This window comes from Schistocerca gregaria, chromosome 3 (assembly GCF_023897955.1).
Source record: "Schistocerca gregaria isolate iqSchGreg1 chromosome 3, iqSchGreg1.2, whole genome shotgun sequence".
Taxonomy (NCBI): Eukaryota; Metazoa; Arthropoda; class Insecta; order Orthoptera; family Acrididae; genus Schistocerca; species Schistocerca gregaria.
In genome coordinates, this window is record NC_064922.1 from 659299969 (window position 1) to 659588326 (window position 288358).

A 288358-nucleotide genomic window follows, 5' to 3' on the forward strand; every position below is an offset into this window, starting at 1 on the left:
GAACTGGAAAATATGATGAACTGCGGTCGTTCCACCATCGTGCTACATGCAATGGGGAAGGTTCAAAAATCGGGTTTATTGGTACCGCACGCTCTAAGCCAAATTCACAAAAATCAGCGGTAGGCCATAAGTGCATCTCTGCTTGCTTGTCACCAGTTGGCTAGTGAACAAAACAGATCATTTTTATCCTGTATCGTTACTAAAGACGATAAGTTGTGTTTTTAAGCTAATTTAAGGTTAATAAAAGAATTGTTAAGCCCAAACAATGCAGCAACTCCTTGTACAAAGATCTGCTAGGATATTCAAAACACCTGGTGAAACAGTGACCGTGTGGTGTACTACGAATAGCTTCCCCGAGTTGTAACAATCACTGCTGGGGTTTATTGTCAACAACCGAGATGTCTTGCAGGCGCAATCCAAGAACAAGAACCTGGAAGACTGCGTTAAGTGATGCTACTCCAAGATAATGTTCTCCCGCATTCATGTAGACTAACGTTAAACATTATAAGGAGTAGACTTGGAAGTTATTCCGCATCCACCTTATTCAACTCACCTTGTGCCCTCAGATTTTTGCCTCTTCCGATCTCTATGGAACAACTATCAAGGAACTTCCTTTCCGCGTGAAAAGGCGCTCCGAAGTGTTCTTCGCCTCAAAACCAAGTGGTTTCTACAGTGGCGGAATCGAAAAGCATTGACAGACTGTTGTAAATAATGAAGGAGAATATATTATTGATGACTAAAGTCTCTATTGTGGTATCTGTTAAACTTATGGAAAAGCGCTACGAACCTATGCACCACCCCAGAACAATACACTGAAGGGTATGTGAAATTCTCAGGCTGTTGCAGAAATGTGTCATCAAATAGAAAATCGGCTGGCAGAGAGTTTCCATTGATCACACTAATGCACTGAAGATGTCAGATTTTACATAAAATTCACATTTTTCGACATTGTGAATAATATTCTACGAAGAAATTCGTCAATGATATAAACGAAGTTGGTCACCAATAAGTCATTTAGGAATATCTTAAACTGAGGCTTATTAACAACAAAACTTCATATGGCTGCTGGAAATTTATTGAAAATGTGTGTTTCTTGATAATGGATGGCTTTGCAAACCGAAATAAATGACTTCAAAGGCTTATGAAGGTTATTTTTATTAGTAGTATATTTTCCATGAGCTGAGTTGTTGGTATGAAAAATAGATATATATTTTGTGTGTTGTGGTGTTGTGCTCTTCAGTTCAGAGACTGGTTTGATGTACCTCTCCATGCTACTCTATCCTGGGCAATCTTCTTCATCTCTGAGTAACTACTGCAGCCTACATCCTTCTGAATCTGCTTAATGTGTACATCTCTTGATCTCTCTCTCTACGATTTTTATCCTCCACGCTTCCCTCCAATACTAAATTGGTGATCCCTTGATGTCTCAGAACGCGACCTACTAACCGATCTCTTCTTCTAGTCAAGTTGTGCCACAAATTCCTATTGTCCCCAATTCCATTCAGTACGTCCTCAATAGTTACGTGATCTACCAATCTACCTAATCTTCAGCATTCTTCTGTCTCATCACATTTCAAAGTTTCTATTCTCTTCTTGTCTAAACTATTTATCGGCCATGTTTCACTTCCATTCTTGGCTACACCCCATACAAATATTTTCAGAAAAAGACTTCCTGACCTGGATATCCATACTAGATGTGAACAGATTTCTCTTCTTCAGAAACGCTTTCCTTTCCATAGCCAGTCTACGTTTTATATCCACTCTACTTCGACCACCATCCGTTATTTTGCTCCCCAAATAGCAAAACTCACCTACTAATTTAAGTGTCTCATTTCCTAATTTCCTCAGCATCACCTTATTTAATTCGACTACATTCCATTATCCTTGCTTTGCTTTTGTTGCTGTTCATCTTATATACTCCTTTCAAGACACTGTCCATTCCGTTCAGTGCTCTTCAAGGTCATTTGCTGGCCCTGACAGACTTAGAATGTCATCGGCAAACCTCAAAGTTTTTATTTCTTCTCTATGGATTTCAATTCCTACTCCAACTTTTTGTTTTCCTTCCTTTACTGCTAGCTCAATACACATATTGAATGGCATCAGGAGTAGGCTACAACCATGTCTCATTCCCTTCTCAACCACTGATTTCTATTCACGCCCTTCGACTCTTTATAACTGCCATCTGGTTTCTGTACAAGTTGTGAGTAGCCTTTCGCTCCCTGTTTTTTACCCCGGCCACCTTCAGAACTCGAAGGAGAGTATTCCAGTCAACATTTTCAAAAGCTTTCTCTAAATCTACAAATGCTAGAAATGTAGGTTTGCATTTCCGTTATCTTTCTTCTAAGATAAATCGTAGGGTCAGTATTGCCCCACGTGTTCCAATATTTCTACGGAATCCGAACTGATCTTCCCCCAGGGAGGCTTCTACCAGTTTTTCCATTCGTCTGTAAATAATTGTAGTTAGTATTTTGCAGTCGTGACTTATTAAACTGATAGTTCGATAATTTTCACACCTTTCAACACCTGCTTTCCTTGGGACTAGAATTATTATATTCTTATGGGAGTATGAGGGTATTTCGTCTATCTCATACATATTGCTCACCAGATGGTAGTTTTTTTTGTCATGCCTGGCTCTCCTAAGGATATCAGTAGTTCTAACGGAGTGGTGTCTACACCCGGGGCCTTGTCTTGACTTTGTTTTTTCGGTGCTCTGTCAAATTCCTTACGCAGTATCATATCCCCCATTTCACTTCATCTACGTCCTCTTCCATTTCCATAATAATGTACTCAAGTACAAAGCCCTAGTGTAGACCCTCCATACACTCCATCCACCTACCTGCTTTCCCTTCTTTGCTTAGAACTGGTTTTCCATCTGAGCTCCTGATATTCATAAAAGTGGTTCTCTTTTCTCCAAAGGTTGTGAAAACACACTTGACCTCCCAGCAACAAATAATCCTGAGTTAACAACGAGCATCAAAAGCGACTCAGGGATTAGTGAACACAGGGTTGTCGCAGCGAGATTGAATATTGCAATCCCCAAATCTTCGAAAAATAAGCGAAAAATATACCTATTCAACAAAGCAGATAACAATTCAATTGGCGCCTTCCTGAGAGACAATCTCCACTCATTAGAAATTAATAATATAAGTGCAGACCAGATGTGGTTGAAATTCAAAGAAACAGTATCGGCAGCAATAGAGAGATTTATACCAAATAAATTAAGAAACGACGGAGCTGATCCTCCATGGTACACAAAACGGGTTAGAACACTGTTACAGAAACAACGAAACAAACATGCCAAATTTAAACTGACGCAAACTCCCCAAGATGGCGATATTTTACAGAAGCTCGAAATTTAGCGCGGGCTTCAATGTGAGATGCTTATAACAGATTCCACAACGAAACTTTGACTCGAAACGTGGCAGAAAATCCAAAGAGATTCTGGTTGTATGTGAAGTATGTTAGTGGCAAGAAACAATCAGTGCCTTCTCTGAGCGATAGCAATGGAGATACTATATACAGTGCTGCCAAAGTAGAGATACTGAACACAGCCTTCCGAAATTCCTTCACAGCAGAAGATGAAGTAAATATTCCAGAATTCGAATCGAGGACAGCTGCCAACATGAGTAACGTAGAAGTAAGTATCCTCGGAGTAGTGAAGCAACTGAAATCACTTAATAAAAGCAAGTCTTCTGGTCCAGTCTGTATACCAATTAGGTTCCTTTCAAAGGCTGCATTAGCTCCATACTTAACAATCATATACAACCGTTCGCTCGATGAAAGATCCGTACCCAAAGACTGGAAAGTTGCACAGGTCACACCAATATTCAAGAAAGGTAGTAGGAGTAATCCACTAAATTACAGGCCCATATCGTTAACGTCCATATGCAGCAGAATTTTGGAACGTATACTGTGTTCGAACACACAGTCAAATGGGTTTATGTCCGCCCCCTGTAGCTGAGTGGGCAGCGCGACAGACTGTCAATCCAAAGGGGCCGGGTTCGATTCCCGGCTGGGTCGGAGATTTTCTCCGCTCAGGGACTGGTTGTTGTGTTGTCATAATCATCATCATTTCATCCCCATCGACACGCAAGTCGCCGAAGTGGCGTCAAATCGAAAGACTTGCACCAGGCGAACGGTCTACCCGACGGGAGGCCCTCGTCACACGACATTTCAACATGGGTTTAGAAAATATCGTTCCTGTGAAACACAACTAGATCTTTATTCACATGAAGTGTTGAGTGCTATTGACAAGGGATTTCAGGTCGATTCCGTATTTCTGGATTTCCGGAAGGCTTTTGACACTGTACCACACAAGCGGCTCGTAATGAAATTGCGTGCTTATGGAATATCGTCTCAGTTATGTGACTGGATTTGTGATTTCCTGTCAGAGAGGTCACAGTTCATAGTAATTGACGGAAAGTCATCGAGTAAAACAGAAGTGATTTCTGGCGTTCCCCAAGGAAGTGTTACAGGCCTTTTGCTGTCCCTTATCTCTACAAACGATTTGGGAATCAATCTGAGCAGCCGTCTTCGGTTGTTTGCAGATGACACTGTCGTTTATCGACTAATAAAGTCATCAGAAGATCAAAACAAATTGCAAACCGATTTAGAAAAGATATATGAATGGTACAAAAATTGGCAGTTGACCCTAATTAACGAAAAGTGTGAGGTCATCCACATGAGTGCTAAAAGGAATTCGTTAAACTTCGGTTACATGATAAATCAGTCTGATCTAAAAGCCGTAAATTCAACTAAATATCTAGGTAATACAATTAGTACAACTTAAATTGGAAGGAACACATAGAAAATGTTGTGGGGAAGGCTAACCAATGACTGCGCTTTATTGGCAGGAAACTTAGAAAATGTAACAGACCTACTAAGAAGACTGCCTACACTACACTTGTCCATCCTCTTTTAGAATACTGCTGCGCGGTGTGGGATCCTTACCAGATAGGACCGACGGAGTACATCGAAAAAGTTCAAAGGAAGGCAGCACTTTTTGTATTATCGCGAAATATGGGAGAGAGTGTAACTGAAACGATACAGGATTTGGGCTGGACATCATTAAAAGAAAGGCGTTTTTCGTTGCAACGGAATCTTCTTATTAAATTCCAATCACCAACTTTCTCCTCCGAAGGCGAAAATATTTTTTTGCCACCGCCCTACATAGGGAGGAACGATCACCACGATAAAATAAGGGAAATCAAAGCTATTACGGAAAGACATAGGTGTTCATTCTTTCCGCGCGCTATACGAGGTTGGAATAATAGAGAATTGTGAAGGTGGTTTGATGAACCCTCTGCCACGCGTTTAAGTGTGATTTGCAGAGTATCCATGTAGATGTAGATGTAGATGTCTCTTAATTTTCCTGTAGGCAGTATCTGTCTTACCCCTGGTGATATATGCTTCTACATCTTTTCAGTTTCCCTGTAGCCATTCCTACTTAGCGATTTTGCGCTTTCTGTAGATCTCATGTTTGGGACGTTTGTATTCTTTTGCCCCAGCTTCATTTATTGCATTTCTTTCATCAGTAAAATTGAATAGCTCTTCTGTTACCCAAGGATTTCTACTAGCCTTCATCTTTTTACCTACTTGATTATCTGCTCCCTCACTATTTCATCTCTCAAAGCTACCCATTCTTCTTCTACTGTATATCTTTCCCCGTTCTTGTCACTCGTTCCCTAATGCTCTTTCTGAAACTTTCTACAATCTCTGGTTCTTTCAGTTTATCCAGGTCTCATCTTCTTAAATTCCTATCTTTTTGCAGTTTCTTCAGTTTTTGACTACAGTTCATAACCAATAAATTGTAGCCAGAGTCCACATCTTTCCCAGGAAATGTCTTAAAATTTAGAAAATGATTACCAATTGTCTGTCTTACCATTGCATAATCTATCTGAAACCTTCCAGTGTGACTGATGTCCATAGCTGTTAAGTCCCATAGTGCTCAGAGCCATTTGAACCTTCCAGTTTCTGGAGGCCTCTTCCATGTAGAGAACCTTCTTTCACATATTCTTAAACCAACTGTTACCTATGGTTAAGTTACGTTCTGTGCAGAATTCTACCAAGCGGGTTCCTCTTTCATTCCTTGACCCCCCAGTCCATATTCACGTACTACTTTTCCATCTCTTGCTTTTCGTCCTATTGATTTATGGTTCTCCATGACTATTAAATTTTAGTCTCCCTTAATTATCTGAATAACTTCTTTTATCTCATTATACATTTCTTCAATGTCTTCATCATCTACGGAGCTAGTTGGGGTATAATCTTGTACTACTGTGGTGGGTGTGGGCTTCGCGTCTATCTTGGCTGCAATAATGTTTTCGCTATGCTGTTCGTAGTAGCTTACACACTTTGCTATCTTTTTATTCATTACTAAACCTACTCCTCCATTGACCCTATTTAATTTTTTATTTATAGCCCCGTATTCATCTGATGATCAGTCCTGTTCCTCCTGCCACCGAACTTCACTAATTCCCATTATATCTAACTTTCACCAATTCATTACCCTTTTTAAATTTTCTAACCTAGCAGCCCGATTAAGAGATCTGAGATTCCACGCTCCGATCCTTACAATGCCAATTTTGTTTCTCCTGATAACGACATCCTCCAGAGTAGTCCTCGCCCGGATATCCGAATGGGCGACTATTTTACCTCCGGGATATTTTGCCCTAGGGGACGGGATCGTCATTTAACCATACAGTAGAGATGCATGCCTTGTGAAAAATTATGGCTGTAGTTTCTGCTTGCTTTCAGCTGTTCGCAGTACCAACACAGCATGACCGTTTTGGTTGATTTTACGAGGCCAGATCAGCCAACCATCCAAACTGTTGCCCCTGCAACAACTGAAAAGCTGCTGCCTTTCTTCAGGAACCACACGTTTGTCTGGCCTCTCAACAGATACCCCTCCGTTGTGATTGCACCTACGGTACGGCTATCAGTAACGCTGGGGCACGCAAATCTCCCTACCAGTGGCATGGTCCATGGTTCATGGGGGGAGAGATATATTATTTACTAGTATGACAATTTTGTTAATGGATGAATATGTTGTGAAGCTGTAGTTAGTAACCCCAGTTCCTTGAACAGGCCTGTGCAGACCGTTGTTGAGTTCTCACCACAAATAAGTGATGTTACATGCTTTGGGACTAGGAAAACCTTGAATCGATTAGCTTGCTTATAAATGATCTAGTGTTACATGAAATGAAAGCAAGCGAAGTATGTAAACTTTCTTTTTATGTCACCTATGTTATATAAAACCCACATTGCAAATAAAGATCTGCTAAGGCTCTTGAACTGCCCTAGCAGTTAAATTTATCGCAAGCTATAAACGCCCAAAAAATAATACTGCGAACTGCTGTATGAGCTTTGCCGTTTTATTTATGACATATAATGGGAGGAAAACTCTTACATACAAGTTCTAAGTGGCGTATAATGTGTCACTTCAAAGCCTGGCGACAAAGAATTGGCTAGGGACCATCATTAATGTGAGGCCTCTAAGCAGCAGCATATACGGAGGGGGCTCAACAAGTAATGCAACACTTTTCTTCTCGGCCAATTCAAGTTTTTTGACATCGTAGAATATTCCCGCTTCAGCCACTGTAGTTTTATGAAGTCCTGATAGGTAGCAGCGTTATACGCAGTCTTCAAAATAGCGTCAGTAACGGAGGTACGCTCCAAGCAGAAAGCTTTCACTGATTTTATTTTTGCAGAAAACCAAAGCATCTCAGATATTCATAGGCTCTTGTAGAATGTCTACGGAGACCTAGCAGTGAACAAAAGCTCGGTGAGTTGTTGGGCGACGCGTCTGTCATCATTGCAACAAGGTCGCGCAGATCTGCCCTGCTGCCGCAAGCCGGTCGGCCTGCCTCCTTAGAACGTGCGGACACCCTCATTCCATGTCATCGACGGATCACAATCAAAAATCTCGCTGCTCATCTGGACTGCTCCGCTGGCAGCGCTGACACACTCGTCAACTAGTTGGCGTCCTAAGAGGTGTGTGCCCGCTGAGTTCTTCACAGCCTTTTGACAATTTTTATCAAACATAGTCATAGGGGACGAAGCATGAGTACATCACTTCGAACCGAAACAAAACGGCAATCCAAGGAGTGGCGTCATATCATCTCTCAAGCGAAGAAAAAGTTCAAAGCTGCACCTTGGGCCAGTAATGTCATGGCGACGGTGTTCTGAAGCCCAGAAAGAGTTATTCTGTTTGATGTTCTCCCTCATGGTGCAACGATCAACTCTGCATTTCTTATTGAACAGATTTACCCATTAGTTCCCACATGAATGACGACCGACAGTTTAGAAAAAGACGCATTACTGTTGACAGCACTTACTTCCAGTCTATGAGGTTTGATCAGAATCATTTTTCGGTATTTCTTGCCGCCAAAATATTCTAATTTATGTAAAAAGATATTGTGATTCACAGTCAAGAACCTTTGACAGACGACAGGTCATAGCATTAATTTGTAGTTTATTGCCTAAGGAATAAAGTAGATTCTTGCTCTATCTGTAGATAGCCTTCTCAATATTGGAAACCTTTAGAAATCCAGACTGTGGCTCTGTTAACACATTTTTTGTATTCAGGTAGGTAGCAAGCCATTAGTGCATTACATTAAAAATTTTTAGAGAATGCTGTCAAAATTGAAATTATACAGAGGCTTGATACTGCAAAAATTGCATTGGCAGGCACCAGAGGAAGGACGCATAATGTCTCGGTAGATATAATAACACCTACTTAGTGAATAATGAGAAACATTTTCAGGGTGTAGTTTTTGAATATTTTTCAGCACCACTTCCTCTCCCTCACGATGATAATATTATTAAGCGAGAAAAACGTGTAACAGTGTTCTAATTTTCCATGTTCTATCCAAATATAGATACCTGAATACATCTACTGTAGTAAAAAGTATCATCTACACGACTTGACTTGAGGAGATCAGCACAGGGTAGCAGTAGACGGGAGCAGACAGTTAGCTGCCTCCACCTGCTTAACGTTTCTGGAAGAGCTGTCGTTGGGCTCAGAGAGAGCGTATGGAAGGCGACGAGAGAGGCTGGCGTGTCTCAAGGTTATCAGGTTGATAACTCGTCGAAATAAGCAACCACTCGACACAGCGCTGCCTCGAGGGGGGAATCGGAAACAGTCAGAATGAGATAGAGAAGGAAAGAAAGAGAGAGAGAGAGAGGAAGAGGGGGGGGGGGCAGGGGGCATCCCTAAGCTATGATAATTTACACCGGACGTTATGAGAGCGCTGTAACTAGCATTCAGAATGTAAGCCTCTCAAGTCATTGGCAGATAGCGTACTATCTCTCGGGCACGAGAACTAATCTAGCCTTGCGAAACGCATTATTACGGACCCGATTGCCTGCCAAGCGTACTAGTTCTAACTAGGTGTTCCAGTTACTCACCTTCTTCGTCCGACAATTGCAAACAATTTTCTCATGCTGTGACTCTCTTCTACATTTTTCCGATCGGCCGTATTTGTATTTTGTCTTTTTCTTCCATTTCAAAGATAGGTGTTGGGCCGTTCCTAAAACAACGGAATTTAACAAAATATTACCTTCAGCTCTTCGTTGGCCAGCATGTATCATATCTTTCAGTTTTATTAAAATGTATGATTGTCATGGCAGCAGGTCAGGGGACATTGTTTTGATGCAGTCAAACCATTTTTTGTAGTGTCTGATTTCTTCTTTCATTGTTATTTTTACGTATAGTTGTTGTCTTACATCTACACTTCGCACTCTGTCTTTTAGCATCAGTCCAAGAAGTCACCCCAGAAACCCCATCTCAACTGCTTCAGTTCTTTGTTCCTCTCTTTTTATTAGAATCCAGTTTTCACTTCCATACGTAAGAGCAGGTTAGCCGCCACATTGCTTAGTCTCAGTGTTAAGTCTTTCCTCGTAGTTCTGCCAGATACCTCCTTCCATAAACATTTATAATGTTATATTTCTGTATATTTAAATCACATCTGAATTAGTTTTTGACTTATGACATGCCTTCCGTTACTCTTGGAAACGGACTTCAACTGACGTAATAAGGTGTATCTTTGTGTTTACGACATTCCTTGGAGTCACATTTTCTGTACTCCGTGTTGCAAGTACGATGAACCTTAGACAGACTACTGCTCGATTCCCGGTCACGAAACTCTATGCACAGTTTATCTTGTGGTTCGCCGCTACTAAACTTGCTGTGTCATTCTGATTGTTGTAATCCGTGCCTGCGTCTGATTGCGTCGATATTCTGATTTACCGTTTAAACATTGGGGCTTACTGTGTATTATTTCTTAATCTTAGTGTTTAGCCTGTTTCAGAAATCACCCTGTACCATTAAACAGACTGATGCACCAATGTACGGCCGGTCGGAATGGCCGAGCGGTTCTAGGCTCTACAGTCTGGAACCGCGCGACCGCTACGGTCACAGGTTCGAATCCTTCCTCGGGCATGGATGTGTGTGATGTCCTTAGGTTAGTTAGGTTTAATTAGTTCTAAATTCTAGGGGACTAACGACCTCAGAAGTTAAGTCCCATAGTGCTCAGAGCCATTTTTGAACCAATGTACCGTCATTCCGCCACCTCGCTCGGTTCTGAGTGGATTTGATTACTGCTAGGAGGCAGTGACAAGTCGTTTAACCTGTTTGGTACTAACTTGAAGTTACTTTTTCTAATATTGTTGTAAGTGCATTTCCTTGGGTTTATTAGGAATGTTTGTTTAAGGAGTTTAAGCTGTAGTGTGTTCGTTGTCGTATTGGGAGGCGCGATTTATTGGATCGTAATTTCTTATTATTTGTTTTATCTCTGAGTCTGGTTGTGGGTTTGACATTCGTCTTCGGGCCGTTGTGTATCTTTCTTATTTAGTAGACTCTAACGTTCCGTTTATGCTCCAGGTACACCCAGTAACAGTTGCCTGTTTTAAAGTTAGTACTGTTTGAGGGAGTATGTGTGATACAAAGTCGCCTGGGACTTGTATACCTTCCACTATTGATCGGTCCGACAACTGGTGGTCGAACAACACAACTGGCCGTAGTCCATGCTATCTGTTGTGGAAGACGTACCTGGTTGGCGCCTGCAGGTCAGATACATTGATAAGATAAGTGTTGTCTACTGTTCGAGGTTCACAAACTTAAATGAATTTCTGTATATGTAACTATTGTCTGTCCTTTTCAGGCATTAGCTAAGTTGTGTTGAGATGAAAGACTTGCTTCTTTAAAGTTACTTATTCTATTTCTTCAGTTACGAATGCATTTGCCAAGTGTGTCATTGATTGTCTGTCTCTTCAGTCTAGTCCTCAAGATGCTTAACATTAAAGTATTTTATTGTAATCGCGTTACTATAATCACACGAAATTTGCATTAATGTAACTTGGTTTCTGCCGTTTGATCTGTAACGATTGATGCCTGTCATTCTACTGTTAATCGTGGTGCAATAATCCAATGAAAATTTCATTAGCATAAATTGGCTTCTGCCGTCTGATGTGTGACTAGTAATCACTATAGCAACAAGCTGTTCAGGGAGCTGTTATTTAATCCTAGTTTGTTGCTTTTACTGGGTGTATCTGTATCAGAATTATCGTCTCAAGGGTAAACTTGTGCCTATTTGGATATCTGGTAATCACTCGTTTGGCAAAATTTTTTATTGTAATTCTCCAAATTTTCGCAAACGAGTCGTCTGAGGAGCCATGTTTACTGGAACGTTCTTTGTTGTGCTATGGTATATTTTGATCGTGTCAGTTTTGGATATTATAATATATCTTCAGTACATTAAAGTCAATGTGCGTCTTATATTCTAGTCCTTCCGCCCACCATTTTATAGTTATGTATAAGGTGTCCCTGTAGAAATAGTCAATATTCATGAAAATGACAGGAACGTCATTTGGAGCAAATGGGTAATCAAAAAGTCAGTATAAATTTGAAAACTTAATAAACCACGGAATAATGTGCATAAAGAGGTAAAAATTGACACACATGCTAGGAATGACATGGGGTTTTATTAGAACAAAAAAAAAAAAAATATTTATAGACGCGTGAAAGATCTCTTGCGCGCGGCGTTTGGCGATGATCGCGTGCTCAGCCGCCACTTTCGTCATGCTTGGCCTCCCAGGTCCCCAGATCTCAGTCCGTACGATTATTGGCTTTAGGGTTACCTGAAGTCGCAAGTGTATCGTGATCGACCGACAACTCTAGGGATGCTGAAAGACAACATCCGACGCCAATGCCTCACCACAACTGCTACAGAGAAAAACAAATACAACGATGAACAACTTCGACGAAATAAAAGTCATAAATTGCAGTAAACCACAACGGAAACTACAACTAATTGGACAAAATTAAACAACTGAAGCGTGACGTAAGTATATAATAGCGGCAGTAGCGCTGTACGATACTGCAGTACTAAACCAACAGCGGTACTATCCGCCTCCGTTATTCGTAGGTAGAGGACATTTGATTGCCATTTAGAGACCGTCGTTTAATCTTAAGAGATACAACTAAGGCTGATGTTAATCCAGTACACTTAAAACAAATTACTGAGTAGGATAAAACCAACTACGGTGTATTCTCACATTTGGGAAGAAGTGTACATTTTTCACATTTAGGCTGCAAATACAACTAAATAACTTCCTTAACCTAACTTCATCTATTGGTATCCAGGGCGATATAGTTTTGATGTATTCATGTAGTAATGCTTAACAAAATGTTAAAAAACATGTAAAACATTTCGAGAAAGTATTGTCTAACTGCAATGCAACTACTGAATAAAGAATCAGGATCCTATCGACCCCTGTCATTAAAAAAAAAAAAACCATGGCATACAGTTCCGCAACTGCACATTCCTCGTTGACATTTCTTCTAACGCAAGCCTCTCTCGACAATTTGTAACTAAAAAATTGTCTCTGTGGCCAAATTATTCGAAATAATACAACTTTTGATGTTTTTGCTAGTTTGGACTTTTAATACATAACTTTGTGTTGTAGGCAGAACTAAATTCTCCAGAAACCAATTCACGGAAGTATATAAAAATGTCAGAAAAATAATAATAACTGAAAAATTTGTGAACAGAATGAGATGAAATACAGTCGGTTTAGAATGTATGACACGTCATAAATGAAACATGAAAACGCAATTCAAAGAAAAAGTCATTGTTTGAACTATGGACATGTTAGAAACGTTAAACGCGTAAATCAAAAGTGGAAGTGTTTATTTCATATATCCCAAGTGTCAGAATTAAGAATTGTGCCGACAGTGAAAAACGATAGCGCACTTAAGCCGAAGTGCCACTGTTAACGATTGTATTATGACCACAGGTCTCAATAGATACGACGGCCTTCCACTGGCCTGCAATTCCATGTTCCTATTGGCTTGCCTATATGCAAATGCACATGCCTGTGGCCAAATGGTTCGTCGCCTGCAGCTTATAATTCTTTTACGAACTTTTCTGCACATAGTACTCGTTCATATCTCTATGTCACAGTTGCTGCATCAACATCTGACCGTTGTTTATATGGGGTTATCAACTCCGACTCTTGTTACTGTTGTGGTCTTCAGTCCGAAGACTAGCTTGATGCAGCTCTCCATGCCACTCTATCATGTTCAAGCCTCTTCATCTCTGAGTAACTACTGCAATCTACATCCTTCTGATTCTTGTAAGTAATAGATTTCAGCTATCAGTCGTTCTTTTTAAATTTTATTGGCAGATCTAGATTTCAGCTAGAAACTAACCATTCTCAAAGCACTATCATTTTTTATCAATGCGTGTAATGCCTGTTAGTCGGGCTTCATCCACACTTCATTGAATACTGATTCTGTTTGCTGTATTCATCTCTTGTCTCTCCCCTCCACCCCTCCTCTTAGCGTCCCTTCAGTACTAAATTGGTGATCCTTTTATGTCTCACAATGTTTCCTATCAACCGATTCCTTCTTCTCTTCATGTTCTGAAACAAATTTATTTTCTCTCCAATTCTGTTCAGCACCTCCTCATTAGTTACGTGACCTACCAACCTAATCTTCAACATTCTTTTCTGTAACACCACATTACAAAAGATTCTATTTTCTCTTTGTCTAAATTGTTTATCTTCCGCGTTTCGCTTCCATACACGGCTACACAAATACTTTGTGCAAAGGCTTACTGACCCTCAAATCTATGCTCGATGTTAACAAGTTTCTCTTCTTCAGAAAAGCTTTTCATGCCGTTGCCAGTCTACATCACATACTCTAGCTACTTCGACCATCATAAGATATTTTGCTGCCAAATAGTAGACCCCCATCTACTATACTAAGTGTCTCATTTCCTTATCTAATTTCCGACAGTTGAAGAGGGTCGTAATGCCTAATACGCAGACATCTATTCACGCTATCACACATGAATTCCAAACTGCGTCAGGATCCATTGCAAGTACTGTGATAGGTAGACGGGAGATGAGAAAACTTGTAGTTCATGATCGAGCGTCTGCATATAAGCCACACATCACGCCGGTAAATGCCAGACGACGCCTCGTTTGGTGTAAGGAGCGTAAACATTGCACGATTGAACAGTGGAAAAAATAGTGTGGCGTGACAAATCACGGTACACACTGTGGCGATCGGATGGCAGGGTGTGGCTATGGCGAATGCTCGGTGAACGTCATCTGCCAGCTTGTGTAGTGCCAACAGCAAAATTTCGAGGCGGTGGTGTCATGGTGTGGTTGCGTCTTTCATGGAGGGGGCTTGCACCCCTCGTTGTTTCGCGTGGCACTATCACAGCACAGGCCTACATTGATGTTTTAATCACTTTCTTGCTTCCCAATGTTGAAGAGCATCTTTCAACACGATCTAGCACCTGTTCATAATTTACGGCCTGTGGTGGAGTGGTTACATGACAATAACATCCCTGTAATGGACTGGCCTGCACAGAGTCCTGACCTGAATCCTGTAGAACACCTTTGGGATGTTTTGGAACGCCGGCTTCGTGTCAGGCCTCACCGACTAACATCGATATCTCTCTTCAGTGCAGTATTCCGTGAAGAATGGCCTGCCATTTCCCAAGAAACCTTCCAGCACCTGACTGAACGTATCCTTGCGAGAGTGGAAGCTATTATGAAGGCTAAGGCCGGGCCAAGACCATATTGAATTCCAGCATTACCGATGGAGGGCGCCACGAGCTTGTAAGTCATTTTCAGTCAAGTGTCCGAATACTTTTGTTCACATAATGTATTCTTGAGTACTGAACGAATGTTTAGGATCCGTACCTGGTCGGATTGAAGAAAGACATCGAAGCAATTCAAAGGCGGGCTGCTAGATCTGTTAACGGAAAGTTCGAACAACATGTAAGTGTTACGGAGAGACATCGGGAACTCAAGTGGGAATTCCTGGAGTGAAGGCCACGTTCTTTTAGAGAAACGCTATTAAGAAAAGTAGAGAACCGGCATTTGAAGCTGACTGCCGCCAACACATTGAGCGTAAGGACCACGATGGTAAGATACGAGAAATTAGGGCTGATATGGAGGCATACAGACAGTCGTTTCTCCCTCGTTCTATTTCTGAGTGGAACAGGAAAGGAAATAACATGTAGTGGTAGAGGGTACCCTCTGCCAAGCACCGTACGGTGGCTTGCGGAGTATCTATGTACATGTAGATGGAGATGTTTTGGAGTGGTGCCGTGACCTGGAAGCATGGACTGTTACGGAATGGCGTCGCGTTGTATCCAGCGATGAAATAAGTTTCTGCACAAAAAAAAAAAAAATGGTGCAAATGGCTCTGAGCACTATGGGACTCAATATCTGTGGTCATAAGTCCCCTAGAACTTAGAACTACTTAAACCTAACTAACCTAAGGACATCACACACATCCATGCCCGAGGCAGGATTCGAACCTGCGACCGTAGCGGTCATGCGGTTCCAGACTGAAGCGCCTTTAACCGCACGGCCACACCGGCCGGCTAAGTTTCTGCACAGCCCGTGATGATCAACGTTGGCGAGTGTGGACGTAGCCTGGGCAGAGGTCCCATTCTTGCAAGGTTTTCGTCATGTGGAACAGTGTTATTCCTGGACTCATGATGTGGGGATGTGGGAATGACTTCAGGTCACGACTGTCAGTATATCACGGACATCCTGCGACATCATGTTTTATCATGCATGAGACAGTATTGCAGTGCCATTTTTTATCTGTACAGTACTCTTCCACCATGACGCATGTCTCTGTGAACTGTCTGCCTGATGTTGAGACATCTCTGTAGGCGCTGTTACAACTTGTGAAACGACTGTATGAACATCTCTGTCTCATAGTCCACCCATTACACACATCCTTTGTTCTTTGCATCCTGCTTCTGTAACAGTAAAATTGACTTACGCACATAACATGTGTTTAAATGAAATGTCTTCCCCACAATATTACAAGAATACTAAACCACTGGACCGATTCCAACCAAACTTGGTAAACACATCCCTTACTGTCACGCAACAATAACTGTGGAGCTGAGCCCTACCTACCTTGCGTAGTTCAAGAAATATGGCGTCATAAATAATGAGAAGCATAAAAAACTACCGCATCATGAGTGATGTTTAAATTTATTACTTCTGTGCTACTAACTCTATTCGCAATAAATTTGGCAGACAGTCTCCACATACAGTGCTAAATTCGCCCACACTATTATATCATAGTACTACCCATAGTTCAGGAATACAAGGTCACAAACACTGACATACATGTAAAAATACAGCATCATTCATTATGCTTTAACACATTTATCGAGTACTATTAACACACGCTTACAGTAGCGGCAACTTAAAGAAATCCCTGACACCTGGCAGCGCTTTTGACAGCTTTCAACAGCGAAGCGCAAACGGCTGTAGTCCAAAACAAAAGCCGTCTGTAGAGCTGTCTGGAGGCATTACTATAGAGAGGTATTGTAGATAAGCGAAGACGCAGCGTCCAGCATACAGAATTGTTTCACAATTTCAATTATGTTTTCACGAATACATGAAAATGAAATATTTTCGATATTATAGTACAAAAACATTCTTTTTTGTTTTAGTTTGTAATAGAACAGTGGCAAAATGAATATCCTGGCAATCCCCGGTTTGAGAGGTAGTTGTTATTATAATTATTGGCAGTGGTAAGAGACAAAGCATTGGCAGCCAGAATTCTTCCAATTTCTGCCAGATGGAAGTAAGGAGACGAACAGTTATGTGATTTACAAATAATGGCCATAAATATAGTGCGCATATCTCAATTTGCTAGATTTTAAATAGGGGCGCAGCGTATGGATGAAGCAAGTTCTGCTAAGGAGAGGAGTGGTGCAGAGAAACTTGTTTTGTAGCAAGTGTTTATCCTCAATGTGGTTAGTTAGCTTTCTCTTCTGAGAAGGAGTTGGTAGCAGTCGCGATGCAATGAAAATTGCTTTCTCATTCTATATTAAAAAAAAAAATAGAAAGAAGCTGTACCAGTTGTCACATTGACTCGATAGTTCGTAGCTTAAAGAAACAGCTTCAAACACTAAATGTCGGTCGGCCGGAGTGACCGAGCGGTTCTAGGCGCTACAGTCTGGAACCACGTGAGCGCTGCGGTCGCAGGTCCGAATCCTGCCTCGGGCATGGATGTGTGTGATGTCCTTAGGTTAGTTAGGTTTAAGTAGTTCTAAGTTCTAGGGGACTGATGACCTCAGAAGTTAAGTCCCATAGTGCGCAGAGCCATTTGAGCCACTAAATGTCGGCCGCGCAGGGTATCCGCCTGGGTCTGGGCGACTTGTCCACAAATTTCCAATTTTACTAAATGTCGTGTATTATTCATCACTTAAAAATTAAATTGATCAAAGAAAATTCTTTCTCAGTCTAAAATTTAGTTAGGTGCTGATGACGGTGGGAGGAGACGCGGGAGTAATAACTAATGGTCTCAGAAAGGATGGGAGCCACTGGTTTAGGAAATAAAATGGTGGAACGTCTTAGGCGAGTCGGACGGTATCGAGATAACTGTCGAGCTCAGCTGAGGTGTAATCTGTGTCCCCTATGTTGCCTCGGTCACAGCGCCGCGGTCGGCGTTTGTCAGCTGTCGGCTTCCCGATAACGGAGAGTGAAACCCGACGCATGCGCACCACGACCCTGTTGGCAGTAGCACAGCAGTTGGGGGAGGAACACTGTGCATCGTGGAGCGTCGCGTCGTCGAGCGGAAGCGGTCGGACGGATCATACCGGCGAGTTACGTGTACACAGGTATGTCGCCACTGTTTTTGTCTGAATGACCACCGCCAACTCTCGCGAGGGCGCCTCAGAAGCGCTTTATAGTGTACTGTGACAAACTCCACAGCTACCCAACCACACATTGACAACTTTTTCACTGAAATTCTAAGTAATCGTGAGTTTGACGCGTCCTATGCTTTGAAGTACAATTTTGTGTTGTATCTCTCCAGTGCGTATTATTCGCGACAGAGGAATATGACAGGGGAAACCAGAATTCACGAATATAAATTGTCCTGCTCTCTGTTGGGTTTCCCGCTTTGACGAGGAGGTATATCTAGCAGTGAACTTTCGTCCGTCTAGTGTGCCAACTAATTATGTGATTACATGGCATATTTTGTGTTTATTGTCACACATTCTGATGATCGCGTGGCCAGCCTCGTGTCTATAACCGTCTCAGCGTGTAGTATTTGTTGTTTATGTGGAAGTGTGCGAAAATTTTCGACGTGTTTGCGAATCGTGTAACTGAAGCGGGACGTGGATACCAGCCCAGCACTCACGTATTCGGTTGTGGGAAAACGCCTTAAAGCCACATCCAGTCTGGCCAGCACACCGACCACCGTCGTTCATCCGCCGGTCGGATCCGATCCGGGCCCGGGGCCGGCGCGCCTCCCTGAATCTTGGAAGCGGCGTGCTAACGTGCGCTGCTATCTGGTCTGGACGTCCCTTCCTCGTGTTATCTTCACGAAATACGCTCTAGAGAGTATACTAGAGTTTGCGAGGTCGTATTCAAGGCTGAAAATCAACTCTCACATTGAAGCTTGTTAATTGTAATGTAAGAAAAAGCAAAAAAAATTTAACTGGGTACGATATCGCTTTCCATTGCGTTCACTAGTAAAGGTATAATAATTGTACCTCGTCAAAGTTATACCAGATTTTTTGAGCCTGCCAAAAAATTGTCTCGGCTTTGCGTACTAAGTTATCTTTCCTTTCTATTTTATATCCTTTTATAATCTTTTCTGGTGACCAAAATAAGCTGGAAAAAGCTATAGTAAATACTTCACGATGAAAGATATACCATTAGTTTCTAACACAAGGAATTACTTAGGATCGGACCCAGTTCACCCACCTATTCTAAGAGCGAATACTGAGGTACAAAACAAGACCAATTAAATTCAAACGGTCGATCATCGCTGAGCAACGCTAAAATATTTATCATCCTGGGGAAAGCTCCAACACAACCCGTCACTACAGCGTACTGTTTTATTGCTTTAGACGAACCCAGCCGGTTTCTCACGAATTCTTATAGCTCGAGCGCTTATCAAATACGATAACTCGGCTTCTTCTGTGTGGCCGAGATGCCCACGTTATCGTTACAGGTGTGGAGATGGACTTGGCAAAACTTGATGAAGTGCTTTCACCTCATAAGTTGCACTAAAGTGATGTCTCAAGCGCAGCGACGAGTCTTCGGGCTGAATTTACGTCACCTTCCGATACCGAGGCCTCACAAGAATTTTAAGAACTACCGATTGCAGACCAGACGCCGCTAGATGAGAAGGTCCCCTGAGAGAATTTGGACTGCGATTTCAGGTGGGGGTCCGGGTACTATTAGCCTGATACTGCCGTGCTCGGGCCACTGTTTGTTTTCCGGTAGAATATTGTTCACTCTGTACCATTAACAATATTTAAAAGTTAAAGACAGAGTGTGATGCCACACCTGCAGATTTCATTGTAGACAAGACACAAGTCGATAGATGTCTCATCAGATATTCCATTCTCACCGTAACTGATATATCACGATACACCAGTGACATTCGCTGAAAACAACCACACAGTTGTGCGAAAGGACAACGATAACATGAAAAATATCTATGGTGAAATCGACGATGAAGTAAAATAGCCTTCTTCGGAGTTCTCAGCGCTCGATGTTACCCGGAGATTACAACGTGTGTTGTTTCGGGCTACCCGTCTTACATTACTACGAGGTGGCAAAAGTCGTCTTCCGTTGAGGACAGAGATGCCTTTCTCGCTAATGATGCATTTCCATCAGACCTAGCAACCTGCTACTGTGGTCGAGACACGGATCTCGTATTCAGGAAACAACATCATAAGCACTGCAATGGCCTATACCGTATGTAGTTCTAAGTAATTAATTCGAAACAGAATCCTATGGAGTGTTGAAATATAGGGTGTTTTAAAAAAGAATATACGTATTTCGAACGCATATACCTATTAAACTACACTACTGCCCATTAAAATTGCCACACCACGAAGATGACGTGCTACAGACGCGAAAATTAACAGACTGGAAGAAGATAATGTGATATGCCAATGATTAACTTTTCAGAGCATTCACACAAGGTTGGCGCCGGTGGCGACACCTACAACGTGCTGACATGACGAAAGTTTCCAACCTATTTCTCATACACAAACAGCAGTTGACCGCCGTTGTCTGGTAAAACGTTGTTGTGATGCCTCGTGTAAGGAGGAGAAATGCGTACCATCACGTTTACGACTTTGATAAAGGTCGGATTGTAGCCTATCGCGATTGCGGTTTATCGTATCGCGACATTGCTGCTCGCGTTGGTCGAGATCCAATGACTGTTAGCAGAATAAGGAATCGGTGGGTACAGGAGGGTAATACGGAACGCCGTGCTGGATCGCAACGGTCTCGTATCACTAGCAGCCGAGATGACAGGCATCTTATCCACATTGCTGTTACGGATCGTACAGCCACGTCTCGATCCCTTAGTCAACAGATAAGGACATTTGTAAGACAACAACCATCTGCACGAACAGTTCGATGTGATTTGCAGCAGCATGGACTATCAGCTCGGAGACCGTGGCTGCGGTTAGCCTTGACGCTGCATCACAGACAGGAGCGCCTGCGATGGTGTACTCACCGACGAACCTGTGTGCACGAATGGCAAAACTTCATTTTTTCGGATGAATCCAGGTTCTGTTTACAGCATCATGATGGTCGCATCCGTGTTTGCCGACATCGCGGTGAACGCACATTGGAAGCGTGTATTCGTCATCGCCGTACTGGAGTATTACCCGGCGTGATGGTATAGGGTGACATTGGTTACACGTCTCGGTCACCTCTTGTTCGCATTGACGGCACTTTGAACAGTGGACGTTCAAATTCAGATGTGTTACGACCCGTGATTCTAAACTTCATTCGATCCTGCGAAACCTTACATTTCAGCAGGATAATACACTACCGCATGTTGCAGGTCCTGTACGGGCCTTTCTGGATACAGAAAATGTTCGACTGCTGCACTGGTCAGCACATTCTCCAGATCTCTCACCAATTGAAAGCGTCTGGTCAATGGTGGCCGAGCAACTGGCTCTTCACAATACGCCAGTCACTACTCTTGATGAACTGTGGTATCGTGTTGAATCTGCATGGGCAGCTGTACCTGTACAGGCCATCCAAGCTCTGTTTGACTCAACGCTCAGGCGTATCAAGGCCGTTATTACTGCCAGAGGTGGTTGTTCTGGGTACTGATTTCTCAGGATCTATGCACCCAAATTACGTGAAACTGTAATCAGTTCTAGTATAATATATTTGTCCAATGAATACCCGTTTATTGGCCAGTAGTGTATGAAACTTGAGACACACACATACGAACTCGCAAGTTGAGGTTACAGGTGTTCAGTATGTCCTCCACCAGCGACTCGAACAATATCAATCGATACTCAAATTCCTCCCATACTCGGGTAAGCATGTTAGTCGTCACTGATGCTATGAGAGTACGGATCGGATTTTTCAAATCGTTCAAGTGGCTCTGAGCACTATGCGACTTAACATCTGAGGTCATTAGCCCCCTAGAACTTAGAACTACTTAAACCTAACTAACCTAAGGACAACACACACATCGATGCTCGAGGCAGGATTCGAACCTGCAACCGTAACAGTCGCACGGTTCCACACTGAAGTGCCTAGAACTGCTCATCCACTGCGGACGGCTCGGATTTTTCAACTCTTCTAGGTTCTATGGTAGTTTTGATGCATAAACGTTGTCCTTAATGAACCCACAAAGCAAGAAGTCACAGGACTTCATATCCGGTGACAGTGAAGACCAGATGAGGAGAGCTAAGACGCTCGCTGTTTGCCAACCAATCCAACGGCTCGGTTAAGTTTCATTCAGTTGTTCACACACTCGGCGACTCCAGCGACTCGTTCAGCCTCTGAAACAACCAATTTCGTAACATAGCAAGATCCTGATGACCATTAACCGTGTTTCTATCACAGAAGAAAGGGGACATAAACAGATGAGTGGAATATCGCCCTCAACTCATTGACTTTTGAGGATCTCGTACATATTCAGTGTGTCCATGTACATTCTGTAGGCCCCAAATTCCAACATTGTGTTTGTTTACTTTCCCACTAAGGTGGAAAGTCGCTTCATCACTGAACACGTTGCCTTGTGCGAAAGTGTTCTCATTGTCAGCAACATTCTGAAGCTCGTCAGAAAATGCCAAACGTTTGTGTTTGTCGTCAAGACGTAGAGCCTGTAACAGCTGTATCTTGTACGGCTTTATAACCAACCGACGCCTCGAAACACGTCAGTTGTTGTACGCAATTGTAACTCTCGACTGGTAAGATGAGTTGATTTTGTAGGAATGCGTTGGAAAGAGGTTTGAATTTTTGCGATATTTTCGTCAGAAACAAGAGGACGGCCAGCACTCTTTCCTTTAAATACACATCCCGTGTCTACAAACTGTCGATACCATCTGCAAACTTTCCATCCATTCGGAGAATCAGTTTGTTACCTCAGCCTGAAGATATTTGTTCTCTATTCACGGATTTACATTTCGAAATCTCGATAATACAAAATTATTTCCAATACGGAGCAGTCATTTTGCAACATATGACGGTAATCAAGCAAACCGCCCTCTAGCGGTAGTCAATATAAACTAGACAACATATTCGTTACTCTAATAAGCGAGCCGCAGTGCAGCTATCGGCCGTTTTGACAACATAATACTTTTTAATACATATATTCCTTTTGAAACACCTTGTGCTTTACCAGAATGGCAAAGGGCTTCAGTGACGCCGAAAAGTATGTTCCTACCATTTGTATGAGGGGTATGGAGTATGTCATGGTGGTGGTTTGCTATACAGCACGAGGATCAGAAGTAGTGACCTAAGACATGTTTCACTTGACTCTGACATACAAGGACTATCTTGCATTTTCATCAGAATTTTGATCACAGACATTATCTAAGTTCTGAAAGGAATCAATCACGGTTCCCTATCTAAAATCAGGAAAGTATCGCACCAATTGATTATCACAGTATTGCACTCATTAGTTACCTGAGAAGGAAATTATCAGTGACCAAGAACCCAAAACGCTTCTGTGTCGCCCGCAGTGTGGTTTCGGTAGGTTTACCCTATCGTCCATAACCTGACTCCCCAGAAACCAGAAAGCCGGGTTGCGCATGCAGTCAGTTTTCCCAATGAAAAGATCTCGCGATACAATTCTGAAGAAAATTTTGCTTTTATATTTGGCAGTCCGCTCTTCGACCAGCGTTCTCACATAAACGCTGTTCTCATTGTAGTTCTTTGTTATCATTTTTGCAATAGCTATTAATTACATATTTATTACATATTAGTTATTATGTATTTATTCATTTGCTGTTTCTTTTAATCTGTACCTAGTTTCTAAAACAAATCCTATGTTGCACGTAAAACTGTATCCACAAAAAATTTTAAATGTAAAAGTATATTCCAGCATTATGCTATTTTACGAAGAAAAATAAAAAAGGGGAGGAGATACGGTGAATTTAGAGAGAGGTAAAAAGAGAAGAAGAAGAGTAATTGCTTGAAATTAACAATATAACTCCATGGTTCTTTACAGGGTCGATTTTGCGACATCTTGCTCATTATCTAATCTTGCTACCACAGCTCGACAGCTGCAGCTGACGTCAGGTAGAATTGCGAGTGGATGCCACAGGTTGAAACTGTGCGTTAATGTTTCAATTTTCATAATGCCCATCATATTTTTAATAAATAAAAAATAAGACAGGGATAGAACACTCTTAGTTTTAAAAAAATCGGTAAACTAAGCTGGTCTCATCTTCATGATAAACTCACTCAGGATTCATTCTGTCGACAGTGATGGCATTAAATTGGCCCCAAGGGGCTTTACACCATGCACTACAGCAGCCTTCATGCAGAGACCGAGAAGTCAGACCGCCGCCCTGTAGATTGTAAATGTCGTTCGACATGCGTATTATTTTCGATCGATCCTGGAGTCCCAGAGTTAGGTCTGGTACCTTGACCATCAGAAGATCGTATGTTGCTAAATTGCAAAAGACTACATGGAGTTTTTTGGGGTCCGAGTAAAGGATCTAGAGGTTTTAACTCAGTGTTAGAGTAAACATCCAAGTTGATAACTAACGAAGCGCACTCTATTTTTAAATCTAGATGTTTCTGCAATTTTAAATGAGCATTTTCACTTTGTAATTATTTACCCTGGTGGGTCCGAGAAAAGTAATGCAGTAAACTGTTCAATAGTTTTCCCTGATACCGATTTTTGGATTAGCTTTCCAGTCGCATTTACAGTCTTGACTGCAGATCTCTTGCGATCCTAGATGCGTTTATGCTAGTGTGGTCATTGGAAGAACTTTCTCTGAATTCCTATGCACCTTTGAGGCAGTTCGGCAAACGCATATTCTCCACAATTGCAACTTTTGGATACAAGACACTCTAAACGCATTACAACGCCAGAAAAGGACGTGTTGTTCTGTTGAGCCTTGAGGTGCAATTAGAGGCCAGATAAATGAGGAAAAGACACTGAATCAAGGAACTATCGCAAACGAATACATTGTACTGTTATGCACCGCTATCATGAGTCAGTTAGAGAAAATGTGTTTCTACGTAAAAAAAAATAAAAAATAAAAGTAGAAAGGCGACTCTGTTTTAGGCAAACATAGAAAGTGATTGGAACGGTTTTTAGTGTACGTTCGGAGTGTATGCCCTGTCTTTTATTTTCGGTAGTAACAAACCATTCACACATTTTAGTCATTTCTTGCCTTTTAACGTTAGCTGTATATCGATTTGTGTTGTTATTGTTGTTCCTACCTTTCTTTAACGTATTTCCTTACGTTTTAACATTACATGTTTGTAGCTTAACTTAAAATCTTATCTGCAAAATTTTGGAGCAGACACTGATTGAATGGATCCTTTGTCGTCCGGGCAATAATACATTAAGACATTTACAAATGAATATTAAAATTATGCGTGTATGCAGTATTCTTTTGAGATATAGTCTAGTAATTATCCCAGTGATTTTATGAATTATGGCGTATCCAGTTTCTTCAAAATGTGTCACGAGCGGATCTCTTTTTGCCCTGTCGATAACAGTTCATTTGCTCACCGTAGAAGCCTGAACTCATTTGTGTTGACGGCGAGGATATCAGCTCTTCCGCCTCGATGCGCGCTTGGGCCGAGTGTCTTGAACACCCGACACGTAATAGGCCGCAGATATCAGTCTTCTGGCAGTGAGCCAGTTTCAATGGGCGTGGCTATGAGGAACGGACACGTAGCTTGTCGCAACAGCGGCTGTTATTGCAGCTCTGACACACAGCGCGCTCGTCTCATCCGTCACGCCAGCGCTCAGTTCCGTGTAACATCCTGTCTGCGTGGATGTTATTACAGGCGGAACGCTAGTTTCAGCATCAGCGGGAACCACTGGTGCCTTCTTTGAGATAAGTGCACGGCATTCCATCGGAATGACTAAGAGATAAATCACAGTAAACACGCACGAGTTTGGCCGAACTGGAATCCTCGACACAGTCGCACGTGACAGTACGCTTTTGATTTAGTGTGCCCTACGCACTTGATAGCGATTCCTATTCGTAATGAGCTGGTACAGATCGTTGGTAGTCTCCACAACTTACGTTTCATGACGTTCCTCCAAAATCATTTCAGCGAAATGTTGGGTCAGCTATTTTCCCCACCACGTCGTGGCGGTTTATAAGCTGGAACCTTTGTCTCTTTATGCCTTTCTTTACCAACGAGTAAATATTGACTGTCGTAAACGCAACAATCTTTGAACCTGAGTGCAAAAAGACTGTGAGTACAAACAGTTCTTTGATAGTGTATTCCGTCGATCGTGACGGCCTGCCGTAGGCGATACTGTCACAACATACGGATTACCAAAAGAAGTCTTTCCTCTTCTGCACTTCATCATCATTTTGTAAGTAGGCTGTTTAAGTTTTTTTATTGGTAATGCCGCCGCCACGTAGCGCTCTGTATGAAAATCACTGGCTGTGCCGTGTGCAGTCTGTGGCTGGTTGGCATTGTTGTAATACTCGCCATTGTAGTGTTGGGCAGCGGCAGCTGGATGCTAACAGCGCGTAGCGTTGCGCAGTTGGAGGTGAGCCGCCAGCAGTGGTGGACGTGGGGAGAGAGAGATGGCGGAGTTTTGTTATTTGTAAGACTGGATGTCATGAACTATCATATATATTTTGACTATTAAGGTAAATACACTGTTTGTTCTCTATTAAAATCTTTCATTTGCTAACTATACCTATCAGTAGTTAGTGCCTTCCGTAGTTAGAATCTTTTATTTAGCTGGCAGTAGTATTGTTACTTTGTGCCAGGAAGGGCTCTCAACAACAGGCATCTCGGAGTGAAACAAAGCGATGTTGTCCGGACACGGAGGAGATACAGAGTGACAGGAACTGTCGACGACATGCCTCGCTCAGGCAGCCCAAGGGCTACTACTGCAGTGGGTGACCGCTACCTACGAATTATGGCTCCGACGAACCCTGACAGCAACGCCACCATGTTCAATGATGCTTTTCGTGTAACAACAGGACGTCCTGTTACGATTGAATTTGTGCACAATAGGCTGCGTGATGCGCAACTTCACTCCCGATGTCCATGGCGAGGTCCATCTTTGCTACAACGACACCATGGAACTCGGTATAGATGGACCCAACAACATGCCGAATGGTCCGCTCAGGATTAGCATCACGCTCTCTTCACCGATGAGTGTCGCATATGCCTTCAACCAGACAATCGTTGGAGACGAATACTTCTAGATAAGCTCAAATACTGTGGTATTAATGGGACAGCACTCACATGGTTTAAATCATACCTAACTGGAAGAGTGCAGAAAGTTGAAATAAGCAGATCACATAATATTCAAAAACAGGTGATTTCTCAAACTGAGGAACAATCAAGAAGGGGGTGCCACAAGGTTTGGTCTTGGGTCCTCTGCTGTTCTTAATATATATTAATGACTTGCCATTCTATATTCACGAAGATGCAAAGCTGGTACTTTTTGACGATGATACAAGTATAGCTATCACACCCAACAGACAAGAATTAACTGATGCAATTGTTAACAATGTTTTTCAGAAAATCATTAACTGGTTCTCTGCAAATGGGCTCTCATTAAACTTTGAAAAAACACAGTATACACAGTTCCACACAGTAAATGGAATGACACCATTAATAAATATAGACTTCGATCATAAATCGGTAGCTAACGTAGAATATTCAAAATTTCTAGGTGTTTGCATTGATGAGGGGTTGAACTGGAAAAACGCACTGAAGATCTGCGAAATGTTTGAGTTCGGCTACTTATGCTATTTGGGTTATTGCAAATTTTGGTGATATACATCTCAGTAAATTAGCTTACCACGCCTATTTTCATTCTCTGCTTTCGTATGACATCATATTCTGGGGTAACTCATCACAAAAGTCTTTGGTCACTTACCTAATAGCATCGAAAGTCTGACAGATAGCCATATAGCATTTAAAAGTAAATTAAAAGACTTTCTGAATGGCAACTCCTTCTACTCATTAGATGAATTTTTGGGAATAGTAAGTGGGCAATTTCCCCACCCCCAACCAAAAAAAGGAAAAAAATTAAGTGTCATGTAATATTCTTTGTAATGTAATATCTTGTACACCTTTTATTAACCTGACACATTCCACATCATTACGAAGTGTCGTATTCATGATCTATGGAACAAGTACTAATCTAATCTAATCTAATCTAATCGACGTGTTTCGAGGCAACCTGGTCAGGTTGAACGCCTTAGACACACTGTCCAGCGAGTGCAGCAAGGTGGAAGTTCCCTGCTGTTTTGGGGTGGCATTATCTGGGGCCAACGTACGCCGCTGGTGGTCATGGAAGACGCCATAATGGCTGTACGATACGTGAATGCCATCCTCCGACCAATAGTCTAACCATATCGGCAGCATATTGGCGAGGCATTCGTCTTCCGGGACGGCAATTCGCGCCTCCATCGTGCACGTCTTATGAATGACTTCACTCACGATAACGACATCGCTCGACTAGAGTGGCCAGTATGTTCTCCACACATGAACCCTATCGGACATGCCTGGGATAGATTGAAAAGGGCTGATTACGGTCGACATGACATATCAGTCACTCTGAGGGAGCTACGCCGAATCGCTGTTGAGGAGTGGGACAATCTGGGCCAACAATGCCTTGATGAAGTTGTAAGTAGTATTCCACGACGAACGCAGGCACGTATCAATGCAAGAGGACGTGCTACTGGGGTTAGAGGTACCGGCGTGTACAGGAATCTGGACCACCACCTCTGAAGGTCTCGCTGTATGGTGGTACAACATGCAATGTGTGGTTTACATGAGCAACAGAAAGGGCGTAAATGATGTTTATGTTGCCACTAGTCCAATTTTCTATACAGGTTCGGGATCTCTCGGAACCGAAGTGATGCAAAACTTTTTTTTGATATTTGTAGTTACGTTATGATACTCATATAATAGCTGGTCAAACAGTGGCGTACAGCCAATATACAGCGTGAGGCATAATACTGAGAGACTTTAAAAAGCTCGAGAATCAAGCTGCTTCGGAGAGAGGTCGAGGGCATAGCGTCAGCTACGTTTGGCGCGAAATAGCATTTAGTCATAATGGAGCGCTGGACCCCACACCATAGTGCGTACGCTGTCAAAGCATTTTATCAAAACGGTAGTTCGTACCAGCTCACACGTAGTGCATTCCACAATCAATTCAGCATTAATCGGAATAGGTTGGTGCCATCTGCCTGAGCGATTAAAAAGTGGGTTGAGAACTTTGAGGACACGGCGACAACGACAAAGAAGAAAACTGGGAGTCCAAAAACTGTGCGCACACACCTGAAAACATCGAACGTGTTAAGACTTGCCACTGATAGAAGCCGTCGTCGCTCAGCTCGCCGGCACAGCGCTACACTTGGGAATTAAAACAGGACGGTAAGAAGAATTTTGCACCAAGATTTGGACTTTCACCCGTACAAAATTCAAATGGGAAACAGATTGTGTGAACCGATACCGGTTCTGCGTAGAATTTTTGGACATGATTAATCAAGACAACGACATTGTAAACCGTTTGTGGATAACTGATGATGCTCACTTCCATCTCTCCGGTTATGTCAACAAGCAGAAATTTCGACTTTGGAGTGACTTAATTCCTAAAGAAATGCATCAGCCGCCACTGCAATCCGCAACAGTCAGCGTGTAGTGTGCCATGTCTTCATTAGGGATCGTTGTTGTTGTTGTGGTCTTCAGTCCTGAGACTGGTTTGATGCAGCTCTCCATGCCATTAGGGATCATAGGGCCTATTTTTTTTTTTTTTTTTTTTTTTTTTTTGAAGATGGTCGTGGCAATGCTGTAACAGTGACTTTGCAGAGATACGCAGTTATACTGGAAAACGTTTTTATTCCACAACTTGCACACAACGAAGTGAACGATGAGACGTTTTTTCAAGCAGTACGGAGCAGCTCCTCACATTGCACGAGTAAGCATGAATATTGTCAATCTTCTATTTCCGAATCGTGTGATCTCCCAAAATGGGGATATTGCATGGTTCTCTCGTTTACTGGACCTCACAACGCGTGACTTTTTCTTGTGGGGTTATCTGAAAAGCAAAGTTTACCAAGATAACCCACTTCAAACAATTGAAACCCTGGAAGAGCGGATCCGACAGAAAGATGTTCAGATTACACCAGCAGTACTGCGCAGTGTGATAAGTCACTTCAGGGTCCGGCTGCAGGAATGTGTGGACACCATCTTACCGAAGTTATCTTCAAAAATTAACCGATGTTTTACTATTGAGAAAACTGCTTTCTCGTGTATTTTAAGATAATGAAATAAAAAAATTTAACGGACTATTTTTACTTAACAGCCTTTTAAAAATCGCTCTTTATTATGCCTGACTCTGTACATGCACTACTGTTCATTAAAATTGTTACGCCAAGAAAAAATGCAAATGATAAACGGGTATTCATTGGACAAATGTATTATACTAGAACTGACATGTGATTACACTTTCACAAAATTTGACTGCATAGATACTGAGAAATTAGTACCCAGAACAACCACCTCTGGCCGTAATAACGGCCTTGATACGCCTGGGCATTGAGTCAAACAGAGCTTGGAGGCTCTACAGAGCTGCCCATGCAGCTTCAACACGTTACCACAGTTCATCAAGAACAGTGACTGGTGTATTGTGGCGAGCCAATTCCTCGCCCACCATCGACCAGACGTTTTCAGTTGGTGAGAGATATGGAGAATGTGCTGGCCAGGGCAGCAGTCGAACATTTTCTGTATCCAGAAAGGGACGTACAGGACCTGTAACATTCGGTCGTGCATTATCCTGCTGAAATGTAGGGTTTCGGAGGGATCGAATGAAGCGTAGAGCCACGGGTCGTAACACATCTGAAATGTAAAGTCTACTGTTCAAAGTGCCGTCAGTGCGAACAAGAGGTGACCGAGACGTGTAACCAATGGCACCCCATACCATCACGCCGGGTGATACGCCAGTATGGCGATGACGAATACACGCTTCCAATGTGCGTTCACCGCGATGTCGCCAAATACGGATGCGACCATCATGATGCTGTAAACAGAACCTGGAATCATCCGAAAAAATGGCGTTTTGTCATTCGTGCATCCAGGTTCGTCGTCGAGTACACCATCGCAGGCGCCCCTGTCTGTGATGCAGCGTCAAGGGTAACCGCAGCCACGGTCTCCGAGCTGATAGTCCATGCTACTGCAAATCTCGTCGAAGTGTTCGTGCAGATGGTTGTTGTCTTACAAACGTCCCTAGCTGTTGACTCAGGGATCGAGACGTGGCTGTACGATCCGTAACAGCAATGTGGATAAGATGCCTGTCATCTCGACTGCTAGTGATACAAGGCTGTTGGGATCCAGCACGGCGTTCCGTATTACCCTCCTGAACCCACCGATTCCTTATTCTGCTAACGTCATTGGATCTCGACCAACGCGAACAGCAATGTCGCGATACGATAAACCGCAATCGCGATAGGCTACAATCCGACCTTTATCAAAGTCGGAAACGTGATGGTACGCATTTCTCCTCCTTACACGAGGCATCACAACAACTTTTCACCAGACAACGCCTGTCAACTGCTGTTTGTGTATGAGAAATCGGTTGGAAACTTTCGTCATGTCAGCACGTTGTAGGTGTCGCCACCGACGCCAACCTTGTGTGAATGCACTGAAAAGCTAATCATATGCATATCACAAAATCTTCTTCCTGTCGGTTAAATTTCACGTCTGTAGCACGTCATCTTCCTGGTGTAGCAATTTTAATGGCCAGTAGTGTAATTGTGACGATTAATGGTTTGACACAGACGTACTGAACTGTCACACCAGACAAGAAAAGATGAGACTATACTGTTCCAGAGAAGAAGAAAAAGAAGAAAATTTTACACGTAATTATAGATGCCCTCTGATTAGGTTAATAGACTTTAGCAAAATAAGTCATGTGGGTATGTGATGGAGCTGCCACTTTGATGCCTCACGATCTGTCTTGTTTTATTTGAGACTTTCTTCCTCTATAAGAGTTGCTTTCTTGACAGTCTCCAACTCTCATCTATTCTGGATTTAATCCCCTTCCTCAGCTAAGTAGGATTGCCTCGTACGCCGTCGCAGTTACTGAAGTCTTCGTTGTAGCCCTCAGAAGGGGCCATTACTAAGTACTGTCACCCGGAGTCAGGTGAATCAAGGCTTTTTAACGAGGTGTTATCTTTCCCCGTCCTGCGTCCTCAGCCACTTGGGACCGGCTATGGCGGAGTTTCAAAAGAAGTCTAAGAAGAGGTCTAAATGAAACAAACTGGCCACTGGCCTGGTGCGAGTTGGACTCGCGTCGAGAGGGTAAACGTCATTAACCATGTGTACAGGCAATTCATCGATCCAGGGAATCGAGCATCTCGGCGATTTTTGCCTGGTACCGACATTGAGACTGGCAAAATATCGATCCCAGGAGTTCCAAGGCTGTCTAGAATGTTGCAGTTTTAAGTTTGAAGTCTGATAACAAATGAAAAAAGAAATATTTTTGTGTCATGTAATTACAGATTAACAATTTTCGGATTTTTCCTTTACTTGTACTGTGGAACCTCGCTTCTTGGCAAACTGCATGATTCTAGGGAACTGGAAGTACCCTATAGGTTTTGATGAGTGAGTTTACATAAATGGCCGCATCTTTTGAGTGTGTTGGTTTAGAATCTTAACATTTGTACACCAGGAACGAACTATAGATCTTAGTACGTGACTTAAATTTGTACTTGATATACCTATCCGTTCACGAGAAAATAAGACGTGTTAACATGTGAACAGACAGACAGTCGGTCGGATAACATACGATAAAAATATTTCTTTGGTATTATGTATTTGAAAATGAACAATTCAATTATTTTTATCCGTATTGTTTTTGTCAAATTTCATGATACTAGGTAAACGGGAAGTATCCCAGTTTTTTGATGAGACAGTTTGCGAATATCAAAATGTGTAACGTAAATGGCCGTATCTTCTGACTGCATTGGCTAAGAAGCTTACATTTATTACATCGCCAAGAGACTATAGGTCTTTGTGTGTGACATAAATTTCAGCCTGAAATCTCTTTCCTTTCCTAAGAAAAAGAGGACGTAACAGATGAACGGACAGACAGACAATCAGATAACAAATGAGAAAACATTTTTTTCCGCACGAAGTAATTACAGACAAATAATTACGGACAGGTACAAATGACAAAAAAAATTTCGTGTGAGATAACTGCAGATTAACAGTTTTCGGATTTTTTTTCCCTTACTTGTTCCGTATGACCTTGATTCTTACCAAATTTCATGGTTCTAGGTTTTGATGAGTGAGTTCGAGTAGCAAAGTATACGACGTAAATGGCCGTATCTTTCGATTGCATTGATTTAGGAACTTACATTTATTACAGTACCAAGATACGTTAGACCTTAGTATGTGACATAAGTGCCAACTTGATATGTCTACCCGTTACCGAGATGAAGGTGTCTTAACAGACAGACAGACGGACAACAAGGCGATTCTGTAAGTATAAGAGTTCCGCTTTTGCAGACTGAGATACGGAACCCCAAAAATTGACACCTTTATTCATTATTCAAATTCATTTTACTATAAGAGTGTGTTTCGTTCAAATGGCTCTGAGCACTATGGGAGTTAACGTCTGAGGTCATCAGTCCCCTAGAACTCAGAACTACTTAAACCTAAGTAACCTAAGGTCATCACACACATCCGTGCCCGAGGCAGGATTCGAACCTGCGACCGTAGCGCTAGCGCTGTTTCAGGGTGTTTTCTGTACTGTGTATCCACAACACATTAACACCATTTTACTTAAGGTTGTCTTGCCAGCAATGCAAAGAACACCATAGGATGAAGTTTCCCCGACAGTTAACGTAACGTGCATGTACCAATCGCAACATAATGCCTGTGTTCAGTTTTCAGTTGCGTGGTACTTCATTGTTTTAACTTGTGTCGAAAGGTGATTACACAAGTGGCTTTGCTATCCTGAATTCAATAGAACATCGAGTTGTGTTGTAATTTGAAACTATTTTTTGCTCTGCTTGTGTATGTGTAGCGTTTTTATTTTATTTGTCGTACCCCGTGTTCAGAGGTAACCAACCCCCTACATTCAAAAATATGAAAAAATGTATATACTAAGAATTATATAGCACTGGCAAAAAAGACATGAATAATAAATAGTACACTGAAGCCCCAAAGAAACTGGTATAGGCACGCGTATTGACCAAACACGGGCATAATACCGCGCTGGGATCGGCAACGCCTTTACAGGACAACAATGCCAGGCGCACTTCTTAGACCGGTTACTGCTGCTACAATGGCAGTTTGTCAAGATTTAAGGAAGTTTGAACGTGGTGTTCTAGTTGGCGCGCGAGCGATGGGACATGGCACCTCCGAGGTAGCGATGAAGTGGGGATTTTCCCGTACGACCATTTAACGAGTGTACCGTGAATATCAGGAATCCGGTAAAAAATCAAATCTCCGACATCGCTGTGGCCGGAAGAAGATCCTGCAAGAACGGGACCAACGACGACTGAAGAGAACCGTTCAACGTGACAGAAGTGCAACCCTTCGGCAAATTGCAGCAAATTTTAATGCGGGTCATCAAACAGCGCGAGCGTGCGAACCGTTCAACGAAAATAATCGATATGGTCTGTCGGAGCCCACTCGTGTACTCTTGATGACTGCACGACACAAAGCTTTTACGACTCGCCGGAGCCCGTCAAAACCGACATTGGACGGTTGATGACTGTAAACATGTCACCTGGTCGCACGAGTCTCGTTTCAAATTGTATTGAGTGGATGGACGTATACGGCTATGGAACAGCCTCATGAATCCATTGGCGTTGCATGTCAGCAGGGGACTTTTCACGCTGAATGAGGCTCTGTAATGGTGTGGGCTCTCCAAGTGGTTCAAATGGCTCTGAGCACTATGGGACTTAACATCTATGGTCATCAGTCCCCTAGAACTTAGAACTACTTAAACCTAACTAATCTTAGGACATCATACACATCCATGCCCGAGAAGGGTTCGAACCTGCGACCGTAGCAGTCGCGCGGCATCGGACTGAGCGCCTAGAACTGCTAGACCACCGCGGCCGGCCAAAATGGTGTGGGGCGTGTGCAGTTGGAGTGATATGGGACCATTGAAACGTCTAGATACGACCCTGACAGGTGACACGTGCGTGAGCATCCTGTCTGATCACCTGCATCCATTCATGTCCATTGTGCATTACGAAGTCCAGAATTGCTACAGAGTGGCAGTGGTAAGAGACAAAGCATTGGCAGCCAGAATTCTTCCAATTTCTGCCAGATGGAAGTAAGGAGACGAACAGTTATGTGATTTACAAATAATGGCCATAAATATAGTGCGCATATCTCAATTTGCTAGATTTTAAATAGGGGCGCAGCGTATGGATGAAGCAAGTTCTGCTAAGGAGAGGAGTGGTGCAGAGAAACTTGTTTTGTAGCAAGTGTTTATCCTCAATGTGGTTAGTTAGCTTTCTCTTCTGAGAAGGAGTTGGTAGCAGTCGCGATGCAATGAAAATTGCTTTCTCATTCTATATTAAAAAAAAAAAATAGAAAGAAGCTGTACCAGTTGTCACATTGACTCGATAGTTCGTAGCTTAAAGAAACAGCTTCAAACACTAAATGTCGGTCGGCCGGAGTGACCGAGCGGTTCTAGGCGCTACAGTCTGGAACCACGTGAGCGCTGCGGTCGCAGGTCCGAATCCTGCCTCGGGCATGGATGTGTGTGATGTCCTTAGGTTAGTTAGGTTTAAGTAGTTCTAAGTTCTAGGGGACTGATGACCTCAGAAGTTAAGTCCCATAGTGCGCAGAGCCATTTGAGCCACTAAATGTCGGCCGCGCAGGGTATCCGCCTGGGTCTGGGCGACTTGTCCACAAATTTCCAATTTTACTAAATGTCGTGTATTATTCATCACTTAAAAATTAAATTGATCAAAGAAAATTCTTTCTCAGTCTAAAATTTAGTTAGGTGCTGATGACGGTGGGAGGAGACGCGGGAGTAATAACTAATGGTCTCAGAAAGGATGGGAGCCACTGGTTTAGGAAATAAAATGGTGGAACGTCTTAGGCGAGTCGGACGGTATCGAGATAACTGTCGAGCTCAGCTGAGGTGTAATCTGTGTCCCCTATGTTGCCTCGGTCACAGCGCCGCGGTCGGCGTTTGTCAGCTGTCGGCTTCCCGATAACGGAGAGTGAAACCCGACGCATGCGCACCACGACCCTGTTGGCAGTAGCACAGCAGTTGGGGGAGGAACACTGTGCATCGTGGAGCGTCGCGTCGTCGAGCGGAAGCGGTCGGACGGATCATACCGGCGAGTTACGTGTACACAGGTATGTCGCCACTGTTTTTGTCTGAATGACCACCGCCAACTCTCGCGAGGGCGCCTCAGAAGCGCTTTATAGTGTACTGTGACAAACTCCACAGCTACCCAACCACACATTGACAACTTTTTCACTGAAATTCTAAGTAATCGTGAGTTTGACGCGTCCTATGCTTTGAAGTACAATTTTGTGTTGTATCTCTCCAGTGCGTATTATTCGCGACAGAGGAATATGACAGGGGAAACCAGAATTCACGAATATAAATTGTCCTGCTCTCTGTTGGGTTTCCCGCTTTGACGAGGAGGTATATCTAGCAGTGAACTTTCGTCCGTCTAGTGTGCCAACTAATTATGTGATTACATGGCATATTTTGTGTTTATTGTCACACATTCTGATGATCGCGTGGCCAGCCTCGTGTCTATAACCGTCTCAGCGTGTAGTATTTGTTGTTTATGTGGAAGTGTGCGAAAATTTTCGACGTGTTTGCGAATCGTGTAACTGAAGCGGGACGTGGATACCAGCCCAGCACTCACGTATTCGGTTGTGGGAAAACGCCTTAAAGCCACATCCAGTCTGGCCAGCACACCGACCACCGTCGTTCATCCGCCGGTCGGATCCGATCCGGGCCCGGGGCCGGCGCGCCTCCCTGAATCTTGGAAGCGGCGTGCTAACGTGCGCTGCTATCTGGTCTGGACGTCCCTTCCTCGTGTTATCTTCACGAAATACGCTCTAGAGAGTATACTAGAGTTTGCGAGGTCGTATTCAAGGCTGAAAATCAACTCTCACATTGAAGCTTGTTAATTGTAATGTAAGAAAAAGCAAAAAAAATTTAACTGGGTACGATATCGCTTTCCATTGCGTTCACTAGTAAAGGTATAATAATTGTACCTCGTCAAAGTTATACCAGATTTTTTGAGCCTGCCAAAAAATTGTCTCGGCTTTGCGTACTAAGTTATCTTTCCTTTCTATTTTATATCCTTTTATAATCTTTTCTGGTGACCAAAATAAGCTGGAAAAAGCTATAGTAAATACTTCACGATGAAAGATATACCATTAGTTTCTAACACAAGGAATTACTTAGGATCGGACCCAGTTCACCCACCTATTCTAAGAGCGAATACTGAGGTACAAAACAAGACCAATTAAATTCAAACGGTCGATCATCGCTGAGCAACGCTAAAATATTTATCATCCTGGGGAAAGCTCCAACACAACCCGTCACTACAGCGTACTGTTTTATTGCTTTAGACGAACCCAGCCGGTTTCTCACGAATTCTTATAGCTCGAGCGCTTATCAAATACGATAACTCGGCTTCTTCTGTGTGGCCGAGATGCCCACGTTATCGTTACAGGTGTGGAGATGGACTTGGCAAAACTTGATGAAGTGCTTTCACCTCATAAGTTGCACTAAAGTGATGTCTCAAGCGCAGCGACGAGTCTTCGGGCTGAATTTACGTCACCTTCCGATACCGAGGCCTCACAAGAATTTTAAGAACTACCGATTGCAGACCAGACGCCGCTAGATGAGAAGGTCCCCTGAGAGAATTTGGACTGCGATTTCAGGTGGGGGTCCGGGTACTATTAGCCTGATACTGCCGTGCTCGGGCCACTGTTTGTTTTCCGGTAGAATATTGTTCACTCTGTACCATTAACAATATTTAAAAGTTAAAGACAGAGTGTGATGCCACACCTGCAGATTTCATTGTAGACAAGACACAAGTCGATAGATGTCTCATCAGATATTCCATTCTCACCGTAACTGATATATCACGATACACCAGTGACATTCGCTGAAAACAACCACACAGTTGTGCGAAAGGACAACGATAACATGAAAAATATCTATGGTGAAATCGACGATGAAGTAAAATAGCCTTCTTCGGAGTTCTCAGCGCTCGATGTTACCCGGAGATTACAACGTGTGTTGTTTCGGGCTACCCGTCTTACATTACTACGAGGTGGCAAAAGTCGTCTTCCGTTGAGGACAGAGATGCCTTTCTCGCTAATGATGCATTTCCATCAGACCTAGCAACCTGCTACTGTGGTCGAGACACGGATCTCGTATTCAGGAAACAACATCATAAGCACTGCAATGGCCTATACCGTATGTAGTTCTAAGTAATTAATTCGAAACAGAATCCTATGGAGTGTTGAAATATAGGGTGTTTTAAAAAAGAATATACGTATTTCGAACGCATATACCTATTAAACTACACTACTGCCCATTAAAATTGCCACACCACGAAGATGACGTGCTACAGACGCGAAAATTAACAGACTGGAAGAAGATAATGTGATATGCCAATGATTAACTTTTCAGAGCATTCACACAAGGTTGGCGCCGGTGGCGACACCTACAACGTGCTGACATGACGAAAGTTTCCAACCTATTTCTCATACACAAACAGCAGTTGACCGCCGTTGTCTGGTAAAACGTTGTTGTGATGCCTCGTGTAAGGAGGAGAAATGCGTACCATCACGTTTACGACTTTGATAAAGGTCGGATTGTAGCCTATCGCGATTGCGGTTTATCGTATCGCGACATTGCTGCTCGCGTTGGTCGAGATCCAATGACTGTTAGCAGAATAAGGAATCGGTGGGTACAGGAGGGTAATACGGAACGCCGTGCTGGATCGCAACGGTCTCGTATCACTAGCAGCCGAGATGACAGGCATCTTATCCACATTGCTGTTACGGATCGTACAGCCACGTCTCGATCCCTTAGTCAACAGATAAGGACATTTGTAAGACAACAACCATCTGCACGAACAGTTCGATGTGATTTGCAGCAGCATGGACTATCAGCTCGGAGACCGTGGCTGCGGTTAGCCTTGACGCTGCATCACAGACAGGAGCGCCTGCGATGGTGTACTCACCGACGAACCTGTGTGCACGAATGGCAAAACTTCATTTTTTCGGATGAATCCAGGTTCTGTTTACAGCATCATGATGGTCGCATCCGTGTTTGCCGACATCGCGGTGAACGCACATTGGAAGCGTGTATTCGTCATCGCCGTACTGGAGTATTACCCGGCGTGATGGTATAGGGTGACATTGGTTACACGTCTCGGTCACCTCTTGTTCGCATTGACGGCACTTTGAACAGTGGACGTTCAAATTCAGATGTGTTACGACCCGTGATTCTAAACTTCATTCGATCCTGCGAAACCTTACATTTCAGCAGGATAATACACTACCGCATGTTGCAGGTCCTGTACGGGCCTTTCTGGATACAGAAAATGTTCGACTGCTGCACTGGTCAGCACATTCTCCAGATCTCTCACCAATTGAAAGCGTCTGGTCAATGGTGGCCGAGCAACTGGCTCTTCACAATACGCCAGTCACTACTCTTGATGAACTGTGGTATCGTGTTGAATCTGCATGGGCAGCTGTACCTGTACAGGCCATCCAAGCTCTGTTTGACTCAACGCTCAGGCGTATCAAGGCCGTTATTACTGCCAGAGGTGGTTGTTCTGGGTACTGATTTCTCAGGATCTATGCACCCAAATTACGTGAAACTGTAATCAGTTCTAGTATAATATATTTGTCCAATGAATACCCGTTTATTGGCCAGTAGTGTATGAAACTTGAGACACACACATACGAACTCGCAAGTTGAGGTTACAGGTGTTCAGTATGTCCTCCACCAGCGACTCGAACAATATCAATCGATACTCAAATTCCTCCCATACTCGGGTAAGCATGTTAGTCGTCACTGATGCTATGAGAGTACGGATCGGATTTTTCAAATCGTTCAAGTGGCTCTGAGCACTATGCGACTTAACATCTGAGGTCATTAGCCCCCTAGAACTTAGAACTACTTAAACCTAACTAACCTAAGGACAACACACACATCGATGCTCGAGGCAGGATTCGAACCTGCAACCGTAACAGTCGCACGGTTCCACACTGAAGTGCCTAGAACTGCTCATCCACTGCGGACGGCTCGGATTTTTCAACTCTTCTAGGTTCTATGGTAGTTTTGATGCATAAACGTTGTCCTTAATGAACCCACAAAGCAAGAAGTCACAGGACTTCATATCCGGTGACAGTGAAGACCAGATGAGGAGAGCTAAGACGCTCGCTGTTTGCCAACCAATCCAACGGCTCGGTTAAGTTTCATTCAGTTGTTCACACACTCGGCGACTCCAGCGACTCGTTCAGCCTCTGAAACAACCAATTTCGTAACATAGCAAGATCCTGATGACCATTAACCGTGTTTCTATCACAGAAGAAAGGGGACATAAACAGATGAGTGGAATATCGCCCTCAACTCATTGACTTTTGAGGATCTCGTACATATTCAGTGTGTCCATGTACATTCTGTAGGCCCCAAATTCCAACATTGTGTTTGTTTACTTTCCCACTAAGGTGGAAAGTCGCTTCATCACTGAACACGTTGCCTTGTGCGAAAGTGTTCTCATTGTCAGCAACATTCTGAAGCTCGTCAGAAAATGCCAAACGTTTGTGTTTGTCGTCAAGACGTAGAGCCTGTAACAGCTGTATCTTGTACGGCTTTATAACCAACCGACGCCTCGAAACACGTCAGTTGTTGTACGCAATTGTAACTCTCGACTGGTAAGATGAGTTGATTTTGTAGGAATGCGTTGGAAAGAGGTTTGAATTTTTGCGATATTTTCGTCAGAAACAAGAGGACGGCCAGCACTCTTTCCTTTAAATACACATCCCGTGTCTACAAACTGTCGATACCATCTGCAAACTTTCCATCCATTCGGAGAATCAGTTTGTTACCTCAGCCTGAAGATATTTGTTCTCTATTCACGGATTTACATTTCGAAATCTCGATAATACAAAATTATTTCCAATACGGAGCAGTCATTTTGCAACATATGACGGTAATCAAGCAAACCGCCCTCTAGCGGTAGTCAATATAAACTAGACAACATATTCGTTACTCTAATAAGCGAGCCGCAGTGCAGCTATCGGCCGTTTTGACAACATAATACTTTTTAATACATATATTCCTTTTGAAACACCTTGTGCTTTACCAGAATGGCAAAGGGCTTCAGTGACGCCGAAAAGTATGTTCCTACCATTTGTATGAGGGGTATGGAGTATGTCATGGTGGTGGTTTGCTATACAGCACGAGGATCAGAAGTAGTGACCTAAGACATGTTTCACTTGACTCTGACATACAAGGACTATCTTGCATTTTCATCAGAATTTTGATCACAGACATTATCTAAGTTCTGAAAGGAATCAATCACGGTTCCCTATCTAAAATCAGGAAAGTATCGCACCAATTGATTATCACAGTATTGCACTCATTAGTTACCTGAGAAGGAAATTATCAGTGACCAAGAACCCAAAACGCTTCTGTGTCGCCCGCAGTGTGGTTTCGGTAGGTTTACCCTATCGTCCATAACCTGACTCCCCAGAAACCAGAAAGCCGGGTTGCGCATGCAGTCAGTTTTCCCAATGAAAAGATCTCGCGATACAATTCTGAAGAAAATTTTGCTTTTATATTTGGCAGTCCGCTCTTCGACCAGCGTTCTCACATAAACGCTGTTCTCATTGTAGTTCTTTGTTATCATTTTTGCAATAGCTATTAATTACATATTTATTACATATTAGTTATTATGTATTTATTCATTTGCTGTTTCTTTTAATCTGTACCTAGTTTCTAAAACAAATCCTATGTTGCACGTAAAACTGTATCCACAAAAAATTTTAAATGTAAAAGTATATTCCAGCATTATGCTATTTTACGAAGAAAAATAAAAAAGGGGAGGAGATACGGTGAATTTAGAGAGAGGTAAAAAGAGAAGAAGAAGAGTAATTGCTTGAAATTAACAATATAACTCCATGGTTCTTTACAGGGTCGATTTTGCGACATCTTGCTCATTATCTAATCTTGCTACCACAGCTCGACAGCTGCAGCTGACGTCAGGTAGAATTGCGAGTGGATGCCACAGGTTGAAACTGTGCGTTAATGTTTCAATTTTCATAATGCCCATCATATTTTTAATAAATAAAAAATAAGACAGGGATAGAACACTCTTAGTTTTAAAAAAATCGGTAAACTAAGCTGGTCTCATCTTCATGATAAACTCACTCAGGATTCATTCTGTCGACAGTGATGGCATTAAATTGGCCCCAAGGGGCTTTACACCATGCACTACAGCAGCCTTCATGCAGAGACCGAGAAGTCAGACCGCCGCCCTGTAGATTGTAAATGTCGTTCGACATGCGTATTATTTTCGATCGATCCTGGAGTCCCAGAGTTAGGTCTGGTACCTTGACCATCAGAAGATCGTATGTTGCTAAATTGCAAAAGACTACATGGAGTTTTTTGGGGTCCGAGTAAAGGATCTAGAGGTTTTAACTCAGTGTTAGAGTAAACATCCAAGTTGATAACTAACGAAGCGCACTCTATTTTTAAATCTAGATGTTTCTGCAATTTTAAATGAGCATTTTCACTTTGTAATTATTTACCCTGGTGGGTCCGAGAAAAGTAATGCAGTAAACTGTTCAATAGTTTTCCCTGATACCGATTTTTGGATTAGCTTTCCAGTCGCATTTACAGTCTTGACTGCAGATCTCTTGCGATCCTAGATGCGTTTATGCTAGTGTGGTCATTGGAAGAACTTTCTCTGAATTCCTATGCACCTTTGAGGCAGTTCGGCAAACGCATATTCTCCACAATTGCAACTTTTGGATACAAGACACTCTAAACGCATTACAACGCCAGAAAAGGACGTGTTGTTCTGTTGAGCCTTGAGGTGCAATTAGAGGCCAGATAAATGAGGAAAAGACACTGAATCAAGGAACTATCGCAAACGAATACATTGTACTGTTATGCACCGCTATCATGAGTCAGTTAGAGAAAATGTGTTTCTACGTAAAAAAAAATAAAAAATAAAAGTAGAAAGGCGACTCTGTTTTAGGCAAACATAGAAAGTGATTGGAACGGTTTTTAGTGTACGTTCGGAGTGTATGCCCTGTCTTTTATTTTCGGTAGTAACAAACCATTCACACATTTTAGTCATTTCTTGCCTTTTAACGTTAGCTGTATATCGATTTGTGTTGTTATTGTTGTTCCTACCTTTCTTTAACGTATTTCCTTACGTTTTAACATTACATGTTTGTAGCTTAACTTAAAATCTTATCTGCAAAATTTTGGAGCAGACACTGATTGAATGGATCCTTTGTCGTCCGGGCAATAATACATTAAGACATTTACAAATGAATATTAAAATTATGCGTGTATGCAGTATTCTTTTGAGATATAGTCTAGTAATTATCCCAGTGATTTTATGAATTATGGCGTATCCAGTTTCTTCAAAATGTGTCACGAGCGGATCTCTTTTTGCCCTGTCGATAACAGTTCATTTGCTCACCGTAGAAGCCTGAACTCATTTGTGTTGACGGCGAGGATATCAGCTCTTCCGCCTCGATGCGCGCTTGGGCCGAGTGTCTTGAACACCCGACACGTAATAGGCCGCAGATATCAGTCTTCTGGCAGTGAGCCAGTTTCAATGGGCGTGGCTATGAGGAACGGACACGTAGCTTGTCGCAACAGCGGCTGTTATTGCAGCTCTGACACACAGCGCGCTCGTCTCATCCGTCACGCCAGCGCTCAGTTCCGTGTAACATCCTGTCTGCGTGGATGTTATTACAGGCGGAACGCTAGTTTCAGCATCAGCGGGAACCACTGGTGCCTTCTTTGAGATAAGTGCACGGCATTCCATCGGAATGACTAAGAGATAAATCACAGTAAACACGCACGAGTTTGGCCGAACTGGAATCCTCGACACAGTCGCACGTGACAGTACGCTTTTGATTTAGTGTGCCCTACGCACTTGATAGCGATTCCTATTCGTAATGAGCTGGTACAGATCGTTGGTAGTCTCCACAACTTACGTTTCATGACGTTCCTCCAAAATCATTTCAGCGAAATGTTGGGTCAGCTATTTTCCCCACCACGTCGTGGCGGTTTATAAGCTGGAACCTTTGTCTCTTTATGCCTTTCTTTACCAACGAGTAAATATTGACTGTCGTAAACGCAACAATCTTTGAACCTGAGTGCAAAAAGACTGTGAGTACAAACAGTTCTTTGATAGTGTATTCCGTCGATCGTGACGGCCTGCCGTAGGCGATACTGTCACAACATACGGATTACCAAAAGAAGTCTTTCCTCTTCTGCACTTCATCATCATTTTGTAAGTAGGCTGTTTAAGTTTTTTTATTGGTAATGCCGCCGCCACGTAGCGCTCTGTATGAAAATCACTGGCTGTGCCGTGTGCAGTCTGTGGCTGGTTGGCATTGTTGTAATACTCGCCATTGTAGTGTTGGGCAGCGGCAGCTGGATGCTAACAGCGCGTAGCGTTGCGCAGTTGGAGGTGAGCCGCCAGCAGTGGTGGACGTGGGGAGAGAGAGATGGCGGAGTTTTGTTATTTGTAAGACTGGATGTCATGAACTATCATATATATTTTGACTATTAAGGTAAATACACTGTTTGTTCTCTATTAAAATCTTTCATTTGCTAACTATACCTATCAGTAGTTAGTGCCTTCCGTAGTTAGAATCTTTTATTTAGCTGGCAGTAGTGGTGCACGCTGTATTGCAGTAGTTCGAGTAACGAAGATTTTTTGTGAGGTAAGTGATTTGTGAAAGGTATAGGTTAATGTTAGTCAGGGCCATTCTTTCGTAGGAATTTTTGGAAGTCAGATTGCGTTGCGCTAAAAATATTGTGTGTCAGTTTAAGCACAGTCTTGTATAATTTTTCTAAGGGGCGTTTCAATTTAGCCAAATTGCCTGTTGAATTATTTCTTATGATTTCTTTTGTTACTCTGATTATTAATCAGTTTCAGTATTAAAGTTAAATTTTCAGAATTAGTCTGTGATTTAGCTCACAAGTCTATGCAGAAGATCCAGCTGAGGTAGCAGCTCCAGTGAACACAGATTAGAGGAACTCCTCAGTCTGCCTGAGGATTGAAGCTCTCGTAGCGGAGGCGTGAACTACTGTTGACCGTGTAGCAGGCTCGTCCGTAGCACCCGATATTCCTATTAAGCCCGTGCCGTCGTAACTGAAACCTTGATGACTGATTAATAAAAAAAGTACTTGATATAATTTGAGTCTCACCAGCAGCCTCCGTCCTCTTGACAATTCATTTCAATTCAAGTAAAATGTAATGGTAAAAGACTATTAATAGCTCGTTATCAACTCTCTTCACAACTTAACCGCACTGACAAGAGAGAAAAACCACAACTCTGTTCGATACACGGATATGTCATAGTAATTGATACCAAAGAACAACCAGCACGCAGAGCGCATTTATACACACATCAAAAAAGTTTCGCATCACCCCGGTTCCCAGAACGCTTGAGGATAGAAGCTGACTGTGCCTATTGTATCAGAGACACAGTCCCTTTGATTGTTCAGAGATGTCACTAAACCCGCCCAAAGATGTAACCAACCATGCGTGAGCAGCGCCTATTAGACTGAAGAGTTCCACTCGTTCAACCAGGAAGGAGGTACACGACTCGTGTTGTTTGTAGTTCAATCGGTTCGATAGCGACCGTATTGTTACTTTGTGCCAGGAAGGGCTCTCAACAACAGGCATCTCGGAGTGAAACAAAGCGATGTTGTCCGGACACGGAGGAGATACAGAGTGACAGGAACTGTCGACGACATGCCTCACTCAGGCAGCCCAAGGGCTACTACTGCAGTGGGTGACCGCTACCTACGAATTATGGCTCCGACGAACCCTGACAGCAACGCCACCATGTTCAATGATGCTTTTCGTGTAACAACAGGACGTCCTGTTACGATTGAATTTGTGCACAATAGGCTGCGTGATGCGCAACTTCACTCCCGATGTCCATGGCGAGGTCCATCTTTGCTACAACGACACCATGGAACTCGGTATAGATGGACCCAACAACATGCCGAATGGTCCGCTCAGGATTAGCATCACGCTCTCTTCACCGATGAGTGTCGCATATGCCTTCAACCAGACAATCGTTGGAGACGAATACTTCTAGATAAGCTCAAATACTGTGGTATTAATGGGACAGCACTCACATGGTTTAAATCATACCTAACTGGAAGAGTGCAGAAAGTTGAAATAAGCAGATCACATAATATTCAAAAACAGGTGATTTCTCAAACTGAGGAACAATCAAGAAGGGGGTGCCACAAGGTTTGGTCTTGGGTCCTCTGCTGTTCTTAATATATATTAATGACTTGCCATTCTATATTCACGAAGATGCAAAGCTGGTACTTTTTGACGATGATACAAGTATAGCTATCACACCCAACAGACAAGAATTAACTGATGCAATTGTTAACAATGTTTTTCAGAAAATCATTAACTGGTTCTCTGCAAATGGGCTCTCATTAAACTTTGAAAAAACACAGTATACACAGTTCCACACAGTAAATGGAATGACACCATTAATAAATATAGACTTCGATCATAAATCGGTAGCTAACGTAGAATATTCAAAATTTCTAGGTGTTTGCATTGATGAGGGGTTGAACTGGAAAAACGCACTGAAGATCTGCGAAATGTTTGAGTTCGGCTACTTATGCTATTTGGGTTATTGCAAATTTTGGTGATATACATCTCAGTAAATTAGCTTACCACGCCTATTTTCATTCTCTGCTTTCGTATGACATCATATTCTGGGGTAACTCATCACAAAAGTCTTTGGTCACTTACCTAATAGCATCGAAAGTCTGACAGATAGCCATATAGCATTTAAAAGTAAATTAAAAGACTTTCTGAATGGCAACTCCTTCTACTCATTAGATGAATTTTTGGGAATAGTAAGTGGGCAATTTCCCCACCCCCAACCAAAAAAAGGAAAAAAATTAAGTGTCATGTAATATTCTTTGTAATGTAATATCTTGTACACCTTTTATTAACCTGACACATTCCACATCATTACGAAGTGTCGTATTCATGATCTATGGAACAAGTACTAATCTAATCTAATCTAATCTAATCGACGTGTTTCGAGGCAACCTGGTCAGGTTGAACGCCTTAGACACACTGTCCAGCGAGTGCAGCAAGGTGGAAGTTCCCTGCTGTTTTGGGGTGGCATTATCTGGGGCCAACGTACGCCGCTGGTGGTCATGGAAGACGCCATAATGGCTGTACGATACGTGAATGCCATCCTCCGACCAATAGTCTAACCATATCGGCAGCATATTGGCGAGGCATTCGTCTTCCGGGACGGCAATTCGCGCCTCCATCGTGCACGTCTTATGAATGACTTCACTCACGATAACGACATCGCTCGACTAGAGTGGCCAGTATGTTCTCCACACATGAACCCTATCGGACATGCCTGGGATAGATTGAAAAGGGCTGATTACGGTCGACATGACATATCAGTCACTCTGAGGGAGCTACGCCGAATCGCTGTTGAGGAGTGGGACAATCTGGGCCAACAATGCCTTGATGAAGTTGTAAGTAGTATTCCACGACGAACGCAGGCACGTATCAATGCAAGAGGACGTGCTACTGGGGTTAGAGGTACCGGCGTGTACAGGAATCTGGACCACCACCTCTGAAGGTCTCGCTGTATGGTGGTACAACATGCAATGTGTGGTTTACATGAGCAACAGAAAGGGCGTAAATGATGTTTATGTTGCCACTAGTCCAATTTTCTATACAGGTTCGGGATCTCTCGGAACCGAAGTGATGCAAAACTTTTTTTTGATATTTGTAGTTACGTTATGATACTCATATAATAGCTGGTCAAACAGTGGCGTACAGCCAATATACAGCGTGAGGCATAATACTGAGAGACTTTAAAAAGCTCGAGAATCAAGCTGCTTCGGAGAGAGGTCGAGGGCATAGCGTCAGCTACGTTTGGCGCGAAATAGCATTTAGTCATAATGGAGCGCTGGACCCCACACCATAGTGCGTACGCTGTCAAAGCATTTTATCAAAACGGTAGTTCGTACCAGCTCACACGTAGTGCATTCCACAATCAATTCAGCATTAATCGGAATAGGTTGGTGCCATCTGCCTGAGCGATTAAAAAGTGGGTTGAGAACTTTGAGGACACGGCGACAACGACAAAGAAGAAAACTGGGAGTCCAAAAACTGTGCGCACACACCTGAAAACATCGAACGTGTTAAGACTTGCCACTGATAGAAGCCGTCGTCGCTCAGCTCGCCGGCACAGCGCTACACTTGGGAATTAAAACAGGACGGTAAGAAGAATTTTGCACCAAGATTTGGACTTTCACCCGTACAAAATTCAAATGGGAAACAGATTGTGTGAACCGATACCGGTTCTGCGTAGAATTTTTGGACATGATTAATCAAGACAACGACATTGTAAACCGTTTGTGGATAACTGATGATGCTCACTTCCATCTCTCCGGTTATGTCAACAAGCAGAAATTTCGACTTTGGAGTGACTTAATTCCTAAAGAAATGCATCAGCCGCCACTGCAATCCGCAACAGTCAGCGTGTAGTGTGCCATGTCTTCATTAGGGATCGTTGTTGTTGTTGTGGTCTTCAGTCCTGAGACTGGTTTGATGCAGCTCTCCATGCCATTAGGGATCATAGGGCCTATTTTTTTTTTTTTTTTTTTTTTTTTTTTGAAGATGGTCGTGGCAATGCTGTAACAGTGACTTTGCAGAGATACGCAGTTATACTGGAAAACGTTTTTATTCCACAACTTGCACACAACGAAGTGAACGATGAGACGTTTTTTCAAGCAGTACGGAGCAGCTCCTCACATTGCACGAGTAAGCATGAATATTGTCAATCTTCTATTTCCGAATCGTGTGATCTCCCAAAATGGGGATATTGCATGGTTCTCTCGTTTACTGGACCTCACAACGCGTGACTTTTTCTTGTGGGGTTATCTGAAAAGCAAAGTTTACCAAGATAACCCACTTCAAACAATTGAAACCCTGGAAGAGCGGATCCGACAGAAAGATGTTCAGATTACACCAGCAGTACTGCGCAGTGTGATAAGTCACTTCAGGGTCCGGCTGCAGGAATGTGTGGACACCATCTTACCGAAGTTATCTTCAAAAATTAACCGATGTTTTACTATTGAGAAAACTGCTTTCTCGTGTATTTTAAGATAATGAAATAAAAAAATTTAACGGACTATTTTTACTTAACAGCCTTTTAAAAATCGCTCTTTATTATGCCTGACTCTGTACATGCACTACTGTTCATTAAAATTGTTACGCCAAGAAAAAATGCAAATGATAAACGGGTATTCATTGGACAAATGTATTATACTAGAACTGACATGTGATTACACTTTCACAAAATTTGACTGCATAGATACTGAGAAATTAGTACCCAGAACAACCACCTCTGGCCGTAATAACGGCCTTGATACGCCTGGGCATTGAGTCAAACAGAGCTTGGAGGCTCTACAGAGCTGCCCATGCAGCTTCAACACGTTACCACAGTTCATCAAGAACAGTGACTGGTGTATTGTGGCGAGCCAATTCCTCGCCCACCATCGACCAGACGTTTTCAGTTGGTGAGAGATATGGAGAATGTGCTGGCCAGGGCAGCAGTCGAACATTTTCTGTATCCAGAAAGGGACGTACAGGACCTGTAACATTCGGTCGTGCATTATCCTGCTGAAATGTAGGGTTTCGGAGGGATCGAATGAAGCGTAGAGCCACGGGTCGTAACACATCTGAAATGTAAAGTCTACTGTTCAAAGTGCCGTCAGTGCGAACAAGAGGTGACCGAGACGTGTAACCAATGGCACCCCATACCATCACGCCGGGTGATACGCCAGTATGGCGATGACGAATACACGCTTCCAATGTGCGTTCACCGCGATGTCGCCAAATACGGATGCGACCATCATGATGCTGTAAACAGAACCTGGAATCATCCGAAAAAATGGCGTTTTGTCATTCGTGCATCCAGGTTCGTCGTCGAGTACACCATCGCAGGCGCCCCTGTCTGTGATGCAGCGTCAAGGGTAACCGCAGCCACGGTCTCCGAGCTGATAGTCCATGCTACTGCAAATCTCGTCGAAGTGTTCGTGCAGATGGTTGTTGTCTTACAAACGTCCCTAGCTGTTGACTCAGGGATCGAGACGTGGCTGTACGATCCGTAACAGCAATGTGGATAAGATGCCTGTCATCTCGACTGCTAGTGATACAAGGCTGTTGGGATCCAGCACGGCGTTCCGTATTACCCTCCTGAACCCACCGATTCCTTATTCTGCTAACGTCATTGGATCTCGACCAACGCGAACAGCAATGTCGCGATACGATAAACCGCAATCGCGATAGGCTACAATCCGACCTTTATCAAAGTCGGAAACGTGATGGTACGCATTTCTCCTCCTTACACGAGGCATCACAACAACTTTTCACCAGACAACGCCTGTCAACTGCTGTTTGTGTATGAGAAATCGGTTGGAAACTTTCGTCATGTCAGCACGTTGTAGGTGTCGCCACCGACGCCAACCTTGTGTGAATGCACTGAAAAGCTAATCATATGCATATCACAAAATCTTCTTCCTGTCGGTTAAATTTCACGTCTGTAGCACGTCATCTTCCTGGTGTAGCAATTTTAATGGCCAGTAGTGTAATTGTGACGATTAATGGTTTGACACAGACGTACTGAACTGTCACACCAGACAAGAAAAGATGAGACTATACTGTTCCAGAGAAGAAGAAAAAGAAGAAAATTTTACACGTAATTATAGATGCCCTCTGATTAGGTTAATAGACTTTAGCAAAATAAGTCATGTGGGTATGTGATGGAGCTGCCACTTTGATGCCTCACGATCTGTCTTGTTTTATTTGAGACTTTCTTCCTCTATAAGAGTTGCTTTCTTGACAGTCTCCAACTCTCATCTATTCTGGATTTAATCCCCTTCCTCAGCTAAGTAGGATTGCCTCGTACGCCGTCGCAGTTACTGAAGTCTTCGTTGTAGCCCTCAGAAGGGGCCATTACTAAGTACTGTCACCCGGAGTCAGGTGAATCAAGGCTTTTTAACGAGGTGTTATCTTTCCCCGTCCTGCGTCCTCAGCCACTTGGGACCGGCTATGGCGGAGTTTCAAAAGAAGTCTAAGAAGAGGTCTAAATGAAACAAACTGGCCACTGGCCTGGTGCGAGTTGGACTCGCGTCGAGAGGGTAAACGTCATTAACCATGTGTACAGGCAATTCATCGATCCAGGGAATCGAGCATCTCGGCGATTTTTGCCTGGTACCGACATTGAGACTGGCAAAATATCGATCCCAGGAGTTCCAAGGCTGTCTAGAATGTTGCAGTTTTAAGTTTGAAGTCTGATAACAAATGAAAAAAGAAATATTTTTGTGTCATGTAATTACAGATTAACAATTTTCGGATTTTTCCTTTACTTGTACTGTGGAACCTCGCTTCTTGGCAAACTGCATGATTCTAGGGAACTGGAAGTACCCTATAGGTTTTGATGAGTGAGTTTACATAAATGGCCGCATCTTTTGAGTGTGTTGGTTTAGAATCTTAACATTTGTACACCAGGAACGAACTATAGATCTTAGTACGTGACTTAAATTTGTACTTGATATACCTATCCGTTCACGAGAAAATAAGACGTGTTAACATGTGAACAGACAGACAGTCGGTCGGATAACATACGATAAAAATATTTCTTTGGTATTATGTATTTGAAAATGAACAATTCAATTATTTTTATCCGTATTGTTTTTGTCAAATTTCATGATACTAGGTAAACGGGAAGTATCCCAGTTTTTTGATGAGACAGTTTGCGAATATCAAAATGTGTAACGTAAATGGCCGTATCTTCTGACTGCATTGGCTAAGAAGCTTACATTTATTACATCGCCAAGAGACTATAGGTCTTTGTGTGTGACATAAATTTCAGCCTGAAATCTCTTTCCTTTCCTAAGAAAAAGAGGACGTAACAGATGAACGGACAGACAGACAATCAGATAACAAATGAGAAAACATTTTTTTCCGCACGAAGTAATTACAGACAAATAATTACGGACAGGTACAAATGACAAAAAAAATTTCGTGTGAGATAACTGCAGATTAACAGTTTTCGGATTTTTTTTCCCTTACTTGTTCCGTATGACCTTGATTCTTACCAAATTTCATGGTTCTAGGTTTTGATGAGTGAGTTCGAGTAGCAAAGTATACGACGTAAATGGCCGTATCTTTCGATTGCATTGATTTAGGAACTTACATTTATTACAGTACCAAGATACGTTAGACCTTAGTATGTGACATAAGTGCCAACTTGATATGTCTACCCGTTACCGAGATGAAGGTGTCTTAACAGACAGACAGACGGACAACAAGGCGATTCTGTAAGTATAAGAGTTCCGCTTTTGCAGACTGAGATACGGAACCCCAAAAATTGACACCTTTATTCATTATTCAAATTCATTTTACTATAAGAGTGTGTTTCGTTCAAATGGCTCTGAGCACTATGGGAGTTAACGTCTGAGGTCATCAGTCCCCTAGAACTCAGAACTACTTAAACCTAAGTAACCTAAGGTCATCACACACATCCGTGCCCGAGGCAGGATTCGAACCTGCGACCGTAGCGCTAGCGCTGTTTCAGGGTGTTTTCTGTACTGTGTATCCACAACACATTAACACCATTTTACTTAAGGTTGTCTTGCCAGCAATGCAAAGAACACCATAGGATGAAGTTTCCCCGACAGTTAACGTAACGTGCATGTACCAATCGCAACATAATGCCTGTGTTCAGTTTTCAGTTGCGTGGTACTTCATTGTTTTAACTTGTGTCGAAAGGTGATTACACAAGTGGCTTTGCTATCCTGAATTCAATAGAACATCGAGTTGTGTTGTAATTTGAAACTATTTTTTGCTCTGCTTGTGTATGTGTAGCGTTTTTATTTTATTTGTCGTACCCCGTGTTCAGAGGTAACCAACCCCCTACATTCAAAAATATGAAAAAATGTATATACTAAGAATTATATAGCACTGGCAAAAAAGACATGAATAATAAATAGTACACTGAAGCCCCAAAGAAACTGGTATAGGCACGCGTATTGACCAAACACGGGCATAATACCGCGCTGGGATCGGCAACGCCTTTACAGGACAACAATGCCAGGCGCACTTCTTAGACCGGTTACTGCTGCTACAATGGCAGTTTGTCAAGATTTAAGGAAGTTTGAACGTGGTGTTCTAGTTGGCGCGCGAGCGATGGGACATGGCACCTCCGAGGTAGCGATGAAGTGGGGATTTTCCCGTACGACCATTTAACGAGTGTACCGTGAATATCAGGAATCCGGTAAAAAATCAAATCTCCGACATCGCTGTGGCCGGAAGAAGATCCTGCAAGAACGGGACCAACGACGACTGAAGAGAACCGTTCAACGTGACAGAAGTGCAACCCTTCGGCAAATTGCAGCAAATTTTAATGCGGGTCATCAAACAGCGCGAGCGTGCGAACCGTTCAACGAAAATAATCGATATGGTCTGTCGGAGCCCACTCGTGTACTCTTGATGACTGCACGACACAAAGCTTTTACGACTCGCCGGAGCCCGTCAAAACCGACATTGGACGGTTGATGACTGTAAACATGTCACCTGGTCGCACGAGTCTCGTTTCAAATTGTATTGAGTGGATGGACGTATACGGCTATGGAACAGCCTCATGAATCCATTGGCGTTGCATGTCAGCAGGGGACTTTTCACGCTGAATGAGGCTCTGTAATGGTGTGGGCTCTCCAAGTGGTTCAAATGGCTCTGAGCACTATGGGACTTAACATCTATGGTCATCAGTCCCCTAGAACTTAGAACTACTTAAACCTAACTAATCTTAGGACATCATACACATCCATGCCCGAGAAGGGTTCGAACCTGCGACCGTAGCAGTCGCGCGGCATCGGACTGAGCGCCTAGAACTGCTAGACCACCGCGGCCGGCCAAAATGGTGTGGGGCGTGTGCAGTTGGAGTGATATGGGACCATTGAAACGTCTAGATACGACCCTGACAGGTGACACGTGCGTGAGCATCCTGTCTGATCACCTGCATCCATTCATGTCCATTGTGCATTACGAAGTCCAGAATTGCTACAGAGTGGCTTCGGGTACGCTATTCTGAGTTCAAACACAACCCCTGGCCACCAAATTCCCCAGACATGAACATTATTGAGCATATCTGGGATGTCTTGCAATGTGTTGTTCAGAAGACATCTCCAACCCCTTGTATTCTTACGGATTTATGGACAGCACTGCAGGATTCGTGGTGCCATTTCCCTCCAGCACTATTTCAGACATTGGTTGAACCCGTGCCACGTCATGTTGCGGCACTTCTGCGTGTGCGCTGGGACCTACACGATTTTAGGCAGGTGTACCAGTTTCTTTTGCTCTTCAGTGTATATAAATGATACTGAATGTTTGATAGTGATTAGATTTTAATTAATGTTAAATATTCTAGTTTTTATGCAGCACTTCATTTTCCACTGTGTGTTTGCTGCAGTGCGATGCTGACTTGAGCCATTCATTTGCTTCAGTTGCTGCTGCTAACAGATCGGCCCTCATGACTTGGAACTGCCTGTGTGAACACTCCATCACTGTGTGTTTCACTGTTTGTTCTGGAGCACCACAGGCGCATTTTCAGCCATGCCACACTTAAAGAGCACAGCTTTCGTTCTGGTATGCCCTTTTCTGATTCTCTTCGGGCGGCTTCATGATACCCGAGGTAACTGTTTTCCTGGAAGTGGTTTCGTCGTATCTGCGTAGGGGAGTACTTGTGGTTCTGAAACGATGCCCATTCTGATCTTTATTGTTTTTCCAAATCACAGGTGGGTCGAGTGTGGTTGGAGATAGGTTTTCTAGATTTAAGCCTATTATGGGGTAAGGAGCAAACTAACTCAGATACAGTTCGCGTGTTTGCTATTACGGCTGTCACACAAAGAACTCAAAATATTGACCTTGAGCATTTACTGCATGCAGTAAAGTGATTCTGGAGGAACAATACTGCACGTTGAATTTCCTCTAGTCTTCGTTTTGAGGTATATCATGTCTTCGAGAGTCGTCGGTGTTTCGTTATAGAGCTGTTTTCTAATTATTGGCCACAGAAGTGTTAAGTGCGGAGAGCGTACATACAATTTTGTGTTTCTTGAACGAGGGTCTGTGATTATACAGGGTGCCAGAAACAGTCTTGTAAGGGTTTTGCAGGGTAGGATGTACTGAGAAATAATTGTTAAGGAAAAAGTCGAGAAGTTGCGTCATTTCAGAGTTAATTATCACTGAAGTTAGTCCAACGGGCCGTTGCGCAGGAATGATCAAGCGGCCCGCCAGATACAGTTAGACAGTTCAGCCTTTGGCCAGGGTTCGATCCTTAATACCGTCCCACGTCCAATTTTTGTATCGCTCTCTTGTTCGGTTTTAGTAAACCAAACGAAGAACACTTTGGCGACACTGTCTCTGGCAGGCAGCTTGAGTTTGTGCGCGCAACAGACTGATTGATTAACTTCAGTGTGAATTAACTCGGGAAGTGCGCAACGTATTGATATTTTTTCCTAACTATTATTTCTCAGCACAGTCTACCCTACAAGCTTTTCAGACCGTTTCCGACCATCCTGTATGTACGGAATAGGAAGGACATCCGTTATGGCCTGTCTTCAGGCTGCATGTAACGAAGATGCGTGGTGTGAAAGCCCCACTTGGCGTAATTTACACCACATTAGCAGATTCTGTACGCCTATCTTTCAACTTCTACGAAATGTTTCAACACTGTCATTCACTAGCATAACATAATTGTAATCGTCTTTTCAATGGCTTTCAAATGCCGTCAAAGGCGTATCGTTCTGCTCATTAAAAATATGCTTTAATATTTTGATTAATAGGTACAAGATTTTATAGAGTATTATCCATGCAACAAAATTAGAGTCCCATTTGCCTACTACCATTTGCCGAAAATTTCGTGCTGATATCTTGAGCCGTTCATGAAATAAATCTGTTCGAATTTATAACGATGCAGTCTGTTCGTCGATTTTCAACGTGCATACGACAGCGTACACAGGAATAGCCCATACAATACACTGCGTGACTTCAGAATCCCTGAGAATTTAGTGAGAATAGCCCAAACTTGTATGGATGAATCACATTTCCGAGGGGTCACTTCAGAAACGTTCGAAGTTGAGACAAGACTCAGATAGGGCATTGCCCTCTCATGTTTCCTGTTCAATATCAACTTAGAGAAAGTAATATGGGAATGTAGGCAGCAGGCCTGCATCTCGTGGTCGTGCGATAGCGTTCTCGCTTCCCGCGCCCGGGTTCCCGGTTTCGATTCCCGGCGAGGTCAGGGATTTTCTCTGCCTCGTGATGGCTGGGTGTTGTGTGTTGTCCTTAGGTTAGTTAGGTTTAAGTAGTTCTAAGTTCTAGGGGACTGATGACCATAGATTTTAAGTCCCATAGTACTCAGAGCCTTTTTTTTTTTTTTTTTTTGTAGGGAGCAGGAGTGGGTTGGAGTACAGATGGATGGTAATTTCAATTGTGTGTCATATGCAGATGGTAAAGTACTAGTTAGTGAATAAAAATGTGAGTTAAATAAAGTGCACCAGATTGACCTAAAAAGCCTAAAGGCGAACCAACCTGTACCTGGTTGGACTAAACGTAAATCAAGACAAAATGCAGTTCATGTAGTTATGAAGAAGAAAAGAGCAGGAAGAATTTCTTGAGATAAATGGCATGCGGTTCAAGAGAGTTCACGAGTTCAAATATTTGTGATCTCAATTTGCCAGTGACGATAGCACAGAAATGGAGATCAGGAATTAATAGTAATGGGAATGAAACGCATGTATTCGCTCAGGGACACACTAACCTCAAAATCAATATCAGCGAACACTAAGGTGAGATATGGTCAGCAGTCATGGACAGTTCAGAAACCTCGAGCATGAATAAACGAGAAAAGGAAAAACTATTAATACTGGAAAGGAAAGCAATGAGGAAGGTATGGGAATCAATCTTAGATAAAGGAGAGGGAGGAAGAAGACTGAGGAAATCTACCTCTTGATGCAACAACCAATAATATTACAGGAGCTGAACAGAAAAAGAATCCAGATGACAGGCCATGTAGCCCGTAAACCATAAGAAATACAGGTGAAGAAGGTACTTGAGGGAGAACCAAACGCCAGACGCCCCATAGGACGAACAAGGAAGCGCTGGGTGAACTACGTAGCGAAGCACATGGCAGTCCTGGGTACTTACGGCACCTGAAGGAGCCGACCACAAAACACAACAGAACAGAAGCACTTTGTGGAAGCAGTACGTACTCTGCGGGGCCTGTATCGCTTCATGTGTATGTATGTACAGCAAGAGTTTTAAACATAATGTAGTGTGGGAGTTCGTAAGCTTGGAACATAAATTAAGAATGAAACACCTGAGGCATTCTAAAGTAAAGAGTCTCAGCATGATGTATCTCAATGTAATACTTAATGCCCGAGATCTACGAGTATAATAAATGGCAATAACCTCATTTTATGCCCTTCAGTTCAACACCGCATTCATTATGGAGCAATACTGACAAGGAATGTAATAGAAAAGCAGCAGTATTAGCATGGTACCGTTTTCCAGAAGTGTGTGTTCGTGTGTGTGTGTGTGTGTGTGTGTGTGTGTGTGTGTGTGTGTGTGTGTGTGTGTACGTGCAAGAAATAACAAGGTCTAAGGGACATAGATTAAGTGGCTGAACTGCTCGGCTTAATCAGTGAATAACTGGTAGGTAAAACATTACTTTTTTCGATGTCATATTTAACCCCTTAGGCCAGGGGTGGCCAAGATTTCGGCTCGTGGGCAAAGACCGGGCTCTAGAGCCAAAGTGCTCAGCCCTCACTTCACATTTCGCCACTGCCAACCTCACTGTCTGAGTGCGAGGAGGGAGACGAGGGGAAAACACCGAATGCGCCGCATTTAAATGTCGTATGACTTGGTTTTATATTTCATATTTCTCAAAAACACAAATCAAAAAACAACTTTTCAGTATTAATCAATTATGTTTGGCGCGCTGATACAAACTGTCGACATACGGACAGGAAAAGATAATTTCACAGAGATTCGCACTCAAGTTGCCACGGAATCATAGCTTATTCAGCTTAATAATAGAAAAAATATCTTTCAGAGAAATATGTCGATCGAAATATTGTAGCACTTTTGCAATCTCATCATGGAGACTTGTAAAATTTACCTGAGAAATGTAGACTTTCTGGACAATTTTAACGTAAAAAGATTTTTAATTAAAACTGGAATTACCTTGCGGGTGAATCAGAGTTTAGCGCAGTATACACCCCTGAAAAGAAAATCCCATTGATACCGATGGCGCGACTATGCACGGCCGGTAATTTTTTTCCATGTCCTTCTTTGCGTGATGTTATAGAAGAAAAGCTGCTCGAGTTCTATTTCTAGATGTATATTACGTAATAGAAAGACTATTTGTAAACATATTCTGAGGCAGAAAGACACTTTTTGTAATTATTACAAGTTTCCCTCTAATTCCTAAAAGTTCTTACGTCACAGATAACATAGACATCTCCCCCCCTCTCCCATCCCCCAAGGGCCCCCCTCCTCTCTCTATCCTCTTTGTATACAGCTATAAGGACACTACAGTTAACTACATTAAGATTCAGCTATTAAACTATGTTTCGTATTTAATGACCTCGACGTCGACGCGACTTCCGTCTACATTTCTTTTGATTTTCGTTGTCACGTTGTTCAAATAATTCGTCTCGCGACTAGGGTAAAAGTGCAGGTTATCATACGAATATGACATCGTCTTTAGGTGGTTTTCTGGACGTATAATAACTTAAGAAATTATAATTGGTGGTTGTTATTGGCTTATTAAAGAAACCAAAATAGATAATACTGTAGCGCTGACCGGAGTGGCCGAGTAGTTCTAGGCGCTACAGTCTGGAACCGCGCGACTGCTACGATCGCAGGTTCGAATCCTTCCTCGGGCAAGGATGTGTGCAATATCCTTAGGTTAGTTAGGTTTAAGTAGTTCTAAGTTCTAGTGGACTGATGACCTCAGAAATTAAGTCCCATAGTGCTCAGAGCCATTTGAACCATTTTTTTGATAATACTGTAGCACTGTTAGCAGGAATTCTTTCACTCTAAAACTTGTTGAGGCAACTTCCTCACACATACTACCTCCACCTCATGTGAGAATACGTGTGACTATGTTGGCTACTGTCTGCTAAGGGCCGTCCAGTCGATTAGCTGGGATTTCTTATTTCACGCTCATTAGCGCCAATCATTCACGATGTGTGTGTGTGTGTGTGTGTGTGTGTGTGTGTGTGTGTATGTGTGTGTGTGTGTGTTTTGTACAATAAGTAACGACTTGTGATCTTAATTAAGAAATTATCGTCTCGGTTTTCCTCGGCCACCTGGTATGTTTTATTAGAGTAACCGTATTCTATCGGTGTTACAGGTTGTCTTCATCTAGTGCTAAGTGTAGCCCGTCAGCAACGCGATGATTCGAAAATTAACGCTCACGAGTTGCGCTTCACACTAATTAGATCAAGATGACCTGTGACATAGATCGAAACCGGATATCCTAAGGAAACGCACTATGTGGCCTAGATGGTGTCTCCCTCCATAATAATTCGATAAGCATAACATTTAGTGTAAACCAGTCAATCCCCACCAGAATTGAGCTCCTATATGTAAATCGCCATATGTCCTGAACTATGTGGCGTACAATTTTGGAGGTACATTCAACGTTATAAGTCGCTACTTTTTCGAAACACGTTGCGAATAGAGTTAGTAGTAAAGAAGTAATAAGCGTCATACCTAATACAGTATACTGCATGAATAGTGAAAGTGTACTACATCGACATCTACGTCTACAAGGTTACTCTGCAATTCACAATTAAATGCCTGGCAGAGGTTTCATCCAACCACCTTCAAGCTATTTCACTACCGTTCAATTCACGAGCGACACGCAAGAAAAACAAACACTAAAAGCTTTCTGTGCAATCTCTGACTTCTCTTTTATCAGGATGAACATTTCTCACTTTGTAGGTGGGCGCCAACAGAATATTTTTGCGATCGAAGGGTAAAGTTGGTGATTGAAATTACAAGAAAAGATCCTGCCGCAACGAATATTGCCTTTGTTTTAATGACTACCACCCTAATTCACGTATCATGTCCGTGGTACTCTATCCCCTATTTCGCGATAATACAAAACGAGCTACCCTTCTTTGAACTTTTTCGATGTCCTCCGTCAGTCTCATCTGATGTGGATCGCACATCACCCAGCAGTACTCCAGAAGAGGGAAGACAAGCGTGGTGTAAGCAGTGTCTTTGGTGGAACTCTTGTATTTTCTAAGTGTTCTGCCAATAAACCGCAGTCTTCTGCTTGTTCTCTCCGCAACAATATCTATACGATAGTTCCAATTTGCGTTATTAGTAACTGTAATCCCTAAATACTTAATGAACGACGAACTTTCTCCTTTTATCATTTTGTGGGGCTGTCAGCTAGAAAATGTTTCATAAAGATTTGAAATTACGTGTAACGTTTGTCGGAAGTCTCTAAGTGGCTGCATTGTCAAATACTTTTTGATACCGTTCCTCACAGGCGACTATTAATCAAATTGCTTGCATATGGAGTATCGTCTCAGTTGTGTGAATGGATTCGTAATTTCCTCTCAGAGAGGTCACCGTTCGTAGTCATAGACGGTAAATCATCGAGTAGAACAGAAGTGATAACTGGCGTTCCGCAAGATAGTGTCACAGCCGCTCTGCTGTTCCTGATTTACATAAATGGTCTAGGTGATAATCTGAGCAGCCCCCTTATATTGTTTCCAGATGACGCTGTAATTTTCCGTCTAGAAAAATCATCAGACGATCAATTCCAATTACAAAATGATCTAGAGAGAATTTCTGTATGATGCGAAAAGTGGCAATTGGCACTAAACAAAGAAAAGTGGGAGGTCATCCACATGGGTACTAAAAGAAATCCGATAAATTTTGGGTACACGATAAATCGCACGCATCTAACGGCTGTCAATTCGACTAAATACCTAGGAATTACAGTTACGAGCAACTTAAATTGGGAAGACCGCATAGACAATATTGTTGGGAAGGCGAAACAAAGACTGCGCTTTGTTGGCAGAACACTGAAATGAAATGTCGTGTGGTTAGGGCCTCCCGTCGGGTAGACCGTTCGCCTGGTGCAGGTCTTTCGATTTGACGCCACTTCGGCGACCTGCGCGTCGATGGGGATGAAATGATGATGAGAAAAATCTCCGACCCAGCCGGGAATCGAACCCGGGCCCTTAGGATTGACAGTCTGTCACGCTGACCACTCAGCTACCGGGGGTGGATGGCAGAACACTTAGAAGATGCGACAAACCCACTAAAAGGCAGCCTCTTTACACTTGTCCGTCCTCTGCTGGAATATTGCTGCGCGGTATGGGATCCATGCCAGGTAGGATTGACGGAGGACATCGAAAAAGTGCAACGAAGGGCAGCTCGTTTCGTGTTAGCGCGCAATAGGGGTGCGGGGATAACTGATATGATAAGCGAGTTGGGGTGCAGTCACTGAAACAAAGGCGTTTTTATTTGCGGCGAGATCTATTTACGAAATTTTAATCTCTTCAGATTGCGAAAATATTTTGTCGACAACCACCTACGTAGGGAAAAATGATCATCATAATAAAATAAGAGAAATCAGAGCTCGAACGGAAAGATTTAGGTATCCCTTTTTCCCACGCGTCATTCGAGAGTAGAATGGTAGAGAAGTAGTATGAAAATGGTTCGATGAACCCTCAGCCAGGCACTTAAATGTGGATTGCAAAGTAACTATGTAGATGTAAATGCAGATGTACTGGGTGAACATAATCTTGGTAATTAGCGCGCCATCAGTAACACTGCCTCAAGAGATATACACATTTTCCCTTTGTAATTCTTAACTTATTGTAATACCTTCCTTTTTGTTCGAAACCTTAAACACATGATTATATATAACGCTTAATGAGTAGTTTATGATTTCATTTTAAATTTTTAAAATCGGTCAATAACTATATCACATATTGGAAATAAAATTTTTGTTGCCCTGGACGCTTTTAGATAGGTAACCTGGAACTGAGACTGTGCCGCGCATTAGCCGTTTACTGATACACTCATGAGCCAAAACTTTATAACAGCCTAGTTAAAAGCGTTTTGGTCCACTTCTGGAACTCATTTCAGCAGTGATTCTGCGTGCCGTGGATTCGACAAGTACTTGACAGGTTTCCAGAGGTTTGTGGCAGCTGATGCCAACGCACAGGTCACACACCTTCCGCAATTTACTGGCGATTTCTTTGTGGGCGCGAAGCTGGCGCCCGATAGCGTCGCAGTTGGGTTTCATCGGATTCAGATAAGCCGAATTTTATGGCCAAGACATCAACATGAGTGCACTATCATGCTCCTCAAACCATTGCAGGACGATTTTGGCCTTGTAATACGGACGGTTATCTTGCTAGAAGATGCCATCGCTATTGAGGTGATTACAGGTGGACCCCAATAATGTTCACGTGGTCCGCAGTTGTCATGGTGCCTTCGATTACTACCGCAGGCCCCATAGTCACCCAGGTGAATGTCCTCCGTAACACGATACTGCTCTCCCACCGGCCTGCGTCCGTGGCGCGCCGCGTGTTACAAGGAGCCGTTGGTCTGGATGATGTCGTATCTGGACACAACAATCGAACTGGTTTAACAATAAACTGGATTATCCGGCCAGGCGACACGATTCCATTGATCCACGGTCCAAACTCGATGATCCCGTGTCCACTGTAATCATAACTGACATGTTGTTGGGTCAACATGGAACGTGTAGGGATCCTTTGCTGCGGAACATCATGCTCAGCACAATGCACTGAACGGTGTGCTCCAAAACACTTGTAACTCCGACAGCACTGCAGTCAATCGTCAGATCTGCCAAAGATGGTCGTCTGCCCTGCTTTAGAGAGCGTGCAAGCCTCCGATCCCTATGTTCTGTGATGAGGTACGAACGTCCAACTTCCTGTCGGCTACTTGTAGTTTCAGCATTTTTAAGGCACTTTCCATATATGCTCACGAAAGTAGCACACGAACAGTGACACAGTGACGTTTCGAGGCACTGGGCCACTACAATCTGGTTTTTGTCAAAGTCGCTGAAGTGGCGGATTTCAGCATTTGCGCCATTTATAGTCGCTGGAATGATTCCCCATTGTCTCTGCTCTGCTAATATACTTCTCCTGCCGCGTCACGTGCCCTCGGGGCCACCAGCCAGCATACAAAGTCGCAGTGGGCACTGGTAATAATGCTTTGGCTCATTAGAGTATATTGGCGTGCTGCAGAAGTTCGTACCTTTTTCGCACAAGTTCAAAAACACAACAGATACATATCACAGAATGACTTCCCAACATAACTGCTGTATAGTGTTTTTTTTTTTGTCGCCGGCCTTTGTGGCCGAGCGGTTCTAGGCGCTTCAGTCCGAAACCGCGCTGGTGCTACGGTCGCAGGTTCGAATCCTGCCTCGGGCATGGATGTGTGTGATGTCCTTAGGTTAGTTAGGTTTAAGTAGTTCTAAGTTCTAGGGGACTGATGACCTCAGATGTTAAGTCCCATAGCGCTTAGAGCCATTCGAACCATTTTTGTTTTTTGTCAGTCTAGCAGAGTACGGATTTGGATTGCGTCTTTAAGACGTCTCAGTTGTTGACAATAAATGTCAACGGTGATGGTTACGCCGCAGGGAAGCAATTTGTAGTTCATCACACCGTCGGTGTTCTACCAGGTGCATACCTTATCTTTTGTGGGTGCGAGCAGGTCTTTGTAAAGGGAGTTCTCCTTTGTTTAATCTCAAATATTCCTTTATTTTTCTTATGTTAGCATAAAGACACCATTTCTTGTCAGCATTAATTATACAGGATAGGAATGGTCGTTGTTGTTCACGACCCAACTGATGCTCACATATGGCCACTCGTTGGTATCGGCTTAGTACATGCTGTACCAATACACTCGGTTTTTGAACCCTCCCATTGTATGCAAATATCGCATGATAGTGGAATGATGACAATTGATCACATTTGTCAGTTGAGCACACTGATGTGGATCATTGTGGATTAATGAGTTTAAACAATGTTCATCCAACCCCGACGGTCTTCCTAAACGTGGTCACTAACGTCAAAACGATTGTCGTTAAAACGAGAAAACCATTTTCTTGCCGTGCTCTGTCCAATGGCGTTATCCCCAGACACAGCGCAAATTACTTCTGGCTGCCTCCGCTGCTGTCAGCCACTATTGAACTCAAACAGAAGAATATGTCGGAAAGTCCTGATTTCTCCATTTGGGATTTCAGTTTCTAGCGTCCACAGCTCCAGTCACTCTCTCCAAATGGCAAAATGACAATGCGCAAACTCACATGGCAACAGTGAACTACACATAAAAAATAACAATCGATAAATAAACCCATAGCTACCGGAATACCAACGTACAAAATAAAAAGCTACGAACTTGTGCACCAAACTAATAGATGCCTGTGATGTGTGTGTGTAACGCTGTGGAACGCAGTGTTGGCTATTAGAATACTTTCAAAAAATGGTTCAAATGGCTCTGAGCACTATGGGGCTTAATTTCTGAGGTAATCAGTCCCCTAGAACTTAGAACTACTTAAACCTAACTAACCTAAGGACAACACACGCATCCATGCCCGAGGCAGGACTCGAACCTGCGACCGTAGCGGTCGCGCGGTTCCAGACTGAAGCGCCTAGAAACACGTGGCCACCAGCGGCCGGCAGACTACTTTCGAGAAGCGCCAGCAGGTAGCCTAGCTTAACGTTACAAAGCGATCGCTGGATCACCAACGACACAGGCTCTTGTCCTATCTTCATGAGACGCTTTGGAGCTGACTGCGCATTAGTGAAGCGGTCATAAACTGTACAGCCCCAACTGCCCTCCCCTTGGCGCAGAATGCTGGTGGTAAAAATTTCTTCCATCGTCAGGATTTGAACCGCCTGTTACTGCATCATGTGAGAATGGACTAAATACCTTCGTGGCAGATGTCGCTTTGCTGAAATTAATCGCAGGAAACTGACACATCTGCATAACATACGACTTACTCTTGATGTGAACGTCACCAGTCAGTGCCTCACGTTACCGCAAACAACAGCGGATACCTTTTTTTTAGAGTAACATAGTTTTCGAGGTGTGTAGATTTTCTGCATAAATTCGTTTTTTAAGAAGATTCAGTGCATTGTTTTCTTTGCTCTAAGAAACTGACTTCGTACTTGTGCATGTAAAGAAATGATAACACGATTCGAACAACAGGGAAATTAGCTTTCCAGACAGACGACAGACTTTTTCCCTACTTCCACTCTTAGTGTACTCGATATAAGATTTGGTAGCGATAAAGGTTTACGACTGACTGAGTCACATAATTTGATATTTCACACAGCTGAGTAAACACTTGCACGTGCAGGACATCACAGAGAAAAATTATCGCATCGCTTCCACACAGCTGCGAAGCAAGATTAGACTAACAGTACAGCACGTGCAGAAGCATTTAGGTGTTAATTTTTCTGTAATTGACTGGAGCCGGAAGAAGCACTAATAAGTGATACTATGAGAAGCATCCCCTGCAACATTCTTGACCGTGGTTTACAGAGGTTGGGTGTAGACGTAGATCTACATATTTGTGAAACGGTCTGAGTGACTTCACTTCGTCTCTGGCGAACTTCACAAGCCCTAAAGAAAAGAAAGCCAACGCTGCGGATCTGGATTAGTAGCTAGAGCGGGGTTGTCCAAACCGCGGCCCGCGGGCGGCATGTAGTCCGTAGCAAGTATCAACCAGCCCAAGAAGTGAGCGTGTATTACACGGTCGCTAAAACTAAGAAGAAAACATTCCATACAACTCTGTTTATGTAAAGTTATGATAAATTGTACATTTTCAGTTTCACACGATGCTATTCTCCCATTGGTTCATCCCATTCTTAACGCTGTCGCCCATACTATACCAGAACCCCAAGAGTCTCCTCGTTCCTATAACTGACCAACGCGTCAGGCGCACTGGTCTGTTGTCTTCCAGCTCTTTAGTTGCAACTGCGAAATGAGAAACTTAGAGACGTATAATGTAATTAATTTATGAAAATACAAGGAAATCCTATGGTACTTCTGTAGAACTGGGGTGAATAACCTTTTTCACCGTAGGTCTGATCACTACAAGTCGGTAGACATTGGTAGTCTTCACGTGTATTGCAATTACTGCCAATGTTTGCTATGTAAGCGTCAACTTGCAACCCAACTTTTTTGTCAGGATCAAAGTGAACTAAGCAGCGATCACTGAGCTATGAATCTTAAGTTTTTGAAAAGCTTCTTGGCACTCAGCTGTCCAAACAAAGGGGACATACTTGCGACGCAAGCAATGCAATGGAGCTGCGATTTGTACAGCATTCGGTATGAGCCGAGTATAATAGTTCATTTTCCCTAAAACTGACAGCAAGTCTGTGATATTGCGAGGAGCTGGCAAGTCTCGTATAGCTAACAAATGCGAGTGAAGAGGAAGTACACCTTGACTGTTGATTGACATAATACTGCAACTCAGGTTTAAAAACAACACATTTATCCAGTCTACACTTCAGTCCTGCATCGGATAACACATGAAACAAAGCACGCAAATTTGCAATGTTTTCTTCATGTGTACGACCTGCTACAACAATATAGTCCAAATAGTTTGAACAGTGTGGTACTTGAGCAGCCAGCTGTTCGAAATACCGTTGGAAAATGGTGGGTGCGGAAGCACTGCAAAAAGGCAAACTCAAATATTTAAATAAACCCATATGGGTGTTCACAACACACACTTTTTGAGAGCTCTCATCTTGTGATATTTGAAGATATGTGTCGCGCAAATCAATTTTTGAAAAATAGCGACCAGCGCCTAATCTGTCCATGAGATCCTCTGGGCGTGGCAATGGGTAAGTATCAATCACGGTTTGTGGGTTGACAGTAGACTTAAAGTCAACATGAGGCAAATGCTACCTGAAGGTCTGGGGAACAAAACCAGTAGATTTGCCCATTTACTAGCTTCTATGGGCACAATAGCTCCGCTATCTTGCAATTCTTTAAGCTCAGCAGCCACTTTGTCCCGTAATGCAATGGGGACAGTTCTGGCCCGACAAAATTTCGTCTGACCGTTTTCTTTCATAGTAATACGTGCAACAAAATTGTTGGCCTTGTGTAAACCTTCAGAAAAGAGTTCTGGGAATTCTTAAAGCACGGTCTTTTGCACTGAATGCAGACACTGACAACAACACACTGTCCCGTATGTTAAAGTCAAACAAATGAAATGAATCAAATGTTCTCACAATCGCGTGATTGTAGGAACATAAAAGTCATTGATCGCATATGCGAGCGATATATGGCAGGCAAAGTACATTTTCCGAGAATGGGAATGTCTTGTCCGTTATAAGTCCTCAGGTGCGTGCTAGTTTTAGAAATCTGTGGGGAGCCAAACAGTTCATTTGTGTTACGATTCAGTAATTTTACAGACGCACGTGTGTCCAACTGAAATTTCACACGTTTTCCACAAAGAAGCAAACGAACAAAAAGTTTGTTTGACTGGAGTAGCACTGAAGAAACTGTTCGCTAGCTAGTTTTGCTAATGCCTGCAACAGTCTTGGAATACAATGCATTGATTACATAGCCTTGTGACTCGATTTTGGGCAGTGGGCAGAACTCTTATGTTTGTTCAGTTGTAAACGTACGGATTGTACAAGTCCTTTAATACGACAAACGTAACACTGTGCTTGTCTGGGTGGGCAGTATTGGCGTTTGTGCCGTGAATAGCACCGAGGGCATGACTAAATTCTGTTCGCCTGTGTAGAGAGCTGTTTACGCGGCGTGGAGACGATTACGTTTCGTGTCGCGCGCAAGCTGTTGCTTCCTAATCGACCAATCGGGAGCAACGGGCGGCGCGACCCGACAAATTGTTGGCTGCTCAAACTTATCGGTCCACACAGCACCTGAATAGTACTGATCTAGTATTTGCACTACGTGCTGAAATGAGAGATCGGACTGTTTCAAAATCCATTCTTTAAGTTTGACATCAGTTACACTGTACACGATCGCATCATGCAACATAACATGTGAATACAAAGCACCACAAGCACATTTGAATTTGCATTTCCTCGTCAGCCCTGCAAATTTGTTACCCACTCGTGGTAAGTTTGTTCTATCTGTTTCTTGCAATTAATGAATTGATACCTAGCTGCTACCACATTCACTTGTTGGTCATAATCGTTAGTTCGCGAGTCTGCAACCTTTTCATAGAAAAGTTCACTCAGAGTGGCGTTAGGGTACAACTTCTGAACGAGTCTAAACACTGCACTTCCCACCGTGGACAATAAATAGGGGAGTTTCACTGTACCTGGTACCTTGTGAGCGATTACGTGGGCTTCGAGCTGTTTCAGCCACTCGAGCCATTCCTCTTCTTGTTCATGAAACTGGCAAAAGGCAGCATAGCATCTGTTACGTGATTTGTTTTCTCAAAGCATTGATCACTGAGAGCCTAAGTGAGGCGCTAAGCAGCACTTCGCAGTGAACGAAGAGCTATTCACACAAAGAGAGAATCGTAAGACTGTATAATAAATAGAACCGTTGTTGTTTGCATTATCACTTCTGTATGTTTTCGTTATTTACATCATATATTTATTTTAAAAGAACCAGTACAGCTTTAGATGATCAATAACGTCTCTGATTGCATTTTTTGAAAGAAAAGAATTATGTAAAAATTGTGTAAATTAAAAGCTTACAGTAAAGCAATGAGTGAATGACCCTATGAAGTATTTCCGATCGAAAATATACATTTAGGAACTGTCGAGAACGTCACAATATTTCTGGAGAAGAAACAGAAACAACAGTTGCGTTGGCAGCCGTAGAATACCAAAGCTATAACGAGCAGACGTGCAGGCTGAAAGAACCGTTGCAAAAAAGTGATTTCGCCTCACTAAGTGATTGGATAATGATAACTAAAATGGAAACATAGGTGGAACTTCACAGCATTGTTGACAGTCTAAGCTCGGAAAGAGTGCTAAATCTCACAAAATACGAGGAAAAACAGCTGTTATCTTAAATGTACCTATAGGTACGATCTGACGTAAAATAGCGCAGGATCATAACTACGAAAATACGGCCTAGCAGTAATGAATATTTGTCGGTGCAAATCTCTCACCAACTGAGAACTCGAGATGTATAAAACAGAGGTGCTCCATATGATAAATCGCAATATTATAACTCAAATGTGTTATCTTCAAATACCGTCTCATGCTGAGGTATAATTAAAATTATTACCAACGAGTCGAGTAGTCAGTTCAAATCCTACTGGTGAGTTAAATTTTCGTTGTCAGACTTAGGCCGGAAACCGGGGAAGATTAGTAGCTGTACAGTTCCTAATCAACGGACTCCTCTTTGGGGGCCTGGGTTTCATTTTAAACATCTCTGCAATGTCTCATGGATGTGGCACCATTGTGTTGACTTACCCACCTGATGAGGGTGCTAAGCTCGATCACCCCACTGTGGCTATTCGAGAGGATTTAGCTATCTGCCGGCAATCAATTTCACCCTATCCCTTCCCTCCAAGCGTCAACAATACAAAAACGAATCAGAATAATTACTTGTCAGCATCTAAAGTCGACGATGTCACACTGCATCATAAACGTAGTCACAAATGATGCAGTCATACAATGAACAGTACACAGTCATAGAATGAATAAAACGAGATATCTAGTGCTGGAATAATGGGTTTTCTAGGCAAATAAATTATTGAAAACGAAATGTCTAAAAGAAGTTAGATAAAGAGATGTTAAGTGAAAACCATATCATAAATCATACTCGATTACGTGTAAGGATAGATCTCCTTCACCTCTGGAGTCCCAGCTGTTTACTAGACACTTTAAGAAAACTTAATGGAAAAACTGTTATTAGGAGACTGCAGGAACAAAGACTGCTGTATGGAATCAGGTCTCACCAGTTTGGTTTTAGAATGAAGAAAAGAAGCAAGAGTACAGTTTAACACCTCGTCGACGACCAGGTCATTAGAGACAAGTTCAAATTAGGGAAGGAAATATGCCGCGCCCTTTAAAGGAAACGTACCTATATTCACGTTAAGCGATTTGGGGAACTCAGGGAAACAGTAAATCTGGTTGAGTGGATGGTTATCCTCTCGAATACGAATCCAGTGTCTCACCATTTCGCCACCTCTCTCGGTAATATATTTTTAGAAAAGGGAAGTAAACAGATGAGTCTGAAAGTGAGGCAAAAGCTGTAGCGAGTAATTTCCATTCAAATATGTAGCGGTCATAATGACATGTTGCTGAGGCGTTTGATAGCATTTTGGTGGCCACAGCTATCTTCCAGTTGAGGTAGTTGGATAGTACTTAGCCACTATTTAACTGACTGAAATACTCTGATCAGGTCTGGGAGGAAACACTTGCCAACACTTAAACCAAAATTTTTCTGAAGGCTACCACAAGCATCCGTCTGTTGTCCTGTGCTCTGGGATATGATTTGGTCAACTTCTAGGACAGTTGGAAGTAATGTATATCGGTCACAGGTCTAATGTCAAATGTTATTGATTTATGATCTTTAAAAATGGTAGCTCCTTTTTCAATCTGGAAACAGTGGTTACGCAGTTCTTAAATAGGTTCGTGATTGGTAAAGAGTAGTTTAGTTAACAGTGGGACCGCCAAAAGATAAACATTTTGTTAACAGGCCACATTTTAATACTTTTGTATCGCAAAGCTACTTTAACTGCTATTGTGGGTTATTGTGCAAGTTTCTGAGCTCATATGCTGCTAGCATAAGTAATAACTAGACTACAAAAGAGGACTACTACTCAGGTTGTCAGGGCCTTTCGGCATCGTATCAAATACAAAAGAAAGCATTCGTTTTACGGTTGCAGCGAAATATCTGTTACCGAGGTCAGAATCTCGTAGGAGAGTTGGACAAAAACTGAAAACCATTTAGAAATAGGATCTTCTTAAGTGTGCTATCCCAACAGATGTAGACGAAGAATCAGATTTATTTCCCACTGTCCTATGCAGTGCTCACGGAACCGTTAGTCTGCAGCCGTAGACCAGGGTGTCACTGAATGACTGCGAGGACTCCCTGATATTATAACGATTGTGGAGATAGACATTTATAGTATATATTTATTTTTCCTAAAAGCTGACGTTTTTACTGGCTTGGCATGAAGCTTTCCCTTTTGTCTTCTATCATGGTCATCGATGCTACAGCTTTTATATGTGTCTTCTAAATTCTTTCTAACATATTTACAAACTTTTACTGTATACATATAGAGAAGTGGGAGGATTGACAACTTTTCAAACAGGTGTTTGCAAGAATGTGTTCGTTGAACATGGTACACTGCTCTTACAATTCTTTTTTCAGCGAAGAAAATGACTCAAGTAGGCCTCAGAATATAATTCCATACAATAGGATGTTGTGGAATTGGGCAAAATAGACAATTGGGACAGCGCAAAAACTTGTTTAACAGATAGTAAACGTAAACATAACATATATTACTTAGCGTTCCATTTATTTTGCTTGCCTGTGTATGCAATCTGAAGTCATCTTGAGGCCATATGCCTAAAAACTTTGTTTCCAGAAATGATGTAATTTTGTTGACTTTTGATGTCACCTTTTTAATAGCGATTTAGGAATGTTGTTTTTTAGTTTTCATTGGCAGCTTATTCCCCTCAAAACATCCATTAAGTCGTAAGTATGCAACAAGCAAAGCTCGGGAGTCCATTAACCTCAAAAACAGAAGAAAACATGCAACAAATGACAAAAGTTGTTGGTTTTATTAGAGAGGTTACCGAAGAACTTTGCATCTCATAAGGATATTTTAACCGATAATTTTCAAATGAGAGGAATGAATAAAAAATTTGTTCCCAGACTCTTCAGTGATGAAGAGTAGGAATATCGTGTGTCAGTTTGCACGGAGCTGAACGATTGTTTTCATTAAGATCAGGACTTCATGACGAAAATTGTAACTGGAGGTTGGTCTAAGGGTGACTCTGAGACGAAAATTCAGAGTTCCCATTGGAAAAACAGTGAATTTCCTTGCCTTAGAAGGGCACGTCAGTCGAAATCGAATATCAAAGTCATAGCTATTTTTTATATTGAGGGCATAATACGATCAGAGTTCGTTCCAAGGGGAATAGCTGCAAATACTGAATTTTACCAGGGAGTGCTGCAACGTTCGCGAAACGATGTACGAAGAAAGAGACCAGAAAAAGGAGCCAATGGCTTCCTTCTTCACCACAACAGTGTGCCAGGTCACACCCCGCTTTTGATTCACGTGGGTTTGACCGGAAAAAGTGTTCCAGTCTGTCCACATCCGCCTTACTCACCAGATTTATCACCATGTGTCTCCTGGCTCTTCCCAAAAATTAAAACTGTACTTGAACGAAAACGTTTCGGCACCATTACTGTCACTGAGAGGGCCACAACAAAGAAGCTGAACGCCCTTCCAAAAGAAGCTTTCCAGAAATGCTTCCAGTCATGGATTCAACGTTGTGATAGGTGCACTGCTATCGAAGGATAGTACTTTGGAGGAGATTCCACTTGTTTATCGATTTGCTTCTAATGAAATTATTCACCCTATTTTTTTTATCACAGCTCATATTTCTTCAATGTAGTTCATTTAAGTGCCATTTTTCATTAATACTTCATTTTTATTAATTCAAATTATCAATATTTGCTAAGCATGTGTAACAAAATCTGCAGAAAGGTGGTTTTAAAACAAGTGGAGGGGAGAGGTCGCAGCTTTGGTAGTTCAGTCATGGGTGACGGATCAGCTCACTATGGCTCTGCATTGAGTGAAAGATGATGTATTGCAGTACATATAATACAAGTAAATAAATAACAAAAATTGTACTAAACTGCATACATACTCTTTCCAGCCACAAGGAATCCTCTTCAGTTCTGTACTAAAGTGTTCTTTAGGGTCTCCCAGCCAACAACGACACACTATTGAACTTGCAGAGTCTTGTAACATAGGAATCAAGGGAGAGGATCTTGTTTGGTGGCCGGTATTCTCTATCTACAACACAACTGCACACATGTATTAACAGGGTTCTTTATTTATTTAAACAGATAGCTGCTACTTAACTTTTATGGTGTCCATGCATTGTTGTACAAGCTCTTCAATATTAGTCCAGATTAGCCTCAATTCTTGTGAAATACAAGTCCTGCTATGCAATGAATGACAGACGTCAAGCTGGAGTGTGAGTTGGTGCATCAGTGACTGAGCTAGTGACTGAGTGACTGCACTAGTGACTGAGCTTGAGACTAGGGCAGAGACTGAGCCATCCAGGCAGTGGCAGCGATCTAAATACTTTGGTGGCGTGTTGCTAGCGAGTCTGTCTTTGGCCTCTCTCCTGATAGGCGCGCTTCATCCAGCACCTACTATCATTCTTATCGCTACATCTTTTGTGACCGGTATGCTGGCGACAGCTCACACCAGCACGTAGCCGCCCCCCCCCTCCCCCCCAATGAAATGTAGCAGTGTAGGGAGGTTGCGAATGACAACAGAGAGGGAGCTAGGATGCTGGACATAGAGATGAGCTGGGAGCCGTGGCTGTGGAGGACAGTGTACTCTCAACCACACCCTGCCATCTAGCTTGTGAGGCAACAGGAACATCCTGTGGAAAAGTGCTTCCAGGGCATACATCCAGGCCTGAGGGCATGTCCTGGGGCAATGGTGGTGACAGTAACGGTGATGGCGAGTCCAAGTACATTGGGTCAGCGAGTGGGGACGATGGGGCGAGGGCACCTCATCCATCCGCTCCTCCTGGGGTGCCCCAGTGGGCTGCTGCGAAGGCCGTGCAGTGCCGTGAGGCTGTGATCTGGGCGAAGAAATGCAGCAGAGTCACAGGGCAAGTGACATGCACGAATTTGGTTCTGGTGGTGGCACTGCAACCATCGGGACCTGCAATCAAGTACATAAAAGAGCCAACACGTTTCTGGATGATTCATCTTTCCCACCGCCCACAGTTGCCATAAACCCTGAAAAGACCGAGTTAGCGCAGCGCAGAGCTGTACTTGCAGGACAATGCGGTGGGTGTCGCAAGTGTAGCAGCATCCGATGGCAGCAGTCGTGCAGAGGTTCCGTCGGTGATGGTCCGTCTCGTGGCTGGGGGCGATAGGAGGCGAGAAAGAGTTGCAACGCCTGTTCTTTTGTGTGGGCGGTGTGGAGCTTGGCCATCTGTTGCTTAAAAGTGCATACGAAGAATTCTGTTTCTCCACTGGACTCGGGGTGAAACGGAACACTTGTTACATGACGAATGCCATTTTGTTCACAAAACTGAAGTGAACTGTGGTCTTTTGTCCGATACAAGTACTTCTTGCATACCTTCTATGAGAAATATGAAGGACAACGTTTGAATGGTGCTACGTGATGTGGTAGAAGCTATAGGCACCGCAAATGAGAACTTGCTAAAAGAGTTTACCACTATAAGCCAACGAGTGTTCGAAAACGGTCCTGCAAAGTCAATGTGCGCTTGTTGCAGTTCACCCAGAAAAACTTAGGCCGTGATTGCCTTTCAATGTAATATGCGCTACAAAGTTATTAGCTTTTCCCATTCCTTCCGAAAATAGTTCAGGAAATTCTTTAAGCAAACTAACGACACTGTTTTTTGGTGCAAAAGCTGATATGGAAAGTACATTGTCCAAAAATATCAAAGCATCTAAATAGAAAATGTTCTCACTGTCTCTTGATTTAAACAGAGTAAAATTCACTGTCCAGCTGTATGATTTGTTACTGGCAGGTATAATGTATCATCCTCCTCTAACAGTACCCTTTTTTTTATATAGAAATAATCGATACTATGAATACTATCGACTCTTGCATAGGTTAAAACTATCTCAGCTGTTTCATTAAAATAATTCGTACAGTTTTGTATACGATGTATTATATTTCAGGCTAAAATGTATTAAAAAAAGAAATTCATGTGTTGCAATCGATATTTTCTAACAGCTAAAATTACTCTTCTTTTAAGAATAACGGAAATTACAAAATTTCTGGTATACCTAAAATTCATATTATTAATTGTGCAATCAAACACTGATTTTTAAATTTGTTCCTGGATTTATTTATGAAATAATGATATTTTCCTGTTGAGGAAGTTTTTACACTCTTTAGCTTTATAAACTCTCTGGAAATTGTGAGTACTGCAGAATGTAAGTAGTTGTAGGCATGCCTCAGACGGAAGTAGACTTTTTATAAGTTTGTCACCAACAATGTAATTATTGGATTTTTGAATGTGGAAATTATAATGTCGGCTTGCTTTAGAAGAAAATTCAAATGGCTCTGAGCACTATGGGACTCAACATCTTAGGTCATAAGTCCCCTAGAACTTAGAACTACTTAAACCTAACTAGCCTAAGGACATCACACACACGAATGCCCGAGGCAGGGTTCAAACCTGCGACCGTAGCAGTCCCGCGGTTCCGGACTGCAGCGCCAGAACCGCACGGCCACCGCGGCCGGCTGCTTTAGAAGAGTGTAATAAAATAGAAAGATGTTCATAGCACCAGGCAACACTTCAACACCAACGTCAATGTCAAATCAAAATTTTCCAGCAGCAAGAATGTACTCCTATCTAGATACAACAAAATTTTGAGCCAGCAGCAACAACAACAAAATAACCAAGATTAATAAAAAGTTCTTGTTTTGTAATCTTACTGCTCTCGAAGTTATCGAAATTTATGCAAAGAATGAGAATTTTAATGGTGATGTGTGGGTAGGGTCAGATTACACAGACAAACCACATTTTCCAAGCACTTGAATTTCGTGTCCGTTGTAAGCAATGAGGTGCTTCCTAGATTTAGAAGGTGTGGTGAACCTGACTGTTCATACATGGCACGATTAGGCAAAGTTACCGATCCACCTGTGTCTAACTGAAAGTTCATCCAACGGCCAGCAATTCGTAATGAGACAAATAGTTTATTAGAACGTTGTTGCACAACACTAGGGTGAGAAGGAGGCACAACCTTAATTTTACTTTTGTCAGAACCTGTTGTAGGTTTAGAAAACACAGCATACACCTGCTTTTCTAGGAGCAGGCAAAATTGGCGTTTTCGTGCCATTGCAAACAAACTGCTTGGACATGGCCTCTTTTTCCAATCGTATAACACGTTGCATTACGTGATGGGCAATGCTGTCTTTTATGGCGAGCAAAATATCTGGGGCAAGACTTCACTAAATGCACAGAAATGTTTACATGTCTATGTGACTGTACACGCGGCTGTGTATGCGCTCTTTGTAGTGGCTGCTTGGTGCGGTTGCGAACAAGGGGCGATTCGACCCGGCAAATTGGGGCCTGGTCAAACTTACCGGCTGCTGTGGCTCCTGAATCATATTGCTCTAAGTTTACAACACTTGGGGAAGTGATGGACTGGAATACTTAAAGATCTGTTCCCGTATTCTACAATTTGGAACGTTGAATGTCATAGCATCCCAAATCATTAAATCAATGCAAAGGTTGCCACTGCTACACTTAAAAATTTACACTTCAGAGTCATGCCCATTAGTTCTGTGTACCACTGATGGTACATCTGTTCCGGTTTTTTCTGCAAACGAAAGAATTGATATCTGGTTGCAGCTACTTGGACTTGCTGGTCACAGTACTGAGTTAGGCCTAATGCAGGTGTCACTTGGTCATAGGCGATTTCATCAGGAGGTGCGATTCGGAATAGTTTTTGTGTTAACCTGGACCCTGCGGACCCCAAAATCAAAAGAAAGTATTGTAGGTTTAGAGTGCCTTGAACATGATGAACTTGGTTGGTTCTGAAACTGAAAAACTTTTGTTAGATCCATCACGTTGGGCGTTTCCGGCTGTGGTGCGGGGCAGGGAGTGGAGGGGGTTGTGTATTATGGCAAAAAGCAAGCAAAGCCTCCGAAAAGAGAAATTTGATTAGCTTTGCGGCACACCTGGAATGCATGCAAGAACACAACAACGATTGAGCAAATAAAAATAAGCACTCCTGCAAGATAAATACAAGAGAAGCAAGAAAAATCTTTGGCGAAGTTGATTAACTTCGTTCTGCGCTGAATTAACCTCATTGACACTGTTGTATTCTCGTCGCCTCTGTTCTGTTTTCGCCGCCATTTTTGTATTATCGTAGCCAGCGTTTAGTCTTGTACCACTGGAATCAAGGAAGAGGATACCGGCCACCAAACATCCTTTCCCTGGATTCCAGTGGTACAACATCCAAGAGTGGAGATGGTGAATATAACAGAACTTTGTGGAGAAACATATGCTAGTGTAGGTTTTATGCAATGGTAGCCAGATCCAGTAAATTTCTGTGTGTATGATCACCTTAGCAAAAACCGACATTTCATTCATACCGAACTGTTGCAACGAAAGCGATTATGTCATTTGTCATGGTAACTGTGTTTACCTTTGGCGTGTTGTTCTCTCATTTGTCACTTGTCTGAAGAACATCAGAAGACTAGGTGAGAAATGAATTCACATTATTGATCAGAATATCCAGTTTCTATTGGTCGCCAATTAGAAGCTACTGTCCCGATTAACACTGCTTCCTCGCATCTAAAAGACACACTGTCTAAAAGACACACGGTTTAGCATTTCCTTTTCCCTATAGTAGAGTAGGGACATATTGACGAAGACATTGCATTTGACAACTGCAGACATTCAGGATGGTGAGAGACTGTAAATGCCCTTGTAATTCAGGCTAGCAGCCCGTTATGCAATACTGATGACCTCTGACATTCGATGTGACGGTAAGTAATGGCCTTAAGTGACCGTAGCTTTCCTAAATTTTATAGGCTTGTGAATCTGTATTGATGTCCCATCTCTCCTCATCCAGTATTTTAAATACAAAAATCTGACAGAGGCCAACTGCTGAAAACGGTAAACTGTGTTCAAACAACACCACCTAGAGACAAAATCAAACAACCATACCGCGACACCATACCCAACCGGCAATCTTAATATCAGTCAATATCGAGAGAATTGTGTGGCCCGTAAAATTAGCGATTTTTAATTGACATTTGAATTATGTTAGTTAACAAAGAAAACGCTTATAGTTGTTTATGTGGAAACGATGCGAAAACAAATAAGAATGCATAACTGCAATTAATTTCGTGCATAACATATACAACAAGACCACGTTTGCTAGAAAAGCCGTCAACCTCTTTGAAAAATTCGCAATTTTCGTGGGTATGATATGTTAGGAACATATGGGGCCATTCTTAAAGCTGCAGTAGTGGTTTAGTAAAAGAAAAACCTCACACATTTCCAAATAATATTTTTTTTACCAAACACTGAAACATGGACTTCACAGTCGTTTGTACTCGGATAATTTCAAGAAGAAAGTCAGTTCCTATAATTTTGTTTAATGGCGCTCATTTTGAATATATATCCACTTCCAAATACTTATTAATCACAATATATACTAAGTAGTGGGACTGCACCGATAGATCGATAAACATAAAAGCAATGCACTCTTCTTTCATAATTTTCACTCGATTCTTCTCCATTAACTTTCAGTCCATGATGGCTGTTACATGAAATCCTTCTAAAATACTCACTATGGCTGGCTACGCTAATGTTGATGCTTTCCTGCAATGCAGCTGCCTTCAATGAACTTCCTCTTCTTCTCCATTTCTTGGACGGTCGTGCAGCTGAAAATAGGTAGGCTGGACAAATTAGAAAAATTCCTGGAATTTGAATGAAGCCGCAGTTTTGAAAATACAGCAGTTAGGGTTTTTCCATTTTTGGCAACACTTCCCAGGGAATGTCGCAGGCTTTGAAATTCCTGTGACACCCTTCAAGAATGAGCAATGAAATACATTAAATGTAAAATATTCAAGCCAAGTGATCCGGCAAACAATAATATACCATAATCTAAAATGTGCATTACTAAATTCCATACAAAACAAAACTTACCACTGAATAATTAGTACATGGGAAATCCTGCCTTGGAATTGAATGGTGCCATTTCTGCCTCATTACATCGTGTTTGGGAAACTTGAACACAAGAACATTGTTTCCTGCTGTGTGATATACACTGAAGCGCCAAAGAAACCGTATAAGCATGCGTAACCAAATACAGAGATACGTAAAAAGCGCCTATGTAGACAAGTGTCTGACGCAGTTGTTGGATCGGTTACTCCTGCTATAATGGCATGTTATCACGATTTAAGTCAGTTTGAACGTGGCGTTATCATCGGCGCACGAGCGATGGGACACAGCATCTCCGAAATACCCATGAAGTGAGGATTTTCCCATACGATCATTTCATGAGCGTACCGTGAATTCAGGAATCCGGTAAAGCATCAAATCTCCGACATCTCTGTCGCTGGAAAAAAGATTCTGCAAGAACAACGAGTGAAGAGAATCGTTCAAAGTGACAGAATCGCAACCCTTCTGCAAATTGCTGCATATTTCAGTGTTGGGCCATCAACAAGCGTGTGAATCATTCAATGAGACATCATTGATATGCGTTTTCAGAGCTGAAGGCCCACACATGTACCCTTGATGACTGCATGACACAAAGCTCTACGCCTAACATGGGCCCATCAACACCGACATTGGGCTCTTAATAACTGGAAACATGTTGCCTCGTTGGACGAGACTTGTTTCAAATTGTGTCAAGCGGATGGACATGTACAGGTATAGAGACAACCTCGTGAATCAATGAACCCTACATGTCAGCAGTGAAGTGTTCAAGCTGTTGAAGTCTCTGTAATGGTGAGGGGCATGTGCAGTTGGAGTGATATGGGACCCCTCATACATCTATATATGAATCTGACAGGTGAAACATACGAAGTATCCTGTCTGAACACTTGCATCCATTCATGTCCATTGCCGGCCGGAGTGGCCGTGCGGCTCTAGGCGCTACAGTCTAGAACCGGGTTACTGCTACGGTCGCAGGTTCGAATCCTGCCTCGGGCATGGATGTGTGTGATGTCCTTAGGTGAGTTAGGTTTCATTAGTTCTAAGTTCTAGGCGACTGACGACCTCAAAAGTTAAGTCGCATCGTGCTCAGAGCCATTTGAACCATTCATGTCCATAATGGACTTGGGCAATTTCAGCAGGACAATATGACACCCCACACGTCCACAATTGCTACAGAGTGGCTCAAGGAACACTCTTCTGATTTTAAACCCTTCCATTGGCCACCAGACTCCCCAGACATGAACATTATTGAGCATATCTGCAATGCCTTGCAACATGCTGTTCAGAAGAGATCTCCACCCCCTTGCACTGTTACAGATTTATGAACAGCCCTGCAGGATTCATGGTGTCAATTCCCTCTAGCACTAAATCCGACATTAGAGTTGAGTCCATGCCACATCATGTTGCGGCATTTCTGCGTGCTCACAGTGGCCGTACACAGTATTAGGCAGGTATACCAGTTTCCTTGTGTATATTGCGTAACATTTAATGGTTCAAAATTCTGTGCTTTATCTCATCCACATTGCATACTATCATTTAATACTGCTATATGGGATGTATTCTGGGACAATGCAGCTGAAGTCAATTATTTGTTCTATATTGCAGTACAAATATTTTATGGAGTTGGGAATTTCTGTGATATTGCCGAGTTGTTTGATTGTGTGGCTCATAACAGTCTCCAAATAATAAAGTGGTTGTTCATTATTTTGCTGCAGAATTTTTTTATTGTTGTTGAGAAATTTACTGGGTGGTTATAAACTGACGGTGTTCTGACTTTATACATCACAGGACGCTGAAACATCGTAGGTATGTGGAGTAAGTTAAAAACATAGTTCCACTTTCTGCCACCAGGCGAAAATACAGTGCTGTTTGTCAGTTGGAACTGCATGTTGATTTCGTTTGTGAAGTGACTGTTTTGTTGTAGAGGGTTAGAAAGGTTGAAGTTTTCCTTACAAAACGCAATGGCTATTGAGAGAAAGACCTTTTAACAAATGGGCTAAAGAATATGATCAAGAAATTTGGAGAAACAGGTGAATTAGATGGTGCAGCAGGGAGAGGAAGCCTGCCCATTTCCATGGCAGTTGTTGATGAAATTGCCTGGCCATGCAGCATATGCCTCAAACTCTGCATCAGTGCTAGAGCTGTCACAACAATTGTCTCTCCCCTGGTTAACAGTTCAAAAGATTTTACGGAACATTTTACACTGGTATCCCTACAAAATTGAGAATGTGCATCAAATGAAGCCCCAAGATACAACACTTTGACTTTGCCCTTCCTTATTTGGCACATATGGAAAAGGAGTAAGTGTGGCCAGGGAACATTCTCTGTACAGCACTGTACAGCACTGTATAGCACTGTCGCATAAGGGGTTTTATTCCACCACATGCAATGCATGATCATCCACTACACTCAATGTACTTGATTTTGTGGTATGGTTTCACAAGCTCCTTCGTTCTCAGTCTGTTTTTCTTTGAGGAGATGACACCTTGTCAGCCTGATAGGTGTGAATTGCCATATGCACATTATAGGGGTCACCTTGTGCAACAAGTGATTCCAGCTTTGCAAGAACTCACTGCGTCCACACCCATAGGAATTGATTTAAAATTGAGACCTGGGGGAACACCAAAATGTATATTTCTTATTCTTGGCTGTCTCTTCTCCATATTTCTCCGTTACTGTACATAATTTCTCCACACTCTTGTCGTCCATTCAAATGTGCTTCCAGCAACTGCATGAGTTTTCCTGTGACAACACTCATCTCAGTTTCTGATAAGAGCATGCCATGATGTACTCTACGAAAAGCTTTTGAGAGCTGCAGGAATATTCCTACTGCTTGGGAGTATTCATATATATATATATTTTTCAACTGCTGGTGCCAAGGTCTTCAATCTCTTCTGAAAGTATGCTAGAAATCACCTAATAAACTGATGGAAAAAAATCAAAACACCAAGAAGGAGTTTTATGACATAAACGAAAGGCGGTAGGCATATTTCTACATCTGAAAGATGATGTCTATTCAAATTTCGCGCCAGTCGCATACGAGTGGCGCTAGTATTGCCAGTATGAAGATGTAGATTAGGTTTGCTTTAAACACACACTGTAGTGGTTGTGAGCTTTAGTTACATTTGAGCTTAGAAGTGATGTTAGCCAAGAATGCCTTTAAGGCAACAAAGACGCAATTATTAACACCCAACTGAGTTTGAACGAGATTGTGTAATTGCAGAACGACTTGGCAGGAATGTAGCCACTATACATGATTGCTGGCAGCGATGGTCAGAAGAATGAATGGTCACGACAAGACCAAGCTCTGGACAGCCATGTGGCACTACTGAGAGAGAAGACCATTGTGTTTGTCGTATGGCTTTGACATATCGAACTGCTTTTGCAGCAGCAATTTGAGCAGCACTTTGCATCACAGTGACACAACGAACTGTTAGAAATCGGTTACTTCAAGGTCAGCACTGAACCAGATACCCTGTATCATGCATTCCATTGACACAATGCACTCCATTGGCACCAAACCATCACCATTTGAGACTTCAGTGGTGTCAATTGAGAGCTCAGTGGAGGGCAGGGTGGAGATCTGTTGTTTTTTCTGAGGAAAGCTGGTTCTGCTTCAGTACCAGTGGTGGCCATGTGTGGGTTAGATAGAGGCCAGTCGAGGGCCTGCAAACGACTTGTCTGGGTGCAAGACGAACCGGACCTACTCTTGGAGTTATGATCTCGGATGTGATTTTGTACGACAGCAGGAGCTGTCCCATGATCCCTGACTGCAGAATTGTACACCACCCTGGTGATTTGAGCTGTTATGCTGCCATTCAGGAATAGCATTCCAGATGATGTATTCCAACAGGATGACACTTGCCCACATACTGCTGTTAAAACCCAACGTGCTCTGCAGAGTGTCGACATGTTGCCTTGGCCTGCTCAATTACCAGATTTGCCTCCAACTGAGCACATATGGGGCCTCATCAGACAACAACTATTCATCATTCACAAACAGCATAAATTGTCCCTGTATTCATCTACATCTACATCCATACTCCGCAAGCCACCAGATGGTGTATGGCGGAGGGTACCTTGAGTACCTCTATCAGTTCTCCCTTCTATTCCAGTCTCGCATTGTTCGTGGAAAGAAGGGTTGTCGGTATGCCTCTGTGTGGGCTCTAATCTCTCTTATTTTATCCTCATGGTCTCTTCGCGAGATATATGTAGGAGGGAGCAAAATACTGCTTGACTCCTTGGTGAAGGTTATGTTCTCGAAACTTCAACAAAAGCCCGTACCGAGCTACTGAGCGTCTATCTTTCAGAGTCTTCCACTGGAGTTTATCTATCATCTCCATAATGCTTTCGCGATTAATAAATGATCCCGTAACGAAGCTCGCTGCTTTCCATTGGATCTTCCCAATCTCTTCTATCAACCCTATCTGGTACGGATCCCACACTGGTGAGCAGTATTCAAGTAGTGGGCGAACAAGTGTACTGTAACCTACTTCCTTTGTTTTAGGACTGCATTTCCTTAGGATTCTTCCAATGAATCTCAGTCTGGCATCTGCTTTACCGACGATTAATTTTATATGGTCATTCCATTTTAAATCACTCCTAACGCCTACTCCCAGATAATTTATGGAAGTAACTGCTTCCATTTGCTGACCTGCTATATTGTAGCTAAATGATAAAGGATCTTTCTTTCTATGTATTCACAGCACATTACACTTGTCTACATTGAGATTCAAATGCCTTTCCTGCACCATGCGTCATTTGTTGCAGATCCTCCTGCATTGCAATACAATTTTCCATTGTTACAACCTCTCGATATGCTACAGCATCATCCTCAAAAAGCCTCAGTGAACTTCTGATGTTATCCACAAGGTCATTCATATATATCACTCTTACTTCAGAAGACTTCTCTCCAATGAGAATCACATGCTGCGTTCAGTTATCTAGGAACTCTTCAATCCAATCATACAATTGGTCTGATAGTCCATATGCTCTTACTTTGTTCATTAAACGACGTGGGGAACTGTATCAAACGCCTTGCGGAAGTCAAGAAACAAGGCATCTACCTGGGAACCCGTGTCTATGGCCCTCTGAGTCTCGTGGACGTCTAGCGCGAGCTGGGTTTCACACGATCGTCTTTTTCGAAACTCTTGCTGATTCCTACACAGTAGATTTCTAGTATCCAGAAAAGTCATTAAACTTGAACATAATACGTGTTCCAGAATTCTACAACTGATCAATGTTAGGGATATAGGTCTATAGTTCTGCACATCTGTTCGACGTCCCTTCTTGAAAACGGGTATGACATGTTCCCTTTTCCAATCCTTTGGAACGCTACGCTCTTCTAGAGACCTATGGTACATCGCTGCAAGAAGGGGGGCAAGTTCCTTCGCGTACTCTGTGTAAAATCGAACTGGTATCCCATCAGATCCAGAGGCCTTTCCTCTTTTGAGCAATTTTAATTTGTTTTTCTATCCCTCTGACATCTATTTCGATATCTACCATTTTGTCACCTGTGCGACAATCTGTAGAAGGAACTACAGTGCAGACTTCCTCTGTGAAACAGCTTTGGAAAAAAGACATTTAGTATGTCGGCCTTTAGTCTGTCATCCTCTGTTTCAGTACCGGTACCATTTTGGTCACAGAGTGTCTGGACATTTTGTTTTGATATGCCTACTGCTTTGACAGAAGACCCAAATTTCTTGGGATTTCCTGCCAAGTCAGTAGCCCTACATAGAACTTTCCTTTCGAATTCTTTGAACGCCTCTCGCTTAGCCCTCATCACACTACATTTCGCTTCCTGTAATTTTTGTTTGTCTGCTAGGCTTTGGCTATGTTTATGTTTGCTGTGAAGTCCCCTTTGCTGCCGTAGCAGTTTTCTAACTCGGTTGTTGCACCTTGGTGGCTCTTTTCAATGTCTTACGATCTTGTTTGGCACATAAAAGCACCCAAGCAGCAGTAGTGTTCCCCAACCAAGTGCAACAGGCATAACACTCCATCCCACAAACTAACATCCAGCACCTATACAACATAATGCATGCACGTTTATGCACTTGCATTCAACATTCTGGCAGTTACACCGGTCATTAATGTACCAGCATTTCACATCTGCAATGGCTTATATCGTGCTTACATTAACCTGTGAACTTGCAATGTTGATCACTTAAATATTTTACCCAGAAAATTTAGTCCCAAACCTTCATTATGCTATATTAATTATTTTTATTTACAATGAGGTTTCTCCTTATGAATTTTGTAAATACAAGTTTCAACACTTATGTACATCTGTTATATGTCTTTGGACCAAAACTATATTTCATCATAATTTTACTGCATTTCAACGTTATTGTGTTCCAGGTACCTAGGTATCTCAATTTCATTGATACAATTAACTAATATCATCACAATGCATGCTCATTTAGTTACATAGCTTTGTGTTTACATTGAGGTAGTATTGGATACTTTGATATGGTGAAGTATCTTCCCAATCTGTTACTTTACAATATTTTGAATTTCTTTAATGAGGCTGGTCTCATTGTCTCTACTATAGACGCCAGATGTGTCATCAGCATTCAAAGCGATGAAATGCTTATTATCTAGAGAACTTGGGAAATCATTTACATAACATATAAATATGAATGTACCTAAAATGGAACCCTGAGGAACATCAAAATGTATATTTCTTATGCTTGCCCATTTCTTGTCCATATTTATCCTCAGTCGTTTAAATATGTTTCCAGCAATTGCATGACTTTTCCAGTGTCACCACTCATCACAATTTTTGATAGGAGTGCATCACAATGTTTTCTTTAAAAAGCTTCTGAGAGTTCAAGGACTACTACTGCTGCTTGGTAGCTTTTATGTTTTCATCAGGTGTTCCTGACATGGTACTTTGACCTCTTCTGAAAAAATGCTGGAAATCACCTAATATGTCAGCATTGTTGTAATACTCCAAGATTTGTTTCAACTTTATTTTCTCAGTGTTGAGATTAGGGTAATGGGACTGTATTAGATATTTATTTATTTACTCCATTTATTTCTTGTTCTGGTGATACATGTTATGACAGTATAACAGGATATAGAAGGTGTCAAAGATTTACAGCAGCACATAAAAACAAAATAAAATGATTTCATATTACAGTAAACAGTAACTTAGGCTTTACTACAGATAATCAATATTGAGAAATAAATAAATATTACAAAATAATAAGTGTTACAGACAATAAATATTGCAAAATGTGTGTTTGCAGTAAAGAATAGTCAGGATTACAAACGTAGATTTGGGCACATATTTGCATTTAACAATAAAAGAAATGCTAAACACTGTAGTTCAGGAACTCTTCTATAATATAAAAGGATCCTTGTAATAGGAACTGCCTTAAAGTTTTTTTTAAACAAGAGCTCATCTTCCACCAAACTCTTAATTCGTGACATGGACTCCTTTCTGTACTATACTTAGAGTTGCCTGTTCGTAGTGGGTATCATGTTTTTTTCTCATCTCATGACTATGATACTCATTATTCAGTTTAAAAATGGATTTTTCTTTCCTTATGAAGCACATAAAAGAGAATATATATTGTGCAGTGGATGTAAGGATTCCAAGTTTCTTAAAAAGATTCATGCATGTGGCTCGAGGATGGACTTCACGCATGATCCTTATGGCTCTCTTTTGTGCAAACAATAATTTTTTAGCCAGTGACTGATTACCACAACATATAATTCCATATGCCATAATGGCATGAAAATGACCATAATAGTCTGACCTCATGGTTTCCATACTTCTATAAGAAGAAACAATGCATAATGCGTAAGTTGCTGAACTCAATCTTTTGTATAGATCCAGGACGTGGTTTGACCAGTTGAGTTTGCTGTCAATATGGAAGCCTAGGTATTTTGAGGTGTCCACCCTGGTTATCACCTGCTCACCTATTTTTACTACTATTTCTTCATCTTTGTATATTGTACAGACCTGAATTTATTGTGTTTTAGTGTGATTTAAAGAAAGGTCATTAATGCTAAACCAGTTTCCTGTTTCATTTAAAACGTTATTTGCTGTTTCCTCAAGTTTATCTACTGAATTATCAACAAGTAGTGTAGTGTCATTAGCAAAAATGATGAATCTCCAATATTCCGTACAGAGAGGCAGACCATGCATAAAGATAATAAAAAGTAGGGGGCCCAGAACTGAGTCTTGGGGCACTTTATATATATATATATATATATATATATGTGTGTGTGTGTTGGTACCCCACTCTGGAGATAATTTTTACTATCCAAAATCTGAGTTATCATCTTCATTATTAAACACTTCATGTATGAGATCACTTTCAGTTTCATCAAATGCTAAATCCACACTGTTTTTGGAGGGTTTTATCAATTTTATTGGTCTCATAGCATTACTTTGGTTACTCATGTTGTCAGGTAAAGGTTGAACACACTCAATTGATTCCATAGCACAACTAAAATCAGTTATTACAGAAGGAACACAAAATATATTACTGTCAAAAAACAATGTGTATCAACTTCAGGCATATTACCAATTAAACAAAACCAACCTACAGTAAACTGGGTAAGTGTAAGATTGAACAAGCATCATACACTAAATTCTTGGTAGTATAGTTTGATGAGTACTTAAGATGGGAAAAGCATGCAATATCATTGAAATTAAGTCAAACATGTTATAGACTTAGAATGCTTAAAAGCTCATGTAATATTAAAACAGTGTTGGGTGTTTATTTCTCATTCATGCACAGTTTATTAAGATATGGTGTACAGTTTTGGGGGAACAACAGTCTAACAAAACATTCATTTGGACTACAAAAGGTTTAGGATATAGGGACTCTTATAGGCATGCTTTCAAAGAATTAAAAATCATGACACTACCATCCTTATACATGTATGGAAGCATATGTTTCTTAAAAGAACACGAGAAATTTTCTACTTTAAACAGGGAATTTCACAACTACAAAACAAGGAATAGGAATGATTTCCACAGAGAAATTCATAAAACAGCTATGTATCACGAAAGTGCACTATACCAACCCAAAATTCTCTGTAGTGCTCTCCCCAAAGAACTAAAAATAATACCAAACCTGCACATATTTAAAAGAGAATTCAAAAACATGTTATTGAGCTATAGTTTTTACAGTATTGAAGAGTTTATGAATCATTGATAATAAAAGTGCAGTTAATATTTCCCTAATAAATATGTGTAATTGCTCACATTTAAATACTTGCTGTTTCTATGAAAGTGTGAAACAGTGTTAATGTAAGAATGGAAATAATCTTTGATGTGAGAATCACTAGCTTTTTTTTGTATGTTGTTATCCTACTTCTATATTTTAATATTAATGTTCTTATAGTTCTATTAAAATTGTAATGTCTAAGTGACAAGGAAATTCAATTATAAATTTTCATGTACATGTATTTTAAATTGTAATGTTTATTGACAAGTCGTATGTCATTTTGATGATGTACTACAAGGACGCTAATAAACTGAATTGAATTGAATTTCCTACTTAGAACTTATTTCACTTTATTCCACCAATTTGGATACAAATTTTGACCAGCGTAACTTATTCCAGAATGCACATTTATCTACGTCATCATCAATCTGGTCCCAAACAAATTTCAAAAAGTTTTCACCCTTGTTCTCTAAGCGTACAGATAACTCACCTTTACCATTTGGATCATTATTCTGCATGACATTAATGTAAAACTGTTTTGATTGGAGTGGTATTCCATGACTCTCACTTGCATCAGCACAAACATCACTTTCCTTATCTGTATTAACAACTTCATTATTCTTAAACTCTACAAATACCTGATACTCATCATCATCATCATCATAATTATCATCATATTCTTCCAAAATTACTTCATAAATAACATAATTAACAATGCAATTCTCATCACTATCAAAGTCACACGCCTCACCTACATACATTTGCAATAAGCTACCAGTCTCAAACTCAGTCATTTCACAGCTCTCATTCACATCTACATAAAAAATACCACCTAATTCAGATCCAATACAGTCATCACCTGTTTTACTTATATCAATAACATTGTTTACCAACCAAGAGAAGAGATCATTAGTACATACTACATCAAAATTCTCATTACTCTCACATTCTGGTTTGTGATTAGCACCTACATTATTACAATTAAACATACTATTCCTAAACTTTTGATCAAAACATAAATGAGAAATCTGATGTTCCTTCTATCCAACTTCAGATACCTCTGCCACTTTATTAATCATGTTATTAATATTATATAAGTGTAAATCAGGGGTCCTGTGCATGTTGTATTTCCTCACCCCAAAACTGTGGACTGTCATTGAGGTAGACCACCGTTTCCCTAATAGTTGCCTCTATGATTGTTTTCCCCTGCCATCAACTACGGACCATACCATTGGTGGGGAGGCTTGCGTACCTCAATTACACAGATAGCCGTTGAAGAGGAGCAGCAGCCTTTTTAGTAGTTGCAGGGGCAACAGTCTGGATGATCGACTGATCTGGCTCTGTAACACTAACCAAAGCGGCCTTGCTGTTGTGATACTGTGAACAGCTGAAAGCAAGGGGAAACTACAGCTGTAATTTTTCCTGAGAGCATGCAGCTTTACTGTATGATTCAATGATGATGGTGTCCTCTTGGGTAAAATATTCCGGAGGTAAAATAGTCCCCCATTCAGGTTTCCAGGTGGGGACTACTCAGGAGGACGTCATTGTCAGGAGAAACAAAACTGGCGTTCTACAGATCGGAGTGTGGAATGTCAGATCTCTTAATTGAACAGGTAGGTTAGAAAATTTAAAAAGGGAAATGCATAGGTTAAAATTAGATATAGTGAGAACTAGTGAAGTTTGGTGGCAGGAGGAACCTGACTTTTGGTCAGGTGAATACAGGGTTATAAACACAAATTCAAATAGGGGTAATGCAGGAGTAGGTTTAATAATGAATAAAAAATAGGAGTAGGGTAAGGTACTACAAACAGCATAGTGAACGCATTATTGTGGCCAAGATAGACACAAAGCACACACCTACTACAGTAGTACAAGTTTATATGTCAACTAGCTCTGCAGATGATGAAGAAATTGATGAAATGTATGATGAGATAAAAGAAATTATTCAGATAGTGAAGGGAGATGAAAATTTAATAGTCATGGGTGACTGGCATTCAAGAGTAGGAAGAGGGAGAGAAGGAAACAAAGTAGGTGAATATGGATTGGGGCTAAGAAATGAAAGAGGAAGCCGCCTGGTAGAATTTTGCACAGAGCATAACTAAATCATAGCTAACACTTGGTTCAAGAATAATGAAAGAAGGTTGTATACATGGAAGAACCCTGGAGATACTAGAAGATATTGAATAGATTATATAATGGTAAGACAGAGATTTAGGAACCAGGTTTTAAATTGTAAGACATTTCCAGGGGCAGATGTGGACTCTAACCACAATCTATTAGCTATGAACTGTAGATTAAAACTGAAGAAACTGCAAAAAGGTGGGCATTTAAGAAGATGGGACCTGGATAATCTGACTAAACCAGAGGTTGTACAGAGTTTCAGGGAGAGCATGAGAGAACAATTGACAGGACTGGGAGAAAGAAATACAGTAGAAGAAGAATGGGTAGCTTTGAGGGATGAAATAGTGAAGGCAGCAGAGCATCAAATAGGTAAAAATATGAGGAGTAGTAGAAACCCTTGGGTAACAGAAGAAATATTGAATTTAATTGATGAAAGGAGAAAATATAAAATTGCAGTAAATGAAGCAGGCAAAAAGGAATACAAATGTCTCAAAAATGAGATTGACAGGAAGTGCAAAATGGCTAAGCAGGGATGGCTAGACGACTAATGTAAGGATGTAGAGGCTTATCTCACTAGGGGTAAGATAGATACTGCCTATAGGAAAATTAAAGAGACCTTTGGAGAAAGGAGAATCACTTGCATGAATATCAAGAGCTTTGATGGAAAACCAGTTCTAAGCAAAGAAGGGAAAGCAGGAAGGTGGAAGGAGTATACAGAGGGTCTACACAAGAGTGATGTGCTTGAGGACAATATTATGGAAATGGAAGAGGATGTAGATGAAGATGAAATGGGAGATATGATACTGCGTGAAGAGTGTGACAGAGCACTGAAAGACCTAAGTCGAAACAAGGCCCCCGGAGTAGACAATATTCCATTAGAGCTACTGACAGCCTTGGGAGATCCAGTCCTGACAAAATTCTACCATCTGGTGAGCAAGATGTATGAGACAGGCAAAATACTCTCAGACCTCAAGAAAAATATAATAATTCCAATCCCAAAGAAAGCAAATGTTGACAGATGTGAAAATTACCAAACTATCAGTTTAATAAGTCACAGCTGCAAAATACTAACGCAAATTCTTTAGAGACAAATTGAAAACTGATAGAAGTACACCTTGGGGAAGATCAGTTTCGATTCCGTAGAAACACTGGAACACGTGAGGCAATACTGACCCTACGACTTATCTTAGAAGAAAGATTAAGGAAAGGCAAACCTATGTTTCTAGCATTTGTAGACTTAGAGAAAGCTTTTGAAAATGTTGATTGGAATACTCTCTTTCAAATTCTGAAGGTGGCAGGGGTAAAATACAGGGTGCGAAAGGCCATTTACAATTAGTACAGAAACCAGATGGCAGTTATAAGAGTCGAGGGGCATGAAAGGGAAGCAGTGGTTGGGAAGGGATTGAGACAGGGTTGTAGCCTATCCCCGATGTTATTCAATCTGTATATTGAGCAAGCAGTAAAGGAAACAAAAGAAAAGTTCGGGGTAGGTATTAAAATCCATGGAGAAGAAATAAAAACTTTGAGGTTCACCGATGACATTGTAATTCTGTCAGAGACAGCAAAGGACTTGGAAGAAAAGTTGAAATGAATGGACAGTGTCTTGAAAAGAGGGTATAAGATGAACATCAACAAAATAAAAATGAGGATAATGGAATGTAGTCGAATTAAATCAGGTGATGCTGAGGGGAAGTAGATTAGGAAATGAGACACTTAAAGTAGTAAAGGAGTTTTTCTATTTGGGGAGCAAAATAATTGATGATGGTCGAAGTTGAGAGGATATAAAATGTAACCTGGCAATAGCAAATGTTTCTGAAGAAGAAAAATTTATTAACTTTGAGTATAGATTTAAATGTCAGGAAGTTGTTTCTGAAAGTGTTTGTATGGAGTGTAGCCATGTATGGAAGTGAAACATGGACAATAAATAGTTTAGACAAGAAGAGAATAGAAGCTTTCGAAATGTGGTGCTACAGAAAAATGCTGAAGATTAGATGGGTAGATCACATAACTAATGAGGGGGTATTGAATAGAATAGGGGAGAAGAGGAGCTTGTGGCACAACTTGACTAGAAAAAGGGATCGGTTTGTAGGACATGTTGTGAGACATCGAGGGATCACCAATTTAATATTGGAGGGCAGCATGGAGCGTAAAAATAGAAGAGGGTGACCAAGAGATGAATACACTAAGCAGATACAGAATGATGTAGGCTGCAGTAGGTACTGGGAGATGAAGAAGCTTACACATGATAGAGTAGTATGGAGAGCTGCATCAAACCAGTCTCAGGTCTGAAGACCAGAACAACATGATTGTTTCTCCTATTAAATTTCCCATGGTTATCATCATTATTCTTATTCTGCTGGTGTTCAAAGTTTCTGTCCTTATTACCATTTTGACTCTGATAATAATTACAACTATCTCTGTTTCTGTAGTTACCATTGTGATCTCTATCATTTCAGTTGTAATCATCATGTCCATGTACTAAACCCCACTGCAGCATTTCTGGTAATCTCCTTTTTAGTGCATCAATTCATTTCGTCAAATGGCCTGTCAAGGTGTAATAATTTCTTAAGTTGCTTCTTACAAAATTCTTTCCATATACTGTCCCTATTCCTATAATTTGGACCACTCAAAAATTCACTTTTAACTCTCCCTTGTTCAGCTTCTGACCACAGTTTATTTAAAAAACTTTTTTTGGGACTTTGATGAGTTTCCCACTGACTTAAATTTCTATTTACCCACAACAGAGCTTCACCTTCAAGACATCTTATAACAAATTTAGTTTTTTGGTCATCACTCATGCCTGACACAAAACTATCTCTACAGTGGTGCAGAAAATCCACTGGATGTAAACTGTCTGATGGAAAACTTTTGACTGGAATGTTGGACCATGCACTACCATTATTTGAATACAGATTGTTGCAAGTACAGTTTTCCTAATCTACTGAAATTTTTTGTCTAAAGCCTTTACATTAGTTTGCATACTGTTTTCAACATTTAAATTTTTTGATCTAAACACTGAAGTTCTGTTCCATTTTTTCTGCTATGGTTTTCTGTTCAATTCTGACATCATCAGCATTCTTCGTCTGTGTATGACAGCTTTCTAGTAAGGTCATCTGAAGACCAGTATCAGTTGCAAAGCGATTTAGAAAAGATTGCTGTATGGTGTGGCAGGTGGCAGTTGACGCTAAATAACAAAAAGTGTGAGATGATCCACATGAGTTCCAAAAGAAATCCGTTGGAATTCGATTACTCGATAAATAGTACAATTCTCAAGGCTGTCAATTCAACTAAGTACTTGGGTGTTAAAATTACGAACAACTTCAGTTGGAAGGACCACATAGATAATATTGTCGGCAAGGCGAGCCAAAGGTTGTGTTTCATTGGCAGGACACTTAGAAGATGCAATAAGTCCACTAAAGAGACAGCTTACACTACACTAGTTCGTCCTCTGTTAGAATATTGTTGCGCGGTGTGGGATCCTTACCAGGTGGGATTGACGGAGGACATCGAAAGGGTGCAAAAAAGGGCAGCTCATTTTGTATTGTCACGTTATAGGGGAGAGAGTGTGGCAGATATTATACACGAGTTGGGATGGAAGTCATTACAGCATAGACGTTTTTCGTCGCGGCGAGACCTTTTTACGAAATTTCAGTCACCAACTTTCTCTTCTGAATGCGAAAATATTTTGTTGAGCCCAACCTACATAGGTAGGAATGATCATCAAAATAAAATAAGAGAAATCAGAGCTCGAACAGAAAGGTTTAGGTGTTCGTTTTTCCCGCGCGCTGTTCGGGAGTGGAATAGTAGAGAGATAGTATGATTGTGGTTCGATGAACCCTCTGCCAAGCACTTAAATGTGAATTGCAGAGTAGTCATGTAGATGTAGATGTTGTTCAGATTGGGCCATGAACTCCTTTTCCAAAACATTAACTTTATTTTCTAATACATCGACTTTTTCACTCACACTTTCTAATCACTCTGACAACCCACCTTTTAGTTCTGAAGCCTGGTTACTAAGGTGGTTTATTTGCTATTGTAACCTGTCCATTTTATCATTGTTTTTAGTTTGTATTTCCAGCAATTGATCAGTAACTGCACTCAATTTTGCCAGAATTAAATGTGTAACGTCAGTTTTAACTTTTTCTTTGCTTTCTACATATTTGCTGGGTTGAACTTGTCTTGGCTGGGTCCTACAGCTTTCACATCTACATCACTACCGTTGTCTCTATTCATTTTCCTAGCAATCACACAAGACCACCAAAAAATTAATTACACACATAGTTTGTACTTATCTTTTCTGATGTTCTTCATTGTAGTTGTCAAGTCCTCTTTCAATTCATCTGGTCTGTCATTGTTGATGTCATATGAAATTCTCATCACTGCTGATACGGCTTTGTTAGACAGCTCTCGGATCGTCTTTCTGGGACTGATAGGAGTTTCTGTGTATGACAAACATCACTGTTCTTTCATCTTCTGCAACAGACAAACTTTGTTATCAGCCAACAGCGGCTGATGTCCACACTTGTAATTTTTCCCTCCCACATATCACTATTAAAATTCTCTGCCTTTGCACCAATTTTGAAATCTTTGAGAGGTGTAAGATATACAAAAGAGGTATTTTTGATTTTCTCTTCTTGTTGTTGGCTTTAGTTCTTGTTGTGTCTGTGGGTACGTTCTTGGGGTTATAATATAATGTTCTGGGATCCTGAAGATGAAATAACTGATGAAGATTTGCCTGTTACTGTGAATATCTTTTTATTTTATTTCATTCTCCTAAATCACATTGATTTTACAATTTTCACTTTTATCACACCACAAATTACATTATTGGTGACACAATCAAAAATGCATCTGAATCCATCAGAGGCATGCTCACAACTACTTACATTCTGCCGTACTCACAGTTTCCAAAGAGTTTACAAAGCAATAAAGTTTACAAATGTTCTTGACAAGAGAAGAATCTTTACCAAGTTATATCATTATTTTATAAATAAATCCAGAAATAAATTTAATTATTAGCATTAGATTGTGCAATTAATAATATGAATTTCAAGCAGGCCAGAAATTTCATAATTTCAGATATTTTTAAAAGAAGAGCAATTTTAACTGTTAGTGCGTATTGATTGTAACACATTAATTTCGTTTTATACATTTTAGCCCGAAATATAATACATCATATACAAAATCATATGAAGTTCATTCAGTTAAACAGCCGAGAATGTTCACCTATACAAGAATCGAGAGTATACATGGTATTGGTTTTTTTTATATATATATATATATATAAAAGGTTATGTTGGAGGAGAGTGACCCATTATAAGTCCTTCTTCAGAAGTAGAGAGCAAACACACATTCACTCCTGCTCAGCTTACACACATGTAACCACTGTCTCTAATACTGTGATTGTGAATTTTACAGTTCATTCTATATTCTTATTATTACTAACCACAAATACCACTAGGAGTAAATGAATTGGCACATTAGTGTAAATAGTCCTGACAAGGTTTCTGCAATATGTTTGGTAACCAACTTAACACAATATCCTTATTGCACACTTCACCTCAAGTACACAGATCCAGAAGGTTGTTACAGGGCAGTATTGAGAGAACAAATGCGAAATGTACTGGTAATCCTATCTGCAATTCAATAAAATGTGAGAGGTTGGTAAGTGCAAAGCTAAGCTGTTTGGTTAACTCATCTGTAGTCTTGGCCCACTTCAGTTCATTATCTATCTGGAGTAAATGAGTTTCACATATGGAGCCTCATACAGAAAATGCCCATTGACTGATATTTCTAGTAGCTGTAAGTTATTTTGATTTGTTTTGAATTATATGACTTTTTGTTAGATTAAAGGTTGTTGGCTGGACTGGTTGTAAGCATGTCCCATTATTCTTCTGACAGTGTCTGCTATGGATATGTTTGGGTCCAGTGTCAATATACTTGTGTCATTAATGAACATTACAGTTTCCAAACAGTCCTCCTATACCCCACGTAACCATTTTCGTAGCACAAGATCACGACAAACCCTTATCGCACACCACATTTAATGTTCTGAACTTCATCGTATTGCTGTTGTATCACTTACTAATAAGATCCTCTGTTTTCTATTGTTAAAATAAGACTCCCTACATGCAAAAAAAAAAACAACCTTTAATGCTATACCATTTTAGTTTCCCTGTCAGAATTTTATGAGCTACACGATCAAACACTTTGGCAAGACCACAGAAAATTCCCAACTTCATAAAATAGCTTTACTGAATTATAGAGCAAATAATAGCTGCCTTCAGCTACATTGCTCCACATAGGGCAGTATTCAGTGATAGTTGACAAAGTGGAAGAGATACAGCACAGAATTTTGAAGTACTGCATGCTATGCAATATACACTGAAGAGCCAAAGAAACTGGTACATATGCCTAATATTGTGTAGGGCTGCCATGAGCATGCAGAAGTGCCACAACACGACTTGGCATGGACTCAACTAATGTCTGAAGTAGTGCTGGAGAGGACTGACACCACGAATTTTGCAGGGCTGCCCATAAATCTGTAAGAGTTCAAGTGGGTGGAGATCTCTTCTGAAGAGCACATTGCAAGGCATCCCAGATATGTTCAATAATGTTCCTGTCTGAGGAGTTTGAGGTAGCCAGCAGAAGCGTTTAAACTTATAAGAGTGTCCCTGGAGCCACTCCGTAACAATTCCAAATGTGTGAGGTGACGCATTGTTGAGATGGAATTTCCCAAGTCCGTCAGAATTCACAATGGACATGAATGGATGCAGGTGATCAGACCTGTCAGAATCATATCTAGACATATCAGGGGTCCCATATCACTCCAATTGCACATGCCCCACACTGTTACAGAGACTCCTTCAGCTTGAACTGCCCTCTTCTGATTGTAGGGTTCATGGATACATGAGGTTGTCTCCATACCTGTACACGTCCATCCATTTGATACAATTTGAAATGAGAGTCATCCGACCAGGCAGCATGTTTCGAATCATCAACAGTCCAATGTTGGTGTTGACAGTCCCAGGCAAGGTGTAAAGCTATGTGTTGTGCAGGTGTTAAGGGTACACAAGTGGGCCTTCAGCTCTGCACGCCCATATCAATGATGTTTCGTTGAATGGTTCACAAACTCTCACTTGTTAATGGCCCATTATAGAAATCGGCAGCAGTTTGCAGAAGGGTTGCACTTCTGTCATACTGCAGTCTGATATTCATGGTGCACTCGTGAAATGGTCATAATGGTAAATCCTGACCTCATCACTACCTCAGAGATACTATGTCCCAATGCTCCTGCACAGACTATAACACCAAGTTCAAACTCAAATAAAACTTGGTAACCTGCTATTGTAACTGATCTAACAATTGCACCAGACACTTGTCTTGTATAGGCATTGCCTGGTGCCTGTTGACATATCTGTATATTTTAATTCACATGCCTATACCAGTTTCTTTGGTGCTTCAATGTATTAGGTGGTGTCACGAAAGATGTTGAATGATGGGAGTGGCCCACAATTGTCCAATTACAATATTAGAAATTTTATATGGAAGCAGACAGAACTTAGTGATGATTTAGAATTAGGCCCAATTCTTGCTGATAAATAAAACTTTGACCAAGGTCAATTAATCAAAATGTGTTGTCTCTTTTAATTTGAATGCTTAATTGCCAAAAACATTTAACAAGTTTTTTTCTTAAATAAAATCAATTCACTGGATTAAAGTCATTTGGCTACATGGTCATTATCCAGTTTAAATGGAAAATGATAAAATCACAGCTGAAATCTGCATCACTGAAGAAATCGCAGCACGGTCCCTTCAGTCAAAGAAAAATGAGTTAAATTTGGAGATATAAATTAGTAGAGAACTGAAAATGGACTGAAGTTAGTCCTTAGGGAGTTATGAGAAAACAAAATAATTAGGTAAATGAAGAAATGTTACAAACTTTATTTGAACTACAAAATGTGTTTATGGATGTGGAAATTGCTTTAGACATCACTTTTTAAAAATTACAGAAGTCAGTTTACCAGATGCATTAAGTAGGCCTAAGTCACTGCTTCCATAGCCCAGTCCAGTGTGTCCTTTAGGATGTTGATGATTTCCTAGTCAATTCATCTCTTGAGCTAAGTTGAGGCCCTTGATCAAACCTGGTACATGACACCCTAATGCTGTGCAATGGACACTGATGAAACTGAGCAGCATTTCCTTGAGCCCCATAGAGAAACATTCTAGTTATTCATGTAGCAACTTGGGTGAAAATGGTCTTCATTTGACATCCAAAGATTCTGAGTGAACTTAACCATAACTGTGCACTAATTTTCAACCTAGTACAGTCACCAGAAATCAGTTGTTCCACAATCTGAAATGAAATATCTGAAGGAATATTCTTTGAATTAAATTGTTTATGGTGTACAGCAACCAACCAAAAATTGGTTGCATGGTACTTTATTAAAAAAGTAGCATTACCAGTTCCAAATTTATACAATTCATCATCAGATGGCTTTCAAGCGTGTTGCAGTCTGAAACAAATCTAAAGCACAGCCATCTTTGTTACTTGTTCATAAATGTGAATTATTGCTTATCCTAAGGCAGTTAACCAGTAAACCAATGTATTACATGTTTTAACAAAAGTGTGAAAGTCATCTGATGATGAATTGCATATATTCAAAACCAGTAATGGTACTTTTTGAATGTAGCAACTATAAACAACTTTGTGGCTGGTTGCTGTACACCATCACCAATTTATTTCATACAGCAGCTATAGTCTTGAACCATACCTTTATCTGACAAAATTGCATATTCTTTGAATTACGCAAGGTCCAAGCTGCAATGGCAATGCAAGTTTTCATATAAAACTCCTTACAATGGCAACTTGCATGGCATCATTGTTTTCAGAAGTACGTATGTACATACCTATAACCCTGCCACACTTTCTATTTAAAGCTGAACCCAAACCGATATTGTGACTGAATGTAAATATGGAACTTGAACTTTGAGTGGGATTTGATAATAGCATAGAAACTCATTGTGCAGCTGCTGAATTGTCACCATGTCAGTAAAATGTATGAATAGCAACTGCATATTCCACACTGCTTCGTGGTAACTACATCTACATTACTTTCACACAGTTTGATGCCTCCCCCCCCCCCCCCCCCACCCCACCCCACCCCCCACCCCCACCTTCTCCCTTCTGCAACTGCAGCAGGGCTGCCAGCATAAATTTCAAGGTTTCCTGTTTCTCTATGCTATTCTGTGTATTGAATATGGGGCAGAACTGCTTCTTCTGCTACCACGTTTACCATAGGTTACTGGAAAAATGGCATGTCTCACATGATGAAGAGATATATGCAAACCATAGTTCCTTATGGCTACAATATCAATGAGTCACAATTGGATTTTGTCAACTTGTGTATACTCCTAGGTGTAGTGGTTTGTGGGAATATCAAACTTCTAGGACTTGTACAGGAGAGTGAGTACATTATATTTTGAATAAAAGCCCATGTCCAGAAATATGCTGTTTCCTTGATAAAGTCATCTGAAAACATGTTTGCTAGATAGATAAGCAACAGGGTAATCATGGTGGGGGTGCTAACATTAGATTGTCTGATGTCATTTGACATCTGTCTTACCTCTCTGACCTATTTCAAGCCTCATTCATATATCTGTGAGTCTTAAAGCAACATAGTTGAGTACATGTTTGCAGAATATGCTGACATGATTACTCTGAATGGCAAAGTTCATGGTAATGGAAGAGCTCCTTGTCACCTTCATCAATATCATTCTCCACAATGATAGACTCCATTGCATCTTCAAAACAGAGTGCCTTCGTAGTCAGCAGGCATGCCTGTGGTACCCCAAGGAGATGTCACACAACCGAACTGAAAGAGCCCAAACTGCATCAAGTTGAAGAGAACCTGTCAGCGAGTACATGAGCAATTTCTGTGGCTATTAATGAGTGGAATTGTAAAACAAGTGATGTACTGGCTCATGCCTAATCAATTACTTGTAAAAGTAGTGACATTACAAATATGTTTTCAAATGGCAGCAACAAAGAAATCTGATCATGGGTTCCAATTCAAAATATTATTTGCTCACTCCTCTATACAATCCCTAGCAATTTGTAACAGGAATTCCTGAACACCCTGTAGAAAGACCACATAGGCTCATTCATGGTTCATTGGCAGAATAATAGGGAAATGCAATTAGTCTGCAAAGAAGATTATTTATAAAATATTCCTGCAACAAACTCTACAACATTGCTCATGCATGTGGAACCTGCTCATGATAGGACTAACAGGAGATGTTGAATGTATACAAAGAAAGGCAGCAAGAACTGTCACAGATTTATTTGACCCTTGGAAGAAAGATAAGAGATACTGAAAAACAACTGGAAGACACTTGAAGGCCAAAACCCCTATTTGCAAAGTTTTATGAACCAATTTTATGTGATGACTCTTGGAATGTACTACAACCAATATGGATCACCATTGTAGGAATCAAGAAGACAAGCTAGACAAATTACAGCAAGTGCATAGGCAGGGAAAGAAGTCCTAATAACTGGTACTATGGAAAGTACTGTCTACCAGACACTTCACAGTAGTTCACATTACACAGTATGGGTATAGATGCATATTATATGATTAGCCTATGAAAAGCATTTTCCTTTTACACAAATGACATTTTAGAAACTGTAAGCATTCTGGTTTGTTGCTGTTGAAATACAATCTGTATCTGTATCTATCATAAGCAGCTGAATTTTGAACTTTCTCCATCTACATGGAAGGATGAAGAGACACTGTTCTATGTAACCCATGAGCTAATGGTAATCCTGAGTTTAGATGATATATCATCCATTTCCTCTGTCCCCCTCTCTCTGTCTACATCCTGCTTCCCCCTCTCTCTGATCCATCATCTCCTTTCCCCTCCCTTTTCCCATCTCCTCCTTCACCCCATCTCCGACCACCTTCTCCATCCCCCACCCTCTGTCCATTGACTCCTGCCCCTTTCTTTGATCATCTCCTCCTCCTCCTCCTCCTCCTCCTCCTCTCTCTGCTCCCCTCTCTGTCCATCTGCTCCCCCCTCTCTCCTTCCCCCTTCTTTCTCCATCTCCTCCTTTACCCCCTCTCTGTCTACCACCTCCGACTCGTCTCTCTCTCCACCTCTTCCAATTTTCACTCTCTCACCATCTTCTCCTACCCCACTCTCTGTCAATTTCCTCCTTCCTCCTCTTCCTGTTCATCTCCTCCTCTTTCCCTTCTCTGTCCATCTCCTCCCCTTTTTTTCTCTGTCTGTCTCCTCCTCTTCCCTAGCTGTTTATTTTTCCACCTGTCTATTCCTCCTCCCTCTTTCTCTCTCAATTTTATCACATTCACCCCAGTAGGAGGCAGGCAGTTCTTGCCCCTACAGTATGTTTTCCAGATTGCAACTAATATCTGTACCAATTTAGTTGATGTCTTTCCAGGGGTTTAGGGTGAGCTTTCTAGCTGTAGCTCTGGTCATGTATGCACATTGCAGATATATTTAAAATATATCACACATATATCACTAGTACATCTAGCAAATTTCACCCTGCAGTTTCATTTTCATGCAGCTCAATGTTTGACGTTGTACCTCATGAATTATGTGCGGTACAAAGATAAAATTTTGCAGGTCCATATGCGGCTACTGTCTGCAAAACGTGCTGTGGATAGAGTTAGTAGTAAAGAAGTAATAAATGAAAACATCTTGTATTATGTAGCAGTTTTTCATGCACCTGTGTTTATGATGAACTGAACTACTTGTCATACAATGATACCATTTTTCTGGTGCATTCAGCACTATATGTGAATACTGCCTGCAAAATGTGCCATGAATACAGCATATAGTAGTACAGAATATATTAGTAAACAAGCTGCACATTGAAACGTAGTGCTTCCTGCAGAAGTTTCACACACACACACACACACACACACACACACACACACACACACACACACAAAAGTCATGTGTGAGAGTTGGATTTGCATGGGAGAGAGAGAGAGAGAGAGAGAGAGAGAGAGAGAGAGAGAGAGAGAGAGAGAGAGAGAGAGAGAGAGAGAGAGTGGGGGGGGGGGGGGGGTGCATGCATGTGTGTGTCTAATGTTGATGAAGGCCTTAAGGGTCGAAAGTTTTACTTGTGAGAGTCTTTTTGTTGTACCAATCTGTGACTCCACATTTCTGCTATATGGTGAGTAGCAACTTTTCTTCTCATAACTGTCAAATTCTGTCCTGGATTTCCCATTGTTTGAATTCCAGACAGTGATATATGTATCAAATTTGGTTGAATTGGGTCCAGTGGTAGGAGGGTACTGCATCTGTGGCTGAGTTAGCCCTTCTTCTAGCAATAATCTATACTATGTGATCAAAAGTATCCAGACACCCACAAAAACATTTCTCCATATCAGTGACCTCAGTATTCATTAGACATTGTGAGAGAGCAGAATAAGGCACTCCGCAGAACTCACAGACTTTGAACGCGGTCAGGTCATTGGGTGTCACTTGTGTCATAGGTCTATACATGAGATTTCCACACTCCTAAACATCCCTAGGTCCACTGTTTCTGATGTGACAGTGAAGTGGAAACGTGAAGGGACACATACAGCATGAAAGCATACAGGCCGACCTTGTCTGTTGACTGACAGAGATCACCGACAGTTGAAGAGAGTTGTAATGTGTAATAGGCAGACATGTTTTCACACAGGAATTCCAAACTGCAGCAGGATCCACTGTAAGTACTATGGCAGATAGGTAGGAGGTGAGGAAACTTGGATTTCATGGTCGAGTGGCTGCTCATAAGCCACACATCACGCTGGTAAATGCCAAACAATGCCTCCCTTGGTGTAAGGAGCATAAACATTGGACAATTGATCATTGGAAAAACATTGTGTGGAGTGATGAATCATGGTACACAATGTAGCAATTCAATGACAGGGTGTGTGTATGGCGAATACCCACAAAATGTCATTTGCCAGCATGTGTAGTGCCAACAGTAAAATTCCGAGGTGGGGGTGTAATAGTGTGGTCATGTTTTTCATGAAGAGGGCTGGCACCCCTTGTTGCTCTGCATGCAATTTGGGAATGGCGATTGCATCTTTCAACACAATCAAGCACTTGTTCATAATGCACTGCCTGTGGTGGAATGGTTACATGACAATAACATCCCTGTAATGGACTGTACTACACAGAGTCCTGATCTGAATCCTATAGGACACCTTTAGCATGTTTTGGAACTCCATCTTCATGCCAGGTCTCACTGATTGACATCTATACCTCTCCTCAGTGCAGCACTCTGTGAAGAATGGGCTTCCATTCCTCAAGAAACCTTCTTGTGAGAGTGGAAGCTGTCATCAAAGCTGAGGGTGGGCCAACACCATACTGAATTCGAGCATTATCGATGGAGGGCGCCATGAACTTGTTAGTAATTTTCAGCTAAGTGTCCAGATACTTTTGATCACATAGTGTATCATAGATCCCTCAAACAGAGAACTGTGCCCAGTTCTTGGAAAAAATCACAGGTCACACCCATCTACAAGTAAGGGTAGTAGAAGTGATCCACAAAACTACTGTCCAATATCCTTGACACTGATTTGTTGTAGAATCTTAGAACATATTCTGAGCTCAAAGATAGTATTGAAAAATTACCTCCTCAATCCCAACTAAGATGGATTTAAAAAATGTCAATCATGTGAAACCCAACTCACACTTTTTCTGACATGATGTACTGAAAGCTTTGTATCAAGGCAGTCAGGTAGATACAGTATTTTTTGATTTCTGAAAAGGGTTTGACTCAGAGCCACACCAACACCTATTGTCAAAAGTATGATAATATGGACTCTCAAGTTAAATTTGTGACTGGACTGAGGACTTTTTTGTAGGGAGGACACAGCATGTTATCATGGATGGAGAGTCATCGTCAGATGTAGAAGTAAGTTCAGGTGTGCCACACAGAAGTGTGTAGGGACCCTTGCTGTTCATGTTATATATTAATGACCTTGCAGACTGTTTGCAGAACATGCAGTTATCTGTGATGAAGGACTATCTGAAAGAAGCTGCATAAATATTCAGTCAGATCTCGATAAGGCTGTAATATCTGTAATTGGACAACTCATGCAAATACCTGGCTGTAACGCTTTGTAAGGATATGAAATGGATTGATCACATGTGCTCAGTTGTATGTAAAGAAGGTGTTTGAGTTTCATTTGTTGGTAGAATACTGGGGAAGTTCAATTACTCTGCAAGGGAAATTGCTTACTAATTACTTATATGACCTATTCTAGAATATTGCTCAAGTGTGTGGGACCCGTACCAAACAAGTCTAACAGAGGATATTGAATGAATACAGAAAATGGCAGCATGATTGGTCACAGGTTTGTTTGATCCATGGGAGTGTGTCACAGAGACACTGAAGGAAATGAACTGGAAGACTCTTGGAGATAGAAGTAAACTACCCAGAAGAAGTCTAATAACAAAATTTCAAGAACCAGCTTTACATGATGATTCTAGGGATATACTATAATGCCATACACATTGCTCACATAAGGATTGTGAGGATAAGATTAGAATAATTACTGCATGCACAGATACATTCAAATGATCATTCTTCCTGTGTTTGAATGGAATGGGGAAGAAATACTAGTACCTGGTACAGTGCAACTTACTCTCTGCCATACACCTCATGGGTGGTTTGCAGAGTACAGATATCTGTTTAGAGTTGTGGAACATATGTCCATATTTATAACATCTATGGATTTATAATTTCATTTATGAAGAAATGTGTAGTTTATGTCTGTCCAAATGTTTATTAGAGTAATGTGTAAAAGTTTGAAGTGAATTAGTCAAGCAGTTTACAAGATTTTTGGAAACAATGTTTCCTCCTTATATATACAAAAACATGGTATACAAATATATATATCTACACTACTATGTCTGAATGTTTATTAGAACCCCCTGTAAATATCTAATGAAAAGCAGTTGTGAACAACATTACACACTGTCTTTTCTGTACTTGTATATAGTAGTGTAGATATATACATTTGTATACCATGTTTTTGTTGTGGTCTTTAGCCCAAAGACTGGTTTGATGCAGCTCTCCATGCTACTCTATCCTGTGCAAGCCTCTTCATCTCCAAGTAACTACTGCAACCAACATTCTTCTGAAACTACTCTTGCTGCACTCATTTCTCGGTCTCCCTCTATGAGTCCCCAGCTCCCCCTACACTCCCCCTCCCCATCCACACTTCCCTCCAATACTGTTTATTGCTCATGTTTCACTTCCATACATGGCTATACTCCATACAAATAGTTTCATAAAAGATTTCCTAATTCTTAAATCTACAGAGTGACAGTTATTGAACTGTGTGAAATAAAATCATCATGACTTCTGAATGATTTGTGTTAGGATGTTCAAGCTGTATGGTTGGCTGCAGGGCATGATAGGAATTAGTATGTGCATGGTTTGGTTTAATTTAGCAATGAAGCCCTCTTTCATTTGGATAGGTTCATCAATGAGCAAAGCTGGCACATTTGGGGGACTGAGAATCCACATTTCATGATTGGAAAGTTGCTTCACACTCAACGGGTGACTGTGTGGTGTGCAATGTCCAGTCACGGAATAATTGGTGCAACATTCCTTGATGGCATGGTGACTACTGAATGATACGTGAAGGTTTGGGAGATGTTTTCATCCCCTTTATCCAAAGTAACCATGATTTTGACAAGATGTGGATTCTGCAAGATGGAGCTCGACCCCATCAAAGCAGGAGAATGTTTGATGCCCTGGAGGAGCATTTCAGGGACCCAGATGCCACTGGCATGAGCCTTGGTTGGCACAATATTCTCTGGATCTAAACACCTGCTTCCCCTTTTTGTGGATCAGTGTTAAAGACAAGGTGGTACAAAAACAACTCCAAAACCATTGCTGAGATGAAAAAAGCTGTTCAGGAGGTCACTGACAGCATCAATGTTCAACACTTCAGTGGTTCATGCAGAATTTCACTACTCGTCTGCACCACATCATCGCCAATGATCGCAGGCTTATTGAACGTGTCATAATCTAAATCTGAGTATCTATAGTGATGTTTACATGCTGGATAAAGTGTGTGCCTGTCATAATTTGTAACTAATTTATGTTTTTTCATATAATTCAATAATTCAAACGCTGTATATTCTGTGTTAACAGATTTCTTTTCTTCAGAAACGTTTTTACTGCATTGCCAGACAACATTTTATAATTCCCTATTTCAGCCATCATCAGTTATTTTGCTGCCCAAATAGCAGACTTCACCTACTATTCTACCAGCTACCCTGTCCTTGATGTAACCCCATAGAAAATATCCAATGATGTGATGTCAGGAGAAGATGGAGACCCATTCATTGGTGCATTTTATCCAATCCAGCAAGCTGGAAATGTTGCATTTAGAGTTTTTCAAACATCCAGTGACCAGTCAGGTGGAGCACCATCTTGCTGAAACCAAATGTTTGGTTTCAAGTCTTCAACCTGGGGAAAGACAATGATCTCTGGCTTCCGTAGATATGTCATTACTGTGACAGATGTTTCAGCAAAGAAGAATGGTCCAGTTATCTTGTCACACATGAGGCCATACCAAACGTTCACTTTCGGGCTATCTCGTAGCTTTTCCTTGACACTGTGTAGATTCTGCAACCCCCAAATTCAACTTTTATGCTTGTTCACAGTCCAGAGACATGGAATGTGGCCTCATCAGAAAACATTACACTTGACAGCAATTCATAATTCAGGTTGATTTGGTTAAGCATTTCACTTGCAAATTTGTATCATCGCTGCTTGTCATCAGGCTTTTATGGCCTGCTGTATCTGCGCCTCATATGAATACAAATGCAACCACTTTCTGAGGATTTTATGAACAGTTGCACGAGGCATCTGAAGCTTGACAAATTGATTTTGCAAAGTTTGGAAGTTTGCAATAATGTTTGGCAAATATTATCAGCTTATTCTTCAGAGACACACCAACCTCCTCCATGTCCCTTTGCAATGCTGCCAGTTTTCAGAAACCAACCCTGTCATGCTTTTATACCCTTGACATCTGGTGCTGCTTTCCTGTAAACACCATGAAACAGCCTTTGCATCATAACAACGGATTTAAATTCTGTGTACCAAAGCACTGTTTGTGCCGTCTCCTGAACTGACACCATTTCCACTTCTACAGATGACAATTCAACAATGAAAATGCACCAGATGTTGAAAAATTTAGGCAGCAGCTCTAAGTTCTTCTGCACCCAAAGGACAAGTCAGACCTGAAATAAAGAAAGATTTACTATTTTTAAATTACCTCACAAAATAGGGAATTTTGGTGTAGACACCCTGTGTAAACAATCTGAAACCTTCCAGTGTCTCCAGGTCTCTTCAAGAATACAGCCTTCTTTCATTATTCTTAAGCAAAGTGTTAGCAATGCTATGCACTGTGCAAAATTCTACCAGGTGGCTTCCACTTCCCCCATTCCATATTCACCACTACTTTTCCTTCATTTCCTTTTGCTACTATTGAATTCCAGACCACCATCACTATTACATTTTCATCTCCCTTAACATCTGAATAATTTCTTTTATCTCATCATACATTTCTCCAGTCACTTCATCATCTGCAGAACTTGTTGACACCAGAAGTAAGGTGCTCCTCCACCCAACTTCACTAATTCCCACTATATTTAACTTTAAAGTATCCATTTTCCTTTTTAAATTTTCTAACCTACCTGCCTGATAAATAGATCAAACATTCCACACTCTGATTTGTAGTTTGTTTTGTATATATTAAAAATTATACAGCCTATGTCTGTATATACACTCCTGGAAATGGAAAAAAGAACACATTGACACCGGTGTCTGTACAAGCAATGATCACACGCACGGCACAGCGGACACACCAGGAACCGTGGTGTTGGCCGTCGAATGGCGCTAGCTGCGCAGCATTTGTGCACCGCCGCTGTCAGTGTCAGCCACTTTGCCGTGGCATACGGAGCTCCATCGCAGTCTTTAACACTGGTAGCATGCCGCGACAGCGCGGACGTGAACCGTATGTGCAGTTGACGGACTTTGAGCGAGGGCGTATAGTGGGCATGCAGGAGGCCGGGTGGACGTACCGCCGAATTGCTCAACACGTGGGGCGTGAGGTCTCCACAGTACATCGATGTTGTCGCCAGTGGTCGGCGGAAGGTGCACGTGCCCGTCAACCTGGGACCGGACCGCAGCGACGCACGGATGCACGCCAAGACCGTAGGATCCTACACAGTGCTGTAGGGGACCGCACTGCCACTTCCCAGCAAATTAGGGACACTGTTGCTCCTGGCGTATTGGCGAGGACCATTCGCAACTGTCTCCATGAAGCTGGGCTACGGTTCCGCACACCGTTAGGCCGTCTTCTGCTCAGGCCCCAACATCATGCAGCCCGCCTCCAGTGGTGTCGCAACAGGCGTGAATGGAGGGACGAATGGAGACGTGTAGTCTTCAGCGATGAGAGTCGCTTCTGCCTTGGTGCCAATGATGGTCATATGCGTGTTTGGCGCCGTGCAGATGAGCGCCACAATCAGGACTGCATACGACCGAGGCACACAGGGCCAACACCCGGCATCATGGTGTGGGGAGCGATCTCCTACACTGGCCGTACACCTCTGGTGATCGTCGAGGGGACACTGAATAGTGCACGGTACATCCAAACCGTCATCGAACTCATCGTTCTACCATTCCTAGACCGGAAAGGGAACTTGCTGTTCCAACAGGACAATGCACGTCTGCATGTATCCCCTGCCACCCAACGTGCTCTAGAAGATGTAAGTCAACTACCCTGGTCAGCGAGATCTCCGGATCTGTCCCCCATTGAGCATGTTTGGGACTGGATGAAGCGTCGTCTCACGCGGTCTGCACTTCCAGCACGAACGCTGGTCCAACTGAGGCGCCAGGTGGAAATGGCATGGCAAGCCGTTCCACAGGACGACATCCAGCATCTCTACGATCGTCTTCATGGGAGAATAGCAGCCTGCATTGCTGCGAAAGGTGGATATACACTGTACTAGTGCCGACATTGTGCATGCTCTGTTGCCTGTGTCTATGTGCCTGTGGTTCTGTCAGTGTGATCATGTTATATATCTGACCCCAGGAATGTGTCAATAAAGTTTCCCCTTCCTGGGACAATGAATTCACGGTGTTCTTATTTCAATTTCCAGGAGTGTATGTCTATTAGACTATCATGCAAAATTTTGAAATAAATTGTTCAAGGACTTGTTGAGACTTTTGCTAATAATGTCATCCCTTTATATGTTGTTGATGTTATGGTCTTCAGTCCTGAGACTGGTTTGATGCAGCTCTCCATGCTACTCTATCCTGTGCAAGATTCTTCATCTCCCAGTACTGCAACCTAGATCCTTCTGAATCTGCTTAGCGTATTCATCTCTTGGTCTCCCTCTACGATTTTTACCCTCCACACTGCCCTCCAATACGAAATTGGTGATCCCACGATGCCTCAGCACATGTCCTACCAACCGATCCCTTCTTCTAGTCAAGTTGTGCCACAAACTTCTCTTCTCCCCAATCATATTCAACACCTCCTCATTAGTTATATGATCTACCCATCTAATCTTCAGCATTCTTCTGCAGCACTACATTTCAAAAGCTTCTATTCTGTTCTTGTCCAAACTAGTTATCGTCCATGTTTCACTTCCATACATGGCTACACTCCATACAAGCACTTTCAGAAATGACTTCCTGACACTTAAATCAATACTCGATGTTAACAAATTTCTCTTCTTCAGAAACGCTTTTCTTGTCATTGCCCATTTACATTTTATACCCTTTCTACTTTGACCGTCATCAGTTATTTTGCTCCCCAAATAGCAAAACTCCTTTACTACTTTAAGTGTCTGATTCCCTAATCTAATTCCCTCAGCATCACCTAGCTTAATTTGACTACATTCCATTATCCTCATTTTTCTTTTGTTGATGTTCATCTTATATCCTCCTTCCAAGACACTATCCATTCCGTTCACCTGCTCTTCTATGTCCTTTGCTGTCTCTGACAGAATTACAATGTCATCTTAAGTTTTAATCTACAGTTCATAACCAATAGATTGTGGTCAGAATCCACATCAGCCCCTGGAAATGTCTTACAATTTAAAACCTGGTTCCTAAATCTTTGTCTTACCATTATATAATCTATCTGATATCTTCTAGTATCTCCAGGGTTTATCCATGTATATAACCTTGTTTTATGATTCTTGAACCAAGTGGTAGCTATGATTAAGTTGTGCTCTGTGCAACATTCTACCAGGCAGCTTCCTCTTTCATTTCTTAGCCCCAATCCATATTCACCTACTACATTTCCTTCTCTCCCTTGTCCTACTACCGAATTCGTCACCCATGACTATTAAATTTTCGTCTCCCTTCACTATCTGAATAATTTCTTTTATTTCATCATATATTTGTTCAATTCTAGTTGGCATATAAACTTGTACTACTGTAGTAGGCGTGGACTTCATGTCTATCATGGCAACAATAAGGCATTCACTATGCTATGCTATTTTTTATTCATTATGAAACCAACTCCTGCATTACCCCTATTTGATTTTGTATTTATACCCCTGTATTCCCCTGACCAAAAGTCTTGTTCCTCCTGCCACCGAACTTCACTAATTCCTACTATATCTAACTTTAACCTATCCATTTCCCTTTTTAAATTTTCTAACCTACCTGCTCGATTAAAGGATGTGACATTCCATACTCTGTTTAGATTGGCGACGAATTCTCCTGTCAGGCATCGTGGCGGCGTTCAATGCAGTTGCCTGTGCAGCAGCAGCAGCGTGAATGAGCCTCTGCGCGGCTTTCGCTTGCTTATATAGTATATGCAGTAGCTTGGACTTAGAATATTTTCACAGTGCCGACGGAGCATTATCCTGGACGTGCACAATGGGTGTTCTAGATGTGCACGTCTGAAGTCGGAATTGTGGTTGTAAATTGTTGTAGTTGTGCTAGGAAAGTCCCTGAGCTTCAAGTGCTAATAGAAAGCACAGAAGTTGAAATCGTTATAGGTACAGAAAGCTGGCTAAAGCCTGAAATAAGTTCTGCAGAAATTTTTATGAAGTCTCAGACGGTGTTCAGAAAAGATAGATTAGGCAGAATTGGTGGTGGAGTGTTTGTGTCTGTCAGTAGTGGTTTATCTTGTAGTGAAGTCGAAGTAGATACTCTGTGCAAATTGGTATGGGTGGAGGTTATACTTAACAGCCAAACTAAGTTAATAATTGGCTCCTTCTACCGACCCCCAGACTCTGATGATATAGTTGCTGAACAGTTCAGAGAAAATTTGTGTCTCGTAACAAGTAAATATCTCACCCATATGGTTATAGTTGGTGGGGACTTCAACCTGCCCTCAATATATTGGCAAAATACTTGTTCAAAACGTGTGGTAGGCAGAAAACATCTTCCGAGATTGTCCTAAATGCTTTCTCCAAAAATTATTTCGAGCAGTTAGTCCACGAACCCACACAAATTGTAAATGGTTGTGAAAACACAGTTGACCTCTTAGCCACAAACAATCCAGAGCTGATAGAGAGCAGCATGACTGATACAGGGATTAGTGATCACAAGGTTGTTGTAGCTAGGCTCAATACCGTTCCTTCCAAATCCACCAGAAACAAATGCAAAATAATGTTATTTAAAAAAGCAGATAAAGTGTCACTAGAAGCCTTTCTAATAGACGATCTCCATTCCTTCCAAACTGACTATGCAAATGTAGATGAGATGTGGCTCAAATTCAAAGATATACTAGCAACAGCAATTGAGAGATTCATACCTCATAAATTGGTAAGAGATGGAACTGATCCCCCATGGTACACAAAACAGGTCCGAACGTTGTTGCAGAGGCAACGGAAAAAGCATGCAAAGTTCAGAAGAACGTGAAATCCCGAAGATTGGCTAAAAATTTACAGATGCACGAAATTTGGCACGGACTTCAATGCGAGATGCCTTTAATAGTTTCCACACCGAAACATTGTCTCGAAATTTGGTAGAAAATCTGAAGAAATTCTGGTCGTATGTAAAGTACACAAGCGGCAAGACGCATCCACGGCTTCACTGCGCAGTGCCGATGGTACTATTACCGACGTCTGTGCCGCTAAAGCAGAGTTATTGAACGCAGTTTTCCGAAATTTATTCACCAGGGAAGACGAATGGAATATTCCAGAATTTCAAACACGAACAGCTGCTAGCATGAGTTTCTTAGAAGTAGATACCTTAGGGGTTGCGAAGCAACTCAAATCGCTTGATATGGGGCAAGTCTTCAGGTCCAGATTGTATACCGATTAGATTCCTTTCAGATTACACTGATACAATAGCTCCCTACTTAGCAATCATATACAGACGCTCGCTCACCAATAGATCTGTACCTACAGATTGGTAAATTGTGCAGGTCGCACCAGTGTTTAAGAAGGGTAGTAGTAGTAATTCATCGAACTACAAACCTATATCATTGACGTCGGTTTGCAGTAGGGTTTTGGAGCATATACTGTATTCAAACATTATGAATCACCTCAAAGGGAATGATCTATTGATACGTAACCAGCATGGTTTCAGGAAACATTGTTCTTGTGCAATGCAGCTAGCTCTTTATTCACACGAAGTAATGGCCACTATCAACAGGGGATCTCAAGTTGATTACATATTCCTAGATTTCAGGAAATCTTTTGACACCGTTCCTCACAAGCAACTTCTAATCAAGCTGCGGGCCTATGGGGTATCGTCTCAGTTGTGTGACTGGATTCGTGATTTCCTGTCAGGAAGGATGCAGTTCGTAGTAATAGACGGCAAATCAGCGAGTAAAACTGAAGTGATATCAGGTGTTCCCCAGGGAAGCGTCCTGGGACCTCTGCTGTTCCTGTTCTATATAAATGACCTGGGTGACAATCTGAGCAGTTCTCTTAGGTTGTTCGTAGATGATGCTGTAATTTACCATCTAGTAAGGTCATCCGAAGGCCAGTATCAGTTGCAAAGCGATTTAGAAAAGATTGCTGTATGGTGTGGCAGGTGGCAGTTGACGCTAAATAACAAAAAGTGTGAGGTGATCCACATGAGTTCCAAAAGAAATCCATTGGAATTCGATTACTCAATAAATAGTACAATTCTCAAGGCTGTCAATTCAACTAAGTACCTGGGTGTTAAAATTACGAACAACTTCAGTTGGAAAGACCGCATAGATAATATTGTGGGGAAGGTGAGCCAAAGGTTGCCTTTCATTGGCAGGACACTTAGAAGATGCAACAAGTCCACTAAAGAGACAGCTTACACTACACTCGTTCGTCCTCTGTTAGAATATTGCTGCGCGGTGTGGGATCCTTACCAGGTGGGATTGACGGAGGACATCAAAAGGGTGCATAAAAAGGGCAGCTCATTTTATATTATCACGTAATAGGGGAGAGAGTGTGGCAGATATGATACACGAGTTGGGATGGAAGTCATTAAAGCAAAGACTTTTTCGTCATGGCAAGTTCTATTTACGAACTTTCAGTCACCAACTTTCTCTTCCGAATGTGAAAATATTTTGTTGAGCCCAACCTACATAGGTAGGAATGATCATCAAAATAAAATAAGAGAAATCAGAGCTCGAACAGAAAGGTTTAGATGTTCGTTTTTCCCGCGCGCTGTTCGGGAGTGGAATGGTAGAGAGATAGTATGATTGTGGTTCGATGAACCCTCTGCCAAGCACTTAAATGTGAATTGCAGAGTAGACATGAATTAGATGTAGATCTGTAGAACACCAATTTTCTTTCTCCTGATAACGATGTCCTCGTGAGTAGTCCCCGCGCGGTGGACTGAATGGGGGACTATTTTACCTCTGGAATATTTTACCCAAGAGGACGATATCATCATTTAACCATACAGTAAAGATGCATGCCCTCGGGAAAAATTACGGCCGTAGTTTCCCCTTGCTTTCAGCCGCTCGCAGTACCAGCACAGCAAGGCCGTTTTGGTTAGTGTTACAAGGCCTGATCAGTCAATCATCCAGACTGTTGCCCCTGCAACTACTGAAAAGGCTGCTGCCCCTCTTCAGGAACCACGCGTTTGTCTGGCCTCTTAACAGATACCCCTCCATTGTGGTTGCACTTACGGTACGGCCATCTGTATCGCTGAGGCATGCGAGCTTCCCCACCAACGGCAAGGTCCATGGTTCTTGGGGGGGAGGGGGGGGGGCTGTCCCTTTATATATTTATGTATATATTTACTGTGTATACCATATATACAGGGTTAAGCAAAATTCATGCACTCTGGCTTTGCAGCGCAGCTCCCCACATGCTAGCGATAAAAAATGTCTCTCACAAAAATTTGTGTCCGGCGAGTACATCCAGCACAAAAAGGACGTGAAAGAGTGACAATCTGGCAACACTATAACCACATGCATGGTAACTAACTCTGCCAGCACATATTAGTTGTGCTGTACAGTTGGTGCAGTGGACAGAGTTTTGGGTTAGCATGCAGGAGGTCGATGGTTCGATCCTGCGCTGAGATATATATTTTTTATTTGGTAAATGTAATACAGGTGGTAGGGTATCTGGCATCTTAATTGTCAACAGCAGTTGCAGCTGGTCTTCTAGAAAACATTTGCTCTTACATATTACAATCATAGAAATGGAGGATTGGTCAGATTTGAAAGAAGCCCTTTCCACTTCGTGGGCATGAATTTATTCGCACCACTTCATCCACCAGATGCAAAATCTGTTTTCTTTGTACACTCCTCCAATGGTCCCATGGATTAGTACCAACTATTATTCTTGCCTCATTCAGGTCCATTACATTTCGTTAGGGCCTTACGTTACCAGTAGGACTAGCAATGTGCTTTGTGAATAATGTCCAAACTCGTTTACTATTTGGATGTGTTATCACCATGGTCCCACTAATTATGCCTTTCAATGATGAATCTGGTAACTGCATGCTGTTTAGTATGTATCTCGATGCATTATTATTATTATTATGATTATTATTATTATTAATAATCTATCAATGGGGTTGTGGAGACATCATGTCTATTACTGTTAGGGAAACATGTAATTCGAAACCGAACATTTCACAATTAGCGGTGTTGGGATGATTCATGCAGAGCAGTATCTGTCAGAGGTGTAATGTGCTTTAGGTGGAACAGAGTGCAGGACTGACAGCATGTTTTTACTTGATGCGCTGTTCATCAGTCAGGGACTAGTTGCAAGTGGAGTAACATGCCCATGACAGTCTCATGTATCGAATTTTCTCATTTTAAACTTCCAAACCAGTGTGGCAGACGTATGGCTACACAAACGATGAATATGTGGATATGCTTCTGGTCCTTGGTGTATCTGATAACTGGGCTGGTGTTGCCACTCAAGAATATGCTGATAGATATCCTCGTCAACGCCATACAGATAAAAATGTATTTCATCATCTGGAGCTGCGCCTTCGGGAGTCAGGTTCTCTTGTTCCTCCATCGTGTGACAGTGGCCATCCACAGACTTGCCCTACTCCTGCTACTGAGGAAGCTATTCTGGACGTCATATGCCAAGAACCGCAGCGAAGTACACGTAGCATAGAAAGGCAGCTGCATGTCGGGCAAGGCACGGTCATTAACGTGGTGCATGAGCATGGGCTCCACCATATCATTATGCTTTCATGCAACACCTGAATCCTGCAGATTGCCATCAGTGGATGCAATTCTGTGAATGGTTCCAGCAACAACAGGAAGCCAACGATGACTTCGTAAACACCGTAATATGGTCAAATGAAGCAGCATTCACATGTGAGGGTTCTTCAATATGCACAATTCCCACCATTGGTGTGAGGTTAACCTGCACGTTACCCGCAACTGTGGATATCAAGTTCACTTTGGTATCAACATCTGGGCTAGAATATCGGACAACAGGTGTTTGGGCCCTTACATGTTACCTGACCAGTTGACAGCACGAAGGTATCATGCATTCCTCTCAAACTATCTGGCTGATGTGCTAGAAGATGTTCCACTACACGTTCGACAGAGGATATGGTTTCAACATGATGGTGCACTTCCACACTCTGGATTTAAAGTGCAACAGTGTTTGGACAAAACATTTCCAGGGAAATGGCTTGGACTTGGAGGTCACCGGGTTCACCAGAAGCAAATCCCGGGATTTGTTCCTGTGGCGACACCTGAAGGAGCACTTGTACTCTACTGCGCTGACAAATGTGAAGGAATTGGTCGCACGTGTTCATGCTACTCTTGTTACTGTGGATGCAGCTTGGCTGTGAAAGGTCCAGTGCCGTATGATCCCGCGGGTTGCACAATGTTTGAATGTACAGGGAGGTCGCTTGGAGCATCTGTTGTTCTGATTACAATGTATTCTGCTGTGAAGGTTATGTGGTCATTAAAAGGGACAATTTTACTGTCACTGGTTGCTAATGTGCGACATCTTAGTGCTCATATTTTCATCATCATCATCATTTAAGACTGATTATACCTTTCAGCTTTCAGTCTGGAGCATAGCCCCCTTATAAAATTCCTCCATTATCCCCTATTCAGTGCTAACATTGGTGCCTCTTCTGATGTTAAACCTATTACTTCAAAATCATTCTTAACCGAATCCAGGTACCTTCTCCTTGGTCTTCTCCGACTTCTCCTACCCTCTACTGCTGAACCCACGAGTCTCTTGGGTAACCTTGCTTCTCCCATGCATGTAACATGATCCCACCATCTAAGCCTGTTCGCCCTGACTGCTACATCTATAGAGTTCATTCCCAGTTTTTCTTTGATTTCCTCATTGTGGACACCATCCTGCCATTGTTCCCATCTATTAGTACCTGCAATCATCCTAGCTACTTTCATATCTGTAACCTCAACCTTGTTGATAAGGTAACCTGAATCCACCCAGCTTTCGCTCCCATACAGCAAAGCTGGTCGAAAGATTGAACGGTGCACAGATAACCTAGTCTTGGTACTGACTTCCTTCTTGCAGAAGAGAGTAGATCGTAGCTGAGTGCTCACTGCATTAGCTTTGCTACACCTCGCTTCCAGTTCTTTCACTATGTTGCCATCCTGTGAGAATATGCATCCTAAGTACTTGAAACCGTCCACCTGTTCTAACTTTGTTCCTCCTATTTGGCACTCAATCCATTTATATTTCTTTCCCACTGACATTACTTTCGTTTTGGAGATGCTAACCTTTATACCATAGTCCTTACATTTTGGATCTAGCTCTGAAATATTACTTTGCAAACTTTCAATCGAATCTGCCATCACAACTAAGTCATCCGCATATGCAAGACTGCTTATTTTGTGTTCACATATCTCAATCTCACCCAGCCAGTTTTTTGTTTTCAACATATGATCCATAAATAATATGAACAACAGTGGAGACAGGTTACAGCCTTGTCTTACCCCTGAAACTACTCTGAACAATGAACTCAATTTGCCGTCAACTGTAACAGTTGCCTGACTATCCATGTAAAGACCTTTAATTGCTTGCAAAAGTTTGCCTCCTATTCCATAATCTCGTAGAACAGACAATAACTTCCCCCTAGGAACCTGATCATATGCCTTTTCTAGATCTATAAAGCATAGATACAATTCTCTGTTCCACTCATAACACTTTTACATTATTTGCCGTAAGCTAAAGATCTGGTCCTGACAACCTCTAAGACGCCTAAACCAACACTGATTTTCATCCAATTGGTCCTCAACTAATACTTGCACTTTCCTTTCAACAATACCTGAGAATATTTTACCCACAATGCTGATTAAAGAGATACCTCTGCAGTTGTTACAATCTTTTCTGTTTCCATGTTTGAAGATTGGTGTGAATACTGCTTTTGTCCAGTCTGATGGAACCTGTCCCAACTCCCAGGCCATTTCAATTATCCTGTGTAGCCATTTCAGAACTAACATTCCACTGTATTTGATGAATTCTGACTTATTCATCCACCCCAGCAGCTTTATTGCACTGCAATCTATTGACCATTTTCTCCACTTCCTCCAATGTGATCCTATTTCCATCATCATTCCTATCCCACTATACCTCGAAATCTGAAAGATTACTGATTGTATTTTCACCTACATTGAGCAACTCTTCAAAATATTCCCTCCAACTGCCCAAGGCATCCACAGGATTCACCAGCAGTTTTCCTTACCTGTCCAAAATACTTGTCATTTCCTTCTTACCTCCCTTTCGAAGACTGCTAATTACACTCCAGAATGGTTTTCCAGCAGCTTGACCCATAGTCTCCAACCTGTTTCCAAAGTCTTCCCAAGATTTCTTCTTGGATGCTGCAATTATCTGTTTGGCTTTGTTTCTTTCTTCAACATACCTTTCTCTGTCTACTTGAGTTCTAGTATGTAGGCTTTTTTGATATGCCTTCTTTTTCCTTTTACAGGCTGGCTTGACTGTGTCATTCCACCAAGCTGTTTTCTTCATCCTACTTTTACACACTACTGTTCCAAGACATTCTTTAGCCACTTCTAGTACTGTGTCCCTGTACCTTGTCCATTCCTTTTCCAATGACTGTAATTGACTACATTCAACTAACTGGTACCTTTCTGAGATCGCTGTTATGTACTTGTGCCTGATTTCCTTATCCTGAAGTTTCTCCACTTTTATCGTCCTACATATGGACCTGACCTCCTGCACTTTCAGCCTCACAATCCCAATTTCACTGCAGATTAAATAATGATCAGTGTCATCAAAGAATCCCCTGAATACACGTGTGTCCCTCACAGCCTTCCTGAATTCCTGATCCGTTATTATATAGTTAATGACAGATCTGGTTCCCCTACCTTCCCAAGTATACCGGTGCATGTTCTTATGTTTAAAAAAGGAGCTTGTGATTACTAAGCCCATACTGGCACAGAAATCCAAGAGTTGTTTCCCGTTCCTGTTGGCCTCCATATATTCTCCAAATTTACCCATAATATTATATGTAGTGTAAATGACAAGTTCTGTGCTATCATCTTTAGCATCTCAAAATTGATATTGTTTCTGTATTATTCTGTTGAGTGACAGGTCATTTGTTTCAACTGTATTTCTCATTTGTCTAACCATGTCTTTGTTATGTTCAGCATTACAATATAGAATGTTTATTAGAGCATAGTGTAAATATCTGATATAAATCAGCCAAGAACTTCTTGCAGTCTTTGCTAACAACCTTTCCCCGTTATATGATGTATGTATTACATATATTAAAAGTATATAGTCTGTGTCTGTTCAAATTAGTATTAGTGTGTCACGTAAAAATTTGAGCTAAATCGATCAGTAACTTATACAGATTTTTGGTAACAACATTAAGCGATGTCTTATGTTTGTATAGGATTATTATTATTATTATTATATGTATTTACATACATAATATATATTAAAAAGGATGTAACCTCTGCCCATCCATACTTCTATTAGACTGTCATGTAAAAATATGAATTAAATTGGTCAAGAACTTTCAGAGATTTTCAGTCAGGAAATTAAATGACAACTTATCTTTATACTGTAGTATAGATTATGGATGCTACATGTATTTTAGGAAAATTTTGTTGCAAGAACAGTTTTATTTTTAATCTCTTCAGTGTGTTTTCTCAATGATTTTTTAGTTGTATTTCATATTTTTAAAAATGAAAGTAGAGTGGTATAACATGAAATAAAGTATAGTATTTAAAATTGTGAGTAGGCATAAAATTCTATGCATAATCATTACAATGATTAAGTTTGTGGTTAACAGATTCACATTTACCTGTAAGCAGTGTAACAATAAAATACAACAAACTATAATGAGCTTCATTGTGCTGCAGACACTGTTCATGTGGTAAAAGTAGTTGCACTCTGGCATAAATTTTCAGAGACAACATTGGCTTTGTATGCATGTGTTCACTCTGAAGAAGAACTTTGTCTGAAAAAAAGCCATTTTGTACCTATTGTATATGCCTCTACACCCAGTACCTCCTGCATCTCGGGATTCGATCTGACCTAATTTTTATTTGATCTTGTTGATTACATATTATACAAATAGTGTACTAGTAATACAGAACATGTGAAGACGAGTGTTTTATACAGGATGTTTCATAATTCATATTACATACTTCTAGTGGTTGTAGAATGGGAGATAGAAGATAAAGTTTTGCGTAGGAACTCGTATCTGGAAATGTCATCCAATGATGCTACTGAGTGTCAAAGTCATATGCGCTGATGCCTCTAAATGTATGTACATACAGGGTGATTCCATGATGATGTTACAAACTTTCAAGGATGATGGAGAAGGATAAATGTGTCATTTTGAGATATGTGTCCCTGTACTGGTACTGTTGTTGCTAATACTGTAGGATAGGCAACTTTCAGAGGTGATAGTGTAAATCAAAACAAGAAAAACTTTCCAGTAAACATGGCCTCTGAACTGCATACCTTGAGAGCTAAGAAGACTTTTTCTATAGAGGAGACGAGTTTCCCATTAGTGGTGATGGACAGGTGCGCATAGATACTCGGGTATGCATTTTAGATCCCATATTTACTGCACATATTTTCTTGTCTTCGTCCATACTACCACCTGTGAAAGTTACATACCCTACATTATTAGTAACAACATTATTTGTACTTGTATTCCACTGACAGAGGTATTTATTAATTTAGTCTTTGATTTTCGCTTGTAACTTTTGATTTGTTTGTTTCCGAACCAGGAACCCTTACCTCAAATTGATACATTTACTTGTCTCTTTTGTCCCTGACAGTTTGTAACATAATCATGGAATCACCCTGTATGTACACATATTTACAGGCACCAGCACCTATAACTTTGCCACACTGTAGCGTTGTTGGATAACATTTCCAGAAGTGGGTTCCTAAGTAAAATGTGATCTATTACACCTCCTCCACAACCTCTGGAAGTGTGTAACATTAACTGTTAAAGTGGTTTCCTCCATTTTAATACTAAAGGATGCATAATAACATTAAAAATTCATTCATTTTAAATGAAATTTGACTAAGAGGAATGATTTTATTTGCCTTTGGAACATCTACACATTATTAATTTTCTTTTTTATATTGGCAAAAAGCTTATTGTATAGTTTTATACCTGACTCAGTAGCTCCTTTGTGGACTTCCATGGGAGCTGCAGAACCTTGTTGGTAATTTTTCACCTATCCTTTGTCACGATTGTGAATGTCACAATTTGTTTGAAATAATTCCCTGTTGTTGGCTACATAAGCAATCTGTACCCAAGTGCAACCATATTCCACCCTAGATGGAACAGAAACAGTGTATTATTAGGACTGCCTACAGTTCGGTTTTTGTATCCAGTCAAGATCTACCTGCTAGTCCTATCTGGTGCCAGTCTCGCAATTTTGAGTAATATTCTAAAATGAGTCAGACAAGAGTTTTGTATGCAGTCCCCTTTGCAGACTGATTTCATTCTCCTCATCAGACTGGACAAAATCAGTAATCACACCAATCTTTAAACATGGAAACAGAAAAGATTGTAACAACTACAGAGGTATCTCTTTAATCAGTGTAGTGAGTAAAATCTTCTCAGGTATTGTTGAAAGGAAAGTGCAAGTACTAGTTGAGGACCAATTGGATGAAAATCAGTGTGGGTTTAGGCCTCTTAGAGGTTGTCAGGACCAGATCTTTAGCTTACGGCAAATAATGGAGAAGTGTTATGAGTGGAATAGAGAATTGTATCTATGCTTTATAGATCTAGAAAAGGCATATGATCGGGTTCCTAGGGGGAAGTTATTGTCTGTTCTACGAGATTATGGAATAGGAGGCAAACTGTTGCAAGCAATTAAAGGTCTTTACATGGATAGTCAGGCAACAGTTACAGTTGACGGTAAATTGAGTTCATTGTTCAGAGTAGTTTCAGGGGTAAGACAAGGCTGTAACCTGTCTCCACTGTTGTTCATATTATTTATGGATCATATGTTGAAAACAATAGACTGGCTGGGTGAGATTGAGATATGTGAACACAAAATAAGCAGTCTTGCATATGCGGATGACTTAGTTGTGATGGCAGATTCGATTGAAAGTTTGCAAAGTAATATTTTAGAGCTAGATCCAAAATGTAAGGACTATGGTACAAAGATTAGCATCTCCAAAACGAAAGTAATGTCAGTGGGAAAGAAATATAAACGGATTGAGTGCCAAATAGGAGGAACAAAGTTAGAACAGGTGGACGGTTTCAAGTACTTAGGATGCATATTCTCACAGGATGGCAACATAGTGAAAGAACTGGAAGTGAGGTGTAGCAAAGCTAATGCTGTGAGCGCTCAGCTACGATCTACTCTCTTCTGCAAGAAGGAAGTCAGTACCAAGATTAAGTTATCTGTGCACCGTTCAATCTTTCGACCAACTTTGCTGTATGGGAGCGAAAGCTGGGTGGATTCAGGTTATCTTATCAACAAGGTTGAGGTTACGGATATGAAAGTAGCTAGGATGATTGCAGGTACTAGTAGATGGGAACAATGGCAGGATGGTGTCCACAATGAGGAAATCAAAGAAAAACTGGGAATGAACTCTATAGATGTAGCAGTCAGGGCGAACAGGCTTAGATGGTGGGATCATGTTACATGCATGGGAGAAGCAAGGTTACCCAAGAGACTCGTGGGTTCAGCAGTAGAGGGTAGGAGAAGTCGGGGAAGACCAAGGAGAAGGTACCTGGATTCGGTTAAGAATGATTTTGAAGTAATAGGTTTAACATCAGAAGAGGCACCAATGTTAGCACTGAATAGGGGATCATGGAAGAATTTTATAAGGGGGCTATGCTCCAGACTGAACGCTGAAAGGCATAATCAGTCTTAAATTATGATGATGAGTATTCTACCAATATAGTAGTAGTAGTAGTAGTAGTAGTAGTATTAGCTCTATTCATTCGCAGATCTCTGTTTACAAAGATGTAGGACATGTCAAAGTATTTACAAGTTTAGACCAATTTAAAATAAGCTAATTCATATACATATACATTTACAGACTTCTAGTTAGAGACAATCATTAGATTTACTCCTGGTATACAATACTTTTTTCACAAATAACTCATTAAAATAACTCATTAAATAATAACTCATATCTCACTATCAGTTACTGCACACACTACTGTATACACACATTGTTTCATAACACTTCACTCACTACACACACGCACACACACACACACACACACACTGGTGATCTCTGGGCCATTTTCTGTACCACAACTTCCCGTTTGCTATCCTGTAAAACTGAGTCAGGCTATCCTGTAAAACTGAGTCAGCACCCCTCTATAATGAGCGAAGAAATTTTGGTCCTATGTCAAAGCGGTAGGTGGATCAAAACAAAATGTCCAGACACTCTGTGACCAAAATGGTACTGAAACAGAGGATGACAGACTAAAGGCCGAATTACTAAATGTCTTCTTCCAAAGCTGTTTCACAGAGGAAGACTGCACTGTGCTTCCTTCTCTAGATTGTCGCACAGTTGACAAAATGGTAGATATCGAAGTAGACGACAGAGGGATAGAGAAACAATTAAAATCGCTCAAAAGAGGAAAGGCCGCTGGTCCTGATGGGATACCAGTTCGATTTTACACAGAGTACGCGAAGGAACTTGCCCCCCTTCTTGCAGCGGTGTACCGTAGGTCTCTAGAAGAGCGAAGCGTTCCAAAGGATTGGAAAAGGGCACAGGTCATCCCCGTTCTCAAGAAGGGACGTCGAACAGATGTGCAGAACTATAGACCTATATCTCTAACGTCGATCAGTTGTAGAATTTTGGAACACGTATTATGTTCGAGTATAATGTCTTTTCTGGAGACTAGAAATCTACTCTGTAGGAATCAGCATGGGTTTCGAAAAAGACGATCGTGTGAAACCCAGCTCGCGCTATTCGTCCACGAGACTCAGAGGGCCTTAGACACGGGTTCACAGGTAGATGCCGTGTTTCTTGACTTCCGCAAGGCGTTTGACACAGTTCCCCACAGTCGTTTAATGAACAAAGTAAGAGCATACGGACTATCAGATCAATTGTGTGATTGGATTGAGGAGTTCCTAGATAACAGAACGCAGCACGTCATTCTCAATGGAGAGAAGTCTTCCGAAGTAAGAGTGATTTCAGGTGTGCCGCAGGGGAGTGTCATAGGACCGTTGCTATTCACAATATACATAAATGACCTGGTGGATGACATCGGAAGTTCACTGAGGCTTTTTGCAGATGATGCTGTGGTGTATCGAAAGGTTGCAACAATGGAAAATTGTACTGAAATGCAGGAGGATCTGCAGCGAATTGACGCATGGTGCACGGAATGGCAATTGAATCTCAATGTAGCGAAGTGTAATGTGATGCGAATACATAGAAAGATAGGTCCCTTATCATTTAGCTACAAAATAGCAGGTCAGCAACTGGAAGCAGTTAATTCCATAAATTATCTGGGAGTACGCATTAGGAGTGATTTAAAATGGAATGATCATATGAAGTTGATCGTCGGTAAAGCAGATGCCAGACTGAGATTCATTGGAAGAATCCTAAGGAAATGCAATCCGACAACAAAGGAAGTAGGTTACAGTACGCTTGTTCGCCCAATGCTTGAATACTGCTCAGCAGTGTGGGATCCGCACCAGGTAGGATTGATAGAAGAGATAGAGAAGATCCAACGGAGAGCAGCGCGCTTCGTTACAGGATCATTTAGTAATTGCGAAAGCGTTACGGAGATGATAGATAAACTCCAGTGGAAGACTCTGCAGGAGAGACGCTCAGTAGCTCGGTACGGGCTTTTGTTAAAGTTTCGAGAACATACCTTCACCGAAGAGTCAAGCAGTATATTGCTCCCTCCTACGTATATCTCGCGAAGAGACCATGAGGATAAAATCAGAGAGATTAGAGCCCACACAGAAGCATACCGACAATCCTTCTTTCCACGTACAATACGAGACTGGAATAGAAGGGAGAACCGATAGAGGTACTGAGGGTACCCTCCGCCACACACCGTCAGGTGGCTTGCGGAGTACGGATGTAGATGTAGATGTAGAGGTGTTGAGCTCTGAAAGGAAAAAACAGCATGAAAGTGTTATGTGGAATGTTGGATGTTTTATTGCTTATTGACCAATCGTAAACTTCCGTGAGAGCTTCATTTGCTTTCTCTGCAATGAACTGCAGTCTGCCACTTACCTTATTTATGACAAACTATGTGATCATTCCATTATCCCGACATATTGTTACACCCTGGTATTTGCAAGGACTGAATGAGTCTGCTGTGACTCATTGATATTGTAGTCATAGGGTACTATGTTCTTTCATTTTGTAAAATCTCCAACAAGAATTTTGGTGCATACTATGTACATATATAAACTGTATCTCAACTGTGAAATATGTACATATATAAACTGTATCTCAACTGTGAAATACTTAGGGGGAGAAGCTGGGCAGGGGGCACCTTTGGTCTCTTCCCAGAGTTCCTGGAACTGGCACGGACAGTACCCATCTACAAAAAAGGTGACCTATATGAAATGTCCAGTTTTAGACCAATTTCAATAATCCCAGTTTTGGCTAAAAGTTATGGAGTCTGTGATAACCAGATACAAAGTTACATTGAAGCCAATAAACTCTGCCAGGACACAGTATGGCTTTCACAAAGGAAATTCAGTGGTTACAACAGCACAGGACTTAATTATAAAGAAAAGACATGGGTTTCAGGACAGAGAAAGTGTGATACATACACACTGTGACCTCAGTAAGGCATTTGGCTGCATCTCGCACAAGATACTCCTTGGTAAGCTAAAATGTTATGGTATCGGAAGTGTTGTTCCTGCAGCTCTGCAATCGTATCTTCAAAACCAAAAGCAAGTAGTGTCAGCCCATGGAGCAACATTGGAGCATGGTGTACCACAGGGATCCATCATAAAACATTTTATGTTCCTTATTTATGTCAATGATGTAGGTTTTAACAGCCCCATGTTAAAGTTGGTGCTCTAAAGGCAACAGATGTGTTCTAGAAAACATATCACAGGTGGTCATAAAAAAATAAAATTAAAATTAACAAAAAAAAAAAAGAAACTATCATGTTGTATGCAGCCTCAGTAACATTGGATGCCAGTATAATATGGTGGCTGTCAGACTACTAGGTTTCATGATTGACAGCAAACCATTGATGAATGGTGTGTGTGTGTGTGTGTGTGTGTGTGTGTGTGTGTGTGTGTGTGTGTGTGTGTGTGTGAGTGCGCGCGCGCGCGCTCCAAGTTCCCATGTGTAACACACCCTCTGATGACATTAAAAGGTATATTAACTGACCAATACTTTATAACAGTGAAGTATGCACTATTTCATAGCTACATTAATTTCAGCCTGCTCTTAAGGGGGGTGGGTCACTTCAGGTTGCAAGTATGTGTTAATGCTAAAAGCAAACAAACACTTTCAGAATCATCACTCCTAGAAAAGGGTTGGAGCACTGCAAGTTCTCAACCAATATGTATTTGTATCCTTCATTAGTGTCAAAGACAAGCAGGAGGCTTTCAGTATGAGACAGGAAATACAGAAGGGACAAGAGGAGCATTGATATATCAGCTGTCAACGGTCTGGAATACAAGAGTCTTGCAATGGTTGCTCTAAAAATGTTCAACACATTGCCTTGAGAAGTACGTTCTCAGCTGCCGGGATTATTCAAAAGGAAAATTACAAAGGACTTGAAATGGTACCCTTTATACTCTACTGGAGAATTTTTCCAACAGTGACTAGACAACACAATATTATTTTCATTTGTTACATGTGTCCTTATTGTATACAGTTTCTTTATATGTTATATGAAAAACTGTAAACAGCCCATGTGTGTATGTAATTTTGACACACTCTATTCAGTTGTGACTGATAAACGATGCAGATCTAGTATACCGTGTACATTAAGTGGCAATGCGAGCAGACAACTTGTGGAACTGGATATTCTGGAAACACACGCGCTTCAAAAATATACTTCTTTAGAGAGACCTTCTCTAAATTTTTTATTTATTTATTTTTTATGTATACAAGACAAATTTTAATTGTAAATATGATTTGAGGCTGCACTTTTGCAGTTTTCCTGAAAAATCACATCTTGTTGGCCACACACTGCATCCTTTAAGTGTTACAACAATCCTCTATTGTGTCTCTGACATCATAGTAGGCTGATTCCTTAACTTTGTAACATTAATTCTTTACCAATTAGATGACGACCAGTTTGCCGCTAGGAAAGGTAAAGGCAATTGTGACTTTGTCTTTGATAGTGGAAGTAAGACTAATGAAAAATCAAGATTTGTCAACCTGGAAAAAACGTTCGACAACGTAAAATGAAGTAAGTTACACGAAATTTTGAGGAAAATAGGAGTACGCTACAGGGATAGACAAGCAATATACAATATGTACAAGAGCCAAGAAGAAATAATAAGAATGGATGACCAAGAATGAGGTGCCCAGATTAAAAAGGTTGTAAGACAGGGATGTACTCTTTTGCCCCTACTGTTCAAACTGTACACTGAAGAAGCAGTGATGGAAAGAAAAGAAAGGTTCAGGAGTAGGTTTAAAATTCAAGGTGAAAGGATATCAATGATACAATTCACTGATGACATTGCTATCCTGATTGAATGTGAAGAAGAATTACATAATCTGCTGAATGGAATGAACAGTCTAATGAGTACAGTGTATGGACTGAGAGAAAATCAAAGAAAGACAAAAGTAATGAGAAGTAGCAGAATGAGAACAGCGAGAAACTTAATGTAAGGATTAATTGTCACGACAGGTGGGGTAAGGAGGACATCAAAAGCAGACTACCACTCCAAAAAGGGGCAGAAGTCTATTAGTATCAAACACAGGCCTTAATTTGAAAAAGAAATTTCTGAGAAAGTACGTTTTGAGCACAGCGTTACATGGTAGTGAAATATGGACTATGGGAAAACCAGAACAGAAGAGAATCGAAGCATTTGAGATGTGGTGCTACAGACGAATGTTGAAAATTAGGTGGACTGATAAGATAAGAAATGAGGAGGTTCTACAGAGAATTCGAGTGGAAAGGAGTATGTCGGGAAACACTGACAAAGGACAGGATTACAGGACATCTGTTAAGACATCCATGGTACTAGAGGGAGCTGTAGAATGCAAAAACTGTTGAGGAAAACAGAAATTGGAATACATCCAGCACATAATTGAGGACTCAGAGGAAGAGGTTGGCACATTGACACAGTAGAGGGATTCGAAACGGGGGGGGGGGGGGGGGGGGGGAACTGCGTTATTCTATATTATTGAAAACTACCGGTTTTCAAAGTTATTATATAAATGAAAGTCCACACAATTTATCAATAAAGTGAGCTTTCTCTAATAACACAGTGAGTTTCTTGGTTGGTTTATTTTATGCTACCCCCAAAAGGCTTTCGAACCTACAGACCTATAACCGTAGTACTGAATCCGGCTCGCATTACAATTGTTTTATGAATGTTAAAATTTATTTTTATAAGCTATTGAAGCTAGTTATCACTAACGCACTGGCTTGAAACAACGTAAAAAAAATTCTGTAAATTAAACGATTTCGACTCTATACGAATGTCATTCGCCGCGAAATGCACTTCATCCATCGTTTGCAAGTAAAGTATGTCATTAAAATGAATGTAAAGGCAGCCGAATGTAACTGTCTCTTTATAAGTGCTTTATGAGGCGTTCGCTCATTTTTAATCATTTTTACTCCACTCACGTACAATAGTATTCAATGAGCAATAGGCAACGGCAACTCCAGTCACTGTGTGACGTAACTACGCCACCCATAAAAAATGTGATCATCACGATATTTACTAGTAAAATGCATGAATTGGGCTTTAGGCTGATCTCCTAGTGGAAACAAACTTCACATAAATGTTACTGTTAGTAAGAACTGCCACAGCCAACGCTGCACGTAACGAGTGCTCCTATTTTCAGATTCCGTGTGTGAACTTGAACCTGCTTGTGTTTATTATGCGTCAGTAACATGGCGAACGCAGGCAGCTGATAAAGTGACAGTGAAGAGGCCCAGAAGCGTTCGCTTTCTGTTGATGGAATAATGTGTCACTACGTCACGGGGGCGTAACTGAAGCGGGTTTTCTGTGCCACAGTGTTTCACGTAAGTATATTTAAGTGTAAATAACGCGTTGCCCAAGATTTGTGCGTTATTTACTAACACAGTGCTAAGTCTTACTAATCACGTACTGTTAATTTCCAGTATGATGATTTGTACACGTATTGTTAACGATTTTAATGTACCATTATGCAGACATTGTTTGATGTTCCGTTAATTGATATGTGGTCTCTGCCTATGTAGTTTTACAGACCATCCCAATGGCTACTGAACCGAAAGAAGTAGCCATAGAAAATGCTACAACGAAGTCTGATACTAAGATTTGCGGTGTTTGTGGTGACAAAGCCTTAGGATACAATTTTGGTGCAGTTACCTGTGAATCGTGCAAAGCATTTTTCAGGAGAAATGCTCCGAAAAACAAGGTAAATTAGCGAGTCATTCCTTTATTGCTATGTAATACAACTACTGTAACACAGTATGAAGCATATTTCAGTATCCCTGGATAATAAATTATTGTAAGCACGTGAAAGTACAGAAAAAAATAATTAATGCTTCTTAGGTCTGTGATGCAAATCCTAATGTGTTTATCATGTAAACGGAGTGAATAACGTAATGTATGTTCAAATTTCGATGTATAGAATAGTAAATTATAATGACATATAGCCTAATTAGACATTTCATTGTCACTCGTTTCAGGAATTTAGATGCCCTTTTAATGAGAACTGCGAAATAACAATAGTCACAAGAAGGTTCTGTCAGCGCTGTAGATTAAAGAAATGTTTTGCAGTTGGAATGAGGAAAGATTACATAATGTCAGAAGAAGATAAAGTAATGAAACGACAGAAGATAGAACAAAATAGAGCCCGGAAACGTCCATTCATTTCAAATCAAAATAAATTCAAACCAGAACCTTCTCAAGACTCGTTCGAGTATGTTGATCATGGTGTGTCACTGCTGTCTCCAGAGAGTTCGTCGCATTCGAAAGACGGGGGACCTGAGGGAAGCCCACCTCCTGCAAAGATGTGGATTGGCAGCCCATCTGATGAGAGGCTACAACTTTCACCTTTGAGGAGCCAGCATGTAGCTGAACCGTATCCATCCCCAAGTTCAGCAACAAGTGCATCTAGCCCCACATCACCTCCAGAAAATACTGTTATTAATGGTTCAAGAACACCTGACATGCTTTGTGATTCAGAGAGCAGACATGCAGATAGCAATAGTGGTGTAGTGCATCAGTCCCCTCAATCTCACAGACTTTCGTCATCACAAGCAGTGTACAAAAACTCTTTGAAAAATATTGGAAGAAATAAGGAAATGCCATTGTTATCCTCTCTCATAAATAACCACAAAGTGGATGAACTACTGTCAAAACAATATGCAGCTTCCACTCCAACCACAGTTACACCAAACAATGAAAATTTGAAGAGACGTGAGTCGGGTGAATGGAGAGATCGAGAACCAGATCATTACCATGAACATGAAAAAATCTGGAAAGCGAGTGGAGCCTCATCAATATCGGAAGCTGCTAAAGAAATCTTACAGGATGTACAGAGGTAATATTTCTTGTACCCAAAATAAATATTGACAATTTTAGTGTTAAGTAAGTAGTTTACTTTAGTGTTCTAAGCAGTCATTTAATTCAATTGGAAACTCTATATTGCAGAGTACCAGGTATCCCAAATTCTTATCCGTCATCAAATTCATATGCATCAATACTCAGTGAAGCGATTAAATTGGAATTTGAAGCTTATAGTTCACTGGCAAAGACCCACCAAAATTCTCGTGAGCTTAATGATGCTGAAAGAGCGAAGCTAAATGAGCTCATAGTTGCCAACAAGGCACTGCATGATCCACTGGATGATGATATTTCTGCTCTAGTGGGAGATGATTGCAGATTTAAGGTTAGTTTGAACTTTTTTGTATCACCACGTAACATACATAAATTCTACAAGTAGTTTTTGTTGTTTTATTACTGCAAGCATGTTGGTACCTTTGGTATTTCACATGGAATTTTCTGCTGCCTGTAAAAGATGAAAGCACCCGTTTAATAACCGTTACTTACACATAAAGATGACTTTTCACAGACATCAATAACATTCTGAAATTTGTTCAATATTTTGTTCCACAACAGGTGACTGACTTCTTAAAATTAAGATTTAACTTAGCTATGTGCTATGTGTTTGTACGCTATTGGTGGGGTTTTGCCCACTCAGACATAAGATAATCAAAATTAAATATCAAAGCCTACAACAAAGTAAACCAATCTGTGCTTCAGATGCTGTTGCAACAATTTGCTGTTAACATTATTCAATTACATTGAAACAATTATTAAAAATTCTCAAAAATTGGATTTTACAGTTTCGTCAACAATAATAGATTTTGGAGATGACTGAAAAATATTTAAAATATCCAATGTAAAAGGAAAAATACTCTAAAAGAACCAAAAGACCTAATTTTATTTTCCCATGAGATAGTCGAAGCTTAGATAATTATTTTGGAAAAAAAAGTATTACTGGGACCAAACCTTTTCCTTTACGTGATGTTCAGTATAATGCTAAACTGTTTTTTCCCAAAATAAAAATCAAATTAGTAAATATATTTTTTCATGCCTTGGTGGCTTTACTCAAAGATGTCATACTTCAGAGTTGGTACATAGTCCTGAAATACTCCAGAAACTGGATGATCAAAATACTGTAATTTGTTTTAGAATGTTAGGAGGTGTCATTTTGTAACGTTGCAGTAAAAGTGTTTTAACTTTCAAGCTTTAACAGATCATAAAATGAAAGTGGAGAGGGATAAAATGTTAAAATTCAGTGTGGTTACTTATATCTGTAGGGAAAACAAAGTTTCACCCAAATCTGAGATGGTGGGTGGAAAATCATCTTTTTTTTTTATTTACTTAATCTCACTGGCTTAAACAATTTTTCATTTAACAAAAATGTATGTATAATTAGAACACATACATATACTTTATGGCTGTGGCCTGAAGATGGCCATAGATGTGAAGGTGGCCTGTTGATACTGTATAATCTATAGCAATAAAGGGGTCGACAGAAGCATCCGATCCCACGCGTCTGCTTTGACCTGTGACGTAAGGGTGTTGTCGTGTGTGACGTCATGACAGCGCGGAGTTAGGTTTGTGAGTGTGGCGTGTTTGTAGATGTCATCGTGTTGTGGTTTGTTGTGCTCTCTGGTGGTATGTTCAGGGTTTTCGTTTGTGTGGTGTAATGGGCTCAGTTTGCTTTTGCTCATTATCCTGAATTGTTAGAGTGTCGGCTGTGTTTGCAGTGCAATTCATTTCAGTGAGTCGACGATTTTGTGTAATGGTTAATTTAGTGTTGTTCGCTGTACATCATGTGGCAATTTTAGTAAAATTAATCTGTTGTTGTTTATGTTCACTAATGGATATGACGGATAAAATTAACAGTGCACAGGACAAGGGAAGTGTTCGATCCCAGTGTGTGGCTGTTTATGTTGATATTGGTATTGAGAGATGTTTTTGAGCTATATAGGCCAAGGGAAGTGTTTGAGCCTAACTTATGGGATCAGGAGCTGCTGTTGAGCTATATAGGTCTAGGGAAGTGTCCGATTCCAAATGATATTGTGTTTGGTGGTATTTGTGGAGTTTTGTGATGATGGTTTTTTTCGTCGTTTTGTGTGGTTTGTGTGGGGGTGGGTGTCTAAATTTGTTTATATTTAGTTTGCCCCCACCCAAAAGCACCCCATTTCCCGCACTTGTCCCATTAGTGTGATTAGGCTTTTTGTGGAAAGTGTGTGTGTCTGTTTTTCAATGTATTTTTGTTCTCATAATGTGTTCGTACCGACTTTATATGTGCCATATTGGAATCATGGTTTATGGTCGTTTCCGCCATATTTGTGACGTCGTGGGTCAAAGCAGACGGGTGGGATCAGACGCTTCCGTATTTCCCAATAAAGCAACATCAATTATAGTAGCATTTTGGTGCAACACTATTATTATAGTATCATTACAAGACATCCATCATGCTGCAAGCCCAAGACAAAATAATCATTACACTGTCATTGCACAAACTGCAGACACCTGCTGCTGACGACTCCAGGACCAAAAGTGCTGCTGTGCCTCTTTGCAGTCCTTTCAATCTGATCAGAAAACTGACTCCAGGATCACAACATGCTGTCATTTGTCATGCACATCACCATGTCCTTGTTTCATCTCCCTGGAAAACTGAGCTAGCATTCCCTCGTGATCAGTGAGATGTTGAACTCGGAAGAATGATAAGATATTACTATCATGCACTATAGATCTTCTGACATGATACTCTTGCAAAAGCACCAGACTATTGTCATGTGACAAGGTGTTCTCGTTATCCCCTTACATTATTAACCACTATTCTGAATTCTCTAAGCAGTCTTTGATTGTGTGGTATGCATTAATTGTGAACAACGTTTTGATAACCTTTTTAAAGAGATGAGTGTTAGTAATTTCTTCCATCTCGTCGAGAAATTTACAATACAATTTTGTTCCCTCATAGAAAATGCTGTTTTGAGCTTTTTGGTTGTTTTTCCCTGCTAACTGTAAATCCAAACTGGCTCTTGTTCAGTGATTATGTACAGAATTATTAGTAAAATACTTAATACTGTTTTCCCTGATATGTACAACTCACTTGGTGCTATAAAGATACACAGTTTTTTAAACAGGTCTTTACAATGTGCCTGACTATTAATAACCTTCTAGTTCTTATTCGTATGGCTCTTTTCTGCAGTGTAAAAATTGTATCCATGTTTTGTGCCTTCCCAGAAAAGAATCCTGTAGCTCAGAATTTAGTGTACGAAGGAACAGTATGTCACGACATGACATTGGCTGTTACAAACATATACTAGAACCTTATGAGAGAAACATGCTGATTAGGTTCCTTCTTGTCACCATATTTGTGCATTTATTCCATGTTAACTCACAATCAGTATTCATTCCTAAAAACTGTGTTACCCCATCCACAAATTTATCATTTGTGCTGAATGCGACAATATTTTTTTTCCCTTCTTTAAGCTGAAGTACATGCTGTGCAGTTTTTTTATGTTCAGTGTTGGCAAATAGGAAGCAGTTTGTGTCTATTAGCACTACAGAGGGAGCATAGAAATCAAACAATACTGACATAAATTTTGGTATTCCACAGGGATCAATATTAGGACCACTTTTTATTATCTTCTTCCTTCTGTAGTGGTCAATCCAAGGATTGGTTTGCAACAGCTATAGTGGCAGCTTGTCTCCATTCTGTGTGTCTTTCAGCTTTTCTCTTCATTTCTTTATAGGTGTTACATCCCACATCTTTCACGATTTGATCCATGTACCTCAGTCGTGGTCTTCCTCTTTGTCTTTTTCCCTCGACATATCCCTCTATGATTGTGTTCAGGAGTCCTTTATGTCTTAATAGATGGCCAGTAAATTGCACTCTTCTTTTAACAATGAAACTCCAGAAGCTTCTCTTCTGACTTGCTCTTTCCAGAACCACTTCGTTCGTGACTTTGTCGATACATTTTATTTTGAGCATGCATCTATAGCACCACATTTCCAAAGAATTTAGCTTCTGGTCTTCCTCTTTCCCGAGAGTCCATGTTTCACACCCATGGCATGCCAAACTCCACACATATGATTTCAAAAATCTTTTCCTGATTTCAAGGCTGATGCTCTTAGATGTTAATGTTTTTCTTCTCGTTAAAAGCAGCCTTTGCTTGAGCTATTCTACTTCTCACTTATGCCTTGCTCTTTCCATCCCTGGTAATATTACTGCCCAAATAAGTAAATGTATCAACTTGTTCAAGCAGTTCATTGCCTACATGAACTTGGACTTTCACTTGATCTTCTTTGTCGCATGCCATTACTTTTGTTTTTGCTTTATTAATTCTCATATTATATCATTCACCCATAACTTTGTCCATTGTATTTAGTAGGACTACAAGATCTTCTTCACTTTCAGCCAGGACAGCTATATATCATTGGCATATCTTATCATATCTATTCATTGGCCATGAATTACTACACCTGTCTGTGAATTTTCCCTACTTTTTTCAGCTCCTCTTCAATGTATACGTTAAAGATAACAGGGGATAGCGCGCAAACTTGTCGGACACCTTTCCGTATCTGCACCTCTTCTTGTTTTGTCCGTCCACGGATAACTGCTGTCTCGTTTTTGTACAGGTTCCATATCATTTTTCTATCTTTATGGTCTATTCCTCCTTTTTTGAGTACCTCAAACATCTTATCCCATTTAACATTATCAAAGGCTTTCTCTACATCTACGAAAGCTATGTATGTTTTCAGGTTCTTATCTAGTTGTTTCTCTATTATTAGTTTTAGAGCAAATATTGCTTCTCTGGTTCCTTTATCTTTCCGGAATCCAAACTGGTCTTCGGAGAGTGTAGCTTCGACTTTTTGTTCTATGCATTTTAGGATAATTGAGGTTAATATTTTAGAGGCGTGAGTAACTAGGCTGAGCGTCCTATAATTTTCACATCTTGTAGCATTTGCCTTCTTTGGAATGGGGATCATAATGTTTTTCTCAAAGTCTGTAGAAATTTTACCCTGCTCGTACATGTTGAAAACAAGACTATACAACTCCTAATTCAGTTTTGCTCCTCCAGATTTCAGAAGTTCGGCTGGGATATTGTCTATACCAGGCGATTATCTATGTAAATGATATTCAGTCCATAACAAACCATGCAACAGCTGTCTTATATGCAGATGATACCACATTAATATGCAGCAATCCAAGCTATTCACAGCTCGAAGTGGATTCCAATACTGCAGCAGGCTTAATTCTGTAGCATTTTCATGAAAACAAACTAAATTTAAACACAAATAAATTTGTCTATATTGAATTTGATCTTGGGAGGCAAAAAACTCATGAAAAACAAATCTTAATGGGTGACGAATACATCAAAAAACAATACTCGACCAAATTTCTTGGCCTGACACTAGATGCAGAGTTAAACTGGTCTGATCATGTGAATGATATTTGCAAAAAGCCATGTACTACCATATATGTCCTAAGAAAATTGACACCTTTTTGTAACATCACAACTCTGAGGCAAATATATTTTGCACTATTTGAATCCCATCTAAGTTATGGGATAGAGGTATGGGGATCCAGCAGTAAAGGTAATATGAAAAGTGTACTTATCTTACAAAATAAGGCAGTTAGAATTATGGGAAAGATATGTGCCAGGGCGTCCTGCAGAAATTTGTTGAAATAATTTAAAATACTAACTGTTCGTAACCTGTATGTGGTGAAGATAATCACTATGGTAGTAAACAGTAACAAAACACTTAATAAAGAACTACACGATCACAACACTAGAGGCAGAGAGAGACCTCACATCATCTCTCATAGAACAACACTTTATGAGAAAAGCCCTCACTATGCAGGCATAAAACTTCTGGATTGCTTCCATCCTAATATCTCCAAATTGCCCATTAAAAAACTAAAAATGAAATTAAAATTATGTCTCCTAAACAATCCTGTATATTCAATAGATGAGTTTCTAGATTTAGTACACTCGTATGATGGAAGGCCATCTATCTAAAAATATATGTAATCTCAGATCTTAGACTGTGTCACAAACTGTAAATATTTGAATGTCAGATATGAATACTGTTTTTCAAACTGTAGATTCCTTAATCTAAGTATGGCAATAACAATTTTTTTTATGTATAGTCCATATATGTAACTCTGTTCTCTCAACTAAATTTAGAATAAGTTGTGTAGATAAAAGTGCCAGCCAATAATATGTAACCCTAGTAAGTAAGGCTCTGACTTATCCAGATGACTGGAACAAAAAAAAAACCTTTTTATTTTGTAATGTTGGATCAAAGTAAATAAATGAAATAAATAAATAATTATTTATTATGCACTGTCCACATCCTTGAGAGCTATCTATTGGCTGCCTCTAATAGGAGTTCTGATGTTTGCAGACATCTATTTAAGGATCTAGGGATCCTCACTGTAACCTCACAGTATATATATTCCCTTATGAAATTTGTTGATAATAATCGAACCCAATTCAAAAGTAATAGCAGTGTGCATACCTATAACACCAGGAGAAAGGATGATCATCACTATGCAGGGTTAAATCTGACTTTGGCACAGAAAGGGGTAAATTATGCTGCCACAAAAGTCTTTGGGCACCTACCAAACAGCATCAAAAGCCTGACAGATAGCCAACTAACATTTAAAAATAAATTAAAAGAATTTCTAGATGACAACTCCTTCTACTCATTGGCTGAATTTTTAGATATAAACTAAGTTAAAAAAAAAAGAAAAAAAGAAAAAAAAACTTAATCATTAGTGTCGTGCAATATTTTGTGTAATGTAATTTCTTGTACAGACATCTTTTATTAACCTGACACGTTCCACATCATTACGAAGTGTCGTATTCATGATCTATGGAACAAGTATTAATCTAATCTAATCTCAACAAAGAAAACTTTTTCTCCATATCGTATACTGTGTGGAAAATACGTGATATGTGTTAAAAACAGAACTGTACCCAAAACAGTGCCCTGAGGAAGACCACTTTTTATATGTTACTAAAAATTTGTCATCAACAGATGTGTGAATTATGTGCTTGCTATTCCTCTGACAGCCTTGGACAAGCCTAAGGACACGACTGTAACACACAGTCATTGTTGTTATGACCTTTTGTGAACTCTGTAATAGTGATATTGTATTCCTCCCACTTCAGGAACCAAGCTTTGCTTCATTAAAAAGATTGTGTTTATCTGTGTAACTCATTGGTCTACCTTCAACAACTTATTCAGTTGTTTTTGAGAATGTAAGCAGTAGTGAAACTGGTGTTGGTTTTCAATACTCTCCACTTTACCTTTCTTTAGTAAGGCACAACTTGTGTGTGCTTTAGGTACTCTGAAAGAGTAATGCATAAAAGAGCTTGTTTATTATATTTGCTAATGGGGCTTGTATGCTGTCTGTGCACAATTTGAGAACAGAGAGTGAAACCAGGGTTGAGAAAAACAGAGGTCGTTTCATATTGACTATTAATAGTTCAGTTTACACTCGTATCATTAATTTATTTTTACAACTTCTTTATTAGTGGAAAAACTGTTAACTACCTCTTCAAGAATATAGCACAAATGTTGCACAAACTGTCAAACTATGAATCGATCTTTTAGAAAGTCCTAAATTGGAACCCTGTAAGAATGTAATAAAAAAGTCAAAGGAACAGTCACGCGAACCATTACCCCCCTTTTTTTGGTTTGTATATTGTTACAGCTGTGTCTGCCTTTTTCTGTTTCTTGTTTTATTATATTGCGCACTATTTTGCTTTTGTTATTTTTTGCATTATTTATAATTTTATCATTGATTCGCCCCCCCCCTCCCCCCATGAGCATTATTCTACTGTATATTTACTTTATATATGTGATAGTAATCTAGGAACTGTGGATTAGTGTAGTACTTCTGTAAAAAAAAAAAAAAAAAAAAAAAAAAAAAAAAAAAAAAAAAAAAAACACTTTGAAATTTTTATATTTGATTGGTTTTGGCCAGCTGGATATATTCAGTTTGCAGCAAAGTTTATACCTTACTGTAAAACAAATGATACTACATCAGTTTCATTTTCCCGCATTGTTTGTGTGTGCTGTGAAATGTTACTCATATATTCAGTATACCGTTATTTATCTCCTTCTGGGCTGCACAGAATTTTTACAGGACATGCAACCCAAAACAGTGATCATTGCATAAAATTGCCTGATTTCATCTTTATTTTCCCATGTAAAAGAAATATTTTGTAATCTGAAGTGTCAGACAGTGACTAGTAGCTGGAGCCAGAAGAAGCACGTTTTCTTCTTTTTTTCTCATCTAATAAAACATAAGGTTGCTTCAAATGTTTTCTTAAGTGTATATCACTGATGAGAGAACAGTTTCTCTGAGAATGGAGAGCTGATAAAGTGGAACAGAAGACAGTGTAACATCACAAACAATTTCATGTTGGATCATCATTGAATTTGTGCTTTGCCCAATTTTTGATTTCTATTCCTTAATTCTGTGGAAAGTGCTTCTAATTTATAGACTTAAAAGGAAACCTCTGCATCTGTACTCCGCAAACCACCATACGGTCTGTGGTGGAAGGTACTTCTGGTGCCACTATCTGTGCTCCTTTTCCTTACACCATTCTCAGACAATGTGTGGGAAGAACAGTTACTATGATCTGTAATTTCTCTGATTTTTCTCATTGTTGCATGTTGTAAGAAATTGTGGACAGAAGTGATATGTTGCCTGCCTCTTTCTTCAAAGTGCTTTCTCATAATATCAGTAATGAACCTCCTCTCTGTGATGCGCAACGTGTCTCTTGTCGCGTCTGGTACTGGAGTTTGTTGATCTTCTCTGCAATGCCCCCAGATTGACTAAATGATCCCATGACAAAATGCACCATTCTCTGTTTGAGTTTCTCTGCCCCCTCTATTAACTTAACCAGATAAAAGTATCCAACTGATAAGCAATACTCAAGAACAGGTCGAGCAACTACTTTGTATGCCACTTCTTTCACGGATGAATTACATTCTTCCAGTTAAAGCTGAGCCTGGTATTTGCTTTTCCTACAATTTGTTTTATAGGGTCATTCCACTTTAGGTAAATCCAGGTGGTTATATCTAGGTATTTTACAGTTAATGTCTGTTTACAGTGATTTGTTGCCAATAATGTTATTCAGTGACAGTGGATTTCTTCATCTATTTACTTGCAGTATGTTACATTTATTTATGTTTCAGGGTTAACTGCCAGTTGCTGCACCAGTGATCAATCTTCCAAAGATCTTCCTGTATTTTGGTAAAGTCATCTATTGTTTTACCCTACCTGTAGACATCAATATCATCTACAAAAAGCCTCTTGGAGCTTCCAAAATTATGCACTAGATCATTAATATATTTTTGAAACAGTAATGGTCCTATAACTTTTCCTTGGATACCACAGAAATTACATCTATCGATCACAAATCTACTATATATACTAGGTACACTTGTATTTTGTTCACTAAACAATAGTGCAAAACTATACTGAGTGCTTCTAGAAGTTGAGGAACACAACACAACACAACCTGGGCACCATTGTCTATGGCACTTTGGACCTCATTGACAAGCAGATTGAGCCGAGTTGTGCAGTATCGCAGTTTGCAGAATCCATTGCAGAATGCATGATGTGGATTTGCACAAGATTTTCATTCTTCAAAAATGTCATGTCATGTGAGCGTAGAACATGTTCCATAATTTAACAACAGACAGACCTCAGTGGTATATGTTTCTAACTATATGTGTATGATCTATGATCCTCTTGAAAATGGGAATGATGTGATATCCTTTTTTTTTTGCCCCCTGTTGCTAGGTATCCTTTAGTACTCCAGCTACTTACGATAAACTACTGCTGGAAAGGGAGCAAGTTCTTTCATGTAATCTTTGTATGATCGTATAGGTATTTCATCTGATCCAGATGCTTATCCACTTTTGAAGAATTTTTGTTGATTTGTTATTCTGCTATCGCTAATGTCGATTTTCAATTTCGAAATTTGTACGATGATTGGAGGGAGGAATGATATTATGGTCTGATGTATCAAAACGGTTTAGGAATATCAAATTCAGTATTTTTAGTTTAATTAATATTATGGCATTTCAAAGATGCTGAAATTTAGTCACTGCCATGTGGGGAGAGTGCAACTAAACATTTTCTGTTATTTTAAAGGCCAGTGTGAATGAAGCCCCAGTTTTACTTGATGTGATCAATTTAACTGCTGTTGCCATACGTCGACTGATAAAAACAGCAAAGAAAATAAATGCATTTAAAAATATGTGTCAGGAAGATCAAGTGGCTCTGCTGAAAGGAGGCTGCACAGAAATACTAATGCTACGTAGTGCCATGTCTTATGACCCAGACAATCATATTTGGAAGGTAAGTACTTTCTTAAGTTAGTAGGAATCCATAGAAACATATTTTTATATAGATAATTGGTATCTATTGTAGCATTAGATTACAAAAGGACTGTCATCTTAAACAGGCCTCTCCAGAATAAAGGTTTATTGCAGTGTTTTAAAAAAAGAGTTATTTGAGAACATGTTCCAAAACACATTGTGCACTGATATGAAACTTCAGTTTGAAACTGTGTGCTGGACCGAGACTTGAATTCAGGACCTTTGCCTTTCATGGGCAAGTGCTCTACCAATAGAGGTAGTGATGGAAGTAAGATTGTGAGGTGGGTCGTGAGTCATGCTTGGGTAACTCAGTTGGTAGATCACTTGCCCATGAAAGGCAAAGGTCTCGAGTTTGAGTCTCGTTCCAGCATACAGTTTTAATCTGCCAGGAAGTTTCATATCAGCGCACACTCTGCTGTAGGGTGAAAATTTCAATCTGGAAACATCCCCCAGGCTGTGGCTAAGCCATATCTCTGCTGTATCCTTTCTTCCAGGAGTGCTAGACCCACAGATTTTGCAGAACTTCTGTGTTGTTTGGAAGTTAAGAGTTGAAATACTGGCAAAGTAAAGTTGTGAGGTGGATCATGAATCATACTTGGGTAGCTCAGTTGGTAGACACTGGCCCATGAAGGACAAAGCTCTTGAGTTAGGGTCTCTTCACTAAAGATGCCAAACTCAAATTTGGAAAGACAGATTTGTCTTGGTTTTCCCTAAACTGCTTTAGGCAATAAATATTTAACACATTTTCATTCATTTTCTGAACTGCAAAAAGTGTGAGGTGGGAAAACTAAATAGGACATGCATAAACTGATTAATGGAGAAGCACTGTTAAATAAAGAATCATCATTCATAAAATGTATGACATATTTAAGTTATGAAAGACACAAAAGAAAGAAGATTGTATCTATACAAACACTGTACTTTCTGCCGGTCTGTCCAGCAGTGTTGCGTACAATTTATATAGAGAGAATGTAGTATATGTCCCCTGCTGCGTGATTATTGAACTAGATGTTAGAACTTAATGTCACTTTTTTTGTACTTTTAATGAAACAAGGTAATATGTATAACACACACAACTTATTCAAACACTTATTCCTGTAAATTATGCTATCAAATGGATACTTTATGTGGATGTGGTGAGAATGCACCAGTTATAACTGTTTCACAGTGCTCTACGTCTTTCTTATAAAAATCTCGTATTCACAGATGCTGTGATAGAAATTTTCATTCATCAGGAAGCACTCTGTTCAAAGTCAGAGCAAAAAGCACTGTAAGAAATAATATGTGGTGCTCATGCATGATAATGTTGTAAACAACTGATTCAGGAGTTTGGCATTCTTACTAGTGCTTCACAGTATATTTATTCCATCTTGAAGTTTGCTGTAAATAATCCACCACTGTTCAAAATGAACAATAATGTACATAATTACAATACCAGAAGGAAAAATGACTCATTATTCCACATTAATGTTGTCACAAGAAGAGGTGCACAATGCTGCAATTAATTTTTTTTATTACATGCGCAGTGATACAAAATGTCTGACAGACAGCAAGTAAAATTTGAAAACAAACTGAAAAAGGTTCTCCATGTCAACTCCTGTTCCAAAGAAGAATTTCTGTTATTGTAATGTGTAAAATATGGTGAATAGAATTTACTCACTCACATCTGTAAATAATAAAAAAAAGCATTTTATGAATGTTCAACAAGTAGCCATATTTACAAATTAATTTGCGATGTGAATTTAAAATGACTCATTCCACATCATACAATGTTTGTATTTGTCATTCCACATCATTACAATTTATCGTGCAAAATTATCCATGGAACATGAAACTGTCTAACTTTTGAAGTGTAAGGGTATTTTACCTGTCTCATATATCTTGCACAACAGTTGGAATAATTTTGTCTTGGCTGGCTCTCTCAGGGTTCTCAATAATTCTGGGGGAATGTCATCTATTCCTGGGACCTTGTTTCTGTGTAGGTCCTTTAGTGCTCTTCAAATTCTTCTCCCTGTACCATATCTCCCATCTAATCTTCAGTTGCTCCTTGTTCCTTTCCTATAATATTGGCTTAAAGTTCATTTGTGCTGTATAGCCCTTCTATAGTTTCCACCTTACCCTTATTTGCATAGTACTGGCTTGCCATTCGAGCTCTTGATAGTCATACAGCTGCTTCTCTTTACTCCAAAGACTGTCTTACTTTCCCCTAGGTGGCATGTGCGTTTTCCATAGTCATGAATGCTCCTACAGCTTTGTATTTGTCCTCGGCCATTCCTGCTTAGCCATTCTGCATTTTCTGTCTATCTAATTTTTTTATGTGTCTTTATTCTCATTTGTCTGCTTCATTTGTTGCCATTTTGTGTTTCCTCCTTTGTCAATTAAATAATGAGAAAGAAGGAAGAATATCATTCCTTAAGGCACATGCTGTTAATGATTGTCATTATGTTACTGAGAACAGCAGTAGGTAGAGATCAAGATTTTGTAGTGAAAGTGATACATGTGTTTATCTGGATTCATCTTCTAGAGATAATACTTTTGTATTCATCTGTCCTGAAAACTGAATGAAATATATTTTTGTCAATGACATAATGAGAGTGAGTTCTGATATTGAAAGAAAAATTGATAGGTTTTGGAAAGATAACAGTGGAAAGAAAAGTGAAGGAATGGCAGTGAATGTGCTAAGTTTCTGATTATAGTCAAATTTTATGTTCACCATTCACCATTTGATTGTGCAGAGGTCCCAATCCTTTATAGTCATTTTATACCTATCTTGGAAGATCCTGAACAGTGTATTAATAGGAACTGTGTATTTATAGGATCTGTTATACACATTATTACTTTTCATGATTATAGCAAATTAGAAGGGACTGAACTTCTGCCTTAATACTAATTTAGAACATTTTAGCTGAAAATTTCAGAGGAAAATATGGAGACTTGTACACTTGCTGATGCACATAGGAAAAGTCACAAGTAGTGTTGTGCATTGCTAAAAAAGGAAGCCCCAAAATACTGTAAAGGGAGAAAATAAATTACCCGCATAGTTTTAGATTGGTATACCTCTTGCATAGTCTTTAAAATTTGCAAATCTTTCAGATTCTTTCTTTTCTCTCTGAAATCTATAATGAGAAAATTCTAAGTCCATCTTCTGCTACTAATTCTTTTGTATTGCTGTTTGCAATAACTTCTTCTATAATTTTAGTAAACACTGTAGTCCAGAAGTTGACACTTATCTGTGAGTAACATGCATTTTCATATCTTGGAAACACTGACACAAAGAGGGGACAGAAGATAGGACGTCATTTAAGACATCACAGAATAACTTCAATGGCACTAGAGGGAGCTGTGGAGGGTAAAAACTGTAGAGGAAGACAGAGATTGGAATACATCCAGCAAATAATTGAGGACTTAGATCGCATGTGCTACTCTGAGATGGAGAGATTGGCACAAGAGAGGAATTTGTGGCAAGCCACATGAACAGTGAGAAGACTGATGATTAAAAAAAATCTATGCAGAAGCAACCACAAGATGCAAAACATTGTTAGTGCTTTTGGGAAACCTGTATATTTCATATGTAGCAAAACAATACAGCAAAATTTTTGAGTTTCAGACATAGACCAATAGAAATCTACACATGAATAACATAGTGATAGCCATATTTTCACCATTCTTTTGTTTCACTTGTGGACAATGTATTGTTTAATATCTCTTCAATGTCTTTTGAAGCATTGTGTATGGTCTCTGTATGCTGTTTACAAAATAGAAATTGTATGAGACAGGTATTTGTAAAAAGAATTTCAGAAATTATGTAATTTAAATAATTAATTTAATTTAACAGATGTATTTTAATTTGGTTTGCAGATACCACACTCAAAAGAGGCTTTTAATGTTAAAGTTGATGTGCTGAAAGAAGCAAATGGAAACATATATGAGGAGCATCAGAGATTCCTTCGAACATTTGACCCAGAATGGCGCACAGATGAAAATATAATGCTTATTTTGAGTGCAATTACATTGTTCACACCTGACCGGCCAAGGGTTGTTCATGATGATGTTATCCGACTGGAACAGGTATAGTAAGACTTGTTTTCTTGGACCAGATGAGGTGACGCAGGGTTAAGACACGGGTATTGCATTTTGGAGGCCAGGGATTCAAATCCATATCAACTCAACCAGACTCCAGTTTTCCAGGGTTTCTGGAAATAAAAAATTAAGGTGAATGCTGGGATAATTGTTTTGGAAGAGACGTCACAAACTTCTTCCCATATTTCTGTACATCACAAATCACTTCATCATTTACATGACATTAAACCCTAATATACCTTGCTTCCCATCAGATTCTTCTGAAAGTTGTATATAAAGCTCTCTTTTTCTGCTGTACATGTTTTGTTTCTTTTATTTTTGAGGCATCCTCAATGGTTTTTTAGTAACAGACTAGTGAAAATATGAAGTGAAGTTAGTGACATGTGTGCTGTTGTCCAAATTATTATTATTATTATTAATAATTTTTGTTTTTTTGTTTGATGACTCCACTGTCTGCAACATCATTTTTTCTGTATATGATACCAGTTTGGTCTTATGGCACTTTCGAAGTACCTCATTGAAAGTAATTACATAATGAAGGAAATGATTAAATTAAATTTTAGTAAATTTTATGCAAATTCTATGTAAAATTGGCAGTGCTAGTAAATGTTATAATTAAAGAAAATAACTTAATTATGGCCAGTTTTCTGAGTTGAGTGATGGAGTAAAGATGATTATTGCTGTTCATTGAAGTGCATATGCTTTTGTTGTTAGCACTTCTGTAAGGATACACACAGCAAAGTAAACCTGAAAATATTAGCATCCTGCATGTACTGCAGCATTTATTGACCTTCAAGATCCCAGAAGGAAATCAATAAAATTAATATAATCGACAATAGGTGGTAGACTTGAAGACATAAAAACTGTGATGGGCATAGAAGGAGTGAATAGTTATTTGTGACTTATTCAGCGCATAACACAACACTCAATAATCACATGGTTATGATACAGACATGTTGAAAATGAGTACTGTAATTTACTTATACAAAATTGCAGCCTATAAATAGAGTAGTTGTTTAAAATTAATACAATTTTCCAAAAAATTATGGCAACATTTCTATGTTGTTGTTGTGGTCTTCAGTCCTGAGACTGGTTTGATGCAGCTCTCCACGCTAGTCTATCCTATGCAAGCTTCATCATCTCCCAGTACCTACTGCAACCTACATCCTTCTGAATCTGCGTAGTGTATTCATCTCTTGGTCTCCCTCTACGATTTTTACCCTCCACACTGCTCTCCAATAATAAATTGGTGATCCCTTGATGCCTCAGAACATGTCCTACCAACCGATCCCTCCTTCTAGTCAAGTTGTGCCTCAAACTTCTCTTCTCCCCAATCCTATTCAATACCTCCTCATTAGTTATACGATCTACCCATCTAATCTTCAGCATTCTTCTGTAGCACCACATTTCGAAAGCTTCTATTCTCTTCTTGTCCAAACTATTTATTGTCCATGTTTCACTTCAATACATGGCTACACTCCATACAAATACTTTCAGAAACGACTTCCTGACACTTAAATCTATGCTTAATGTTAACAAATTTCTCTTTTTCAGAAACGCTTTCCTTGCCATTGCCAGTCTACATTTTATATCCTCTCTACTTCGACCATCATCAGTTATTTTGCTCCCCAAGTAGCAAAACTCCTTTACTACTTTAAGTGTCTCATTTCCTAAAGTAATTCCCTCAGCATCACCTGACTTAATTCGACTACATTCCATTATCCTCCTTTTGCTTTTGTTGATGTTCATCTTATACCCTCCTTTCATGACACTGTCCGTTCTGTTCAAATGCTCTTTCAAGTCCTTTGTTGTCTCTGTCAGAATTACAATGTCATCGGCGAACTTCAAAGTTTTTATTTCTTCTCCATGGAGTTTAATACCTACTCCAAATTTTTCTTTTGTTTCCTTCACTGCTTGCACAATATACAGATTGAATAATGTTGGGGAGAGGCTACAACCCTGTCTTACTCCCTTCCCAATCACTGCTTCCCTTTCATGCCCCTCAACTCTTATAACTGCCATCTGGTTTCTGTACAAATTGTAAAAAGCCATTTGCTCCCTGTATTTTTCCCCTGCCACCTTCAGAATTTGAAAGAGAGTATTAGAGTCAACATTGTCAAAAGCTTTCTCTAAGTCTACAAATGCCAAAAATGTAGGTTTTCCTTTCCTTAATCTATTTTCTAAGATAAGTCGTAGGGTCAGTATTGCCTGATGTGTTCCAACATTTCTGCGGAATCCAAACTGATCTTCACCGTGGTCGGCTTCTACAAGTTTTTCCATTCATCTGTAAAGAATTCGCGCTAGTATTTTGCAGCTGTGACTTATTAAACTGATAATTCGGTAATTTTCACATCTGTCAATGCCTGCTTTCTTTGGGATTGGAATTATTATATTCTTCTTGAAGTCTGAGGGTATTTCGCCTGTCTCATACAACTCGCTCACTTGTCTGGACTGGCTCTCCCAAGGCCGTCAGTAGTTCCAGTGGAATGTTGTCTACTCCCGGGGGCCTTGTTTTGACTCAGGTCTTTCAGTGCTCTGTCAGACTCTTCACGCAGTATCGTATCTCCCATTTCATCTCCCCTTCCATTTCCATAATATTATCCTCAAGTACATCGCCCTTGTATAGACCCTCTATATACTCCTTCCACATTTATGCTTTCCCTTCTTTGCTTAGAACTGAGCTCTTGATATTCATAAAGGTGGTTCTCTTTTCTCCAAAGTTCTTTTTAATTTTCCTGTAGGCAGTATCTATCTTACCCTAGTGAGATAAGCCTCTACATCCTTACATTTGTCCTCTAGCCATCCTTGCTTAGCCATTTTGCACTTCCTGTCGATCTCCTTTTTGAGACATTTGTATTTCTTTTTGCCTGCTTAATTTACTCCATTTTTATATTTTCTCCTTTCATCAATTAAATTCAATTTTTCTTCTGTTACCCAAGGATTTCTACTAGCTCTCATCTTTTTACCTACTAGATCCTTTGCTGTCTTCACTACTTCATCTCTCAAAGCTACCCATTCTTCTTCTACTGTATTTCTTTCCCCCATTCCTGTCAATTGTTCCCTTATGCTCTCCCTGAAACTCCGTACAACCTCTGGTTTAGTCAGTTTATCCAGGTCCCATCTCCTTAAATTCCCACCTTTTTGCAGTTTCTTTCTATAATGACGCAAATTATGAAGTCAGCCTGTATAAATTACTAGTTCATCTTTCATAAATTGTTCCATGGAGTAGTAATACATTTGTGGTAAAGCATTGTACAAGGTGTCGTGTACCGTATGTTCTGTCTTTTTATTTGGTGTAAGTTTTCATTCCCATGTATTTATTGATTTGTCCTTTGACCATTCAACACAACAATTTAGGAATGTGAGATAAAAAGAATTTGTTTTGCTCTTTAATCACATTATATTTATTTTATGGAATGGCTGCTAGTTTTGGTACACAGTAAGCATCCTCAGGTGATCCACAGTCACCACACTCATTTCCAAAATGGATGTAGCAAATCAGTGATCGATAATTTTCAAATTTATGCCTATTACCACTCTTGAATAAAGGCACCACTTCCAAAATTTTAAATCTTTGATGGAAAACACCCTCAGTGAATGAAAAATTTGCAATGTGTGGGCCAAGGGCTGTTTTTGGTATGTCAACTACACCTTCTAACATTTTGCATTTGTGGCTTTTAATTGCATTTACTACCTCATGTTGAAACAAAAACTATATCATGGTGAAACTAACCTCATCCTTAAGTTTATCATACTTTGTAAAATTCGAGATTAGTGTTCTGGAAGAATTCATAAGGTAATCGTTTATGATTTTGGTAGGCCTTTTTTGCTAATATCGTTGTTATCAATATTTATAAATGTGATTTCCTTGTCATCAAGTCTTTTGCTAGATTCACTTTTTGTGATTTTCCATACTGATTTTAATCTATTATGCTATCATTTTCACAGTTTTGCCTTTGCAGTTAGTTGTTGATACATTTTCTTACAAGTCTGCTCATTTGAGAACTAAACCATTTTTTTTCATACAGGAAATCTTAATGCCTGATATAATCCAGCTACTAGCAAACCCACAAGTGGACTCTGGACATGTTTTTTAAAGCACTTTCCAGAATTAGTCATGAACACTGAAGAGAAAGCATTGTAAGGAATATCAGTAGGTCTATATTAGACGATCTGAGATTAAAACATTAATCAGTGAACAGAAGGCATAAGATTAGCTTTATTTATGTATTATTCAAATGAAAAATTAATGTTTCATAATTGACTCTGATTTGTTGTATTAAAATAAGAGCGCTGACATGCAGGGAAAGGATTGTTAAAAGTTCTTTGTTTACTAATTAATGGGTGGTTTGATTCACTTGAATGAATGAATAAGTGGGTGGAATCTACCGAAAATTAAAAGCACCCAGTCAATTTTCTCTATTCACCTCTTACTTCAAATATTTGTCTATCATTCATCATACGTATAATCTTTTTCACATAACAGCATTGTTTTTTTTCTGTATACTTACAAACAAATCATTGAGTTAATTAATTCACAAGTTTTGGGGAGAGACTGTGTGTGTGTGTGTGTGTGTGTGTGTGTGTGTGTGTGTGTGTGTGTGTGTGTGTGAGAGAGAGAGAGAGAGAGAGAGAGAGAGAGAGAGAGAGAGAGAGAGAGAGAGAGAGAGAGCGAGCGAGCGATTGATTCCATTTCATCTCTGTAGATAATACTGACCAAAGAGCTCTACTCCATAATGAGATTTAGAATAGCTGCAAAAGTTATGCTTTGAATGAAACAGTGCCTTGTTATTAGGTCACAATAAAGATAATTTCCTGTAAAGCAACCATACAAGGTGAGTCCTGTAAGACATAACACCCCTTTTATTTTGTGAATGGAATAATTCCAGGTTTTCTGCAGTTGATAGTTTGCTGTGGAACATGTAATGATTTGACTGCATAATACTCTGAACTCCTGTATCAACTGTGGTATTGGAACAACTCAACAGTTCTTGGAAAGACTTCAAGAAATGTACTATAATTGAAAAGTGATGTAACCAGAGTCAGCCACTGCAGTGTAAACACTCCAAGCAGAGCTCTTTTGCAAAGCTACATTGTTATAGGCAGCAAGCCAGGACCACACTACGTAGATAAAACCTCATTTCCTGTATGACATGGATACAGGGTCAGCTATGATGTGTGTGGAGGGATCTATGGCATTTATGAATGAAAATAATCAGTTTTTGACACTGTAATGTAATTTGATAGATTAAAAATGTACTTGTTAAGCACACATATAAAAGGTATTGAAGTTTGCAAGCTTTTCAAGCCAGTGGCTCCTTTGTCTACAGAAGGGTTCATGGGGAAGAAAGGGGGGTGAAAGAAAAGGGCTGGTGAGATTTAGGAAAAGGATTAGAGCTCGGAAAGTCGCCCAGAACCCCGCATCAGGGGAGACTTAGTCAGATTGAGTGAGAAGGAAAGACTGATTGTTGGGAACTGCACTGGATGAGATTTGAAAATCTGAAAGCTTAAAGGTGGAAGATAGGGTAATAAGCAAGACAGGGATTACTGCTAAAATATTGTTCACAAGTTAATAAAAGCAAAAAGCTAAGTGCATTGTATTTTGAAAAGAGATTGGAGGGGGTGGAAAAAAATAGACAGGTAAGAAAATGAAAGTTGTAGAAAACTAAATGGGAGTGAAGAAAGAAATAGTTACGTGGAGGAAATACTGAGACTGAAGAAATCAACATAAATTAAGGCAAGGTGGGTGGCAAGAACCAAGGATATGTTACATTGCTAGTTCCCACCCAAGGAGTTATGTGAAACTGGTGTCTGGGGGAAGAAACCAGATGGCATGTGTGGTGAAATGGGCCATGAGGTCATGACTGTCATGGTGTAGAGCATACACTGCAAGAGGATGTTGTGTGTTACCAGTATACTTTCTCTGCCTGTGCCCATTCATCCTAACTGATAACTTGATGGTAGTCTTGCCAATGTAAAAGGCCAAACAGTGTTTACCTAACAGCTGTATAAGACATGTTTCATTTCACAGGTGGCTCACCTTTTGATAGCATGTGTTTTGCCAGTTACAGGGCTGGTATAGCTGGTGATGAGAGGGTGCATAGGGCAAGTCTTACAGTAGAATGATCATAGAGGTAAGGTAGGGAGTTGGTTGAAGAAGGGGCATAGTGTTTGACAAGGATGTTGTGAAGATTAGAAGGGGTCAAAAAAGTATTCTAGGTGTAGTGGGCAAAATGTCGGGACAGAGTGGACCTCATTTCTAGACATGATTTTAGGAAGTCATAGCCTTGTCAAAGCAACTGTTTAATACATGCAAGGTCAGGATAATACTGAGTGACAGGAAGTGTATGCCTAAGATGTTTTTTGAAGGGCTCAGCAGTACCAAGATTGGATGGGAAATCTGCTTTTGAACTAGGCTGCTGGGGCAATTACATCCAGTGAAGGCTGAGGTGAGAATGGTGTTGCATTGCTGTAGGGAGTCTGCATTGCTGTAGGGAGTCTGCAAATGAACAGATAATTTGCCTCGGATGCCAAGACTGTATGGGAGGGCAAGTTTGACGTGGAAAGGATGACAGCTGCCAAAATGTAAGTTTTGTTGCATGTTTGTAGGTTTAATGTGAACAGAAGTGTGTAGTTGACCTCCGTTTGTTGTTGTTGTTGTTGTTGTTGTTGTTGTTGTGGTCTTCAGTCCTGAGACTGGTTTGATGCAGCTCTCCACGCTACTCTATCCTGTGCAAGCTTCATCATCTGCCAGTACTGCAACCTACATCCTTCTGAATCTGCTTAGCGTATTCATCTCTTGGTCTCCCTCTACGATTTTTACCCTCCACGCTGCCCTCCAATACTAAATTGGTGAGCCCTTGATGCCTCAGAGCATGTCCTACCAACCGATCCCTACTTCAAGTCAAGTTGTGCCACAAACTTCTCTTCTCCCCAATCATATTCAATAACTCCTCATTAGCTATGTGAACTACCCATCTCATATTCAGCATTCTTCTGTAGCACCACATTTCAAAAGCTTCTATTCTCTTCTTGTCCAAACTATTTATTGTCCATCTTTCACTTCTATACAAGGCTTCACTCCATACAAATACTTTCAGAAACGAATTCCTGACACTAAAATCTATACTCGGAGTTAACAAATTTCTCTTCTTCAGAAATGCTTTCCTTGCCATTGCCAGTCTACATTTTATATCCCCTCTACGTCGACCATCATCAGTTATTTTGCTCCCCAAATAGCTAAATTCCTTTACTTCTTTCAGTGTCATTTCCTAATCTAATTCTCTCTGCATCACCTGATTTAATGTGACTACATTCCATTATTCTCTTTTTGCTTTTGCAGATATAAGATTAATATCCTCCTCATGACACTGTCTGTGCTGTTCAACTACTCTTCCAAGTCCTTTTCTATCTCTGACAGAATTACAATGTCATTGGCAAACCTCAAAGTTTTTATTTCTTTTCCATGGATTTTAATACCTACTCCAAATTTTACTTTTGTTTCCTTCACTGCTTGCTCAATATGCAGATTGAATAACATTGTTGAGAGGCTACAACCCTGTCTCACTCCCTTCCAAACCACTGCTTCCCTTTCATGTCCCTCGACTCTTATAACTACCATCTGGTTTCTGTACAAATTGTAAATAGCCTTTTGCTCCCTGTATTTTACCCCTGCCACCTTCAGAATTTGAAATAGAGTATTCCAGTCAACATTGTCAAAAGCTTTCTCTGAGTCTACAAAAGCTAGAAACATAGGTTTTCCTTTCCTTAATCTAGCTTCTAAGTCGTAGGGTCAGTATTGCCTCGTGTGTTCCAATATTTCTATGGAATCCAAACTGATATTTCCCGAGGTCAGCTTCTACCAGTTTTTCCATTCGTCTGTAAAGAATTCACATTAATATTTTGCATCCGTGACTTATTAAACTGATAATTCGATAATTTTCACATCTGTCAACACCTGCTTTCTTTGGGATTGGAATTATTATATTCTTCGTGAAGTCTGAAGTCTTACCTCCAGTAAAGATCAAATCAACGTCAAGGAAAGTGGCATGGGATGTGGAAGACTACCATGTGAAATTTAATTATGAGAATGTATTCAGAGATTTCAAGAATTTTAATAGGTCAGCCTCACCCTGAGTCCCTATGGCAAAGGTGTCATCAGTGTATATAAACCAATCCAGAGGTCAAAGGCTTATGTATCCCAGGAGAGCCTCCTCTGCAGCCCATGGAAATGTTAACATAGGAAGGAGCCATCGTGGTTCCCATTGACTGTGCCCTTGATCTGTTTGTATGTCTGTCCTGCAAAGGTAAACTACCGTATTTACTCAAATCTAAGCTGCACTCAAATCTAAGCCCCACCTGAAAAATGAGACTCGAAATCAAGGAAAAATCAAGCCGCACCTGAAATTTGAGACTTGAAATTCAAGGGGAGATAATAGTTTTAGGCCACACCCCAAATCGAAACAAAGTTGGTCCATTTTAATATAAGACACAATTTAGGTCGAATGAATGACGATACTGCTACAATAGTTTGGTTCGAGTCGTAAGCTTAGCATTTAAGCTTTACCATGTAGCCATTGCTATGTGTCAGGCTCTCCGTCCATATTTATACGAATACCCTTCCTTTTCCACATGCTTCGTCTGGTTTGAATTGATTGATTATTTTTCTTTGATCTGATAAGTGCCGTTCTCTTTTTGTTATAGGTGTTTACGTCACTCCAAGCTGAAAATGCATTATTGTACTGCGTTATGCATTTTGTCGCATTTTGATAATGAGTGTTTACGACCTGTAGCCGCTCGCGGCTTGTCTTGCTTTTGTGCGTGCTACTGCCACTTCCAATTTTTTTTAAAAAAAAAGAGAGGAATCATCTCATTAGCGAAACAATGGCAAGAGACTGCTATTTGTTGTTACTTGCACTGCTGCTTTCTTTGATAATAATCAACAAGAACCAAATAATAGACTGCGTGTGATAGAAGATGTGAAGGAGAGTTTAGCGAAAATTTTTCTTCGTTTGAAAATCTTTGCAGACGGCTCTTTAGTACATTACATTCTGCACAGAAATTAGAGTCTTCTTAGATATAAAAATCCATTCAGTTGCCGTGCATCATTTCTGACTGTATCGCTATTCGGCATAAGAATAATACGAATATAAACATGGCATGATATGTATATTCTTCTGCGTTTGCTGTTGTATCACTCTAGTTTTGTAGTTTATTAGGCAGACAGGATTTAAATGAGATAGCAGCAAACATGAAAGAATACATGGAAAAATGTTTATATTCGTATTATTCTGATGAATAATTCTGAGAATGCTGCATGTGATTCACAATTCATAAAAGTTCCTATTAGCAACCATCTCTTGTCACAAGTAGGAAAAAATTCAGAACGTAGAGTTGGTCATATTGACAAACATCCCAAACAGTCTTGCCAGTCGGATTTTTGTAGTACATCGAAAGGCTGCTACATTCGAAAATGAACAATATGGAATTTGTATTTACTTCGTTGGATAATGTATGAAGATGCAGTGGTCGAAACTCGGGGCGGAGAAAAAAATCTCGTCTTCCACCTTAATTTATTTACTGACGCAGAGGTTTTGGCGCCTGTATTTATCTTTGTGCCTGCAAAGCATGCCTGTGTAGAGCTACATATATTCGATGGCAGAAGCTAATTGTGGCGGCACCTACCAACATTTTACAGAACTTCCAGTTACTTTGCACTTGATTCTAAGCCGCAGGCCGTTTTCCGGATTACAAAAACCGGAAAAAAAGTGCGGCTTAGATTCGGGTAAATACGGTATTTGTTGGTGAGTATGTCTTCGGTTATAGGAGGGTTGCAGGTGCTAATCAACTAAGGTCAATATATATTCGGTAGTGCTTTGAAGCCAGCAACTGTGGGATGGTTAGGGCAATTGGGTTTTTGGATATTAGGAAGAAGTGGAAGTGCATGGTTTGTATAGGATAAGTAGTTCTGTGGACTGAGGTGTTAGGTTCCTCAAAAGGACTGAGATTTTAATGAGTGACTGCAGGGCAGTTTGATTCACAGAGATGGGATCTTGATAGCAGATACTGTACATATAGGTGTCCGACAGCTGGCGTAGACTTTCACATACATACTCCCATTAGTCAAGTATCACAGTGGTTGATCCTTTGTGTGCTGGGTGCATAATGATGGAGAGCTTTTAGGGGGTGCAGAGCCTGCAGTTCTGCAGAGGACAGGTTGGGGTCATGTTGTAAGAACCTGAGGAAGGGTTGTGAAGCAGTGATGGATGTGAGGAGTTGTTGGAAGGCTTGTAAGGGATGATATTGAGGTTGTGGTGGTGGATCAAGTTGGGATCATGGTTGGGACTGTTAAAGGCAGGGTTCAATGTCAGGTTTGCCTTTGTAATGATTTTGGGATTGGGTTGTAAAGTGATATTTACTATTGACATTGTGTGTGAAGGAAAGTAGATCCTTCACCAAAGCAGCATGATTAAGTGAAAGTTTAGGGCTGAGAGTGAGACCCTCAGATAATACGGATAATTCAGGAGGGGTGAGTGCCTTAGATGAGAGATTGAGAACACTGTACAGTTGTGGCTGGTTCTTGTGATCATGAGTTATCACTGGTCTGGCAGGCTATGGTGAAGGCTGGTGGATGTTACGGAGCTTGGCCAAGCTTGCTTGTAGGAGAGGAGTGGTGGCTGATGGTTATCTGTTTAGGGAGCTGTAGAGGGACATGACTGTCATAAACTACCTAGCTATTCCACCTTCTCCTAAACTACTGCTTCACCTCAGAAAGCTATCCCACCTCTTCCTAAACCCAACTCAACAGTGGTGTTTCCCTTCCTGCTCCTTTGCAGCTCCCTTCTCATTGCACTTCCAATCTCTGCGGTATCATTGTCAGACCATATGCCCCTTCTTCACCCATCTCCCTATCCTATGGCTCCTATCCCCCATGATAACCCCACTGTAAGACTTAACACTATTCATCCTCCTACCACCAACTACACCAACCCTGTAAGTGGCAAAACATAATAGTACCAAAGGAAGATTCACTTGTGAAATGACATGTCGTATACCAGCTGTTAGGTAAATTCTGTTCAGCCTTTTAAATTGGCATGACTACCACCAAGTTATCAGTTAGGATGATTGGGTGTAATCAAAACACAATATCCCATTGCAGTGTGTGCTCTCACGTGAAAGTTGTAACCTCGGCGCCTGTTTCCTCACGCTCGCCATCTGGATACTTCCCCCAGATGCCAGTGTCTCAGAACTCCGCAGGTGCTACATCTCCTCGGTTCCTGCCATCCACCTGGCCTTAATTTACATTAATTTATACTACTTAGCACTTCTTCACAGTAATGATTCCTTTGTTCACTTCCTTTTAGTTTTCTTCATGTTTTATTTTCTGACTGTCTATTTCTGCCACCATCTCCCACTTCTGTACATAAAATGCTCTTAGCTTTTGGCTCTTATTATCTTACACATGATGTTTACACAGTAATCTCTGTCTTGCATCTGATCCTATCTCCCACCCTTAAGCTCTAATGTTTTCAAAACTTGTCCGGTGCAGTCCCCAACAACCAGCCTTTCTTTCTCATCCTGCCTGGTAAGTCTCGCAAAACTGGGTTTCTGTGCAACTTTCCCGAACTCTTACCCTTTTCCTAAACCTCACCAGTTCTTTTCCTTCACTCTTCCTCCTTCCCCCTGAAACCATCTGTCAGAAGAAGGAGCCACTGCCTTTGAAAGTTTGCAAACTCCAATACCTCTTACATGTGTGTTCCCTTGCTGCCGCTTGGTGTAGATTACCTATCCAACTACATGAACTATTGCTCATGCTAGCTTCTGGAGCATCAAATGGAGCTTAGGAAAAAAATTTCAAATGTGTGTTTGTTTTCAGGTTTTTGTGAAAGCAATTAGTCAGGTAGTTTCCCATTTAAACCCTCCTCTTTTGCTGCTTACTTGTCAAAGCTGGAACAACTGTCGGTTATTTATACTTCGTAATGATAAATAGCGCTGTTCACTGAAAGGAAGATAGAAAGAAAGTACTGTTTTAATTCCTTAGATTTGATGATGATGATGATGTAATATTAATAATAATAATAATAGGCCTGTCTTTAACTGGAGATGCTCGAATGCTTCTCAAATGTAAAACAACTGCTTTCAGACAGATATCTGTAGATACTACTCAGCCTTGTAATTAGATGGAATACACTTTTTTAACTATACACTTTATTCAGAATGACTGACATTTTACTCACAAAATAAATATTTTTGTTTATGAACTATAGTTTTACAAGTCATTTAAACCTGAGATGAAGCTGTTTAACATTGACTTGGCAGTGCTCATCCTTATATAAAAGGTTGAACAAGTGATTACCTAACAGCTGGTATATGGCATGTGTAATTTCACAGGTGGATCTCCCTTTTTATGTTAAACCATTGCATGTAGTGGCAATTCGACAGTGCATGCTGTATGCTGTGTAATGTAGATGGGGCTATGTCATAGACTGCAACTTTCAACACTCACCATAGAAAGAAATCAAGAGAAGACTGCAGCTTTCGGCACTCACTGTAAAAAGAAATCGAGAGGAGTCAAATCAAGGCACTTGCTCGGCTATTGTGCTTCTGTTCTCTGTCCTAACCAACATTCAGGAAACTTTTCATTCAGTATTTGCATACAGGAATACTGCATTGGACAGCCATTGTGTTGGAACCACATACACTTTTGCTTTTCCAGTGGTACCTCTTGTTGGAGAACAGGTATAATGTTCATAAGCAACTGCGCAGTCTTATTTGCATATAAAATCTCTGTGTTAAAGTAAGGTCCCACAATGGAATTTTGTATATTGCTGCACTATATGTTTTTGCTCTATAGTCATTGATGTTTCACAAAGTTATTGTTGAAAATTTACGTTATCGTGGTTTGTAAATGTAGCTGTGCCAGTAAAGAGCACATGCTGGAAAAATGTAGTGTCATCTCCCAGTTGATGCGGAGCAGATGGACATTCAAAATTCACATCCTCTGAGTGCCTGATGTAGTGACATATTATAAGGATGGAATTTATGTTGACAGGAGATGTGAATGACACTTCTCTGGCTGATCACACATTCTTTGGCACTACATCTCTCACTGTCATGCAGATAGGTAAGCAATGTAGCCAGAAAAGCTTCTTCATTTGCTCTGTCAGATGTTGAAGCTGCTTATTTGCACTAGTGACCTAATAATTCATGCAAGTGCATGGTGCAGCAGACATCAGTGTTTAGGATAGACATCTCTTTACCACTGTACCATTTATACAGCATTTCTTTGACATTCATTACAGTAAATTTCATTATAATTATCTTCTTGAACTTCTGAGAAAATGTTTTATCCCGTCACACTGAGTTTCAGAACTTGATACGTGACCCTCGTGGTCTAATAATTAGGAGACTCTGGTTTATTCCATGGATGCTTTGTACATTTTGGTACTTTATTTTGGACAAATTATTCTGTTTTACCATTTACTCATTGAATAGTAGAAGCATAGCATTGTCAGCAGGCATACACAAAAGAATAAAACTTTGCTAGCCACATATGAGTGTGTTCCAGTACTGTTAAAGTATTTACATTCTGCCAGAGCTTCCCTTACTACATTCCCTAACTTCTTTGTAATAAACTTTTTTCCACTCTGGTTTTGAAGGGCAATGTTATTTGGAAAGCAAAACATAGTGTAATAGTCTATTGGTTTACTTTTTTTTTGAAACTCGATGTTCTCTTCCATGTTGTGACATTCGCCTACTTTATTTTCTCATGGATTGTCCTCGGTGTCGATGTACTGCGTTGCTATACTGGCTGAAAAATGGGCGGTGGAAGTTCAGCACTGACTACTTTAAATGATGTAGCTGACAGGTACCCATTTGAGTTTCACAGTTCTTTACTTTCAATGTTCTCAACCTCCCCCCCTCACACAAACCTGTTGCAAGCAAACATCAACATACTGCTACAATATTTTACTGTTGGAAAATCTATGAGCAGTAAAAACCTAACAACACAGTTCCCAGTTCTTGCAGAATAATGCAGTACATATTGAACAGACACTATCATTGTTTTAACACACAACCTATTTGTCTTACACTTATTTCACAGTTAAGTTGATTCATTGTTGTAGATCAAACCAAGACAGGGTCCTCGTCTGAAACTCAGCTGTGGGCTGACTGTCTCAGCACCAAAAATCTGGCCCTTATATATCATCACAATAATAGGCACTGAAACTACACATTGTTTGACGTATAATTTACAGAAAACACAATTAAAACTTAACTCATGAAATTAACTGAATACATCGAAAAATTCTGTCTTTTTAACAGTTTCTTCTGCTTCAGGAATTAGGCCGAATTATTTGTTTAAATGGTGAAATAAACAGATATAGTTATGCAAACAATACTTTCGACAAAATTAGTAATTACTTTGGAATTAATTAAGAGCTGGCCTCACTAACATGTTTTTGAATAGAGCCAAATAAATACTTAAAGAATGCTATTAGTTTTTCATCCAAATGTTTATAATTGGTACAGAATTTATATTTGTTTATAATCCAACAGTAGAATTTAAGTTATGAAACAATTACTGATTTCACCCTAGAACAAAAGATAATTACATACATAAAACTAAGCACAAAATGAGATCTGGTATTATATTCTTTTAAACTGAGGGCCAAACTTTCTCTTTTATGAAAATGGAGATTATACTCATGTAGGTTAATGGTAATTAGTTAAAAATAAAAAATAAAAACACACATTTAAGGAGGCAGATGGCTAAAGAGGAGGGGAAGTAAACAGGATCCCAGTTTGCTTCGTTACAATGTCATGTTATATTCTGGTAATAGTTTTACTTTGCATTCGTCCTATGACCCAAGTCATCAGTTAACTGTTTCGCGTGCTCTAATTTTTGTCTGCTTTTATAACTGTGCCAGTCTGCTCCTCTTCCCAGTGCTTATCAGATGTCCTGCTAAGTTGAACCGGCTTGTTATGATCTTCCAAAGATTTCATTCTTTGCATATTCCTTCCAGTAACCCAACATTTACTACTTTGTCTGTCAACTTAATTCTCATTATACTTCTGAAACACCTAGTAAGCTTCTCTGGAGATCCCATGCTGTAGCACTGATAACCTCGCCGTTAAGCACACGTATGGTCCTTCCAATGCTGCTTGTTACATTTCTTATGCGTTATTGTGTTCCACACTAAGTGTTTACGAAAAATTATTCATTCTTGTGCGAGTTGTTTTGTTGAAGAAAATTCTGTTTTGCTTGGACTAGTCTCCTGTTGTTTTCTTTGCTCAATTTATTGTGTGTAATCATGCCTTTCTTTCTACAACAATTTCACTTGAGTTATTGCTTCATCTCATAAAAGTTGCAGTACAGTGACAACACAGTGCAACTGCCCACTAGGCTTCCCTTCACTGTAACCAAGATTGCTTGATATTTCATTTTTATTTCTAAAATGTTGAATCTGTTGCTATTGAAGCTCATGGGTGTGTTTTAGTTTAGGATATTATGCATGTTAATCCCCTTTATACACTATTTAAGGCTTTTTGGAAGTCTACTGACACTGTTTGGCTCTTTGTCAATCACTGTTCTCTTTATAAAATATTCTTGGGCTTGTAGCTGTGTGAAGAACATGGGTTATTCATGCCAAAACTGTATCGGTGGTTGGAATTGTAAAAATTAGGCCTACCACAAACAGAAAACCAGAAAGGAGCCTCATTTCTTGTCACAGATTTTGAATATTTGAGACAGCTTTCACAGTGTGTTCTTCTGTACCAGTTACTGATGGCAGAAAACATGCAGATTATATTTTGTGTGATTGGGAGGTGAGTTACTTATAAACGCTGTGTTCGAGACAATGAGTTATATTCAGGTGGCTGACGACATCAAGGAACAAGAATGTGTTCTCTTCTAACCCTCCGTTGTGAAATCAACAAGTATTCATGAATGTGGTTCAGGTGTTTGAAGTCTCAACCACTGTTTTACACATGGAGTGAGGTAACAAAGATGTCATTGATATAACGATAAAAATAAATAGTCTATACTGGTTTCATCTTCTTCATATAAAAGTTTCCTATGGATAAACTAAATAGGTTTCCATCATCTGACTGTCCATTTTATCAAAATACTGTGTGTCATATAATAAATACAGTGATGTACTTAACTGTCTGGAATTGCTCTGTCAAAGGACTAATCTTTGATGGAAACACATGAAAATACAGAGACCATATAAAATGTGACCATTATATCATGACTGGGTAATCTTAGAAACACAACTTATTATTTTACAGATTACTTATTATTTTTCCTTGCTGTACTGATCTAAGTCCCAGACTGGGCTCCAAAGTGAATTTGTGAATTGTGGGAGGAAATTGGTCCAGTTTCATTGAAATTACTTAATGTTAGAAGCAATTATTACTTATAATGTAGATTGCATTATCTGCAATTAATTAGTACATTCATTCATTGACTGCTTAGTCATCAAAATTCTATGGGGACAAACATTGCCATTGTAGGGCATGAAGCATACCACTTAGTCCAGTGCTTTAGTGCAGACGTTATATGTATGATTAAAAGTTGCAATTCACACAATTGGTATGGTAGCATATCACCAGATTAAAGTCATTTATTATTTTAACCTTATGGCACACTCAAGAAACCCTGTTAGGAAAACTTAGAGAACCTGTGTTTGAAATACACTGTGCAGCACTTACGTTGCCACCATTGTATATATCAGGTAGGGATAATGAGAAGAAAATAAGAAGACAAGGGTGCATGCAAAGGCAAATAGACTGTCAGGTTTTCCTCACATCAGTGCACCAATAAAATAGGACATGAAATATGTAATACAGGTATCAAGTATCTTCGACCATGCACTGTAGAGTGACCATTGACTACAGGGCACTGACAGTAAAAGTCCAGTAGGAGACGTCAAGACAAGTGAATGTGTCTGGAGTGGTAGTAGCAGCAACAGTAGCAGTTGTCTGATAAAGAGTAATTTAGTTTACTTTGTGATTTTTTTGCATGTACTCTGGTAAGATGTGTGTATTTTAGTGTTTAGATTAACATTTAGCAAATCACTCTTCGGTTTTTGTTTTTACATAAATCTTAGTGCAGGGCCTCAGAAAAACTGTGCTCTATGAGCAGATGGCGCACACACGCCTGTGAGCAGTGAGCGCTGCGCCCCTTGCATTGTCGCAACGAATGGGGTGGGGAGCCAAGTGGAGACCTGTGAGGGAAATGCTGAAGAAATCTAGTTGTATTTATATTCCTTGTCACATTGCAGATCAATTACACACACACACACACACACACACACACTCAAACTAATAAGTTACATAACAAAAAAACCTGCATGTTCTGTGCTGTCTTGAATACAACTAAGAATGTCACGTTAACTATGTGTCTGTAGTAACTACACTTTCATAGAGTTCTAAAGACAATGAAAAATAAATTGTTTATAAATATTTTTGAAGCTGGCTCTGAACAACTTCTGTCATAATCTGTGTGGGGTGCATGAGTGTCATGGTTAATAATGACATCACATGAAATTGTTCTGCCTTTTTGAATACAGATAGTTCTATTGCCCTTGTAGGACTCATATTTTCTTCTGATAATTCCAATTTTCAGGTGACATCTTATATGGAACGTGTAGTTATAAACTAACTCCTTTGCATTTATTTATTTCATGTGAAAATATTATTTGTTGAAAATTTCTGTTGTTTTCTCTTATTACAGAATTCATACTATTACTTGTTGCGGCGGTATCTAGAGAGCCAATATCCAGGATGTGAAGCCCGATCTACATTTCTGAAGCTCATACAGAAGATTGCTGAGTTGCATAGACTAAATGATGAATTAGTTAGAGTGTACTTGGATGTAAATCCACGTGATGTTGAGCCACTGCTGATAGAGATATTTGATCTGAAACCACACTGAATACAAATTTCTGGGAAGATTCTTCTTGTTACTGCTAATAGTCTACTCAGATGGTAAACTTTTTTATTTTGCAAGCTAATGTCATTGACATAATATCACATGATAATATTATGTAGTTCCTATATTATAAATAGATGTTGCCTTCATGGATACAGTACAATTTTTAATATATTGAAGTGAAAACGTGTATTGTTACTCAGTGATTAGTTTTCACTTAAGATAGATTAGAAGATTTAGCACATGAAATGAAGTGTATGAGCTGAACGTTTGAAAATGTGTGTATAGAGAATTTTGTGGAATTTGTTATATATTGATTGTATTTGTTTTTGTTATGTATGTATGAAAATTTTATTTATAATCTGTCTTGAACATTTTGCCACATTCCAAGCATCTAGCGAACTCTGGATTAAGTGGCAAGACTTGAGCTTTAATTACTGAACACAAGATATCCTAAACAGAGTGTGAATTATATAAATAATGTAATAATATATCACTTCGTTGGGCAAGTATTGATTTTTCCTGACAAGTTTATGCCCAACTCACTTGACGATGTTGTTGGACTCCAAACTCTGTTGAAGGATTGCTAAATTCAGAACAAAGTTCAATTTACACTATCCATTGTATGTATGAAACTCTTGTTAGGACCCCAGCCTTGATGATGACGGTTCCGTGACACATTCCTGCCTTTTCCATCTGATGTCTTTATTGGTGTTGATCTCGGCTGACTTTATATTTTCACACCAGTTATAATTCACCACAATTTCAGTGGATTCTCTCTCTCTCTCTCTCTTTCTCTCTCTTTCTCATATGAAACTTGATAACCACATCACCCTACTGCATTGGATATTACACACAGCTTTTGTGAGTAAAAGTGACGACACTCCTTGACTGCAGATGCTTAGCTATTGCAGTCAGTGGTGTTAGCATGATGTGGAGCAGCATTAACATTAATGTGAGTAAATTGTGGGTTTGCAGTGTCTGTTTCTGTGGACTCTGGCTAAAGGGGACAGATTCATACTCACTCCGTAGCTGTATAAGAATACTTTTCTTTTATACACTTTGGCAATTTTGTAGAAAGGTATTTTACAAACTGTTCAGTATATGTGTGTGTTCCACATACCTGCAAACGAAAGTTTGACACTTAAATAACTGAATGTATGTGCTTTTTGCTCTGTTGACATTAGAACATACTTTATAAACTTGTTTTAAAAATGAAGTGTAACATATTTTGATAAAACATTAAGAATGTACACATTTTTATAATTGAAAGGGCTTTAGGCTTGAAGAAAGCATTTTTCTCCTGGAGCCTATACATATGCCAAACATGAAATCTGACATTATAGAGTGCACTATTTTTATGGAATAAAAATTGATCTTGTATATGCTTTGCAAAATATTTTCTTAGAATGCCAATGTTTGTATATCATCTAGTTACTAGAAAGGTAGCTATGAAAATTTGTTATTTAATAGATAGTTATCTTTTTGAAAGATATCAGTGATCAGTATGTGCCATCTAGTTTTTTCTAATGTATCAATCATATGACTGTGTACATATCTAGATAGAAATAGTAATATGTTTCTCGTGTTCTTCATTCATTGTACCTGGTATTTTTATAAAGCTATTTACTAATATATATATAGATTTACCTAGTTTGTGAACAGAATTGTGGAAAGATTTCTACAGGCGAGAGTGTGAACCCTAGAACATTGTTCTAATTGTGAATTATAGCGTCTTTGTTTAGAACGCCTTGATAAGTTGAAACTTTCTAGCTTTTCTGTTATCATGGTAGTTGCTTTCCTAGCTGCTCACTTGCTGTTTCTTTATGAAAATAATCTCTATCGTAGGTATGAGAAAACTGCAAAGAACTTCACAGTGGCACAATTTTGATAATGGTAAATTTTTTGTAAAAGATAATTTTGTTCATTGTGTACCATGCCTTTATAGCCTTTTAAGATTTAAATTTTTACTGTCAGGTAAAAGTGCTACAGTTGTTAATTTGTTAAACTACATTATCAACTCCCATAATTTTTTTGTGGTTCAGTTTCAATTGTGCCTTCACCACAATCTTCTTAACCTGCAACAGTGCTAGTGCAATTATTTCTTATTGAATCGTATTGTGCTTTGTATTAAAAAGAAAAACTAGTTAAACATACCTGGAAGTATTGCATTTTATATGTATCAGACCATCCCACAGACCTTGAGAAGAAAATTGAGAAATAATTTTTCATAGTTAACACAATTATTTCTGTTACAACTTAGTTAAGTTTTGTAACACCTACAATTTGCCATTGCACACAACTAAGAAAAGTAATAGCATTCTGAGTTCTTTCTTTCATATTTTCTCCATTTTTCGCTATGGGAATGTATCACATTACAGTGCTGATGGTGCTCTAATGTATTACAGTTTCATGTACAATATCTACAGGAAAAATTCATGTGATTTATAGGTGACCACAATCTAGGAGGTATAAATGAAGTGTATATTGTCTGAATGTTGCAGTTTGTGTGTTTAAGTGATCAGATTAAATGAAGATTATCCTCACAGTCTTATGACTGGTATGTATGTTCACATTATCATCACAGATTGTTTTTATGAATTAATTAAACATGTCTCAGTTACATATTTGTGGCTTGAATCATGTTCATCAATTTAACTATGTATATTGCCTTTAAATATTTTGCAAGTATGCTAGTGAAGTTAAAACTGGCCCTTGTAGTAATGAAAATACAAATATACATTTCTTTTTCATGTGCTGTTGTCTTCAGAAAGAGAATTTTAGTGAAAATACACTGAGCTAACAAAAATCACAGGATACTTCCTAATATTGTGCGGACCTCTTTTTGCCCGACATAGTGCATCAACTCTATGGCATGTACTCTACAAGTCGTTGGAAGTCCCCTGCAGAAATACTGAACCATGCTGCCTCTGTAGCTATCCATAATTGTAAAAGTGTTAGCGGTACAAGATTTTGTACGCTAACTGACCTCTTGATTTCGTTCCATAAGTATTCAGTGAGATTCATGTGGCACAATCTGGGTGGCCAAATCATTTGCTCGAATTGTCCAGAATGTTCTTCAAACTGATCACGAACAGTTGTGGTCCAGTGACTTGTTTGGGAACATGAAGTTCATGAGTGTCAGCAAGTGGTCTCCAGGTAGCTAAACCATTTCCAGTCAGTGACCGGTACAGTTGGACCAGAGGATACAGTTCCTTACATATAAGCACAGCCCACACCATTAAGGAGTCACCACCAACTTGCGCAGAGCTTTGTTGACAACTTGGCTCCATGGCTCCTTGGGGTCTGCACCACACTCGAACCCTACCACGAGTTCTTACCAACTGATATTGGGACTCATCTGATCAGGCCACAGTTTTCCAGTCATACATCATCCTACTGATGTGGTCATGAGCCCAGGAGAGGTGCTGAAGTTAATGTAATTCTGTTAGCAAAGGCACTTGTGTCAGTCGTCTGATGCCATAGCACATTAACTCCAAATTTCACCACACTGTCCTAACAGATATGTTTGTTGTATTCTTTTTCTTCTTTTAGTGTTCAACCCTGAGGTTGGTTTGCAGCAGAGTGCCATTCCTCTGTCCTGTATGCCTTCCTCTTCATTTCCACATATGTGTTACATCCAACATCATTCATGATCTGTTGCATGTATGGTATCCTTGGTTGCCCTTGCTGATTCCTTCCTTCAGTAGCTCCTTCTGCTATTGTTCCAATGATGTTTTGTTGTAGGATGTGCCCTACATGTTTGTCTCTTCTTGCTTTGATGTGCCTCCACAGAGATATGGTTTCCTGTACTCTTCTAAGCACCTCTTCATTTGTTACTTTGTCTCTCCAGCTGATCTTCATAATCTTTCTATAGAGCCACATCTCCAGGGCCTCGAGCTGTTTTCTCTCTTCTCTTCCAATTGTCAAAGTTTCACATCCGTATAGGGCCACCTTTCATGATACGTTTCCTTATTTTCAGACTGATGTTGTTGCTGGTGAGTAAGTTCCTTCTCCGATCAACGTTTGTTGTATATCCCACGTTAATTCCTGGGCTTGTTTCGGGCATTGTTGCTTATCTGTAGCACTGACAATTCTGTACAAAAATCACTGCTCTCGGTAATTAAGTGAAGGCTGTTGGCCACTGCGTCGTTGATGGTGAGAGGTAATGCCATATATTTGGTACTCGCAGCACACACTTGACACTGTGGATCTGGGAATAATGAATTTCCTAACAATTTCCAAAATTGAATGTCCCATAAGTCTAGTTCCAAGTTTGTTAATTCCCATCATGTGACCATAATCGTATTGGAAACCTTTTGACACAAGTCCTCTGAGTACAAACAGCAGCTCTGCCAATGCACTGCTCTTTGTTATACATTGTGTGTGTGATACTATTGCCATCTGCACATGTGCATTTTGCTATCTCATGATTTTTGTCACCTCCTGTGTGTTAGTGACAGCTCTGAATGATAAATTTAAGATCATTTTTAACAGATACACAGTAACATCTTGGACAGCATACTGTGGGTCATCCTGTTATTCACCTGATGACCACTTTCAAATCAGTACATTTACACTGCAATCATTTGAGGTACTAAATTCACAATTTTATTTAAGGAATAAATGAAGGCACCTGGAATTTCACTACTCAGCAAGCCACCTCCTGGCGCAGTTGGCGTGGCTGCTTACTGGGTCACACAAAGTAAATAATAACGGAAAGACCTCCTCACTAAGTTAAGACTGTCTTTAAATTACTCAGTTGCCAATGGTTATGAAATGAACATCCATACGTTTCATTCTACTTCTGCTGGTAATCGTACATATATTCATAGTATAATTATGGTAGAGACTATGTTTTTTCTTTGTACGCTATTGTACTAAACACATTCTTGTGACCATGATATATTGCCCACAAAGAATAAGTGAAATGATGTATAAACTGACAAGCTGTACACTGGAGAAGTGACTTTCTTTTTGGTAATGACAATCTAGGTAATTCACATAAAAGTTTATGTAGAAAGTGAGCTTTCGGCCAACTAGACCTTCATTGGAAATATAGATGCAACACACACACACACACACACACATGACCGTAGTCTCTCTCTGCTGAAGCCAGACTGTGATGAGCATCTGTGCATGATTGGAGAAGCAACTTGGTGATATGGGGAAAGGGGGAGGGGGGGGGGGGGTAACGAGGAGGCTGAGGTGGGGGGAGGAGGGAGAGCAAGATAGGGGTGGGTATATGTGAAATGCAGAGAGCAGAGGAGTGGGGATTGTGGAAAAGAAGTAAAAAAGACTGGGTGATTTTGTGGGATAGACGGCTATGTAGTGTTGGAATGGGAAAAGCGAAGTGGCTAGATAGATAAGGATAATAAGTAACAAAGGTTGAGGCCAGGAGCGTTAAGTCAGCGTAGGATATATTGAAGGGAGAGTTCCCACCTGCACAATTCAGAAAAGCTGGTGTTAGTGGGAAGGATCCAGGTGGCACAGGCTTTGAAGCAGCCATTGAAATGGAGAACATTGTGTAGTGTGGCGTGCTCAGTAATGGTTTGGTTCAGCTGTTTTTTGGCTACAGTTTGTCGGTGTCCGTTCATGCGGACAAACAGCTTGTTGCTTGCTTGCCATGTCCATGTAAATTGAAGCTCAGTGGTTGCAGCTGAGCTTGAACATTTGACTGGTTTCACAGGTAGCTCTGCTTTTGAAACAGTAGGTGATGGTTGTGACTGGACTGGAATAGGTGGTGGTGGGAGGAGGTGTAAGGGACAGGTCTTGCATCTAAGTCATATTATGAGGATATGAGCCATGACGGAAGGGGTTGTGAGCAGGGGTTGTGTAGGGATGGAGGAGGATATTGTGTAGATTTCAGTGGGCGGTGGAATACCACAGAGTGCGCAGCGTTAGGAAGGATAGTGGGTCAGACATTCCTCATTTCAGGGCATGATGAGAGCTAGCCAAAACCCTGGTGGAGAATGTCATCAGTTGCTCTAGTTCTGGGTGGTACTGCATCTTTATGGGAATGCTCCTCTGTGGCCGGACGGCGGGACTCGGGAGGTGGTAGGTGACTGAAATGATAAGGCATGAGTGATCTGTTTTTGTACAAGATTGGGAAGGTAATTACAGTCTGTAAGGCCTCAGTGAGACACTTGGTATATTTTGAGAGGGACTGCTCGTCACTACAGATGTGACAGCCATGTATGGCTTGGCTGTGTGGAAGGGACTTACTGGTGTGGAATGCATGGCTGCTGTCGAAGTGTAGGTATCGCTGATGGCTGGTAGGTTTGATATGGGTGGAGGTACTAATGTAATCATCTTTGATGTGGTTTTCGACTTCGAAGAGGGTGGCTTGCTGGGTTGAGCAGACTAGATGAAGTGAATGGGGGAGAAGGTGTTGAGGTTAAGGAGGAATGTGGATAGTGTGTCCTAATGCCCTATACAGATCATGAAGATGTCATAAGTAAATCTGAACCAGGTGAGGGGTTTGGAATCCTAGGTGTTCAGGAAGGATTCCTCTAGATGGCCCATGAATTATGTAACGTGATCTTCGGTCTTGGCTAACACTCAGCGGTAGAGCAATGAGATTGTTATTTCTTATGTATCAGTTTTGACGTTACAAAAAGAACATTGACGAACTGAACTCGCGACTTGGGCCAGATATTTACTTCACCAAATGTCATAATTAAATCGTTTATAATCAATGGTTTACCAGTTGCTATTTAAATATTAATGATGAGTTCAAATTAGTTCAAGCCACACCAAATTCCCTATAAACTGGCTGTAATCTCAAATCTATAATCAATCGTAACAGTGTTATTAATTCCTAACATCAAGGAGTTTCTATATAAGTGCCGAGTGCTTTAGTCAAATAATATCGCAGCACATTATCTCTATAAATAATATTGTAAAATGTGAATGACACGATATGCTGGTTTATTACACAATATTAGTCACTAACTAACAGAGCCATGAGGAAGAAGCTTTCCCAGGTGTTGAGAAACTATCGCCAAGTTCCATAGTCCATTAGTTATTACGAATGAAATCGTGTATCTGTGTTGACTTCCTAAATAGTGTTAACTTAAGGTTATCTAATTAAAAGTCACTTCTGTCTAATATGTGCAAGTTCTCTATCTAAATTCAGCTTTTTTTTTATTTCCTCAAAGGTTGTCCACATACTTGAGCGCCCCCCCCCCCCCCCCCCCCCCCCCCCCCCCCAGCAATTTTACTTCCATCACTGTCAGGGTTGGCGTGACGTAAAGTCCACAGTGGTCATATGATGGCTGCTATTGGTTTTCTATACTCAAACAGTTGACATGGAACAAAAATCTCATTAATATACCCAATCACATTTAGTACACAACACTCAGGATATTTTCAGGTGGTCCATCTGTACGGATTTCAATTACAAGTTTATTAAAGGATACTTTGGTTTCAGTACTTGGTATTAGTTTCTAAGTACATAAGTTTGTCTGGGGATAGAACGTTGACTCACCTACCATCGAGTTCCAGTTCAATAGGATGACGCCTATTATCGACTTGTATTTACAGTTCGCCTACCTCAGTACGTCACACGAATTAACACACGACACTTTTCAGTTACAAGTGTTCTGTGATTGTAACAACTGAGCTTAGTCAGTTTTTGTAATGAAAACATACCTACTCCTACCATTCATTAGTGGCCAATCGTAACACGGAAATCGTTGTGCCATTAAATGTTCGTAAGTAAGGTTACATAAAATCTCCATTTACTAATAGTTACATAAGTCATAAATAAGGTATGTATGTATGTATGTCTCTCTTCCTTACATAGAAAATTACCCTTGAGTTCACAAAGCACACATTATCTATATAAATAATATTGTAAAACTTGAATGATAAATGCGTGAATTGACACGATATGCTGGTTTATTACACAATATTAGTCACTTCCTAACAGAGCTGTGAGGAAGAAGCTTTCCCAGGTGTTGGGGGGAATTATAAATTATATGCTTCATAACTATCACCAAGTTCCATAGTCCATTAGTTATTACGAATGAATCTGTGTTCACTTCCTAAATAGTGTTAACTTCAGGTTATCTAATTAAAAGTCACTTCTGTCTAATATATGCAAGTCCTCTGTCTGAATTCTAAATAACGTAATACTTGAAGTCAGAGTATCGTTTCACTGTGTCATAGTAGATCGCAATAATCAATTCTGGAAAAAAAAAAAAATCTAATTGTGCCTGCATATACAAGCATTAAAAAATATGACTTGCTTTGGCTAACTCTCGTAACGGAGTGACAATGGATTGAATTATCCTTAGCCATTACTCAAAATCTCAAACAGTACTCACACGGAGTATTCTTTGGGAATGTTGGTTCTACCTTGTGAATTTTAATTATAATGATTTTGTGATTTACTATGATTTTGAATTTGATTTTACTGGAATCCTATCTTTCGTTTGTATGTTAATAAATTACTAAGTATTAGATTCTCGATTCAGTTACTGGTTAATATCCATATAATAGTGTTAATTGGAACTTTGTTTTGCTTGTTCATTTTTCATGGAATTTGGAACTTGTTTTGGGGAAATCTTTGGGAATTTTGGAGCTAATTTTTGATTTTTCATTTCTCATCTGAGGAAGTGGCCTTACAATAGGTTGGCGTAGGATGGTGCCATGTTGGTGCCCATATTAGCTGTACCTTGGATCTGTTTCTACGCAATGCCTTCACAGGAGAAATAATTGTGAGTGAGGATATAGTTGTCATGGTGACTAGAAAGGAGGTTGTAGGTTTGGAATCCATTGGCCACTGGGAAAGGTAGTGTTCAACGGCGGTAAGGCCACAAGCAGTAGGGATGTTAGTGTAAAGTGATGACCAAGGCACCATGTCATGAAGGAACAGGAACTGTGGATTAAATGGTTATATCTTTTATAAAGGAGGGTAATACGATAAAGGTGTTGGTCTATGAAAGCAGGGCTTCTCTCAGTGAGGGCACAGAAACTGGTGGCAATGGGGTGCCCGGGTGGTTGGGTTGGATCTTAGGAAACATGTAGAAGGTAGGAGTGCTGGGAGTGATAGCAGTTAGGAAAGTGATGGACTCCAGGGAGAGGTTTTGGGATAGGCCTAAGGAGTTGAGGAAAGACTGGAGATTCTGCTGGCTTTCTGGAATGGGGCCATTGTGGCAGGGCATGTAGATGGATTAATTGACACCAACTGGGGGAGTTGTTCTGCTAGGTAATCCTTGCAGTGAAAAACAACATTTCTACATTTCGTCCTCAATTTTCCATAGTTTAAGTAAATTGCTTATTATTTCAGAAGTAATCACTGTAACTGTTAATACATTTATCCCATTTTGAGATGAGATGGTCATTAGCTTCAGGGAAAAATATTTGTGGTTTCCTGCGTAACTGTGATTGCACTCACTCATGTGCCTCTTCGTCCAAAGCAAATTGATGGCCACGAATTTCATTTATGAGGGCTAAAAAAATGTGGAAATTGCATGGTGAGAGATAAAGACTGCGCAGGGGTTGTGTAAAGGCTTCCCAGTGGAACTTCTGCAGCATAGTCCAAATGCTGAGGACTGTTGGCAGACAGCATCATTCTGTTGCAAGCTAATGCTCATCCACATGGTGTCAAAGTTTGTTTCGACTGAACTGCAGAAGTTTTTCTGAGGAGCTCTTGCATGTCCTCCATACAGTCTGGATATCTCCCCATGCAATTTCCATATTTGAGGAGCCATGGAGAAACAAACTCATGGCCTTTGATTTCCTTCAGGTGAGGAGGTGCATGTCTGGGTACAATGTCGGCTGTGCAGCCAACTGCGAAACATTTTCCCATGAAGTCATTGGCAATTTTGTTCACAGTGAGATAAATGAGTGAACAGTTTTGGCAATTACTTTTGAAATAATAAACAGTTTTCTTACCATTTTTCCATCTGTCTCGTTTTAATTTGACTGCCTCTTCTACACTAAATGGCTTAAAACATATGGACTTCCCACTAAATGCACTCTGCACTGATGACAGTGTATGCTAGTGAGAGCATTTACTGGTATGTGCAGTTTCAATGTATAAAATTCACTCACCAAACTGCGGCAGAACACTCATAAAAGACTGTTGTGATTGGCAAGCTTTTGGAGCGACTGACTCCTCCTTCAGGCAGAAGGGTTGAAGAGGAAGGAAGAAGGGTGAAGGAAAAGGGGTAGATTTGGGAAAGTCACCCCGAACCCGGGGTCGGGGGAGACTTACCATATGAGACAAGAAGGAAAGATCGTTGGGGACTGCACCGGATGAGATTTGAAAACCTGAGAGTTTAAAAGTGGAAGACTGGGTAATATGCAAGACAGATATTACTGCTAAAACATTGTGCACGAGTTAAGTACTTAAGAGAAGGGGGAGGGGGTGGTGAAAAGTAGATGGGAAAGACAGTGAAAGATGTAGGATACTAAAATGGAGCAAAGAAAGAGTAGTTACAGTGAAAAAAGCTTTTCCTAGACCTCTCCAATCCTTTTTCTTCACCCTTCTTCCTTTCCCTTCGACCCTTCTGTCTGAAGGAGCAGCGACTGTCTACGAAAGCTGCCAGTCACAACAATCTTTTATATATGTTTTCTGCTGCTGCTTTGTGAGTAAATTTTTCATAAATAATGATTGTTTTCAGTTTTAAATTCATATGTTGTGAGGTTGGAATGTGGCAACAGGTGTGACAATGGCTAAGATATTGGACTTATATTCATAAACAATATGTTTAAACCCCACTCTTACCATCCAAAAACAAGGTATTCTGCAAACAATGCCGTAATTGCATTGTGGGCCAATGTATCTTTGCAGAAACATATTAACTTTGACATATTTTGTGGTAATTTACTCACATCCATTACATGCAATATCATTCTTGACCATTTTGTGTTAATTGTAAGAATGAGTCATCTTTCTGAAAAGATTATGTATTAGTTCTCATAATTATTTCTAAAATGTGTGATTCTGTTCATAGCTTCTGAGTACTGGCTAATGATGAAAGATAACTCTAAATGTGCACATGCCACATCAAAAATTTAACATAAATGGATACTTTGAATAAATTGGAGCTGACAACTGTTAAGAAAGCACCAAAAATATTTGTTGATATGCTGAATCACTGTCGTTGTGAAAGAACACCTAACCAGTTCTCAGCTTGGACAGATATTTTCAAGCATTTCCATGAGTTGAAACTAGTGTTCTTGACATAACTTCGTGACGAGTTTTTTGAGAAGTGACCATGTTGTAACATTCTCCAGACTTGGAAATACACTGGTAAATTTGGATTATTATATTTACATTTTCGCCTTCAAAAACCAGTCTCAGGACTGAAGACGACAACAACAACAACAACAACAACAACCAATTGCATAATTGGTAAACAAGTAACATTACAATTATAAATTCTTGGTATATAGTGATTAAAATATGAAAATGGTATTGTATGTCTTTACTATCTGCGAGTGTAGAGTTTCGTATAATGAAGTGTCTTCAATGATCAGCTGATGTGTGCAGGGCAGCTTGAGGTCCAAGTTATGGTCCAGTGTATTAAGTCTGTCATCTAAGTCATGATCTAAGTTACAATCAGTGTTACATACTGACTCATTATACAAAAGTTTTGGACCAAATTCCATCTTTAAACTTAAAAAGAGAGAGAAGGGCTGTCAGGTAGAACCACAAGCACTAGAGGTGACACGCCATTATTATCTATAAAACACATTTGTGAGCTCTGTTACAGTCTATTGCAGTACCTTTATTGATAATAACAGTGCGAAGTATCATGTAGCCTGGTCCACTGAGTATTCATACCACTTAAAGATCATGATGATGATGATGTATGTTTGTTAAGTAGAGTATAAGGAAGGAGCAGACATTGTGCACTCTGGTCTGTGTTCATACAGAGGAGGCATGCACCATAACATCAGGGGCAGTAGTGAGCAGTTGTGTGATGCTTGACGTTCCCTTCCTGTACAAGGCTATATGCATGCTTTGACATTCCGAGTTGGCGGTGTCATGGATGGCCTGGGGTAAAGGGCTGCCAACAATGTCAACGGGGACCCAAAACAAGCCACTCACTTTAACATTATGTATCAGAATGGGTTAATGTTTGGTTAATATATTTTGCATTGCAGTCATTGGGATTTGTCGTCGATAGACAGGAAGACTTTAAATACAGAGAATTAAAATGAGAGTTTGGAGTTTATTTAGTGGCTCAAAGCAGTCATTGAGATCTAACATTTTGGCATCACCTAGCAAGGATCGAAGTCCGGATGAGGTAGTGTGACGGAGTAGCTTGGCCATCAGAACTATTTCTAAAGGCGACCATTCATCAAAAAGATTTGTGACATGTACCTGACAGATCCGACACGGTGAAAACATACCAAGCGCAGTCAGAAAGTCCCCCTGTGGGTCTGGGGGTTAGAATAGGTCCGAGGTATTCCTGCCTGTCATAAGAGGTGACTAAAAGGAGTCCCTCACTTTTCGGCCTAATCAGTTATAGTCCTCTCTTAGGGTTTGACTTACACATCTTTCCAAATTATCCGAAGTGCGGACCGTTTGGGGAAGGGTGGCTTACATTGTGTGCCGTATATCCAGTGTGCAATTAGACCTTCTGCACCACATATTGTCCTGGATCCTACATATTGTCCTGGATCTGCAACTCCACCTGCCACCCAGTCATCTGGGAAAGGACACCTTACAGGGTACATCATCTACTTCCATAATTTGCTGCCCTTTTTTGCCCCATGATGATATTGGATTTCTTGGCATCAAACATCCAGCATGGTAGCCAGTCTGTTGTAGTGATGCCCCCTAACAACACAGGGATCACACTAGTGATGCCTGAGCTGCAACCTCCCTATGTATGCCAAGGAGCAGATGCCCGTCTTCTTAGGGCATCAGGATTCCCGGCATTGGCCATTGCGCTAGGTGGCTTTTGCTGTGGCTGGCTGGCCCATGGGGAGAGCCCCTGATGGGAGTGGGTGGGATCAGGGTGGATGGCCCACAATGGAGATGACCAAGTCATCTTTTGCTAGGACCGAATGGTTCCAGCAGTTTCTAAAACAGGAAAAGTTGATTTTAATATTAAGACACATGACTCCAAATTGTTCCCATCCTTAGCCACACCATTGGAGGAACATAGATCCATCAACAAGACAGAGACTTATTTGGTTTGCAGCGGAATGGATGGGTGCTCCTTTCTGGCTTAGAGCTTCAATTTTTTGTCGAAACCTGGAGGATAAGTTTGGGGAAGTGGATAGTCTGTTGAAAATGAGAAGTGGGGCAATCCTGATTCAGACAGTGTCCACAGCCCATTCCTGGGCGTTGCTTGCCTGTGACCAGCGGAGTGATATTCCCATTTCTGTCACTCCACATAAAAGCTCCAACATGGTCCAGTTGATTATTTTCCATCATGACCTTCTCTTGCAGCCTGGCAGGGAGCTCCATGCCAATTTAGAACGGCGGGGTGTTGACTTCATCTGGCACGTCTATAGGGGACCCAAAGACAATAGGGTTGCCACTGGTGCCTTTATCTTGGTCTTTGAGGGTGATTGATTGCCTGGAAAGGTCAGCGTGATGGCTTATCGATGTGACCTAAAGCCATACATCCCTCCCCTTCAGCGGTGCATTAATTGATGGAAATTCGGGCACGTCTCCCCTCTGCAGTTGCAGTGCCACATGTCCAGACTGCAAACGCCCACTGCATATAAATACTCCATGTGCACCTCTTCTCCCTTGTGTCAGCGGTGTAGAGCACCACCACCCCTGCTTGCCAGACTGCACTGTACTCCAAAACGAGCAGAAAATTATGGAGTACAAGGCCCTGGACTAGCTGACTTTCCAAGAGGCTAAACGTAAATTTGAACAGTTGCACCCCATTCACTTGACATCTACATGTACTGCACTTACGTCAACGTCACCCTCACTTGTGATGGAAGTTCTGCAATCTCTGCTGCATACAGTGGGCCCTCTGGGCCACCTGAATACACGTGCTCCCTTGGTGATTGGGGCACGTCTTCTTTCGTTGCTGCCAAAGCACCTACTTCAGGAACAATAACCCCCTCTCCCAAACACCGGGGACATCAGTCCTCTCCCCAAAGCCAGAGAGGCCACGGCTTCCTCTGGCTCCTCTCTCACAGAAGGAGACCCTTGGGACTCTTCCTTCCAAGGTCTTCACTAATACCACAGTGGACACTCGCCGAAGGAGCCACAAGCTGCTGGACAAAGGGCTTCACAGTCTTCTTCTGTGCCTGAAGCTACTTCAGAGAAGCCCTCCCAGAAAACCCTGAAAGAGAAGTGACAGGGCAAGCAAATTGAGAAAAACCTGCTAAGAAACAGGACTCCCAGGTGGCCCCAACAGCAGCACTCCATACTGGTTCTGTGCCTGAGGACAGGGTGGAGATTTTAGCATCCCCGACCTGGATCTCACTGACACCTCATCCGCAATGGCAATGGGTAAAAATAAGCAACTGGTGGCAGCAGATGATGCTGAGGTTTAGCCTGCCTCTTTGGTCACTACATGCCTTCTCCGACTGAAGAAAGCATCATTTTCCAGTGGGAATGCGGCAGCTTTTTTCTCCCACCTGGCCGAATTACAACAATTCTTAGGCGTTACACCTGTTTTTTGCATTGCCCTTCAGGAAACCTGATTTCCCGCAATGTGGAACACAGCTCTTTGTGGCTATCAGGTGTACTAAAAAAACCATACTGACTGTGACTGACTGTCATGTGGAGTTTGTATCTATGTCCTTACCTGTGTCTGTAGCAAACCTGTGCCCTCTTTAAACACCTTTAGAAGCTGTGGCTGTCAGGGTGAGGACAACACAGTAAATTACCATCTGTAACATGTATCTCCCTCCAGATGGTGAAGCACTGCCCTGTGTGTTGGCTGCAGCAGTTTACCAACTCCACCACCTTTTCTATTTCTGTATGATTTTAACGCCCATAACCCTTTATGGGGTGGAACCATGGTTACTCGGCATGGTAAATATGTTGAGGACCTACTAACTTAACTAAATACAGGTACCCCAACGACTTACCGGCTATCAGATCCCTACAGCACTACCTGGAATTTCTACACATGGAGCTGTATCTGCCAATCCAGATGGAATCAGATAGTGTCTTGCTGAGCATTATGCTTGCACCTTTGTGTCTGAGAATTACAGCCGTGCCTTTTGTCTCCTTGAACAATGGGTGGAACGACAACACCTGTCTTTTGCTCCACACCACCTGGAGCCATATAATGCTCCCTTCAGTGAGTGAGGATTTTTCAATGTCCTTGCCGACTGTCCTGAAACATACTCTAGCCTAGACTGCATCCATTCACAAATGCTTAAACATCTGTCAGCAGATTCCCACCACCACCACCTCCTTTTCATCTTCAACCACATCTGGAGCGATGGCGAATTCCTGTTGCAATTGCGGAAAAGTATCATCGTTCCAGTGCTAAGGCCTGGGAACAACTCACTATATGTAGATAGCTATCATCCTATGAGCCTCGCCAGTGTTCTGTGCAAGATGCTCGAAAGTATGGTGAGCTGGTGGCTGTGTTGGCTCCTTGAGTCCCATGGACTTCTGGCTCTGTTCCAGGGCGGTTTTCATCAAGTGCGCTCCACCACCGACAGCTTGGTTCACCTGGAGTCTGCCATTTGATCGGCCTTTTCTGCAGTGACATCATCATATTGCTGTCTTTTTTTTGACCTGACGAAGGCCTATGGTACCACTTGGTGACACCATATCCTCACCACTCTGTGTGAAAGGGGTCTTCAGGGCCTGCTCCTGATTTTGATATGGAACTTATTGTTGCTCCCCACTTTTCAAGTTCATGTCAGTGCTTCCCACAGTGCACCCCATATAACAAAGAACGGGGTCCTGCAGGGCTCAGTCCTGAGTGTCCCACACTTTTTAATTGCTGTCAATGGTTTTGCACTAACAGTAGGGTCCTCTGTATTTCCCCTCCTATATGCTGACGAGATTTGTATTTCCTTCTGATCCTCTTCTATTGGTGTGGCTGAACACTGGCTGTGGCACTATATGGATGGCACAGTCATGGCCCTAACTCACAGCTTTGTTTTCTGCCACCAAGATTTGGGTCGTGCACTTCTGTTGTCACTGTACTGTCCACCCCCATCCAGAACTTAACCTCAATGACCAATTAGTTGAAGAACTGAAGACTTACTGCTTTTCCGGGACTAGTCTTTGATGCCTACTTATCGTGGCTTCCCGATCAGCACTCCTTGCCGGAAGGCTGCAGTGTTTTTGTTCTTGAGCATATCCATTCCTGTGCCAATGAGTCCTTCATTGTCTGTAGTGACTCCTACAAGCTCTTGAAATCCTTCTGTAGAGTTATCGTGATTTTGGGATACTGAGTGGCACACCCTCAGTACACCAAATAAACTCCATGTTACCAAGGAGACAACGAATGTGTGGTGGTCATCAATGCAAAACACTTGCAGGGCTTCTGTTGTCCTTTGCCGGCGCCACATTGGCCATATATGGCTAACACGTGGTCATCTCCTCCATCACAAGGACCCACCTCAGTGTGGCCCCACATGATTTTCGTCCACATCTTGTTGGACTGCCCACTTTTAGCCACTGTACGGCAGACTTTTAACCTTTCCAGCACCCTACCTACTATCTTGGGCGGCAATGCATCAACAGCTGACGTAGTTTTAAGTTTTATCTGTGAGGGGGGATTTTTATCATACTATCTAAGGGTGAGTGTCTGGCCCTCTCACCCAGGCCTCCACCCTCCCTCCATTTTAACTCTTTGTCACTCATTCTTTGCATTTTGTTTACCTTGGTGTTCATCTTTACCCGATGTGTGCTCATTTTGCCTTGTCTTTGAGACTGGAGATTTTAGTGTGTTACAGTGTGGCTGGCTAATCCTATTTTATTCTTGTAATCAGCCAGCCCAGGCCATGTGCTATATGATTTTAATACCTTTCTCTATTTTCCTTTTAGTGTACATTTACCCCTTTTGGTTCGCTTCCTTTGTTTTCTCGTTTGGTGTGGTCCCCCGTTTGAAGTTTCACGCCCTCTTACTCTCCCCAAATCCCTTTGGGAATTGTTTTACCTTAAGACCTGTTTGCCTGTGGAAAAAGGGACTGATGACTACGTAGTTTGGTACCTTTATACCCCAAGCCAGACAACCAAGCAGAAGTCAGAAGGTGAAGTACACCACTTCAAACCCATCGTTTTCACTATATGTGGCAGCTGACCAGTAAACAAAACAATGATATTGTAAATAAAATAGAAAGAAACTTCCACATGGGAAAAATATATTAAAAACAAAGATTCCAAGACTTACCAAGCAGGAAAACGCCGGCAGACAGGCACAAGAACAAAACACACAAACACACACACAGTATTTCTAGCTTTCGCAACCGATGGTTGCTTCTTCAGGAAGGAGAGGGAAAAACGAAAGGATGTGGGTTTTAAGGGAGAGGGTAAGGAGTCATTCCAATCCCGGGAGCGGAAAGACTTCCCTTAGGGGGAAAAAAAGGACAGGTGCACACTCGCGCGCACACACACATGCACACATATCCATCCGCACATACACAGACACAAGCAGACATGTCTGCTTGTGTCTGTGTATGTGCGGATGGATATGACTCCTTACCCTCTCCCTTAAAACCCACATCCTTTCGTCTTTCCCTCTCCTTCCTGAAGAAGCAACCATCGGTTGCGAAAGCTAGTAATTCTGTGTGTGTGTTTGTGTGTTTTGTTCTTGTGCCTGTCTGCCGGCATTTTCCCGATTGGTAAGTCTTGGAATCTTTGTTTTTAAACAATGATATTGAGAAGACAACCATTTACTGGACAAAATGCAATTAAAAATTTCAAGTATTTCAACGAAATATTAAGAAAAATTAATTTGTTGCCATTGACAACGAATTATACAACAACAGAGCTTCAAAAGCTGAACACACAAATTTGTGTAAAGTAACATATGTTTTTGAGTGGGGTCCACCTTTAGCAAAACACAATTTTGTTTTTGATCCCAGACATGTTTCACTGCAATTGCAGCATCATCGGTGTTTTTTTTATTATTAAGGCTGTTAAACATAAGGAATTTTCTTTACTGTTTAAACACATATAAATATTAGTTTCTAAATGGTAATTAAAGGTTTCTGAAGAGCAAATAAAATTGTGCATTCATACCTTCTTACCACATGGTGTGGTTTTCCTGCTGTATTATGTATTTACAGTGACTGTTTTTCATTACAGTTTGTCACCTGGAACTGTACACAACTTAATGCAGGCAAAACATTTACTCAAAAATTACATTTTCTATACCGTTAAGACGATACCTGAGGTTAATAATTCGTGTGAAAGGTTTGTGTGTGTGTGTGTGTGTGTGTGTGTGTGTGTGTGTGTGTATTATTATTATTATATTTATTTATCTTTAGTTTTATTATGTGTATGTATGTATGTGTCTGTAAATAAAATAGAAAGAAACTTCCACATGGGAAAAATATATTAAAAACAAAGATTCCAAGACTTACCAAGCGGAAAAGCGCCGGCAGACAGGCACATGAACAAAACACACACACAGAATTACTAGCTTTCGCAACCGATGGTTGCTTCTTCAGGAAGGAGAGGGAAAGACGAAAGGATGTGGGTTTTAAGGGAGAGGGTAAGGAGTCATTCCAATCCCGGGAGCGGAAAGACTTCCCTTAGGGGAAAAAAAGGACAGGTGTACACTCGCACACACACACATATCCATCCGCACATACACAGACACAAGCTTGTGTCTGTGTATGTGCGGATGGATATGTGTGTGTGTGCGAGTGTACACCTGTCCTTTTTTTCCCCTAAGGGAAGTCTTTCCGCTCCCGGGATTGGAATGACTCCTTACCCTCTCCCTTAAAACCCACATCCTTTCGTCTTTCCCTCTCCTTCCTGAAGAAGCAACCATCGGTTGCGAAAGCTAGTAATTCTGTGTGTGTGTTTTGTTCATGTGCCTGTCTGCCGGCGCTTTCCCGCTTGGTAAGTCTTGGAATCTTTGTTTTTAATATATGTATGTGTCTGTGTGTACATGTGCTGGGGGGGATTTAAGTTCTATGGGTTGGTATTATCTAACAATTCTTTGAGGGCAGAGACATTTTACATTATGTTGTTTTCCGTTTCTAAGGTGAATTTTATTTTTGGGTGGACTTCGTTCATATCACTGTGAAGTTGAAGTTGTTGGATGCGACTAGGTGTTTCATCTAGAAGGTATAAGACATCATCTACATAACAATACCAATATATTATCTGGTATTATTTGGCTCCTACTATTGATTCAAATATTTTATTTTCAATGTGATTAAGAAAAATACTGGCTAGAAGTCCACTGCTTGGTGATCACATTGGAATGCCATCTTCTTCTGAGTACAACTGATTGTCAAATGAGAAATAGTTTGCTCTGTGATTAGTTTTAGAATGCTAGCTATTTGTTTTATGTGGGTTTTATGAACTTCTGCCTGTTCTTCTAATTGTTGTTTGATGATGTTGATGGTTTCTATGGTGGGGCTATTGGTGTGCATGGATGCGATGTCAAATGATGTGAGTGTGGCTGTTGTTTGTACATTGATGTCTTTGATTTTTTGTATCAGCTTTTCGGTATTGTGTATGCTTCTGTTATCTATGTATATGTAATGTTTCTGTAAGTATGTGTGCATTTCTCTGGCTAAGTGATACGTAGGTTGCACTTCTGAAGTTGTCAAATACAAATACAATACGAGGCATATCGGAATGCCCTCCTTGCGCAGCCTTAGTAAGCTGTTCAGTGTGGGTCCTTGGGGGTTCTTTTGTTTCAGCCATTTTGCCTTCTGTTTTGTGAATATGTGTGAGACGTCTTTTAAAGGCGTTTGAGTGTTCTTTGGTATCTTTGTGTTGGGTCACTGGTCAGCTTCGTTATATTATAGTCTTAAGGTTTTACGTTCGTACTCATCTTGTTTTATTATTATCATGATGCTGTCCTTGTCTGATCTCATAATGAGTGCCTTGTTGTTTTAAGAGTGTTTTATTTTTCTGCATGTTTTTTCTTCTTCAGTTTTTGTTCCTGTCAATACGTTGCTCTTTTTTTTTAATAAATGAAGAGCACCAGTTTGCTTTTGTTCTACAATATCACTTTTACTGTTAACTGGTTTTCGGCTTACAAAGCCATCTTCAGACATTTACTGAGTATTATCACCAAAGAAGTTAAATGTTAGCAGAGAACATTGGAAGAGAAGTAACACATCTAGACTGAAGTAGAAACATACAGTAAGTAACATCTTTGCAATGAAATAGTAAAAACTGAACAGTACATAAATAACAATGGAGTTGACAGGAAAACCTTTAGCACAAAATAGAAATAGCATGCCTACATAACAGTTTCTATTACTAAACAAAACTAATAAAATAAAATAAAATTAATACTAGACAAGGCTGCACTGGGAGGTATGAAACATAAAGAGTGATACACAACCAATAAAAAAAAAAAAAAAAAAAAAAAACAGTTGTCAATGTAAATACAGAATACATAAGTAACTTAAGCAATAACAATAAGATAAACAGAAATTAATATATGCAGGAAAATGGAGGTTTTTGAGGGAACCTACAGTTTGAGAGTGTGGTGGTACTGCATTTTAACATTAACATTATAATCAAAGCAGTGGCTGTGTACCAGTTTTTATTAAATAAATGAGCAAAGTAAAATATGAACAGTATTTGATGAGACAACTACAAGGGGAGTTAAACATGGACAGTAATACAAGCTAAAAGAAAGCCTTAACTATTGAAACTACAGCCTATGTGGAATACAAGGACAACTGCAACAAATAAAACAACTTAATGAATACAGGAAAATGGGAATATGTAGGAAGAGAGAGTGTGGGATGCAATGAACAACAAAGATGATTATATGAAGTTTAGGAGAGGGGAAGTGTTGAGTTGTGTCTGGTCATTTAGGATGAGATCTGGACTGTGAGCAAGATGTTTGTTAATTTCCAGGACTTCCAGCAGGTTGAGTTTATGGCCTTTGTTTGCTAAGTGAATTACACTGGCTGGTAGTTGTGATCCTCACTCAGTACACGCTCAAGAAATGCAGAGTCTGAATTCTGCAACCTCCAGCTGCGTTCATGTTCAGCCAGCCTAGTTGATATATCTCTGCCTGACTGACCAATGTAAAATTTGTCACAATCAGAACAGGTGATTTTGTGTACCCCACTGTGGGCTAATAACTGGATCTTGTCTTTTTTCTTTATTATGTATCTTACTTCTTCTGCAACTAACTCCCTTGTCAGACCTGCATTGAAGTTTGGGCTACTGTTTCTTTCTTGTTGTTTTATGATGCATTCACTTTCTGTGATAAGATTCTCCACTGTCTTGTGTGTAATATGTGTGTTGACATTGTATTTTGGGCCTTTTTTTAGAAAATTTATTTCTTAGTTAGTTAGTTGTATGTCAGTAAGGTTGACCAGACATTTGCGGAATATGTGGTTTGTTTGCTTTCTATTTTTATGTGTAATGACTTCATTTTGTTTCAAGAGGGTGTTTAGTTTTTGTTGTTGTTTATTCCATTTTGCTTTTATACGTGTTTCTGTGTTTTGTTTGATTTATTTCATTATATCATTAAATATTTCAGAGCTTTTGATTTGATACCCGAGTTCCAAGTGAATTTTATTCGGAAAATTGCAAATTTTATAATGAGAGATACATATAATCACTTATAAACTCACATGGGAAGTATTTTATTTTATTTTTTAAAATATAATCCACACCGGTTGAAAATGTTAAAATTTTAAATTTTTACTTGCATTGCTCCAAGATCTAATAAAACCGGTAATTTTTATATAGAAGGCTGTGGATTGCTCTGTTATAAACTGGAATGTGTTGGTCATGTCCAGAAGAGGATGGGAACCAGGATGAGGAAGTCGAAACAAAGTTCGAGAGACAAGAATCTTTCTGATGTTAAAACCAAAAGAGGCAGGCTGACAGACAAAATTATTGATGAACTGCAGCAGTATTATGGGATGGACATTAGAAATAATACTGAGGATTTGTTGAAAATGAAGCAGGCAGTATGGGCTACCTTCTTCCACAGACTGTCAACTGATGAAAAACCAGTACACCACCTTTGCTCTCCTGGACCTGATTAATGGTGCAATTACTGCAATGCCCAGTACTCAAACACTTCATACAGCCATAAACATTCCATCCCAGCAGCAGTCATGGATATCATAAAACCTATTTACAGAGACCTGGCAAATCCTGAATTACTGAAGAAGTGTCTGCATGGTCAGACTCAAAAACCCCATTAAGTCGTTTAATGATCTTATATGGACTCACTTATCAAAAAATGTTTTTGTTGGAATGAAGACACTAAAGTGGCGGGAGGTCAGTGATGCTGTTATTTCTTTTAATGATGGCAACATTGGTAGGGGGAAAGTGCTATAGCATATGGGAATTAATCCTGGAGCATCTGAGAACTTGAACGGATGGACAAGGTTTGCATTGATAAAACAGAGTATGCAGCACAGTTGGCCACTAGGGACTCCAGAAAGAAGAAAAGAGGAAAGAACTTGGGGGAGGATGATATACAGTATGGTGCAAGGTGCTTTTGAATTACTAAAAATTAAAAAAAAAATTAAGAATATATTGAGTTACAGTCTTCTGAAACTTTAGAAGCAGTTCCTGAAAATTTACATTTTCTGTTGCATTTTTCCCTAAATCTCAGAAACCACTTTTATTTATTTTTATTTATTTATTTCGTATTCCGGTGATCCATGTTGTGAATACATCACAGGATATGGAACGTGTCAGTTTTACAAACTTTTTATGGTATTTTGTAAGTATTGCTATTATTCATATTAAAATTATATGGCTTAGATTAACATTACAAATTAAAATCACAAAAAATAAATGCTACAAAGTTAAGTATTACAGACTCTATACACGTACATACAGAAAATATACTACTGAAAACTTAAGATGTTTACAAGTAATAGATATACAGGATCATAAATGAAGTGTCGGAAATGTATCTGAGACTTATCCGTACAGGTACTAGGGTACTATTCATCGTAGTTCAGGAACTCTTCTATAGTATAAAACGACCCTTGCAATAGGAACTGCCTTAAGCTTTTCTTAAACAAGAACTCATCATCTACTAAACACTTAATTTGTGAAGGGAGGACATTAAAAATCTTACAACCACTGAAGTGGACCCCCTTCTGTACCTTACTCAGGTTTGCATGCTCATAGTGGATATCATCTTTTCTTCTAGTATCATGATTATGATAAACACTATTAGGTTTGAAGAGAGGCTTTTTTTTTCCTTATGAAACACATCAAGGAGAATATATATTGTGCAATGGATGTGAAGATTTGAAGTTCTTTAAAAAGATTTCTGCATGTGGCTCTAGGGTGGGCTCCACTCATGATTCTTATGGCTCTTTTCTGTGCAGATAGCACTTTCCTAGCAAGTGGCTGATTTCCCCTGAATATGATTCCATATACCATAATGGCATGAAAATAACCATAATAAGCTGATTGACTGGTTTCCGTATTTCTGTAAGAGCAGATAATGCGTAAAGCATAAGTTGACGAATTCAGCCTTTTGCAGAGATCCAAGATGTGGTTTGACCAGTTTAGTTTGCTATCTATATGTAAGCCAAGGTACTTTGTACTATCGACCTTAGCTATCTGCATGTCACCTCGTTTTTGTTCTTGTTTATCTTCTTTAGAGACTGTCTGAAACTGGACATAGTTTGTTTTACTGTGATTAATAGAAAGACCATTTACATTAAACCAGTTCACAATATCACTAAAACCCTTATTAGTTGTCACCTCAAGTTCATCCACTGAGTTATCAACCAGTAGTGTAGTGTCATCAGCAAAGATGGTGAATTTACAAAAATCTTACATAGAGGAAGATCATTAATAAAAATAATAAAAAGTAGGGGGCCCAGAATGGAGCCTTGAGGCACTCCACAGGTGATTGTTCCCCATTCCGATGATGCTGGTGCACCTTCTTGACTATTCAGTACAACTTTCTGTTTTCTGTTTGAAAGTTAAGAATGGAGCCACTTCCCTGCTGCCCCACTTATGCCTAGATATGAAGCTTTATGCAAAAGTATTTGGTGACTGACGCAGTCAAACGCTTTTGAGAGGTCACAAAATATTCCAACTATCTTCATCTTTTTGTTGATGGACTCCAAAACATTGCCAGCAAATGCAAATATTGCATCTTCTGTTGATAACCCCTTTCACTGATGATCTTATATTCAATGAGGTGATTAACAATCCTGGCATGCATTAGTTTCTCTAAAACCTTAGAAAAACTCGTCAGTAGTGAGATTGGCTGATAGCAGTATCTGCCTTATCTCCCTTTTTATACAGAGGTTTCACAACTGCATACTTAAGTCTTTCGGGCACTATTCCTTACTTAAGTGACGCATCAAAAATGTGGCAAAGGTTTCTACTTAAATGGCCGCAGCAGTATTTTAATAATTTGCTAGATATGTTGTCAACTCCAGTGGAGTTTTTACTTTTCAGGGATCTAATTATTCTTTCAATTTCTGGGATAGTGACTGTTGTTATTTTGAATTGTGGTACTGTGCCAGGTACGCTGGCTTGCAGAAAACTAATGGCTTGATTTATGGAGCCTTGCGATCGAATTTGTTCTGTTACTGTTAAAAAATGTTTGTTGAACATATCAGCAACTGTTTTTGGATCACTAACAATATGATCCTAATTTTTTATTTGAATATTTTCACTGTGAAATGCACTTTTCCCCATTTCCTTCTTTACAAAATTCCAAATAGTTTTTACTTTATTGTTCGAGTTATCAATTTCTGCCTTTAATAACATGTTCTTTGATGCCTGTATGGTTTTGTTAAGAATTTACTGTACAATTTGTAATGCTTCATCTTATGTGAAGCATCTGATGTCTTGGCTCCTGCATAAAGCTCCCTTTTTGTTCTACAAGAAATTTTGATGCCCTTAGTAACCCAAGGCCTGTGATCTGATTTATAAGATTTTCTCTAATTAACTTTTTAGGAAATGTTTCTTCAAAAATACTTGTAATCTCGTTGATAAATATACTAAATTTGGAGTTTACATCAATAGCAGCATACACAGAAGACCAGTCCATGTGCTGTAGTTTATGAAGTTTTCCATGTTGTGTGTGTTTGTAATCCTAATGTTTTTCCAAATGAAATTTCCTCTCCCTTATACATTTATTTGGTTTATGGTGAGGAACTGTCCATCATGATCAGATAGGCCATTTGTAACATTTTTTACACTTAAATTATTATATGCATCCTTATCTATAAATATATTATCTATTAATGTACTAGAACTGACTGTTACTCTAGTTGGACTGTTTACCACTGACACTAAATTGTAAGAGCACATCAGGTGTTCAAGATCTGTTCTATTCCTGTTTCCTGTTAAAAAGTACACATTAAAGTCACCCATTACAATGACTGATTTAGTTTTTCTAGACAGGCGGGACAAAGAGTGATTCAATATTTCCCATAAAAACGTTCAGATATCCAGCAGGAGCCCTGAAAATTGACAGCACAATAACTGTTGCACTGTCTGTTGTTATCTCAATACCACACACCTCAAAGTGCTGTTCCACACAATATTTGCTTAAATCTAGAGATTTATACACTACATTACTCCTAATAAATATTGTGACACCACCCTTTCCCATTCTAGATCTACAATAGTGGGCAGCTAAACAAAAGTTTTCAATCTGTAACATATTGATTCCATCTGTGATATGATGTTCAGAGAAACACAATATATCAGGTTCACTTCCACACTCTTCATCACTTAGGTGAATTAGCAGTTGGTCTATTTTATTTTTCAGACCTCTTATATTTTGATGAAATACAGCCAAAGTTTGAGACTTGCTCACCTTTATATTTGTATATTTGTTTGTGGTATTTTTTCTCAGTAGACTAGTTAGTTCTGCTTGTGGTGCTGGAGTCCCATGTTTAATACATGAGAGAGATGTTTCACATGATTTTGACTGTTTTTCTCTCGTGTCACTCAACATAAAAAATGCTGAGTTACCTTTCTGTTTCGTGTAGGACGAGCTGCTGCTTCCGCTGTGTGTGGTTCAGCTGCTAGTTCTCGTACTGAAGGCACTGCTATTCCAGATGATGATATGATGTCGGTTCCACACAATGGGATAGATGGTTTGGCCATAAAAAATTTTTGCAATTAAACATGCTACACTCATTTGCATTTTCAGTATGTTTTACGCTGTATTTGTCTTTGGGTACAATGTTTTCCTCACTGATGTTTGGTTCTCTATAACTGAGTGGTATTATGGGCCCACTTAGTGCTTTTTCTTTCATTACAGTCTCTAATATGAAATTTGTGATTTCTCTCCTCCCAAGATTGTTTAGGTGAGACCCGTTTCGTGTATAAAACTTTCTGTGAAATTCGCTTGCTTTAATTATCGTAATATTTGCGAATTTTGAGCACAGTTTGTAGATCTGCGAATTTACGTTGGTTACTTCTGTTTTTACACATGACCAGTTTGGAAGATCACAGTATTCAAATTTTTAGGGAGTAATAACATACATATCCTGAGTCTACTGAACTTTAAGAAGAACATAATGTTATGTATAATTAAAATTATTTAGGATAACGTATGAAAAAGCACACAAAAGTTTAACCTTTTAATTAAAAAATTGTATTTCCAAAAGCTGTGTCTGAAATGCAATTATTGTAGTTCAGTAGGCTCAGAACATACAGTTTAATGTCCTGTAAAAGTTTCATGTCAATGGCTACAGTGGTTCCTGAAATACAGGGAAGCAAGTCACTAAATTTAACATTGTCGGGATAGGGCGTTCCAACTCCCCTTAAACACCCAGGTCCGGTATATCAGACCGCTAGCGTTTATTGTTACTCTGTTGCTAATACATAGAGGTGGGGTGTGAAATTGTGGCATTGTCTATATCCACTAGTGTACAAAATTAAACCAACAAACGGAAATTCTGCAAGGTTGCGTTTATTTTGTCATGAAACAGCATAAATAGGTGATAATAAAGTAGAAACAATGTAAAGAATATGGAAAGTAAACAACTGCAAAATGCATAACGGTAGACAAAAATGTTCTGCGTTTTTTCCAACTTAACTGATTTGCACACACATTCTGACAACTGATCAATGTACTCAGTTCATGGTGTGACCACCTCTGGCAGCAATACAAGTGTGACAACCGTGGGGCGTGCTGTGAATGACGTCATGGATCTCATGTTGAGACAATAACGTCCATTCTTTCTGCAGAGCTGCTCCCAAGTCTTAGAGAGTGGTTGGTGGATGCTGACATGATACAACCTCCCTAGTGCATCCCAGACATGCTCTATTGAATGTAAATCGGGAAAGCGAGCAGGCCAGAGCATGCGTACAATATTTTCCATTTTCAAGAAAACACCAATTACCTACAGTCTGAGGTCGAGCATTATCGTCCATCAATACGAAATCTGGGCCCGTAGCACCTCGCAACAACAGCACATGAGGTCCCAAGATCTCATCACAATACCTGACAGCAATTAAATGTTGCTGATTCACCAGTACAGTTCCATGAAGAGGTGTTCAAGTGGTCAATATAATCCTTGTCCCAACATTTGGGATCCTGCTTGATACGAGTCTCTTTCTACAATGTTGGGGTTCTGAAGTCGTGTTTCCCATTCTCTCCAGACAGGAACCCATGGAGAACCACTCTCCAGACCAAATTGGGTCTCATTTGTGAAAAGAGTATTGGCTCACTTTACCCATGTCCAGGTGGCATGTTGACGACGCCACTCTACACGTTCCCTAATGTGAAGACCTGTCAGAAGTACACGTACAGCAGGTCTCCGACAATAAAGACCGCTCTGCTGAAGTCTTCTGTACACTGTTTGCCTCGATATAACATGCACAGTGGATGCTGTGAGGTCAGATGTAAGTTGCCGTGCAGTACTAAGGCGGTACCGTCGTGCCCTTACAGCCAAATAAAGGTCCTCTCTTTCTGATGTAGCACTTGGCCAGTCCTGCACTGATCTTCAGGATACAGTGACGGTCTCTGTAAATGGTTGCCACATCCGAGAAGCAACGAAACGGTTCACATTAAGCCATCAGCACACATCAATTTGTGTCTGTCCTGCTCCCATTTTTCCTATGGCCCTCCACGGCAGACAGTCTGGTAGGCCAAACTACACTATTTGTGACTGTGTACACTGTGATTGTGGATGTGAGACTACCCGACAAACAGTATCCCATTTGATATGTGCCCTGACGACATTGTTGGCATGATTGTCCGCTGACCGGAATGCCATCTTCCGTGCAGAGCACGATTGTATGGACAGCCATTGACAGTTTGTATGATTATATCGTGAGTGAGACCGGACAGGGAAACAGCGGTTTGTTGCTTTAATTTTGGACACCAGTGTGGTTGTTCTTTCCCGAACCTCCCATGGTTTCCTTCATCAGAAGTCAGGTGTAAGTGACGTCGACCAATACTATTACTGATGCTTTTGTGACAGCAGTCTCTCAGACTGCACCTGTGACATTGCGTTATGGCTTCAGTAGGCAATTCTGTTAGTCTTCAGGCTCTAACTTTTGAGATACTGTTTTAAAACGGTATGAGGAAAGTTTAGGAAGGGATGTTGGTTCAGACAGTGACAACGAAATTGAAAGCAAACGCAATTCAGAATCAGAATATTGTGAAAATAAAGACGAATTTGTTTAGCCACCAGTGATTTGCTTGAATGAAACAAGTGATCAAACTGATGAAAACAGAAGTGTAGAGACTGAATCTGTACCTGTAGGTTCTGACAGAAATATATTTGGTCGAAACAAATATCACTGGCCACTGAAGCCTCTTCTCAAGCGATCAAGTGTTCGGCAGCATAACATAATTCAGTTGGCAATAGTGCGACCATCTGCTCAAGTTGGGATAATCCAGGTCCTCTTCCTGTTTAGAATTTGCTTATGACTGGTGATATTTTGCGTGTTATACTGAAAATAAACAAAGAAAAGCCTGAAAATGATCAAGATATTTGGTATTATGTCGATTTATGCGAAAGAAAAGCATTTTTCGGTTTACTATTTTATTAATCTATTTTGAAATCTAACAGAAAAGATTACAAACCATTTTATGCCACAGATGATACTGGACGTAATATACAGAGTGAGTCGGTAGGAAAGGTACATGCTTTGAGGGGTGATAGTATTAGTGATTCTGAACAAAAAAACTTCATATGGACGTACGCCCTATTTCCGAGATAGGACACATTTAATATCACTTTTGTATGTTTGTCTTGAATACGACGAAAACCGCACCCTCCAGCAAAAACGTCTCGCAGTACAAAATTAAACTGTATTAAATTTTCTACAAAAAAGGTCCTATGCATTTTTTTTTATCTGGAACTAATGATTTGTGCGGAGAGAGCTCGAGAATGTTGAAAAAATCGCTCGACGCCCATGCGCTGTAGCTTGTGCAGTTTTTGTAGGCCAATTTGAGGTAGTTGCCCAACTTGATAGATCACAAGTGTCCCGTATCAAACTGTTTGTATCAACTTGCTACCTCAATATGCTACCTCAAGTGACCCTTGCATATTTTTTTCCTTGAACAGCGCTGCTGCCTGCCGACAACTAGTCACTAGTTCTAATACACATCGCCACTGTTGTCAGCGAGAGCGACAGATGAAGCTGGTTCTGTTATTTTTTAGTCAAAACTTTTCGTTTTTGAGTCATCTGATGTGAAATAAGTCATTGATATCATTCTTGTTACCTCATATGTGTGGAGAGTAATAATGTTTTACAATATCAATGTTTAAACAACGTCTTCTGGCGTACAAACGTATTTCCTTGTTATTTATTTCAGTTTGATCAGTTTGATAGTTTCATATGTGGTTCACTAATGCCGACATGACACCTGATTGGGAAAACAAGCTAAGATGTTCACCCCAGTAAGAGTTGGTTGCTTCAAAAAAAAAAAAAAAAAAAAAAAAAAAAAAAAAAAAAAAAAAAAAAAAAAAAAAGGGGGACATGTAGTACGACAAATTAAAGGGAGTTTAGTTACACCCTGTATACAAAACTACCATCTCTCATTCCGATCCTATTTGAGAATTTTGAAATAATTAAGATATTCATTGAAAACCAGCTCAGTTCTATCACATTTGGCGTAATACGAAAGCCCGATTGAAAACGCTCTGCTGCAGCTAGTATCTTCTCAGGTACTAGGGTGTGAAAATGTCAAAAATATGTATCTGGAAATCAGAAAAAAACCATGGGTGCTACTACGATGCCAATGGCCACATTACGTGCTAATGTATGAAAAATTAGACACTATGTAAGCCTTCAGAATAATGCACGTACTTCCAATAAATTATTTTCTTTTTCACTTAAAAATATTTGGTGTGATACCTTAGAGCATGTAGGTTCAAAATGTTTTAAGTGACAAGCTTCAATCAATAACTATGGTTTGGTTTTTAAGTGACAAGCTTCAATCAATAACTATGGTTTGGTTGAAACTGAATTTCTCTTTGAATGGCCAATCTACCTCACCTCCCTTCCTATGCAGCCCGGGATGTCGCTCTATAATGTCAATATTGGGCCTTAGGCAAAAAAGTTTGACGACCCCTAGTATACAGAATGCACAAATGTCAATGATTTCCTCACTGCTTCACGGGGTAGCCCGGTCTGGGGCGCCTTGTCATTGTCAGCGCAGCTTCTGTCTCCTACCCCCCCCCCCCCCTTTCCCACCCTCCTGTCAGAGGTTCGATCCTCCCTTGGGCATGGGTGGTAAGTTTAGTTTAAGTTAAATTAAGTAGTGTGTCAGCTTATTGACCGATGACCTCAGCAGTTTGGTCCCATAAGACCTTACCACAAATTTCCAAATTTACTCACTTTCATATAATAATGTTGAGTACATTCACTGCTAGTTTCGAGGATAGTCAGCGGGTTGATGGAAATAAAAGTAATAAATCCTTTTTTAGTCCGCTGGTAAGGAAATGAGAAACTAATTATTGTTGAGTGCATAACAATAAAAACTAGACAAGAAGAAAGTTTTTGGACCTCATAATCAGGTCTAACACAAACACGAGTTCTACAAATGTGGACATCACTAGTTCTAATAAAGGCTTAGTTCTAAACAATTATCACATTATAATTGTGGAAAACAAAGATCATCCTGGATCACAGGCCACAATCCAGGTGAGTATTTGGTCCATATATATAGGTATACATTGATTGCATGTAGTCATAAAATACCCACAAGACAATGATTGTTAGAAGAGGATAAGGAAGTAGAGGAGATGAAACCAAAATCTATAATAAGTGGAGCAATAGCGAGTAAGAAAGTAGAAATTTATACTAACTCAGGTGGCGTGATCTTGATCTCACGTCAGGAGAGTTGTTAACTACATACAAAAAGGAGTAATGATTTCTTAAGCTACAGATGGTTGTGTAAATAGTAGGAGTTACGGTACCAAAGGAAAATTCATTAAACAGGAAACAGGCCAACAGTAAATATTGGATCATTCTCCTTCATACATACTTTAATTGTAGTGCCTGATGTTGTTGTCATCAGTCCTGAGACTGATTTGATGCAACTCTCCATGCCACTCTATCCTATGCAAGCTTATTCATCTCCCAGTACTTACTTCAACCTACATCCTTCTGAATCTGCTTAGTGTATTCATCTCTTGGTCTCCCTCTCCGATTTTTACCCTCCACGCTGCCCTCCAATATTAAATTGGTGATCCCTCGATGTCTCAGAACATGTCCTACAAACCGATCTCTTCTTCTAGTCAAGTTGTGCCACAAACTTCTCTTTTCCCCAATCCTCCTCATTAGTTACATGATCTACCCATCTAATCTTCAGAATTCTTCTGTAGCACCACATTTTGAAAGCTATTCTCTTCTTGTCCGAACTATTTATCGCCCATGTTTCGCTTCCATACATGGCTAAGTTCATACAAATACTTTCAGAAATGACTTCCTGAAACTTAAATCTATACTCGATGTTAACAAATTTCTCTTTTTCAGAAACGCTTTCCTTGCCATTGACAGCCTACATTTTATATCCTCTCTACTTCGACCATCATCAGTTATTTTGCTCCCCAAATAGCAAAACTCCTTTACTACTTTAAAAAGTGTCTCATTTCCTAATCTAATTCCCTCAGCATCACCCGATTTAATTTGACTACATTCCATTATCCTCATTTTGCTTTTGTTGATGTTCATCTTATATCCTCCTTTCAAGACGCTGTCCATTCCGTTCAACTGCTCTTCCAGGTCCTTTGCTGTCTCTGACAGAATTACAATGTCATCGGCGAACCTCAACGTTTTTATTTCTTCTCCATGACTTTAATACCTACTCCGAATTTTTCTTTTGTTTCCTTTACTGCTTGCTCAATATACAGATTGAAAAACATCAGGGACAGGCTACAACCCTGTCTCACTTCCTTCCCAACCGCTGCTTCCCTTTCATGTCCCTCGACTCTTATAACTGCCATCTGGTTTCTGTACAAATTGTAAATAGCCTTTCGCTCCCTGTATTTTACCCCTGCCATCTTTAGAATCTGAAAGATAGTATTCGAGTCAACATTGTCAAAAGCTTTCTCTAAGTCTACAAATGCCAAAAATGTAGGTTTTCCTTTCCTTAATCTATTTTCTAAGATAAGTCGTAGGGTCAGTATTGCCTGACGTGTTCCAACATTTCTGCGGAATCCAAACTGATCTTCTCTGAGGTCGGCTTCTACCAGTTTTTCCATTCATCTGTAAAGAATTCGCGTTAGTATTTTGCAGCTGTGACTTATTAAACTGATAATTCGGTAATTTTCACATCTGTCAATGCCTGCTTTCTTTGGGATTGGAATTATTATATTCTTCTTGAAGTCTGAGGGTATTTTGCCTGTCTCATACAACTCGCTCACTTGTCAGGACTGGCTCTCCCAAGGCCGTCAGTAGTTCCAGTGGAATGTTGTCTACTCCCGGGGGCCTTGTTTTGACTCAGGTCTTTCAGTGCTCTGTCAAACTCTTCACGCAGTATCGTATCTCTCATTTCATCTCCCCTTCCATTTCCATAATATTATCCTCAAGTACATCGCCCTTGTATAGACCCTCTATATACTCCTTCCACCTTTCTGCTTTCCCTTCTTTGCTTAGAACTGGGTTTCCATCTGAGCTCTTGATATTCATACAAGTGGCTCTCTTTTCTCCAAAGTTCTCTTTAATTTTCCTGTAGGCAGTATCTATCTTACCATCTAGCCATCCCTGCTTAGCCATTTTGCACTTCCTGTCGATCTCTTTTTTGAGACATTTGTATTTCTTTTTGCCTGCTTCGTTTACTACATTTTTATATTTTCTCCTTTAATCAATTAAATTCAATTTTTCTTCTGTTACCCAAGGATTTCTACTAGCTCTCATCTTTTTACCTACTAGATCCTCTGCTGCCTTCACTACTTCATCTCTCAAAGCTACCCATTCTTCTTCTACTGTATTTCTTTCCCCCATTCCTATCAATTGTTCCCTTATGCTCTCCCTGAAACTCCGTACAATCTCTGGTTTAGTCAGTTTATCCAGGTCCCATCTCCTTAAATTCCCACCTTTTTGCAGTTTCTTCAGTTTTAATCTACAGTTCATAACCAATAGATTGTGGTCAGAGTCCACATCTGCCCCTGGAAATGTCTTGCAATTTAAAACCTGGTTGCTAAATCTCTGTCTTACCATTATGTAATCTATCTGATACCTTCTAGTATCTCCAGGATTCTTCCATGTATACAACCTTATTTTATGATTCTTGAACCAAGTGTTAGCTATGATTAAGTTATGCTCTGTGCAAAATTCTACCAGACGGCTATCTCTTTCTTTTCTCTCCCCCAACCCATATTCACCCACTATATTTCTTTCTCTCTCTTTTCCTACTCTCGAATTCCAGTCACCCATGACTATTAAATTTTCGTCTCCCTTCACTACCTGAATAATTTCTTTTATCTCATCCTACATGTCATCAATTTCTTCATCTTTTGCAGAGCTAGTTGTCATATAAACTTGTACTACTGTAGTAGGCATGGGCTTCGTGTCTATCTTGGCCACAATAATGCGTTCACTATGCTGTTGGTAGTAGCTTACCCGCACTCCTATTTTTTTATTCATTATTAAACCTACTCCTGCATTACCCCTATCTGATTTTGTATTTATGACCCTGCATTCACCTGACCCGAAGTCTTGTTCCTCCTGCCACTGAACTTCACTAATTACCACTATATCTAACTTTAACCTATCTATTTCCCTTTCTTTAATTTTCTAACCTACCTGCCCGATTAAGGGATCTGACATTCCACGCTTCGATCCATAGAATGCCAGTTTTTTTCTCTTGATAACGACGTCCTCTCTAGTAGTCCCCGACCGGAGATCCGAATGGGGGACTATTTTACCTCCGGAATATTTTACCCAAGAGGACGCCATCATCATTTAACCATACAGTAAAGATGCATGCCCTTGGGAAAAATTACGGCTGTAGTTTCCCCTTGCTTTCAGCCGTTCACAGTACCAGCACAGCAAGGCCATTTTAGTTAGTGTTGCAAGGCCAGATCAGTCAATCATCCAGACTGTTGCCCCTGCAACTACTGGAAAGGCTGCTGCCCCTCTTCAGGAACCACATGATTGTCTGGCCTCTCAACAGATACCCCTCCGTTGTGGTTGCACCTACGGTACGGCCATCTCTATCAAATATTCAAATACTATTAGGTGTAGACTGGTTGCTTAAGTACATAGTGATTTTGGATTTTGGTACTCCATTGTTAGGGCATAACTGAGATAATTATCATATTGCAGTACCTTTGAAATGTACTTCATTAGTAAGCAATGAAAATGTATTACCAATTAAGTTGCATTTTGGGGCTACTGCCAAAACGTTAGATGAAGATAGTATGAAATCTTTACAGCAACTGTCTCTTGATAATATATTCCAAAGGCATATAAATCTGATCTGTTAGCAGATCCACAAAAGGAGGACTTATGTCGATTTTTATGTACTTATGAAGCAGTTTTTTCTGACAAACTGGGCGTCATGTGTGACTACGTATTACGCAGTTTTAAGACCAAAAACAAAGAACCATTCTTTTGTCAACACTACCCAGTACCTATATATTTGAAATCAGCCATACAAGAAGAAATAAACAAAATGTAGGGAACCAAATAATATAATGTAGTTTAAATATGTATAACATTCCAAGTTGTTAAGAAAACTACAGGCGCCTTGCGCCAGATGCATGCACACTAAATAGAAACATAGAAATGAAAGGCGATTGACCCGTGAGTGTCGATGAATTATTAGCATGGTTCAAAGAGGCAACATATTTTGTTCAGTGGACTTGATGGCTGGATACTGGCTGGTAAAATAAAATGAAGATTTTAAACGATATACAGCATTTTCATGCAATGCAAAATCATATCAATTTGAAGTATTACTTTTTGGATTGTATATTTCAGTTGCAGTACTTATTAGAGCTCTCAATCATGCACTTGGAAGAGAATTATTGCAAGAACTTTTCATTCATATAGACAATATTTTCTTATTATCCAAGACATGGGAGGAGCATCGTACTTTCTTAACTAAGACTTTACGTAAGTTGTATGTAAGGATATGGATATCAACAAACTGATATAAGGTAAGCCTTGATATATTTTTTCCAAGAATATAGATTAGATAAGAGCACAAAATAATATTATCTCACAGGTAATAACGAGTAATGTCATTAATAAAGAGTTAATTAAATGTATAAAATAGTGAAATACTAGGAAGCGCAATTCTTTCCTTATTAACTCCCAGTAGAGATGATGTTCTCTTTTTTGTCACAAATAAGAAACAAAGTTTGACTTAACGTAAGCACATGAGCTGAGGTAGGTAATGCGAAAGTAAGTATGAAGCTTCAAGCTTTAAGTAAATATGTAGGCCTGGGAATTATTTTACAAAAATATTACAAGTATATCTATTTGCTTCAATTAATGGAAGTAATTAGAGTATAAAAAATTTGTAAGATATAAGGTGAGAAATAACATAGGTACTGATATAAGGAGTGAAGCAGAAAAGTGATACATGTTGTGTGATTTGTTTATAATACACTCCTGGAAATTGAAATAAGAACACCGTGAATTCATTGTCCCAGGAAGGGGAAACTTTATTGACACATTCCTGGGGTCAGATACGTCACATGATCACACTGACAGAACCACAGGCACATAGACACAGGCAACAGAGCATGCACAATGTCGGCACTAGTACAGTGTATATCCACCTTTCGCAGCAATGCAGGCTGCTATTCTCCCATGGAGACGATCATAGAGATGCTGGATGTAGTCCTGTGGAACGGCTTGCCATGCCATTTCCACCTGGCGCCTCAGTTGGACCAGCGTTCGTGCTGGACGTGCAGACCGCGTGAGACGACGCTTCATCCAGTCCCAAACATGCTTAATGGGGGACAGATCCGCAGATCTTGCTGGCCAGGGTAGTTGACTTACACCTTCTAGAGCACGTTGGGTGGCACGGGATACATGCTGACGTGCATTGTCCTGTTGGAACAGCAAGTTCCCTTGCCGGTCTAGGAATGGTAGAACGATGGGTTCGATGACGGTTTGGATGTACCGTGCACTATTCAGTGTCCCCTCGACAATCACCAGAGGTGTACGGCCAGTGTAGGAGATCGCTCCCCACACCATGATGCCGGGTGTTGGCCCTGTGTGCCTCGGTCGTATGCAGTCCTGATTGTGGCGCTCACCTGCACGACGCCAAACACGCATACGACCATCATTGGCACCAAGGCAGAAGCGACTCTCATCGCTGAAGATGACACGTCTCCATTCGTCCCTCCATTCACGCCTGTCGCGACACCACTGGAGGCGGGCTGCACGATGTTGGGGCGTGAGCGGAAGACGGCCTAACGGTGTGCAGGACCGTAGCCCAGTCCTCACATGCTCATTGCATTTCATATCGCTTTGCAGCGTTATGCCTAGATATTTAAATGATATGATTCTGTTAAGCAGGACACTGCTAATGCTGAAAACGAACGATACTGATTTGTTTTTCCTTCTCATTCGCATTAACTCACATTTTTCTACGTTTAGAGCTGTCATTCATCACACCAACTAAAAATTTTGGGTAAGTCATCTTGTATCCTCTTACAGTCACTAAACTTCGACATCTTATCGTACACCATAAGCAAACAACCACAGATTACTGCCCACTCCTTCCGCCACATCATTTATGTACCGGGTGATCAAAAAGTCAGTATAAATTTGAAAACTTAATAAACCGCGGAATAATGTAGATAGAGAGACAAAAATTGACACACATGCTTGGAATGACATGAGGTTTTACTAGAACCAAAAAAAAACGAAGTTCACAAAATGTCCGACAGATAACGCAGGACAGCAAAACGCCCATAACTGCAGAATTTGGGCCTCCGAAAATGCTAGAACTGTCGTGGAAACTCCATTGCACGACGACAAAGTCACGGTATGGGTTGGATTTAGCACATCTACCGTTATCGGGCCTTTTTTCTTCGAGGAAATGTGTGATTCTGGTTTTGTAACTGCTACCGTGACGGGTGAGACGTACGCCGATATGTTACAGAATCGCATCATTCCCAGCCTGGCTGATAAACAACTGCTGGAACGTATGATGTTTATGCAGGATGGCGCTCCATCCCATATTGCTAGACGCTTGAAAGATCTCTTGCGCGCGTCGTTTGGTGATGATCGTGTGCTCGGCCGCCAACTTCGTCATGCTTGGCCTCCCAGGACCCCAGACCTCAGTTCAGATGGTTCAAATGGCTCTGAGCACTATGGGACTTAACATCGATGGTCATAAGTCCCCTAGAACTTAGAATTACTTAAACCCAACTAACCTAAGGACATCACACACATCCATGCCCAAGGCAGGATTCGAACCTGCGACTGTAGCAGGTCCTTCAAGGATTCAGCAGCAAACCGACGTTAGGGATATTGGTCTGAAATTTTGCTGTCAAGCACGTTTGAGAGATGCGCCTTCACTCGTGCGCGATAAACCGCTGCGCTATGATTGTAATCAAATGTATAAGTTATTAATTGTATGTATGTGGACATGTTACAGATCGATCATCCTTGTATCTTGTCCATTGTAAGAACGCAAGATGAAGCAGGAATCAGCCAATGGACAGTGCAAACTGCGGAGATGAAACGACACTGCGAAGCATCTGGCCACTACACGAGACCATTGACGGCTGATTCTAATAATTAATAGTTTGTCAAAAGTCGAAGTTGCGCTATGCGTCTGTAAATTTTGATGGTTCCCTATCGAACTTTGTATGGAGGCTACGGAGTTGTTCGCTAGAGTTGCACAAGACAGGTGCTTAAGGTAATTTCGTAGGAGAATTGCGTGTGTCGCTAATCATTGGCGGGATCGTCTAGATTTACTGTGTAGTGAGTGGGGACGCAGATAAATACTGCGGATTTCAGCGATTTCTAATGATATCCCATGAAGATATATGAATAATTTTTGTTTGGCTAGATTCCGCTCCTACGAAATATCTTTGTTGTGGCAAGGCGATTTGCGAGATTTTGAGCTGGTGAGAGGGAACATCAATTTTTACAGTGACGTAGGGTCACGTGTATAGAATAGCAAGTCCAAACGTTAGTGTTTGCTATTGAAGTGGTGTTTTATGGCACCGGAAATGTCCGATTTTCTGTGACGTACTGCTATTCGCCGTTTCGCACTCCCAGAGATAATTGTATGGTCTCAAGTTTAAGTAATTGGATGGTGTGGCTATTAATGTATCGAGCGAGGGAATTTCTCGATAGCGGTTGTGGTTGGATGTGGCACTAACATAAATATTCACAGATTTTGTTTGGCTTGGGTTCAAACTGTTGCCCGAAAGTAATCGAAATCTCACCTTAGCCAGCTTTGGTTGTTTGAAAGTTGATAGAACCCAAGGAACAATCAGTACAAAGCGCGAAGCAATACTGAGACTTGGAAGTTAACAACATCGAGTTGCTGTTTAAACGTTTGACTGAGCATTACAAAGAGACGCGTATCGACAACGTCTGAAAATATTTACGTAGCTTTGTAATTTTTGAATGAATGTTAATGTAAGGTAATGGTCCAAGGTGGCGGTGGCATTTAGGATTTTTGTTTTGGTTTGGTGTTTTGCTATTACCGTGTAGTGGGAAAGGGTGTTTAGCTTTGATCACAGCACTTGCACTTTAAAATCTACGAAAATCTGTAGCAGTTTGAGTTTATTGAATAAAAAGGCTGCTGCATTGGCGGAAAGATAATTAAATCTGCCTTATAATTGTGCAGTATTGTGTGATAGTGATTGATATTATTCAGCTTGACGTGAAATAACAGAATGGGTTATTTTGAAGGATAAGTACGAAAATTTAAAGAGAGAGTTTATTTTTGGAATACAAAGATAATGGTTTCGTTTGATAATTAACTGAGGGTATTCAGTCTTGTTAAATGATATTCCTGTGTTTTTATTTGAAAAGAGGATTAGTGAGAAAGTTTTGAGATAACTCTATGAATTATTACAACGTCGAACAACGCTAATATATTAATAGTGTGACAATTAGTAACTTAAAATAGAAAGGAACGATCCAAAGATAGCGACTGTTTTAGGCAGACTGAATACCTGATACTTTGACGGAATTGTTTCCGATTGACATAGAGACAACACTTGCTTTCGAAAGCTAGATTATTACGAGTTGTCTCGACTATGTCAGAAGTTTCATTTTACGAAAAGGAAAATTAATATATTTGTAAGTAGGAAATTAAGTTTCACTTAAAAGAACGTTACGAAAGAAATAATCATGCATTCAATGTAGCACACGCCCGTGATCCCTGTCCTAGCTACAGAATTTTAACAGTCGACAACCTCAGGAAATGAAACAATTAAACGACTTGATTATATAATTTACGGAATTCTTTTGCAAGTTAAGACTTGGTAATTAACGCACGGTATTTTTTTCGCAAACCTGAACGCTTATCTTGTTTTTGCCTATTATTAAAGGGATTACAATACAGGCCGAGATAAAAGGTTGTATGAATTGAGGATAGACTACATACACTTAATTTTAGAACTTGCGCACGTCGTAGGTATACGGTTTGATTGTTAATGAAAACACTGTGTCTGAAGTGACTATGCACAAGCTACGCTCCTGCCTTGCGGCCAGTAAGTTATCCTTCTCCTTTCATAGTAACTTTTGGTTTTCCCTACCAACCCTGGAATATTTTGTGAAGTCATATGTTGTTTCCTACGACGAGATAAAGTATTAGAAATCACAGTACAACATAAATTCTGGTATTCTGTGCGGTTGTTGTACTGGAGCGTCAGCGCGACGGTTTGCCTTACAAGTACGGAGTGACGTTTAGTACAGAGGCCCGCGTCGTTAGCAGTAGAAAGCTCTTGTTTCAGACTGCCCCTGTTCACCTTCCTATATACGAGAGTCACCTGCGCTTTTTTTCCATTCGCTTGGGACTTTGCGCTGGGCGAGAGATTCGCGACAAGGGTCAAGGGGTCAATGCCGAAGAGTACTCTTTGTAAAACCGAACTGGGATCCTATCCGTACCTTGTGACTTATTTGCTTTCATATTTCTCAGCCGTTTGTGAACGTCAGAGATTCTTATTACTATGTCGTTCATAAGGGAATCTGTTCGATTCTCCTGTGTGAACGACTTTTTGAACATGAAATTTAAAACTTCGTCATTCGTTTTGCTATCTTCAACTGTCACACCAGACTGGTGAAGTGTTTGTAACTCAGATGAATGAAATAAATAATGATCTAGAAAAAACAGTTGCCGTTCATTTTCTTCTTTACTACTGTTCAAGAGGGTACAGATTTGGATGATCATTCGACCATTCAAATTATGTAATGTTGTAGGTAAGTTCTGGTAGAATATAAATACTTTATGAGTAAAGAATACCATGCACTGGAAAGCATAGACGTAAACAGGCAGAAGTATAACGAAAAAAAAAAAACAACTTGCTAGCTTTCGGAGCAATCTTTTTTTCGAGCTAGAGTACTCTCTCTCTCTCTCTCTCTCTCTCTCTCTCTCTCTCTCTCACTCTTGTGCCCTTGCATGTTGACAGCTGGACATACAACACTAGTGTTGCTTCGGTAGGTGGATTAGAGTATGCTGGGAGTTGCCTCAGGTGGGGTAGGTAGATGGAGACAGAGCAGGAGAAAGGTTCAAAAATGACTCTGAGCACTATGGGTAGAGGTCTGCCAAAAAAAAAAAAAAAAAAAAAAAAAGTTCAAATGGCTCTGAGCACTATGGGACTTAACATCTGTGGTCATCAGTCCCCTAGAACTTAGAACTACTTAAACCTAACTAAACTAAGGACATCACACATATCCATGCCCGAGGCAGGATTCGAACCTGCGACCGTAGTAGTCGCGCGGTTCCGGACTGAGCGCCTAGAATAGAGGGCTGCGCGGATGCGGATATCCGTAGATATCCGCGGTATTTGTTATTTGGCGGATAAAATCGCGACCGGCGCGGATCTCCGCGGGTCATCTGCGGATAATGAGCAAGGCATCTGCCCAGTACGTATGTTGCAATGTCAGTTGAAAACTTCAAGACTGTTGACATTCTTGGAATATTGCAGGGCCCGGGTGGAGCGGATGTCTGTTGTCCTCAGCCCCTGGCTACGACCGACGTAGCTGGACCCAAGAGACCTGCGCCTAATCCGTTTCCGCGACCGTGTCTTTTGTGTGGCCTGTGAAGTGCTCTCTGGGTGGCAAACCTGCCCACTGTCTACCAGACAGGTGCCCGTTGCAATTTTCCGCTGCCTTCAGTTAGCGCTTTGTAGTGACCGAGTGACAACATGCATCGTAGCAAATATGAGTGAGAGTTCTTTCTTGAAATGAACACCCTATTGATGGATACAATTTCGTGTAAGGTGAAAAAAGGTGATTTTACATTAGTGAAGGAAAACAAATTCAAATCGCCAATTTGAGATTACAAGAAGAAAGGATGCGTTGCAAAGATAACTCGCATCTAAAGATTTTACAGAAGGTGGTGGAGGAGGGAAAGACCCAGATGGCCTGGGTTGTGAAGGAACGATTGAAATTGAGCATGCCATGCTCAGCTGCATGTTGTGCTACCAGATGGTCAACTTTGCCTTGGCAACAGTTTGGAGGTGGCCATTCATCCTGGTGGACAATTGGTTCAAAGTCATGTCAAGGTAAAAAACTTTTTAGTGTTTGCAGCAGAGTTGACATATGACACAGCTGCTTTCCCTTGTGGCCTGGCCTCTGACAGTGTAGGATAACCTGTGATAGGATTGCAACAGGAAACGCTGAATGGCTGGATTGCGCAGGTTCTGCAGCTTTGTCTTCACAGGGATATGGTCCCAGTGGCAAGGGGTTGCGAGGGGGAGTATAATAGGGATGAGCTATGATGCTGTGTAGGTTTAGTAGGTGATGGAACACCACATTAGGTGGTGTGGGAAGGAACTAGGGTGGGCTGCCTTTCGTTTCGGGCCATGATGACAGATAATCAAAGTCCTGACGAAGGATATGGTTCATTTGTTCCAGTCTGGGGTGATATTAAGTGGTGGGGATGCTCCTTTCTACCTGATTCTTGGTGTTGGTGGTGAGAGTATTGGGGTCGGAGGGGGGGGGGGGGGGGAGAATATGGCACAGGAAATTGGTTTGTGGACTAGGTGAGAAATTCTTCATTAGACATTCTGCACACTGTGTAAGTGAGTCCTGATCACTGCAGATATGTCATCCATAGCTAACCAGACTATGTGGGAGGAAATTTTTGGTGTGGAAGTGATGGCAGCTGTCAAAAGCAGGTGCAGTTGGTGATTGGTGGGTTTTTATGTGGACAGACATGTGGATGCCATCAGAGAAAGTTGTCAACGTGCAGCTGGGTTGAGGAGGACCAGACAAAGTGGATAGGCGACGAGGTGTTGCGGTTGTGAAGGAATGAGGATGGCATGTTTTGTCCCTGAGCTCAGATCATGAAGATATCACCAATGAACCTGAATAAAACTACATGTTGGAAGTTTTAGGAGGTGAGGAAGGTTTCAGCTAGATGGCCTATGATATCTTTATGATCTGGACTCAGGGCCCACACTTCACTCATTCCTTCACAATGTCAACACCTCCTCCCCTATCTACTTCATCTGGTCCTCCCCAACCAAATGTGACACCCTTGTGGATAGTGATATCCACCTCTCTGGTGGCTCTATCGACACCCCTGTCCATATTAAACCCGCTAACCACCAACTGTACCTGCATTTCAACAGCCAACATCCCTTCAAAGCCAAAAAATACTTCCCATACACCCTTTCCTCACGTGGATGATGTATCTGCAGTGACGATAACTTCCTAGCCCAGTATACTGAAGTTCCTACAAAGTGTTTCACAGACAGGCACTACCCGTTCCCCTCCCCTCACTCCACAAACGTATTTGCCAGATCACTGTAGTTAACCATAATGGGTGTGGGCAAGTAGTTGGATGGGTAACCACCTGGGTATACCTTGTGCTGTTGGCATCTTTTCCTTTACCTTTGTGGCAAAGGGGAGGAGGGATGGGAGAGTATGGTTCCTGATCACCAGGCTTCGTAGCAATGTACTGGATGAAATTCGAAACCCATCTGTAGTGTCTCTTGAAGTGAGGGCATGTGACATTGTTGATGGTGATCCATCGTTTGATTGAGGACTTGGTGCTAATCAAGAGGAGTAGGCTGTGTGCTGGCATCAAGTGTCACAGTCTTCTTCTCTCATCATAATCACTGTCAAACACAAACATCAGCACAGTTGACATACTCTTCTAAACAGATTCAACGACTGTATAGATATTTACACTGATATGTGGTTCTGAGTAGATGGGTTGCTGACAGAACTAATTAGATCTGATGATGATCCGATCTAAACATGTAATCTAATTACAAATGTGCATCTGAGATGGTTTCATAGTTCTACAGCTTCTGCCGTGTGCATCACTTTTCTGAAACGCTGAGTGGGCTTATTTCCTATTTTGCTGCTCGAGTCAGGGATGTTAAGGCGCTTATTTTACATTTTCCACGTTTTTCGAAGCACAGTTCTACAATGGGAAACCCACACTGGTGTCTATGCACAGATAGGAAAATCAGAACAATTAAATATCTAAAAGTTCATGACATATTTCGAAACCCACAACAGATCGCCAAAATAACACAGACACAAAGCAGACTGGATGTCTAAAAGATTCCCCTAGACTTCGAAGCACTGTCCTACATACGAGAAAAACGGCTGGAATTTTCGATGTCATACAACTGCTGGTCTGGAGATGATCTAAAACCACAGTAAATGCTCTACACCTACTCTAAAGCAGACCATTCCAAACAGAAAGCTACTTTGTCCAGCCTCACACGAATTTTTTAGCAAATTTGAAGTTCCACTTTTGTGTCCGGTGTAGCATTCCACCTGTCTGAACCAGAGGAGATGGGTCTCCGACTCTTTGGTGTCACGGAACTTTCTTTAGATGCCTTTTTCTGCCTCTGTCTTGTTCGAACCAACTTGTAGAGACACCTGTGCCACCCAGAAAGGATGTCTAGTGACTCTCTGACCCGATGGAACTTCATGTGAATGGAGCATCCTGATTGGCTCTTACTGAATATACCCGCCAAGTTGGCGCTGCTGGTGTGGGAGCACTGTCTGCTTCTGTCTGCCGCGTGGGGTAGCCGCGCGGTCCGAGCGGCTGCCCCCGTTTTAGGTTCGAGTCTTCCCTCGGGCATGGGTGTGTGTGTTGTTCTTAGCGTAAGTTTAAGTTAGCTTAAGTAGTGCGTAGGCTTAGAGACCGATGATCTCAGCAGTTGGGTCCCATAAGATCTTACAACGAATTTCAATTTTTGCATCTGTCTACAGACGGGCAAGTCGAAAAAAAAAAAACGAGCAGTCATATTGCACTGACACTTGAACCCTGCAAAAGTGGTGTACAGATCATGAAGTATGGAAACTTTCGCCAAAGACACTTAGTCAATTATGCTGCTCTGTTGCTGTCGAGGAAAGCTTGAATTTTTCGGCGTAAAGCCGGTCTCCAACCAGGCTATATCACCACAAACTTTTATACTGTCACACCATATCGCTACGTTGCTGCATTAAACACTATTCGTATCCTGCGCTATACAAAATTATAACTTTTGCTTCCTGCGTAAAGCTGTTGAACACCAGACGCACCACAACCACGAAGATACTCAGACACCAAAAATAGAAGCACATGCATTGTATATAGTCACAGAGCTAGACATCCGCGGCGAGGGCGGTCGCTCACCCACGGCGACCAACTGCCGCCGCATGCGCTGGCCCAATGCGCCAAGAGCCACCTCTGCGGACAGCGCTCACTCTCCGAACTGGAGTACAAATGCTGGGTTGGTTCCTCTGGCACAAAGGCGTCCTCTAACGGTGCTGTTTCCGGCCGGGCCTGCTTGCTGACGTGTTTTCTGCAACGAGTTACGACCATCTCCAGGTTCTGGGATTACAAGAATATACTTTCTGAGATCTGTCAATAAGGAATTAATTTGCTGATCTCGAAACCGATATCAGCTGTAATATCCGGCTATACACGCGAAAAAACGACGATATTTGCGACATTTTCATGTTGAAATTGAATACCTAGCACACGAAAATTTCTAGAATCTCATGTATTTACACATTGTTTGGCAGCATAACATACCATTTACGTGACTGTTCTCTAGATCAGACACATAACAGTATGCTACCGATCGCCTGCACAGTATAATTCAGAGAATAAAGAGTGGAAATTATATTTCTAGAGAGCCGAAATCTTAGCGAGGCTATTACGTTGAAACGTCCCCTTAGAAAAATTGTACACGACTGTGCTTAAACTGACACACAATAGTTTTTAGCGCAACGCAATATGACTTTCAAAAATCCCTACAAAAGAATGGCCCTGACTAACATTAACCTATACCTTTCACAAATCACTTACCTCACAAAAATCTTCGTTAGTCGAACTACTGCAATACAGCGAGCACCACTACTGCCAGCTAACTAAAAGATTCAAACTACGGAAGTCACTAACTACTGATAGGCACAGTTAGCAAATGAAAGATTTTAATAGAGAACAAACAATGTATTTACCTCACTAGTCATAATATATATAGCAGTTCATGACACCAATTCTTACAAATTTCAAAACTCCGCCATCTCTCTCCCCACGTCCACCACTGCTGGCGGCTCACCTCCAACTGCGCAACGCTTCGCGCTGTAAGCATCCAGCTGCCGCTGCCCAACACTACAATGGCAGACAACAATGCAAACCAGCCACAGACTGCACACGGCACAGCCAGTGATTTTTATACAGAGCGCTACGTGGCGGCGGCGTTACCAATAAAAAAAAAACTAAACAGCCTACTTACGACGTGAGATATACTGCGAATCAATGACCAATTAGAAACTTATCTCGTCTGTGAAGATTTTTACGTGAAAGCTCGAGAATAGATGAAACTGGTGGTTTTTAACAAATACTGATGTCAGTGTTATAACGGATTCCAGATTATCTTTATTCTTCACAAGTCAACTAACGTTTAACCGCTCTCGTGCCTAGGGAACCAGTAAATGTCTATTCCATCGGTGTTTCGCCATCTCGATGCAAACAACGCATCACAATCGATGTTCCCTCAACCACATACAGACCGGAAAATACGTAGAATGGCAGTATATATCACAGTGAAACAAGAGGCTTCTGGAACTCTCGGACCTCCCGAACCGACGCCACAGAGAGAGAGAGAGAGAGAGAGAGAGAGAGAGACTTTTATGACTTGTCTCAAATAAGAACGAAACTAGGTAGTCTAAATCAAGCCAACCCTAGTTCCGTACCTATATGACATTCAACAATGAGCGAAGTATCAGAAATACTCTTCATGAAGACTGTGCCTCTTGAAATATCAATTTCCTACGTAAATCTGTATCCTCCTTATGACTGGACATAATTTTCCATGTAATATCTTACATACCTCTACGGCTGCACCTGCGTTTAAATTGCAGTTTTCAGCGTAAAAATCGGGGAACCTATACCTCCGTTACGACTGGCCATAGTCAGTTCTCTTCTTATCATATCGTTTTCTTCGCAAAATTGGAAATTTATGGTAAGATATTATGGGACCAGACTGCTGAGTTCATCGGTCCGTAAGCTTACACACAACTTCATCTGACTTAAACTAACTTACGCTAAGGACAGCACACACCCATGCCCTCCGACGGGGGAGCCACACGAACCGTGACAAGGCGCCTAAGACCGCGCGGCCACCCCGCTAGGCTTTCTTCGCCCATGTCGGAACACTGACCACAGTAACTTCACACTTCAGCACATACGCATTCCCGACAAGTATCGTGATTATCATTTAGAGGTGCACAGCGTCCGAAAAATTATGGAATATCGACACTCACACTAGCTCGGTGTAATCCGTACAGCCTGCGGTAGCTACCCTGTAGCAGAACCCTCGCCCCATCGTCGTTATCACATCTTTGTCGAGGAATAAAGGGCGTAATTACAATTAAAAAGCGTTCCCCGTTTTTATTTATGTTAAGTACGTTCTTGCACAATAGTCGGCGTATTCTAGAGTAGGAAGAACTGACATGCTTAATGTAGAAAGAGTAACTTAGAATCATACAGCTAACTTATACGAAAACATCACGTCAGCCCCCCAGACGTCTCATCCCCACGAGGTATCTCAATTAACCACTTCCATGAAATGTTTTAGCATGTAGGTCTTCCAGCCAATCAGAATCGAGAACAGACTGCAGGCATTGTGTTCATCTCAGCGCTTCTATCTAATATTCTCCTCTCCTCATATCTCATTAATAGGCATTGCATAAAAGTACGAGAAGACGCGGCTGCGCCAGCTGGGTGCCTGGCGCCTCATCTGCGTTGTCCGAGCGGGAGACCCCCCCCCCCTCCCTCCTCCTCCACCCCCACGAGAACATCGGTGGGCGGTAACCCGCAACCCTCACTAGGCTGCTGCGATCGGCACTTGTGTCACATGAGGAGCGCACGGAGAGTTCACAACCACGTGTACATGGCACCGAACTTTCGACCTTGCTGGAAGTTAGCTACCAAGTGTCATGAGACACGCCACCTCAATTCCTATATCACTCCAAGCGCTGTGAAATATGCATCGGTATTTAGCCCAAGTGTCAACACGCGGTGAAAATACGGTCTTTTCCGAACATTACGACACGTCCCTCAATCACTTATAACAGTGCACTATACAAAACGAAAATGTGGTTGGAAATAAGAGTTATTTCGCAACTTACAGTGGGGTAAAAGGTTGGGAATTCCGTCAAAACTTTAACATTCCCGATGGAAACGATTATTTAGTTACCAAGTCTCGTCAAATGGCTTAGTGCTATTCTATCTGTGTCATTTTATTACATCCGATTGTGTGAAAGGTGAGAATGCCGTCAAACTTCATGCTCCATAACGACTGCGTTTACTAATCATTAATCATCCTATATACCCCACACTCCCCGCCGCCCGCCGCGCGGGATTAGCCGAGCGGTTTAGGGCGCTGCAGTCATGATGGACTGTGCGGCTTATCCCGGCGGAGGTTCAAGGCCTCCCTCGGGCATGGGTGTGTGTGTTTGTCCTTAGGATAATTTAGATTAAGTAGTGTGTAAGCTTAGGGACTGATGACCTTAGCAGTTAAGTCCCATAAGATTTCACACACAGATTTGAAAATATACTCCCCCCTCTCCCATGTACATTGTAAGCAGCTGCTTTGAATACATCTTAAAATTATTAGGCGAATAGTACCGCACCCCGTGAGTCGATGCGCTTCACACAGCTGCAAACTAATCCAGTTACCGCAATTTTTTTTTTTTTTTTTGTTATTAGCAAACTTCGTCTTTTCTTCTACCCCTCACAACTGATCTTACAGAATGCGACGTTCGAGCTTTCTGCACACGTCTCCGGGGAGGGTGTCCTGTTGTCAATAAGAAATGCTGCCTTCCGACATCCTGTGAACACACATACCTTTCCTTACACTTATAAATATCTTCACTTTCCAGTGTGCGAGCAACACCTCAGCAAGCTGTAAACAGAAAGCCACCACTAAACACGCATCATTCAGAATAAGCTCACCGCGCAAAGATATGCGCTGTTATAGTACGTAATACCGTGAACATTCTAAGGCTTGTTCTCCTCTCGCTCCAAGCTAACTGATGCTAGTCCTGAATCATTCACCACAGCGAAGCGGAGAACATCGCATTCCTTGTGGATGCATGATTTAACTACACTGAAATGATTCTGGCGGGAGAGTAGCCATCAGTCTGTTCCAGGATCTCCATGTCGTGTGGGTAGCATCAGTCTTTTTGGAGACATCTGTACTACGACAGCAGAAGCTGCATCGATTCACTAAACTACTGTAAGCACTCTAATGATGTTTTCTCGAGAGCGGAACGTGTGATTAAATGCGGAGCTCAACTCCTTCGGGTTTCCATCTTTCACAGATCAGTTAGTCAAGTGAACTTGCTGCCACCTAAAAACGCTTACTACAACCCAAATAAAGTTTATTAGAGAGAGGTAGTTAACGCGGTTGTAATGTCAGGCAACCAGTAGGGTACGCCCCCCCCCCCTCCACCCCCCCCCCCCAAAAAAAATTATCTCTGGGCGGATGACGAAACGGCGACTATTCGTTCCGGTCAGCTGTGGAATCGCAGACGGCTGTCTTTACAATAACCTGACGCCAGACAAACGCTGCGTTCCTCGAGCGAGGCATCAGTCTCCTTGGCGGAGGACTAGCTCAGCCGTGAGCAGTTTGTTCCAAATTTGTCAGCGCCAGCAACATTTGGGGGGGGGGGGGGGGGAAGGGGGCGGCAGTGACCACTCTTACAGTGGGAGACTAGAAACGAAATTATTTTTGTCAGCCATCTGCTTTGAAAGTTGGTTGTCATATTCCCCTTGTAGTATATTCCTCCTGTAGTATATAACTTAAATGGCTGCTAACTAGGAGTACGTATTAAAATCCATGGAGAAGAAATAAAAACTTTGAGGTTAGCCGATGGCATTGTAATTCTGTCAGAGACGGCAAAGGACTTGGAAGAGCAGTTGAACGGAATGGACAGTGTCTTGAAAGGAGGATATAAGATGAACATTAACAAAAGCAAAACGAGGATAATGGAATGTAGTCAAATTAAATCGGGTGATGCTGAGGGAATTAGATTAGGAAATGAGACACTTAAAGTAGTAAAGGAGTTTTGCTATTTAGGAAGTAAAATAACTGATGATGGCCGAAGTAGAGAGGATATAAAATGTAGAAGCCGACCTCAGCGAAGATCAGTTTGGATTCCGCAGAAATGTTGGAACACGTCAGGCAATACTGACCCTACGACTTATCTTAGAAAATAGATTAAGGAAAGGAAAACCTACATTTTTGGCATTTGTAGACTTAGAGAAAGCTTTTGGCAATGTTGACTCCTCCTTGGCGGAGGACTAGCTCAGCCGTGAGCAGTTTGTTCCAAATTTGTCAGCGCCAGCAACATTTGGGGGGGGGGGGGGGGGGAAGGGGGCGGCAGTGACCACTCTTACAGTGGGAGACTAGAAACGAAATTATTTTTGTCAGCCATCTGCTTTGAAAGTTGGTTGTCATATTCCCCTTGTAGTATATTCCTCCTGTAGTATATAACTTAAATGGCTGCTAACTAGGAGTACGTATTAAAATCCATGGAGAAGAAATAAAAACGTTGAGGTTCGCCGATGACATTGTAATTCTGTCAGAGACAGCAAAGGACTTGGAAGAGAAGTTGAACAGAATGGACAGTGTCTTGAAAGGAGGGTATAGGATGAACATCAACAAAAGCAAAACGAGGATAATGGAATGTAGTCGAATTAAATCGGGTGATGCTGAGGAAATTAGATTAGGAAATGAGACAAAGTAGTAAAGGAGTTTTGCTATTTGGGGAGCAAATGATCGCCGAAGTAGAGAGTATATTAAATGAAGACTGGCAATGACAAGGAAAGAGTTTCTGAAAAAGAGAAATTTGATAACATGGAGTATAGATTTAAGTGTCAGGAAGTCGTTTGTAAAGTATTTGTATGGAGTGTAGCCATGTATGGAAGTGAAACATGGACGATAAATAGTTTGGACAAGAAGAGAATAGAAGCTTTCAAAATGTGTTGCTACAGAATAATGCTGAAGATTAGATGGGTAGATCACATAACTAATTAGGAGGTATTGAATAGAATTGGGGAGAAGAGAAGTTTGAAGCACAACTTGACTGGAAGAAGGGATCGGTTGGAAGGACATGATCTGAGGCATCAAGGGATCACCAATTTACAATTGGGGAGCAGTGTGGAGGGTAAAAATCGTAGAGTGAGACCAAGAGATGAATACACTAAGCAGATTCAGAAGGATGTAGGCTGCAGTAGGTACTGCGAGATGAAGCAGCTTGCACAGGATAGAGTAGCATGGAGAGCTGCATCATCCAGTCTCAGGGCTGAAGACAACAACAACAACAACAACAACAACAACTAGGGTCAGTACAACTGGCCCTTAATAGAATAGCTTTCTTGGATGCACCGAGAAGATTATAAGTCTTTCTTACGTGTTATTCCTGTTATTCGTTTATTTCCTCTCTGGTACTGTGAATCTATGGATTTTGCTAATAAATTATAACAACTCTCATCATTAACACACCCGATCAACCATATAAACAAACAGCGATTGGCTTTCAACCGTTCGGGTGGGAAACTTTCTCTTCTCTAGATGCGACGGGGATTCCCCTGACAGAAACATCACGTACACTACAAACATTCAAAAATCAACTTACGATTCTTTTCGAAATCAACTTATAATGTGTTCAAAAACGCTCAAAAACAAATAGGGATGCGTTGCCAAAACATACGAACAATTGATAGACCAAAGTGTGCTGGATGCCAGGCACTTTGTGAAACAAGGTTTTTTTCTTCATGAAAATGAATTTGACACCCCTGAAATTATCGCCTAGGACACACACACACACACACACACACACACACACACACTCAAGATGCGTCTGCGAGTTGTAACTGGTGAATCATACAATTTGCGCAGCTGGTTAACACTGTTCTCACTGTTTCTATTACCTCATCAACTATTGTAGTCTTACCGTCCTTGGTTGCTCAGATGGCAATTATATGAAGAACAACAGCGCAGCGCCAAAAACACAACATGTAGAACATCACCCACGGAACCTGTAAGTAGAATTTAAAATATTACCTGGCCATAGAAAAGGCAACCACCAGAAGTGTTTATAACATATATATACATAGTACCTAAATGTAAATTAAATATGTACATATTCCAGGCCACAGTCTTGGCACGGTTCACACTGCTCCCCTGTCGGAAGTTCGAGTCCTCCCTCGGCATGGGTGTGTGGTGTGTGTGTTGTCCATAGTGTAAGTTAGATTAAGTAGTGTGTAAGCCTAGGGACTGATGACCTCAGCTGTTTGGTCACATAGGAACTTACCACAAATTTCCAAGAAATTCCAGGCCACGTAAGATGCTTTGCAAAGAATAAAGGCGAAACGCGTATGGCATGAAAATTATGTTTCATTGAGCTGTAATTAGACGGTCCAAAAGTAAAAATCGTCAACGTTTCGTAATATTTCACAAGATGTCTCAACAAGTCCACCGCAAACAAAACTGTAATTTTCCTAGCTGACTGTTGGGTGATTAAAGTCTCGACCGACGATTACAGTATGATTAGGGAACTCATGTACAAGCGAACGGATATTTTCTTTAAAATTTTGAGTTGCATCAGGAGGTGAGCCTGGAACTCGATAGAAGGATCCAGTGCCGCGTGGGGTTACCACGCAGTATCTGGTGCCTTGCCACGGTTCGCGCGGCATCCCCCCTCCCCGGTGGAGGTTCGAGCCCTCAGCGTAAGTTAGATTAAGTAGTGTGTGAGCCTAGGGGCCGATGTCCTCAGCAGTTTGGTCCCGTAGAAACTCACCACAAATTTCCAGAAGGATCCAATTACAATTTGACAGTCACCTCTGATACAATCTCACATACAGCTTCAGTTTTCATCGGGAGACTTGAGTGTTTTGTCTACTGCCACAAAGGCAACCACCTCCATTCCCTACTAGTGTATCCTTTCAATACACACTTTAATTTTACCCAAAATCTTACTGCCATTAACTTCAGGTCTAAGCATCCTTCTGCACGTACCTGAGCTTCGTTGCTTTTCAGGAGTGCTTCAAACTTTGACGCTTTGCTGAGAATGCTTTGCAGTTAACTACTAGGATTTCAATACTCTAGCCTATGGGGGACATTTCTTTTGCTATTACACTACTACATGCCTTCTCTGAAAACTATCTCGAGCAGATGGTTCGGAACCCCACTTGTGATGTATATACATTATATCTAATGGTAGCAAATAGACCTGACCTCTTGAAGGATGTCCACATCGACATTGGTATCAGAGACTATGGCGCGGTTGTGGCAACAGGGTTACCAATGTATTAAAACTGGTAGAAGGTTATATAAGTTCAGTAAACTAGATAAAAAAAACTGTAGCGTCATATCTCAGTGAGTAACTTCAAACTCTTAGCACAGGACAGGTACATGTAGAATACCTACGGCCCAACGTTGAAAGAATAATTGACCATGCACTGGATAGATACATTGAAGAACCAAAGAATTTGTTACACCCGCCTGATATCGTTAGAGCCCCGCGAGAGCACAGGAGTGCCCCAACACGACGTGGCATGGACTCGACTAATGTCTGAAGTAGTGTTGGAGCGAACTTACACCACGAATCCTGCAGGGTTGCCCATAAATCGGTAAGAGTACGAGAGGGTGGAGATCTCTTCTAAACAGCACGTTGCAAGGCATTCTAGATATGCTGTGTGTGAAATCTTATGGGACTCAACTGCTAAGGTCATCAGTCCCCAAGTTTACACACTACTTGACCTAAATTATCCTAAGGACAAAGACACACACCCCTGCCCGAGGGAGGACTCGAACCTCCCCTGGGACCAGCCGCAAAGTCCATGACTGCAGCGCCTCAGACCCCTCAGCTAACCCCGCGAGGCTAGATATGCCCAATAATGTTTATGTCTGAGGAGTTCAGTGGCCAGAAGAAGTGTTTAAACTCAGATCAGTGTTCCTGGAGCCACACTGTAGCAAATCTGTGTGGGGTGTCGCTTTTTCGTGCTAGAATTTCCCAAGTCCGTCGGAATGCACAATGGAAATGAATGGATCCTGGTGGTTAGAAAGGATGCTTACGCAAGTGTCACCTGTCCAAGTCGTACCTAGACGTATCAGGGGCCCCATATCAATCCAACTGCACATGCTTCCCTCTCCCGTCCCCACTCCCCCACTATTACCTAGCCTCCACCAGCTTGAACAGACTCCTGCTGACGTGAAGGGTCCATGAGGTAGTATCTATACCCGTACACGTCCATCCGCACGATACAATTTGAAACGAGACTCGTTCGTCCAGGCAACATGTCTCCAGTCATCAACAGTCAAATTATGGTGTTGACGGGCTCAGGCGAAGTATAAAGCTTTATGTCGTGTAGTCATCAAAGGTACAGGAGTGGGCCCTCAGTTCCGAAAGCCCATATCGATGATGTTCTGTTGAATGGTTCGCACGCTGACACTTGTTGATGGCCCAGCATTGAAATCTGCAGCCATTTGCGGAAGGGTTGCACTTCCGTCACGTTGAATGATTCTCTTCAGTCTTAGTTGCTCCCATTCTTGCAGGATCTTTTCCCGGCCGCAGCGACGTCGGAGATTTGATGCTTTACTGGATTCCTGACATTCACGGTAGACTATTGAATTGGTTGTACGGAAAAATCCCCACTTCATCGCTACCTCGGAGATGCTGTGTCCCATCGCTCATGCGCCGACTATAACACCACTTTCAAACTCACTTAAGTCTTGATAACTTGCCATCGTAGCTGCAGTAACCGATCTAATAACTGCGCCAGACACTTTTTGTGTTATATAGGCGCTGCCGTCCGCAGCGCCGTATTCTGCCTTTTCATACATCTCTGTATTTGAATATGCATGCCTATACCAGTCTCTTTGGCACTTCAGTCTATGTAGCCAGTAGGACAGTTCATAATGCGAGGGGCCTTGCATGTACACAGTCACTGTAAAGAAAATGATGTGTAAAAACAAAGCATAGTGATATAGATATAGAGATGCTAAATGAAACACATTTTGCTGTCGAGGGAGCAGTGCGTAAAGCCTTCAGTGACTATTGTAGCAGCAGGTTGTCAAATGATCTTTCACAAAACCGAAAGAAATTCTAGTCGTATTTAAAGTTTTTAATGACACCAAAGTTAATATCTAGTTTCTCGCGGATGAGACAGGAACTGAAACTAATGAAATCAAAGCAAAAGCAGAAATACTGATTTCCGTTTTCCAATGTTCCTTTACAAACGAAAACCCTGCAGAATTGCCCTAATTTAATCCTTGTGCCACTTAAAAGATGACTAAGGCAAGCATATGCAATTGTTAAAATTGAACGAAGCTACAGGACCTGATGGAATTTGTACCAGATTCTGTATTGATTTTGCGACTGAGCTGGCCCCACTTTTAACTATAATTTGTCGTAGATCCTTCGAACAAAAAACTACTCCCAGTAGTTGGAAGGACGGTAAAAGAGATCCATAAGACTACCGTCTAATATCCTTGACATCGATTTGTTGTAGACTCTTAGAACGTATTCTGAGCTCAAACACAATGAGACATTTCGAACAGGATAACCTCCTCCATGCCAACCAGCAAGGATTCCGAATAATCTGCAACACAATTCACAATTTTCCCACATGACACATTGACAAGCTTTGGAGCAAGGCAGACAGGTAGATGCAGTACTTATTTACTTCCGAAAAGCATTTGACTCAGTATCAAATATACACTTATTATCAAAAGTATGAACGTATGACGTATCAAGCGAAATTTATGATTAGAGTAAGGATTTTTCGCAGTGAGGACACAGCATGTTATCTTGGATGGAGAGGCATCAATAGACGTAGAAGTAACTTCGGGTGGGCCCCAGAGAAGTGTGTTATGCCCTTGCAGTCGTTGTTAATAGTAAGACTTTTTGTAAGTGACGCAATTATCTATGAGGAAGAACTGTCTGAGCGAAGCTTCATAAATATTCAGTGAGGTCTTGATAAGGTTTCAAAGTGGTACAAAGTGTAGTAACTTGTTTGAAATGGTTAGAAATGTAAAACAGTACTCTTCACAAAAGGAAAAAGTTTATTACCTCATGAGTACAGTGGCAACGAATCACAATTTTAGTGATACGAAATGGAATCATCACATAGGCGCATCGTGGGTAGAGCAGGTGGTAGAATTTTGTTTATTGGTAGAATACTAGGGACATGTAATCAGTCTCCAAAGGAGATCGCCTACAAATCACTCCTGCGACTCATCCTAGAACACTGGTCAAGCCTATGGGATGTACCACGTAGGACTAACAGTGAATACTGAACGTTAACAGAGAAGGGCAGCACAGATGAGCACAGGTTTGTTTGATGCATGGGAGAGTTTCATAGAGATGCTGAAGAAAATGAGCTGACAAAGACTTGAAGATAGACATAAACTATTCCGAGAGACGTTGCTGACAAAGCTTCGAGAAGTGTATTTAAATGATGACTTTCGGGTTATGCTACAACGCCCTACGTATCGTTCCAGTGGATCCTGAGGACAAGATTAGATTAATTGTAGTACGGACGATGGCATTTAAATAATCATTTTTGCCGGCTCCATTTGTGAATGGAATGGAAAAAATCCAGAGTAACTGGTACAGTAGGACTAGGGTGACCATAATTTCTTTGGACAAATGTGGGATTTTCATACCTTTTCTTGGGAAAAAAGTGGAACAATGTCTAATATCTCTTTAAATATCCCGTTTAATTCTATTTTCACCTGGAAATGTAGCAATCACTAATGCGAGTGCTACCCGACCAAGATGATATTGCAATTACAAGGGACGTCCCTCGGCTCGAAAGAAATCTGTATTTAGACATTTGTACACAGACACATCTCACTTTTCTAATGAGGCCTGCAACGCTTGTAGTCTCAGAGGAGGGGGGAGGGGAGGAGGGTTTATCACGCCAGTCAGTCTGTTACCTCAGTAAGTAGCTGATGTGTTTAGTATAAATGTGTCAGTATTGTCATACACATACAGCAAAAAATGTTCAGAACGATTTAAATATGCAAGTGTGTCCATTACTAGCACCTGAAATTTTGGGCACTGAAAAAAGCGAGAGAAACAGGACACACAAAGCTTAAATGCACTGCACTTTTCACAGCACGTCTCAAGAAAGAATTCGGAATGAGCCGCACACACATCATTGCTTTCCTGACAGCCAGAGATATACAGGATGAGTCACCTAACATTACCGCTGGATATATTTCGTAAACCACATCAAATACTGACGAACCGATTCCACAGACCGAACGTGAGGAGAGGGGCTAGTGTAATTGGTTAATACAAACCATTAAAAAATGCACGGAAGTATGTTCTTTTAAGACAAACCTACGTTTTTTTTAAAATGGTACCACGTTAGTTTTGTTAGCACATCTGAACATATAAACAAATACGTAATCAGTGCCGTTTGTTGCATTGTAAAATGTTAATTACATCCGGAGATATAGTAACCTGAAGTTGACGCTTGAGTACCACTCCTCCGCTGTTCGATCGTGTGTATCGGAGAGCACCGAATTACGTAGGGATACAAAGGGAACGGTGATGGACCTTAGGTACAGAAGAGACTGGAACAGCACATTACGTCCATATGCTAACACCTTTTTATTGGTCTTTTTCACTGACGCACATGTACATTACCATGAGGGGTGAGGTAAACGTGCACACGTAGTTTCCGTTTTCAATTACGGAGTGGAATAGAGTGTGTCCCGACATGTCAGGCCAATAGATGTTCAATGTGGTGGCCATCATTTGCTGCACACAATTTCAATCTCTGGCGTAATGAATGTCGTTCACGCCGCAGTACATCTGGTGTAATGTCGCCGCAGGCTGCCACAATACGTTGTTTCATATCCTCTGGGGTTGTAGGCACATCACGGTACACACAGAAAGAAGTCCAGACGTGTAAGATCAGGAGAACGGGCTGGCCAATTTATGCGTCCTCCACGTCCTATGAAACGCCCGTCGAACATCCTGTCAAGGGTCAGCCTAGTGTTAAATGCGGAATGTGGAGGTGCACCATCATGCTGATACCACATACGTCGACGCTTTTCCAGTGGGACATTTTCGAGCAACGTTGGCAGATCAATCTGTAGGAACGCGATGTATGTTGCAGCTGTTTGGGCCCCTGCAATGAAGTAAGGACCAATGAGGTGGTCGCCAATGATTCCGCACCACACATTTACAGTCCACAGTCGCTGTCGCTCTACCTGTCTGAGCCAGCGAGGATTGTCCACGGATCAGTAATGCATGTTCCGTAGATTCACTGCCCCATGGTTTGTGAAACAGGTAGAACTGCAACGCATTCTCTGTTAATGCACCACATTGAACATCTATTGGCCTGATGTGTCGGGACACACTCTATTCCACTCGGTAATTGAAAACGGAAACTGCTGTTCCAGTCTCTTCTGTACCTAAGGTCCATCACCGTTCCCTTTGTATCCCTACGTAATTCGGTGCTCTCCGATACACACGATCGAACAGCGGTGGAGTGGTACTCAAGCGTCAACTTTAGGTTACTATATCTCCGGATGTAATTAACATTTTACAATGCAACAAACGGCACTGATTACGTATTTGTTTATATGTTCAGATGTGCTAACAAAACTAACGTGGTATCATTTAATAAAAAAGTAGGTTTGTGTTAAAAGAACATACTTCCGTCTATTTTTTTTATGGTTTGTATTAACCAATTACACTAGCCCCTCTCCTCACGTTCGGTCTGTGGAATAGGTTCGTCAGTATTTGATGTGGTTTACGAAATATATCCAGCGGTAACGTTAGGTGACTCACCCTGTATAGGAAGACGAAAATATTCGACAGTCAGGGGCATACTTTGTCGAAGAAGTAAACCAGAAAACTGCAGGTTTCCAGACACGGTCGCACTGCATATGGAACACTGAACTAACGTGTGTGCGACACTATCTAGAGAAGGGGAAAAATGAAAAGGTGCCTTGGTCCAGTCTGTACGCAATAGTGAGGTAACAGGCAAAATATTCTAAGCTCGGAGTTGACGTAGCCGGCCGGGGTCCGCACGGCAGGCCGCAGCTCATCAGCTCGTCAGCAGCCGCGTGGTGGCCAGCATCGGCGGAGCAGGAGGGCCAGCCCGAGAGAGTGGTCCAGGCTGACCGCGTGGCTGGGGATTCCACGTCGACGCGCTGTCCATGAAGGCATGGGAGTGCCAAAGATGGCGGACTTTGTGAAACCACAATAGCAGCCATTTCACAGCTCATGTAGAAATTAATAATAGCCAGAGGAATCATGATACCTGAAAAAGAAACATGCACGTTACCATTATTTGCACGACCATTCTGATGGTGTAATCAGATTTTCAATATCTTTATTAGTTTCAAGTTTAGTATGTGACTGTAAATTATCCAAGTAACACCCAACAATGAATTTCCAAAATGTAAACAATTCATTCGATTTAGTCGAACGACGTGTCTTTAGAAAGCTATTAGTGTAAACCAAAATTGGTATGAATTACTTGGATAGTACATGAGTTATTGGACGTCAAAGTGGCCGATTACTATCGATCGCGTCACGCCATAAGTACTCCACAGTTACATGAAAAAACGGTAGCAGCATGCTTATAAATATATTTTTTCGTCTATGTCTTTAGTTATATCCCATATACACTATTCACGAAGAAATTGGTTAAATATTTACTGTGTTTTCGAAAGCAAAGAGAAATTAGCCTACTGGCCTACCTTTTGTTACTATTCCTTTGAAATAAGTAGGGATAGCTAGAGGACAAATGTAAGGATGTAGAGGCGTATATCACTAGGGACAAGATAGATACTGCCTACACGAAAATTGAAGAGACCTTTGCAGAAAAGAGAACCACTTGTATCAATATCTAGAGCTCAGATGGAAACCCAGTTCTAAGCAAAGAAGGGAAAGCAGAAAGGTGGAAGGAGTATATAGAGGGTCTATACAAGGGCGATGTTCTTGAGGACAATATTATGGAAATGGAAGAGGATGTAGATGAAGATGGAATGGGAGATATGATACTGTGTGATGAGTTTGACAGAGCACTGAAAGATCTGAGTCGTAGACAACATTCCATTAGAACTGCTGATACCCTTGGGAGAGCCAGACTGACTAAACTTTACCATCAGGTGAGTAAGATGTATGAGACAGGCGAAATACCCTCAGACTTCAAGAAGAATATAATAATTACAATCCCAAAGGAAGCAGGTGTCGACTTATGTGACAATTACCGAACTATCAGTTTAATAAGTCACGGCTGCAAAATACGAAGGCGAATTCTTTACAGACGAATGGAAAAACTGATAGAAGCCGACCTCGGGGAAGATCAGTTTGGATTCCGTAGAAATGATGGAACACGTGAGGCCGTACTGACGCTAGGACTTATCTTAGAAAATAGATTAAGGAAAGGAAAACCTACGTTTCTGGCATTGGTAGATTTAGAGGAAGCTTTTGACAAAGTTCACTGGAATATTCTCTTTCAAATTCAGAAGGTGTCAAGGGTAAAATACAGTGAGCGAAAGGCTATTTATAGTTTGTACAGAAACCAGATGCCAGTTATAAGAGTCGAGGGCCATGAAAGGGAAACAGTGGTTGCGAAGAGAGTGAGACAGGGTTGTAGCCTATCCCCGATGTTACTCAGTCTGTATATTGAGTAAGCAGTAAAGGAAAAAAAGAAAAATTTGGAGTAGGGATTGAAATCCATGGAGACGAAATAAAAACTCTGAGGTTCGCTGATGACATTGAAATTCTGTCAGAGTCAGCAAAGGACTTGGAAGAGCAGTTGAACGGATTGGATAGTCTCTTGAAAGGAGGATATAAGATGAACATCAACAAAAACAAAACGAGGATAGTGGAATGTAGTGGAATTAAGTCGGCTGATGCCGAGGGAATTAGATTAGGAAATGAGACACTTAAAGTAGTAAAGGAGTTTTGCTATTTGGGGAGCAAAATAACTGATGATGGTCGAAGTAGAGAGGATATAAAATGTAGACTGCCAATGGCAAGGAAAGCGTTTCTGAACAAGAGAAATTTGTTAACATCGAGTATAGATTTAAGTGTCATGAAGTCGTTTCTGAAAGTATTTGTATGGAGCGTAGCCATGTATGGAAGTGAAACATGGACGATAAATAGTTTGGACAAAAAGAGAATAGAATCTTTCGAAATGTGGTGCTGCAGAATAATGCTGAAGATTGGATGGGTAGATCAAATAACTAATGAGGAGGTACTGAATAGAATTGGGAAGAAGAGGAGTTTGTGGCACAACTTGACTAGAAGAAGGGATCGGCTCGTAGAACACATTCTGACGCATCAAGGGATCACGAATTTAGCATTGGAGGGCAGGGTCGAGGATAAAAATCGTGGAGGGAGACCAAGAGATGAATACACTAAGCAGATTCAGGAGGATGTAGGTTGCAGTAGGTACTGGGAGATGAAGAAGGTTGCACAGGATAGAGTAGCATGGAGAGCTGCATCAAACCAGTCCCTGAACTGAAGACCACAACAACAACAACACGTTTATTTGATTTTTTTATTTAATAATATGTGTTACATCGTGTTTATGGTCGAGCCGTAGGAATATTTATTTAATTTCAAGCTGTTTAAATGTAAATCCAGTATTTCGTATGTGTTTCAATATGTTTGTGAGTGTGCGTTGGCTTGAAGAAATGGAGCGCTCTAGCCAGTCACAGCGCTCGTTAATGGGGAGACTGGATGGAAGTGGGGTAGGAGTTCCGGGCAGGACACGAGAGAGTGCTGGACAGGAAGCAGCGACGGTCAGTCGCGGGAGACACTTGGAGAGTGTTGAGCAGTTCGCGTGTGGTCGCGGAAGCTAGAAATATTTCGTAGTGCCGACCTGTGCACTTGTGAGATTTCCGTGGATTCTGTCGTGAAGACGTAGTACGCGTTTAGAAGTGAATATCTTATGAGCTATGATGTTGTTCATAACTAATTGCGTGCAGTAGGAATCTATTGTTTCCCTGTTATTCAACTTATATTTTGTTTAATTGCTGGACCATCGATACCAATAAGTGTTTTGCAGTAATAAATGGCATTCTTATAGGTACTTCTGCTACCGTACTCATCATTTAAACTCGTTAAAATTGCACCTGCAGGTTTTATTTAATTGCAAACTTTCTTTTATAAATTTCTCTGTTAGTTTCAAAATTCGCAATTTCTGAGTGATAAGAACCTTCTACCATCCGAATCATGTGAATATTCGTATTGCACACTGTAGACTTAGCAGTGTTTAGCCTGTAATGCGACAACTACGTATTCCAGCCGCTAGACAACGAAACCACCCAAAACTTTTAATATTTCAACTCTGAGTCGGAGGGTACGTAGTTGAGGGCCATTCATCACATTTTCTATTTAAAAGCCTGCGCAATATAGTTCATAATTGTACAATGTTTGTTACACTCTCAGTAAGTAGCTACCTAACAAAAAGAATGTATATTTGTGTTTAGAAAAACACTTTCGACTCGAAAGTTAAAATGGATAATGAAGACGATCTTCCACTAAATACACATTTGGAGGCTAACAAGAGTGCGGAAAAGTCAAAAGAGCGTTTAAAATCCTTTTTCGTGAAAGTTGTTAATGACAATGTCGCAAGTAACCAGAAGTTTGTACTACTCTGTCATTCCTGGGCTGCTCACAAGGACACAACAATAGTAAATGATTCATTTGTGGTTAAAGACATTTGAATACATGATATTTCAGTCGAAAACAACGAAATACGTAAAGGCTTTAGATGTATTATTTCTTCCGGAAATATAAAATTTATGCATTTTTGGAAGATGACTGTCAGCAGCCGTTAAGTAAAGTATAAAAAGCATATTTGAACCATCAGCTGTTTTTATTTTAAACGCAGATATCTACCGGTTTCGGTCTTGGACCATCTTCACGAATGAGGGTTAAAACGGTTTGGTTGTGACAAGTTCCTATGGGACCAAACTGCTGAGGTCATCTGTCCATAGGCTTACACACTACTTAACATAACTTAAACCAACTTATGCTAAGGACAAAACACACACCCATGCCCGATGGAGGACTCGAACGTTCCGAAGGAGGGGAGCCGTGCAAACCGAGGCAAGGTGCCCTAGACCGCCCGGCAACCCCGCTCGGCTAAAATGGTTTAAACCACCATATTCCATTAGTTATTACTTAAAATGTGTAGTGCATGATGCATGCCATGAACGTAAAAACAAACATACAAAGCATTCGTACGTTTGCTTTTAAAGTCCTGTGTCATATATTTACATTTATGGCACGCACTACAGATTTTAAGTAACGACTAACTCAATATAGTGGCTTAAACCATTTTAACCCTCATCAGTGAAGATGGTCCTAGATCGAAATCAGTAGATATTTGGGTTTAAAATAAAAACAGCTGATGGTTCAAATACACATTTTATACATATAATTTACGCAAGAAGTATAACAGACTTTATTAGAACTCGCTGCAGTAACTTCTATCTAAATCAGGAAACAGAATTTTCACAGTGAAAATGCATGCTATTATTCATAACGAGCTGTCTGCTCCAGTGTATCAGCCTGTGCATTACTATTCCTGGTAAGCGGCTGGGTACAATACTTCAGCAAATGTTACTGAATTCAAGAATGTGATTCAAGTGGCATTTGATTTTGGAGCTCAAGCATGTGATTCTGAGGTTTGTCCAGATATTGCTTTCGCGAAATGTGCCTATTGTGATTCTGCATATTGTTACATGCATTTTGTTGAGGAACATCACGTACATTTTTAAGGTCCGGTAATGGGTAAGCTAAGAGTAACACACCTATGCTTCAATACCCTGATCACAGTGGTACCTAAAACTTCTCGATACAGTTGGAACACCGAATTTCTGTTCGAGCAAAGAGACTCTTCCTGTTAGTTTCCCGTGTCCTTTATCGGAAACATGCGATAACGTTGCGGTAAACAAGTAGAGTGGCTGCTAAAGTTAATTGGTTGGTTTGGGGAAGGAGGCTAAACAGCGAGGTCGTTTGTCCCATCGGATTAGGGAAGGATGGAGAAGGAAGTCGACGTGCCCTTTCAAAGGAACCATCCCGGCATTCGCCTGAAGCGATTTAGGGAAATCACGGAAAACCTAAATGAGCAGGTTTGAACCGTCGTTCTCCTAAATGGAAGTCCAGTGTGGTAACTACTGCGCCACCTCGCTCGATATGGCTACTAAGGGAAGTGCATCGCACTGTGAATGAATTCAAGAATTTTAAGACAGCGTGTCCTCGTGAAATGTCACGATAGAAACTCACGATAAGCCGACCGAATTGCCTTCACTCCCAGGTGCAATAATAATGGTAATCAATTGTGCGTGCATGCTTGCGCGCGCGTGCGCGCGTGATTGTGTGTGTGTGTGTGTGTGTGTGTGTGTGTGTGTGTGTGTGTGTGTATGTTTTGAAAAATTGCAGACGGTGGCTGTGGCCGAGTGGTTCTAGGCGCTTCAGTCCGGAACCGCGCTGCTGCTACGGTCGCAGGTTCGAATCCTGCCTCGGTCATGGATGTGTGTGATGTCCTTAGGTCAGATAGGTTTACGTAGTTCTAAGTCTAGGGGACTGATGACCTCAGATGTTAAGTCCTGTGGTGCTTAGAACCATTTGAACCATTTTTTTGAAAAATTGTAAAGAAATGTAACATTCATAATGAGAATGCAGGAACACATACAGTGACAACAATGATAGAAAAAGTTTTGAATGAACCTTAGGAATTTATGTTCTTGTGGATTCCATACTGCAGCCATAATTCTTTGAATATGAAATTTCAGTCGACAACTCGGGTTTGCCAAGTAGGTATAAATGGAAATCAGCACAGTTACATACTGACGGAAAACAAATCGCAACACAAATAATAAGCAATGTAGAGTAATGAAATTTTGCGAATATGTCTGTCTAGGTAACATATTTAAGTGATAAACATAGCAAGATCACGGGCTAACGCAAGCGCGAAATAAACCATTGAACATGTCGTGTTGGTACATTAATAATTTCCAGTGTTTCCAGTTTTTTTACTCTTTAAGGGACAAATGTTCTGTTGGGTAGAAAAAAACCTGACCTCATTTTTTTACACACGAAAAATGAGAAACAAAAACAGTTTTTTGTGATTTATTGGTCTTTATTATATTTTAATGAAGAATTGTAAGTTTTAGTATACTTTTGTCTGATATTACATATTTAAAAAAATCTAAGCATTTAAAATAATAGTTGGAAATGGTGATTAATTCACTTTTTATCAAATTCGGGGCACATTTATTTCGCATATCAGTCCATTTTAATGTCAACTGTGAAAAAACCCTTTCTACGAAGCAATTGGAGTTAAGGATACTAAAGATGAACGATAAGACGTGGAAAATATTAGTGGTTTTATACTTGGAAAACTCTTCCATGATTTTCTTCAATCTCTCAATATCCTTACTTAAGACTGTGTCATGTTCAGGTTTCTTTTAATCTTTTGAAATTATTCGTATAAGCAGCTCAAGTTCATTTGATCGGTCATTAAAAGTTCCACAGTTTTTTTTTAAATGGTCGTAATTTATTGGTAATTTTAAGTTTCAAACAACGTCTTAGAAAGGGTGTTGTTTTCTGAGAAATCATATTGTGGTAACAAATAACCTACAAAATTTGTATGAAACTGTAGAAGTTCGTTCGGAATAGATTATTTTGTGTTAGCGATTAATTCAACTATTATTTCTCGTCTGAAAGAGTTGTCCTTTATTCTTCGCTTAATCATTTCGCGAATCCCGTGCATTCCAGCATGCATCTCAATAACTGACAGAGAATCTGATTCAATGTTTTTCATTGTTATTTCTAACGAAAACATTTCGTTACGCGGAAATGACAAATACGTCGAAGTTTTTTCTCTTTTTCTACACATGTGATTACTTGTTCTAACAGACGAGGACATCCACTGTGACTTCTCGAAAATGAGGTTTTAGTCCAGGCCTTTTTTTTAATGCCCTTTCGGTAGTAGGACCAGGAGATAAAAGCCTCGTGGCAAAATGTTTTTTTTTATTCCTTTCCATTGCATCTTCTTCTTCACTCTCTTCAAATTGGAGTTGCAAGTCCGATCTTCACTTCACAGATCTACTGAAGTGACTGCGTCTTTTCAGTATCAAACTTTCTACATCCACTTCCAGTTTATCAGTACTGTATTTTGCAACATTGTGGAGAATATGGAAGGGGCAACCAGATTTGTGTATAAATGGAATGGTCCCTGACGATGTATACATTAGTGTTGTCAGCAGCGAATGGTGAAACTTTATTTAAACACGACCCATTCTTGCCCAGTGCGTCTATTAGTAACTTAGAATCTTGATATGGACATTCCTCGTTACATTCTACAATCCCAGCAGACGGTTTGCAACCCCAGAATCACAGTCAAAGAATCGTAAGCAAACTGGAAATATTTTTCTATTTTTTTATTACGTTCATCTGTCACTATAGAAAAGTAACGATTTTTTTCTTGGATGGTCTATAAAATATTTTTAACAGATTTTTTGGTCAATACATCGCACACAATAGCTTCCGCTTTTGTTCTTGTCTATAAAATATTTTTTACAGATTCTTTGGCCAATACTTCGCACGCAATAGCTTCCGCTTTTGTTCTTCCGCAGCTAAGACTCTGAGCGATTTTTGAACCACTGCAGATGTATGTTAATAATTTGAGTGAACAATCCATACCATTGTAACAGAGAGAGAGCTTTACCTTGTGTTAAGCAGATGCGAGTTCTCCATTGGTAACCTTGTCCGTCTCCGAGTCGCTGTCACTTAAATCACTCATTTTGACTATAGTTTCAGAGATAATTCACAAGCGTCACACATTCAACACTCAACAGTTCTCGCAAAACAGTGAACGCAGTGTTAAACTACGGGTTGAGAGTTACTAAACTATGTGAAATAAAATCGTCATAACTTCAGAAAGGCTGACGGTAAGAAGTCTAAACTGGACGATTGGCTGCGGGACATGAAGCGAATCAGTGTGCGCATGCGCACGCACCTTGTTGTTTTCGACCATTTGCACGCGAAAATGTCACGGCACAGCGTGCCAGAGCGTATAGCGCTCGTGAAAACCTACTATGAGACCAATAATGGCCCAGCTGCGGCTCGAAGGACGTTTGTGTTCGAGTTTAAGATGAAGACAACCGGTCCAAGTGTGCTAACAAACAAGAATTTGATTCGCAAGTTTGAGAGAACGGATAGCGTTCGTGATAACAGTGTTGGCAATGTCGGTCATCCAAAAAGGATGAGAAATCCTGAAAACATCGAGAAGATATACGCTGTTTTTCAAACCAGCTGCACAACAGGGAGAAAAAACCTGAAGACACTGCAACAAATTGTTGTTGAAAACCTGTATCTCTTTCCGTACAAATTCAAACCCAACAGCCATTAAGCCCCAAGGCCATGGAACAGCAGCTATGTTTTGCGAACACTATTCTCCACAGAACTCACGGACAGACTTTCATGTGAATATGGTTTGGTTTAGCGACGAAGCCCGCTTTCATTTGGATGGGTTCGTCAATAAGCAAAATCGGCGCATATGGGGGACACAAAATCTGCATTTCGTGATCGAGAAGTCTCTTCACCATTAATGGGTGACGGTGTGGTATGCAGTGTCCAGTCACGAAATAATTGGTGCGATATTCCTTGATGGCACGGTAACTAAAGAACGGTACATGAAGGTTTTTGAAGAAGATTTCGTTCCCTTTATCCAAAGTGATCCTGATGTGGTTCATGCAAGAAAGAGATCGACCACATCGAATTTGGAGAGTATTTGATGTCATGGAGGAGCACTTTTGAGACTGTACCCAGAGACTGGGGTACCCAGGGGCTATTGGCATGGGCCTCGATTGGTCGCCATATTCTTCGGATATGGACACATGCGACTCCTTTTTGTGGGACTATATTAAAGTCAAGGTGTACAGCAATAACCCCAAAACCATTCGTAAGCTGAAAACAGCCATTCAGGAGGTCGTGGACAGCATCGAAGTTCCGACACTACAGCGGATCATGCAGAATTTCGTATTCGTCTGTGCCACATCAACGCCAATGATGTCAGGCATATCGAACTTGTCATAACCTAAATTCGAATATCCTTAGTGACTTATACAAGTTGAAAAAGTGTGTGCACGCCATAGTTTCCAGCTAATTTACGTTTTTTTTTCATTTAGTTCAATAATTGTCAACCTGTAGAATGACAATCAAGAATGGAATTAAAAACTCATTGCATTAATGTTAACACGCGTTGGCACAGCGTTTAAACGAGTCAGCGAACGAACGAAAATTTTAAACACAAAACTGTAGAAAGAAAGTCAGGTGGATAATAAACAAATAGGAGGAAACAAACGGGGGCAAACAGAGACACGCACGGTGCCGAGCGAGAGGATGGGAATTGGTGAATATTGGTCCCGTACGCCACTATCACAGACTGACAAGCGAGCTAGTCGTATCTCCATGCGGTACGTGAGTAGATAATAGGAACTTGCCAGCTGTAGCTCGAAAGATATCGCAATAATAATCGAACAAGATTGAAATACAAAAAAATGGCTCTGAGCACTATGGGACTTAACATCTGTGGTCATCAGTCCCCTAGAACTTAGAACTACTTAAACCTAACTAACCTAAGGATATCACTCACATCCATGCCCGAGGCAGGATTCGAACCTGCGACCGTAGCAGTCTCGCGGTTCCGGACTGAGTGCCTGAACCGCTAGACCACCGCGGCCGGCCGATTGAAATACAGGTCGGAGCCTGTTTCGACGGGGCATTTAAAATTTTTTTCAAAAAATATTCATATGTGTGTGAAATCTTATGGGACTTAACTGCTAAGGTCATCAGTCCCTAAGCTTTACACACTATTTAACCTAAATTATCCTAAGGACAAACACACACACCCATGCCCGAGGGAGGACTCGAACCTCCGCCGGGACCGGCCGCACAGTGCATGACTGCAGCGCCCCAGACCGCTCGGCCATACCCGCGACATTTTAAAATTATGCTACAAGTACAGCACCTCTCACGAAATACTAGTAATTTCCAAGATCACTTGCGAACGATCTATATCGAGCGCGCGACTGTCAAAGTGCGAGAATAGATTTTGTTTGCAGCGTTGTTGCTAACGGAATATCTTCTAATGATGGTCCTTGTGAGCAGTGATCTAGAGATGAGTGAAGGCGTTGCAGTTCAGATTTGCACTGCTGTTAACTGGAGGGAGTTAATTTTGAGCTCATGTACTGTGGAAAGTGGTTTAGGCTCCACTCACTTCATTTATTGCCGGATCATGGTTTTAAAAATAGCGTGGATTGTGGACAGGTGTCAAATTTGGTGAAAGAAATAGCTAATATTACCAGTACAAAACAGGACTGCTTCTGACTGTGTATACAAAAAAGCAGAATTGTCAATGATAAAGAACTAGAGCATGGATAAGGTAAGTTAAATTGCTTCAAGTTTTTTGGTACATCTTTTGTTGTTGATGTTGTCAACGCTATAAGAAAATAGTTGTTTTGTTGCGATAACAACCGCGCGTCCGATCGTTGTTATTGTCAACAACACTGTAATCAAAATGGATATTTTATACCATGACAGTCACGAGCTCGATATGCGGCGTTTGCAAGTAATCTAGGAATTACCGTTGGGGTATTTGATGATATTACATTCTTGTTGCAGTTTATTACAGTGGTTATTATTTCACTGGTGTGGTCTGTTTAATAATTGTTTATATTTAATTACATGACACTGTCAGAATGAGAGTGATCTCCATATCAGTGTAAAATGCTTCCAAAATAGAAGTTTTATTGCCGAGATCGCAGTTGATGTGTATCCTTATTATTAATTTCGGTGAAGTTATCTTGCCGTCTTTAAATCATCGGATATGTGAATTATAAAGCCACTACATGTACTCGAAAACTTGGAGGTAAACTCATAAAAAAGATACTCCTATATGACACAAAGTACACTAAAATAAAAACTGTACTGCATCAGCAAGTCACTGAGGTGTCAAATACATCAGAGTACACAAACCGCTGTCACGTGTGCGTATGTCGATAATATCTGGCAGCATTGTGTGCACTCTGCTTCATTTGATACCTCAGTGCCTTGCTGATACAGTTAAAGCTTTTATTTTAGTGTACTTAGTGTTGCATGGGAGTGTCTTTTCTGTGGGTTTACCGCCATGTTTTCAATGGTCAGATGGCAATGTACCTTGTGCAGCGGCTTTATAATTCACGCATCCAATGATCTGAAGATGACAATATAACGTTTCCGAAACTAGTAATCGGGATATGTATCAGCTGATATCTGGTAAGACTTAAATTCTGGAAGTTTTTTACAATTATTTATACATTCACATCTTGGTAATTTTAATGCAAAAGACATAAAAAGTTAAAACTGGCGGTCTGACCCAGGTGGCACCAACGCCAGCACTTTTCAAGTAATTAATCGAGTTTTAATTATTTTTCATCATTGTTAGTAACTAGCCGTTAATATTTCCACTATAAACAAAACCAAGAGAAATTGGATGACTTTTCATAAATTTACCACAATATACTGTTTCAAACAACGTGAAAAAATTACGATGTAGTACCCAATGTTTGAGAAACACAAAACTTAAAAAAATACAAAATACGTATCAAATGCTGTTACGAAGAATGATAATTACTAACACAGCCAGCACTATGGGACTTAACTGCTGTGGTCATTAGTCCCCTAGAACTTAGAACTACTTAAACCTAACTAAACTAAGGACATCACACACATCCATGCCCGAGGCAGGATTCGAACCTGCGACCGTAGCAGTCGCAGGTTCCGGACTGCGCGCCTAGAACCGCGAGACCACCGCGGCCGGCTTGATATACTACATGCGTATTTTGAATGACGTCATTACAATTTAAATAAACCAAATTAAATTATTATTTGAGTATAAATCCGCTTGAAAGACAATAATTTATATGTGCATCATTATAAGAAAAACTAGGTAAAGAATATCGCAGCATTTAGAAATTCGATACGCACCAAAACAATACAAATGGCCCATTTGCAATGAACATCCAAAATGCAGTCTGATATACGTTTCTTTTATGTAACGTAAGTATAGTACAATGTCCTATTTCATTACACTTTCCTAAAGAATTATCGACATGTAAAAGATCGTCAATTTTCTTTTCCTTTATGCCGCGTAGTCTTGTTAACAACTCAAGGAGACGAAATGCGTTTTTCTTTTTTTTTTAAGTTTTACATCTGCCTTTTAAGTTTTGTTGCTGCCACTATGTTGTTTCGTGAGTCTCGGGCCAGATTATTCTTCTTATCAGCTCTGTTTAACAAATCTGACACGATCAGTTGTTGCCCCCAAGAGTTATAATACAAAGATATTACAAGCGTAAGTTATTGCTATTCGTGCATCTGTGGCGGAGGGGAGGACGGCCGTTGGTACTGCTGGTCGCCGCAGCGGACGTTTGAGCGCCTCTGCCCTCCGGCCTCTCCTCGGTTGTCGCCGCAGCGGCGCGCAAAGGGCGCGTGTAAACTCATCAGCTAGAAGCATTTCATTTCCCTTAATCTGAGGCGCCGTGCCATATCCCAGCCCCCATTTCACAGCTCTCCATTTTCTTGATGTCACGCCGCGTTCTCTCTTTATTATTTGTCCTATCAGGTGGGGGCGCTGTGTGGGTGAGGGGAAAGGGGTGGGGGTGGGATATCATCACCTCCGCCTCTGACTCTCTCGCACCGGCGTCTCGCCCGCTCTTCCACCTTTGGCATGCTTCGGCCCTCATCTTTTATTTACTAGTCTTCCCAAAGGAGCCATTTTATCTCCGCCTTTGTCGAGCTTCAATTTTTGACCGGCAGCCTCTCTCTCTCTCCCTCTCACTCTCTCTCTCCCTCTCCCTCTCCTCCTCATCGCTCTCCTTTTTCGCACCTCGCGACTCGCGCTGTGGCGCAGCCCGACTCGGCGCGCTCTGATTTCAGAAGAAAAACGCCGCTCGTATATTTCCTGCGAGGATGGAGGTGGAGTTGAGGATGTGCGCCTTCGGAGAGAGATGGTTTCAATGTTCCTCTTTCCATTTGGCCGCGCCGCGACTTCTCACCTTTCTGATTCGTGCCTACTATTGAGAAAGATGCTACAGTCCCATTACTCTTTTAATGCATTTGTTCGTATTTCGCTACGGCTGGCTACCATACGTTGTAAGAATAGAACCGTTTACTTATAACAAGCTACATAGCATATTATGACATTCAGATGTTGACATCAGTTTAACAATGGCGGCGTTTAATACGCAAAATATGAATTGTGTCTGAAGGATTATGATGCCAAACCGCCAAGGCCTGCAATAAAACTTGATATTACTTCAGTTATTGAGTATGAAGCACTTGTGGATAAAATTCAATTAAAAAACTGGGTAATTAATAGGTGTACAAATTTTCGTATTAGTTTTATGCCTGATACGAAGGCGGCCGAGAGATGTTAAATAGAAACAATGATGATAGGTATGTATAGACGTAATTTATCTTAATTTTTGGGAGTGATGACATACTTGCAGCAAACAGTCAGTAATTGTCGCAAATCTCATGGTGATTTCCATTGAAACCAAGTCTTTCTAGGAATTTGAATATTTTCACCCACAGGGGGACAAGGCAATACTTTCACATAAGACAGGTGTGTATGGCAAACTTTATGTCACTTGTTGCAACGTAAGGTTCGAAACACCACACCTGCCTGACACAGAATTATTTGCTTATCACAGAGTTGGATGGTCTGGCTAAGGGATCCCCCGCCCCCTCCCCCTTTGCCCAGACCTAGCAGATATGGTCATGGACAATGAAAAACACTTTTTGGAAAATAGCCCTCTCTCTTCCAAAGATGGTTATTGGTGTACTAACACTAATGATGTATTGTGCTTATGGATGAATACTACCATACAGATTCAATTATCCCTTAAATATTTAAATTCTAAGCGCAACAATATAAATTCACAATGGCATGTGAGGGTAAATCCTAACCATAGGTATCTGTGATCACATTCATAGTTTTAAGAATTACTGGAAGTCCACCACAATTGACGCTGTAGTGACTTACCTGAGACTTCCCAACACTCAGTGACCCATAGGCATGATATTTTCCATTCAGTGGCATTTAGCATAATCTCCATCCTCGTATGCAATGTCAGCTTCCAATTATTAAAAAAATTAAAGTATTATTAAATTAAATGCAACTAAGCAAATGGCGTCAAGCAATAGCTGCACTCCTGACTTGATGAACTCTATACTGCGTAAAGGAAAATAGATCTCCATTCTTCTTTACCCCGTTCTAGAGCCACCACCTCAAGATCTATATCAAATGGGCCAAAGTTCCATATTTAGAGACAGGCTCCCAGTATCGTGGTCAGGTTAAGACTGGAAACTTTAAAATAAAATTTTATGTGCTTACTAATGTCAGACACCTTTTACCCAGTGGCGAGAAAAGCTTTGAAAAAGAGTGACAAATTGTTTATATGCCAGTCTAGTTGGTCAATATCCACCCACCTGAAGGAACACCATTGGGGTTGAGTACTTCGACAAGGGAGTTCTACCTTTGGAGATGACCTGCTTGATGACGGTGACTGTTAAAAAGTCCAACTTGAAGTCCTACACCACATCCAAAAAGGGAATTATGTGAACCACCTTTCAGTAATAGAAATAAATAAACTTATGGTTATTTGCCCAATCATTATTAGATACAGTTCTCTTACGCACTGTTTCTAACGGCAGAAATTGCAAATAAACCTATCCAGACTACTTTCAAAATTACTCCTCCTGCTTTTATGTCACATATTTTATTTCAGTTACTGTGGTTTCATTTGCCCTATAATTGTACTTTGTATCATGGCAGTTGTTTCACTTACCAGTTTAGTCTCATCAAGTGCCTCGCGTGTAATATTATGCACGTTTAAGACAGTATTATCTTGTTTGGTCATGCTCTTGAAATGTCACCAAAGTTTTGTTCAATTGATTTTTATTGTCAAACTGCTTATTTGCTTCTGTCTCGGGTTCTTCGGCCGACGTTCGTGTGATGATTTTGCTGACGTTTCGCCAGCACGAGTGGCTGGCATTGTCAAAGCTTCACCCTCCATTGCCGGAGGTGAACTGGAGCCGGGCTCGCGGCCGCAGACTATATGTACCTTGCGCGCCAACGTCCGAGGGCTTCTCCGCGGTCATTTCCGCGGTCATTTCCGGTGCGTTTCTCCTCTTGCTACCTGCTACGGTCGTTCTCTGCAGTACGGGAAGCCAGGAGCCGTTTACCTTAAGGCTTTCTTCTTTCTTGTTGAAGCTGTTCCCGTGCTTGTGTATTTCTACAGCTTCTCTGTACAAGCGGGTGTGATAGTGCTTCTCTACAGCCAGAACTTCCGTGTCGGTGAATTTTATTACATGTACCTGGTCGGTCTCACTCAGTGCGTGTTCTGCCACGGCCGATTTTTCCACCTGTCCCAACCTGCAATGTCGCTTATGTTCTTTGATCCTGGTGTTGATTGATCTTCCAGTCATTCCGACATAAACTTTCCCGCATGTGCATGGTAAGCGGTATATTCCTGACATTGCAAGTGGGTCCCTTTTATCCTTTGCCGATCTAAGACATTCTTTGATCTTCCTTGTCGGTTTGAAAATTGTCTTTACGCCGTGCTTGTGTAATATACGGCCGATTCTGACCGTCACTCTGGGAATGTATGGCAGAAAGGCCGTACCCGACATTTCTTTTTCTGGTTTCTTACTTCGCCGGTGGTTTGGCTCTGTTACACTTCTAATATCATTTGTGGAGTACCCATTGCTCCTCAGAACACTTTCCAGGTGTTGCATTTCGCGTTTAAGGTGCTGCGGCTCACATATTCGTGCTGCTCGCGTTACGAGCGTCTGAATCATGCCTCTTTTCTGGCTCGGGTGGTGGTTTGACAGTTTGTGCAGATATCGGTCCGTGTGCGTCGGTTTTCGGTACACGCTATGTCCCTTGTGACCAGCACATCTAGAAATGGTAGTTTTTTGTCCTTTTCCACTTCCATGGTAAATTTTATGTTGGCGTGGAGGTTGTTCAAGTGTCTTAGGAAGTCACCGAGCTGTTCTTCACCATGGCTCCACACGACGAAAGTATCATCGACGTACCTGTACCACACCTTAGGTTTACAAGTCGCCGAGTCCAGTGCCTGTGCTTCGAAATGTTCCATGAAGAAGTTGGCCACCACTGGACTAAGAGGACTACCCATGGCAACGCCTTCCAGCTGTTCGTAGAAATTGCCATTCCACGTGAAATAGCTCGTGGTGAGACAGGCATGGAAGAGCTTCATGATGTCTTGCGGGAAAATGGAACCGATGTGCTCCAGAGCGTCACTGAGTGGCACTTTCGTAAACAAAGAAACAATATCAAAGCTGACCAGGATGTCGTTTGGTGCAAGTTTTAGTTTCTTCAGCTTCTCGATGAAATGTCCTGAGTCCTTTACGTACGTGTCGGTCTTCCCCACGTGCGGCTGGAGCAGAGAGGCCAAGTGTTTTGCCAGTTTATATGTCGGTGAGCCAGGAGCGCTAACAATCGGTCTTAATGGAACGTTGTTCTTATGGATCTTAGGTAATCCATACAGGCGAGGTGGTAGGGCTTCTGTGTTGCGCAGGTATCTCTGTATGTCCTCCGGAACAGAAGATGCCTTGATTAACCGATTCGTATTCCGTGTGATACGCTGCGTCGGATCTGCGCTTAGTTTTCGGTACGTCGTCGGATCTAATAGGTCTCGGATCTTTTGTTCATAATCTTCGGTCTTCATTACGACGGTCGCATTCCCCTTATCGGCAGGCAGTACCAATATACTCTTGTCAGCGTTAAGATTCTTAATAGCTTGTACTTCTTCTTTCTTCAGATTGCATGCTGGTGGTTTAGCTCGGCGCAGTATCCTGGCTGTTTCAGTGCGTATTTCCTCTGCCCTTTCACAAGGAAGGGTCCGAATGGCCGCTTCGGTGTTAGCAATGATGTCCTCCACAGGTATAGTTCTTGGGATGACAGCGAAATTCCCTCCTTTTTGAAGAACGGATACTTCCTCTTCGGTCAATTGTCGTTCGGTGAGGTTGACCACAGTGCGTGACATGTCGGGAATCGCCTTGTCAGTCTTCTTCCGGAATCCTTCAAACTTTTTCTTCTGTCGCTCTGTGCAGCTCGAGTTCATTCTGCATGCTCCTGTAAGTGATGCTGTCGATCTTGTCCCAGTCGTCTCGATGCATTCTGCTACTTAGTTGGTAGAACATGTCCAAAAGTTCCTGATCCGTTTTTGCCAAGTTTCTCCGTATTGTGTGAATTCGCTCACGAAGAAAAGCTCGTTCCATTCTGTTGTAGATACGATGAGCTTGGGCGGTGGTGAATAGGCGCTTACATTTCAAGAACTTCGGTGTAGCATCTTCATCTCTGCAATCCATCGGTCACCGAATCTGTTGTTGAGAAGCGTACAAACTCTTCGACTGAAATGTGCAGGAGCTCCATCGTGCATGGCCCACATGTTGTGTCGTACTTGTAAAGGCACATATTCTAACAGCACTATCTCGTATGAAATCATGATAACGTGCTCCATTGAGCGTAGGTGGAAGAACATGGGGCCCAATCAAGATATCACCAACAATGCCTGCCCAAACATTCACAGAAAATCTGTGTTGATGGCGTGATTGCACAATTGCGTGCGGATTCTCGTCAGCCCACACATGTTGATTGTGAAAATTTACAATTTGATCACGTTGGAATGAAGCCTCATCCGTAAAGAGAACATTTGCACTGAAATGAGGATTGATACATTGTTGGATGAACCATTCGCAGAAGTGTATCCGTGGAGGCCAATCAGCTGCTGATAGTGCCTGCACACGCTGTACATGGTACGGAAACAACTGGATCTCCCGTAGCACTCTCCATACAGTGACGTGGTCAACGTTACCTTGTACAGCAGCAACTTCTCTGACGCTTACATTAGGGTCATCGTCAACTGCATGAAGAATTGCCTCGTCCATTGTAGATGTCCTCGTCGTTCAAGGTCTTCCCCAGTCGCGTGTCATAGGCTGGAATGTTCCGTGCTCCCGAAGACGCCGATCAATTGCTTCGAACGTCTTCCAGTCGGGACACCTTCGTTGGAAATCTGTCTCGATACAAACGTACCGCGCCACGGCTATTGTCCCGTGCTAATCCATACATCAAATGGGCATCTGCCAACTCCGCATTTGTAAACATTGCACTGATTGCAAAACCACGTTCGTGATGAACACTAACCTGTTGATGCTACGTACTGATGTGCTTGATGCTAGTACTGTAGAGCAAATGAGTGGCATGTCAACACAAGCACCGAAGTTAACATTACCTTCCTTCAATTGGGCCAACTGACGGTGAATCGAGGAAGTACAGTACATACTGACGAAAATAAAATGAGCTCTAACAGGGAAATTAAGCGTTTCCGGACTCATGTCCACATAACATCTTTTCTTTACTTGTGTGTGAGGAATGTTTCCTGAAAGTTTGGCCTTACCTTTTTGTAACACCCTGTATACCGAACGTACGATTGTAAATCGATCACGCGACGGTGCTGGTGGGCGTTATGATACATTATTTGTAAGATGCTAGGAAAACCCAAACGATTTATGACGGTAGTGAGTGGGATGTCTGGTATTGTAGACGTTTCTTCGGCCGATTGCCTCACATGGAAGAGTCTAATTCCATGCTTATGAAATGTAGAAAATTGTTTAAATTTTTGTCCGAAATGTGACACTCTATCCATATTTTTGCGCGAATTTGGCAGAGTCTACCCTGGTTATGGCATAAAGGGAATGCTTCCCGTAGCATACACATGAAATGGACTTTCTCATGATGACAACGTCGACGACGAGTGAGGTAAGTTGTTTCCTTTGTTATTACAACAATTTTAGTAACGCTCTTCTTTTGTCGTTGCTGTAGTGACAACTATTAACATGCTCATAACGCTCGCCACTATAATATAATAAAATGATAATATAATAGGATAGGGAATGAATGATAATAAAATGTTGGAATGTGTGGCTTTTTTAAAATGGATGAATTAAAGAGATTAATTCTTTGGCATGAAGGACAAGCACAGTAAGCTAGGCATTGCCTGTAACGGGAAAGGAATCATTTTAGTTTATATTTATATAAATAAATCGTCTTCATAGTATTTTATGCGTACCAATTATTAATATTATGTCCGATCGCCGTCTCCTTGACTGTGGCCGTGTTGTTATATTCGGATCTTCGTAAATTTTCCGAAGTACACAGGTGGGCTTCCGTTCTTCTTATTGCATTACTACTTGAAATAATAATAACTCTCACAAATATTCTGTTAATAAAACACTACTATATTTCTGTTCGAGGCACATAGAAAATACACACAATGGCGGTCTGCAATTACTCTCTAAAAAATGGCGGTTCTCACTCGTTCACTCCCTGAGCGAAACCTTCCTTCCAACAACTCGTACAAGAACAAAAAACTGCTCTGACTTCTAACATCTGAAAGTCAAAAATACCTGACGGTAGGCACAGGCTCTACGCTGGGCTACTACCACCTCATCTTTTCTCTTTGCTTTTAAAGAGGATGAAAACATAAAGGTAAGAAATGCAAAAGGTATATCACACCACCACAGTCGCGTGATCGATTTAGAACCGTACATTCGGTGTCTATCGTTTGGAACCCGCGCCTTCGATAAGCAAACATTCTTGGAAATTACCCATTAACTTAATGCGGCACAAACTTTACGTAAGCTAAGTAGATTTTACTTCTCATTTTTATTGAAATAGCTCTCCTCACTTCAGTCTTATATCGAAAGGTATCAATTGTCATCTTTGACAAGCATTGAGACTCTTTGGAAGTACCTAGTCTAAAATTTTTGATCTCGCAAAATTCACAATCACGCATATTTATCTTCGCGCTTGATAATGATGACGATCCAACGGCTTAAAAGCAGTTATTTAAGTAATAAATATTGTAGAATATTAAACCTGTGTCGTATGTTTTTTATTCATAATTTAAACTGCCACTCGGTGTCATAGAGATGCATATTACAACAGGATCACGTGTTTTTCTGACCATCTCATTAAATACCGATCTCCCAGGAAGATTGTCTGTAATTCTGGCTACTATATGTCGCCTATATTGACATAAGAGACACAGGTATATGAATGCAGGCAACCAATTTCAGGAATAATGTTGTAAATACTCCTTAGTTTCCTGCGGGATGTGGGCAGCGAAGATACATAACACACGAATGTTTCTGGAGCACTGCATTTAGTGTTACTGTTTACAGGAACGAAACCAAAAGAGATATTGCAAAATTCGTAGTTTTCGTGAAGGGAGCAATTATTTTGGTTTTATGGGCGTATTATAATGATGTATTTTATTACTGTGTTGATCATATAATTTCCTGCTTCAGACAACTTTACATTAAAAGACGAAAAGTTCCTATCCATAAATAAATAACTGTAAATCTCTTACACACCTATGGAAATCTCTTGACCGACTACATGGCGAATAATGCAGACTTGCATGTGCGCTTGATTCTTGTGCTCTCAGGTTAGAGTTATCCAGTCAGGCTGTGTCTAGATAATTTGTTATACATCTTCATCTACATCGTCATGGATACTCTGCAAATCACACTTAAGTGCCTCACAGAGAGTTTATCGAACCACCTTCACTAAAATACCCTATTATCTCCCGAACAGCGCGTGGAAAAAAAACGAACACCTATATCTTTCCGTGCGAACTCTGCTTTCCCTTATTTTATTACGATAATCATTCCACCCTATGTCGGTGGCGTCATCAAAATATTTTCGCATTCGGAGGAGAAAACTGACCACTGAAATTTCGTGATAAGATCCCGCATCAACGACAAACGTGTTTGTTTTAATTATGTCCATTCAAATCATGTATCACTCTCTCCCCTGTTTCTCGATGATACAAAACGTGCTGTCTTTCTTCGAACTTTCTCGATATACTCCGTTAGTTCCATCTGGTAAGGTTCCCACACCGCGCATCTGTACTTCATAAGAGAACGGCCAAGCGTAGTGTAGGTAGCATCTTTAGTAGGTCTGTTGCATCTTCTAAATGTTATTTGGTTTGCCTTCTCCACAACGTTTTCTATGTGTTCTTTCCAACTGAAGTTGTTCGTAATTGTAATTCCTAGGTATTTAGCTGCATTTACGGCCTTCAGAGTCCACTGATTTATGGTGTAATCACAGTTTAACGGATTACTTTTAGCACTCATATCGATGACCTCACACTTTTCATTAGTTAGTGTTAACTGCCAATTGTCGCGTCTTACAGATTTCCTTTCTAAATCGTTTTGCAATTTGTTTTGATCTTCTGATGACTTTACTAAACGATAAACGACAGCACCATCTGCGAACAACGGAAGACGGCTGCACAGATTATCTCCCAAATTGTTTGTATAGATAAGGAGTAGCAGAGGGCCTGTAGAACCATCTTGGCAGATCGCCAGAAAACATTTTTGTTTTACTCTATGACTTTTCATCAGTTACTACAAACTGTGGCCTCTCTGACAGAAAATCATGAATCTGGTCGCATATCTGAGACGATATACCATAAGCACGCAATATGATTACAAGCCGTTTGTGAGATAGAGTGTCAAAAGCCTTCTAAAAATCTAGAAATACGGAATCAATCTGAAATCCCATGTCAACAGTGTTCAAAACTTCGTGTTAGTAAAGAGCTAGTTACGTTACACAAGAACGCTGTTTTCTAAATCAGTGTTGTTTTTGTGTCAATAGACCGTTCTCTCCAAGTTATCTGCCATTAGGAATGTGGGTGCACTCAACGACTGGGACATGACTTTCAGGTGATAATAATTAAAGGGCAGCTACTCACAGATGTCCAGCGTGGATTGTATTAACTTGGAAGATATTTTAATGTGTTAACGCATAAGCAGTTTACGCTGTAAAAGTATTAATTCCTATTTTGGCCACCATGTGAAAATCTGGAGCTGTAAGTGCAAGAGAGACGCATAGAAAAATTTCCGAATGAAATCAATTAGGATATATATGTTCCAATTAATGAAACCGCCTCTACGACCATTAAGCATACTACTCCCTTGCTTAGTATTGACAGTCACAGGTCATAATGATCTGCTTTGCAAGTAATTATGTTATGCCAATTCTTCTTCCCTGCGACGTAAATGGAGCAAATATTTCAAAATAGTTAAACATTCATAAAATTTGGAGTTTCCCAAATTACTCGTTTTTATTTTATTTTATTTATTTTTCTTTGCTAGTTAACGCATTTAAAGCAGAAAGTCTCTTTTGCGTAAAGAATCATTTGCTAAGCACGTAATCGGTACTTTATACACAGTAATTAAAATAGACAAACTTGTTAACTATTTTAAATTAAACAGTTTTTGTTTCTAGCCATAGTTCTGATTTTGTTAAAAAGCCATGATCTTCCCGTGACTTGTAAGCTCACCCAGCTTTCAGATTAAAGTTGATTCCGAAACACAGTGCAGTTTAACACGAAATATTAACAGGAAGAAATGTAGTATTAAGTCCTGCGATAAAGTACTTTGCAAGATTTGCATAAAACCCTTGGAATATACCTTTACGACGTATTTACTTACAGAAACGAAAGGTACTGTAAGACGGACTCAGACAATTCGAGGTTCATTTTTTTAAAATTCTTTACAAGTTTTTCATCTTTCTGCGTCAGAAGTAACAGCAGCATGAAGTTTGAGTGTAGCATCTGTTTAACAAAATCACGGATTTGAGCTAGTTTACTTGTAACTATAATGGGCAGGAGAAGTTAGGTTTTTAACTAAATGTCGTGAAATTTGACATTTTTCCTGTTCTCAAATAAAAACTTCAAAGAATCTGAGGGCAACAGGTAACAGGGCATGCTGAAAAATAATGCCTCCGAATTTTATAGGTGGAAACCCTGGAAGATTTTTAGGTAAAACAAACTTTATTAACGTTCTACATCTTTATAATTCATATCTACATATTCATTTCTAAACAAAGCAATCCTGGCGGCGAACGGATTTCTCCCACAAACTACCAGTTCGTTGATGCCGCCAATGTAAAATTTTTGACTTTGTTGACGGACCCAAAACTTCCCCTCTTCTCGCACCTCTTCACCACTATCAAAGCGGAGTCCTCGGAGGTGCGAAAATCAAATGGAATCGAGTGGGGACTGTACGGGGAGTGATCGACGACATTGATACCAAGTCGTCACACTGCCGCAGGCGTCGCAGCGTTCGTGTGTGGTATGGCACTGTCATGCTGAAGGAAAGGATGCTCCATGTGTGGACGAACTCCTCGAATTAGAAACTCGATTACAGCACCCTATTCTAGGCACTGACGTAGTGAAGTTACACTCCGCCATGTTACGCACTGCAGGTCAGAGCCCTCTAGCGGCAGAGGGTTGCACCTTATACTGACGAAGTGGGAAAGTCGACCGAGTAATAAGCTTGACCTGTAACACCTCAATCGATATATGAGGCACCAGCTTTCAGCATGCCGTCGTAGTACATGCTCAGTGGAAATTTGGAAATTTGTGGTAAGAACTATGGGACCAAACTGCTGAGGTCATCGGTCTCTAGGCTCACGCACTACTTAATCAAACTAACTTAGTCTAAGGACAATACACACACCCCTGCCCGAGGGAGGACTCGAACCTCTTTCGGGGGGAGCCGCGACAACCGTGACAAAACTCCTAGACCGCACGGCTACCCCGCGCGGCTCACATGCTTAGTGCTTTTCGCTGAGTGACAATCATCGACTCTAATATTGCGATAACCGTGACAGGAAGCTTTAAACCTAGCCACATTATACAGAGTGACAATTATTGAACTACATGAAAAAAAATCGTCATAACTTCTGAACTGTTTTCGTTAGGACGCTCAAACCACACGCTTGACCGCAGGGCATGACGGGAATTAGTATGTGCAGGTGTGGTTTGGTTTGACGGCGAAGACCACTTTTATTTGGACGGGTTCGCCAATAAGCAAAATTGGCGCATTTAGGGACTGAGAATCCTCATTTCGCGATCGAGAAGCCTCTTCACCCTCGACGGGTGACTGTGTGCTGTGCAAAGTTCAGTTACGGAATAATCAGAGCGATTTCCTTGATGGCATGATGACCATCGAGCGGTACGTGAAGTTTTGGAAGGTAATTTCATACCCATTATCCAAAGTGACCGTGATTTCGACAAGATATGATTCATGACAGACGGAGCTCGACCTCACCGAAGCAGGAGAGTATTTGCTGTCCTGGAGAAGAACTTAGGGGACCGCATTCTGGCTCTGGGGTACCCAAAGGCCACTGGCATGGGCCCCGATTGGCCGCCATATTCTCCGGATCTGAACACATGCGACTCCATTTTGTGGGACTATATTAAAGACAAGGTGTACAGCAATAATCTCAAAACCATTGCTGAGCTGAAAACAGCCCTTCAGGAGGTCACCGACAGCATCGATGTTCCGACACTTAACAGCGGGTCATGCAGAATTTCCCTATTCGTCTGCGCCTCATCATCGCCAATTGCGCCACGCATATCGAACATCTCATAACCTAATTCCGAATGTCTGAAGCGACGTTTACACATGTTGAATAAAGCGTGCGCACGCTGATTTACGTTTTTTCATGTAGTTCAGCAATTATCACCCTGTATCTGCAACCAGGTTGTTAATGCTGTAAATTAAACTGCTGACGCTAAGAGATCCAGATATAAATATTGCTTCTAGAAAATAAAACAATTCGACCAACAATGGAATTCCGCTTTTATCAAGCTACTATAGGTAACCACGATCGATAACGATCCACGAAACAGCAATGGAAAGTGACGTGAAATTCAAATGTCTTCCTCTGAAGTTTAAATCACTAGTATGGAACACCAGTCTCAAGCACATTATGTATTTTCCTCGAGAATACTTTGAAATACCTGTTGGTGGTGACGTTATTATCAAGTATAGGTTATATGACTCATCCACTTAATATAGAAATGTGTAGCCATTGTCCAGGTGTTGAAGTCTGTGTCATGCCACAATGTGCATGTGATTCCTGTTCTCGACACCTCATATCACTGGCCCAGTGAAATGCAACCATTCACGAAGGTATTATCTGCAGAGATTATCCAGATGTGTGGCATGCACGATCACCTGATCTGAATCCACGTGACTTTTAGCTCTGGAGATATCTGTTAGATTGCTTTATCATGGACATGTTCGGTCGCTACCAGATCTAAAGGCGAGTAGACAGGAACACGTTGCTCAGATTCCACCAGAACTGCTACGAGCAATTGTTAATCACGTCGTTTTACGGATGCAGCATCTCGTTGACGTCTCCGGTGCTCATATTGATGAAATTGTTTAAGCAGCGGTTAATAATAAAATCACTACTATGTATTTCTCACTTGGTTGCTGTTTTCTGGCCACAGCTCGTTCCTAGTGCATTACATATGGAAATTTTTCTATACCTCTCTCTTACACTCACAGCGCCAGATTTCCAGCTGGTAGCCAAGATTTGAATTAATTTTTTTACAGCGTAAATGGGTTCCACATTAACATATTAGAATATTTTCTAAGTTTCACTGTCATACAATGCTTACAACCCACACTGGACATCTGTGAGTAGCTGTCCTTTAATTGTTGTCACCTGGTAGTGTGTCAGGAGTATAGGTTCTTTGCTGTAGAAAGACCACTGTCATAGGTTTGTCGGCATTGTATGGAATCGATTTTCATAAACTATCCACCAACAACGAGGGGCTTTGGGATCTGCACAGGGCCCGAGCTAATGACACTTGGATGAGACAAACGTCAATCTTAACCAAGTGTTGTAGCTACCTGCTATCCTTGTTACTAAAGAAACTGAGTTATTTTAGACTTACTCAGGTCATAATATGTTAAAATATCGCAAGATTCTCATAAAAGTACAGTGAAAAATAATGTTAGTACATCCCAAGATTCTCATAAAAACACTGTGAAAAATAAAGTTAGTGTATTGCATCAGAATATCAGGGGATTAAAAAACAAAGCAGATAAGTTTCTTATTTGTATAGAAGATTTAAAAACTGGGGGTGGAATACATATGATATGCCTGTCTGAAAATTATATACTCACAGATACAGAAAATATAAATGTTGATATAAGATTTGAGCACATGTAAATAGAGACACAATGAAGCGAGGAGAGTTGCCACATAAGTCAAAATTTATCATAGTATGAAAAACTGAGAAACTGAAAGAAAATTGTGTAGCGCAACATATAGAAGTTTGTTTCTGTGAGCTTAAACTAAGAAAATGGTACTTTTATAGTTCCCAATGGGAAATTTTCACCTGTATCTGAAAACTTGGATTTTTTGTTGTACTGTCTGACAGACAGAGGGAAGCGAATTATTTTTTGTGGAAATTTCAATTTAGATTTCCTGGAGGAGTCTGACAGAAAGGATAAACTTGAGATATATTACATAGTCATGCCGTAATGCAAAACAGTTTTCCAAAACAGTGAGTTCAGTTAATGATTTAACAATTGCAAATTTTAGGGAAAGCTCACGACATTTGGCTTAGGATGAGGTCTACAAGGAACCTGAGGCTGATTTAAAATTTAACTTTTTTCAAGATACCTTTGTGAGTATATTTAAAAAACGTTTCACTAAGAAAATAATGAAACGTAATTGTAAGAAATCATCTAAAAAGCTGTGAGTTACTAGACAGATAAAAATGTCTTGTAAACAGATATGGGAAGTGTATCTTATAGCGAAAAGGAGTAATGATCCAGAAACATTGAAACATTGTAAGAACTACTGCACTGTATTAAGAAAATTTATTAAAAAGTCCAGAAGTATGTGCATTCTGTCTGAGATTAGCAACTCTGATAATAAAACTAAAACAGTATGGAATATTGTTAAAAGAGAAACAGGACAACCAAGAGTACCGAAAAGCTTTATTTCAGCTTCAGACAGCCAAGATCGTTATTTTACAACCTGTAGTGTGATGACAAGTTCCAGCAAACTACTTTGCCATCAACAGATCTTTGCACTACATTTCACTGAATCTTGACCAAAGGCATTTTATGATGTATGTTTCAAGTTGCACTTCTCTTTCTGCATTAATCTAGACGGACCCTTAGATCTACAATGTGAGTCATATAAGGCTGTATCAAACCGAATGAAGAGTTTGACAAGAAAAAGTCAGAAGTAGAAAATATTTTTAATGATCACATTTAAGTGTTGTAGAGAAAATACGATTGAGTTGTGCATTAGAAAATGCAGGACTGTATATGGAAGAGGCAGAACATACACAGTTCGATAAAATTGGAATTCAACCTACCTGTCCAGCCGGCTGGGGTGGCCTAGCTGTTCTAAGCTCTACAGTCTGGAACCGCGCGACCGCTACCGTCGCAGGTTCGAATCTTGCCTCGGGCATGGATGTGTGTGATGTCCTTAGGTTAGTTAGGTTTAAGTGATTCTACGTTCTAGGGGAGCGATGACCTCAGAAGTTAAGTCCCATAGTGATCAGAGCCTTTTGAACCATTTTGAATGACCTGTCCTACTAAAATAAGGAGAATAATAAATTAACTCAAAAGTTAAAGCTCACATGGAATCGATGGCATTTCCAACAGAGTAATAAAAGCTCTTTTCCAACAGGTAAATAGGATTACCAGGCACAAGTACAGTAGCTGCCCAAAACAGGGCATTATTACAGATAAACTGAAACATGCTGTTGTTTACCTATTATGTAAAAAAGAGGATAGGTCTGACACCAACAACGACCGCTCAGTCTCACTTCTGACAGCTTTATTCAATATTATTGAAAAAGTAATGTATTCAAAACTAGCTTCAAAAATGAAGTACTAACAAAATGTCAATTTGGTTTTCAGAATGTTTTTTCAACTGGAAATACTGTATATGCTTTCACTATCAAATATTAAATGCTCTGAGTTACTGAACATCACCCATTGGGATTTTGTGTGGTCTCTCAAATGCTGTTGACTGTGGAAATCATTAAATTCTTCTAGATACGCTTAAGTATTGTGGTGTGAATGGGACAGTGCACATAAAGTTTAATTCATATTTAACTGGAAGAACGCAGTAGGTTGAAATTAACAGTACAGATAGTATGCAAAAATCAGCAGAGTCCTCTAAATGAGGAGGTGTCAAGAACACTGTCCCACAGGGTTCAGGGTCGAGGTCCCTTATTGTTCTTAATATAATTAATGACTTTCTGCTCTGAATTCATGCAGATGCAAAGCTAGTTATTTTTGCTGATGATGGAAGTATAGTAATCACACCCAACAAACAGGAATTAGCTGAGGAAATTGTAAATAATATATTTTAGAAAATTATTAAGTGGTTCTCTGCAAATAGACTCTTATTAAATTTTGAAAAAAAACATGAACATCATAGATAAATATACACTTTGAACAGAAATCTGTTGCTAAGGCAGAATTTTCAGTATTTCTGGATGTGTGCATTGATGAAAAATTGAATTTAAAGAAACACTTGATGATCTGCTGAAACATTTGAGTTCAGCTACTTATGCTATTAGGGTTATTGCAAATTTTAATGATAAATGTATAAGTTAATTAGCCTACTATGCCTGTTTTCATTCACTACATCCACATGGAATCATGTTTTGGGGTAATTCATTATCAAGAGAAAATGCATTCATTGTACAAAAGTGTAATGAGAATAGTAGATGAAGACCACCAAAGATCACCTTGCAAACATTTATTTAAGGAACTCAGGGTTTTCACAATATGTTCACAATATGTATATTCACTTATGAAATTTGTTATTAATAACCCATCCCAGCTCAAAAACAATAGCAAAGTGCATAACTATAACAATAGAAGAAAGGATGATATTCACTATTCAGAGTTAATTTTGAATTTGGCATAGAAAGCGATGAATTATGCTGCCAAAATTCTTTGGTCATTGACTAAATAGTTTTTAAAAACAAATTGGAAGTATTTCTGAATGTCAGCTCCTTCTACTTAATAGATGAATTTTTAGGTATGAAGTAGTGACTGTAAAAGAATAATTAATTATATCATGTGAAGAAACACATTCCACATCATTACGAAACGTTGTATTGATGATCTATGGAACAGATATTAATGTAATGTAAGGGCTGGTGCTCCTGTGTATATTTTTAACTGTACATTTTATGAAATTTTAAAGGATCACCAAAACTATGTGGCTGCATAGTAGACGGTTTTAAGTTGGGTGACTCTCTAGGCTGCTTTGTGGCTTCCCCTGAGCGTGTTATCAAGATTCGCCTACTAAATGAATTTTATGGTTGTGATCCAGATGATATGTATTAGTGTTGCAACTGAAATAGTTCTGAAAATTCAGGGCTACCTGTTTTCTCTCCATGGAGGAACACGATTTCTTACTGCGGAGTAGTGACGTAAATGATACGGGGACACTGATAAGCAGATATGATAGATAACAAAACGTGTGCAACAAATCTCGTGACTGTATGTTTTCATCTCGATGTCGAAGTGTAAATCGTGTGTCGATGGAAACAAGAGTGAATGGGCGAATGGATTGCTGAACAATAAGATGTAGGTGGTAAACTCTTATACATCTGTGTCCTCAGCTAGCGAGGTAGATAGTCTGTGATATATGCTGTCAAAGACTTCACCTCTGGCCGATAAGAGGTACCTGGGAACAATTACACAAACCTGTTCTCTGGCATCACGCAGGAAATGAAACTGCCTCGTTGCCAGCAGGAATTCGTTTCATATTGTTCTGTACTCTAGTGTCTATTTCACTGATGCTGTGCATATATGACCAGGCTGATTACTGGATTTCACTTGGAAAATTCTTTGGATTGCAAAAACATGGATTCTGCTGGACTTGGGTTTCAATGGACTATCTGGATCTCCTCCTGGAGTCCGTCTGCAACTTTACGACAACAGAATGATTTTGTGCAGAATAATTTTGTAAACTATCGAGTGATGATTGTATATTCATTCAGTGTAAGAAAGAGTGCTTGTTGCACTTTACCACGTTTGATAATGTCAAGTTTCTCAGCTGTGGGTATCCTATCGCGGAAACTATGGCGAGATAAATTTTTTCTCATTCGACTATGAACAGATCTTAATGTGGTGATGCGTTGCCATCTGTTCCTGTAAAAGGAACCACTAATGTGCAGTAAGCATTTGCCCAACCAATTTGGGATCTGAAGTACAGTGCTAAGCTCGTACATTTCTAGAAAATATTGTTCCTGTGCTGTATCACAGGATCAGACTATTTTACCATCGGAAACAAAGTGGTTTTACCTCCCAGAGTAGCGGCACATATTAACGCATCCGCTTCTGGGCAGGCAGGTATGCTGGCCCCCACATCGAAACCTCTGGTGCACTGACGATGAGAGGTCGGTGTGTCGGGCATCCTGGGTGTGGTTTTTATGGGGTATCCAGCAACCTAACAGGTGAATACTGGATTGGTTCCCGTGTTCCGCTTCAGATACACGCTACACAAACATTTAGTACACTTCTTCACACTTGCACACATATTTTGTTCCATATTAAGATGGAATGGGTACACTACTTTTGTCCTGCTGGATGAATAGGAGACTGATCAGCCTTAGCAGTTTGGCCTCCTTAAAAACTTACTTAGCATCAGCTATTAGAGGTAAAATATACTACACTACTGACCATTAAAACTGCTACACCAAGAAGAAATGCAGATGATAAACGAGTATTCATTGGACAAATATATTACACTAGAACTGACATGTGATAACATTTTCACGCAATTTGGGTGCACAGATCCTGACAAATCAGTACCTAGAACAACCACCTATGGCCGTAATAACGCCTTGATACGCCTGGGAATTGAGTCAAACAGAGCTTGGATGGCGTGTAAAGGCATAGCTGCCCATGCAGCTTCAGCACGATACCACAGTTCATCAAGAGTAGTGACTGGTGTATCGTGACGAGCCAGTTGCTCGGCCACCATTGACCAGACGTTTTCAGTTGGTGAGAGATCTGGAGAATGTGCTGGCCAGGGCAGCAGTCGAACATTTTCTGTATCCAGAAAGGCTCGTAAAGGACCTGCAACATGCGGTCGTCCACTATCCTGCTGAAATGTAGGGTTTCACAAGGATCGAATGAAGGGTACAGCCACAGGTCGTAAAACATCTGAAATGTAACGTCCACTGTTCAAAGTGCCGTCAATGCGAACAAGAGGTGACCGCGATGTGTAACCAATGGCACCCCATACCATCATGCCGGGTGATACGCCAGTATGGCGATGACGAATACACACTACCAATGTGCGTTCACCACGATGTCGCCAAACACGGATGCGACCATCATGATGCTGTAAACAGAAGCTGGATTGATCCGAAAAAATGACATTTTGCCATTCGTGCACCCAGGTTCGTCGTTGAATACACCATCGCAGGCGCTCCTGTCTGTGATGCAGCGTCAAGGGTAACCGCAGCCATGGTCTCCGAGCTGTTAGTCCATGCTGCTGCAAACGTCGTCGAACTGTTCGTGCAGATAGTTGTTGTCTTGCAAACGTCCCCATCTGTTGACTCAAGGTTCGAGACGTGGCTGCACGATCCGTTACAGCCATGTGGATAAGATGCCTGTCATCTCGACTGCTAGTGATACGAGGCCGTTGTGATCCAGTACGGCGTTCCGTATTACCCCCCTGAAGCCACCGATTCCATATTCTGTTAACAGTCATTGGATCTCGACCAACGCGAGCAGCAATGTCGCGATACGATAAACCGCAATCGCGATAGGCTACAATCCGACCTTTATCAAAGTCGGAAACGTGATGATACGCATTTCTCCTCCTTACCCGAGGCATCACACCAACGTTTCACCAGGCAACGCCGATCAACTGCTGTTTGTGTATGAGAAATCGGTTGGAAACTTTCCTCATGTCAGCACGTTGTAGGCGTCGCCACCGGCGCCAACCTTGTGTGAATGCTCTGTAAAGCTAATCGTTTGCATATCACAGCATCTTCTTCCCGTCGGTTAAATTTCGCGTCTGTAGCACGTCATCTTCGTGGTGTAGCAATTTTAATTAGTGTATTTTCTATGATTCGGCAGCGTTTTGACAAAGTCCTGTAACGATAGTTGAAACAAATGTGCAGTTGTGGATAAAACTGTCACTGCATTCACAGGACGAGTAAAAACGTATCAGCAGGAAAGTGAATACCTTCATAAGCAAGTTGAAACCTTACAAGCTGCAGTACAGCAGCTGTAGTTAGGGTCAGGAGAAACTAAGCCCTGTTAAGTGAACCCTCCTCTCCTCTGGATCCATCGCCAGTGAATCTAATAATGCCTTTTTCCGGAAAAACAACAGAGGATGTCACTTTGTTGATTATAGAAATATTAGCTATCGTTGAATTGTGCAGATGGAGAAATGAAACATATTTGAGTCTGGCTAACTTTCGTTTAACGGGCAAAGCTAAAGCATAAGTAATGTATCATGAGGTACATAGCAAGGCGGGAACATTCCAGGAGCTGGCTGGTGGTTTGCGCCAGCGCTACCGGACGCAAAACCGCGAATTTTTTTAGAGAAAAACTGAGAAGTTTTTCAGCAAAATCCCAATGAGTCAGTTGAATTTTTTCGGATATAGTCTGGAAGATTAATGCACAGCTTTACAAGGTGACTCTAAGGAACGACGTTGATGCAATGATTTGACAGGAAGTTGAAAATAGGGCTCTAGATGTTTTCTTATGGGGTATCTCTGCCGACACATCTCGCAGAATCAGGATGGAGAATGGCCACATGCTTTGAGTAAATCGATACTGCTACGAAAGGGTGTAATGACTATCAAGTCTTCTATGAAGGAAGGCGTTACAGATGTGGACGTAAGGCTCGTCTGCAAAAGGAATGTCACCAGCGAGATTGTGGTCGAGTCGATCATAATGTAGAAGAGTGCAGGAATAAGGAACGAAGGAAACATCAACAGAAAAAGTGTCCATTATACAAAAATGAGAAAGTTCATCCATTGGACGGTATTCCCAGTAGAAGGAAATACGCTTGTGGAGAAGGAATGCTGCTTGTTAGACACAATACAGGGCAGCGAGCATAAGTTTTTAGCAGTCACAGGTGCACATGTGTCAGTTGTTAGTCGAACTTCTTAGGTAGGAAGAGAGTTAAGTTTCCACAGTACAGGTTACATAGGGTAGGTGACTATGATGTGAATTCAATAAGGACAACTGTGCTCGATTTTAGCACTGAGGCTGAGAGTTTACGTGTATATATGGAAGTGTTGCCACATGTTGGAGAAGTTGTTCTGCGATTCTCAGACTAGACTATGTAAGTAGGCTGTTTGGTTTTTTTTTTATTGGCAACGCCGCCGCCACATAGCGCTCTGTATGAAAATCACTGGCTGTGCCGTGTGAAGTCTGTGGCTGGTTTGCATCATTGTTGTCTGCCATTGTAGTGTTGGGCAGCGGCTGCTGGATGCTAACAGCGCGTAGCGTTGCGCAGTTGGAGGTGAGCCGCCAACAGTGGTGGATGTGGGGAGAGAGATGGCGGAGTTTAGAAATTTGAAAGACTGGATGTCATGAACTGCTATAAATATTATGACTTTTGATGATATTAAGGTAAATACATTGTTTGTTCTCTATTAAAATCTTTCATTTGCTAACTATCCCTATCAGTAGTTAGTGCCTTCCGTAGTTTGAATCTTTTAGTTAGCTGGCAGTAGTGGTGCTCGCTGTATTGCAGTAGTTCGAGTAACCAAGATTTTTGTGAGGTAAGCGATTTGTGAAACGTACAGGTTAATGTTAGTCAGGGCCATTTTTTTTGTAGGGATTTTTGAAAGTCAGGTTGCGTTGCGCTAAAAATATTGTGTGTCAGTTGAAGCATAGTCTTGTATAATTTTTCTAAGGGGACATTTCAACATTCTTGATAAACATAATGCGAAAATCGATTTTTCATGGTATATAACTGAACTCAGTGGAACTTTGTTTCCTTTGGGATCAACAACTGTAAGCGAGGCAATGATGCAAGGTACACCAATCATGAAAGTGTTACCAACTGAACTGCGAACACATACAACAAAGATTGGTTCCCATGTTAGCATACTTCTCCTTAGAGGAAAGCGGTTTGAATTCCTATAGATACCAATTTGCCACAAAAAGTGTTGTGTGTGGTAGAATCACTACCAAGTAATGAAGAGTTAGACAAAATGCATTGTTTTGTGTGCAGAAGCAAAGCATGCGTATGTAATATATATGGAGGTGTACAGTTCTCTGTATCCTAGATGATTTTGGCATGGACGAAGTCAGTTTATAAAGGGCTTGATTATTGTCTGTTTAGAGTTCTATATGAAGAAGACATTGATAGGTTATGTGACAAACAAGGCTGAAAGCAAACTGTTGGTCCTTTTGGATTATGTAATAAAGTGAATCAGTTACAAGGAAGTTATCGATGAGCAATGGAAAGTTCGTTACTATGATTTTTAGCTTTGATTAACACAAATGGTACATTAGCAGTTACCCCTGTTACATGACACCATGTACATGCAGGTTACAATGCTCCAGTCTATGTGGAACGATTTACAGCTATTTACAACTGTTTACATATGTGGTATTATCCAAAGACTACAATACTGTATCAAAATCGGCAACTCGAATCGATATCAGACAAGTTAGCGGCGTCACACTGCAGTCTGCACTGAACGAAAGGGAGGTGTTGGCACCGCCACACCAACACTCTCAGCTCTGCAGCACCACTACATGGAGGAAGGCACAGCCCAGTCCGTGACCCGTAATCCAGAAGGTAACATCGTCTACTTAGGACACAAGTGTTATTCATATCTTAGATGGAACTGTCATTTTGAATTTGTGATCTATATGCTTCAAGAGAAGGGTTTAATAAATGTGTGCATCAGATGATGCTTGAATATTCAAAAGAAGTTGTAAGTATACGCACATTCCTGTGCCAATGGACTGTGTAAAGTTAAGTAAACCTTTTTATCATTCTTACAAAAAAGTGAACTAATATTTCATTTGTTGTAGTTCTGATTAGCCATCCCACAGAGCAATAAAAGAACCCAGGGTTCTGTCGAACAGCAACTGGCAGAAGGTGTAATAGAACATAGTGATAGTTTGTGGCGTGAAAATGTCATCACTGTCCCAAAGAAATCACTGGATGGTACTAAGAAGTACAGATTCTGTTGCGATTACAGATAATTGGACTAAAAAACCATTACTGACAAATATCTTGTCTCCAGCGTTACAGAGACGTTGGACAATCTAGGTCAATGGAAATACTTTCTAACAATGGATAAAAAAAGTGGGTATCACCAACTGGAAGTAGATCCAGAAGATAAACCAAAAAATGCCTTCACAGCACAAGTAGCGCAGAATGCCAATTGGACTTCAAGATGCACCGGCTACATTTTAGAGGCTGTTGGATGGTACGCCATGGATTGCAACCTAAAAAATATATCGTATGCTTAGACCACATCACTGTATTCGAGAGATATGGAAGAACAGAATCGAAAGATGTAACAGACTGGAGACAGTATATCTGAAACTCATTGAGGATAAATGCCATTTAGCACAAACCTAAGTAAAATAACTTGGCCACGTAATTAGTGCAGAAGGTCTAAAAACTGATCTGTTACTAATATCAGCAGCTTAGTATCTGAATATTGCAAACAACCAAAAAATTTCAGTAATTCCTTTGTCTTTGCAATTATTATAGGAAATTCATTAAAGATTTTGCATAAATTGCTGGATCATTGAACTGGTTGTTTGCAAAAAGGTGTAAAATTCGAAAGGACAGCAGATTACCAGACAGCATTTGAGATGTTGAAAGAATACTGACATCAGATCCAATACTGATATTCCTAGATTTTGAAAAGGAATTCATCCTTTCATGTGATGCAAGCAATAGTGCATTGGGATGCATACTCAGTTAAAATTTAGATAAGACAGAACAGGGTTATTCCACAACAGAAAAGGAGATGCTAGTAGTGATCAATAGATTTCCTACATTGGCTGTTATGTGTACGGCCAAAAGATCAATTTAGTAGCTGACCACACATCACTAAAATGGTTGTTAGGATTAAAGGATGCTTCTAGTCGATTAACAAGAGAGGTACCCCATCTGAATGAATTCGATTACGAAGTAGTTCATAAACCAGGAAAGAAGGCTACAAATACAGAAAAATTTAGCAGGAAAATAAGATTAATACAAACAGCAGATAAAAGTATAGTTGAATGGCAAAAGGCACATGCAAGTGATGTAGAGAGTCAGGCATTCGAATTGTAGCCATAGTTCATGAAACATAAAGGCTTAATCTGCAAACTGATAAAATGTAGACCATGTGTGTTCGAGGACAGATATTTGCAACAAATACAAGACCATCTGTTAGCAGGTCATGGTGTTCACGGAACTATAGATAGGGGATTTTCTGAAAAAGTACTGATGGAAAACTAGGAAACAAGACATGGAAGAGTATCTAAAAAATTGGATATCTTGAAGGGCTGATCTCAGCCACCGAAAAGTTCCATCACTAACATTGCCAAAAGCGAGCAAATGATCTGCAATGTTCTGCTTGGACAAATTACGACCCTTTAATACATCGATGGAAAAAGTCTCTGACCAACAAGAAGGAGTTGTGTGAGATAAACAAAATTTGGTAGGCATATTTGTACATCCGAAATATGACATCTATTAAAATTTCGCACCAACCGCCTAAGAGTGGTACCAGTAGCGCCATTAGAAAGCTGCAGCTCAGGTTCGCTTTAAATACATGCTGTAACGTTGTGAAAGTTTGTTATCTTTGAGATTGGGCGTAGTGATTTGATGTCAGTCAAGAATACCTTTAAGGTGGCGAAGACAATTATCAGCAGGTCACCGAGTTTGAACGAGGTTGAGTAACTGGGCTACAACAAGCTGCATATTCCTTCCACGATATTGCAAAAAGGCTTGGCCTGTACATCTGTACTGAATTGCTGGCAATTGTGGTCTTGGGAAGGTACTTAGTAAAAAGACTGGGATCCAGACGATCTCGTGGCACTACCAAGAGAGAAGATGCTGAATGTATAGCTGTGGGGCAAAGTACTGCATCCACAGGAGCAATTCGAGCAGCAGTTGGCCCCATAGGGATACAACGAAATGTTATAAATCTGTTACTTCAAGGGTAAAAAAAAAAATGGTTCAAATGGCTCTGAGCACTAACTGCTGAGGTCATCAGTCCCCTAAAACTTAGAACTACTTAAACCTAACTAACCTAAGGTCATCACACACATCCATGCCCGAGGCAGGATTCGAACCTGCGACCACAGCGGTTCAACCTTTGTTCTGCAATTCATAAACAACATTCTAGGGGAAATTTTCCAACAGGATAACGCTCGCCCACATGACGCAGTTGTAACCCAATATGCTTTACAAAATGTCGAGCTGTAGCCTTCCCCAGTTCGATCGCCATATCGGTCTCCAATCGAGCACATATGGGACATCATCGACGACAGCCCCAGCGTCACCCACAGCCAGCATTAACTGTCCCTGTATTGCCCAACCAAGTGCAATAGGCATGGAACTCCATCCTACAAACTGACATCCAACACTGTACGACACAATGCATGTATCTTTGGGTGGTTGCATTCAATGTCCTTGTGGTTATTAAAGAGCCAGAATTTGTTATTTGGAATGGCTTTTCTCACCTTTACGTTAACCTATTGTAAGTAGGCTGTTTAGGTTTTTATATTGGCATCGACATGTAGCGCTCTATATCACTGACTGTGGTGTGTGCAGTCTGAGGCTGGTCGGCATTGTTGCAATATTCGCCATTGTAGTGTTGGGCAGTTGGTTGTTAACAGCGTGTAGTGTTGCGCAGTTGGAGGTGAACCGCCAGCAGTGGTGGATGTGGGGAGAGAGATGGCGGAGTTTTGAGAGCGGATGATCTGGAATTGTGTCCATCAGAAACAGTACATTTGTAAGAATGGATGTCATGAACTGCTGTATATATTATGACCAACACTATTAAGGTAAATACATTGTTTGTTCTCTATCAAAATCTTTCATTTGCTAAGTATGGCTATCAGTTGTTAGTGCCTTCAGTAGTTTGAATCTTTTATTTAGCTGGCAGTAGTGGCGCTCGCTGTATTGCAGTAGTTCGAGTAACGAAGATTTTTGTGAGGTAAGTGATTTGTGAAAGGTATAGGTTGATGTTAGTCAGGGCCATTCTTTTGTAGGGATTATTGAAAGTCAGACTGCGTTGCGCTAAAAATATTGTGTGTCACTTTAGTGAATGTCTGAGTACGTTTAGTTTTGGTCAGCTGTTTGAAAATCAAATAACGCAGGGGTTTATCAGCGCGGTCATTTATAATTTTTCTAAGTGGACGTTTCACTCTGATCACCCAACGTTAATCAGTTAATTACGTAACCTAGAGAAATGTATTCTCCGAAATTTTATTACTCTACATTAATTATTTTTTAGTGCTGCTATTTTTCCCGTCAGTGTAGAACTCCTGCAGAGAACAAGTTCACATTAACAATAATAGATAGCTTTGCCGAATAACTGAAACAGTCGTAACCTCAGACAGACAAGCCAACAGAGGCACACAAGCCTTATTAAAGAAATGGATCCTGAAGCTTTGAATACCAGGTATCTAAATAACAGACCAAGGTACAAATTTCGTATTGGATTTAATGAAATAGTTGTGTCATTTGTTTCGCACTAGCAGATTAAGTACAAGCCCTTTCCATCCACAAGCAAGTGGACGAACAGAAAGGGTTCACGGGATGATTTCCAAAATGTTAAGCCACTATCGTAACACCAACACCGTATTTGGGACACATATATGTAGTATTCGTAATTTCGGTGTACAATTCTACTAAAGTTCGCACCAGTACTAATCGTTCACCATATGAGGTGGAACATGGCAAACAATGTAAATGTTCCTAACACCGAATTAGTAACAGAATTAACAAAGAGAAGTATGGCAAATAGTAAAACTTGCCAGTACAAATGGTTTAGAAAGTCAGGAACAGACACGGTAACGTATAGGGGCTTGTCACAATACAGAAGTTGCCAAAGTGTGTTATAACCAATCCACATACGGGAAAAGACAAATCCAAAAAGTCTTTAACCAAGTATCGCAGCCCGTACGAAGTCTCTGAAATGACATCATTGGTGAACGTTAGATTGTAGTTACAAACAGGGTTAAACCATTCAAAGAAGCTGTAGATGCTTTACCACAAGTTCCATCAGTTTCAACAGTCTCGAAAAAAAATTAAAAAATGCTAGGAATCAGGTATCTAATGACGATCAAGAGATGCATAACTTGCCTCACCATACGGCGAAATGAGTTATAATCAGACATTTGATATTGTTTTAGAGTTTGCTATCCATTCGTTATCTTTAACTGGTAACATACTCTATAGCGTTAAAATTTCTGTCAACATACTTAATTTCAGTTTATTTAATTCTCTAGCACAAAACTCTCTCATACCTTCCTTACCACTTTTGTAACTAAGTCCATTCAAAAATATCGTTTTGTAGTCTTAATTCTTTTGCTTGATCCCAGTTTTCAATAACAAAGTTTCAAAGGTATGAAAATCACAGAACTAATCAACATTTTGACTAGTCCGTGCTTTAAGACACCCTTCCAACTGTGGCAGGCCGCTGGTGGCCGAGTGGTTCTAGGCGCTTCAGTCCGGAACCGCGTAATTGCTACTGTCGCAGGTTCGAATCCTGCCTCGGGCATGGATGTGTGTGATGCCCTTAGGATAGTTAGGTTTAAGTAGTTCTAAGTTCTAGGGGACTGATGACCTTAGATGTTAAGTCCCATAGTGCTCAGAGCCATATGAACCTTCCAACTGTCTCTTAAAAAATTATTTTAGGCACATCTGCATCCCTTCCACATAGGTGTCCTTGCATGAAGCCCAAAAATCAACTGCATGGTATGTATTTTCCCCATTAAATTGTTTTGACTGATATCAGTATTCTGGAGGATACCTCAGGAACAAATTTCCGTTCCCCACTGCTACACTATCAATTTTATCTTCAATGTATTCATTTCGCTTTACAGTTCCCTTTTATCATTGCTCCTCCCCTTTTTACAGTCAGAAATTCCTACTTTGATAGACTTAATTTCTGCTTCTGCTTATCTTTCAAGTGATGTGCATTTTTATTCTTGGGCCTGAATTTAGCCCACAGAATTATTTTTTACTGCTTCCATTTTGCTGATATCTTTTCCACCGTCTCTACTCTATTAGAGACATCTGCAACCCTTTTAACATAATTTTCAAGCTCATTTTTTACTTATTAAAATTTATCTTACAGTTGATCAGTCTTATTACATACAATAATGATTTTATTCACCCTTCCTACTCTCTCCAATTTCATATTATCTCCCTTCAACTCTGTCATTGAAACTAGATTTTATTTCGTCAACTAGTTTCTCACGTAATATCTTTAAGAATAAATAAAGTTCCCTTCCAGAAGCGAATCTTACTTTTTTCTTTTGCTTACTGGGATTGTTTGCACCTCTTCCAACATCTGATCTACACACACTGATACCTTTCTCTATTTCATCGGCATGGTTGGCGCTTGGAGACATAAGTACAGGAAATGTATCTGCTGCTGCACTTATCTATTCAATTTCTCGTGCGACGTGACGTCTGCAGTCATTGGTGGCCACACAGGAACGTGACGACACGTAGTCGGCGTCGAGCTGAATCAAGGGGACGTGGCGTGGACTCTGGACGTGTCAGACGGCAGCGGAGATGACGACGTGGCCCCTCGGCAGCTCGTGGATGCTACGTGGAAAGGCTGCGTATACTTGGCAGCACGTAAACGCGATGCGGGAACACTTTGGCACGGCACCGAAGTCGGCGTGTGTTCGGCGCGGTCGCCCTGATAGAGCGTGGGCACGGCTCTCCTGGTAGCGTGAACGGAAGCGTCACGGTCGCGGCGATCCTGTAACGCTGTCGTAAATACGCGGCGGCGCTCATGTTGCAGCACGAACACATGGCCTAACAATCCGTGTGAGCTTGCACAACAGTGTAAACGATGCCTAACATTACGCCACTTCTGTTTCTGCACCCTCTATTGCTCAGAGTCCCCCCACTACGTGCCCATTGCTAAGGCCACGAAATATACACTGGAATAATAGATTCAGAAATACCTTTAAGTATATGATGCTAGAGAAAGGTCTAATCCAGGCGCAAAAAAAAAAAAAAAAACGTTATGGCTAGCTCTATCCCGGACGAGTCAACCCAATAGCGAGCTCACTTGCTACTTTCGGACGTGCAACAGATCTGCGTGTTCACTGTGGTCCGTCAGTAGCACCTTGTAGTGATTGGGCAAGCACACAATCTGTAGTAATGTCTGCTCGGCTACATCTAAGGATTATATTGTACTGAATTAAACAGGAGACCTATAAACGATGGAGAGGCTTCGTCCCGCCGTAGCCCCTAGTGGTTCACAACCCCACAACAGGCCACAGGAGTCCACCCACCCCACCGCCGCCCCACACCAAACCGAGGGTGATTGTGCTGTTCGGTCGCCAGTGGACACTCCCCCCACCGCGAACGTCTCACACCAGACGAGTGTCACCCCAGATGTTTGCGTGGTAGAATAATTATGGTGTACACGTACGTGGTAGCGGTGTTTTCGCAGCAATCGCCGACACAATGTAACTGAGGCGAAATAAGGGGAACCATCCCCGCACTCGCCGAGGTAAATGGAAAACCGACTTAAAAATCATCCACAGGCTGGCCAACATCCCGGACCTCGACACTAATACGCCAGGCTGATTCGTGTCGGGGACCGGCACACCTACCCGCTCGGGAAGCAGTGCGTTACACTACGCGGCTAGCCAGGCGGGCATCTAACAAAATAAATAAGCACAGATGTAGCTTAGCACAATAGTCAGTGAAATTTTCTAGAATTAAGCATATGTTTTCAAATACACTCCTGGAAATGGAAAAAAGATCACATTGACACCTGTGTGTCAGACCCACCATACTTGCTCCGGACACTGCGAAAGGGCTCTACAAGCAATGATCACACGCACGGCACAGCGGACACATCAGGAACCGCGGTGTTGGCCGTCGAATGGCGCTAACTGCGCAGCATTTGTGCTCCGCCGCCGTCAGTGTCAGCCAGTTTGCCGTGGCATACGGAGCTCCATCGCACTCTTTAACACTGGTAGCATGCCGCGACAGCGTGGACGTGAACCGTATGTGCAGTTGACGGACTTTGAGCGAGGGCGTATAGTGGGCATGCGGGAGGCCGGGTGGACGTACCGCCGAATTGCTCAACACGTGGGGCGTGAGGTCTCCACAGTACATCGATGTTGTCGCCAGTGGTCGGCGGAAGGTGCACGTGCCCGTCGACCTGGGACCGGACCGCAGCGACGCACGGATGCACGCCAAGACCGTAGGATCCTACGCAGTGCCGTAGGGGACCGCACCGCCACTTCCCAGCAAATTAGGGACACTGTTGCTCCTGGGGTATCGGCGAGGACCATTCGCAACCGTCTCCATGAAGCTGGGCTACGGTCCCGCTCACGCCCCAACATCGTGCAGCCCGCCTCCAGTGGTGTCGCGACAGGCGTGAATGGAGGGACGAATGGAGACGTGTCGTCTTCAGCGATGAGAGACGCTTCTGCCTTGGTGCCAACGATGGTCGTATGCGTGTTTGGCGCCGTACAGGTGAGCGCCACAATCAGGACTGCATACGACCAAGGCACACAGGGCCAACACCCGGCATCATGGCGTGAGGAGCGATCTCCTACACTGGCCGTACACCTCTGGTGATCGTCGAGGGGACACTGAATAGTGCACGGTACATCCAGACTGTCATCGAACCCATCGTTCTACCATTCCTAGACCGGCAAGGGAACTTGCTGTTCCAACAGGACAATGCACGTCCGCATGTATCCCGTGCCACCCAACGTGTTTTATAAGGTGTTAGTCAACTACCCTGGCCAGCAAGATCTCCGGATCTGTCCCCCATTGAGCATGTTTGGGACTGGATGAAGCGTCGTCTCACGCGGTCTGCACGTCCAGCACTAACGCTGGTCCAACTGAGGCGCCAGGTGGAAATGGCATGGCAAGCCGTTCCACAGGACTACATCCAGCATCTCTACGATCGTCTCCATGGGAGAATAGCAGCCTGCATTGCTGCGAAAGGTGGATATACACTGTACTAGTGCCGACATTGTGCGTGCTCTGTTGCCTGTGTCTATGTGCCTGTGGTTCTATCAGTGTGATCATGTGATGTATCTGACCCCAGGAATGTGTCAATAAAGTTTCCCCTTACTGGGACAATGAATTCACGGTGTTCTTATTTCAATTTCCAGGAGTGTATTATTAATGCCTAAGTTCGTTATATCTATGATTTCAGACTTTTTGATCATATTTCACCATCATAAGCGCACTTATCCTGGATGCTTGCAGACAAGCGCAGAAATTTCCACACCCTCCATTTTCTCTGATGCCTTATCAAGGTACGCTGTCCCCTATATCTGTTTTCGACTTTAACGCTCCTGTCTGGGCAATAAGGTGAAAATACATGTCCCCATCAGAGTACAATTCTTCCTGTCCCACTTCATCATTCAGTCACTTTCTCGAAGTCCTTCTAAGTAGCAAAGATATGACTGTAGAATAAACTCCCGCAGTAAATTAGAAAACTCGATAACATCTCCAGCTTCCGAAGGCAGTTAATGGCCTAAGGATTACCATTGTCTCTGCACACACTAATTTATCTTGCACTTCTTCTTTCCAACCTGACCTTTCTCATTTACCAGTATTCTTAGCTGGTGCAGTCTACTTAAATCTCCTTTCTCCAGACATCGTTGTATCAGAAAACATCTATTTTGTACACTCATAAAGTCCTTTTATATCTACCATTATCACTATTGTTGTTATATACATCGCTGCTGTCATTGTCATTATTATTATTATTATTTCTCTTTTCTTTCTCAGACACACCGGTGTCAATGTGTTCTTTTTTCCATTTCCAGGAGTGTAACCAGTTCCAGACCTAGTGAGATTTCCTGAGAAAAGTCTTGCAGGACAACATAGCTGTAATGGATAATTGGAATTATTATTGTCTGTAGAAGTTTATTTTTCATGTCAAGAGGGAAGAGCTTTGTAAATTTTTGTAGGGCATGGAGAGAAGGTGATACCTTCTCACAAATTAAAGTTACGCGCTCAATCCAATTCAGATTTTCACCTATAATTAATCATAGGCTATTTGATGAAAAAAAGAGAAGTTGGTATCTGCCCCAGATAAAGATCCTAAGGATTACCGATAATTCGGGCTAATGAGCTTAGAATGACCAACCAATACGCTTGTGTTTCAGATGTGTTGAGCTTTAACCGTATATCCATCGCCCATTTTGATAGTGTACACAGGAAGGTACTGAGATTTTCAATAGCTAGAATTAGGTTTATTGCTTTTGTTATTGGTTAGTTTAGAAGTCCTGTCTTCTTAATACAAGCATGATCTCAGAGGTTTGTAAAATTCGAAATAAGCATAACCAAAGAAACTCAATCTCGACTGTGTGTGTTGTCTCTCTGCATTTCAAAACAAACAGATACGTACATTCAATGAGCCCAGATGGCTCCCTACATATCTGTGTTGTGACTTACCACAATTTTGCGGTAAAAAGTATTTAACTTCTGCTGTTTAAAGCGCATGTAACAATCCAAACCTGTTTGTCTCACATACCCAAGTCATTAGCGCTCGCTGGAAAGCTGGCGAGATGTGATAAACGTCCAGCTGAGTGCTGCATACCTCACTGTGTTAAGTGTTCAGGTGAGACGCTCTGTAGTGACGTACATTTTCAGTTCTCTTCTGAAACAGAATGAGACTCCCTAGCATCTGTTCCCAAAGTCCAGTGCACGCTGCAAAATATCACATAGTAATTAAATGAACTCTTCCCAGATTTGCAAAACGTACTTTTTGTTTACCTCTTTCAATTGCAACTAAGTCTTTTACTTTATTTTCAACAATCGTCGTAAACTCTAAGCAGTAATCGATTCTTTGTGAAGTTCTTCTTCAATAGACGTTATTTAGTTATCAGTAAACTATTCCTCACTGCTCTGGAAGGGAGCAAGGAAACTAATCACTCCACCATTCAGATTACTCCAACCACTAACGTCAAGTGTATTTTCGTTCTCTCCTCGTCCCCCCTACCCGCTCCATCTATGGTTATAGACAAGCGCCGCGCGGGGTAGCCGGGCGGTCTCAGGCCTCTTGTCACGGTGCGTGCGGATCCCCACGTCGAAGGTTCGCGTCCTCCCTCGGGCATGGGTGTGTTTTGTCCATAGCGTAAGTTAGTTTAAGTTAGATTAAGTAGCGTGTAGGCGTAGGGACCGATTACCTCAGCAGTTTGGTCCTCTTATAAGACCCTACCACAAATTTTCAATAGACAAGCATCAAACGAGATTGCCTCACAAGTCACCACTGTTGCCTCGTTACAGCAAAAATTTTAAAATTAATACAGGATGTGTCGACCCTATTTCTTTATGACAGCTTGGACTGTGCTGGGAAGACTTTCAATGAGATGGCAGAATGTCTGTGGAGGAATGGCAGCCCATTCTTTCTCAAGAGCCGAAACCATAGAAAGTAGCGATGTTGAACGCTGCGGTCTGGAGGGAAATAGATGTTCTAACAGATCCCAAAAGTGTTTCATCACTTTCAGTAGGGGCAGTGGCAAGTCATTTTAGTTCAGGAATGTTATTCCCAAAAACCGTTACCTCAGAGATGTTTTATGACAGGGTGCACTACCACGCCGATACAATTTGCCCTTTTAAATTATAGTTATTGCCAGCCAGTGTAATCTATTCGGCACAGATGTGAGGAAGCGACACCTGAATTTTAGTTCCTTAAATCCCTAAATCTTTTTTTACTGTTTCTTGAAATGGAGAAGAGAAATATCATGCATTTGTTGACAAGAGAGGATTTATCGCTTTTTTGTCCGTTGGAACACGTTTGGAACCTGGTGGGAACTTGAAGAGTAGAGGTTTCACACGATATAAAACATTTGAAGGAATACTCTCCCAATCGCTTGCACATTCAGCACTAAGGCTCAGAACTACTCGTAAGTATTCAAAACTGTTTGGCTGATATATCAAGGAGATGGTTTATAGAAGGATAAGTTCCTCTCAAGGCAAGGTACTGACATCACGTCATAATCACTGCCAACATCGTTCAATCAATTTTCTTTGAAGGACACGCCTGCAACCAAAAGTACACAGATTGTTACTAAGCCTTTGCGAAAAACATCTAAAGGTGGTGGATCATGATATGGGAAACAACTTTTGTTAGAGGCAAAATGTTCGCTGAAGTTTCCGGGAGATGCTAGGTGTCGTGTAAGACGGAGCAGGAAATAGGCACTCTACGACATTCATGTCCATGTCCAATTGCCTATCAGTCATTGATCTGCTCTGTGTCAGAAGGCAGTAGGCCTAGCAAAACTGAAGTTTCAGATTCGCTTTTAAAATATCTTTTTCCACTTGGGGACACTCTTTCTTATGTTTTCTTGCTGAAAATCACTGTATCAGTTTTCTCGGGTAGGTACTATTCTGCACACCCGGTTAGAGACACTGATAGTTCAGTGAAATCCCGTTATCCCAGGGCTGGCGAATACTACAGGAGCCGAGCGCCACCTGGAAGAAAAGTGAACATTTTGTCTCTAACAATAGTTGTTTTCCACGACGTGACCTGTCACCCGTAAACACTTCTCGGAAAGACTTTGAAACACAGCGTGTCCCAGGAGCAATGGTCAGTACTCAGGGATATGACAGTAACGCTCATTTCAAGCAAGACACTGCGTACCGGCGTATGCTCTGTAACGAATGATTACTGAGATTGAACACGAGTAATGTAACTGTAAATTTGTTTTGGCTAATGACGTACACGAATGTATCTTACCCACCAACATCTTTGATTGTACATTAATTGTGTTCTATCTCGGAAACCATTCGTAATAGAGCACATGACCATACAAAACTTTTTGCTTCAAATGTTCGTCTCTTTGGTACCCCTGAATACTGATTATTCTTCCTGTGATATCCCATATAGTTGTAGAATTTTGGAAGACGTATTATGTTCGAGTATAATGACTTTTCTGGAGACTAGAAATCTACTCTGTAGGAATCAGCATGTGTTTCGAAAAAGACGAACGTGTGAAACCCAGCTCGCGCTATTCGCCCACAAGACTCAGAGGGCTATAGACACCGGTTCCCAGGTAGATGCTGTGTTTCTTGACTTCCGAAAGACGTTTGATACAGTTCCCCACAGTCTTTTAATGAACAAAGTATGAACATATGGACTATCAGACCAACTGTGTGATTGGATTGAAGAGATCCTAGATAACATAACGCAGCATGTCATTCTAAATGGAGAGAGGTCTTCCGAAGTAAGAGTGATTTCAGGTGTTCCTCAGGGAAGTGTCGTAGGACCGTTGCTATTCACAGTGTACAGGGTGGTCCATTGATAGTGACAGGTCCAAATATCCCACGAAGAAAGCTTCACACGAAAAAATTACAAAAAATGAAACTCGTCTAGCTTGAAGGTGAAACCAGATAGCGCTATGGTTGGCCCTGTAGATGGCGCTGCCATGGGTCAAACGGATATCAACTGCGTTTTTTAAAAATAGGAACCCCCATTTTTATTACATATTCGTGTAGAGCGTAAAGAAATATGAAAGTTTTAGTTGGACCACTTCTTTCGCTTTGTGATAGATGGCGCTGTAATAGTCACAAACGTATAAGTACATGGTATCACGTAACATTCCGCAGGGCGGACGGTATTTAATTCGTGATATTTTACCCGTGTTAAAATGGACCAATTGCGGAAAAGGTAAATATCGTGTTGATGTATGGCTATTGTGATCAAAATGCCCAACGGGCGTGTGCTATGTATGTTGCTCGGTATCCTGGACGACATCATCCAAGTGTCCGAACCGTTCGCCGGATAGTTACGATATTTAAGAAATCAGGAAGTGTTCAGCCACATGTGAAACGTCAACCACGACCTGCAACAAATGATGATGCCCAAGTAGATGTTTTAGCTGTTGTCGCGGCTAATCCGCACGTCTGTAGCAGACAAATTGCGTGAGAATCGGGAATTTCAAAAACGTCAGTGTTGAGAATGCTACATAAACATCGACTCCACCCGTACCATATTTCTATGCACCAGGAATTGCAAGACGACGACTTTGAACATCGTGAACAGTTCTGCCACTGGGCACAAGAGAAATTACGGGACTGTGGGAGGAAGGATAATTGGCCCCCATTTTCTCGATGGCAATCTGAATGGTACAATGTGTGCTGATTTCCTACGTAATGTTCTACCGATATTACTACAAGATGTTTCACTGCATGACAGAATGGTGATGTACTTCCAACATGATGGATGTCTGGTACATAGCTCGCGTGCGTTTGAAGCGGTACTGAATAGCATGCTTCATGACAGGTGGATTTGTCGTCGAACCACCATACCATGGCCCGCACGTTCACTGGATCTGACGTCCCCGGATTTTTTTCTGTGGTTAAAGTTGAAGGATATTTTGCTATCATGATCCACCGACAATGCCTGACAACATGCGTCAGCGCATTGTCAATGCATGTGCGACCATTACGGAATGCGAACTACTCGCTGTTGAGACGAATGTCGTTACACATATTACCAAATGCATTGAGGTTGGCGGACATCATTTTGAGCATTTATTACATTAATGTGGTATTTACAGGTAATCACGCAGTAACAGCATGCGTTCTCAGAAATGATAAGTTCGGAAAGGTACATGTATCACATTGGAACAACCGAAATAAAATGTTCAAACGTACCTACGTTCTGTATTTTCATTTAAACAACCTACTTGATACCAACTGTTCGTCTAAAATTGTGAGCCATATGTTTGTGACTATTACAGCGCCATCTATCACAAAGTGAAAAAAGTGGTCCAACTAAAACATTCCTATTTCTTTACGTACTAAACGAATATGTAATATAAATGGTGGTTACTATTTAAAAAAAAACGCAGTTGATATCGGTTTGACCTATGGCAGCGCCATCTAGCGGGCCAACCATAACGCCATCTGGTTTCCCCCTTCTAGCTAGACAAGTTTCGTTCTTTGCAGTTTTTTTCGTTTGATGCTTATTTCGTGAGATGTTTGGCCCGGTCACTATCAGTGGACCACCCTGTACACTGTGAATAGCAACGGTCCTACGACACTTCCCTGAGGCACACCTGAAATCACTCTTACTTCGGAAGACCTCTCACCATTGAGAATGACATGCTGCGTTATGTTATCTAGGATCTCTTCAATCAAATCACACAGTTGGTCTGATAGTCCATATGTGGACCACCCTGTATGTAAATGGCCTTGTGGATAACATAGGAAGATCACTGAGGCTTTTTGTGGATGATGCTGCAGTATATCGAGAGGTTGTAACAATGGAAAATTGTACTGAAATGCAGGAGGATCTGTAACGAGTTGACGCATGGTGCAGGGAATGGCATTTTAATCTCAATGTTTGACAAGTGTAATGTGGTGCGAATACATAGAAAGAAAGATCCTTTATCATTTAGCTATAATATAGCAGGTCAGCACCTGGAAGCAATTAATTCCATCAATTATCTGGGAGTAGGCATTAGGAGTGATTTAATATGGAATGACCACATAAAATTAATTGTCGGTAAAGCAGATGTCAGACTGAGATTCATCCGAAGAATCCTAAGGAAATGCAGTACGGAAACAAGGGAAGTAGCTTGCGGTACACTTGTTCGCCCACTGCTTGAATGCTGCTCTCTGGTGTGGGATCCGTACCAGATAGGGTTGATAGAAGAGACAGAGAAGATACAACGGAGAGAAGTGAGCTTCGTTACAGGATCATTTACTAATCGCGAAAGCGTTACGGAGATGATAGATAAACTCCAGTGGAAGACACTGCAGGAGAGACGCTCAGTAGCTCGGTACGGGCTTTTGTTAAAGTTTCGAGAACATACCTTCACCGAAGAGTCAAGCAGTATATTGCTCCCTCCTACGTATATCTCGCGAAGAGACCATGAGGATAAAATCAGAGAGATTAGAGCCCACACAGAAGCATACCGACCATCCTTCTTTCCACGTACAATACGAGACTGGGATAGAAGGAAGAACCGATAGAGGTACTCAAAGTACCCTCGGCCACACACCGTCGGTTGGCTTGCAGAGTATGGATGTAGCTGTAGATGTAGATATTACTATTAACAATCTTACATCTTTTACCCATAGATTACTTAAAGTAGCTCACGAACGCTTTTTTTTCTCATTCACTGTCTCAAATTTTAGAATCGAGTGAAAATTGCAGTGACTTTTGGTCATCTCCCGGAAAAATACAGCTGATCGCGACAAAATTCGACACACGTGGTGACTTTCTACAAAAAAATAAGTCTTCTTCTTCCTGAAACGTTTCTGCTTATGCAGACTTTTCACACTATCGTTCAGACACTTGTTATACATGTTTCTGAGAAGCGTTCCACCAAATTCACCTACATTCTGTAAATCAGACATGCTTTATATTCAGTATTTCACATTCTGCAATCTGCTGCCAAATAATACCCCTCCCTCTCTTCCCACTCCCTACCCCACCAACCAGCAGCGTTTGAAGGATTGCAGCGGTTAGTAGCTGATCGAAGAAAGAGAAGACGCCTTATGGAGAAGTCTTTTGGTAGGTTGAGCTTTGTGGAAATTGCCTTCGTCATTGAGTATGAGACTAACGTAGTAGTATTACAGTGTTAGTGTCAAGTTAACAATATCGGGCGAACCGGCACCGAAACGGATATAATTAGATGCAACCAATGATCTTGAATGGGTTTCTCTTGAGGCTGCATTTAGAAGTCAAATGTGTACAGGTGTGATAGGTGACAGGGTTGGGTTAAAAGGCCAAGACATCTTTTGGAAGCTTGTTTTCACGTTTTTAAGAAAAGGGATCGTCTAGTTAACAAACTGCTTGAACCAAGTTTTCATTAGCCTGCAAGTTTTTCTTTCCCAAGGCAGGTGAAGAAAAACAAACGTGACTACATAAAATAAAGTTCTTTAAGCCATCTGCAATTACTGATGATGGAATTTGACTAATGTCATTGATAATCTGATAAAGAAACTTGGAACTTTGAAAGAAAGAGATACCGTATGAGACTGGAAAGAAACTGTGCAACTGTATGTTAATGTAAACGAAAGTAAGTGGTTTTCTGCAGGACTTTAAGCAAAATTACCCGAAGTGATGTCAGATAAATAAACAATAATCAACGTCCAGTCAAAGGACAATGCATAATTTAAGTGGCCAATTTTAGCCGTATTGTATCCTGCAAATAAGACAACCTGTCATGTGTCCAAATATATTCCTTATGCAAACAACTTAGGTTCTGCCGACATATTGTTCGATCCAGACCTGGAGCACATTTTCCAAAAAACAGAATGAAAACGCCGCTGTAACTATTTATGGCATCCAGTATTGTGATTATAAATGGATGACTGTTGAAGATAAGAGAGATAAGCAAGAAATTCGAGCTGTACCAGTGCATATCACAACGCACGATTAAGAGAAACATGTAAATGTATTATTATTACAAGTTGGAACACAGATCCATGCAAATTCTACAGAATAAAAAACCTCATAAATATGTTGTAATATGTGAACGCTGTCTGTGTTTTAGGGTTCCGTGTCTCACTGTGTAAAACTGGAACCCTTACTGAATCGCTCTGTTGTTCGTCTGTTTGTCTGTCTGGCCGACTGTTAACACCCCTTTTTCTCAGGGACAGCTACACTTATCAAGCTAAAATTTATGCCGCGTGCTAAGGTCTATGGTTCATTGGTGATGTAAAATCTAAGCTCCCAAGTCAATGCAATAAAAAAATACGGTCATTTACGTCACGTATTTTAATACTCCATAACTCATTCATCAAAACCTATAGGGTACTTCGCGTTGACCTAGAATCATGAATTTAAGCAAGAATCAAATTTTTAGACTACAAGTAAAGGAAAAATTCGTAAATTGTTAGTTTACACTAATTGTATCAAAGGAATGTATATTTTTTGTCCTTTTTAACTGTCTGTCTCTCTATTCGTCTGATTTTTCTCTGCAACTAGTTGGCGCATTGCGAGCTTACATCCCAAAGATGTTCGGGCACACATGTGGTTCCTCTTCGTCGAAATGTCTTGGCTCAAACTCGTCTAGGTTTTGAACCGCACGTGTCGCATTACACGCCCTAAATTGAACACTTGTGACCCTTTGGTTAAATTGTCTGGCTGATGGCAAGTTTGCGAATCTGTAGGAACTTAATATGACATATAATTACAGTAATAGTAATATCGGGAACTGAGTTAACGACCCATAAATGATGTAGGCCACACAGTTGCGATTTCGTTAGAATAATCTTTATGCAGAAAGCAAAGTAATAGTGGAAGTGGTCGTATTTAGAGTTACACTCGAGCGCTTATCCAATTTATCCAGTTCGATCATTCACAGTGTCATCGCGAAACGCAATACTACACCTCGTTAACTACGCCAAAAGTTAAAGTTCACTCCAGGCGCGCGGCTGCTCACCGTTCAGAGATTAAGTCCCGCGATACCATACAATGCGGAATTTTCTAAGTATTTTCACTTCCTAGCTACTCAACGACCGATCGTTCGCTTCCGCGTCTCCAACAGCACTGTCCCTATGCCGTCTCCGAACATCGTCGCTCAACTGACTAGAGCAGGTCTCTTTCCTGATGCCGTCCATCTGATTGGCTACAGCTTATTCTATATTATTTTACATTTTAACATATTTAAATAATCAACGCTTGACCACTTTCACGTTTTAAATAAAGTAACAATAACATCCATTATATAATAAACGTTAAATTCTTTTACATAAAGCAATACAATTTCCCTTTTAGCTTTGAATTCCACGGCCAGTAGCCTTGCACCAATGTGATTTCTATAAATAAATAAAGAACAAAAGTAATTACTATGCACTAAGCTTTACAATAAAGATTGTATTACCTAATGGTTCAATAAGGTGCTATGCTGTCATCATTCAAAGTGTTTTGTGTGGAGGAAATGATGATCTGATGCTTAGCTGAAAATCCTCCTTAAGCTCGACCAAAGCGTTCAGATTGTAGCATTCAGGTCTTTGTTACAAAACTTGTTAATTCCACTTTAACAGTAAATCCTAAACTACTATAGATATGACCAATATTCAAGTTTTATTGGAATCACCATGAAAATTTATGAAGGATGGTAGATTAAAATTACTGTGGCTTCATTACCAGAATTACTGCAGAATTAAATAGTTACATAAATGTTTGCCTTTATGTCCCATCTCAGGTCCGCCATATATAACACTGCTACGTCTCCCTGGCCACAAACGCCTTCTACTGGGTTTCCCTATGACACAGATTCTCGCCCGCCTCACTCGCACACTACAGCGTTTAGGCCTCAATAGACAATAGACGCCTGTGAGTTTCCCCATCTCGTGGTGTATCTGCGCCCTTTGTGGCATCCGGTGTTGAACCACAGGGTCCGTTTCACAATTCCAGAAGGCTGACTCTTTCGGCCATATACTTAAATGAGAGCGAAATGCTCGTTAACTCACAGCATGAAGTTCAAATTTATGTCACATGTTAAGATATGGTCCCTTGACAGTGTAAAAAATTCAAGCTTCTAAGTTAATACGATGAAAAGACTGAGCCATTATTTCACATATCTTGAAACTCGCCGGCCTTGGTGGCCGAGCGGTTCTAGGCGCTACAGTCTGGAACCGCGCGACCGCTACGGCCGCAGGTTCGAATCTTGCCTCGGGCATGGATGTGTGTGATGTCCTTAGGTTAGTTAGGTTTAAGTAGTTCTACGTTCTAGGGGACTGATGATCTCAGCAGTTAAGTCCCATAGTGCTCAGAGCCATTTTTTTTCCTTGAAACTCGCAAACACACTCATCAAAACCTATAGGATGTTTCCCGTTGACCTACAGTCATGAAATTCGGCAAGATGCAGAGTTTGACAGTGCAACCAATTAAAAAAAACTGAAACTTATTAAACTGTTATTATGTCACACACAAAATATCTTTTTGTCATTTGAACATATACTCTGAGGTGATAAGTCATGGGATAGCTCATAATAGCTTATCGGATGCCCTTTTACCCGCCTTAGTGCAGCATCTCGACGTGGCACGTGCTCAACAAGTCGTTGGAAATCGTCTGAAGAAATATTGAGCCATCCTACCACTACAACGGACCACAATCGTGAAAGTGTTGCCGGTGCAGGACTTGTGCCCGAACTGTGCTCTCAATTATGTCCCATAAACGTTCGATGGGATTCGTGTCGGCGATCTGGGCGGCTATATCATTCGCTCGAATTACCCAGAACGCTCTTCAAACCAACAGTGAACAACTGTGACATAGCGACATGGCACATCGTTGTTTGAGAGTATGCATTCTATGAAAGGCTGCAAATTGTCTCCAAGTAGACGAACATAAACATTTCCAGTCAATGATCGGTTCATTCTATGTAAACACAGCGTACACGATTGTGGAGCGACCACCAGCTTGTATAGCGTCTTTCTGATAACTTGGGTCCACGTCTCTGTGGGGTCTGCGCCACACTAGCACACTGCCATCAGCTAGTGCCAACTGAAATCGGGACCCATCTGGCCATGCCGCAGTTTTCCAGTCGCCTACGATCCAACCGATATGGTCACGAGGCCAAGGGTGGCGCTGCAGGCGATGTCGTACTATCAGCAATGGCACTCGCTTAGGTCGTCTGCTGCCGTAGCCCATTAAAGCCATATTTCAGTGCACTGTCATAAAGGATAACTTCGTCGTACGTCTCGCATTGATTTTTGCTGTTATTTCAAGCAGTGTTGCTTGTCTGTTAACACTGAAGACTCTGCGCAAATGCCGCTGCTCCTGATCGTTAAGTGAAGGCCGCCGGCCACTGCGTTGTCTGTCGTGAGATATAACGCCTAAAATTTTCTATTCTCAGCATACTCGTGATAGTGTCGGTCTCGGAACACTGAATTCCGTGATGATTTCCAACTACCACCCAGGGTTCAGAGTGTGTTGATTCCCGTCGTGCAGCCAGAATCACGTCGTAAATCAAATCAGACCAAACGTAAAAGGAGTAATCCTACGATAGAGAAAGATAACGATTAAGGCGAAGACAACGATTTAGGGCTAAATGATTTGTTTTATGAATGTGAGACAAAAGAGTGTGTGAATGTTAATACAATAAAAGATTCTATGTGTCAAATGGAGGCTAAGGTGGAGCTGAAATTGGTGGAGTTAGATGGTATATGAAAATTCTAAAGAGATGAAGGTGATGATGTTTCAGGTGATACTGTGATGGCGAAAGTTGTTAAGTAGGTTGACAAGGGTGGCGTTGAATTTTTGTGTATCGGCGGATATTGGTGAATTATTTTTGAAGGAATGTAGCAACGATGTTTTATGTGCAAAAGTTACGGAAGTTGAAGCTGCTGGTATTGATACTTCAGAGGAACGAATCTGTGCGTATCTTTCTACTAATAGAGGTGAGCCCGAAAGTCTGGATGGGTCTGTGGATCTTGAATGTTTGTTTGAGAATGAATGTGCATCTGAATTTGATGTGCGATTTGAAATTAGTATGGTGCAGGAGCGTGTAGGAGAGGAAAGGGTATTATGCTCAGGTTTTAATCAAAACGCAGCGGAATTTAATGGTACTGTTGATTCTGAAATTGCGCGACGCTGTAATTATACTTTATGTGATGTAACCGCAGAGGATGGTGGAACTATGAATGGTTCACATATTGGTGATTTTTCGACGGAGGTAAATGAGGTTTCATGTGGCGAGTTGTATAATTTATCAGCGACTGTTGAAAGTGCTGTTTGTGAAGGTGTTTGTAATGACGTGGAAGTAAAAAGTAATGCTTTATTTCATGATAATGATATTTTAGCTACTAATGTCGATAATTTTAAGGGAGAACACAGTGAGTTTGATTATAAAATAGAAAATGGCATTTGGACAGAATGGTATCTTAAAGAGGAATGTGATTTTACTGCAACTGATTGGCGATGGTGCGGTAAAACATTACGATCGTTATTGCCTCATTTGTGGACTCAAGAGAAGTTTAAGATAGCGAGGAGTCTAGAAGGGAGAAACAATGAAAGTGAGGCGAAAGAAGCATTTAATGAATTATTTTGGGACTAATACGAAATTGAGGGGTGGATCGAACAGGATATGTTTACTCTACAGATGGAAGATACGGAAGATAAGGCACGAGACATAGTGAATGATTTATTGAGGGAACAGTGTTGAGAGTGAGAAGAAATTATTAATGTTCAGCCTATCATTGAAATTAAAGTAAATGACGAGAAAGTAGATTTACTCCTCGATTCTGGAAGTAATGTGCCGGCAGTGTCGGAAGGTTTTGTACATAGGATAAAGAATAAGAAATTAATATTACTACCTGTAAATTGTGTAAAAATTAAAATGGCAGTTGGCGGTTTATGTAATCCGATAAGGCAAGAAGTGCTCTTGGAATTCAAGTGTGAGGAGAATCATTTCAGTATAGGTGCTGGGAGCAGATTTCTTATGTAAATATAAAACTTCGCTTCATTGTTGGGAAGGTGGTTGGAGTTTGAAATTGAGGGTGAAAAAAGAAAAGTAAAATTCAAGAATCTTTTAACGGGGGACAACCAGATTGCGCACACCATAACTACACATGGTTGGGATGAAGAGAACAATATGTGTGACAAGATAAAGGAAACGGTAGTAGCAGTCGAGGGTATATCGGAGATAGAGAAAAAGGAGTTACGTGAATTGTTGTGTCGTTATGAGGACATATTTTCTGATCGCCGTGCTGAAGTAACAGACTTCGAACACTCCATTAAAGTGAAGCCGCACGAGCCGATTAAGTGCAAGCCTTGTGTAATTCCTATTGCTGAGTGGGAAGCCGTCAGGGCCAGGTTAAGGCAAATGCTAGAATGGGATATTATAGAGCAGTGAGGAGCGATTATTGTAATCCCATTGTAATTAAAAAGAAAAAGACAAATCACTTAGAATCATTTTAAACGTGCGTAAGATAAATAAGGTAATTGTGAGAGAACTCGACCAGCCAGGTAATATGGAGGAACCGCAGCAAAACTTCAGGAACGTAAAATTGATGTCTAGTGTTGACTTGACCTCGGGATTTTGGCAAATCTCATTGGCAGAAGAAAACAGACATTACACAGATTTCTTATTCGAAAGACGAAGCTACCAGTTTCAGGTTGTACCATTCGGCCTCACGATTTCAGTGGCAGTATTTGTGAGAGCGCTAAGTTTTATCTTAGGAGAACTCTGAATGAGCAAGTTGGTGATCTATGCGGACGACATTTTAATAGCGACGGAATCCTGGTACGAACACTGTAAATTGCTGAAGGAAGTGTTGTGGCCTTAAGACGAGGAGGAATGACGTTAAATATTGCCAAATGCGAATTTTGTCCGAGCAGAGATTCAGTTTGTAGGACACACTCTTACATCCGAGGGAATTTTACCCAGTACTGAGAAACTAAAATCAATCACGGACTGTAAAAGGCCAACCAACAGAAAGCAATTAAAATCATACCTCGGATTATGTGGGTTTCATCGAAAATTCTTGGAGGATGGAGAAATGACTAACCCAAATTTATGTAAATTATAAATGGTAAACTGTGTGCGAGCAAGATGATCTATCTTCCAAGAAAAACTAATCGACAGGAAGACAACATCGGAGTGAGGCTTCCGCCAGCCGCATGCTCAACAAACACGAACGCGGATACAGCATATCAGAGAAGGAGCTGCTTGCAATCGTGTATGGATTCAAAAAGTTCCGTATGTATTTGGAAGGTAGAGAGGTAACAGTGCTATGCGATCATAAGGCCCTTAGCTTTCTGCAAGACTGTAGAATACTAAACGACCGTTTGATGCGCTGGACAATGTTGCTGCAGCAATTTAGTTACCAGATACTCTACATCAAAGGGACCGAGAATTGTATTGCCGATGCTCTGTCGCGGTTGCCCGTTGGAGAGGAAGACAATGAAGGTGAGCAGACAAAGAACGAATATCAGCTGCTGTACATGAAATGAGTACCGAGGGAAAGCCGTGCGGGGTAGCCGCTCGGTCTAGGGCGCCTAGTCACAGTCCGTGCTGCTCCCCCCGTCTGAGGTTCGAGTCCTCTCTCGGGCATGGGTGTGCGTGTTGTCCGTAGCTTAAGTTAGCTTAAGTTAGATTAAGTAGTGTGTAGGCTTAGGGACCGATGACCTCAGCAGTTTGGTCCCATAAAACCTTACCACAAAATTCCAATTTCCGGGGGAAAAGGAAATTCGTGCGGTCTGCAGGAATATGTGGAGACCGCAAATTGATGGTCCTGACCTGAAGAACATCAGAATCAACTTTGACAGCAAGGGCTGCAAAAAAATGCCCCGAATTTTCAAAATCCACAAGGGTGTGCTGTTTCGCAGAAGAGACGAGAAAACAGATCACTGCAGACTGTGCTTCCCACACAAATATGTGGAACAGCTGATAGATGTAAGTCCATGTAAGTCACGGTCATTACGGGGCCGGAAGTGCACGGAACTTACAGAGCAATACACCCACATTAATAACCTCGCCAGACGGAGTACGCACACAGCTGGCTGCCTGTGATCGATGTCAGCGAGTAAAATATTGCACTACAGCCCAACTAGGGGAAATTCAAAGTACAATACCGACCAAGGTAGGAGAAATACTAGTGGTGACAATTCTGGTTCACTGCCCACAGGACGTGTCGGAATGAAGTACATATTTGTTGTTGTGAACCTTATTTCAAAATTTATTAAACTTAATCCAACAGGGAAAGCTAACAGCAAGACGCTGATAGCCAAGTTAGAAAAGGATTTAATTAAAAACGCAGTCAAACCAGAAAGACTCTTATCTGACAACGGATCTCAGCTTACAACAAACGTTTTGAACAAGTTTATGAACGACCAAGATATAAAACACATCAAAATATCCGTGTACCACCCGGCGAGTAACCCTGGTGTGCGATAAGTTGGACGACTTTGTCGGACTTAAGCAAGAGATAGACACTCAGAGTGGGTGGAATACGTATATATATATATATATATATATATATATATATATATATATATATATATATATATATATATATATATATATATATGTGTGTGTGTGTGTGTGTGTGTGTGTGTGTGTGTGACGAAATAAGCGTCAAACGAAAAAAACTAGAAAGAACGAAACTTGTCTAGCTCGAAACAGGAAACCAGATGGCGCTATGGTTGGCCCTGTAGATGGCGCTGCCATAGGTCAAACGGATATCAAGTGCGTTTTTTAAAATAGGAACACGCATTTTTTATTACATATTCGTGTAGTAAGTAAATAAATATGAATGTTTTAGTTGGACCAGTTTTTCATTTTGTGGTAGATGGCGCTATAATAGTCACAAACGTATAAGTACGTGGTATCACGTAACATTTCTCCAGTTCGGACGGTATTTCCTTCGTGATACATTACCCGTGTTAAAATGGACCGTTTACCAATTGCGAAAGAGGTCGATATCATGCTGATGTATGGCTATTGTGATCCAAATTTCCAACGGGCGTGTGCTATGTATGCTGCTCGGAATCCTGGACGACATCATCCAAGTGTCCAGACCGTTCCACGGAAACAGGAAGTGTTCAGCCACATGTGAAACGTCAACCACGACCTGCAACAAATGATGATGCCCAAGTAGGTGTTTTAGCTGCTGTCGCGGCTAATCCGCACATCAGTAGCAGACAGATTGCGCGAGAATCGGGAACCTCAAAAACGTCGGTGTTGAGAATGCTACATCAACATCGATTGCACCCGTACCATATTTCTATGCCCCAGGAACTGCATGGTGACGACTTTGAACGTCGTGTACAGTTCTGCCACTGGGCACAAGAGAAATTACGGGACGATGACAGATCTTTTGCACGCGTTCTATTTAGCGACGAAGCGTGATTCACCAACAGCGGTAACGTAAACCAGCATAATATCCACCATTGGGCAACGGAAAATCCACGATGGCTGCGACTAGTGGAACATCAGCGAACTTAGCGGGTTAATGTATGGTGCGGCAGTATGGGAGAAAGGATAATTGGTCCCCATTTTATCGATGGCAATCTAAATGGTGCAATGTATGCTGATTTCCTACGTAATGTTCTACCGATGTTAAGTCAAGATGTTTCACTGCATGACAGAATGGCGATGTACTTACAACATATTGGATGTCCGGCACATAGTTCGCTTGTGGTTGAAGCGGTATTGAATAGCATATTTCATGACAGGTGGATTGGTCGTCGAATCACCATACCGTGGCCCTCACTTTCACAGGATCTGACGTCGCCGGATTTCTTTCTGTGGGGAAATTTGAAGGACATTTGCTATCGTGATCCACCGACAACGCCTGACAACATGCGGCAGCGCATTGTCAATGTATGTGCGACCATTACGGAAGGCGAACTACTGGCTGTTGAGACGAATGTCGTTACTCGTATTACCAAATGCATTGAGGTTGACGGACATCATTTTGAGCATTTATTACATTAATCTGATATTTACAGGTAATCACGCTGTAACAGCATGCGTTCTCAGAAATGATAAGTTCGGAAAGGTATATGTATCACATTGGAACAGCCGAAATAAAATTTTCAAATGTACCTACGTTCTGTATTTTAATTTAAAAAACCTACCTGTTACCAACCGTTCGTCTACAATTGTGAGCCATATGTTTGTGACTATTACAGCGCCATCTATCACAAAGCGAAAAAAGTGGTCCAACTAAAACATTCATATTTCTTTACGTACTAGACGAATATATAACAAAAACTTGGGGTTCCTATTTTAAAAAACGCAGTTGATATCCGTTTGACCTATGGCAGCGCTGTCTAGCTGGCCAAACATAGTGCTATCTGGTTTCCCCCTACAAGCTAGACAAGTTTCGTTCTTTGTAGTTTTTTCGTTTGACGCTTATTTCGTGAGATATTTGGCCCGGTGACGATCAAAGGACCACCCTGTATATGTATGTATTAGGGACACTGTTGCTCCTGGGGTATCGGCGAGGACCATTCGCAACCGTCTCCATGAAGCTGGGCTACGGTCCCGCACACCCTTAGGCCGTCTTCCGCTCACGCCCCAACATCGTGCAGCCCGCCTCCAGTGGTGTCGGGACAGGCGTGAATGGAGGGACGAATGGAGACGTGTCGTCTTCAGCGATGAGAGTCACTTCTGCCTTGGTGTCAATGATGGTCGTATGCGTGTTTGGCGCCGTGCAGGTGAGCGCCACAATCAGGACTGCATACGACCGAGGCACACACGGCCAACACCCGGCATCATGGTGTGGGGAGCGATCTCCTAAACTGGCCGTGATCGTCGAGGGGACACTGAATAGTGCACGGTACATCCAAACCGTCATCGAACCCATCGTTCTACCATTCCTAGACCGGCAAGGGAACTTGCTGTTCCAACAGGACAATGCACGTCCGCATGTATCCCGTGCCACCCAACGTGCTCTAGAAGGTGTAAGTCAACTACCCTGGTCAGCAAAATCTCCGGATCTGTCCCCCATTGAGCATGTTTGGGACTGGATGAAGCGTCGTCCCACGCGGTCTGCACGTCCAGCACGAACGCTGGTCCAACTGAGGCGCCAGGTGGAGGGGTATGTGTCAATAAAGTTTCCCCTTCCTGGGACAATGAATTCACGGTGTTCTTATTTCAATTTCCAGGAGTGTATAATGGTCATTTCTTGATCATGTACATATGCGAAAAAAATATGACTGATGGTGATGAAATTCATTTTCTGCTATAGAATACTCGTGATATAAATCATTTACGAAACTGCAGTATTGCACCAATAGAGGCATTGCAGTATAAATTTGCAATTTAGCGATTTGCTAAATTTGTTGATGTACTACTTGAAAACTCTGCATCACATCTGAAATCGGATGAACTACAGATGATGAGGACGTGTTTTCTTTATGGTTAAGAGTTTAATCTAGTTAATGAGAAGGGAATTTTTCCTTATGAATGTGTGAGCAATGATTCGTCTTTACTGGAAGCTCATTTACAAAAAAATGAAAAGTTTAAAAGTTAATGAACAGGCAAAGCATAACAAAAGCCGAGTACCAAAGAGCTTGAATTGTGTGGAATGTATTCAAGTGTAAAACACTTAGAGATTCTCCGAGTTATACTTGCAAATTTCCATGCGACGTCTTGCTGACGTCTTCAAAAACTTCCACAGACTTTGCCTTTCAACACATGAATTGGATCCTGAACGTTGCATTACTTCACCTGGTTTCCCATGGGATGCTGTGCTAGAAATTACTACAGGGGAACTGCAGCTTATAACCGATACTGAAGAACTTCATTTTGTTGAAATAGGCATTAGAGGTGGCACTGTACATTGTTCTTGCAGACACACTGTTGCCGACAACAGATTCGTAACAAATTCGGACGAGAAAACTGACAACAATACATTAGCAAATTTGATGTGCATTGTCTCTCTCAGCAGGCTGGTTGGGCATGTTATCAGACATTTATATTGCAGTGGCATGTCTCTTTCTCCAACACTAGCCACCTCATGGTCTTACTCCCACTCCTTTTCTACGACATCTAACAAGTAACACATGTGTATATAGATGAAGATGAAACGTGTGTATGTATTTGTGTTTCACTAACAATGAAGCTTGCATATTTATGCTGTTTTGAACTTGGAGGTGAGACTTGCAGCCGTCTTAGATTGTGAGGTCATTGCCCCTGCAGGTAGCCAACCTGCTCTACCACCTGTACTTAATGTCTATATGGCTTTTGCACGTAAAATGAACCTGGTAGTTGGTAGCCATACTACTCATGCCGACTGCTGATTTCCATATCAAACTGATTTCAATAAATTTGTGTTATCGGTAACTGACTTTTATTTCTGAAATATAGAAATGAAAGCCGCAGGGAGTGGCCACGCGGTGAGAGGCACCATGCATTGATTGTGCGGGCCCTCCCGGCGGAGGTTCGAGTCCTCCCTCGGGCATGGGTGTGTGTGTTGTTCTTAGTTTAAGTCAGTGTAAGTAGTGTGTAAGTCTAGTGACCTTAGCAGTTTGGTCCCATAGGAATACACACACATTTGAAAATTTTGAACATAGAGATGAGAAAAAAGTGGTACATGATACCTTTATTTGTTATCCATTATATACCGAATACAGATGAAAGAGATGACTGGGAAACAGTGCTAGGCGACATATTTTCTCGTTACTCATTATATACTGAAGTAATTCATAACTTCACTGTTCTCACGTATTTATTACTGATACAAATACAGAAACATGAGCTCTTATTGTGATCAATTATTCATCGGTTTTAATTTGTTGGTGACTTATGTAAAACAAGGCTTGTTATTCACGTAATTTATCTAAGTATGATGTGTATTTTCAGTCTTCGCTGAAGACTGAAAGGAAATTCTGCATGGGTGTATGGGAATGGGGAAGGCCTAATCACTTGGCCGTATTAATAATGACTTTTGAGCTTGCGAAATCTATACTCAGTCTTATGCTGTGAAAGCTAGGTTCAAATCTATTTGGCCGTCTACCTTCAGGTTTTTTATGGTTTTCTGATATGTTTTCAAGCGAATAATAAGGTTTCATTTCAACAGACAACTGATTATTTTCCCCGTCTTGTCTAACTTAATAAGTGGTCCCTGTCCAGTGAACATGCTGTCGACGAAACGATAAACTCTAACTTTCCATATTTATTTGAACCAAAAATAATAGACTTACTTCTACTACAATATTCATTTAAAAATAACAGAACATCCCTTATCGTAGATGCTCTTTGTACTTTCTGTTTTCAGATGTAGAAACTAACAATCGACATCGAAATTTAAAACAAAAACTCATCATTTGGCACAACAGCCGATGTTACTCTCTTAAAACGATCAGCTTTATAGATCAACAGACCACGATCATGACTCGATGCAGGTGCTGGGATCTACGTCGTGTTTATGCCCGAAGATGGTCTGTTATTCGACCAAACTAGATAGTTTTAGTAACGGCTACTATGGAAAATCATGATTTCTGAATAATATTCAAGTCATATTCTCTTTAAAATAATAAGAGAAAAAAAATTTCATTTGCCCAAAAATCGTCAGCCGGCCACTGTGGCAGAGTGGTTCTAGGCGCTTCAGTCTGGAACCGCACGACCGCTACGGTCGCAGGTTCGAATCCTGCCTCGCGCATGGATGTGTGTGATGTCCTTAGGTTAGTTAGGTTTAAGTAAGTCTAGGGGACTGATGCCCTCAGATGTCCCATAGTACTCAGAGCCATTTGAACAATTTGAACAGTTATCGTCAATGAGTGTACATATCTTCAGAAAATGAAGATTATATGGGCGCTTGGTGTTGTAATGAATACAAATTTCATATTCGGAAGTCTTCTAAAAGTATACCCTCATAAGGATAATATAAATTTCCAGTTACGGCTATACTCATACGACGAAACATGTCATATATGAAATCAATTCTTACAAATTTCAAAACTCCGCCATCTCTCTCCCAACATCCACCACTGCTGGCGGCTCACCTCCAACTGCACAACGCTACGCGCTGTTAGCATCCAGCTGCCGCTGCCCAACACTACAATGGCGAGTATTACAACAATGCCAACCAGCCACAGACTGCACACGGCACAGCCAGTGATTTTCATACAGAGCGCTACGTGGCGGCGGCGTTACCAATAAAAAAACTTAAACAGCCTACTTACAATACTACAAGGGGAAAGAGAGGAGTGTACTGTGCAAACCTTAATTCGTCCTGTTGTGAAGTAGACGGTTGCTTGGTGGTCTGGTGAACAGATAAACACAGGGTTTTTCGCAATTCCTGTTACGGTCTTCTAGGGAATGTAGAGGGCGCTTTGTAAATAAAGTTTTGATAAGGTTCTCATGACTGGAAATGCACCTTTTGGATGTGAAGAACGTTTGCTTATCGAGTCGCTTTCAAATCTCACTCTTCACGGCAGGCGAATAACGGAGAGACAGTGAGCCCTGACATGCGTGCTGCACAGGAGCCCACAGGCCGGGCAGAGTCTGGAATATTGGTCGACGGGTTCTCTTCTATGTGACTAAGAACGCCCTTTTGAAAGTCGAGAGTGTGGCGCGCAGCAGTGAGGCAGCACAGTCAACCCTTATAGTGTGAAAGCGCTAGTTACCCGCAGTCGTTGATGTAGTCGGACCAAAATGCCATGTGATGTCATAATTACAACATGAATTGAAAGCGGCGCCTTCATCTCAGTTTTTGCACGTATCGCGAAGCGGGGAATTTGAAAGTGATCCGACTTTCGTATTTATTTTATAGTGAAAATGGTTCAAATGGCTCTGAGCACTATGGGACTCAACTGCTGTGGTCATCAGTCCCCTACAACTTAGAACTACTTAAACCTAACTAACCTAAGGACATCACACAAATCCATGCCCGAGGCAGGATTCGAACTTGCGACCGTAGCAGGCGCACGGTTCCGGACTGCGCGCCTAGAACCGCGAGACCACCGCGGCCGGCTTTTATAGTGAGACGGTATGTTTCCGGACATGAGTTTCTTATGAAATGTTCTAGAAGGAAGTCCTCACTACACCCTCTAGAAACCTGTAATAGGCATTGAGAAACATTTTCTTCTATATCT

At 40.9% G+C, this 288358-nt stretch overlaps 1 protein-coding gene across 4 annotated transcripts; it reads left to right on the forward strand.

The window, feature by feature from the left end:
• The first annotated feature begins 18093 nt into the window (after window positions 1-18093).
• LOC126354159 (nuclear hormone receptor HR96) lies at window positions 18094-165695 on the forward strand. Of its 4 annotated transcripts, none has more exons than XM_050003578.1 (8): window positions 18094-18173; window positions 129439-129619; window positions 129818-129996; window positions 130271-131127; window positions 131238-131475; window positions 141295-141501; window positions 145380-145589; window positions 163342-165695. In XM_050003578.1, exons 3-8 carry the CDS (start codon window positions 129835-129837, stop codon window positions 163540-163542), a joined length of 1875 nt encoding a protein of 624 aa, XP_049859535.1. In that variant the 5' UTR covers window positions 18094-18173; window positions 129439-129619; window positions 129818-129834; the 3' UTR covers window positions 163543-165695. The 4 variants fall into 4 exon arrangements, with proteins under 4 accessions (XP_049859535.1, XP_049859533.1, XP_049859536.1 ...); XM_050003576.1 differs by lacking the exon at window positions 18094-18173 and adding an exon at window positions 36175-36339; XM_050003579.1 differs by lacking the exon at window positions 18094-18173 and adding an exon at window positions 77424-77775.
• The last annotated feature ends 122663 nt before the right edge of the window (window positions 165696-288358 follow it).

What these genes read in the sequence shown, in the direction of transcription:
- LOC126354159 (XM_050003578.1), top strand. Translation starts at nt 129,835, where the DNA reads ATGGCTACTGAACCGAAAGAAGTAGCCATAGAAAATGCTACAACGAAG. An exon ending in GAAATGCTCCGAAAAACAAG is followed by an intron (nt 129,997 to 130,270) that starts GTAAATTAGCGA and finishes CACTCGTTTCAG; the next exon opens with GAATTTAGATGCCCTTTTAA. An exon ending in CAGACAATCATATTTGGAAG is followed by an intron (nt 141,502 to 145,379) that starts GTAAGTACTTTC and finishes TTTGGTTTGCAG; the next exon opens with ATACCACACTCAAAAGAGGC.